The sequence below is a fragment of the Macaca nemestrina genome, chromosome 1 (genome assembly GCF_043159975.1).
Source record: "Macaca nemestrina isolate mMacNem1 chromosome 1, mMacNem.hap1, whole genome shotgun sequence".
NCBI classification, from domain to species: Eukaryota; Metazoa; Chordata; class Mammalia; order Primates; family Cercopithecidae; genus Macaca; species Macaca nemestrina.
In genome coordinates this window covers 220584033-220872390 of record NC_092125.1, presented here as the reverse complement: position 1 = coordinate 220872390, position 288358 = coordinate 220584033, and the positions used below count along the sequence as shown (strand labels likewise).

Here is a 288358-nt window from a genome sequence, read left to right as displayed (position 1 = left end):
TTCACTTTGTGACTCAGGCTGGAGTGCAGTGGCACAATCTCAGCTCACTGCCACCACTGCTTTCCAGGCTTAGAAGATCCTCTAACCTCAGTCTCCTGAGTAGCTGGGACTGCAGGCATGCACCACCATGCCCGGCTAATATTTCTATTTTTTGTAGAGATGGAGTTTTTCCATGTTGCCCAGGCTCTGATTAAAAAAAACACAAAAAGCAAACTTTTAACCACATGTCCCTAGGAGTAAAAGCTCTGTGAGCTGTGAGTACTCGCTCCTAATATGCTGTTAGGTTGAACCATATGAAATTGCCTTTTTTGTGGGGTTGAAAAAAAAAGTCCAACAATGACAATTCCATATTGTCCAATCCAATATATGTTTCTAAATTGTAAATACATAGACTGCTGCTAATTTTCCTGTTGAATATTAGAAAGACGTAATTTCTTTCTTTCTTAAAGATACAAACTAAATATCAATAATTCTTGTCTGTGCATGGTGGCTCACACCTGTAATCTCAACACTTTGGGGGACCAAGGCAGGAGAATCACTTGAGGCCAGGAGTTTGAGACCAACCTGGACAATATAGTGAAACTGCATCTCTACAAAAAATTAAAAACTGTTAGCCAGGAATGTTGGCACACACCTGTAGTCCCAGCTACTAGAGAGGCTGAGGTGGGAGGATTGCTTGAGCCAGGGAAGCCAAGGCTGCAGTGAGCTATAAGTGTGAAACTGCACTCCAGCCTGGGTGACACAGCAAGACCCTGTCTCAAAAAAAAAGAAGAAGAAAAAAAAAGAATTCTCATATCTTCCTGTATTCCAAAGAACCATGGTGTGTGCCCTCCACGCTGGAGACCACTGCTGCAGATGTAGGAGTGCCATGGGCGCTGTGACATGAAAGAGGGATATTTGAGCTGAGCCTTCAGAACAGATGGAATTGCCTTTGTCCAGTGGAGGGACTTCCTGAAAACAGCAGAACCTAATCACAGAGGCTTGAAAGGGTGGTAGGCTGAGGGATGATGGCAATTGCGTGTCAATATCCTTAGGGCCAGCCAACTACTCACCAACATAAACATAGCCAGAACAGAGCCCCTTTCTGGAAAACCCTATCTGGCAGGATAGATAGCAATTAGATTTGTTTTCCCCACATTCTGCTCCCTAATATTCTTGGACTCAGAGCACAGAAGAGAATGTGTCTGGCTATAATGGGTTCCACGGTGGCCACCCCAAAAGCTATGTCCACCTCCAAGTCCCTAGACCCCTTAAATGTGACTGACTTTATTTGGAAAAAGGGTCTTTGTGAATGTAATTAAGTCAAGGACCTTGAGGTGGGGAGATCATCCTGGATTACCTAGGTAGGCCATAAATCTAAAGACAAGTGTCCTTCTAAGGACAAGACACAAGCGAAAGAGGAGGGGGCCGTGTGACCATGGAGGCAGAGACTAAAGTGATGCAGCCACAAGCCCAGTAATGTCCAGCAGCCACCAGAAGCTGGGACAGGCAGGAACGGATTATTTGCTAGAGTGTCCAGAGGCAGTGCACACCTTCATTTCAGACTTGTGGTCTCCAGAGCCATGAGAGATTAGATTTCTGTTGTGTCAGGCCACTGCACTTGTGGTACCTTGTTATGGCGCCTCAGGAAACTAGTACTGTAGGCAGATGCCCTTCAATCCTCTTGCAAAGATCATCCATTAATGCAAAACTGGGTGGGAGAGAGAGGAGATCTATCTTTGAACAGCTCCAATCCAGCCCACAGAAGACCCTCCAAATGCAACCGTCTTAGCATCACATTCAAACCTCTGATGGAGCCTGCTCTTCCTGTTCCCCAGTGCTTTGCACCAGAGCATGACTGTTCATGGGGGAACAGCTTTGCCACCAGGCAGCCCACTCAGGGGTCAGGCCATGCTCCGTAATCCGAGCTCTGAAATTAGCTCCAGCTAATCCCAGCCCACCTTGGGAATCAATCTGCGGTTCATGAAGGACTTCCACGGTCGGCAACAAGATGAAGAGGGGACATGCAGCTGGGGGATGGGGAATAATCAGAGCAGGTGCTGGTAGCAGCAAGGATCTAAATCACAGCCTTGGGCTGCCCTCCAGCTGCAGCAGAGCCCACTCAGTAAATGAACCTTGCATCACACCAGCTATGTGTCCTTTTGCATCTGTGGATTTAGGCATGGAACCAATCTTACAGACCCCTCTCGATAACAAACTTTTGCTTGTTAAGATCTCGATGCTGAGGAGAGAGTTAAACCCCTGTGCAAATCACATTTGAGGGCATTTCTGTTTCTTTTTTTTTTGAGACGGAGTCTGGCTCTGTCGCCCAAACTGGAGTGCAGTGGCCGGATCTCAGCTCACTGCAAGCTCCGCCTCCCGGGTTTACGCCATTCTCCTGCCTCAACCTCCCGAGTAGCTGGGACTACAGGTGCCTGCCACCTCGCCCGGCTAGTTTTTTGTATTTTTTAGTAGATGTGGGGTTTCACCGGGTTAGCCAGGATGGTCTCGATCTCCTGACCTTGTGATCTGCCCGTCTCGGCCTCCCAAAGTGCTGGGATTACAGGCTTGAGCCACCGCGCCCGGCCGGCATTTCTGTTTCATACCTTTGCTGGCATACGTTTCCAAGGTCCAAGGGAATCATTCCCATCACTTCTGCCTGGAGGCTGTCCCTCATGGGAACGGAGCATCCTGGGCATGGAGTGGGAACAAGCATGGGGGAAGAGGAGCTGGTGTTTTTTAAATTGAATCAAGAAGATTCTCTGCATTCAGTAAAGAGGTAATATGCTTAAAGCACCAATCCCCTGCGGTTGTTGAAATGAAATTTTCTTATCACATCGAATGCATCTTTCAGACACCTTGATATGGAAAGCAAAGATCTACTGGAGAGAAAGCCCCGAGTCCTTTAAGGCTTCCAGGATCACTTTGTCGTGACTGGAGGGAAGCCAGAATTTATGTGTAGTGTGAGTGATCTGAGCCCTGATCGGGTATACAGAATTCCTTCAGAGACATGGGTTTGTACCCCCCACCACTTGACCCTCCAAATGGTTTCCATCTTCCAAAAGCACACAGGGACTCTCATCTCTTCCTCAATCCCAGCTTCCTTCAACAGAACTCTCCAAGCTAATTCACTTTCTTCTTCAAAGCTTTAGTGAGGTTTTGTTTGCTAGAAAATTCCCTGTGAAAACTTGTGGAAATTAAAAGCCCGGGATCTGAGCTGGACTCCAGGATCTGAGCTGGACCCCGGGATCTGAGCTGGACTCCAGGATCTGAGCTGGACCCCGGGATCTGAGCTGGCCTCCGGGATCTGAGCTGGACCCCGGGATCTGAGCTGGCCTCCGGGATCTGAGCTGGACTCCCGGGATCTGAGCTGGACTGCAGGATCTGAGCTGGACTCCAGGATCTGATCTAGGCTACGACCCTAACGGAGACAGCGCTCAGGTTATTTGAGGCTCTGAATAGGAATAGAGAAGCAAGAAGCAGAGCATTCAGCACCCATAAGGAAAGAAAGGCAGCAGCGGAGAATGTGAATGAACAATCTGTTCACTGCTTTGTGAACTTCAGGCAGGAGCCACCATAAATAGCTCGTTTCACATTAATGATGACTTCTGGAATTTCTAAGGTAGAAATTCAATAACAATGAACAATTACAGTATAAACAGTGCACTCTTTGGCAGCTTCAAAAATACTTAAAATTCTGTTTAAAACATTACATACGTCCAGTGGGATCTCGTTTTAGATAGCTGCTTGAGAAAATACAATTTTGCACCCAAATACTATAGTCCAGAGAACACCTCAAAATCTCTTTTGATGGCACATGATTTATTCTGGCACAACACTGAAATTTGAGCTTTGAATTCTGGGCTCTCTGGCTTTTCTTTGTTTTGTCTTTTTTTTTTTTTTTTTTGACAGGGTCTCACTGTGCCGCCCAGACTAGAGTGCAATGGCATGACATCAGCTCACTGCAACCTCCGCCTCCTGGGTTCAAGCGATTCGCCTGCCTCAGCCTCCAGAGTAGCTGGGATTACAGGCACGTGCCATCACAACTGACTGATTTTTGTATTTTTAGTAGAGATGAGGTTTCGCCATGTTTGCCAGGCTGATCTCAAACTCCTGACCTCAAGTGATCTGCCTATCTCGACCTCCCAAAGTCCTGGGATTACAGGAATGAGCCACTGTGCCCAGCCCCATGACTCTCTTACATAAGAGTCATGCCACCTCATTATCTGAAAAGAAAGAAGTCTTGACCTAAACCTTGAGAGTCAGGGTATACATTGCAGAGGACACAGAATACAAACTTGGGATACTCATTTTAACTAAGATGAAGGAAGTAATGCTGTAATTTCAGAATTTGTCTTTAATCCTTCATCAGTCATCATTTATCCTGAAAAGCTATAATTGCATTTAAACAATTTTTTCAATGGCAGAAATAGGATCTGGATTTGATACACTTTTGGATCAAAGCTGACAGGCTAACTTTAAAATGGGTGATATTTTAAAGTTAGCCTGTCAGCTTTGATCCAAAATTGTATCTAGATTCCATTTCTGCCATTGAAAAATTATGGATGACTAGTTTGTGGGACGTGCTGCACGTGGTTCACCATACAAGTTCAACACACCCAAACTGGTGTATAATGGAAACTTTTTACTGACTTCAATAAGATCAGTCACTGCTTATGAGCTTGGATGTCACAGTAATGTCAAAGTGCTATAAAATTTTCTCAATGTCTATTCTCGATTTCTGTACTTTTCTTTTCTTTTTTCTTTCTTTCTTTTTTTTTTTTTTTTTTGAGACAGAGTTTTGCTCTCGTTGCCCAAGCTGGAGTGCAATGGCATGGTCTCAGCTCACTGCAACCTTCCCCTCCTGGGTTCAAGAGATCCTCCTGCCTCAGCCTCCCAAGTAGCTGGGATTACAAGCACCCACCACCACACCCGGCTAATTTTTGTATTTTTAATAGAGACAGAGTTTCACCATGTTGGCCAGGCCAGTCTCAAACTCCTGACCTCAGGTGATCCACCCACCTTGGCCTCCTGAAGTGCTGGGATTACAGGTGTGAGCTACCACACCTGGCCCCAATTTCTGTACTTTTAGGTCTTGAATGAGTAACAAACAGTTTTAGGACAGCATCAGTCTACAAACTGATCTAGTCCAACCTCTCCTTTTTTTGCAGATTTATTTATTTAATCATTCATTTATTCAGCAAATAGCAGTATTAGTCCATTCTCACACTGCTATAAAGACATACCTGAGACTTGGTAATTTGTAAAGAAAAGAGGTTTAATTGACTCATGGTTCTGCAGGCTGTACAGGCTTCTGCTTCTGGGGAGGCCTCTGGAAACTTACAATCATGGTGGAAGGCAAAGGGGAAACAGGTACACTTCACATGGCTGGCAGGAGAGAGAGAGAAGGGAAAGCACTACACTTTCAAACAACCAAATCTCGTGAGAACTCTGTCACGAGAACAGCAAGTGGGGAGTCTGCCTCCATGATTCAATCACCTCCCACCCAGGCCCATCCTCCAACAGTGAAGATTACAATTCAACATGAGATTTGGGTGGGGACACAGAGGCTAACTGTATCAAGCATCTACCACGCATTGTTCTAAACACTGGGGATAGAGCAGGGAACACTTCAGAGATGGTCCCTACCCTCTTTGTTGTGGTGGAGACAAATTATAGAATATAATTTTAGGTTGTGAAAATATGCAATATAATTTTAGGTTGTGAAAATTGCTATTCAGAAACACCAAGCTGAGCAAAGTAATAGAGAGTGAAGGGGTGGAATTGAGTGCTAGTCCAAAACACAATGGGGATGGAAGGACTCTCTAAGGAGGTAGAAGAGGTGAACATCTAAGCTGAGCCACAAAATGAAAGGTGGCAGGGAGTCATGCAGGTGCCTGGCAGAAGAAAGATCCAGATTGAGAAAGCAGCAAATGCAAAAGCCCTGGAGAGGAATGAATTTGGTGTCTTTGAGAAAGAGAATAAAGCCAATGTGGCTGAAGTGAGTGACTGAGAGAGAGGGGAGTTGAGAGATGAGGATAGGTTGCTAAGGAGGGGCTGGATCACATCGGGCATTGAGGCAAGAAGTTCGGTAAGTACTTTAGACTTTCTTCTATGTGTTATGGGAAGCTAATGGGGATTTGAAGGCAGGAAAGTGAATTTTTGACATGCAAAAAAAAAAAAAAGAGGTTGGGTCCAGTTCAAGTTGAGCAAGTTTATGGGAATGACCGCAGTGACTCTCACCTGGTGATGGTCACACCCTCATGGAGACCTCTTCAACATTAAATAGGTCCAATCTCTGTAACCAACAAAATATTGCAGAAATGAAGGAGTGTGACTTTGAAGCCTAGTTCATAAAAGACATTATGGTTTCCTTTTTGCTTTCGTTTTTAGATCATTTGGTCTAGGGGAAGTCAGCTGCCATATTGTGAGGATGCTCAAGCAGCCATATGGAGACATGCACATAATAAAGAACTGAGGCCTCCTAACCACAACCACCACTGACTAGCCAGTCATGTAAGTGATGCCACCTTGAAGTGGATTGTCTGGCCCCAGTCAAGCCTTCAGCTGACCACAGCTCAGGCTGACATCTTGACTGCAACCTCATGAGGTACCTTGAGCCAGAAACACCCAGCTAAGTCACTCCAGAATTCCTAACTAACAGAAACTATAAGAAAATAAGAAGTTATTGTTCTTTTAAGATGCTAAACTTTGGAGTAACGTATTATTCAGCAAGTAGCAGTTGAGGCTAGAGCCTCACTGGGGCTAGAGCGGGGAACACTTCAGAGATGGTCCTTACCCTCTTTGTTGTGGTGGAGACAAATTATAAAAATAACAAATATGAAATATAATTTCATAGTAACGTTATGCAACAACAGATAAGTTAACATGGGGAACAGTTCTGAATCTTGGAGACTAGTTTATCAGCGCAGCTTGGAGGATAAGGAGATCCTAAAAGGAAAGTTTTCTGGTACACGAAGGTAAAGATGAACAGTGAGTGTTCAGAAAAGTGCACTAAGCTCAACCCTTACTAGTGAGAGTCCTACAAAGCAGGATGAGATATGCATTAAGGAAGGTGGAGGAGAATGCATACGTTGGCTATCACACACAAAATACTTGGGACAGCTCAGTGAAGATCTATTTCCCATTATAAGCAATCTCTGAAAAAAGACTAATCAGTTTTTCTGAAATAAGACAGGAGAACTGTGAAGCTGACCTCATTCATCCATTCAAGAAATATTTGGCCGGGTGCGGTGGCTCAAGCCTATATTCCCAGCATTTTGGGAGGCCAAGGTGGGTGGATCACGAGCTCAGGAGATGGACACCATCCTGGCTAACACGGTGAAACACTGTCTCTACTAAACAAAATACAAAAAATTAGCTGGGCATGGTGGCGGGCACCCGTAGTCCCAGCTACTGGGGAGGCTGAGGCAGGAGAATGGCCTGAACCCGGGAGGCGGAGCTTGCAGTGAGCCGAGATCGCACCACCGCAATCTCGTTGCGCCACCGCAATGTCCAGCCTGGGCAACAGAAAAAAAAAAAAAAATTATTGGTAGCTAACTCTTTGCCAAGCGCTGGAATAAGTACCGGAAATCAAGCAGGAAACACCAATTTCGCTCCTGTTCGTTCGAATATTTCTGTCATGGGACAAGAAGACTAACAGCAATCAAATAATCACACTAACAACTAGATGGTGCAGTGGGGTGAGTACATTGAAGGAGAAGGAGGTAAAACAACACCCCAGTGTCTTAGTCTGTTCATGCTGCTATAACAAAATGCCCAAGACTGAGTAATTTATGAAGAACAGAAATTTATTTTCTCACTGTTCTGGAAGCTGGGAAGTCCAAGATCCAGGAACTGGCAGATTCAATGTCTGGTGAAAGCTTGCTCTCTGCTTCTAAGATGGTGCCTTGCTGCTCTGTCCTCACGTGGCCAAAGGCAAGAGGGTAAAAGGTAAAATGTTGTGTGCTCACATGGCAGGGGAAATAGAAGGGTCAGGCAGCTCTCTGAAGCCTCTTTTTCAAGAGCATTAATCCCACTCATGAGAGTGGAGCACTCGTGACTTTTAATCACTTCCCAAAAGTCCTTACCTCTTAAACCTAGGGGTTTAAGTTCCACCATATGAATTTTGGGGGGACATACACATTCAAAGCATAGTGCACAAGGACATGAAAGCTGGTTTGGGAGGGTCATAGAGTTCTCACTGAGGAAGTGATGTTTAAATGGGGTCTGAGTGGCTAGCAGGAGGCAGACCAAGACAGGACAGATGGAGGAACATTCTCAGCAGAGGAAATAGCACGTGGCCAGGCTCTCAGGCAGGAAGGAGCCAAGGAAGGCCAACGTGGCTGTAATGCAGAGACCAAGGGGAGCAGCGGGAGAGGAGGCTGGGCTAGTGAGTGGAGTCAGGTCATGCCCAGCCTCATGGGCATGTGAAGGATTTGGGTCTTGACCTTAGTGTCAGTGGGAAGGCTGATGATCCCGATTCTGCTATTGCACCTCTGTAATATCAATTTAAATCCCTTCTTATTGACTCTCCAATTTGTTTTTGTGTGTTTTCCTAACAAGCTAACACATCCACACAGACCATTGGCCAAGTCCTAAAAATGAGAAGAGTGTTAGTTGATGATGGTAGAAGCTGGTGCCCAAAGGACGCCCATTTGCCTTTGGTTATAGATCAGTGCATGCTCTGAGTTATCCACAGCACAGCTGCCCCAGAAATAACACTGCAAGGAGTCAATTTGTGGTCTGGCAGCATTGCTCCAGCTTGAGCTTTGGATGAAATTCAGTCCATTTATCCATAGTTTAAAGAGGCTCCTTTAGAATAAAGGCTAAGTGTCTCCAGCCTTGCATTCAGGCCTGAAAACCCGGACAAATATTTGCATGTACTGACCTTCCTAAATTTGTCAGATGACTTTTCACATAACCTATGATTACTGCTAATTTTTCTTCAAAGCAAACACAGTTTTCTTACCTCTGAACATGCATTCAGGAAATGCAAACATGACCATTTTTTCAACTGAACTGTTTCTCTGGAAAATTATGTTTCGTTCTGTTGTGGGGACAGTCAACAGCTATACATTTGGAGGCCAGGGCAACACCATTAAGACATCTATCAGAATTGTATTAAAAGGACTTTGACATGTCCAGCAGTCATTAAAGTACCAAACCTGGCTGTCAAAGGGAGAAGAGGGACACTGAGCCTGCTCTATAGGGCCCTGAGGCTGCCGTACCTGTGCCCAGCTCGCCTGGTGATAGTCTCCAATCACTGAGAGCTGAAATCATGGAATGAATTTTGCTATTCAGTGAGAATGGTCTAATCCACAGTGAGATGCTGCACCTGTCTCTAGCCATTATTGCTGTACAGACTTGTCATTCATAAAGAGAGGTGACAATCTGTGGTCAACTCCCCAACATCCATTACTCCCAAGCAGTTAATCTAATTCAATCTGGATCTCATTTCCATTGCCAGTGATTGATTTAGAAGACGCACGGGGACTAATCGTGACTATGGAGAAGAGAAGAGAATTCTGTTGTGGGTAGGAGCCTCTGGGAAAGGTTTTCTTATTCCTAAAAAGAGGCCCAAGAAAAAGATGGATTTTTTCATTTTAGAAGTGGTTATTTCTGAGTGTGCTACCTGGAACTACTGCTCCCATCTGGCATCCAGCCGTGGGACGGAGGCTCAGCCAAAAACAGAAGAGACGAGAGAGACAGAGAAACAAGGCCAGAGCCACAACAGACTGAACCTGCAGCCTGCCTTACCTGTGGGCTTCTTGCTATGTAGGAGAATTCATTCCCTTATGTTTGTCTTAGTCCATTTGTGTTGCTATAAAGGAATACCTGAGGCTGGGTAATTTATAAAGAAAAAAGGTTTATTTGGCTCATGGTTCTGCTGGCTGGAGGATTGAGCATCTGGTGAAAGCCTCAGGCTGTTTTCGTTCACAGCAGAGGGCAAAGAAGCAGGGCAGGCATGTGCAGAGATCACATGGCAAGAGAGGAAGTGAGACAGAAGGGAGGTGCCAGGCTCTTTTTATAAGTTGGTGCAAACGTAATTGCGGTTTCAAACCATGAATTTCAAATCGTTATAACTAGGCTCAAATACATCTCTATTAATCAAAATAGAAACCATTACAATCAACACATTTTTGCCAATGAGAAATAAGTTTGTACGTTTCTTTAGTGTAAAAATTCATGCCTCAGGATTCAAAACAAACTCTTGGAAACTGTTTTCTGCATCCTGCCGGTTGTGGAAGCATTTTCCCTGCAAAACGTTGTCGAGATGTTTGAAGAAGTGGTAGTTGGTTGGCAAGAGGTCAGGTGAATACAGCTGATGAGGCAAAACTTTGTAGCCCAATTCATTCAACTTTTGAAGCATTGATTGTGCAACGTGCAGTCAGGCATTGTTGTGGAGAAGAGTTGGGTCCTTTCTGTTCACCAATGCCAGCTGCAAGCATTGCAGTTTTTTGGTTTTTTTTTTTTTTTTTTGAGACAGAGTCTCGCTCTGTCACCCAGGCTGGAGTGCAGTGGTAGGATTTCAGCTCACTGCAAGCTCCGCCTCCGGGGTTTACACCATTCTCCTGCCTCAGCCTCCTGAGTAGCTGGGACTACAGGCGCCCACCACCTCTCCCGGCTAGTTTTTTGTATTTTTTAGTAGAGACGGGATTTCACCATGTTAGCCAGGATGGTCTCGATCTCCTGACCTCGTGATCTGCCCATCTCGGCCTCCCAAGGCATTGCAGTTTTTGGTGCATCTCACCGATTTGCTGAGCATACTTCTCAAGTGTAATAGTTTCACCAGGATTCAGAAAGCTGTAGAGGATCAAACTGGCAGCAGACCACCACACAGGGACCATGACAATTTCTGGTGCAAATTTGGCTTTGGGAAGTACTTTGGGGCTTCTTCTCAGTCCAGCCACTGAGCTGGTCATCACTGGTTGTCATATAAAATGCACTTTTCTTTTCTTTTCTTTTCTTTTCTTTTTTTTGAGACGGAGTCTCACTCTGTCACCCAGGCTGGAGTGCAGTGGCACGATCTCAGCTCACTGCAAGCTCCACCTCCCGGGTTCACGCCATTCTCCTGCCTCAGCCTCCCAAGTAACTGGGACTACAGGTGCCCACCACCACACCTAGCTAATTTTTTGTGTTTTTAGTAGAGACAGGGTTTCACCGTGTTAACCAGGATGGTCTCGATCTCTTGACCTCATGATCCACCCACCTCGGCCTCCCAAAGTGCTGGGATTACAGGTGTGAGCCACTGCACCTGGCCTTAAAATCTACTTTTCATTGCAGGTCACAGCCCAATTGAGAAATGGTTTACTGTTGTGTGGAACAAGAGAAGATGACCCTTCAAAATGATGATTTTCTTGATTTTTGGTCAGCTCATGAGGCACCCATTTATCAAGCTTTTTCACCTTTCCAATTTGCTTCAAATGCCGAACAATCATAGGATGGTTGATGTTGAGTTCTTTCACAACTTCTCGTACAGTTGTAAGAAGATCAGCTTTCAGGATGGCTCTCAATTGGTCACTGTCAACTTTCGATGGCCAGCCACTATGCTGCTCATCTTCAAGGTCCTCATCTCCTTTGCAAATCTTCTCGAACCACCGCTGCACTGTACATTCGTTAGCAGGTCCTGGGCAAAATGCGTTGCTGATGTTGCGAGTTCTTTCTGTTGCTTTGTGGCCCATTTTGGACGCAAATAAGAAAACTGCTCAAATTTGCTTTTTGTCTAATATTTCCATAACCTAAAATAAACATAAACTAAACAGCAAGTAATAAGTCATCAGCAAAAAAATAAATAAATAAATAAAGCGAGAGATGCCCATTAAAATGATGTATAACATCACCACATTTATTTTTAAGAATGTATTCCAATATAAAACGGCAAATTCCAACAATGTGAAAACTGTAACTGCTTTTGCACTCACCTATTAACAACCAGATCTCTCAGGAACTAACAGAGTGAGACCTCACTCTCACCCCAACCCCTGCAGGGTGGGCATTAATCTATTCATGAGAGACCCAAACTCCTCTCCTTAGGTCCCGCCTCCAACACTGGGAATCAAATTTCAACACGAGATTTGGGTGGCAAACATCTAAACTATAGCACTGTTGTTCCTTGCAACTGAAGACCTGGTAACTGATACACCATGCGAATTTCTTACCGCTTTAGCAAACGACTGAAATGCGGGGGACTCCGTTGAATCAACTTGGTATGTGGAGAACAAGCAAGGATTTCAGTTCTGATCACAGGTTAAGTTTGGATGGGTTTCAGCCAGGGTTCTTTAGTGTGCTTTCATGTAATCAGATCGAGTCACTAAAACGCATCCTTGGGAAGAGGAGCTTTGGCCGTTTTGGTGGCAAGCATTGCCTGGTGGTTCATAGGTGAAGCCATGCAATCAGGCTGGCCTGGATTGAACTCTGGTTCTGCCACTTACTCTTTGTGTGTCCCTGAAAAAGGGAGCTTTATTTCTCTGAGAGGCCATTTTTTCATCTGCATCTTCCCTAAAGAGCTGTTGCGAAGATTAAGTGTCATGCTTATGAAGATGTTTTACTTGACATGACCTCAGGACTTTTTTTTTTTTTTTCTTTTGAGATGGAGTCTCCCTCTGTCACCCAGGATGGAGTGCAGTGGCGGGATCTCAGCCACTGCAACCTCTGCCTCCAGGGTTCAAGCGATTCTCCTGCCTCAGCCTCCCAAGTGGCTGGGACTACAGGCGCATGCCACCATGCCTGGCTATTTTTTGTATGTTTAGTAGAGACGGGGTTTCACCGTGTTAGCCAGGATGGTCTCGATCTCCTGACCTCGTGATCCACCCACCTCGGCCTCCCAAAGTGCTGGGATTACAGGCGTGAGCCACCACACCCAGCCTGGACCTCTTTATACACAAATATTATTAAGCCCACAGAGAGAGCTTTTGTCTATGTGGCATATTTGCCAATAGCTAATATACTAGAAGTTAAAACTGAGAAAATTAAAAATATGTATTTGTCTATTCATTTTAAAATGACAATAATAAACCCATTGCATATTAACATAATGTGTTTTATGAAAAATAACTACCTCTTCCAAAACAAAAACAATTTGTGAGAAGAGTAGCATTGTCTTACATTGTTGCAAACCTCCTCCGTGTCTGGCATGATAGGGGATAGCGGGATTCTCATATCTGCTTCTGCGTTCAATTAGTCAGCTTTTGGTTAAAGTATATGAAGAAAATCTTGCCTCACACAGATAGGTTGGAAAAGGGAAAGCAAGTCCTAGGTTCCCTTCTCGGGACTCCATTTCTTCATCTGTGTCTTTCCTAGAGAGCTGTTGCAAGGATTAAGTGTCATGCATAAGAAGAAGGTGCTTTGCTTCTGTAACATGATCTCATGTTACATGCAAACATTTACTTTACACACAAACATTTCTTGGACCAGCCTTTCTAGTATGCTCTAGAATCACTGCTGTAGAAAACCAAACGTTGATCAATCGATCCAGAAACAAGCTACTGTCTTTTCTGGAAAGTAAGTACTCCAGATAGAAGAATTATGATGGGCCAGGTGCGGTGGCTCACGCCTGTAATCCCAGCACTTTGGGAGGCCGAGGCTGGTGGATCATGAGGTCAAGACATCAAGACCATCCTGGCCAACATGTTGAAACCCTGTCTCTACTTAAAATACAAAAATTTTCTGGGGGTGGTGGCGTGCGCCTGTAGTCCCAGCTACTCGGGGGGCTGAGGCAGGAGAATCGCTTGAACCCGGGAGGCAGAGGTTGCAGTGAGCCGAGATTGCGCCACTGCACTCCAGCCTGGGCACACAGCGAGACTCCATCTCAAAAAAAAAAAAAAAAAAAAGAAGAGGTACGATGGCTGATCCAGTCACAGACAGGACACCTGTCAGCCTACGGAGCTTTTTATTTGTGAACATGCCTCTGTCATGTACTTTGGCTTGAAACATACATTTGACATTTCGATGGGCAATGCATGCGTTAAACTGGCAACTGAGTCAGAAAATCAGAAGGTCTTAGAGTGAAAGGGAACCAACAAATGACCTCCTAGCTCATGTTCTGTTCATGAATCTCTTGGAAGGAGAAGCTTCCTGTTGCATGAGAGGGATGTGTTCAAAGAAGCAGCCAAGTTGGGAATCCCCTCAGTGCCATCTCACGCACCATGAAGCAACTTGCTGCAGGCCACACAGTCTGTGATTGGCACAGCTCAGCTCTTCTTATTCCCAACCCAACGTGTTCACCGGTTTTCTTACGTTCACTTTTTTTTGAGTCTAGATCATAAAAACATGTCTTTCGATGTGCTTGTACTAAAGAAATATTTCTTTCTGGGAATGAGCAAACCAAATTGCTTGGTTTTGCTCTATATATTTTAGGCAGTCCAGGCAAGTCTGGGGACTATGGGACACATTTTCTAAATGAATTGCATCATCCTGTTCCATTGAAGTAAAGGAGGGTTTGGAAATAAAATGTTTCTTTAGTACATAATGAAGACAGAGCAGTTCCACAAGAGCCCCTCTCACTGACTCTTAGTGTGTGCCTCTATTTTTGGCCTGTATGGAAAAGCCATTATCAGCACAGATGTGACCAGATGGTCCATCCAGAGGTGACCAGATAGTCCATCCAGAGGTGATATATTGATCATCTGAAATATTTTTGGCAAAGTGCCATAACGGTTGACTTTCTTTTTCTTTTCCGTTTTTTTTCCTTTTTTTTTTTTTTTTGAGAGGTAGTCTCACTCTATTGTCCAGGCTGGAGTGCAGTGGTGTCATCTCTGCTCACTGCAACCTCCACCTTTCTGGGTTCAAGCGATTCTCCTGCCTCACCCTCCTGAGTAGCTGGGACTACAGGCACCCACCACCATGTCCGGCTAATTTTTGTATTTTTAGTAGAGATGGGGGTTTTTAGTAGACATGTTGGTCAAGCTGGTCTTGAACTCCTGACCTCAAATGATCCGCCCGCCTTGGCCTCCCAAAGTGCTGGGATTACAGGCATGAGCCACCGTGACCAGCCAATGATTGACTTTCAAAAAACATTTTAGTAGAGACAGGGTTTCACTGTGTTAGCCAGGATGGTCTCCATCTCCTGACCTCGTGATCCGCCCGTCTTGGCCTCCCAAAGATACAAAAAAACTAGCTGGGCGAGGTGAGGGGCGCCTGTAGTCCCAGCTACTCAGGAGGCTGAGGCAGGAGAATGGCCTAAACCCGGGAGGCGGAGCGTACAGTGAGCTGAGATAAGGCCACTGCACTCCAGCCTGGGCAACAGAGTGAGACTCTGTCCCCCAAAAAAAAAAAAAATTTATCTGCCGGTGCAGTGGCTCAAGCCTGTAATCCTAGCACTCTGGGAGGCCGAGGTGGGGGGATCACGAGTCAGGAGATTGAGACCATCCTGGCCAACATGGTGAAACCCTATCTCTACTAAAATACAAAAAAATAAATTAGCCAGGTGTGGTGGGCGCCTGTAGTCCCAGCTACTCAGGAGGCCAAGGCTGGGGAATCGTTTGAACCTGGGAAGCGGAGGTTGCAGTGAGCCGAGATCGGGCCACTGCCCTCCAGCCTGGTGACAGCGAGACTCTGTCTCAAAAAAAAAAAAAAAAAAAAAAAAAAAAAATTTATTATAAATATTTTCATCACAAAAATATAGTAAGTAGGATAATTAACCCCTGCAGACCCATTTCTCAAATTGAACAATTTCATTGTTTTGATTTTCATCATATGGCTTGATCTAACCATTCTTTATCTCTTTCTCTTTCCCTGCCTTTCTCTCTTTGTTTTCTTTGTTTGTCATTTAAGGCGCATCTTTGACACCATGTCATTTCACCTCAAAATACTACTTCACCTCAAAATATTTATGCCTTTGTTTAAATTGCTTTTTAAAAATTTTATTTTAGGTTTGGGGGCACATGTGAAGGTTTGTTATATATGTAAACTTGTGTCATGAAGGTTTGTTGTACAGATTATTTCATCATTCAGGTATTAAATCTAGTACCCAATAGTTATTTTCTTCCTTCAAGTAAACCCCAGTGTCTGTTGTTCTCTTCTTTTTTTTTTGAGATGGAGTCTCGCTCTGTCACCCAGGCTAGAGTGCAGTGGCGCGATCTCGGCTCACTGCAAGCTCTGCCTCCTAGGTTCACGCCATTCTCCTGCCTCAGCCTCCCAAGTAGTTGGGACTACAGGCGCCCACCACCACGCCAGACTAATTTTTTCTATTTTTAGTAGAGACGGGGTTTCACCGTATTAACCAGGATGGTCTCAATCTCCTGACCTTGTGATCTGCCCGCCTTGGCCTCCGAAAGTGCTGGGATTACAGGCGTGAGCCACTGCACCCAGCCTGTTGTTTTCTTCTTTGAGTTCGTGAGTTCTCATCATTTAGCTCCCACTTGTGAGAACATGTGGTATTTGGTTTTCTCTTTCTGCATTAGTTTGCTGAGGATAGTAGCCTCCAGTTTCATCCATGTTCCCACAAAAGACATGACCTCATTCTTTTTTTATGGCTACATAGTATTCCATTCACCGCAAAATATTTCTAAAAAATAAGGCCATTTCTCGTATCATTATCACGTCTAACTTACATTAAAAAATCCTAAATAAGAATGATTAGTCAGTTTATAGTCATATTCCTCCACTCATTGCATTTGATTATTATGGCTCTTAAGTCTTTTTATAAGCAAGAACATCCCCCCCTTCTTTTGCCCCCTGTTTTCCTTATGTCCTTGACTTGTTTTGAAAATTGGATCCATTTTGCTATAGAATGTCCCACATTCTGCATTTGTTTGATTACTTTAACTTGCTGGTTTGTCCCTCGTTTCTCTTATAATCTGAAAGTGAGGTCTAAAGGCTGAATTACATTTGGTTCAACCTCTTTGACAAGCGCATGTCATGAAATATCCTATTTATGCACCAAACAGTGCATAATCTGGTGCATACATTTAGTGAGGTGAGATGAGTCATTTGGTTCAGGTGATGACAGTCCAGTCCTTCCACTGTAAATTTCCCTGTCAACCATTTTCCATTAGGTTTTGCGTTAATCTCATCTCTGGACCGATTATTCAAGAAGGGCTTGAAAAAGATGATTTTTAACCATTTTCTATTATTCCTTCTAAGTATATTAGCTGGATTTCTCCTGTAAAGAAGAACTTTCCCTGATCAAGTAGGGTTTTTTAGTTACCTGGAAATACAGTTCAGATGTAACAGGCAGGATAAATGTTACCTTCTTTTTCCTAAATTACCAATTCTCAGAGTAAGCAGTTGGTTCTCTAGCTACCTTCAATAGAGCCCTGTGACTTTTTTTTTAGCTGCTATTGTTTCTGTCTCTGTTTCAATTTCTTTCTCAATCTCACCTCAGTTGTCATTATAAATATATTGATTTTTATATACTTACTATGTTTTAGTCAATTACAGTCATTTTTCTTTTTGATGCTCTAATTGTTTTATCTTAGGCCGGGGAAGCCTCACAAGTTGGCTTTTTGATGTGACTTCCATTAGTCTTTGATAGCAGCCTTGCTTTCTAGTACAAGAAGCCCCAGGATCAACTCGTACTTTGCCTGCCTCCAGTTTGTGCTTAGCCATTTCTCTAAGGAGCCCTGGCTTGTTTTATTGGGGAATGGTGTATTCATTGTTGTCGTTACTGCTTCTGTTGACTAACCTAGAAAATGAGTATTTTTAAAGCCTCAAAAGTTAATGATAATATCTCCATTTCAAATCTGACATCATTAAGTTTTGACTGAACTTGTGTTTTTGTTTGTTTGTTTGTTTGTTTGTTTTGTTTTGTTTGAGATGGAGTTTCACTCTTGTCGCCCAGGCTGGAGTACAATGGCATGGTCTAGGCTCACTGCAACCTCTGCCTCCCGGGTTCAAACCATTCTCCTGCCTCAGCCTCCCAATTACTGGGATTACAGGTGCCTGCCACCATGCCCAACTAATTTTTGTAATTTTAGTAGAGACGGGGTTTCATCATGTTGGCCAGGCTGGTCTCGAACTGCTGACCTCAGGTGATTAGCCCACCTCAGCCTCCCAAAATGCTGGGATTACAGGCATGAGCCACCATGCCCGGTTTGATTTAACTTCTTTTATTTTATATGTATGTATCCTTTCTGTTACACACACAAAAATCTTGATTTCTGACAATAGTTTTTATTGCTATAATAATGCATTAATCTTCAAAACTTATATAATAATTTCAAAATTATAGCACCAACATTGCTACTAACAGAAAGACTACTGAATGAAGTGTACATATTTTTGCAGTTCTTTTTTTGACCTCAGAATACATTCTACTAATGATGTACGGTCCAAATGCAGCTTCCAAAAGTAACATGAACTAGCTCTTTTATCTTTGTGGGACACCATCGATTTGATACATAATTTAGTACCTATTTGGATTCATTTTCAAGTTTTAGGAAATGCTTTATTTCCTATCTTTTGATTTAATTTAATTTTTGAATATATAAAATATTTAAATGATTTCGAAGTCAAAGCTTTAGAGCAAGATACATTCAGAGCGGTCTCATTTCCATTACTGTTTCTGCCTCTCACTCTTTCCTGCCTTCTCCCAATATTTCTCCCACCGGTTTATCCTTCTTGTGTTTTCATTTGAAACTATGAGCAAATTGTGTGTGTGTGTGTGTGCGTATTTCCCCTCTTTTTTACTGACAAGGTGCTGCACTATATACACTGTTTTGCAGGTGATATTTTATTTTCTTTTACTGATATACTCTTTTTTTTTTCCTTTTTTTTTTTTTTTTTTTTGAGGCAGAGTCTTGCTGTGTTACCCAGGCTGGAGTGCAATGGTGCAGTCTTGGCTCACTGCAACCTCTGCCCTCTGGGTTCAAGTGATTCTCCCGTCTCAACCTCCCGAGTAGCTGGGACTACAGGTGTGTGCCACCATGCCCAGCTAATTTTTGTGTTTTTTGTAGAGATGGGGTTTCATCATGTTGGCCAGGCTGGTCTTGAACTCCTGACTTCAGGTGATCCACTGGCCTCGGCCTCCCAAAGTGATATGATTACAGGCTTGAGTCACCGCTCCCGGCCTTACTGATATATTCTGGATATCACTCCACATCAGTGCCTATACAGACTTCTTCTTTTTTTTTTTACAGTTTCATTGTGCTCCATTATGTAAATTATTTTATACTTTAGTCAACCATTTCTTACTGATGGATGTTTGGGTGGTTTCTAATCTTTTGTCACTACAAATAATGTTGGAACGTATAACACAAATATGTCATTTTCTTGTGGTTTTTGTTTGTTTGTAAATGTATCACCGGATTACAGTCCTAGAAATAGAATTGCCAGATCAAAGGATAAATGCATATGGAGTTTTGCCAGATATTGCCAAATTCTCCTCTATAGAGTTTATATTATTTTGTATTACCACTAACAATTTATGAGGGTTCCTGTTTCCTCCACAGCCTCACTCCAGGCATTTGACATCAAAGTTTTGAATTTTTGTCAGTCTGTTAGAGTCTGAAAGAGTGTCTTAATGTAATTTTCTCATTTATCCTATGAGTGAGGCTGAGTACCTTTTCATATCTTTAAAGACAATTTGCTTTCCATTTTCTGTGAATTACAACTTCCATCCCTTTTAAAAAAATCAGTCTTTTCTCAACTTTTAGGAACCCTCTCTATAAATTCTTTAACATAAGTGGCAAATATTTTTCCTCGTTTGTTATTTGCCTTTTGTCTTTGCCTATAGTATTTTGACTATTCAGAAGATATTGTTGTTATTGTTTGGTAGTTCAATTTACAATCTTTTAAAAAATTCCTTCTAGATTTCAAGTCATTATAAGATTTTTTCCCACTCCTAGACTACAAATGACCTTTTTTCTGCTATTATGTAATTTAATTAATAACATTTAGATCTTTGGTCTGAAAATCATCTTGACTTGCTGTGTGATTGACAGATAATTTTTTTCCTTTTTTCTAAAAATCTATGATTGTGCTTTTGGATCAGTTAATTAAAAGGATTGATATTCACATCATTAATATCTTTAGTGAAAGTAAAATATTATCTTTTTCAAATTTTCAGCACATTATGATTGACAGGCTAACACTGAAGAATTTTCTAAAGGTCACAAGTCAACATCATAGGAAATTGTTGTTACTTTCTTTCAGCCCTGTTGTTTTGGAGTTCTCTTAACTGCACCACTCACATTCCTCTCTCCATATCAGTGTGGTATGTAATGTTATACAGGAAACTAGGAAGAGCATATTCATGATTTTCTTGTGTGGTTATCTTTCTACCCCACCACTAATGCCTACTTATGATATGATTGACATTTAAATAGTGAGTCAAGCTGACAAGTCAAGCTCCATTTCTTTTTTAATTTAATTTTATTTTTTGAGTAGGAGTCTCACTCTGTCGCCCAGGCTGGAGTGCAATGGCGCAATCTCAGCTCACGTCAACCTCTGCCTCCCGCATTCAATCAATTCTCCTGCCTCAGCCTCCCGAGTAGCTGGGATTATAGGCACCCGTCGCCCTGCTCAGCTAATTTTTGTAGTTTTAGTAGAAACAGAGTTTCACCACATTGACCAGGCTGGTCTCGAATTCCTGACGTCGTGATCCGCCTGCCTCGGCCTCGCAAAGTGCTGGGATTACAGGTGTGAGCCACCACGCCCAGCTGCCCTCTCCATTTCTGATGCATATTATATACCAGATACCATGAGGGATAGGAGAATCTAACACTTGCTATTGACCAAAAACAATAACTCACATGCATCACAAAACATTGCCCATGGGAACACGCTCTGTCTCTGATCGCTACCAAAGCGAACCACTCTAAGTAACTCTTAGAAATGCCATTGCTGACACTTTAGGTGAATTAATTACGCACATTGCAAATAGTGATATCTCTGACCTATTTTAATAATTTTTAAAGCAGAATGTATAATGACAATAGTATAATAAAACAAAACTCAATTTTTGAAAAATTCTTAAGTATTTTGATGGGTAATAATACATATGAAGCTCAAACAGAAATAGAATTATCAGGATATTTTTACCAACAGATAAACCTTTTCTTCTGTGATTTTTGATTATAAAATCTTCTGTCTTTCACTTGTTGAAGATAACAGAAGTGGCCAAAAGGTAGTAGAATGTAAACTTCTGTATTTTTTTCTCTTCAGTAATGGTGAAATACTTACAATGCTCCAAAGCTATAGCAGTATTTTCTTTGACCTCTGTAAAGTGGCTGACTGTAGCCTTAGGCTCAAAGGAACTGCACCAGACCAAGAAAGAATCAAAATTTTGACTTTAGCCTAATTAGTGGTATACTCTAGTCAACCAAACCAGCTGTATTCTAACTAGAATTACAGTTAAGCAACTATTATCTATTACCAGGAAACTGATCACTATTTAAATGTCAATCAAATCGTAAGTAGGCATTAGTGGTGGGGTAGAAAGATAACCACACAAAAAAATCATGCAGAAGAAAATAATAATAAAGAACAGAAATAAGAGGAAATAACTATACACTAGAGAGAATCAATAAAGCCAAAAAGTTAGGTCTTTGACATTATAACATTGACAAACTGCTGTGATTCAAATCAGAGAGAGAATTCACAAGTCATTAACGCCAGGAATGAAAAAAGGGGTATCATTATAGGTGCCACAGTCATTCAAAAGAAAATAAAATATTATCGACAACTGTATGATAATGAATTTGAAAATTTAAACCAAATGGACAAATTCTCACGAAAAAAATGACTTAGCAAAACTGATTTCAGAAGAAATAAAACATCTAAAAAGTTCTAAGGTTTCATCAGTAGGGTAAGTCTAAGTCTAACCCTATTGAAGAAACTGAATCAGTAATTTCAAAAGATTTCCATTAAAATTCCAGCCAACCTCCACATGGTGGCTCACACCTATGATCCCAGCATTTTAGGAGGCCAAGGCAGGAGGATCACTTGAGCCCAGGAGTTCAAGACCAGCCTGGGCAATATAGTGAGACCTCATCTCTAAAAAAAAATTTTTTTTTTTTGAGACGGAATTTTACTCTTGTTGCCTAGGCTGGAGTGCAATGGTGTGATCTCAGCTCACCGCAACCTCCGCCTCCCAGGTTCAAGTGAGTCTGCTGCATCAGCCTCCCGAGTAGCTGGGATTACAGGCATGCACCATCACGTCTTGCTAATTTTGTATTTTTAGTAGAGACAGGGTTTCTCCATGTTGGTCAGGCTGGTCTCGAACTCCTGACCTCAGGTGATCCACCAGCCTCCGCCTCTCAAAGTGCTGAGATTATAGGCGTGAGCCACCACGCCCACCCAATTTTTTTTTTTTTTTTTTTTTTGAAATGGAGTCTTGCTCTGTAGCCCAGGCTGGAGTGCAGTGGTGTGATCTCAACTCACTGCAACTTCTGCCTCCTGGGTTCAAGCAATTCTCCTGTCTCAGCCTCCCGAGTAGCTGGGACTATAGGCATCCGCCACCATGACCGGGTAATTTTTTTTTTGTATTTTTAGTAGAGATGGGGTTTCACCGTGTTAGCCAGGACAGTCTTGATCTCCTGACTTTGTGATCTGCCCGCCTCGGCCTCCCAAAGTGCTGGGACTACAGATGTGAACCACCGTGCCCAGCCCAATTTTTTAAAAATGAAGCGGGAGGATCGCTTGAGCGTGGGAAATAGAGGCTGCAATGCGCAGTGATAGTACCACTGCACTCTCACATGGGTAGCCAAGCGAAATCCTGCCTCAAAAGAAAAAAAAAAGAGAAAGAAACTAAGAGAGAAAATGAAAGAGAGAAAGAAAGAAATCCAGATCTAGATGACTTTACCGGTGGTTTTCACCAAACATTCGTACGAGACGTTATTCTAGTGTCACACAGTGTTTCACAGAAAAGAGATTTCTCAACTCTTTTTGTGAAGTTAGCATAACCTCAATTCTACACCAAAACAAGATAGCCAAGAAAGAAAAAATAAGCAGTCAATCTCACTTGTGAACATGGCGTCAAAAGTCCTGATAGAAAAATTAACAAATCAGATCCAGCATTAAATAAAATGGATAAGCTATGTGTTGGGTTTATACCAGGAATGCCAGATTGTTTTATCATTTAAAAATTTCGTTAATGTTATTCACAATATTCAGAAATTAAAGGAAAGATATCATATGCTTGCTTCAATAGAGGCAAAAGAAGTATTTGATGAAATTTCACCCACATTTACGAGAAAGCTTAGCAAAATAAAAACCTACACCAAACACATTAGTGGCAAAAACGCTTCCTTTGCTATCTGGAACAGGACAAAGATCGCTGCTGTCTATCACCATCACATTCATCATTGTAAAGGAGGCCAAGAAAATACAGTAAGATAAGAAAAATAAAACAAAGTTTTTTATTTTGGAAAATATAAATAGGCAACAGAGGAAGAGAAGAACTTGTATCTACCTGAGGGTGTAATAATACATTTATCGGAAAATGTATCATGTAAATATCACAATGCAAAATAATAAATAGTGGTGAATAGTAAGCAGTAAAAGAGAGCTCTGGCTAGCTAGTTCTGTTTTTTTGTTTTTTTGTTTTTTTTTTTTTTGACAGAGTCTAGCTCTGTCGCCAGGCTGGAGTTTCTATGGTGCGGTCTTGGCTCACTGCAACCTCCGCCTCCCGGGTTCAAGCGATTCTTCTGCCTCAGCCTCCCGAGTAGCTGGGATTACAGGCATGCCCCGCCACGCTCAGCTAAGTTTTGTATTTTTAGTAGAGACGGGGTTTCACCATGTTGGCCAGGATGGTCTCGATCTCCTGACCTCGTGATCTGCCCGCCTCAGCCTCCCCAACTGCTGGGATTAGAGGTGTGAGCCACCGTGCCCAGCCAGTTCTGTTACTTTTTTTAGGGAGGAATTTAACAGCACAAATTTGGGGATTAGTATTTTTGTTATTTATTTATTTATTTTGTTTTGTGGGGGAGGGTTAGTATTTTTATTCAGATACCTTTGTCTTTAAACTCTCTAGTCAAAAATAGGTACCATTTATATTATAAAATTCAAGACTAATAAAAAAATAAGTTTATGTATTCGAGGTGGAAACGATAGGAAAAACAGAAAATTCTAGTGTCGAAAGAGAGTTTAAAGAGCATCCCATTCAAAACGACCTCTCTTCGGTGTTTGTAAGTGAAGCTACAGGCTGCAAACACCTGGGCAGGAATGTGAGAACTGCTGCCTCTCTATTGATAAGCCAGACCGTGGACATGATTTAAGGGCATTATGCCAAACAAAGAGGAACGACCCACGCAGGTTGACGAATCGTGGCCGGTTCAGTGTCACTGCATGCTTACTAAATGGTAGCCTAGCACCAGCTAGTAGCGAGAATTAATGAAGACATTATTTGCCAGGAAAAATAGAGAACATTTGTCTTAGGGAAATCTTGTATCTCAATGCCTTAACCTCTTTTTAGGTGCCTTTCACAGTACATAATTTTTACCCTCTTGACTAAATAATACAGACATCATCATTTAAAATGGTGAAGGATGCTGTTCACCTGAAAAACCAATGAGCAGGGCCGGGCGCGGTGGCTCAAGCCTGTAATCCCAGCACTTTGGGAGGCCGAGACGGGCGGATCACTAGGTCAGGAGATCGAGACCATCCTGGCTAACACGGTGAAACCCCGTCTCTACTAAAAAAATACAAAAAACTAGCCGGGCGAGGTGGCGGGCGCCTGTAGTCCCAGCTACTCAGGAGGCTGAGACAGGAGAATGGCCCGAACCCGGGAGGCGGAGCTTGCAGTGAGCTGAGATCCGGCCACTGCACTCCAGCCTGGGCGACAGAGCGAGACTCCGTCTCAAAAAAAAAAAAAAAAAAAAAAAAGAAAAACCAATGAGCAACTTGAGTGGCTCGGTTGTCAGAATCCTGGGAGGATAGTTGAGGATGGGGTGGGTAACGAAGGAAATAAAAGGTCCTCGTATTTGGAAAGAAAGAAATAAACAAACAAACAAAAAAACTGCCCTTTAATCTGTGTAGCTTTCACAGATCTTGTTAGCACATTGCAGTTTCTCAGTATTTCACCCTAATTCAGCCTGAAGAATACTCTAGCTGTCCTTGATGGCTGCTATTAACCATCGACCTCAGCCCATTTATCACATTTAATACTATGATGGAAAAGCTGGAATTTCAAACAGACTCACCAATCACAGTCTATGAGCCAGCTCTGACAACATCTTGCTGGCTCTATACAGACAGAAAATTAAGGACTTCTATGGTGTACTTGACATTGGTGGCTATGCTGGTAGCTAACCTGCTTTGCCATTATTACTGTTTACACACCCAGGATAGCTAATGAATTGAGACAAGTACACCCAGCATTATTAGTTCATGATGATTATGAGGTAGGATTAAACTGGTTGCAATATCAATAGCTATTTTTTATGGCTATACAGAAAAGGATTGGAAAATGTACTTATTATCCAAGAAAGGTTTATTTTTATTTTTTTAACAACAACAGGAAGTTTTATTCCATAAAGCTTAATATATTTTAATGAGAAAACAAAAACAAAACCTGTTGGGAGAAAAGCTGAGCGTTGGGAGAGAAGCTGAGGCAGGGCTTGCATGTCTGCTAGACTTGCTGGCTCCTTGCTTCTAGCACTCTCATTATCTCAAGCAGCCATATGTTTCTCATTCACTTGATACACTGTTTCCTTTCAACTCCTGCATCCTCATCACCTGTTTCTTTGTTTGATCACCAATAAATTGTGTGGGCTCCCAAAGCTCAGGGCCTTCAGGCAGCATCCACACTGGCGATGGCCCCCTGGTCCCACTTTCTCTCTCAAATTGTCTTTTTCTCATTCCTTTGACCCCTTTGGACTTCGTCGCCCCCACGACCTGGTGTTGGGTCTGATCACCCCAACAAAACAAAACCTTAGTCTCATGTTTCTATCTAAAGACACTCAAAACTAGTTTCTTTCCTGCCCATCCCTTTCCTAGCTGCAACTTTGTGACCATGTCATAAAGGCCAGTTTGAAGATTTAAAAAAAAAAGTGTAAACCTTTTTTAAAAAAATTAAACAATCAGGTTAGCAAAAGGGTACTCAATACATACTTTCCTTATATCAAACAAGCTAATATTTCAGTACCATAAAACTATACAGAATTTATACAATACACTTACATTCAGAAAACAGACACTATAAGCTCAGAACAGATTTGAAAAAACATGATATTCATATTGATTACAATAACTCTAAAAATAATTGCAACATTGAAATGGCACTTAGTTTACAGAAAAAAATATATATAATATATATTCACCAAGAACTATGGTTCCTATAAAATACTAATAGCCAGATACTAGTCTATAAAATGTGAAGTTCTGACATTGTATCCATTTTTTTGAAATAAAACAAAATCCAAAACCATTTTTGTTATTGTCAAAAGTCAAACATGCCAAGTAACTTGGCTATGGCCAGTGTCACTAAGTAAAGCTATACTTGAATGAGATGACGACTGGATACAAAGCTGGTAAACTGGGGCCTGGCACAGTTAAGAGTTGTACTAGTTCTAGGAAAGGGGTAGAATACATAAAAACACTCATCTATGTAATTTAATTCATATTTTCTCCCCTGCATCACCTTCCCTTGAGAGTTTCACAAAATGCCAGTGCCCAGAAAGAATCATAATGCTATAACTGGCAGGGTAAAAAAAGTACTCCCCACCCCGACTGCCTTGCTGCCGGGCTATAGGCAAATATTAAAGCATGCACCAGCTACACAAAGTCATCAGTCACCCATCTGGAAGACCATGGTGTACAGTTTCCTCCTAGGCTGGTTGCACTTTTATTTATTTACTTTTTGAGACGGAGTCTCTCTCTGTTGCCCAGGCTGGAGTGCAGTGGCGTGATCTCAGTTCACTGCAAGCTCCACCTCCTGGGTTCACACCATTCTTCTGCCTCAGCCTCCCAAGTAGCTGGGACTACAGGTGCCCGCCACCACGCCCGGCTAATTTTTTATATTATTAGTAGCGATGCGGTTTCACCATGTTAGCCACGATGGTCTCGATCTCCTGACCTTGTGATCCTCCCGCCTCAGCCTCCCAAAGTGCTGGGATTACAGGCGTGAGCCACTGTGCCCAGCCAGCTGGTTGTACTTTTAAAACGAAAATCCCAGGAAACAGAATTATCTTGTTAAAGTTAAAATCTGCATTTTAAAAGGTCATTATCAAAATATTAAAACTTTACTGGTAGAACATTTTGTTCTATAGCATTTCTAGGATCAGACATATATTTTAAAAAGAGACATACAAACCCACAGAGTAATGTGTTTGTATTAAGAAATTATATATGTGTGTCTATCTGGATATATTTATAAAATCCCAAGACACAACGAAGTTCCTACTGATGTGCTCTGGCCTCTGAAAAGTAATTGACTCAATGGTAATTGGCCTTTAGTGACAATGTACTTTAATGATAGTGGCTTATGTGACCTGCAAGTGTTAAAGTCCCATGTCTTGCTGTGTTCCTTTGTGATAGTGAGTGATACAGTTTGGTTGTATCCCCACCCAAAATATCATCTTGAGTTGTAATCCACATGATACCCATAATCACTAGGTGTCAAGGGGACCAGGTGGAGGTAATTGGATCATGGGAGTGCTTTCCCCCATGCTATTCTCTTGATAATGGTTTTTCATGAGATCTGATGGTTACATAACCATCTGGCACTCACTCCATCCGGTCACCCTGTGAAGAAGGTACCTGCTTCTCCTTTGCCTTCCGCCATGATTATAAGTTTCCTGAGGCCTCCCCAGAAATGTGGAACTGTGAGTCAATTAAACCTCTTTCCTTTGTAAATTACCAGTCTTGGGTATTTCTTCATAGCAGTGTGAGAACGGACTAATACAGGTTAGTTCTTCTGCAGCTCACCTGCTACTCACAAGTGGAAAGAAGCAGCTCACGGACTCTGCGTCTCCAAGAGTCAGACTGTCAGGGCCTCCCTCAGCAAACTTGCATGGCTTCCTCCAAGGCAGAAGTTCAGGGAATTACTTATGACTAATGTGATCAGACCCAAAGCAGTCACTCCACCCAATCAGAGGGAGGCCTACGCTGGCTGCTGCCTCCCCACCTTCCTCACCCTGATGCTCAAAACCATGATACCCAGGTCATTGACACCTGTGTCTGCAGCTGGCAGGGCCACAGTTCTGATCACATTCACCCAATTCCTTCATTCATCATTTCATTCATTCATATACCCTTATTTGAAAACCGACATATGGTGGATACTGATGTTTCTGAGATAAAGTACCCAGTTTGCTGTTAATGCAAACTAAATACGGCCTGAGAAGGACTCCATACTTCTATATTTGAGTCCCTGTGGACCAACTGTAACCTAGCTTAACAGGCAGACAAGGTTGAAAACCTAATTTAGGAGCATGCACCTGTAACAATTACCATAGTTGAGTCTTGGCCAATCCCAGCGGCCATACTTCAACCACTCAGAGACTGCTAAGTGTTCAAACTGTGTTCAAATAAGGCAAACACCAGCCTGTAACCAATCCAGCTGTTTCTGTACCTCACTGCCGATTTCTGTACGGCACTTCCCTTTCTTTGTCTATACATTTGTTCTGACCAGGGGGCATCCCCAGAGTCCCTCTAAATCTGCTGTGATTCTGGGGGCTGCCTGAGTGGCGAATCATGCATTGTTCAATTAAACGCATTTTAAATTAATTCGGCTTAAGTTTTTCTTTTTTCTTTTTTTTTCTTTAATTATTATTATACTTTAAGTTCTAGGGTACCTGTGCATAACGTGCAGGTTTGTTACATATGTATACTTGTGCCATGTTGGCATGCTGCACCCATCAACTCGTCAGCACCCATCAACTCATCATTTACATCAGGTATAACTCCCAATGCAATCCCTCCCCCGTCCCAAGTTTTTCTTTTAGCACTGCCGTTACTAACTTTGCAGCCCTAGTGGGGAGAAGTCACGTGACAAATACAGAGTGAGGAAAAAACTCCTTAAATTCCTAAACTGCGCTACCAATGTGCCAATAACAGATTTATAGGGATTATCTCATTTAATCCTCACAACAACATGAGGAGGTGGATACCATTATTATCTTCATTTCACACAGGCACCCCACCCCCGCAAAGAAAAGAGGATTCAGCAACAGACATAGCAATTTGCCCAAGATGACAAAGCTAGAAATGGTGAAAATTACCAGGAAGTCATGCTCACTCCAGACTCTGTGTAACTTACATGTCTCAGGCATCTTTAAAAGAAAAAAAAACAAACAAACAAAAAAAAAAAACGCCAGGCGCCAGTGTCTCATGTCTGTAATCCCAGCATTTTGAGAGGTCTCAGTGGGAGGATTGCTTGAGCCCAGGAGTTCGAGACCAGCCTAGGCAATCCCGTCTCGAAAATAAATAAATAAATAAATAAAAAGCTTTTTAATCCTCTAACCTAGCAATTCTGCTTCTAGAGGAATTGTTTATAATTGTTTATAATGGCAAATAAATTGTCCTACATGTCCATCAAGGAGAGAGTGTTCACAGGATTGTAGTATACTCACCCCGTGAAGTATTTTACACAGTGATGAAAATGAAGCACGATGGCCACATTCATAAATGTTAGAAACATAAGACTGACTTTTTTTTTTTTTGAGATGGAGTTTCGGTTTTTTTGCTCAGTCTGGAGTGCAGTGGCGCCATCTTGGCTCACTGCAACCTCTGCCTCATGGGTTCAAGCGATTCTCCTTCCTCAGCCTCCCAAGTAGCTGGGATTACAGGCGCCTGCCACCACGCCCAGCTAATTTTTTGTATTTTTAGTAGAGACGGAGTTTCACCATGTTGGCAAGGATGGTCTTGATCTCTTGACCTCATGATCCACTCGCCTTGGCCTCCCAAAGTGCTGGGATTACAGGCATGAGCCACCGTGCCCAGCCAAGACTGGATTTTTAAAAGCCCAAGACCACACACCGTATGATGATATTTTGAAAGCTCAAACCCAGTAAAAGAAGATTACACATTGTTTTGACAACACACAGCTTAGGTAAGCAAAAAAATTTTTTTTAAGTCAGAGAGCAATAAAGACAAACTTCAGGGTAATGACCATCTCCGGGGATGGATCTAGGGAAGCAGAAGAAGGAATTAGGGGTGGGGGTTGTCCAGGTAAATGTGAGACTTTCGGTAATGGTTTAATTCCAGGATTGACAAGCTAGAGCCTGCAGGCCAAATCCGGCCCTTCAACTGTTTTTGTAAATAAAGTGGGTTTTTTTTTGTTTGTTTGTTTTGTTTGACCTGGATTCTCGCTCTGTTGCCCAGGCTGGAGTGCAATGGTGCGATCTCACCTCACTGCAACCTCCACCTCCCAGGTTCAAGCAATTCTTCTGCCTCAGCCTCCCAAGTGGCTGGGGTTATAGACACCTGCCACCATGCCCGGCTAATTTTTGTATTTATAGTAGGGACAGGGTTTCACCATGTTGGCCAGGCTGGTCTCTTTGGTGAGGCTGGTCTTGAACTCCTGACCTCGTGATCCACCCAACTCGGCCTCCCAAAGTGCTGGGATTACAGGCGATAAACAAAGTTTTATTTGAACACAGACACATCAATTTGTTTACGTACTGTCTATGCCGACACTCTCTCTACAACAGCAGAAATGAGTAGTTGCAATGGAGACTATATGGTCCATAAAGCTTAAAATATTTGCTATCTGACCCTTTACAGAAAAAGTTTGTTGTCACCTCTGTTCTTGCCTTAGACGGAGTAATAGAGTCCACTTTTTAATAGCAGTAAGACATTCACCTCTCTGGGTCTCAGTTGCCCTATCTGTAAATAGGGGTGATACTACTCTATGAAGTAAGAACCTGTACCATCCTTTAAGGTATGGAAATTTTAATGTATGGAAAGTGGATTAGTGGTTTTTTAGGGCCAAGGGATGGTGCTGGGGGGGAGATGAGAATATGGAAATAAGGACTGACTACTAACGAGTAAAAAGTTTCTCTTAGGGGGATAAAAATGTTCTAAATTAGACTGTAGTGATGATTGCACAACCCTACTAAAAGATCCACGGCTTCCTGCGGGATTTCTCAACCTCAGCACGACTGATGTTTGGGGCTGGACACTTCCTTGTGGGGCTATCCTGTCAATGCAGGATGGTGAGCAGTCTCCCTGGCTTCTACCCATTACGGGCAGTGATGCCAGTAGCACTCACCAAGTTGTGAAAACCAAAATGTCTCCAGACATTGCCGCATATCCCTGGAAGCAGCAAGGGGGAGTAAAATCACCCCCAGTTGAAAACCACTGTTCTCTAACAATAACCTGAGAAATTTCCTCTGCACAGCATTACCACAGAAAGGAGAGTCAAAAGTCTTGGAGTAAATAGTAGGACCTTTTTACCATGGAATATGATCAGCTTTGAATCACTGGGCAGGGACTGAACTGGGCAAGTCTTTGCAAAGGCAACTTCCAAGGAGCAACAACGGTGGCGTTTGAGTTATTTGGAAAGCGATATCAAGCAGGTTGGAAGGCTGCTGTGCTCTGCTCATGAAAACATCTGCGCCTAAGTGGTAACAGTTAGCTGTGTGGTCCTGGCCAATTTCCAGCCCAGGTGATTGCAGTCTTCTGTTCTTAGTCTTCCCTCCAATTTCTGTAGGGCATGGTGCTTTTCTTTACTTCCTGTTCCATACCTGATGACTAAGCCATCGTTAGTCTCTTCTAGTGATTAGTTAGGAAATATTAATTTTAAATCAGCAAAGCACTAGGGGAAGCAAAGGACAACTTGGGTTTCCCTTTTCTTCCCCAAGGGATGTAACAGTGCACCCATCAAATCCTTGGTGGAGAGAGAAACCTCCTTGAAATTATCTTGCCAAAAGAGAAAAACGCATTTGCCCACAGTTCATAAATTTGAAAGTATAGGGCTTTCTTTTGATGAAGACCAATTCCTAGAGGAATGGAGAGGAAGCTTGATCACAGAATTTAGACACAGTTGAAGAACGCAGTGTTCCCCGTTTCCCCTCCCACCCATGTCTCTAATCTGATGGGCACCGTACACGCCATCCTTGCAGGAAATTGATTCGCCTTCCAGCCTTTGCTCAATCCTTGCTACCATTTATTTTGTTTGTTTATTTTGAGATGGAGTCTCATTGTGTCACCCAGGCTGAAGTGCAGTGGTATGATCTCGGCTCACTGCAACCTCCACCTCCCGGGTTCAAGTGATTCTCCTGCCTCAGCCTCCTGAGTAGCTGGGATTACAGGTGCCTGCCACCACACCCCGATAATTTCTGTTTTTTTAGTAGTGACGGGGTTACGCCATGTTGACCAGGCTGGTCTTGAACTCCTGATCTCAGGTGATCCACCTGCCTCGGCCTCCCAAAGTGCTGGGATTACAGGCATGAGCCACCGAACCCAGCCCCTTGCTCCCATTTAAACCGTCGGCCCCGAGCTTCAACCCTTAGAGGCCTAGTTTCTGCCCAGCATCACAGTGAATGGGATAGCCCTAAACCAACTTGTCTAGATTGGTCCAAGACTTGGATTTTAGCACTGAAGGAGGTCCCAGGCAATCTTTTGGTCCTCAGCAAAACGAAGGAGTGGGATACCTTAACTCCCTGAAAGCCACCTCCATATCTCATCTCTTGTAGCCTCAACGCTCTCTGAACACACCTCCCAGCATCCAGGTCAACAAGTGATTGTGCGTCTTAAAACCAAAAAAACAGAGCAAACCACTTGAATGAGACAAGCAAATTGCAAATTAACTGCAATGCTTCCTGATGACCAGCAGAGGGCTCCTTCTTCCACATAAACAGCCTGCTGTGCCCAAAGGAACAGAACATTCCGGATTAGGAGCAATCAAGTGAAGACGGCTCTGATGGTCACTGCCTCACAGCAGAAGTAAAAGAAGATGGCTACATCAATGTCACTTCTGCCTCTGTTAACAAACAGAAAACATTGCTCATGAAATGGGCTCTCCATTCATGTTTCAGGAATAGCCTTTATACCATATCCTCACCAGAACCTTGCAAAGTGGGAACCGCTGGTGAGTGGCCTAAGGTCACAAAACCATCAAACTTCAAAGACCGCAGTCTTTCCACTGTACCACATCACCTTGTTATTTCAAAGAACAGTGAAATGAGAGCGTTACAAGCTGTTCCCCGGGCTTAGGGCTGTAGGTGTGGGCACGGGAGGGTGGATGTGGACCCAGTGCCTGAAGGGGAATTTGGTCAACAGCCACGATAAAGAGCAGGAATAGGGGTGGGCGTGCAAGGGCATCTCTTCACAGTGTGGACATCAACAGGAGCGAGAGAGTAATGGGGAAGCAGGGACGACCAGCCCTTGTAAATTCCCAACTCTAAGACAGCTGACAGCAGCGGCCACCATGGCTGCCCCATCTCAGGGAGCTCAGAGCACGCAGCAGATGGGATGCAGGCAGAGAGTTCAAGGCTATTAGGCCTCAGCACTAACCAGGGAGTCCTTAAGGGAAACAGGTGGGACTGCGTGTGCCCCAGGCTCCAGGCCACCTGTGACTGCCACCTGCCAAAAGAAACGGACAGAATCAGCCCAAACTAAATTAAGAACCAAAGTGCCAAGAGTACCCATAAAAAGAAAGGGTACTGCCAGTTGTTGTTAAAGCAAAGAAAAAGGAGGAACGTGGCAATTCTATGAATGAGCCATGATATGTGTTCACCCTGGGGTCAGTGCAGAGAACACACAACATTCTAGAAAGGGTTGGGATAGTTGAGTGGGGAACTTCTCTTAGAACCGAAATCTTGAAATTCAGTTTGATTTAGACTCCTCTGCTGCTTTCATACCTTACAGGTGGGCCCAGCAGCCCTGGGGTTTGCTTGTTCTCACTTTCTTCTTTTTTGGAGAAAAGTTCAGCATTGGGTTTCACTTTATGACATAGAATAGTTTTGTTTTTTTTTTTTCTTTTTGTTTGTTTGTTCGGTTGGTTGGTTTTTTAGTCAGTCCCTACCATTTTGACAATCACACTTGGAAGCCCTGCTGAACTGTCAGGAAAAGGACTCCTTTCTGTATTACTTTAACCAAAACAACTATGGTTTTTAAACCATAGTTAGGCCGGCCGGGTCTGGTGGCTCATGCCTGTAATCCCAGGACTTTGGGAGGCCAAGGTGGGGGGGTGGATCGCTTGAGGTCGGGAGTTCAAGACCAGCCTGGCCAACATGGTGAACCCCCGCCTCTACTAAAATTACAAAAATTAGCTGAACGTGGTGGTGGGCGCCTGTAGTCCCACCTACTTGGGAGCCTGAGGCAGGAGAATCGCTTGAACCCAGGAGGCAGAGGTTGCAGTGAGCCGAGATCGTGCCACTGCACTCCAGTCTAAGCGACAGAGTGAGACTCTGTCTCAAAAAAACAAAACAAAACAAAACAACCTATATGTTGGATCACTGTATCAGCCCTCGCTTGCTGGGCCGCCACCAAATGAACGAGGTTATCATTTCTGAGTTGCAAACAATCCTTTCCCCATGGGCGTATTTTTATCCAGATAACATCTCTCTAATTCAAGACTTGAAAAATAGGCCGGGCGCGGTGGCTCACGCCTGTAATCCCAGCACTTTGGGAGGCTGAGGCAGGCGGATCACGAGGTCAGGAGATCGAGACCATCCTGGCTAACACGGTGAAACCCCGTCTCCACTAAAAATACAAAAAATTAGCCGGGCGTGGTGGCGGGCGCCTGTAGTCCCAGCTACTGGGGAGGCTGAGGCAGGAGAATGGCGTGAACCCTGGAGGCGGAGCTTGCAGTGAGCCGAGATCGTGCCACTGCACTCCAGCCCGGGTGACAGAGCGAGACTCCATCTTAAAAAGAAAAAGAAAAAGAAAGCCCACGTGATTTCAAGAAGATGAGCACTTCTAAGTCATGAAGCATGTTGTAGCCTAAAAAAGAAAAACATAGTCTTCCAAGAGAACCATCTCTCCAGTAAGAAAAAAAAAAGTTATTTGACTGACAGTTCTTTTCAAGTGCAAATGAGAGTGACGGCAAGAAGAGGTTTAAAATTCTCATTGGGTTGGAGGGCACTTTTGCTCTTTTAATGTAAATATTGATATGTAATCTGGGTTTGCCCTGTCAAAAAGCATTGATGCATACAAACATGCTCAGGTTTTTTTGTTTTGTTTTGTTTTGTTTTTGTTTTTGTTTTTTTGAGACGGAGTCTCGCTCTGTCGCCCAGGCTGGAGTGCAGTGGCCGGATCTCAGCTCAGTGCAAGCTCCGCCTCCCGGGTTCACGCCATTCTCCTGCCTCAGCCTCCCGAGTAGCTGGGACTACAGGCGCCCACCACCTCGCCCGGCTATTTTTTTGTATTTTTTTAGTAGAGACGGGGTTTCACCGTGTTAGCCAGGATGGTCTCGATCTCCTGACCTCGTGATCCACCCGTCTCGGCCTCCCAAAGTGCTGGGATTACAGGCTTGAGCCACCGTGCCCGGCCCTGTTTTGTTTTTTTGAGACAGAGTCTCGCTCTGTTACCCAGGCTGGAGTGCAGTGGCATGATCTCAGCTCACTGCAACCTCTACCTCCCGGGTTCAAGTGATTCTCCTGCCTCAGCCTCCCGAGTAGCTGGGACTATAGGTGTGCACCACCACGCCTGGCTAATTTTTGTATTTTTAGTAGAGACGGTGTTTCACCATGTTGGTCAGGCTGGTCTCTAACTCCTGACCTTGTGATCAACCCGCCTCGGCCTCCCAAAGTGCTGGGATTACAGGAGTGAGCCACTGCACTTGACTCATGCTTAGGTTTTTTTTGTTTGTTTGTTTGTTTTTGAGATGGAGTCTCACTCTGTCACCCAGGCTGGCATGCAGTGGCACGATCTTGGCTCACTGCAAGCTCCGCCTCCGGGGTTCACACCATTCTCCTGCCTCAGCCTCCCAAGTAGCTGGGACTACAGGCACCCGCCACCACGCCCGGCTAATTTTTTGTATTTTTAGTAGAGACGGGGTTTCACCATGTTGGTCAGGCGGTCTCTAACTCCTGACCTTGTGATCCACCCACCTCGGCCTCCCAAAGTGCTGGGATTACAGGAGTGAGCCACTGCACCCGACCCATGGTCAGGTTTTTATACATATGCTCTTGGTTCCTTTCCTAGGTAGACCCTGTATTCTTTTCTTTCTGTTTTGAGATGGGGTCTCACTTTGTGGCCCAGGCTGGTCTCAAACTTCCAAGTTCAAGTCATCTTCCTGCCTCAACCTCCCACATAGCTGGGATTACAGGCACGTGCCACTGTTCCTGGCCTCTTTTCTTTATAATGCCCTCCTGGGAAGGCAGAGGGTGTGCATTGTGGCTAATTTCAAGAAGGCAACTCTAAAGAGCACCCCAAAAACTTGCCCATAAATCAATGAAAGAGCCAATATGTTTACATCAGTGAAGATCTCGTCGTTTTTCTGTCTGGTTAAAGTTTTTTTCACTAGGATTGTGAAAAAACAGAGTTGAACATACCGATGTCTGACACACACACTTCCATATAGAAACGGAGGGAATGTTGTGAAGCCACCACGGACAGAAGGGTGGCAACACAAAAACCTCGATCAGTGTTTCTCAAATTAGTTGCATCTGTAGAGTACTCAATGGAGCTTTGCTGTACAGCCCGCTGTCTGCATTTTGGTCAACATATTTTAAACTTCATTATAGTTCTTTGATATTCAAGCACTATAACAAAGGTGCATTTTAGAATTAAGAATAATACTTGTTTATATTAGTGACCAGGATAATATTGTCTCTTCTCTTTTAAGAAGGCATCCATCTTTTTGTTTGTTTTTTGCTTCCTAGTTAAAACATAAAGTTTATTTTATTTATTTATTGTTAAGTTTTACTTTAAGTTCTAGAATACACGTGTAGAACGTGCAAGTTTGTTACGTAGGTATACACGTGTCGTGGTGGTTTGCTGCACCTATCGACCCGTCATCTAGGTTTTAAGTCCCACATGCATTAGGTATTTGTCCTAATGCTTTTCTTCCCTTTGCCCCCCACCCCCTGACAGGCCCTGGTGGATGATGTTCCCCTCCCTGTGTCCATGTGTTCTCATTGTTCAACTCCCACTTATGAGTGAGAACATGCAGTGTTGGGTTTTCTGTTCCCGTGTTAGTTTGCTGAGAATGATGGTTTCTAGCTTCATCCTGTCCCTGCAAAGGACATGAACTCATTCTTTTTTATGGCTGTGTAGTATTCCATGGTGTATATGTGCCACATTTTCTTTATCCTGTCTCTCATTGATGGGCATTTGGGCTGGTTCCAAGTCTTTGCTATTGTGAATAGTGCTGCAATAAACATATGTGTGCATGTGTCTTTATAGTAGAATGATTTATAATCCTTTGGGTATATACCTAGGAATGGGATTGTTAGGTCAAATGGTATTTCTGGTTCTGATTCTCGAGGAATCCCCACGCTGTCTGTCTTCCACAATGGTTGAACTAATTTACACTCCCACCAACAGTGTAAAAGCATTCCTATTTCTCCACAGCCTCGCCAGCATCTGTTGTTTCCTGATTTTTAATAATCAAGAAGGCCTACATCTTTCATTGATGATGGATAGGTTGAACCAAAATCTGGTTCCAAATCCAATTGGTTTTGTCTAGTATTTCTTACTAGTTGCTATATTGGTCAGTCTGCTTTCTGTTGCAAGTGATAAACCTCAAATTAGCTTAATTTTTTAAAAAGGAATTCATTGACTCGTGTAATCAGAAAGTTAAGGCAAACATCTAACTTCAGGCACGATGTTATCAAGAAAGGCTCCCTCTTCATCTCTTGACTTACTGTTTTTGTTTTTGTTTCCTGTGTTGCCTTTATTGTAGGCCTCTGTTCACGTGATGGCAAAGATGACCCCAAACTGCTCCAGACTTACTTGCCCTACTGCCTATGCTCTGAAAACAACACAGAGTGTTCCTTTCACAAAAAACCCTGCGGCCGGGCGTGGTCGCTCACGCCTGTAATCCCAGCACTTTGGGAGGCCAAGGTGGGCAGATCATCTGAGATGGGGAGTTCGAGACCAGCCCGACCAATATGGAGAAACCCCATCTCTACTAAAAATACAAAATTAGCCGGGCGTGGTGGTGCATGCCTGTAATCCCAGCTACTTGAGAGGCTGAGGCAAGAGAATCGCTTGAACCCAGCAGGCGGAATTTGCAGTGAGCCGAGGTCGCACTATTGCCCTCCAGCCTGCGCAACAAGAGCGAAACTCCTTCTCAAAACGACGACAACAACAAAAAACAACCCTGCAAAAATCTCCCACGGGGCAGATGAATCACTGATCCATCTTCCCAGATGTAAAGCCATCGCCGTGCCCTAGAAATGCTGGTCTCATCTGACAGGTAGCCATCCCTCAAGCACGGGAAGGTGTCTACATGGACCACACAGTCTGGAAGCAGGGAGGGGTGATTTCCCAAGAAAAATGTAGGATGCTGCTATCAAAAAAGTGGAGCATGTCTGGGCGCGGTGAGTCATGCCTGCAATCCCCACACTTTGGGAGGCCAAGGTGGGCGGATCTCCTGAGGTCAGGAGTTTGAGACCAGCCTGGCAAACATGGTGAAACTCTGTCTCTACTGAAAATACAAAAATTAGCCAGGTGTGGTGATGGGCGCCTGTAATCCCAGCTACTTGGGAGGATGAAGCAGGAGAATGGCTTGAACTCGGGAGGCAGAGGTTGTAGTGAGCAGAGATCGTGCCATTGCACTCCAGCCTGGGCAACAGAGCAAGACTCCATCTCAAAAAAAAAAAAAAAAAAAAAAAAAGTGGGACATAATGCCTGGTAAGTAAAAAACAACACTTGTCCACTTCATATACTAACTTAAAAGTTCCTAATTCATAATTTGTGACATTGAGAATGGCAGCAAGCATTTGGTGGCTCTCCCAGGCAGTTCTGAAGATGCAGCTAGAACAAGGGCTAGAAATCACAGACAGATCTTTCAGGAAAGTCAGCTCCTTCCCAGGCTTACCCAATCAGCAAGTCCATTTGAAGCTGGAAGATTCTGTGTCCATTTGGGAGGTAGTCGACTGTGAATTCCTCTCTCCTCTTTGGCTGCCATTGTCAGGTAAGCATTCCTTTTTGGTGTGTTGCATTTGAATGTGTTACTAAGATTATTTCCAACAATACTTCATTGAGTTATTTCTTCATGGAGTATAGAACATTGCTGTGTTTTTTGTGTGTGTGTTTGTTTGTTTGTTTTTTGTGAGACAGTGTCTCGTTTTGTCGCCCAGGCTCGAGTGCAGTGGTGCGACCTCAGCTCACTGCAACCTCCGCCTCCCAGGTTCAAGCAATTCTTCTACCTCAGCCTCCCAGGTAGCTGGGACTACAGATGCATGCCACTGCACCCAGCTAATTTTTGTATTTTTGGGAGAGACAGGGTTTCATCATGTTTGCCAGGCTGGTCTCGAACTCCTGAGCTCAGGTGATCCGCCTGCCTTAGTCTTCCAAAGTGCTGGGATTACAGGTGTGAGCCACTGCACCCAGGCCGAACATTACTGATTTTTAAGGAAGAAGAAATCAGACTCTTCATGACCGGGTGCATCACAGTTTGTTCTTAAAAATCTGAACCTCTTGGCAGGGCGCAGTGGCTCACGCCTGTAATCCCAGCACTTTGGGAGGCCGAGGCAGGCGGATCACAAGATCAGGAAATCGAGACCATCCTGGTTAACACGGTGAAACCCCATCTCCACTAAAAATACAAAAAATTAGCCAGGCATGGTGGCGGGCGCCTCTAGTCCCAGTCACTTGGGAGGCTTAGGCAGGAAAATGGCGTGAACCTGAGAGGCGGAGCTTGCAGTGAATAAGTGGCGTGAACCCGGGAGGCCGAGATCGCACCACTGCACTCCAGCCTGGGCGACAGAGCGAGACTCCATCTCGAAAAAAAAAGAAAAAAAAAAAATCTGAACTTCTTATAGCTTCAGTGCTAAAATCATGCAGTGTGATCCCTTGAGTAGGAGGCTCAGGTTGGCTGTGAAACTTAACACACACAGCACCAGTCTTGATAAAAGTTGTTCTGATTGCATTATCAGAGCAAGAAAGAAATACTTTTATTATCATTCAGTGTTGAGAATTTTTTAGTTTCCCTTTTGTTTCCTCTACAATCTATGAGTTGTTTCTTTCTTCTTTTTCTTTTTTTTTTTTTTGAGATGGAGTTTTGCTTTTGCTGCCCAGGCTGGAGCGCAACGGCACGATCTCGGCTCACTGCAACCTCCACCACCTCCTGGGTTCAAGCGATTCTCCTGCCTCAGCCTCCCGAGTAGCTGGGATTACAGGCATGCGCCACCATGCCCGGTTAATTTTGTATTTTTAGTAGAGACGGGGTTTCTCCATATTGGTCTGGCTGGTCGAACTCCCGACCTCAGGTGATCTGCCTGCCTCGGCCTCCCAAAGTGCTGGGATTACAGGAATGAGCCACCGCATCCGGCCAAGTTGTTCCTTAAAGTTATTTAGTTTTCCAGACATATGGTATTTCTGTGGTCATCTTTTGTTATTAAATCCTAATTTTATTGCATTGTAGCTGAAAAACCTGGTCAATATGGTGTGTATGATCCTGTTCCCTTGGAATTTACTGAGGTTTCTTTTATGGCCTAATTTATGGTCTATTTTTCACTAATATTTTTTCCATATGTACTCAAAAATGTGCCAAAAAAGATGAGGTATTCTGGCCAGGCACGGTGGCTCATGCCTGTAATCCCAGCACTTCGGGAGGTCAAGGCAGGAGGATCGCTTGAGCTCCGGAGTTCAAGACCAGCCTGGGTAACAGCAAAATCCCATCTCTACAAAAAGTATTCATAAAAAAATTAGCCAGGCTTGGTGGCACGTGCCTGTGGTCCCAGCTACTCAGGAGGCTGAGGTGGGAAGATGGCTTGAGCCTAGGAGGCAGAGGCAGAGGTTGTGGTGAGCTGAGATCAACCACTGCACTTCAGCCTGGGCAACAGTGTGAGACTCCGTCTCAGAAAAAAAAAAAAAAGGTGTATTCTGTTCTTTCATATATAGAGTTTCTTCTCCCTCTCACAAAAGTATACATACATATTATATATACAAACATATATTAATATAAGTAATATGTGTTCTAGATAAACATATGCATGTGTACATATGTTTGTATATGCATATTTATATAGCTTGAATTTATTAATTATATTTTTTAGATCTTTGCTATCTGTGTTTTTTTCCCAAAGAGAAGTTTTTGTTTTTCTTTTGAAGAGACTATGGGTCTTGCTGGACTCAAACTCCTGAACTCAAATGATCCTCCTGCCTCAGTCTCCAGAGTAGCTGGGACTAGAGGTGGGCACCACCATGCCCAGCTTTTATCTGTATTTTTTATCTCCTTGTCCTATGAGTTTATATGAAGGTTTGTTGACATCTCTAATGATGCCTCTTGATTCATCTATGTTTTAAAACTCATTACTCATTGCTTGATAAATGTTTGAGCCATAGAGTTAGCAGCATGTATGCTTACAACTGTACACTCTCAGTGAGAAGCAGGATGAAGAGGAGGCAGTGTCTCTGGGCTGAGACCCATGAACCCTGGGAATCTGGAGGCAGAGGGTACTGTTGAGATGACCAGAAAGTAGCCAGTTGGCCCACATCTGTTTCATCAAGTCCTCTGCCCAGCAGACATTTGCACTGCCCTCAGACACCAGTGACCTGGGATTTCTGCGGTGAAGAGGGAGCTAATAATGGTGCCAAAGTCACTTGGGGGAAGAAGCAAGAGCAGGACTTAAGATCTTTCCCCCAGTCTGAGCTCTTCATGCCACCCGCCAGCTGCCTCTGCCCCGGCTGGAATCACCAATATCCCACAAGCCCTCCTGGGCAGCTTCAGTTAGGACGTCTAACTTCAGTTCCTGTTTTTGTTTGTTTGTGGAGACCATATTCTCTGTTTTTAAAAAAATCATTTCTCGCAGGAGGCTGAGGCAGGAGAATCGCTTGAACTTGGGAGGTGGAGATTGCGGTGAGCTGAGATGGTGCCCTTGCACTCCAGCCTGGGCAATAAGAGTGAAACTCCATCTCACACACACACACACAAAAATTAAAAAAAAAAATAGAAAAAATAATCATTTCTCTAAGGTTGATTTTGGGGCGAAGGAAACTGCAACCAGCACTGGTTTGCCATTTTGACACAAATCAGAAAAATTACCCGTGCATCCAAAAAAAAAAAAAAAAGTGTTCACTTAGTTTTTCCTTCAGTCATCTGCGGTGCTTTCCTTCTCAGCCTACATATTCAAACTGTACTTACAGCTTATTTTACTGCACCACATGCTCAAAATATGTAATTCAGTGATAGAGATTTGATTATCTTTGCCATTTTTAAAATGAAGGTAGAGTTGGCATATCATAAAATCACTCCATTAAGCTATACAATCCAGTGATCTTGAGCATATGCACAAAGTTGGACAGCCATCAGCAAATTGTAGAAAATTTTCATCACCCCAAAAGAATTGCAGAAAATTTTCATCACTCCATTTGCAGTCATTTCTTTCTGTCCTCAGCCCTGGCAATCACAAGTCTATTTTCTGTCTCTATGGATTTGATTTGGTATTTTGGCTAATTTGTATACATGAAATCATACAATATGTGGCCTTTTGTGTCTGGCTTCTTTCACTAGTATAATGTTTTCAAGGTTCATTCTTACTGACTATTGGTGCTTCATTCTGTTTTACAACTAAATAATTTGCATTTTTGGGCTGTTAGAAATGATGCTGTACTGAATCTTTGTGTGCAAATTTTTGTGTGAGCACATGTTTTCAATTTTCTTGGATATGTATCTAGAAGTGGAATTGCTGGGTCACACAGGAACTCTATGTTTAACTTTTTGAGGACCTGCCAGACTATTTTCCGAAGCAGCTGCATTATTTTACATTCCCATCAGCAGTGAGCGAAGACTCCAATTTCCCACATCGTTGTCGACATTTGCTATTGTCTGCCTTTTTGATGATAGTCATGTCAGTGGTGTGCAGCGGTATTTTACAGCAGTTTTGATTTGCATATCCCTAAAGACAAATGAAATTGAACATTTTTTCATGTGTTTATTAGTCATTTGTATATCTTCTTTGGAGAAATGTCTATACAAACCCTTGGCCCTTTTAAAAATGGGGCTATTGGCCGGACGCAGAGGATCACGCCTGTAATCCCAGCACTTTGGGAGGCTGAGGCGGGAGGATCACAAGGTCAGGAGATCAAGTCCCATCCTGGCTAACATGGTGAAACCCCGTCTCTACTAAAAATACACACACACAAAAAAATTAGCCGGGCGTGGTGGTGGGTGCCTGTAGTCCCAGCTACTCGGGAGGCTGAGGCAGGAGAATGGCATGAACCCAGGAGGTGGAGCTTGCAATGAGCCAAGATCACGCCACTGCACTCCAGCCTGGGTGACAGAGCGAGACTCCGTCTCAAAAAATAAATAAATAAAATAAAATGGGGCTATTATTCTTTTTATTGTTGATTTGTAACAGTTCTTTATATATTCTGGATATTGGACCCTTATCAGATATATGATTTATAAATATTTTCTCCCATTGTCTGGGTTGCTTTGTACTTTCTTAATAATGTCCTTTGATGCACAGGAGTTTTCATTTCTTTTTTGGACTAGGGTCTCGCTCTGTTGCCCAGGTTGAAGTGCAGTGGTGCAATCTCGGCCCACTGCAACCTCTGCCTCCCAGGCTCAATTGATCCTCCTACCTCAGCCTCCCGAGTAGCTGGGACTGTAGGCACCCACCACCATTTCTGGCTAATTTTTGTATTTTTTGTGAAGATGGGGTTTTGCCATGTTGCCCAGGCTTGAACTCCTGAGCTCAAGCAATCCACTTGCCTCAGCCTTCAAAACTGCTGGGATTACAGGCATGAGCCACTGCTCCCAGACAAGAGGTTTTAATTTTGATGAAGTTCGAGTTATTTTTTTTTCTTTAGTTGTTTTTGCTTTTGTTATCACATCTAAGACACTATTGCCTACCAAATGCTATAGAGATTTACTCCTCTGTTTTCTTCTACAAGTTTGATGGTATTATCTTTTACATTTAAGTATTTTAATTTTTTTTTTTTTTTGAGATGGAGTTTTGCTCTTGTAGCCCAGGCTAGAGCGTGGAGTACAATGGCGTGATCACTGCAGCCTCTGCCTTCTGGGTTCAAGCAGTTCTTCTGCCTCAGCCTCCTGCATAGCTGGGATTACAGGCATGCGGCACTACCCCCAGCTAATTTTGTATTTTTAGTAGAGACAAGGTTTCTCCATGTTGATCCCAGTGTGAAAAGTAGGTGTGTTGTTCCATTTTGCATTACTATAAAGGAATACCTGAGGCTGGGTAATTTATCAAGAAAAGAGGTTTATTTGGCTCATGGTTCTGCAGGCTGTATAGGAAGCATGGCACCAGCATCTGCTCCTGGTGAGGAGTTCAGAAAGCTTCCACTCATGGTGGAAGGTGAAGAGGGAGCAGGTGCATCACAGGGCAAGAGAAGGTGGTTGTTGGAGGATAGTGCCCCACTCTTAAACAGCCAGATCTCCTGTGAACTCAGAGCAAGAACTCACTCACCACCATGAGGATGGCACCAAGCCATTCATGAGGGATCCACCCCCAAGACACAACACCTCCCACCAGCCCCACCTCTGACACTGGGGATTACATTTTAACATGAGCTTTGGAGGGGACAAGCATTCAAATCATATCAGTTGGGGGTCCTACCTCACTTTTTGCATGTGGCTATGCAGTTGTTCTAGCACCGTTTGTCAAAAAGATTATTCTTTCCCCCTTGAATTTTCTTGGCAATGTTGTCAAAAATCAATTGACCATAACTGTATAGGTTTATTTCTGGTCTCTGGATTCTATTCCATTGATGTATGTCTGTTCCTATGCCACCATCACAGTTTTTTTTTGAGATTGGGTCTTACCATATTGCCCAGGTTGGAATCGAACTCCTGGATCCAAGTAACTTTCCCACCTCAGCCTCCTAAATGGTTGAGACTACAAGTATGCACCACTGTGCCCAGCTTTTATTTTCAAATTGTATATATTTAATGTGTACAATATGATGTTTTGATATACATATACATAGTAAAATGATTACTATAGTCAAGAAAGGATTACTACAATCAAGCCAATTAACATATCCATCATCTCACATAGTTAACTTTCTTTTTATGGTAAAAGTACCTAAAATTGTCTCTCTTAGCAAATTCTCAGTATATATAATACAAAAATATTTACTGTAGTACTCATGGTATACATTAGATCTCTAGACTTATATTCATAACTGCAGCTGTGTGTCCTTTGACTTGTATCTCCCCATTCTTTCCCTCAAATTCCACCTCTGGTAACCACTGTTTTACTGTTTCTATGTGTTTGACTTTTTAAAAAAAGGTTCCACATATGTGAGAGACCATACAATATTTTTCTCTCTGTATCTGGCTTATTTCACTTAACATAATGTCTTCCAGTTTCATCCATGTTATCACAAATGGCAGGATCTCCTTTTTATGGTTGAATAATATTCCATTGCCTATATATGCCACAAATCATTATCCAGTCATCCATCAATGGACACTTAGGTTGTTTCCAATACTGCACTCTTGATTGCTGTAGCTTTGTAGTAACTTTTAAAACCAAGCAACCAAGTAACTTTTGAAACTAAGTAACCAAGTATGAATCCTGTACCTTTGTTCTTCTTTTTTGAGATTGTTGCATCAATATTTGATATTTGAATATTTCATGCAGACAGCATGGATTACAATGATATCTGTTTCGTTTTACTCTTTTAGTAATTACCACTAGAAAATTTAAGATTATGTATATGGCTCACATTCTATTTTGATTGGACAGCACTGATCTGAGGTAGGGCAGATTCCTGGGATTGGATGTTCAGGGCTGGGATCTTTTGTGATTCTCTCGGCCCTTCTCTCTTTTCTGTGTAAGTGTTATGCTCAAGCCTTTTCATGTAATGTCACAATGCAGGTAAAATTGGGGCGACAAGACTTTTTGTTCATGTCTAACAGGAAAGAGGAAGAGAGAAAAAGAGACTATTGACTATGGGATTTCAGCTCTTCCCTTGAATTGTCTCCAGAAATAATCATACGTCCAATCCCAGTCCAATAACAGCTTCCAGGAGAATGGCACTGTATTAGTCTGTTCTCATACTGCTAATAAAGACATACCTGAGACTGGGTAATTTATAAAGGAAAGAGGTTTAATGGACTCACAGTTCCAAATGGCTGGGGAGGCCTCACAATCATGGTGGAAGGCAAAGTAGGAGCAAAGTCACGTCTTACATGGTGGCAAGCAGGAGAGAGTATGTGTAGGGGAACTGCCCTTTATAAAACCATCAGATCTCATGAGACTTATTCACTATCATGAGAACAGCACAGGAAAGACCCACCCCATGATTCAATTACATCCCACCAGGTCCCTCCCACAACACGTGGGAATTATGGGAGCTACAATTCAAGATGAGATTTGGGTGGGGACACAGCAAAGCCGTATGAGGCACACACTGATTGGCTGCATTCTGATTTTCCCATCTATTATAGAAAAAGGAATGTGATTATCATGATTAGATTAGCCTACTCCAGCTCCACCTCCAAGTCTGGATATCCTCTTGGGGAGGACAACTGAACAAAATATGGCTTCTGTTATGTAAGCGAAAAAAGTGAAGGCACCCTGGGCAGACGAACAACAGAGTTTGCTCCATCTAATTCCAAACTTCTTTCTGTTGGTGTTTCTCTACTTATAGAAGCAGGGTTATTCATTCAATTCATCTTCATATCCCTAGCGGCTAACACGGAACTCATGATGGTGGAGGTCATCTGACTGGTGGTAACAAAGCTTCATTGATGAGTTTTGGTGTTCCCATGGACAACAGGCAGATCTCATATAACTGAAGATCCCAACTTCTTTCTCAGGTTTCCTGCAGTGGTTATGTTGGAATGTAACTTCTAATGCAGACAAGAAAATAGAATCAAGGGGCCAGAGCTAAAGTGTCTCCACATTGTATCTTTTTTTGGTGTTTCTAACTGGATCTGTGATTTAACGTTATATCATTAATCTGTAAGTTCATACAGACCCTGGTTCCTTAGTAAAAAGCTGATGGCAGGTATAGCTTGCTTTCTAGATCTTACTAAGGTTAGGCACAGAGTTTAGTTTTGATAACCAACTTCTCCATCTCTAGTTCATTCTGCCGGCATGTGACACCATATCTTCCCACAGGCTGGTCTCTCTCTACCCCATAGCCATATTACTGTGACTGCTTTCTTCCCAACTTTATTGCCACCAAATTCATTTTCTTCTAATTGGAAAAACAGCTTCTGCGGAAATCATTTTCTCTGCCAAGGATGGCGTCAGTTTCATTTTCCTGCATACTTTCCATGGGTTTGTTTGAATTACAAATGGTTTAACCTCTCATCTCAGTCTCTTCCAGCATCAGTACCTCAGAGCTCTTGGATATAACTTGATCCTTGCAAAAACAAAACTCTACTTTCTAGTCTGACTTTCAGTATCATTCATAAATTGCCAGTGTTGCATGGAATTTTCCTACCTGATTTCTAAATGGAAAAGAGAGTCACGGTATTGGGAACACTGGCAATTTGATGTTGATTTTTTTTTTTTTTTTTTTTTTTTTTTTTAAGACGGCGTCTCACTTTGTTGCCAGGCTGGAGTGCAATGGTGCAATCTTGGCTCACTGCAATCTCCGCCTTCTAGGTTCAAGTGATTCCCCTGCCTCAGCTTTCTGAGTAGCTGGGATTATAGGCGCCCACCACCATGCCCAGCTAATTTTTTGTATTTTAGTAGAGACAGGGTTTCACCACGTTGGCCAGGATGGTCTTGATCTCTTGACCTCTTGATCCACCTGCCTTGGCCTTCCAAAGTGCTGGGATTACAGATGTGAGCCACCGCGCCTGGCCTTTGATTTTGATTTTTAAGAATTTTTTTCCTTTTTAAAGAATTTTAGTCCAAGCATGGTGGTTTATGCCTGAATCCCAGCACTTTGGGAGGCCGATGTGGGAGGATGTCTTAAGCTCAGGAGTTTGAGACCAGACTGGGCAACATGGCAAAAACCCATCTCTACAAAAAATAGAACAAATCAGCCAGGCGTGTGCTTGTGGTCTCAGCTACCCAGGCAGCTGAGGTGGGAGGATTGCTTGAGCCTGGAAAATCAAGGCTGCAGTGAGCCATGATTATGCCACTGTACTCCAGCCTGGGCAATGGAGTTTTTTTTTTTTTTACCTTTAACATAGTTTTATCTCTGAAATGCTGAGAGAAGTAATAACGTGAGATACTTTCATGTATTTTTATTTTTTATTTATTTATTTATTTTTTTTGAGATGGAGTCTCGCTCTGTCGCCCGGGCTGGAGTGCAGTGGCCGGATCTCAGCTCACTGCAAGCTCCGCCTCCGGGGTTTACGCCATTCTCCTGCCTCAGCCTCCCGAGTAGCTGGGACTACAGGCGCCCGCCACCTCGGCCGGCTAGTTTTTTGTATTTTTTAGTAGAGACGGGGTTTCACCGTGTTCGCCAGGATGGTCTCGATCTCCTGACCTCGTGATCCACCCGTCTCGGCCTCCCAAAGTGCTGGGATTACAGGCTTGAGCCACCGCGCCCGGCCTCATGTATTTTTATTATCTTGGCAAGATTTAGCTCAGCTTCAACCTTGTTCTGGCTTCTGGCTCTGTGCCAAAGTGAGGAGCACTCTTCACTTTCATATTAAAGGAGACACAATTTTTTTTTTTTTTTTTGAGATGGAGTCTCGCTCTGTCACCCAGGCTGGAGTATGGTGGTGCGATCTCGGCTCACTGCAAGCTCCACCTCCTGGGTTCACGCCATTCTCCTGTCTCAGCCTCCCGAGTAACTGGGACTACAGGCGCGCACCATCCTGCCCAGCTAATTTTTTATATTTTTAGTAGAGACACTGTTTCACTGTGTTAGCCAGGATGGTCTCGATTTCCTGACCTCGTGACCCCCCGCCTCGGCCTCCCAAAGCACTGGGATTACAGGAGTGAGCCACTGCGCCCTGCCAAGGAGATACAATTTTTACAGCACACTGAACTCATAAACTTACCCGTCAGGTATTCAATCCACAAACATGTTGAGTACCCGCTATGAGTAAGGCACTGTGGCAGAGGTAGAGGCGATATCCCTCTTTAATGAACACATACCACCATGTCCTACTATGTGACAGAGATTTCATCATAAATGGCTTATTTTTATATGCATTGTCTCTAACTTCATAACTTCCCACTGAGGCAAGTTAATAATTATTTACAATATTATTATTATTATTATTATTATTAAACCATTGGCATTATCATTGTTATTCATGGAGAGCTAAGAATGTTTAGTGACTTGTCCAAGGTCACACAGTTAGTAAGTGGTGGAGGCAGAATTTAAACCCAAGACTACTAAGTGCAGAGTGTGAAGCTGATTTTCACACTGCTATGGAGATATATCCAAGACTGGGTAATTTATAAAGGAAAGAGATTTAATTGACTCACAGTTCTGCATGGCCGGTGAGGCCTCAGGAAATTTACAATCATGGTGGAAGGGGAAGCAAACACATCCTTCTTCACAAGACGGCAGGAGAGAGGAGTGCCAAACAAAGGGGGAAAAGCCCCTTATAAAACCATCAGCTTTCATGAGAATTAATTCACTATCACGAGACCAGCAAGGGGGAAACTGCCCCCATGATCCAATTACTGCCCACCGGGTCCCTCCTATGACACATGAACTACAATTCAAGATGAGATTTGGGTGGGGACACAGCCAAACTATATAAGGTACTAATTAAAAAGTGCTTTAAAGAGATGCCCATTGCAGGAGACCCAAGAAGGAGGGCTTCCACCTGGGAGGTCAGGAAAGGTTTCTCAAAGCAAAAGGCAGTAAATTGAATTGTAAAGGCTGAGAACATATTTAGGAAGCAGAAATAGAGGAAAAGACATTCTTAGGAGCATATTTTGAGCAAAGTTATGCAAGTTTGTGATGGGTTACAGGAAAAGTGTGAACTGGAACTTGATGCATCTGGATGTGTAAGGCATTAAGTCTTAACCGAGAGGCAAAATAGATCTGTGGAGAGATCACAAAAGGATTAGGAAAGCATCAGAGAAGGGGTGATTTGAGATGTGAGGGAAGGGAAATGGGAGGAACAGATTTCTGCTCAAGAGGAAGATGACTGTCAAGTCTGATATTGTCTGACTGAAGATCCATTGGGTCTGAAGAAGGCAGGGACTGAGGGCCAGAAAAGGTTTCTCTACACCCTTTAAAATCAAGGTTATGGATCCAGATTTCTATATAAGGTTGAGATATTAATCATATCCTTCAATATTTAAGGGGAAGTAGGATGGAAAGTTGTCATTGCAAATGTTTCTAGAACTGGAATGTTGATGTTTGCGCCCCAACTCACTTTTCAAATCAGACTAAATGAGGTTAAGCGATTTGCCCATACCCATTCATTAATGTATTTGTCCCATAAGCATCTATCACATGCAGGGTGCTGTGACAGGTACAGTTACAGGAATAAATAGCCTTGGATCCTGTCTTAAGGGAATTAACCGTCTAGTGGTGGAGGTAAGTCAGGCATGCAAATACAGCTGGTCCCCCACTTACAGTGGTGCGATTTATGATTTTTGACTTTATAATGGTGCAAAAGCAATAAGCATTTAGTAGAAACCATATTTCAAATTTTGAATTTTTATCTTTTCCCAGGCTATCACTATGTTTCACTTTATTCACTTCATTATAAAATAAACTTTATGTTAGATGATTTTGCCCAACTGCAGACTAAAGTGTGTGCTGAACCTGTTTAAGCTAGGCTAGGCCAAGTTCTGATGTTCTGTAGGTTAGGTGCATTAAATGCATTTTCTATTTATCGTATTTTCAGCTTAAAATGGGCTTATCAGCATGTAACCCCATGATGAGTTAAGGAGCATTCATAATGAAATTATAAGGCAGAAAGTTCTAAATGTGATCACAGAGGGCTGATGAGCTCTAGGAAGAACAGACAGTTTAGAAATGGGGGGAGGGGCGCATTTCTCCACACTGTGGGGTGAGGAAGAACAAGGAATGGCTCACAAAGAGGCACGTGGGCAGGGTCTTGAAGAGTGAAGAGAATGTGAACTCATAGACAAGGAGAAGGGCTTCCCTGGAAACAGGGAGTTAGGAAGAGAAGTCATACGCCAGACGCGGGGATGACTGAAGGGAATAAAGGCAGATGGAGCTGAAAGGTAAGTTAATGTGATGGCGTGCAAGGCCTTGACTTCCAGGTGGAATACACCGCCTTAATCAGCAGATTGTAAATCCCAGTCCCATAAAGGCAGGGCCAAGGTCTGTCTTGCTCATAGTAAATCTCCCAAACCTTGCACGGTGCTCAATAAGTCTATGCTGAATGAATGAATGAATCTGGAATAATTGAATCTCACTTTGACACCTAGTTAATTTAGTGATACCCACAGCAATGTTTTTTCCCAACTCTGGCTCAATCCATCTAAACCTGAACAGTGAGGTAAAAATAGGTAAAGGATGCAAGGTGGAAGGAAAGCAGCAGATTCTGTTCCTCCAGAAACCTCAAGAGAAAAAGGTTATTTAAGAGAAATAATAATTTTGACACTTGATGATGTTACATTTGCATTCTTCTTTTTGCTTTTAGTAACATCATTATAAATTTTTTCCTATAAATGCCGTGTGTGCGTACGTGTGCGTGCACTAGAACATAAGCATATTTTGTGTGAGAAATATACTTATACATATTTCTAACACAAATATGTATATCCTTTAAAAACATTATCAACCAATAAGACATGTATGTGCATGTTTGTATATGTAAATATATTTACATTAGTATATGTAATTACATTTACATTTGTAAATGTATTTGTATATACAAATACATTTCTGTCTATTGGTTGATAATGTTTTAAAAGGTGTTTATATTAAAAATAAATATGTTATAGTACTGAAGCATTAACAAAAATTTCACTAGACCTCACGACAAGACTCATCTGAGGCCAGGCGTGGTGACTCACGCCTGTAATTCCAGCCCTTTGGGAGGCTGAGGCAGGTGAATCACCTGACTTCAGGAGTTTGAGACCAGCCTGGCCAACATGGTGAAACCCTGTCTCTACTAAAAATACAAAAATTAGCCAGGCGTGGTGGCAGGCCCCTGAAATCTCAGCTACTTGGGAGGCTGAGGCAGGAGAATCGCTTGAACCCAGGAGGCAGAGGTTGCAGTGAGCTGAGATCGCACCATTGCACACCAGCTCAGGCAACAACAGTGAAACTCCGTCTCAAAAAAAAAAAAAAAAGAAAGAAAAGAAAGAAAAAGACTTATCTGAATGCCACACAGTAATCTGCAGCTAAAGACATGAAAATACTGAAATATCTGTAAACATGATCACACTTGTCTTCACAGTAATGTATTTTGTTTCATAGTAAGAATCTTTACTGGAAATTTTATACGCACAGGAAAAGAACAAAGTACAACCAAATACAGATTTGACAGCAAGTATGTAGTGCTACCCTTTCAGATGAAATATTGTAGATCTGTAAAACCAACTTTATCCACAAGCATGGCCTCCAATACAGAAATCATTGATAGCAGGTATATATCAGATGCCATTTAATAGTATTACTCTATCTTTGTTTTGGTTTATATATTTATTTATTTATTTTGAGATGGAGTCTTTTTCTGTTGCCCAGGCTGGAGTGCAGTGGCACGATCTCAGCTCACTGCAACCTCATCTCCTGGGTTCAAGCTATTCTCCTGCCTCAGCCTCCCAAGTAGCTGGAATTATAGGTGCACACCACCACGCCAGGCCAATTTTTGTATTTTTAATAGAGACAGGGTTTCGCCACGTTGGCCAGGCTGGTCTCGAACTTCTGACCTCAGGTGATCTGCCCACCTCGGCCTCTCAAAATGGTGGGATTACAGGCGTGAGCCACTGTGCCCAGCCTGTGTTGGTTTATTTTATGTATCAACTTGGAGGGTGTTTTTGCATGAAATCAACACTTAAATTGACAAATTTAGGGTAAAGCAGATCGTCTTCCATAATGTGTGTGGGCCTCATCCAGTCAGTTGAAGGCCTGAATAGAACAAACAAACAAACAACAAATGGCTTCCACAAGCAAGAGAGCATTCTCCAGCACACTGTTTTCAGACTTCACCTGCACCCTCAGCTCTCCTGGGTCTCCAGTCTGCCAGCCTTTGGACTGGAACTGGACTATCGGCTTTCCTAGATTTCAAACCCCCAGCCCATACTGCAGATTTTGGACTTGGCAGCCTCCACAATCACATGAGCCTGTGTGCAATTAGCATATATACACATATATTATCCCATTGATTCTGTTTCTCTGGAAAGCGCTAATACAATCTTTTTAATTTTTATTTATTTGAACATGTTTAAAGAAGGCTAGGCTAAGCTCTAATGTTCAGTAGGTAGGTGCATTAAATGCATTTTGTATTTATGATACTTTCAACTTAAAATGGGTTTAGCAGGATGTAACCTCATGATAAGTCGAGGAGCATCAGTCATGAAATTATAAGGCAGAAAGTTCTAAATGTGATCAAAGAGGACTGATGAGCTCTAGGAAGAACAGAGAGTTTAGAGCTGGGAGGAATTTCTCCACACTGTGGGATGAGGAAGAACCAGGAATGGCTCTTCTCCATCCCACAATATCATTGAGTAGCAATGTTGATGTGATTTTAATGGTAGCCCTTGGCAGAACTGCGTTCTCTGATCTTAACTCTGTTGTTATGCTCCAGCTAGGGGAGGTTACAAAAATCAGGTGTAGGACACACAGTATACGCAGACAAGGGTATAGAAACATCTGTTGTATTCACTTCTTTTTTTTCTTCCATTTTGCTTTCTTTACCTATTTTTACCCTATCATACTGTATGTATATGTGTCAGCCAGCCAGGTTATTTGAGGAATTAGGTGGAATAGGAAAAAAAACTCCAAATGAATGTATTAATGACTTTTCCTTTATACATTAGTCTCAGAAATCTTAGCAGAATATTTCCAGCGAAACTAGCAACATTGAATCACCATTATGATATTGACTAGCCTCACACATACCATTCTTATAATTACACTCAGGCTTTTTGTATTGTAACTGCTTGTTCAATATACATTACAGATCTAGAGAAGATTTTATTTTTCTGTTTTCAGGTCAACTTTTGTTCTATTATTTAGTAATCTTCCAAGTCGGGGAGAGAATATGAATTTTTTGAATTAAAAAGGATGTTATAAGTGACAGTACTTTTGCACTCTGATTCAAAATAGTGACATACATACAACTATATATTTTACATTCTATAAATATCGTTGCCTATTTCATATTATACTTTCATATTAAATTTATATGCTTTTATTTTGTATTTTACATAATACGTATTTATATATATATTTTTATATATCCCTATACATATAAAGTAATGAATTTTGGTTTTTTGTCATTGAAAGAGCATCCTCATTTCACTGCAAATGTAGTTAAAATTTCATAGAGGCATCTTAAGAGGATTCAACATGAAGTCTCAAGTTATAGAACTGTGGTTTTCTTCATTTTGCATCGTCCCCCATATGTCACCTGTGATACAGCTGAATTACATGTGATTTCTACTTTAATAGTTTTGTTGAAAATTACCAAAAGTTTTCAGAAATGTGTATAAAATGTGTATTTTAGAGTGTTTCTCAGAATGTAAGAGACAGCCTAACTACTATTCTATTTCTAACTCAAAATGCCTCTCATTGTCAAATATTGCTGGTTTAGTTTTCAATGATAAAACAGTCCTGGGGTAATTTATATAAATACAACCAGAATAATAGATTTTAGAACTGGAAGAAATCCTAGGGGTTTAGTCTAGCTTCTTAATTTGTCACATATAAAAATCAGGCCCAGAGATGTTAGGTATCATAATTAAAATCATACAAATTCTTTTTTTTTTTTTTTTTTTGAGACGGAGTCTCACTCTGTCACCCAGGCTGGAGTGCAGTGGCATGATCTCGGCTCACTGCAAGCTCCGCCTCCCGGGTTTACACCATTCTCCTGCCTCAGTCTCCCGAGTAGCTGGGACTACAGGCGCCTGCCACCTCGCCCGGCTAATTTTTTGTATTTTTAGTAGAGATGGGGTTTCACTGTGTTAGCCAGGATGGTCTTGATCTCCTGACCTCGTGATCCACCCGCCTCAGCCTCCCAAAGTGCTGGGATTACAGGCGTGAGCCACTGCGCCCAGCCCATACAAATTCTTAAACCACAAATTCTTAAAAACAAAAAAGAACTAAAAAGTTTTTAGAGGCTGAAAAAAATGTTTTAAAAAGAAACACAGGAGTCCATTTTACAGGTAAGAGTCATTTATAATGTTACATCAAAGATGGGTTTATTCCCTGCTAAAATATTTGTTTGCGCTCATCTCACTACAGCCATAACATTTCACCATGGTCAACCATAAAAAGCAGTTGAGGTATTGTGATTTGTCTAGTCATGTGGGATATAAGAAACAATTCATAAGAATGCCTATTGCTAATTTTAATCATGTCAGAAGAAGGAAAGTTTAACAACATTGTCCAGGGAGTGCGGCTTCCTCTGGCTCTGGTTTCTCTCTGAAAGTAGACATAATCCTGACTGGCATAAGAGAATGTTAATGATGCTTCAGTCTTGCTAGTAAAATTTTTTGACATTTGCTCTCAGAATAGCATGCATAAAAAGAGTATTATTAATATTTAGCTTTCCATAGTGCCATTATTATGCATTGCATCGTGAAATCAATCTAGAAGGAGACAAGGTCCCTCTCCAGTCTGCATGGAGCATGAGTTTGTCGATATTTTTAGATCAGGTACCCGCAGTATGCGGAAGTGAAGCTCTGGTTTTCTCATTGTAAGGGGGTTTTAGTTGGTTGCCGGGCATGCTGCCTCTTTGGCTCTGCTAAGCACAGTCTTCACGGATTTTATAATGAGGAGCCAGGTGGCATGAAGAACATTCATTATTAAGAATAATGAGAAAATGATATAATACAGGAAAATAAACTACAACATCCCCATTTTGACAAATGTATTTAACCTTTGCACTAATCAGCTGTTTCCTCCCTTAATCAGAATGTTATTGATTAGAGGTCATGCACTTTCAACGGGGGCAAAAACTGGTTCTTGAGGGGCACAAAATCTTAACCATAAAACAGTAAAAAATTCCTGGCCATAAATTCTCATAATAAAAACCAAACACCAAAAAATTGTCAACGCCTGAAAAAGATATTTTAACCAGAAGCATAGGAGCTAAATTTATATTTTAAAACTGTTTATAAGTCCAGAAGTAAACCCACCTATATATGATCAAATGATGTTCAACAAGGATATCAGGATCATTCAATGGGGAAAAGACTGTTTTTTCGACAGATGCAGTTGGGAAAACTGGATATCCACCTGTAAAGGAATGAAGCTGGACTCTTACCTTACATCATAAACCAAAGTTAACTCAAAATAGATCAAAGATCTAAGTACTAAGAGCTAAAAGTACAAAATTCTTTTTTTCTTTTTTTTTGAGACGGAATCTGTCTCTGTCGCCCAGGCTGGAGTGTAGTGGCGCGATCTCAGCTCACTGCAAGCTCCGCCTCCTGAGTTCACACCATTCTCCTGCCTCAGCCTCCCAAGTAACTGGGACTACAGGCGCCTGCCACCACGCCCAGCTAATTTTGTTTGTATTTTTAGTAGAGACGGGATTTCACCATGTTAGCCAGGATGATCTTAATCTCCTGACCTTGTGATCCGCCCACCTCAGCTTCCCAAAGCGCTGGGATTACAGGCGTGAGCCACCACACCCAGCCAAAAGTACAAAACTCTTAAAAACTTCATGGCACTAGATTTGGCAATAATCTCTTGGATATAAGAATAAAATCACGGGCAACAAAAGAAATTATAGATACACTGATCCAGATCAAAGTTAAAATCTTCTGTGCATCAAAGGACACAATCACCAGAGTGAAAAGGCAGCCCACAGAATAGGAGAAAATATTTGCAAATCATATATCTGATAAAGGATTAATAAAGAATCCTACAATCCAACAATAACAAAAACAACCCGATTAAAAAATGAGCAACAGACTTGAATAGACCTGTCTCAAAGAATATATACAAATGACCAGTAAGCACATAAAAAGATACTCAACATTACAGACCATTAGGGAAATGAAAATCAAAACCACAATGCAATCGCATCTCACACCTATTAGGATGGCTACCATCAAAACCAGAAAATAAGCATTATCGAGGATATGGAGAAACCGGAACCTTTGTGCACTTTTGGTAAGAATGTAAAAATGGTGCAAACCCAGGCATGGTGGCACATACCTGTAGTCCCAGCTACTGGAAGCCTGAAGTGTGAGGATCACTTCAGTCTAGTAGTTTGAGTCCAGCCCAGGAAACAGAGCGAGACCCCCATCTCTAAAATAAATAAATAAATAAATAAATAAATAAATAAATAAGGTGCAGTCACTACAGAAAATAGTATGGCAGTTTCTCAAAAAATTAAAAATATAATTATCATACGATTCATCAATTCCACACCTGGGTATATATTCCAAAACATTGAAAGCAGGGTCTTGAAGGTATTATTTGTACACTCATGTGCACAGCAGCATTATTTACAATAGCAAAAAGGTGGAAGCAACTCCAGTGTCCATGGGCCAATGAATGGATAAATAAACTATGGAGTATACATGCAATGTAATGCTATTCAGTCTTTAAAAGGAAGAAAATTCTGACACATGCTACAGCACAGATGAACCTTGAAGGCACTATGCTAGGTGAAATAAGCCAGTCCCAAAGAGACAACTACTATATAATTCCACTTATATGAGGTAACTCATCAAATTCATGGAAATAGAAAGTAGAATGATGGTTGGCAGGGATAGAGGGAAGGGAGAATGGGAAACTATTGTTTAATGGGTATACATTTTCAGTTTTGGGCTGGATACGGGGGCTCACGCCTGTAATCCCAACATTTTAGGAGGCCAAGATAGTAGGATTGCTTGAGTCCAGGAGTTTGAGACCAGCCTGGGCAACATAGTGAGACCCTGTCTCTACAAAAAATAAACAAAAATTAGCTGGGTATGGTGGCACGCTCCTGTAGTCCCAGATACTTGGGAGGCTAAAGTGAGAGGATCACTTGAGCCTGGGAGGTCGAAGCTGCAGTGAACTGAGATCATGCCACTGCACTCCAACTCGGGCGACAGAGCAAGACTGCGTCTCAAAAAAAGTTCGGTTTTGGAAGATGAAAAGAATTCTAGAGATGGATGGTGGGATGGTTGTACAACAATGTGGCTGTACTTAAATGCCACTAAACTGTACACTTAAAAATGACTTAGACTGTAAACTTTACATGACATGTATTTTTGCCATAATTTTTTTTTTAAAAAAGCTCTTTATAATCTTACATAAAAGATTAGCTTGTTGCCTGCTACAATATGTTTGCTCTCCAGTAACTGTAGCCATTATACCTTACTAAGGTGTCTAAAGCACAGATATTCTATTAGTCTGTTTTCATGCTGCTGATAAAGACATACCTGATACTGGGCAATTTACAAAAGAAAGAGGTTTATGGGCTCACAGTTCTACATGGCTGGGGAGACCTCACAATCATGGCAGAAGGTGAAAGGCATGTTCCACATGGCAGCAGACAAGAGAAGAGAACTTGTGCAGGGAAACTCGCCTTTATAAAACCATCAGATCTCACGAGACTTATTCACTATCACAAGAATAGCACGGCAAAGACCAGCCCCCATTATTTAATTACCTCCCACAGGGTCCCTCCCACAACATGGGGGAATTGTGGAGCTACAATTCAAGATGACATTTGAGTGGGAACACAGCCAAACCATATCAGATATTTATACAGTACATAAACAGATATACAGTACATCTATGATACTTAAAGTTCATGGCAGCAGGAGGAGCAATTAGGGAAAAACTGTCTAAAGAAGTCCCTGGGGAGGGAAGGGAAGGGAAGAAGAGAGATATACTTCCTTTCCTTGATGAATCTGCAGTCCGTACTCCAACTGAGTACACAAATGTCTAAAGGTGAGACTTGAAAGTCACATACTGCATAATCGATAGCAGGGTTTTAAAAAAGACATTTTTTGTTGGGCATGGTGGCTCACGCCTGTAATCCCAGCACTTTGGGAGCTGGGATTATTTGGAAGCAGCACTTCCACCTCAAAAAAAAAAAAAAAAAAAAGACATTTTTGATATCTGGGGTTGAATAATTTTGTGTTGTGGAAAGGGACTGTCCTGAGTATTCTAGAATATTCAGTGGCATTTCTGGTCTCTATCTGCCAGAGGCTAGTAGTAGCCCCCACCCGATTAGGACCACTCAGACTATCTCCAGATTTTTTTGTTTTTGTTTTTGTTTTTGAGACTAAGTCTCACTCTGTCACCCAGGCTGGAGTGCAATGGCATGATCTCGGCTCACTGCAACCTCTGCCTCTTGGGTTCAAGCGATTCTCCAGCCTCAGCCTCCAGAGTAGCAGGGACTATAGGCGTCTGCCACCACGCCCAACTAATTTTTGTATTTTTAGTAGAGATGGGGTTTCACCATATTGGCCAGGCTGCTCTCGAACTCCTGACCTTGTGATCCACCTGCCTTGGCCTCCCAAAGTGCTGGGATTACACACATGAGCCACCGTGCCCAGCGCTCTCCAGATATTTCAGAATGTTCCCTTGGGGGCCACTGCTCTCCAGTTAAAGTTAACCACAACTTGGCCAATGAATGAGTTTCAAGTAGAGGCTCATGTAGGTTGGTTAGCAGGCTTATGAACCTAGCTCAGGTGTCTCAGCTCTGGCAGGTGTTGGCAGGTGTTCGTCTTGGTTGTGACACCTGCATGGTTCCCTTATGTTGTTTAAATGATGACTTAAATGTGACAGAGGAATGCCATGCGTTTTTGACCCTGTTTGTGCAGCTTTGAAAAGGTACTGTTATTCTACTGTTAGCCAAAACATCTTATAATGACAATACAGTTTGAATTCTTAGGGAGGGGTGGAGGAGGGAAACATATAGTCGAGTTAAATTGGAAAGAAAAATGAATTCAAAATGCAGGCCCTGAGTTCTTACTTAGCTATGGCTAATGTGTTTCTATTTCAGAGATCATATTTAAATTACAAAATGGTTGTTATCAATCAGCATTATTGATGGAGCAAAGACTCGTACTTACCACTGTTTGGATAGCGGAGATGTGCACAACTCTGTTCACACTCTCAGGGGCTTAAGTTCTGTTTGGGACTTAAGATACACACATACGGACTGGGCTTGGTGGCTCAGGCCTGAAATCCCACACTTTGGGAGGTCGATTCGATGTGGGTGGATCGCTTGAGCTCAGGAGTTTGAGATCAGCCTGGGCAACATGGCGAAACCTTGTCTCTACAAAAAATACAAAAATTATGTGGGCACGGTGGTGTATGTTTGTAATCCTAGCTACTTGGGAGGCTGAGGTGGGAGAATGGCTTGTGCCTGGAAGGTTGAGGCTGCAGTGAGCCAAGATTGCACCACTGTACTCCAGCCTGGGCGACAGAGTGAGATCCTGTCCAAAAATAAAAAATAAAAAAAGAAGAAAAATTTAAAAAGATACACATACACAGCAATCACACCCCAAGGGGACACAGTATATGGACAATTGCTGATGGAGGTTATACTTGGATTCATAAAATGAGGAAAGAATGGATGTGGACTCTGCTCCTGTACTGGATTGAACACTGTCCTCCCAAAATCCATGTCCTCCTGGAGTCTCAGAATGTGAGCTTATTCAGAAATAGTGTCTTTGTGATGTTATTAGTTAAGATGAGAATAAGCTGTGGTCGCAGTGGCTCACGCCTATACTCCCAGCACTTTGGGATGCCAAGGTGGGCAGATCTCCTGAGCCCAGGAGTTTGAGACCAGCCTGGGCGACATGGCAAAACCCTGTCTCTATTGAAAAAAAAAAATAACATAAAAGATGAGGTCATACTGGACTAGGGTGGGCCTTAAATCTAATGACTAAATCTTTATTCTTATAAAGAAAGCCATGTGAAGACAGAGAGACACAGAGAGAAGATGGCCAGATGAAGACAGGGGCAAATTGGAATAATTTATCTACAAGCCACAGAATGTCAAGGCAACCACCAGAATCGAGGAGAGAGGCATGAAACAGATTGTCCCTCAGACTCTGCAGAAGGAACCAACCCCAAGACGCCTCCGAACCTGTAAGAGAACACATTTCTGTTGTTTTAAACCAGAGGTCCTCAACCTTTTGGGCAACAGGGACTGGTTTCATGGAAAAAAAATTTTTCCACCGAATGCTGGGGAGGGGTGAGGTGGCAGGGATGGAGGGATGGTTTTGGGATGATTCAAGCACATTACATTTATTGTGTATTTTATTTCTATTATTACATTACAATATATAATGAAATAATTATACAACTCACCATAATGTATTAGGCTGGTGCAAAAGTCATTGTGGTTTTTGCCATTAAAAAGATAGCAAAAACCGCAGTTACTTTTGCACCAACATAAAAGAATGTGTGGGAGCCCTGAGCTTGTTTTCCTGTAACTAGATGGTCCCATCTAGGGGTGATGGGAGACAGTGACAGATCATCAGGCATTAGATTCTCATAAGGAGCTCACAACCTAGATCCCTTGTATGCACAGTTCACAATAGGGTTCACGGTCCTATGAGAATCTAATGCTGCCACTGATCTGACAGGAGGCGGAGCTCAGGCGGTAATGCCAGCGATGGGGAGCGGCTTCATAAATACAGATGAAGCTTCCCTGACTCGCCCACTGCCCACATCCTGCTGTGTTGCCCAGTTTCTAACAGGGTATTGGTTTGTGGCCTGGGGGTTGAGGACCCCTGTTTCAAACCATTAAATTTGTTTTGTGGCACTTGGTTACAGCAGCCCTAGGAAACTAATGCAACTATGGGAAGATTTCATAAAAAAGCTGGCTTCTGAGGAAAGGCAAAATTTGGATGCAGGAGAGAAGGGGTGAGAAGAGAATCTTAGACAAAAAGCGGGGTGAAGAAAAATGAAGAGCATGACATTTCTAGAATGCAGATAGGGATGGTGAGAAGCACAGATCCAGTGTAAGAGATGGTTCGCCTTGGTGATGAGTGAGCACTGACTGAGTAGGTAGGACGGGTCATCTCATCTACAGATGCCCCTGTAAGGCAACACACCACAGCTTCGAATCTGGGGAAAGAAATCCAGGCTTAGGATTTTACTATCTCCGTGCAATCTGCTCATTTCTGGACCTGATTTATTTTCTATTCCTTCTCATGCTGCTTGCTATTTCCAGATGAAAAATATTTTCACTTTATGTCTTTGCTGTCAATGTTTATGTTTTATTCATGCTCTCAGGGTGGTGTATTAGTGAATTCATTCTGCCTTCAAGGAAGACTTAAACTTCCCTTTGTATTCTCTGGAACAAACTACATGGGCCTTTGAGCTTGTTACACTAAAAGTTTTGAAAGGAGTGACATCTGTTTGGGAAATTCTGAACTTTTCAACTGATTTATTAACATGTTTGGTTCTAAAAAATGTGATATCAGAAATGCAATAGAAAAACCTAGAAACAGTACTCTGGATTTTTTTTGCAGAATGAAGTTATCTCTAGAGTCACATATTTGAATTGGTCAGAAATTTTAGCATCATAGGCCAAGTGTGGTGGCTCATGCCTGTAATTCCAGCACTTCGGGAGGCCGAGGCAGGCAGATCACTTGAGCCCAGGAGTTTGAGACCAGCTTGGGCAACATGGCAAAAACTCATCTCTACTAAAAATTCAAAAATTAGCCGGGCATCGTGGCACGTGCCTGTGGTCCCAGCTACTCTGTAGGCAGGAGGACTGCTTGAGCCTACGAGGTCAAGGCTGCAGTGAGTTGTGATTGCACTACTGCACTCCTACACTCCAGCATGTGTGACAGAATGACAGAATGAGACTCTGTCTCAAAAAAGAGAAAAAAATAAATGTTAACATCTTCGAGTCAGTTTTCTTTTCTTTCTTTCTTTTTTTCTTTTTCTTTTTTTTGAGACGGAGTCTCACTCTGTCGCCCAGGCTGGAGTGCAGTGGCGTGATCTCAGCTCACTGCAAGCTCCACCTCCTGGGTTCATGCCATTCTCCTGCCTCAGCCTCCCGAGTAGCTGGGACTACAGGCGCTCGCCACCACGTCTGGCTAATTTTTTTGTATTTTTTAGTAGAGATGGGTTTTCACTGTATTAGCCAGGATGGTCTCTATCTCCTGACCTCATGATCCTCCTGCCTTGACCTCCCAAAGTGCTGAGATTACAGGCGTGAGCCACCGTGCCTGGCCTTTTTTTTTTTTTTTTTCTTAAGAGTAATACTGAAAAGGAAAAAGATGTGGGGAGCGAGCCATCACGGAGCACGCTGGGAGCACAGGAATGTGGTTCCCGCTTCACACTAGGGCTAGCATGCTTTTTAAGTCCTGTCTCCTCCACTGGATCCTAAGTTCTTGGGAGGACAGGGGGGCATCTTTGCCTCTAGTGCCTAAGAGCATCTTGATGACCGGAAGCAGAATGAACAGTGACTCATCATGGACTTTGACATCAGATAAGTCCTTGAATCCTGCCTCTCATACCGGCCAGCTATGTCTCTCAACAATCTGAGCTTCAGTTTCTTCATCTGCAAAATTAGCAGCTGTTGTCGCTGTCGAGAGGATGAAAAGACAACATAGTATAAAGTGCCGACTCAGACTCGGGGCTCAGTAAAGGTCACCCCCTTTCCCTTTCTCACATAACTACATTTCACCACTGCCAAGATCTGCCTATATGTTTGAGGCTGTGGGGTTTTTCTCACAGAAACTACACAGCCAAAAGTGCCTATGACGCGATAAGATGTATCTTTAGCCTCCAGAGTTGCTATGTCTGGACTTCATGCGTGAAGCATGCAAGCTTCAGATCTTTTGGTTGCTGGCGTGCTTGCTTGGCTGTCATTCCTTGCTCAGGTAAATGACGTGGCAGAGGGATGGCGGGTGGGGAGAGTGAGGTGATGTAACAGAGAAGAGACGCTGGATCTCATGGAACACGATTTGCAGTCACAAGAAAAGGGACTTTTTTTTTTTTTTTTGTTAAAGGTAAGCGTTATCTGAACAAAAGGTGAGTTCATTTGATTCAGCTGCACTAGATTCTCTTCCTCTGCCCATGTCTATGATCTTTTAATAGCTGTTCTTGCCTGACAGTCCAGGGACAGGATTTAGAATGGCGGTTTTATGCATCCAATGTTTTCTAATAATTCTGGCAATGAATTAAAAACATTGTAAAAAAAATTCTTCCCAGCCCCTACCCCGAGTATGTCAGTGGAGGAATGACTAGTTAGGCACATGTAGTAGCCTGGGTGTGTGTACCATTTCCTGGTCTAGCGCTCAGGCATGTGTGTCTGCATGTCTGTGTGCATGTATGCTCTGGGGGTGGGGAGGTTGCTTATTAGGGAGCTAAATGGTCTAGGTTCAAAACCTGGTTCTATTATTTTTTTTTCCATCTTAAATTGTCCTTCTCTTGCCTTGCAGAGCTAGTCCTATTCTTACGACGGCCTTCCTAAGCTGAAAGGGAGATGGCTGTGTGTCCTGCCAAACTACCTTATTAGCTTGTTTGTATTACTAATGAGGCAAGTCCTTTTTGAGACAAAGCCTCGCTCTGTCACCCAGGCTGGAGTGCAATGGCACAATCTCAGCTCACTGCAACCTCCACCTCCCGTGGTCCAGCAATTCTCCTGTCTCAGCCTCGTGAGTAACTGGGATTACAGGTGTGCACCACCACACCCGGCTAATTTTTTGTATTTTTAGTAGAGACAGGGTTTCACCATGTTGGCCAGGCTGGTCTCCAACTCCTGACCTCAAGTGATCCACCCACCTTGGCCTCCCAAAGTGCTGGGATTATAGGCATGAGCCACTGTGCCCAGCCAAGGCAGGTTCTTGAATCCTTCCTAGCTTCAGAATCCTCAACTGTAAATGAGGATAGTGCTTATCACACAGGTTGAGGATGAGTGAGAGAGTGCATGTTAAATACCTAGAACAGAGCCCAGCAGAGAATAAGTATTGTTATCATTTGGGGAATTTGAAGTCCACTTACATTCTCATTGGCAATGTATTATAAACTCTTAGATCTCAGCTGTAAGATCTGTAATCGTTTTGGAGGCTGTGCTACAGGTATTCCAGCTGCTATGCAGGGCAGGAGTGCTGTGGTTTCTATTATAACAATGTGAATAATATGCGGTCATTTACATCACAAGCTGTGGTCTACAACATATTTGCTGTAATACCTCCACATTGAGAGGGCCATGGAGAAGACTTTTTCCCAGTTAAAAATATCTATTTAGCACTTATCGTGTGCCAGACACCCTTATGGGTAGTGGGATGCTGTCTTCCATCACGTCTTCCATCACGGTACTGCCGCGGCAAGGTACAAAACCGGTCAGAACTGGTATCAGGTGTACGGGGGTAGAGTGGAGTTTCATTCATGTTGTCAATTTGGACAAAGAGTATATTTTTATACTTCCATCCCCATACAGAAACGGCCTGCAATACATTTCACCTTTTCAAAGGGGCAAAAGATTGATATTTAACATATCACATGGATAGTAAGTGCTCATTAAATTGTATTCTTGATAGCTCTCATCTTTTTTGGATTACATAAATTATACATAATTATTTACCCTGAGAAATAGCACAGGCGCTTGAAAAACAGACATATGTTCAAGAAATACACAGACAAAAACCACACAATGGCTGATTAAGGGTGGGGGGATCTCAGAAACGCTGAGGAGACACTCAGTGTGGTAGGCTAAACAATACATTTCACCTTTTCAAAGAGGCAAAAGAGTGATATTTAACATATCACATGGATAATAAGTGCTCATTAAACTACTGTATTCTTGATGGCTCTGATCTTTTTTGGATTAAACAAATTATTTACCCTGAGAAATAGCACAGGTTGACAAATAGACATATGTTCAAGAAATACACAGATAAAAAACACACAACTGCAGATTAACAGTGGGGTGACCTCAGAAACGCTGAGGAGACATCCAGTGTGGTAGGCTAAATAATGACCCCATAGCTAAGTCCACATCCCTAACGTCCAGAATCTGCAAATGCTACTTCATGTGTAGTCTTGCAGATGTGATTAAGTGAAGGATCTTGAGATGGCCAGGTTATCCGGTGGGTCCTAAATGCAATCACATGTATCATTGTAAGAGGGAGGCAGAGGGAATTTGACCACATACAGAGAAGATGATATGAAGATGCAGACGGAGATTTGAAGATACTGGCTTTGAAGATAGAGTGATGCAGTCACAAGCCAAGGCATGCTGGCAGCCACCAGAAGCTGGAAAAGGGAAGGAGCAATTCTCTGCTAGAGACTCCAGAGAGAGCCTGGCCCTGCTGCCGCCTTAATTTTGGCCTAGTGATACTGATTTTGGACTACTAGCCTCTAGAGTTGTGAGAGAATAAACTTTTGTTGTTTTAAGCTGTCAGGTTTGGGATAATTTGTTACAGCAGCCACAAGAAACTAACATAGCCAGTCACTTTGGATTAACGAATTAATGACCGGAAAGACAATGGCTACTCTCTTAACCAACCATCTAGTATACATTCTGGTTCACCATGCCACTTTGGATTTAACATCCTTTATTTTCCTTTTGCCTTCTATTGAGTGCCAGGTAGCCCATAGCTTTTCTCTTAAAATGTTGATTTCTATGTCAGTGTTTTGATGGTGGATGGAACAGTGGCGTCTCCCTATTTTCTTCATAGATACCCCAGATAATTTTGATGCATGGATCCAGTTGGAAGGTATTAATCTAGGTAAGGGGTGCAGAAGTCTGATGACTTTGCTCCACAACAAAGAATACTACTTTGATGATATGCATGTGGTTATCTCCCAGATCTAGGATCTCTTTTCCTTGAATAGCGGAGGAAATAAGCAAAACCTTGAGCTTTGATCTCCTTTTTTTCCTTATTTTCTTATGCTCTGTCACTTCTCAAGGCCTTAATAAAATTTACTCTGACGAGGTGATCTTCATTTGTTTACTATAACTGACTAGATCATCAGCGATAGCTTCATTCTTTTACAATAAGATAACATTATATATGTTGATACAACACGTTTTCTTCTTCTTCTTTTTTTTTTGAGACAGAGTCTGTCTCTGTGGCCCAGGTTGGAGTGCAGTGGCCCTATCTGGGCTCACTGCAAGCTCCGCCTCCCGGGTTCATGCCATTCTCCTGCCTCACCTTCCCGTGTAGCTGGGACTACAGGCGCCCACCACCTCGCCTGGCTAATTTTTTGTATTTTTAGTAGAGACGGGGTTTCACCGTGTTAGCCAGGCTGGTCTCGAACTCCTGACCTCGTGATCCACCCGCCTCGGCCTCCCAAAGTGTTGGGATTATAGGTGTGAGCCACCGCGCCTGGCCAACACATTTTCTTAAGATTAAACCCATTACATAAATGATCGTTCATAATTTTTGGAAGCACATCTGCCTTTAATATCCTGTCTTTGGATTGGGTGCTTTCTGCAGAGGGCCAAAGTTGCCATCACATTCGTTTTCTTCCTGACTTCATTCTCAGAGGATTACTTTATCTTGAAGTGCTCAAGGCTCCAGGCACCATCTATAACGACAACTCCCAACTTTCCAGCTCATCTCCAGGCTGTGCTTCTCCCTGACTCAACTCATTTTCAACCACGTGCTAGGCCTCCATCCTTGGATGTCGAAGAGCCATCTCCAGTTCCACCCAGTTCATCTTCATCAGAGCATCTATGAGTAGTCGTCTCTGCAGTCCATTTGTTTGCCTGCTTGGGAACAGTAAACTCCTTAAGGGCAGGGCTACTACCACGCTGTCAGAGGCGCTGCACTGGAACAGCGCGGGCACAGGGAAGCGTCGGTCACTCCTCCTGGGTACCAGGGCAGCAAATAAACCCAGCAGCTGCGTCTGCCTGCCTGGAGTTGAACATTTTGGGCGAGGGTGTACTGGTCCTTCTGACACCAGCGAAGCATAAGGTCTACGTTTATGTACTTGTCAGATACTTAATGCCCTTCAATGACAGACGTGCCCCCCCAACACCTCCTCCAGTGTTTTTGATTCTTTGAGAACCTTTGAACCACGCAGGATCCTAGCCCTAGGGTGCGGTCGGATCTGCCGCGACGCCAGCCGCCGGGGATCCTTCCCGAGGCGCCGCCATGGGATCCGCGGTGACCTACGAGGGGCGGCGGCCGGCTGGTGGCCGTTGGGCGAAGGCGCAGGGTCAAGGGCGGGGCTCCGGGGGTCGTGGCGAGGCCGGGGGTCCCGGAGCCCCGCAGCCCCGCAGCCCCGCAGGCCACTGCCGCGCCGCCCGACGTCACTTCCGACTGGAGCCAAGATGGCGGCGGCACTGCCGCGGGCGCCGGGGCCGGCGGAACAGCAGTGGCGGCGGCGGCGGCCCTCGGCGCTCTGAGGCGCGGGCGCGGCGGGCGCGGGTAAGGAGCGGCGCGGGTGGGCGGCCTCTGAGCTGGCGCCGGGATGCTGGTCCCTCCCCGCGAGGAGCGCGGCGGCGACGGCGGCGGCGATACGCTGGGGACCCGGCGCCGTAGGGATGTCCGGGCCGGCGGACGCGCCCCCTCAGAGGTCCCGGGCGCGCCGGGGACCCCGGGACGAGGCGCGGGCCTCCGGGTCGGTGGTCCCGCGGGTGGGTGGCGGCGCAGGGCCACTCCCTGTCGGCCGTGGGGTCCCCGCGGCGAAGTTCGGGATTCGCTTTGTCGCTGTGAAGAGCCGCGCGCCCCGCGGGGGACGCGTGCGGGCTGCAGAGACTGGCCGGGTGCGGACGGCGGCGGGGCCACCTGGGACCCCACGTGGGGCCGGGCGCCGTCCCAATTGTCAGGACGCTGTGCTTTTCTCTTTTGTGTTCCTACTGAGTGTGTCTTGCACATTTGCACTCCTAATTTGTTTTTTGTCTTGCGTCTTTGTGTTTCCCAAATAGTTTTTGTGTGGTTTTAACCTGGAGATTGTCTCCCTCAGTGTTCCCACAGACCCACGGGTGTGTGTGTGTGCGCGTGTGTGTGTTACAGACTTGCAACTCTATGTTACTAATTTTGCTAATAAAGCTATCAATGAACCTCTTTTGATGGTGGCAAGTGAGACATGAAGTAAACCTAACAGGTCAGTGTTATTCCTCAGACCTTCGTGGTTCCTTCGATCCACGCGTGAGCCACCGACCCTCCAGTCTTGTAGCCTTGTGTCGGGCTGTGAGCTGCGGCAACGACCCCACAGTTAACCGGGAAGTCCTGATTTCCTGAACTACGCAGCTGAAATTTCCCCTAATAGAAATTTCGTGTTGGCCCCTCACTTTTCTTTCAGTGTTGTATTGAGATTTTGGGTGTGTTTGAGACGTGGAACGTCTTTTGCTGAATCCCAGTAGGTCCTTAGATCCCTTTAACCAGACACCAGAACAATCATTTTTACCCCAGAAGTCGACTAAAATATTTCTTTAAGTTTTTGTTTACTCCAGGTTTATTAAAAGTGACCGAAACTTTTAACAACAAATGGAATCCTTCAATGATTTCTTTTACAATGGTACAGACTTCGCCTCGGTTTGATCGGTTGTGTCCAAGTATCAGAAAAATGTAGGCCTTTTAAAAAAAAAAACATGATAGGAAATTTACATATATTAAGAAGGAGGAACTGAGACATATAGTCATACGTTCTTTTTTAGTAGGGTTCTGTGTTTTTGAGATGGTCCAAGCTGCCCCATCACTCTAGAGGCTTCCGGACTAACACTTATTGGCCAAATTTTTACATGTAGAATCTTAGTTTAGCCTTGAGATGACCTTTAAAGGTCATTTTTATTAAACCTTCTCATTTCGAGCTATGGAAACAAATCAAAATTCATAGTGGAACTAAAACTCATTTACATTTTCTGTGATTCCAGGGCTCTAAAAAGAGCTCAACACATCTGTTTTGGTTTGATTGAAATAAGTCAATACATTTTAAGTGCTTAGAAAAGTGCCAGAACATGATAATACTGCTCAGTAAATGCTTTTGTTGATTCTGAAGGTGGTTTCTTTAATTGAAAGGTTGGTATGCTCAGGTTTGTTTTTTCCTTATTTTGTGGACAGGGCCTGAAACAGTACAGTTTAAATCTGTAAGAATGTATTAGTTTTGTAAGCACAAAACATAACAAAAGATTCTCACTGTAGAAAATTGGAAAGTAGAGAAAAGCACAAAGAAGAAAGAGAAATTGGGCATAGTCTTCCCCCCTTCAGATAACCATTGTTAACATTTGGCAGATCTTCCTGTCTCTCTTGGTGTGGATATACGTATTTCTTTCCTTATTTTACAATTCATTCACGTATATATATTTACATTTTATACAGGATCGATAATATAGTGTATATATTGTTTGTAACCCGTCTTGCCTTATGATATGGTGAGCATGTATCCATGCCACTAACTAGTCAATATTATGTTTAATGGCTATTTAATAGTGGATGGGCTGTAAGTTATCAATCAAGTCCATATTGATCTGTAAGGTTTCCCAAGCCTGAGTTTTCTTTTCAGTAAGATTTGTTTGAAAGTTTTTTTTTTCAAATTGTGAGTTTTAAAGTTCTGTAATCTTTTGAGATTACAGTGAAAAATGTAAATTCTGCTTTTTAGCATCTAAATACGCATTTTTCTTGCTGGTGCATTCATAAGAAGTAACAATTTCAGCTTCCTTTCTTCCCTTCTCAGCTGTGGCTGTGCAGTTATGTATATATATCTGCACACATTCTTTTGATGATTATTTTACGTTAGATGTTTATTTATTCATGGGACTGTTTCTTTAAGCAGGCTGTCTCTTTTCAAGTTCCAAATCTGATTTACAAACCCTTTTTAAGTCCTGTTAAATCACAGACTTTCCAGGATGGAAAGCACCTTAGGTTATTTACTATTTTCGTGTCTTCTGAGTAGCTTTTCATGTTACTTTTAATACCCATACAGAAAAGAAACCAAAACAGTGGACTTCTACTGGAAAACTCCATAATGGGGATTGGAAGAGGAGTAGGTTGATGGTTGGGGGAAAATCGTCAAACTTGCATGACGATGGGTAGCTAAGGGAGTTTCCAGATGATGAGGGACATCACCTGACCATCCTTACCACAGATAACTGCCGCCCTGTGTCTAGGGCTTCATGGTTTGTGCGCTGATCATCAGCTATGCTGTCACCTATGGTGACAACATTTGGTTAGAGGCCTGGGGTGGTAGTCCATCTCTCTATTTTTGAAGCTACAAGTTTCTAGTTAGAGCTGTAAAAACCACCATCATGGAGTGTCTGAAAGCTGTGGACTCCATTACTGAAAACAATACTTAGCCTCCATTAAAGCAGGGTTTCTCAACTTCTGCACGTACTGACATCTGGGTTGGATGATTCTCTGTTGTGGAGGACTGTCCTGTACATTGTAGGATGTTTAGCAGCATCCCTGTCCTCTTATCAAGGAGATGCCAGTAGCACCTCCTTCCAGTGTGACAGCCAATAAAATCTCCAGACATTTCCAAATACCATTTGAACCACTGCAGTGAAGGAAGGCTCATCTAACTGTATGGTTGAATTATTGAAACAGATTATTGAATCTCTTTAAGAACTGTAAGGATAGACTAGATGGTTTACACCTTGAAGCCAAGAAATGGACTTCCAGGTCTGTCCACGTTCCTTTCCACCTTTGGTTTTTTGACTTCATTAAATGGTCAGTTTCAGCACTTTCGCTTCGGCGTCAGTTTTGTGGCATAAGGTAAAGCAATGTGAGGTGTCCTGGAGATCATGAAGGAGTTTTTATGACATGGAATCAGCAGTCTTAGTATACAGATTCAATTATGAATTTGAATAAATTTGCATAGAGTTGATGCGTGGTAAATAATTTAAGCATGTAGACCATTATGCTGAACAGCGCAGAAACAGTTGTCTTCTAGAAAAACAACTTGGTCCAGCAACCCCTTGAAGCTTGGTAGAGGTTATGCTGTAGTTTTTCCGAAACCTGTTTTTTTTAAAACAACCAATTTGAGGTTATGCACAGAAATGGTGAATTTGCCCTGAGGCAGTAAGGCTTACTTTTGAAGTGCTTACCTAACTTTAACTTAATATTTTATAATTTAAAGATAGTTCATTGATCTTTGTGGAAAACATGTAGCATTAGTGCAGCTTTCCTCTAGGGGGAAAAGTATAAGTTGCCAAATCCTTATTTGTAATCTTTTAAGTATAGATAGTATTGATTGAAGTTTTATTGTGGCATACGTCATCTTTAATCAGAATGTATTGATAAATAAAACATATGAAAAGAGATGTGCTTTTGGAGCCACATTTGGTAGGGGTGGTTTTCTGAATTACAGAACATCTGTATAATTTCACTGGAATGAATGTATGTGTCGTTTAAATATTCTTTCTTAAAGAGAATGCCTTTCATTCCCCACCCCCACCTTCCTGAGGCATGAATTAGAATTATTGTATGTAGTAAATCTGGCTCATTTGGAATGAAATATACTTACAATATTTTTCTTAGTACTGTGTAGTATTTATTCTTAGAGTCTTGATTCATGTCATGCCTATACTGTGTTTTCATTTATTAGTCCTTTGGAACATGCAATAAAGGAGATTTTACTGAATAGTTATTATTTTCCAGCCATTTTGGTGAAAAGAATATTTTGTAGCTCTTGCAATAAATCATACTCTGGGTTTTGCTTTGAAAGAGCTGAATTACTTCTTGGAACAGCTTGTCTGAAATATGTAAAGCTAAGTGCAACTGTTAGTTTGATTATAGGGGGCAGTCTGTCTGGAAATTGGTAAAACCCACACATTTTATATGTGCTTATGTGTAGTTCTGAGACCTATGTTAAACTCTAGTGGGATAATTCTGTGGCACTTTCAAATAATTTAAATGATGCCATCAAAATTTGAATTGTAAGATTCACTAAACCCTAGTGTACTTCACTATGAATCCTGTACATTGCCCAAGACCTTGTTAAGAGAATATAAATTAAATATAATCTGGAGTATCAGTGTAAAAGTGACATTCTAAATGTTCCTCATGCTGTGAGACTTATTTTTTAGGGACTTTGCTATAATTCTGAAAGACTTAGTTTTATAGTACATCTGAAAGTAGGAGTTTTCAAAAGGATGGCTCTTGGGATAAATTTAGATTCTTAATTGTGAAGCTCTGTTACCACTTGTTAGAAGGCAGGTCAGCTCACCTGCTTGGGGAGATAAATATATGAATGCAACTCTCGAGTAATTTAATGGAGCCCTACCTCAGTGTACAGAATGACAGTATCACAGATCAAGCATGGAGTACAAGTGATTTTCGGCTGTGGAGGGGGTAGGTGGGTCACTTGTCCCCTGTTATCTCTTCCTATTTGTAAGGTGAAGACTGTGATTACCTTTCTTTTTCATCGGAATGTTTTGAGATGAATAAAGAATAGGCAGGCAATTTGAGATACTTCAGGTTTTTCATGAACATTAGTAACATTTTTTCTTAGATATTTCTCCTAATACAATGAGTGTTGTGAAATAACATGGCAGTTATTGTTGAGAGAAAAACCTTCCCAGTTATCTATTGGGTCCTTAGGCGTTTTGACCTTCCCTCCCACTCTTACAGAACTTGGTGGAAGGGGCCACTATTTTTTCTAGCTCCTTCCGTGCCTTTCACAAAGCCACATCCTTCACCGTCTGCCCTTCTCTGTGGATATTTTTCCGCTTGGCAATTTCCTTTCCTGAGGCACCCTCTTAGGACTTCTGAATCTCCATCCCGATGTTGATGGCCTGTTTGTGCTTCGACCTGTTGTTCCACTTGAGACTGATGTACACTTCCTGGGAAGGTTGGGCATCTCCTTAGAGTCAGTAAAATGGAGCTCACTGACCAGGTGCGGTGGCTCATGCCTGTAATCCCAGCACTTTGGGAGGCCGAGGCTGGTGGATCACGAGGTCAGGAGTTCAAGACCAGCCTGGCCAACATGGTGAAACCCCATCTCTACTGAAAACACAAAAATTAGCTGGGTGTGGTGGTGGACACCTGTAATCCAGCGACTCAGGAGGCTGAGGCAGGAGAATTGCTTGAACCTGGGAGGCGGAGGTTGCAGTGAGCCGAGATTGCGCCATTGCACTCCAGCCTGGGAGACAAAGTGAGACTCCATCTCAAAAAAAAAAAAAAAAAAAGAAATGGAGCTCACCACCTTTCACTTAAATATTGTTCCTACTCCTGACTGCTCTATCTTTAAAATATATTCAAACCACCATTCCTGCAGTCACTCACATTCCAATTTTGGGATTCATCTTTGCCATTTCTTTTTTACCTCCTGTTCAGTTAGCTAACATTCTGCCCATTCCTTCCCTCTGCAGTGTCAATCATATTTTTTGTTTCAGCTCTTGACTGCAGTTCAAACCCTAATTGCCTGTTCTCTTGGATTCTGAACCGACTTGCCTGGCCCCAGTCTTTCTGGCTGCCCTCTCTTCAGCTACTTCCTCATTCTTTTCTGTCAACTTTATCTTCCTGAAATATTCAGTTTTGTCTTGTCGATGGTGCCTTCTAGTCCAGAACTCCTCTTTGCCCATCCCAGGTGCCAAAGCTGCCTTCCTGATGGGCTGCCATGAAACCAGGCTCCTCTTACAGGTGATCATAGGCTCTGCTTCTCAGTCATTCCTCTTCCATCTTTCTCCGCAGACCTTTTGGAATAGGGTGTGGAATAGGATAGTAACCCCTCACACGGTATCTGGGAACTCTACCACAAGGTCAAGTTTCGATTTAGCGTGGAACTCAGAGCCCTCTAGAACCGCCCATCTCTTCTGTCCTTGCTCTGCACTGATGCCCACTTGAGTTGCACTGTTTTGCGGACTAAAGCAGACAAACATAAAAAGACGGTCTTTCATCTTTTTTTTTTTTTAATCATAAATGGTTAGGCATTTATTTATCTTCACCTTGAAACAAGAACTACTAACGATTTATTTTGAGGAAATATACTTTTTTCCCCCCAAAAAAAGCTCATGTGTGTAGTTTTAAGGACCTCTTAAACTGTAGAACAGTGCACACACTTTGCTGTGCAAACAGCAGGCATTGCCATTATTTTTAAGTACTCTAGAGAAGTAGTAACATATTTAGAGAACAAACCCCAAATCTCAAATTATTTAAAATAAAAGAGTCACTTTCTACCAAAAAGAAGAAAAAAAAGAAAAAAAAAACACAACTTAGTAAAATCTTGGGGGAAGACCTATAGAATCTTGTAGTAATATGAGTGTGCCTGACACTGTAGCAAAAGAGTTTAAGTTGTCATTGTATCTGTTATGATTTCCGATTTTGCTTTAGGTTGTTCACCTGTGGATTCAGGAAGCCTCCCCATCATTTATGTGCAGGTTGTATGGAAGATGAAGAGAGTTCCGAGCAGCTCCTTGTAAGATGTCTGTATTGCTTAGAGAGTCTTCATGTGAGAAATGAAGACCTGGGTGCAAGGACCACTACCCTGTCCGTGCTGCTATAGCGTTCTTTCGCTTTTCAGGAAATTCACAAGTATTTTGCAGGATTCCTAGACATCTCTTGATTTTAAAAGTAACATCTGCATTGGCAACTCCAGTGGAAAAACGGTAACTCACAGGGGTCAACTGAGGATTCATTTTGTTTTGGGAGTTGTGAAATGAGCTATCATATGGCATCTTGCTTTAGAAATTTTGTCTGAGTTAGAAGCTTGGCATTTGAACGTTAGTAAAGAATTGATTTAATTTTCCTTTTATAAGTTAAAGTTTTTATACATCTAATGTAGGGAAAATGTCAGAAAAGAATCTTTCATGGAAGCTTCTGTTACTTTAATACTGTTTTGCAGGAGGTAATAATGGCCTTGAATCTGCAGCATAGTTCTCATCAGAGAGCAAGGACTTACTGGAAAACTTGTATTCTGACCTGCCCCCAGATTTTTACATTTGTGTTTCTTGGCAATTAGTCTTGAAAATAAGGAAAGGAAATTAACATTTTAATTCAAGAGTGCTTTGATTGGATGGAGTTACTTCATGCAGGAAAATTGACAATAATTCTTTTTTTTTTTTTTTTTTGTACCATTGGAGGGGAGGAATATCCTATAGTGAGAGCTAAGATAATATGTTTTAATTTCTTTAGAGAAACTGGGTATTTTTAATAAGGGGGTTATAGGGAATTATTGTAGGAACCCTAAACAAAGCTTGAGATTTGTGATGTAATAAATTACATGTTCAGTGGAATATGACTTAGGTGTATAAATTTAATCAAAAGTATGAGGGAGAGCATATATTAATAGCTGTCAATAACAGCAATCAATAATAAAGAATAAATAATCAGCAACTGCCATACGTTTGCTTCCGAGCTGGCTCATTATTAATGGATGCTTGGAGCAGTAGCTTTTGAAAATTTCCCCTTTAATCTTTTTTTTTTTTCCCCCAAGTAAAGGAAGAGATATTCTGACAGGGAAAAAACCCTGGAATGCCACAATCTAAATGTGGATTTATAGTCCTTTCCTAGCATATCAGCAGGTCCCTTATTTGACATTTTGATATGGTGTTATTAAATTGCTTGGGGCCCATTGGACCCAGAGGGCTGTTGACCTCAGAGCTCTATAAACTTAGATATTTCAAACAAAAGCTTGAATCAGCCTCATTTTCTCATTGGAGCTCTGCGGCTCTAAAGCCACTGAGAACAGCAGACCCTTGCTTTTTTCTGATCTGTTCCATGGAATCTGTGTTATTAGTATCAGATCGTCCCACCAGGAGTAAAGCCGCTACACTCCGCTTGGCTATTTAGGTTTCTCTGCTCTATGCATTCGGGGAATCGGGGCCTGCGATAGTTGTCTGCATTTTCTGGGCCTCACTGAGGAAACTGATCAATGAAATGGGAGAAATGACTGGTTTATTTGTGAACATTCTATTCTTGTATCTCTTCTTATATATTTGTAGGTAGGGAAATTGCTGTATGTGGTATACTCTGTGTTAACCATTGTCTTTTGGTCTTGGGAGAAATCCTTCCCGGGGTGAGAGGCATGAGTGGTTTCAAGCAGAAAGAATTCATTGCCTCTGGTTCAGCAGCTTGCCACACCTTTCCTGTCTGCGCAGTCTCTCTCTCTCCACACACATGGAATCTCCTCATTCTTAAAAAGTATCAGATTTGATTTTTCACTTTATTTAATTTGGTAATATAGTCTGCATTTTAATACCAAGGTTGGGGCTATATTTTTTAGTATGAAGCTAGATGATTACTCTTGTGAAATTGTATTGTTTTAGAAAAGGAAAACTGATGAATTTTCATTTACCAAATTCCTGGGCAGATTCAATATCTGTGCTTTTGTTTAATCTAACAAGTGGGTGCTACGTGTTTTCATATTGATATCTGAAGTTTACAGATTCTAGTTGTGGAGATTTTCTGAAGAAAGAAAAGTTCAAAGATTGTAATTTAGGAGTTATACGTGGTAGTTTTCTATGACAGTGAATAATAGCATTTTGAAATCAGTAAAAACTGTTTTTGAGAAGGCGTATTTCAGACATTTTTATTATTTTTCTAGAAGTTTCAGGATTGCAAGAATCTTTTGGTCAGAGTAAGTTAAGGTCAGTGTTAGACGACACTACAAATCTAGTCTGCTAAAAGCTGAATCATCTCTGTATTTGCTACAGTATTTATTTGCCTTGAGATCTTCTTTATGTGGTGATTAGCTTTAGAATTTTTTTTTTACGTTGGCCATGAACTTTCTAAGACTCCTTTCCCAAAATGGCAACTTTTTTTCTTGTGTCTAGTCCATGTTTTCATTCTGGTCTTTTAAATTCGATAAAAACATATTCTCTTACTTATTTCTGTTTTACTCTTTATCCATAAACTTCCTGAATCATAAAAGTTAGTTTTTTTCTGATTCTTGATGTCACAATGTAGAATTTTTTGTAACTTAAAATAATTGTAAAATAATATCAGTGACTTCTATGTGACTATTGCAAAGTTAATTATTTTCCAGATACTCTTCCCTCCCTGCCAGAGATCTAAAGTGATCCTAAAGAAAATTGTAAAAAATTATATCAGTGATTTAAAGGTGAATGTACAAATCAAATATGTATTTTCCCAATTCTGTCCCTTCCCCCACAGACTTAAACTAATTTAAAAAAAAATCTGTTGCTCCTACTTTGCCTTTCATATAGATTTGTAGATTTTTAGAAGTCCGTAAAGGGCAGATATGAAGACAGTTTAAGTGTAACATGTATTATATTAATGCTAGTTTGTGTCTTTGTTTAGATAAACCTGCTTTATTTCAGAGGATTGGTAATAGAGAGTGCTGGGGCTGCAGGGCTGGTATGACCCAGGGAAAGGGCTGTGCCACATGTGTCTAGATTTTCTGGTCTCTGGACTTCCGTGTCAGAAGACAGCAGCTTAACAGTTGTCGAGGTTGTGTTGACATTTTATGGGACTAGGATCTTAAAAATGACTCATATTATTTTATTGTTGTTATATTGATACTGATCATTAATCATCAAATCATCTTTATGCTATTAATAAATGTTTCTAAGACTGATTTGTCTAGAACTCAAAAGCGATATCTTGAAAAGTTAAGTGCATCTACTCATATTAAAGTCTTAGCTATGTAAAATAGAGATCAAACTCTTATTTTCTAAGAGTGTATGCTCTTATAGGACTGATAAATATTAAGGTGGGATAGAAGGGATATGTTAGACTTATTCAAGGGGTGCTGTAGAAATATTCAAGAAGGTTCGATCAGGTGTGGAAATCCAGAAAAGAAACTAAGGCATAAGCCAAGGTTGGAGAAGTCCTAGGGATTTAAAGATTTTCAGTATCTGCCGTTAGCAAAGCAGAGGCACTTAATTGTTTAGCGCTTTAAAAAAGAGCGTTTGGCGGAATTGTTAAGGTTTCAGTGATACGCTTGGAAAGATTTCTCTCTGCCTCTGCACTGCTGGATTGATCATTCACGTTCTCACATTTGATAAAACCTTGGCCTGGAGACACCATGTGTTAGTTACATGGGCGTGTAAAGACAGGACTGTTGAAGTCAACACTGAATATGAAAGTTATGTGGGATTGCCATGGCACTTCCATAGGGGTTTTGAGCAGTGCTGGAGAAATCTTAAGGAAGTTATTCCAAACATTTTTAGATGCTGTAGTTGCCTTAAAATACATTATTATCCTGTTGCAGCTCATCACATGGTTACCACATTCAGAAGTTCTCAGTTGGAAGGGTATTTGAGAATGTGTGTAGGTATTTTCGATTGTCAGGATTATTGGAGGCACTGCTAGTGTTGATTGCTCAGAGCAATGTTAAATGCCCATAAGGAAAGGGACTGTCTTGCTCAAGGAGTTGGCCAGTCCAAAATGCAGGGTTCTTCTGTTGAGAGACTCTGCCCAGGTCTTACTTCTTTGTCTTTAATACTTACCCTTGTTTCTGATATAGTTGAATAAAGAATTAAGTTTTTAAAATAACATTTGAGAATTCACTGTCAGATTTACAGTGTTTTTGTTGTTGTACAGTATTTTATGTATATAGATTGACAATTTTGTGAGTCCAAGAGGCAGAGAGGAAAAAATGAGGGTCTGGTTTTTAGCAGTTAGCTATTGGAAGTAATAGGGAGGAGGCTCTCCCCACACAGTATATAGTGAATCTTTAAGAAAAAGATGTTATGATTTTTCTTTTCTCTGAAAGAAATAATAAGTGCATTCTCATTTGGACAGAGAGGAAACAGGTAGTGTAGAAAGAAAAGATTATTAATTATGTAACAATCTGAATTATATTCTAACCTTTTTTTAATTAAGAAAAGATGATAGCCTGGGCAGGCTGGCTGCTCACGCCTGTAATCCCAGTACTTTGGGAAACCTAGGCGGGCGGATCATGAGGTCAGGAGATCGAGACCATCCTGGCTAACAAGGTGAAACCCTGTCTCTACTAAAAATACAAAAAGAAATTAGCCGGGCGTAGTGGCGGGTACCTGTAGTCCCAGCTACTCAGGAGGCTGAGACAGGAGAATGGCATGAACCCGGGAGGCGGAGCTTGCAGTGAGCTGAGATTGCGCCACTGCACTCCAGCCTGGGTGACAGAGCAAGACTCTGTTTCAACAAAAAAAAAAAGAAAAGAAAAGAAAAGAAAAGAAAAAGATGATAGCCTGGGCAACAAGGTGAGACTCCGTCTTTGCCAAAAAAAATTAAAAAAAAAAAAAAAATTAGCCGGGCATGGTGGTGCAAGCCTGTTGTCTTAGTTACTTAGGAGGCTGAGGTGGGAGGATCATTTGAGCCCAGGAGTTCGAGGCTGCACTGAGCTGTGATTGTGTCACTGCATTCCAACCTGGGTGACAGAGTACTACCCCGTCTCCAGAAAAAAAGAAAAACATGAGATTCATTGAGATAATAAGGAATACAATGTTTTAAGTACTATTTTAGTTATTCAGTATCAGATGTTAGGATATCTCAGCTGTCTGAATTGTGCCTATGAGCCAGCAATGACAAAAGGTGAGGAAAAGAAAAGAAGTGTTAAAGAGGGAAAACATGAAAAGCAGATGGTAAGAAGAAGGCAGCGTCTCAAAACAGCAGCTCCATCCTCCCATGCCCTCAGGACAAAAACCTCAGTGCCATCCCTGACTTCCTTTCTTTCTTTCATGCCTAAGATCTAAAACTGCAGTACATCTTGGGTACTCAAGACCATCATGGTCAACATGGTGAAACTCTGTCTCTACTAAGAATACAAAAATATTGACTGGGCATGGTGGCGCACACCTGTAGTACTAGCTACTTGGGAGGCTGAGGCAGGAGAATTGCTTGAACCCGGGAGGCGGAGCTTGCAGTGAACCGAGATCACACCACTGCACTCTAGCCTGGTGACAGAACGAGACTCCATCTCAAAAAAATAAATAAAATAAAAATTCTATCCATCCCTCCCTCCGTCCGTCCATCCAGGATCCAGTTACTTCTCACATCTCTTCTACTGCCTGAGCCATGCCCCCATCGTCTCTTGGTTAGATTGGGCATCAGCTTCCCACATTGCTTCTTCATGTGCCCCTCACCGACTGTGTACCAGCCACACCAGCATCCTGGCTCCCTCTCTGCTTCCCCAGGCTCGCAGCCTTGTGAGGCTTCTCGCTTTCACTTCCACCTCCACCTCCATATAACATTTCTCCCCATACTTTCCTATTCGAAGCTCGTCCCTTTCCTGGCTTTTATGTAGACTGCCCCTTCTGAGTCCTTCTCTGACCACATTGTTGAATTTGCACACATAGAGGTAGAGACAGATTGTGATAACTATCTCCCTCTCCATAACTCTTTATTTTTTTCTAAAGCACTTTCATTTTCTGGCATGCCACATATTTTACTTACGTATTTACTGTAGCTGTCTTCCCCAAAAGGGCAGGGATCTTCCTCCTTTCCACTGCTCAAGGGCAGTGCTTGACACATAGTGGGTGCTCATTGGGAGGCAGGAGTAAAAAATGGGTGAAATGTAGTTTAGGTGCTTTAGCAGAAACCAAAATTATGAGACCTTGACTGAATTATCTTAAGCTCTTGTTAATTGAGGATGCTGGTGCTGTGCTTATTTTGGTGAAGGGGACCTGAGCTGGTTCACTGAAGGCAGCACAGTGCCTGCTGGTCCTTGGAAGAAGCTTCATAAATGATAGTGTGATCATAATACCGATGATTCTTGTGAGAGGGAAAAGGCAAACAAAGGGAAATGGTAAAGCATTATAGCTCTTTCCAAACATCTTTTATTAAAACATTTGCATTTTACCGCAGAGGTATTTTGTTCTGTTCCTCAAAGAGAACTCCCCTGAGCCGGTGTTAATACATCTACCCATAAAAGCTTTGTAAGAGGACAAGTGAAACCCCTGACATCTTATTCACCTGGGGGAATAAGGTGTCATGCAGGGCCACCGCGTGGAATTGGATAGTAGTCAGTAGGCATTTCTGGTCGAGGGTCAGGTGTGCACATCTGAGAGATGACTAACCTCATCACTATTTAATACCAAAATACACATTTTTAGCTTGATAACAATGTTAAGTCTTAGAGAAGAGGGTTGATTATGTTCAATATATGATGTTTACTAAGGCAGGACATGTAAATACAGATGAGAAAGATGCTCAGTATTAAAATGTAAAGGAATGGACTTCATGGTTTAACTTTCAATTCTCTGGCTTTTTTTTTTTTTTCCTGAGTACTTGCTTACCAAGAGTTTATATTGGTTTGGCTAGCAGTGCGCTCTCTAACAAGATGCAATCTCATGGAATACATCCTTATGCCAATGATGAATAAAAGTAGTTCAGACGGCCAGGCCCTAACTTAACTATAGTGCTTTTGGTGGTTAAGGGTGATCAGGTGAGTGGTTAAATAGAGCAAGAAAAGGAAAGAAAAATCCAACTACCTTATTAAAAAACAAGGGTAAAATATCAAAACAGTGGGTAGGCAGTAGGAAGAATGTATTCTTTGGGTTATTGACAATTAGAACATAATGTTACAATGTAAGCAGAGGCTTGTGAGTCAAGGAAGGAAAGATAAGTTATAAACAAGTACATAAAGAAATAGGAGAATTATGCCTAATGGTGTATGTATATAAACTTGTGGGAAATGTTTAGAACCTTACAGTGGAAGTTCTACTTAAAGTGTCGTGATTTAATATATTTTGAATTACATCATATGACTCTTAAGGCATACATTGCAGAAAGGACCATTTTCAGAGATTATTATTTAGAAACATGTCATATGCACTTACAAGAAATAATTTTGTCTTCTTAATTTACTGTACTATGAATACATTGAACACGGGTTTTTAAAGGGACAATGTAGCTGTTTCCAAACATCTTTTATTAAAACATTTGCATTTTACTGCCAGTTTTTTGTTCTTTTCCTCAGAGAGACCTCCCGGTGGCCAATGTTAGTAAATTCACCTTTCTAATTCAGGAACTTGAAAAACAGAATAATGTAATGGGGTCTAATGGTGTTTACATTCAACACAGTATTGGTAAAAGAAAAAGAAGGACACTTATATTGCATAATAAGGTACTCAATAATGCTTTGTATTTCTATTAACAAAGCTAATTTATTTCTTCGTAGGAATGATGCAGTTCCAAAGTAAAGATTTGATGTCATCCTAATGAGTCTGCTTTCAGTTGTAGAGTACAGTGAAGCCCTAGTAAAGAGGAGTAAGAAATCTATTTTACTGGAGATAATAAATCTGACAAGGAAGCTCTCAGCATAGATTGAAGTTGATTTGGCATAGAGTTGCTTTATAAATAGCCCTTTGAGCAAACTCTACAGTTCTGTATGTGGTTTTAAATCCCTGTAAATTTGTAGGCAGGTACATATTACAATTGTCTGTTTTTCTTTTTAGGGTTCATGTAATCAAAGAAGTTTCTTTGTTGTGTGTATCTTTACAGAACACAACAGGAATTGAAAATGAATCAGGTGAGTTTAAAAATCAGAATTTATACAAATACATGACCTAGATGTTAGACCAGCTCTTGATTTTTACAAGATAGTAGCACACACATTCATTTCTCCTGGATTCTCATTTTTGTTTCTTAATACCATTAATTAGTTCATTGCGTTCATACTGTGCATTTGTTCGTGCAGTGGATGGAATGTGCGTTGTTGGGGCGTGGGTTGGCGTTTCTGTGGTTCCCTGAGTAGAGGACTCATTCTTAGGGATTTTCATTAAGACTTTCTTTTTGAATTCTCCCTTTCCACACTCTAGTGTGAGTTTTTTGTGTGTGTTTGTTTTGAAGCTTATTAAGCTTTCATTTTTGGCATTTTTTATTTCGTGATTATCTGTTGGTTGAAAAGAGAGGATTAAAAGTTATTTATAGAGACCGCAAATGTTCAAAGAAGAAACTTTAAGCATTTTGTCCTTGAAAAACCTGTTCTCAGAATAAAAACAAGAGGGCAGATATTGAAATGTAAGATGTGTTTCTCTTTACAGGAGATGTGGGATTACCTGGTGATTAAATTATTCTGCTAGATATTTTCATAGCCTCCTCAAGGGTGTTCTGATAAGTAGAACCAGTTATGTGGATCTAATAATATATTCTAGAGTAGGATTCTTATTTTCTGGTTTCAATATCATCTCACTTGTAGTTATAGAAATTCGTGGGTGTCAGAAATGTTCTCTTTTTAAAATCTTCATAAGCACTTATTTTTAAAATAAGAAGGACAAAACCAAAAATATGAAGTATGTAATTTTTTTTTAAGTCCTTAACTTAAAACTCTCAGACTTGAGAACATTTTGTATCCCTCATCAACTGAAACTTCGGACACCTTTTTATCATTTACAGGTGATTCTAACTAGAGATCACAAGTTCAATTTAATTAGCGGGGCCAAGTTTAATAAATTCAGTCCTGTGTTGCATTGAGAGATGTGAAATTTTTGAAATGGATCCTTTTGATTTCTTTTCATTACTTTCTTTATCAGAAATGTTTATTTTAATGCAGAGGACGTATATCATAAAAAATGAATCTGGCCAACACATGGGGCACATGCTTTCTATTATTTTAAAACTTGCAGATTTATTGACATGCTTTTGAAGGCAAATTATTTTTGAAATGGTGAGGTGGGGGAGGGAAAAGAGAACAAAGTGGATTTCACAGTCATCGTCCATCAAAGTTATGCTCATATATATTTCATAGATTTCATTTATTTTCCTATTTTAAGATTGATTCTTAATATGAACCTGGTCACTCAAAGGAGCTCAGTTTTCTATCGTCTAGGAACGGTTTTGTTGGAGGAGTCTTGATCCAGTGCTAGAATGGTTGTGAGTTCTTCCAAAGTGAAATCTAAATGTTGATACTGTTCTTGTTGCATTGCTATTCAGAATCATTTATTTGATGTGTCTACACCTTTAACCTTATGATTAATTATGCCTTAATTCTTGTACAGTATTAGGCTTGTAATATTTCTAGTGTATTAGACTTGACACTTCAAACTTTTGCTTTATATTTCAATTATATCAAACTTGTGTTTAAAAAAGTCTGCATGCCAGTCAAAAAGTGGTAGCAATAATTACTTCTTTTTTTTTTTTTTTTTGGGCTCTTTTACAATTTGATTTTTGACAAGTTTTAATATCAGATCTGCAGAAGACTGCCTTTGATCCTAAATGCCAAGTATCAGTGGAAAAGTGTCCTCTTATGTTTCTAATGGTTAACACATTTCTGATTTGGGTGTAATTTAAATGGTCTGGTAGTAATGAAACTTTTACTTGTATTATAAAAATTGCCCACTTTTTATGAGAAAAATTTTTAGCATCTTTTGTTGTATTTTCATTATTAGAAGAATATTAGTTATATGCTGTTTAGACCTTATTGTTATGGCATGAAATCTATCAGTGTTTTTCAACAATCACCCCAGTAATTTTTAAGGATTAAGACTTATTTCAGGATAATTTACAGTTTTCCCTTCTCGTATTTATCGCTCTCATTTTCAGACAGTGAAAATGAGCAGTAAGTGCTTGAAAAACTGAGAAATAACGACACAACAAAATTCAGATATAAAAAAGTTTGAACTTGAACAAGATTGACTTATAAATACTTATACATACAATCCTGACGGTTATTTTAGGGTTAGGTTATTCTCTGGGAACGGATCAGCATTGCTTTGATGGATTTTAGTTGTCAGTTCTGTTTCTTACGATGTGTATGGTCTTGAAGACAATAGCATAGAATAATTTGTTTATATATGCCTGACAGTTGAGTTTCAGGGACTGCGGGATCCTCGTCATGGGCATATCATATTGTTTGTTATTGATTCCTTTAGAAGAAGCAATAGAGGCCACAGCCTGCCAGTATTTTCAGCACTAACTATTGAGGCAGCATTCTCAGATCATCGGTATCCTACTTGCTTCAATTGCACACCCATCCTGATACTTAACTTTTGAGATGTTCCACTGTTTTCCTTCTTATTTTCCTAGACTTATCTAGGAATGGCTTTATCTCGGGAATGGGTCCATTATCTCAGTTGTCCCTAACATTCATTCATTCCTTCCCTCTTTCATCAGGCACAGACTGTACCCCAGTATGTTATAGGTTCTGCAGTGAACTAGGTGGGCAAGGGCTCTGCCAGTAACATACTCCAAGAGGGAGACGGTTAAAAAAGCAGGAAGACAAGCAAGGTAATTTCAGATAGTGAACAGTGCTGTGAAGACAATTAAACAAGATCTTGTTATAAAGGATGATGGCTGGAGGTGAAAGGTGGTCTTTGGATTACATGGTCAGAGAAGACTATTCTGTGGAGGTGATTGCTAGTAGAACTGAAACTTAGCTAATAACCGGGAGCCACATAGACATACGAAGATCTGGAAAAAGAAAATTCCAGGCAGAGTGAACCCATAGTAGTACAAAGGCCCTGGAGTAGAAATGAGCGTGGTAGTTCACAGAACAGAGAGCAAGCCATGGTCTGGAGCTTGGCCCCATCAGGGGCTCTGGGATAAGAGGACATTGGTGTGAGAGCTAAGGTTTATAGGGCCTGTAGGGCTACTGGACAGTGACACAAGCTGATTTCCATTTCTAGGATATCCTCCCCACTATGCTAGGGAAACCGGATTGTAAGGGAGCAGGAGTGTGGTGATTATGTGTGTTCACTACTGAGATTAGCACCAGGCTTTAGGACAGTTTCTTCAGTTGGACAACTTAGTGGACCTGACAGCTTTTTGAAAGAGGGTACTTTTTTGTATTTCAGAGCTAATTTGACTCCTGTTCTTTTTCAAAAGTGGTGTATAAGTGTTTCTTGGTTTGTGTTTTCATCTGTTTATTGTTATAGCAGTCCTGCTCATTTCTTAACCAAATATAATTTAATGCCATTTCAGTAAACTGAAGCTTGTTTGATTTTTTTTCGCATCGTTTGTTCCAGCATAGTAGCTTAGATTCTTGTTTGCAAATCTATACAAAAATGGGTTGTTCATAGAATTTTAGAAATTTTAATACTGTGTGATTCTAAGCTGTTTTTTGCTTGTAACAATTACTTTGATGATGATGATTAGTCTATTGTAGCAATAATACATATTTTAGTATGAATATATTATGAATTATCCTTAATATTAAGGAAAATTGGGTCTAATGTATTCCATCACGTATTGCTGTCACTTTCCAGTTAGTTTTGATCAAGTCAATATTTAAGAAACTAGGTGCTTTAAATGGATTAAACTGATAGAATAATTGCTGATAATTCTCTGGGCAAAGCATATAAAAGGAGTTACTTATATAAATTTAAATGAAACACCAATAAAATTTGCTTATTCTTATATATTTTTAAAAATAAAAACATTAGTACGTGTTGACCATGTGAGATGGTGCATGCAGCTTTATGTAACAGCAGCCAATGCCAGTGTTATGCCCTAGAGCAGAGTTACCTTGCTGATTACAGTCCACATTTGTCTAAAGAGTATGGAGAGAAGGGCTGGGCAGGGAGAGTGGAGGAGGTTGGTTCTGTGGTTCATGTACCTGGAGCAGACCTGAGGAGGGTGGAGTAAATGGTCAAAGAAGTGTGGGCTCAGCTCTCGGGTCGCCAGAAGGACCAGAGTAGACTTTGCCAGTGAGGTGGGGAAACTTTGGGGGGTTTTGAGTAGAGGACTGTTAGAGTTGAGTTAAAAAATTCTTATAAATACAAATAATGAAACTATTCTACAGGGCAGAACCAGGACTTGGTTGAAAATAATAATAATAAAAAATATTAACTTACAGTGTTTCCTATATGTCAGGCACTAGCCTAAATGCTTTACAGAAGTTCAGTAAGTCATTTTTTTTTTTTTTTTTTTTTTGAGACGGAGTCTTGCTCTGTCACCCAGGCTGGAGTGCAGTGGCCAGATCTCAGCTCACTGCAAGCTCCACCTCCCGGGTTTACGCCATTCTCCTGCCTCAGCCTCCCGAGTAGCTGGGACTACAGGCGCCCGCCACGGCGCCCGGCTAGTTTTTTTTTTTTTTTTTTGTATTTTTAGTAGAGACGGGGTTTCACCGTGTTAGCCAGGATGGTCTCGATCTCCTGACCTCGTGATCCGCCCGCCTCGGCCTCCCAAAGTGCTGGGATTACAGGCTTGAGCCACCGCGCCCGGCCTAGTAAGTCATTTACTATTGACTGCAACTGCATGAGGTGGGCACCATTACTATCCCTATTTGACAGATAAGAAAGTGAACACAATTGAAAATATTTTCTTGGTGCATTAAAGTTTCATTTTAACATGATTTAAAGATGAGAATTCAGGATTTATTGACCTGTTTAGTTATTTGACTTTAAAAATCAACTCTGAGGTACAATCTGCATACAGTAAAAGGTAACTGCTTTAACTGTATAGTACAAGTTTCACACCCGTGTAACTCTTAACCGCTGTCGAGTCATAGGACATGTCCGTCACCCCAAAAAGTTCTTTTCTGCTGCTCTGAAGTTAGTCTTTCCCTGCCCAAGGTCACTACTGATCGACTTTCTGTTCCTACACACTGGTTTTTCCTCCTCTGGGGTTTCATGGGAGTGGAATCATACAGCCCTTGCCCTTTGGCGTTTGTCTTGTTTTGGTCTGCATACTGTTTCTGAGATTCAGCCATATTGTTGCATGTATCAGTAGTTCATTTCTTTTTTTTTTTTTTTTTTTTGAGATGGAGTCTCGCTCTGTCGCCCAGGCTGGAGTGCAGTGGCCAGATCTCCGCTCACTGCAAGCTCCGCCTCCCGGGTTCACTCAATTCTCCTGCCTCAGCCTCCCGAGCAGCTGGGACTACAGGCGCCGCCACCTTGCCCAGCTTATTTTTTTGTATTTTTAGTAGAGACGGGGTTTCACCATGTTAGCCAGGATGGTCTCGATCTCCTAACCTCGTGATCCGCCCGTCTCGGCCTCCCAAAGTGCTGGGATTACAGGTTTGAGCCACCGCGCCTGGCCAGTAGTTCATTTCTTTACAGAAGCTGTTTTATGGGAGACCATCTGACCATCTAGATAGGTCTATCATAATCTTAATTCCAAAGAGCGAAACCCTGGGATAGCTTTCTATCTTTTCATCTTGGTTATTTCTCCCCCTTTTTTCTAATTCTAAAAATACATAGGATATAAAAAGTTGAAACCACTTTCACTGTTTTATCATTATTAATATAGAAGTATATCTTTTGTAGATAATTATAAATATGAATCTGACTTTTTCACTTTTAAAAAAGACTTCTAAGTAAGGTGGTTCCTATGTTTTGACTTAAACCTCAATTAATAAATGTGTAGTTTCGGAAATTAGCATGCTGAATGAATAATGGTGGCACTTGAAATCTCATTTTGAATCGTGTATTCTACTAGGTAAATTAGCAATTTTTAGAAAATCTGGGACCTTGTCTTTCTGAATGAAAATACTATTTCTGAAATTCAGAAAAAAATTAACAACCTGAATAGCGTTTCCTTAAGTCGCTGGAACAAGCTTGTGGCAAGAAGCCTTTTCTTTTACATTAGGATGGTAACACTTTGGCAGAGAAGGAAGCTGTGGGACTGGTTTTCTCTGCCTCTCCTTTGATACCCTCTGACTCACTCTCCTTGGTCAGTTCTGGCAATGCCATTCCAGCTGTGTGACCTTGGGCAAGTCCTCGGCTTATTTGTGTTCGCTTTCTTAGCTGTTCAATGGGGACAGTAATGGTGCCCACCCCATGTGCCATGTGGTTGCAGTCAATAGTAAATGAGTTACTGGACATAAAGCCCTTAGGCTAGTGCCTGACATATAGGAAACACCGTAAGTTGTTATTTATTACTGTTATTTTTCAGCCGGTAACCACATGCTGATTCTGTCCTGTAAAATAGTTTGATTACTATTACTGCTTGAATTCAGACCCAGCCATCCCTTGTCTGGGCTATTACAAAAGCTCCTGATTGATTTCCTCACCAGCAGTTTTCCTTCCTGCGGGACCATTCTCCGCAGGCCTTACAGAACGTGCAGCTCACTGTCTGGGAAATCAGAAAAGCCAGCAGTCGTCGTGCGTTGTTGGGAACGCTTTCGTGGAGGAGCTGGGATTTGCACTTGACCTGGAAGGGTGTGGAGGATATTGACCATCAGAAGAATTGAGGGCCAGGTGAAAGCCTAAATTGAGAAAGGCCCAGCGTAGGAAGGGGACCTAGTATGGTGAAGGTAGGAGGGGCCAGAGGGTGTGCCAGGAACCCAGATGCCTGTAGGGGCCAGGGATGACCTCTAAGAGTAAAATGGGGATTTTTCTGTGATTTCTTCCAATAGATTTTTTTTTTTTTTTAAATCCATGGATAGACCAAACAAACCGCATCTGAGATGAAAGGCTGTAGCCCACAGTTTGCTGCTTTGGATGAAGATAGTTTGAGAAGTTGAAACTCAGTCTCATCAGTAACAGCCTCAATGGGAGGCAGTAGAAAGCTCCTTCTCCTGCTTACCGACTCGCTGTCCCCACTCTCACCTATTCCTATTCTGTATTAGAATCGTCTGGACAAGAGAAGGGGATGAGCCCTCAGGTGTCTTATTTTCTTTGCTTCTCTTGAACATTGACAGTCTCTAAAGCCAGCAGACGAACTACTAGATTTTATTTAGAAAGTTTAAAAAGCGGTTTGAATCAGATGCTTTGTAGATTGCTTATTCAAGAAGACAAAAGGTTCAGAGAAGTTGAATATAGAGTAGACTAGAAGCCAGAAAGCCTCACCCCATCTCGTCACTCTCCTGCCCAAACCCTCTTGTGTCATCCCACTGCTTTCTGAATGCAGTCCAGCTCTGTTTCCTGCCTTGGTTTTGCAGGTTCCAGTGGCGGCCGCCTCGGCTTTTTTCCTGGCTCTACTCTGGTGCAGCCGCAGTGGCCTCTTTTTATTCCTGAACAGCCCAAGGCCCTTCTCTCCTCAACTCCTCAGTTCTTAATACATGACTCATTTTCATCTCTCAAGTCCAAGTCCCTGTGTGACATCTCTGAGAGACCTCCCCCTGCCATCCTAACTAAAGCACTGCACTGTCCCCTCCTCATCTCTCTTACATCACTCTTTAGGTCACTGAGACATTGAGCACCCCTAGTCTGCCACATTAGCTTGGGGTGCAGGTGGGCAGGACTTGCCCTTCTCTTGGTTGCTGCGTTCCCCAGGTAGCACTGCTCCAGCACACGGACACTTGCTGCCAATATGTGCAGGACGATTGGAGATTCCTGAATAGCTTCAGGTTGGAAGATGTCAGTGGCAATGGGAATTGGAGAAAGGGATCAGACGTGACAGATTTTGAAGGATCAGCAGCAGGGTTTGGCTCTGTTGACCACCTCACGTCTCGGAGTCTTCCCCGGCTTTGGTGATGCTATGCGCTTGGTGCCTCTTTGGCTCTGCGATGACTTCTAGGACTGGGACTCATTTGCTGCGCTTTTTCTTCCGTTTCATTCTTTGATAAGGGCATTCTGAGGGCGTTGTTTTTGGCTAGTCTCTCCTTCTCTGCTTTCCATGGAGGCCTCTCATCCACTTCCATGGACTCCATGGCCAGCTGGGGCCATACTGCTCTTACAGCCATCTCTCTGTGCCCAGACCTCTGGGCAGTTGATTGCCAGGCATTTGTTTGCTTGTTTGCAGTGACCACTGCTCTGAGCTGGGTACTCTGTGCCAGGTTTTATCGAGGTGAGTGAAGCAGAGCCTGCCTGTCTACACCCCTAAATTTGCCTCTCTGGAGAGGTGATTAACTAAGCCAACCAGAAAGGGCTTTCACAATACACAGGGCACACTGTTGCAAGTTGTGGAGAGTGTTGTAACTGAGCCATAGGGGAAATCCTACTAGGTTAGGATAGTGGGGACTGGCTTCTAGGAGGCCAAAGTGTACTCTGGGTAGAGCCGAGGCCTGGAATACAAATGCAAATTGGCCCCTTTTGGTAACCTCACCTTGTTGGGGTCTCAGCTTCACCACCCTGGGGTTTAAAGCATCTGGAACTTTCTTCTGCTTTTTCCTCCATTCCCTGCAGGAGCCCAAATGGGCATTCACAGTAAGTTGTTGTGTTTAATACTCTGAAGATATTGCAACTTATCTCAGTTTATTCTGGTATATTTTGCTTTTTCTCCTTTAGAAATTAGCAGTGAAACCCTTCAAATGAAAAAGACTCTTGTGCCTGTTTGGAGACAGCAAATGTCACAGCCATGTCTTGTCCCCAACTTTGCATACTTGACACTGCTCACTCTCTTTTCAAATGTGCGTTGATGTAGAAAGTTATAGAAATTCATTTTCATGGCTTTTTAAAAATTATTATTTTTATTTTTTAGACAGTCTCGCTCTGTCACCCAGGTTGAAGTGCAGTGGCGCGATCTCGGCTCACTGCAACCTCCGCCTCCTGGGTTCAAGCGATTCTCCTGCCTCAGCCTCCCGAGTAGCTGAGACTACAGGCGTGCACCACCATGCTCAGCTAATTTTTGTATTTTTAGTAGAGACGGGGTTTCACCATGTTGGCCAGGATGATCTCGATCTCCTGACCTCGTGATCCACCCGCCTCTACCTTCCAAAGTTCATGGCTTATTTTTGAGGGAAAATACGTATAACAAAGTATGGAAGAAAAAGATATTGCAGGGCATAGAGGGAGAAAAAGGAACAAGGAGGAAGAGGGGAGAAAGCTTATAGTTGTAACTCTTGTAGTTTTTAATGTTAACAGTTGTACTCAGGAAGTGGGGAGGTACCCAGGAAGGGGAGAACGTAGGACATGAATGTGTGGATTAAGCCCCCGCTGCCTCCCTCCACTCTTGTAGGTTTGGTCTCTAGGAATCGGTCCTATCTTCTGCTTCTCAGCCCTGAGAGGGGAGGTACGATGGAAGACTGGAGGCGGTCTTAGTGCAGCAGCAGCTCGAGCTTTTTGATGATGTTTGTTGTATCTATGGATGTTTACCATATTGGAAATTATAATAATAAATTATTTTGAAATCGTTATAGATCCACATGAAGTTGTAAGAATAGTGTAGAGAGTCCTGTGTACTCTTATTTATTTTTGAGAAGGAGTCTTGCTCTATCCCCCCGGAGTGCAGTGGCATAACCTCGGCTCACTGCAACTTCTGCCTCCCGGGTTCAAGTGATTCTCCTGCCTCAGCCTCCTGATTAGCTGGGATTACAGGCATGTGCCACCACGCTCGGCTAGTTTTTGTTTTTTTAGTAGAGATAGGGTTTCACCATGTTGGCCAGGCTGGTCTCGAACTCCTGACCTCAAGTGATCTGCCCACCTCGGCCTCCCAAAGTGCGGGGATTACAGGCATGAGCCACCGCGCCCGGCCCAAGTCCTGTGTACTCTTTACCCAGCCGTTTTTAGCAGTAACATCTTACAAAGCTTTAGGACAATATGAAAGCTGGGAAATTGATTTGGTATAATAATGCTAGTTAGACTACAGGCCTTATTGGTAAATCAGAAAAAGTTAAAACATAAGATTAAGCAATCACACATTTCATGAACCACCAGAATGATGACATTTTCACATACAATAGCCTCCAGAAAACTCCACTCTACACACCTGAGAGTGAAAAAGGCAGACAACATTTTAGTGTTGTTATAGCAATAGCTCTGACCTTGTGGGCCCCAGAAAGGGAATTCTCAGGTGTCCACGGACTGTGAGGTATGAGATACCACTGGGTTGGTGGTTAGAATGTAGACTCTGGAATCTGTCTGGATTTTATCTTGGCTCCACTACTTTAAAACTATGCAGCTTGGGAAAGTTACTCAGCAGGGCTGCTCTGTGGCATGGTATTTGAGAATCCAGACCCTGAAGCCAGATTGTCTGGATTGAAATTACCTAGCTCTGCCACCTGCTGGCTGTGACTATGGGCAAGGTTTAGTTTCATCTGTAACATGGGGATCATAAAAGTACCTATAGCAATTGGTAGTGTGCAGATTAAGTGAGGTGATAAGTGCTTGGAATTGTGTCTGACGTATCTCCAATGCTCCATCTGTGTTAGTTGTGATTGTTATTGTTGTGAGGATTAAATGAGGTAATGCATGTAAAGTGCTTAGCACAGATCTTGGCCCAGAGGATGGAATACATGTTGTACTCCCTAAGCTCCTCACCCCATCCAGCATGGGAAGGTCATCCTGGGTCAGAGGAAATGTATCAGGAAAGCAGTAGAAAGGCCCTTCAGAGGCTCCCTAGCAAGGTCAAACCTCATGAATCAAAATCTCTCTAAGGTTTCTTATCTCAGGGAGCAGGAACAGAGAAGTTCTTTTTCTAGCCAGTGGACTTCATGAGGAGGGGGTCCTTGATCCTTACCACCTAGCATGGTGCTAGCTCTGAGCAGACACTCAGGGAGTATGTGTTAGTGTCTGACGAATGGGCTGAATGAATGAGGGAGGCTTTGGCGATTAATTGGGGGAAGAGAAGCGAGTAGTGACTTTCTTTGAGTTTGAGGTAGGAAGTTGGAAACATCGGATTAATGAGATCAATTAATAGTTAATAACTAAATGACATTAAATTGACTTAAATTTAACATGTTAAATTTAATACTTATTGTTCCAGATCTGTTCACTGATACATGTTTAAAGACTGTACTTCATTAAGCAGTCAAATAATGAGTCCTCATTGAGGTCAACTAACAGGGAAGCAGAGAAGTCCTTTAGTTTCTTTCATATCACAGTAATCAGTGTTAAAAACCCATAAGACAGGAACATACTTCTATTCAGGGGCAGCAAGGATGGGGTGTGCTGGGAACGCCAGCAGTTGGGGTGCCTTGCAGAGCTTGCGATCTGCTCTCTGCTCTCTGCTTGATGACTTCTACTCCGTGAATGGGTAGACGAGTGAATGGCGATGAGTGTTTCTCAGAGGCCTTACCCCTGCCTGCCCCTCCTGCCTCAGTTCTAGCTGCTTCTCCCAACTTCTCTGCTCTGGACACATTGGTCTTTTTGCCCAGATACTGCTTTTCCTCTTAATTTGAGATTTGGTCCTGGCTGTTTTCCTTTCCTGGCATGTTTCCCCGATATTGTCACAGATTTCCTTTCTAATTCTGGAGAGGCCTCACCTGTCTGTCTGAAAAGGCATCCCCATCCCTATTCCATGACTCCGTGACTGTGTTTCCTGTTTTTTGTTTTTTTTTTTTTTTTTTTTTTTTGAGACAGTCTCGCTCTGTCAGCCAGGCTAGAGTGCAGTGGCATGATCTCGGCTCACTGCAACCTCTGCCTCCCGGGCTCAAGCAGTTCTCTTGCCTCAGCCTTCTGAGTAGCTGGGATTACAGGCGCCCACCACCACGCCTAGCTAATTTTTGTATTTTTAGTAGAGACAGGGTTTCACCATGTTGGCCAGGCTGGTCTCGAACTCCTGACCTCAGGTAATCTGCCTGCCTTGGCCTTCCAAAGTGTTGGGATCACAGGCGTGAGCCATTGCACCCGACATTCCCCTCTTTTTTTTATTCGCCATTGATCGGAAGGCATGTGTCCCCTTTTTTGTGCTTGAGTTTTCTACAGGGCATCAGCCGTTGTATGTATGTGTTTAATTTTGTCTCCATTTCTCACCAGAGTGATGCCTTGTTGAGACAAGTGTGCTGCCTAGAACATTGCCTGGCCCATAGCAGGATTCGGAAATATATAAATAAATATATAGAGTAGATGGTGCAATTTATTTTAGACAAGATCAATCTGGGAAATAGTGCCAGGATCAAATTGTGATTCTTTAGTGTAAGAATCAAGATGAACCCATTTAGATATAATATTACATCTAATCCTATCAGGATATATACCAAGAAGAGATCCCAGTTTATGAGTATGTAGGGGAGAGAACTTTTTGACAACATTCCTTTGTTCCTAAGGTTTACTTGTATATTGATTGCTTGGAATTAATGACATACCACATTTTCTAAAAAAGGGTTCTTATATTGATCCAGAAGAATACCTACCTCAAATTCAAGAAGAAATTCAGGCTCATGTGGAGAAGATACTTCCTGATAGATGACCCTGCTCTTTTATTTATTTCTATCCCCCTTTTTAGAAAAAGCTTTAAGTTAGCTTACAAAGAGCCATGCACTCATTCAAGTATTTAAGTGACAACAAACATTTGAAATCTACTGCTAAGCTGGGGGAACACAACATTGAATAAGATAGATACCATCTGTCTTCACTGCAGTCTCACAGAGGAGGCACACAGTAAACACAGAGCTATACAAATAAGCATTTAAAACTGTGGTAAGAGCTATGAAGGAGAACCAAGCAAGAAAAGAGGGTGGTTCTATTTAGGAAGTCCAGCCTACTTTCTAGTAGACTGGACTATTTACTAGTAGACTGGACTATTCAGGAAGTCCAGTGTACTTTCTACTCCTCAAATCATTGATTTTCTAGAAATGTTCTAGACAGTTTGCAGCCATAGCCACAGCCATGGAGAGCCCAGTGGGGGTGTGGGTGGAAGGGAGGGCCGGCCCTGGGGCTGCCCAGTGTCTGGGTTGTGCTGCTGTGAGCTGAGGTGCTCCTCTTGTAGTTCGGTCCTTTTGTAGTGTGAAGGATACGACAATAACAGAAAAAGCTTTCCTCTACTGGGTGTATGAGTCCAAAAGGAAAACCAATGGGTCTACTGGGACAAGAGGTGGAATAAAAGAGTAATTTAAAAGAAAAAAAAAGACAAAAAATAATGGGTTGACTTAAAACAGATAAACAAATGCATAGGATTTTTTGGTATTTCTTTTTCCCATGGCCTCTCTGCTGAGGTCCTTTATGTTCTCGGGTGCTTCAGAAATTTTAATACACGTGATCTCCAACTTGAAGTTACACATTTCCTATGGGAATGACCATTCCTGCCTTAAGCACCATCTCCTGCTGACATTTCCATGGAAATCTGGAAGTTTTAGGGCAGAGGTTCTTAGATGATATTCCAGCAGAATCTTAAGTGAAAACTCCATGATGGTTAGGACTGACCATAGGCACTCAGATCGGACAGATACGGGTTCAGATCCAGGCTTTGAGCCATTTAAGCAACGTCCGTAAGCTCTAATTCCCTGCTCTGTGTGGAGAGGGGGAGACACTGATAACACCTGTTTCTTGGGCTATTTGGAGTAAATTCTCCCCAGCACGTAAGACAGCACAGTGCCTTGAGCAAGGAAGTTCTCAGTAAATATGAAGTTGTCATTAGAATCACTGTGAAAGTGCCTGGAAGTATCCGTTTAGGTTAGCAGACACGGTGACTTTTGAAATCAGCTGTGCTTCTGGGGAGAATAAATGGTGCTGCGTGTTTGCCTAGGGTCCCAACTGAGACGGAAGAAGAAGACCCCCTTTTACTTTACTAAATGGCCAGTACTGATAGGACATCACTCTGGCTAATATTTGTTAATGTCACTTACTTTATCAGTGTTAGGAAATAATCATTATGTAGCTTAGGATGCCAATGGCAACTACCAATGTAATACCTTTTCCCTCTTTGGAAATAAATTGTTCACGTTTCCAAAAATCCAGCTTATAGATTAAGAATTTAAAAACGGGGACACTATATTTAGAAGTGAAAAATGTCTGTAGTTAATTTATTCACAATTTAGCTAATTGGAAGTACCAGTAAGACCATTTTCTGGGGCTAATTGGCTATCTTATGTTTTGAAAATGTTTCGGGGATATTGTTGGGACAAAGGTGTAAATCAAGCAGGAACAAAGCATTTATGTGTCTGAAATGTAGGCTCATTTGGCTCAGCTCTGCACGAGAGACGAACCTGTCTCTAGATGCCCTGTCTTGGGCTCTCCAGCTTGAAGCAGGCCAGAGAGTAGATGACCATGTTTGTGACTGTGAGATTTATTTCTCTTGAAGTAGACTGTTGATAATTAATAAACCAAAAATTGAAATGCTGAGAGTATACCAGTTTGGATGATATTCTTTTCTTTGTACATATATTCTTGAGGACGACAAGAGCTTCATTGTTGTCGGAAAAATTGATCTTTTTTGTTTGGGGGTTTACTTTTGCTTATGTTGGTTCCTTTAAAAGTTCTGGAGAAATGTTTCCCTGTGCAGTGAAATGAAACACACTCAGACTACAAAGCCTATCATTCTTAGCAGTGCTGTGATACGCACATCAGTTAGACTGGATAAGCACATCAGCTCCGTAGGATATATGATGTACCGGTTACTAGACCCTTGGTGTTCCTTTGATTTGAAAGTTATCAAAAAATAACAGTCATATTCTACCAGTTGGCTCAAATCTCTCCCTTCCTTACATACGTACCTAATAGTAATCTTTTCTTAAGATTATGAATTCCAGCATGAACTTTGAAAAGTGATTTAAAAAAATTCTCTGTTTCTTAGCAACTCGGTGATATCCTGGTGATTTTGCTGTTTAGTGACTTGGTGAACAGCGGTAAATTACTGTTTCCTGGAGAGGTGGCACTTGCAGTGAGGGACCACAATAAGTTGTCGTGTTCTGGAAAGGAATATTCAAGGCCCCATCCAGTTAGGGGTTGTTGCTGGAGGGCAACATGGATGGGGCAGGGTTGGAGGGCCCCAGTAGCCTTTGTGGTGTGTGCTGAAAGCATTCATTGAAGGTGGGCAGTGTTGGTTTTTATTTTTTAAATGTGCTAAGGTACTGATGGTAGCCTTTGATTTAGAAGTAAGCTTATGCTATATTTTGCTGCCAGATTCTATTTGAGTTTAAAGCAGTATGGTGCCAGAGATTATCATGTTTTGCAAATGGCCACAGGTGGCTGGAACAAAATAGAGTAACACAGACATGCTTGAAGGCTGCAGTGGTTTCCTTTGGACAGTTACAAACAAGCATCAAAGCAGCTCCTCAAATGCTTGACATCATCGTTTTGGTCTGGCTTGCCAGCTTCAGGTTTTGATTACATTTTTGCATATTTGCTTATTGAACCAGAAAAAAAAACAACCCCACGATTTGGGTTTTCTTTCTTTTGCTATGATCCTTCTATTTCTTGACTTGCAGAACACTACTGAGCCTGCGGTGGCCACCGAGACCCTGGCTGAGGTACCCGAACATGTGCTGCGAGGACTTCCGGAGGAAGTGAGGCTTTTCCCTTCTGCTGTTGACAAGACCCGGATTGGTGAGTACTCCTCCTGTCCCGGAGCAAGTCAGGCAGTAAAGAGCAGGTGGCAGTGCGGCTTCCTGCAGGGGCATGTCAGGTAGGGAGCACACCATAAAAGCAGCGGATTTACCCTTGACCTAGAAGATTTTATGGTGTTGATGCATTTTCCAGTCAAGAATCCAGGTTGGACATGGGTTATAAAAATAAAACTGGGAAAACACACACACACACACACACACACACACACACACACACACACACGTCCCATCCTTCTTTACTTGCCCAAGTGTCCTCCTCCTATGAGTCTCGTTGCTGAACCTCGCCCCACAGAATGTGTTGTTCCCTTCTCTCTGATTTCACCATGATGAGCGTGATTGTGCCATTATATTCACTTCATTGTTTTGTAATTATTTTTACACTTGGCCCTGTTGTTTCTTGTGCCTTTATTTCTTATGTATCTTTGTGCCTCCAGTACCAGACACTTTGTGGACCCTCAGTAGATACTTGAATGAATGACATGCTGTGAGTGTATCTAAATTCTTCTGGCTGGGATTTCTCCTTGAACACAAACCAAGCTTGTGTGTGTTTGGTCTTTTTGTGGCCTAATCTTTAGACAGAAGGCTAAGGAAGTGAATTGTAAAACTTCAGTCAAAATACAGTCTTGGAATACATCATATTTATATCCCTGTTTCTTTTTTTTAGATGTACTTCCGATACTCCAATTTATATGTACACGTGTGTGAAAAAATTTTAACACATGCTTTTAAAAATTCTCACTGGAAACTTACTCATTGAGCAGTTTGAATATATTGTTCAAATGAAAGTGGTTGATTTTATAGCTCAACTAATTGATTGTTAGTGTTGTTGTCAAATGCAGTTCATAGCAGACTTACAGAAAAGTGGGATTTGTACATCCTAGCAGGATAGGACCGGCCCAGCCTTTACCCCCCATTCCGTATATGAGGAAACTGAAGCCAAAAGGTGAGGGAACCAATCTGAGGTGCTGCTATGTGCCAGTTTGTTGACTGCTGGGCCAGACTCCTGCCATTTCACTGCCTGCTTGCTCATTAAATCTCTTTCTGTTATGGTCAGTGCATAGTAAATAGGAATAACCCTAAGAATACTGTGGATGAACAGCTATTTTGGCTGTTAGAAACTGAAAAGTGAGCCATTCCAGTAGCTAAGTTTTCAGGAAGCTTAGTTAGGCAGGAAAGCGTTTTCCACTTTAAGCAAATGAACTTCAAAAATATTTATTCATAAAACTATATTTCTAACCCTTTAAAAGAACAAGTCATGTTCATTAGGGACAATTTGAACTTTACAGACAAGCAGACAGAGGAGTTTAAAAATCAGTTGTAGTTTCACTCCATTCCAATATTTTTTCTCTTCAGTTGTTGTGACTGTTATTCAAGTATTTGTGATCCTACTGTATGGGTAGTGTTACATGTAAAACATTAAAAAATATATACAACTTTTTTTCTAATTATAAAACAATGTAGGTTCTTTATAGAACAGAAGAGTATAAAGAAGAAAAATAAAAATCCCCATTGAGGACTTGACTTAATTTAACTTGATCTCAGGCTATTTAACATTAGCTTGATTTAGGCAGTCTAGCCTTTTACCTATTTTGTGAAACTTAATTGATTTTAATGGTTTCAATCTTTAAAATAACCATGATACATTATAAAAATACTGATTTTATTTTCTAGGTGTCTGGGCCACTAAACCAATTTTAAAAGGCAAAAAATTTGGGCCATTTGTTGGTGATAAGAAAAAAAGATCTCAGGTTAAGAATAATGTATACATGTGGGAGGTAAGAAGTAATTCTGATTCTTTGTTTTTCAGAGTTTTATGAAATAATTATTCTGTTCTCTCAGAATTTGACATTTTGAAATTAAAACAATCATTTTAATGTGTTCTTTAAAATCAAGAATATTTTTATTAAAGAGAAAATGTGTTTCCCTGGATACAGACTGCTATTTATATATGCTTTTGTATTTTGAAACTGCTTGGCTGTCCTCAACAATAAATGTCAAATCCATGTTTTATATTGCCGTGTCCAAGGTGTTTTGCTTTGCAACTAAGACTTTGACTTCCTGTTCGATGGTTTGTCACTTCACAGGCTTCCAGATAAACCCCATAAAAGACACTATGGTGGCTGCAAAGAAAGCACTGTTAGGTTCTTCTCTATATTTTAGAAAGTAATTTCGGTGTTGCTAGGAGATTCAGAGTTGGATATATTTAGCATATGGCTCATATGTAGCGCTTGTAATTTTTCAGGAGTTTTTCATCTATTAATTTCATGTTTTCTGAGCAATCCTGGAAGACAGCAGGGCATCTGCACGCTCCTTTGAGAGGGGAAGCAGTCAGGAGACAGAGCTGAGCTCTCCTTCTCTGTGGGGCTCCACTCGAGAGGCCTGTAGATGCAGAACTAGAATGCATCTCTCCCTGCCTCACTGGGAGGCAGTTAAGGTTTTCATTGCATTGCCTGAGTTCAAATCCTACCTCTAGCTTCGTGACTTGGAGCAGGGTATATAACCTCTGGGCTAGAAAACCCTCAATTTAAAAAACAGAGATAAAAGATATCTCCTAGGATAGTTGTGAAGATCAAATTTGTCATTGTTGCTTTTGTTGTTCCCTGGGGTATTGCATAGGAATTCAGCATTTGTGATGAATTTAGTTCAAGTCAGTGCCCCCTGGAAGCCCCCTGAATTCTTAAAGGAGCTCCATGGTGTGACTCCTTTTCAAAACAAGTTAAGTTTTTGGCTGGTGAGGAAAAGCATTCCTATTAGATTGTCTGAAATTGAATCACATCTGTTTTTTACACATTAACATATAAAAGCCTAAAAATAAAATATGGCTAGGAAATGTGTGGACACTTTTCATCAAGAAGTTCTGTGGCATTTGTATGGTTGAGGTACGCTGCTATTTTTCTTCATGCTCTAAGCTGTTTCCCAACTCAAAAAATCCGACAGTTTCTCCCAATAATTTTGAGTTCTTTGTTTCTTATGAATTTGTTATAATGTATCTTCTGACTCTTAAAGGGGGGTGTCTTAGGAAATGAGGATTTACCACAAGAGTCATTGCATTCTGTTATTTCACCACTTTTGAGGTGTAAGAATTCTGTGTTTGTAGAAAAGCTGCCTGGCCAAAAAATGTTAAGATAATGCCTGCGTGATTAAAAATGTCTTGGACACAAAATTATTCTCCCAAATAAACTGCATTTTTAATTTTAGATGTTTCCCAAGGGAAAGTAACAAATTTGCTCACCAGGTTTAGCACTACGTTTAGTGAGAATAATGTCAAGGAACCAGAAACTGCTTACTCTAGTGCTGTGTTTATAACACTAATCTTGAACAAGTGCCATCAATATTAAACTTAAGTTAGTAGTACCTGTTTTATCCCATGTAACAACTTGATATTGTTGGGCATATCGTATCATTTATTAATAGTCCTTTTTGTAAATTAAGCTTCATTTGCATTGAGATTCATACATAGTATGACTCGATAGTTGTTGAGAATTTGGAACCATGACTTATTAGAATTTCTTCTATAAACCTGTTAACATCCCATTGTTAATGTAAGATACTTCTTATATGCTGTACTACTAGAGTTTGCAAATCCTTGATAAGAATCCTAGTTCTTATCAAGGGTGGCTTTTGTCTTCCTGCAATTAAAAAAAACTCATTCAAGTAGTTCTGACTACAAAGTATACATTTGCTATAGAAACCTGTAAGCCTTTTGCTCTGTTAAAATAAAAGTCAATAGATGTGACATACATGTGTAAGTGTGTATATGGCAAAGGAAGTATAAATTATAATGTAAATATTTCTTAGAAAGAATAAAATGAACATTGAGGTAAGACTTAGTAGTTTCCCATTAATTTATTCCAACTCTGCTCTTACCCTCAGACCTGCATCAGAATGCCTTGTATTAATGTAACAGGAATGGCTTATCATCAGAATCTCATCTTGGGTATTTGTTCTTCCATCAAATCCCCTAAGACCATCTTATCTTTTAGCAGCAGGGTCTTAGACCCCAGCCAGAATTCCATCTTAAAGCTAATCTAAGACAAAGTGTTAAATTGCTCTCCTTGAGCCCTTGATTATCTAACCCAGTCTTAAGTTCTCTAAGCTTTCACTGAAAACATTCTGTTAAATCAGAAATAACAGGAGAGGAACAGTAGAGTATCCTCAGGGTGAATGCACAAAATAGGTTCTTACAAGGAGAGCGCGTTCTTCGATGGGTTTCTGGCAGGGAGCCACCAGCTAGCTGGCGCTCAGGACTTGGTGTTTTCGTTCTCTTGACTCTCCCCATCCGCGCCGAGGAATCTGCCGTATTTTAAAACCACCTCTGATAAAAGCCTTTTAGATGTACTTTTGTGGGACTCAAATTGCTTCTAATTAACAGAACTTTAGAATTGCTTGGATAAGAATTATTTTAGTAAGCTTTGTTTTTTTTTTAAATACACTTCTTTTTTTTTTGGTGCAGTTTTAGGTTCACGGCAAAATTGAGCAAACAGTACAGATAGTTCCCAAATACCCGCTGTCCCCACACATGCACTGCCTTCCCCACTATCAACCTCCTGCGGCAGAGTGGGGCCTTTGTCAGCCTATGAACCCTCATTGACACGTCGTTATTACCCAAAGTCCACAGTTTACATTAGCGGTCACTCTTTGTGTTATATGTTCTAATAAATCTTTTAAATTTTAAAATTAATACATGCTCACTGCAACATAATAGAAACAATACAGAAAAATATATACAAGAACATAAAAATCATTGAAACTCCTACCATCCAGGCGCAACCACTGTGAACATCTTCCTGAATGTTCTTTTAACTCCTTGCTTCGCTGCTTCTCTGTTTTCAGCCTCACATATACACTGGTACATTTACAACCCGTATGTAGAAATTTTTACAATTGAGATCAAACAGTACATGCAGTTTATAATGCTTTTTTTTCTTTCAGTATCTTGTGGACATATCTATGTGGACTACTTATTTACGTTATTGTTTCTTTCCCTCCCTCCCCTCCCTCCCTTCCTTCCTTTTTTTTTTTTTTTGAGACAGGGTCTTTCGCTGTTGCCCAGGCTGAAATGCAGTGGCATGTTCACAGCTCATCCTCTGCCTCCTGGGCTCAAGTGGTCTTCCTGTCTCAGCCTTCTGAGTAGCTGGGACAGGCCTGTGCCACTATGCTCAGCTAATTTTTGTATTTTTGGTAGAGATGGAGTTTCACCATATTGCCCAGGCTGGTCTTGAACTCACGGGCTCATGGGCTCAAGCGATCTGCCCGTCTCAGCCTTCCAAAGTGCTGGGATTACAGGTGCGAGCCACTGCACCTGGATTATTTACATCATTATTCCTACGCCTACCCAGAATTTCATTGTATACCATTCATGATTTATTTAACCAAGCCTTATGTTGGACGTTTAAATTATTTTAATGTTTTTATGATTATAAATAATTCTTCAAAGTATAAAACTCACTGTATATAAATATGTGTTGACTTGTCTGTTTTCTTAAATTTCTATAAGTATAAATGTTGTCAAAAAGTTATATACATTTTAACTTTTTATAAATTTTGCCAAACGTTTTCCCTCCAGAAGGATTGTACTATTAATTATTTATACAACCACCAAGGGTATATGTTTCTTGCCAGCCTTTTAAAATCCAGTATTGTTAATCTTTTTAATATTATATAGTTAAAAATATCATTTTTTATAGAGGAAGACCAGTGGTCACTGCTTCTATAAATATTTGCATTTTATTCATTCAGGCAACAAATTTTGAGGTCAGGAGGATAGAGGGAAGAAAGTAAAATTCCATGTCAGTTAAGATTGATAGAGAAATTGTCTCTGTGTAATGAGAAGACTTTAATGTAATTTTTAAAAGATATGTAAACATTTTTTATCAGTCAGCGCTGCTATGATTAAATATTAACAGGTGAGTTTTATAGTCCTCGCTATCTCAGTTCTTCTGATTTCAAATGATTTGTAAGTTAAAATTGCAAGCAAGAAGAAGAGAGAGAAGTCAGCCAGCTGATTCTGCAGAACCTTTTTTCAGAAAGTACTTTTCAGCTCTCAGTGCTGCTTTTTAGCAGTGGGAAAAGGTTTGGATCACTAAGGAAATCTAACCTGCGACCTGTTTGTTTCAGCGCTGGAGCTAAGAATGATTTTTACATTTTTAAATGGTTGGGAAAAATAAAAACATTTTGTGACATATGAAAATTATATAAAATTCAAATTTCAGTTCATGAGTAAAGTTTTATTGGAACACAGCTATGGTCATTCATCTAAATATTACGTACGGCTTCTTTTGCCCCATAATTGCAGAGTTGAGCAGTGGTGATGGAGACCAAATGGCCTGCAAAACTGCAGATATTTGTGTGTGGCCCTTTACAGAAAGTTTGCTCAGCCTTGGTCTTGATGTGTCGGGAAGAGTAGCAGTAGGAGTGAATGTGGTGATGTCTGGTTTCAGGTTTGCTGAGAAGCTGAGTGGTTAATAGCAGTGCATAGGTTTTGAACAAAGTAATTAAAGGTGGGATGGCTGTAGAATTGGTTGTCATAGAAACAGATGAGTCAATTACATTCCTCTTCTCTCAGGAGCTGCAGGACAGATGAGGACATTGAAGTACAGAGAATTAAGTGATCTTTTTGAACAGGTTAACTTGTACTCAGATTGGCAGCTTGGTCTGGTGCAAAAAAAAAAATTCTCTTTGAGAGTTTGTTTATTCATTCATTTAACCCCTATTAAACTTTTAGCGCGTACCAGGCACTGTCCTAAGTTCTTCAACACCATGCTGGGCATAAAATGTTTGTGGTGTTATAAACTACTGGTAATACCTCACGGAAATTTTTATTTGTGGAATAAAGGAATACTAGAAATGACCTAGATCTTTCCACAGGAGAGAAATCTGAGTTCTACGTGCCTTCATGAAGTTCCTAACAAATCTATTAGGAACTTACTGTCATTTAAAAGTAGGAATAAATTTAAAAAAGATGATCTCACTTTGGTAAAAAAGTGTTTCAATGAAAGCCTTTTTAAAATAAAGGCCTTTTTAAAAATAATATTCTTAGAATATTAGTCCTGGAATCAGGCCAGGAGCCCGTTTCTTGGTTGATTATTCAGTCTTCTTCCTGTTAGCAAAGCCCAGAGACTTAACACTTTTTTGTGTTGTGGACCCTTTTGAGAATCTCCCCAGAAAACACACAAATGCACATATGTTCACAAAATTTTTCATGTTACCTATAGGATTATATGGGATTCTTAAACATCTATGGTTCATAGATAGAACTTCTGATTTAAGAGTGAAAATAAATTATTTGTCCAGTGGCTGTTCATTGGGTGCCTACTGTGAACCAGTTAACATTCATTGTGCATTTGTTGTCGGGAGATTTTCCAGAATATTTGTCTACTTGTAGTATAAAATCTAGTCAGTCTAATTTTAAAAGAGAGGCTCTGTTAGTGCGGCTTCAAGGGCTTGAGAGGCCAAGCTATTTATTTTTTAAATTTGTGTTTTAGGATCTCTATAAAAGTCACTTGTGTATTGGGAAATGTGCTCTGACAAGTGTGCTTATTGAAATAAAATGTGCTGTCACCTGTTAGATTCTCTTTTATTTCCCTTATTCTAGTATTTTCAGAACATTTTAGAATATAGTGATGTATTAGAATAGTTCTTAAAATAAGTCTCGGATCTCCTACAGTCATCTGAGCAGTGAAGTAGTTGATACTGAAGACTCATTTTTGTCTGTGGTCACCAGGAAGTTAATTTTGTAGGATGTCAGTTTTACAATCTTCAGCAAACCCTTCAGGTGTCTAATTCTGTAACTGAAAAACAACTGGAATTTGAACATACCAAGAAGGTATAGTATTTTCTAGGTAGCAATGTCAATAAAATCCTTTATTTAAAAAAGGCTTTCATTGAAAGACTTTTTTACCAAAGTGAGATTATCTTTTTTTTCTTTATTCCTACTTTTAAATGAGGATAAGTTCCTACCAGATTTGTTTTACTACAAATTAGATAATGTATATGAAATTAGTTGATATAGACATCTCTGGCTCAGTTAATGTTAGTTGAACCTGAACACCAAAGAAAAACACTTGGATTGGAGGATGATGATTTTTTTTTTGTAGAGTTCTTTTAAAAATATAACCAAGTAGACCTTATTCCTTCTATCTACCTGGATGTTTGTACCCATTAAATGTTTGAGGTGATGAATATCCTTAAATACCCTAATTTGATTATTACACATGCTATGCATGTATCAGAATAACACATGTACTCCGTAAGTACAATTATTGCATATCAATGATTTTTTAAAATAGATGCTATAGATATTTTCCTCATTAACAAATATGAGTTGAAATAAAAAAAGATTACCAATTCAGTAATCTCTTAATTATTGCCTAGAATCGCTTTTTCCCCTAATGTTAGAGGATATGGGCTGTATTTTGAACCAAGAAAATGGGAATAATAATGGGAAAGGGTGTAGATTCCAGAACTGACATCCAAAAGTTCTCCGAGTCAAGGTTTACCGACGGGCACTCGTTGGAGGTTAAATGTGAACCTCCTGCCTATCTTTTGGGAACAGACAGGGGAAGTGCAAAGCAGGGTGTAGATTATAACATTGGAAATTCAACAAGCTAGATCCCCAGAAAAATGAAAATGTGAAAAGGAGCCTCAGGAGGTGTGGACAAAGGCCCACTGAAATGGGAGCTCAGGTCTCCAAGAGAGATTCTGTCTCCATGTGTTAGAGCCCCAGGTTACGTGCAGTGGAAGGGAAATCCAGAGAACAGCCAGCAGAAATGGTTTTATTGCTGTAGACTCTATAACTTTGGAGAGCTGGTTTGAGTGAAGATAAATTTTCTCTCAACATGGGAGTTGCTATAGTATGAGGAGGTTTCTTCATTGCCTTGTCCTAATTCCTGAGTGGTTTCTATCAAAATAAGCTGGTTATTGTAAGTTTTGATTGAGTGAGGTGCTTATAGGTGAACAGTTGAGGATTCCAATGATGGTAGGTTTGCAATAGTTGAATCAGAATTTTTTTTTAATTTATAAATTTGAATTAATACATGTAATAGGTAGATGATAAGGAAGGCTATAAGTTATAACCCTCACTCCTATCCCCTGAGGTAACTAATAATTTGGTTTGTTCTCTGCAAACCTTTCTCTATATAGCATAAAATATTTAATTTTGAATGTGTATTTAAATTGGCACGTGTACTAAAATTTGAATTTAGATTATTTTATAGCTATTTTATAACTGGATTAAATTGAATGGAAATTGGGTGGTATGAAAATTACATTCTGCTTGACAAGAATTACTACTCAGTCTCTGTTAGGTGGTAGAGGCAGAAAGGAGGTAGGGCCTGACCAACTTGTGGGAGGTTAGGGATGGAAAGAAGGGTCTGGAAAGAGGGAAAATAGAAAGGCAAGCTGAGAACTCCTTGCCTGTCTGCATATCTGTTTTATTTTGGCATAGGAAGAAATGAGGGGATCAGGTTTGAATCCTGGCTGTGATTTTTAGTGACTTAATTGTCCTGTTGAAGTTACCAACCTTCCGTAAGTTTGTTTACTTATAAAGGAGCTTAGTGATATTTCATAGTTATTTTATAAATTCTTTTTTTTTTTTTTTTTTGAGACGGAGCTTTTGCTCTTGTTGCCCAGGCTGTAGTGCAATGGGGCGATCTCAGCTCACTGCAACCCCCGCCTCCTAGGTTCAAGCTATTGTCCTGCATCAGCCTCCTGCGTAGCTGGGATTACAGGTGCCTGTCACCATGCCCAGCTAATTTTTTGTATTTTTAGTAGAGACAGGATTTCACCATGTTGGCCAGGCTGGTCTCGAACTCTTGACTTCAGGTGATCGACCTGCCTCGGCCTCCCAAAGTGCTGCGATTATAGGCATCACGCCAGGCCTATTTTATAAATTCTTAAAAGAGTTAAATAACATGTAAGTCATCTAGCCCACTGCTTGGTTCAGTGGTCCCTCTCTTTCTTCGTTCTTTCGAAGTAGGGAGTTTGAATTTGAAAGTTAGTTAACTTGTCAAAATTCATTTTTCATGGTACATAATTAGATACCTTTGCCTTTTTAAAAAGGACTGTTTTATAGACTAAATCAATAAAAAGATAATTGATTATAAGGTAGTATTTCTCTGGGATCAAGTCAGTTGAATATTTGTTGGCCCTTATAAAGATCTGGAAATTAGTTATTCATTGATAGTTAGAGGAAGCAAAATTATGTCACATTTTGGAGATAGGGTCGGTGTGTCAATCACTGAAATTAATTTGATTGGAAACAAAGGTTTGACCAAGTAAGATGGGAATTGTATGAAAACACATTTTAATCTCAGTTTCTTAAACATAAGTTGAACTCTCAATAAAAATGTGAAAGCTATAAGATTTTTAGAAATATCTGTGGAGGAAGAGGAAGATGAGGAAGATTTTAGCTTAGCATTCAGCAGACCATTCAGACCTTTGGCTACCTTCATTCAAACTTAGGTTTTCATTCAGAAGACTAACTTGCTTTTCCCACCTTCCTCCCATTTTTACCATGTAGAATATACCAAATCAGTGGGGGAAAGATAGAAAATTAAAGAAAATAAAAATTACGGATTATCCCCCTTCTCAGAGAAAACCATTGCTGACATTTTAATGTATTTAGTTTCAGATTATTTTTCTTTTCATATTCATGTGTTCATATGCTTAAAACAAAAATGACATACTTTAAAAATACTTTTTATAATGCTTTTTAATTTATTTTTTATTTATTTATTTTTTTTTGAGACAGAGTTTCACTCTGTCGCCCAGGCTGGAGTGCAGTGGCGCGATCTCGGTTCACTGCAAGCTCCACCCCCCGGGTTCACGCCATTCTCCTGCCTCAGTCTCCCAAGTAGCTGGGACTACAGGTGCCTGCCACCACACCTGGCTAATTTTTTTGTATTTTTAGTAGAGACGGGGTTTCGCCGTGTTAGCCAGGATGGTCTTGATCTCCTGACCTCATAATCCACCTGTCTCGGCCTCCCAAAGTGCTGGGATTAAAGGCATGAGCCACCATGCCTGGCCTATAAATGCTTTATTCAATCAAATGTATTGTGAATGCCTTTATGCTGATAAATGTATTTCCACAACATCTGGTTATCTTTGCTCTCTTCTAATTACAGAAATAATGCATGTTTATTGGAAAAAGTTTTCAAGTATATCGGTATATCTAATAGGAAATAAATCTTGCCATATAATCTAATTAATCATTTGTACCACAGTACTTTTTAGTGTCTTAGGTTTCAGCTATATGGATGGACCATAATTTACTGAGTTAATTCCATATTGTTTTCCATTTAGCCATGAATTAGAAGCAATTTACAGTAAACCACACTGCTGTGAACATTTTTGTATATACATCTGGGTACAGTTGTCCAATGATCTCATTAGAATGAATTCCTACAAGTGTATGTGCTGGTTAGTGTGTGTATATTTTAAAGATTTTTTTTTTTTTTTGGTCAGGTACTGCTAAATTCTTTCCAAAATCAATCTGTTTTCTGATCAGCAGTGTTTGGGGGAATATCTGTTTTTTTCCACACCCTTTCCTATCTTTAAGAAAAATTTTTTGTGTGTGCCCATTTAAAAGGTTAAAACTGTTTTAACTTTCAAGTTATTTTTTATTAACTGAGTTTACTATTACGAGGTTTTGGCTACGTGTATTCATTTGTGAATTACTTCTTGGCCTATTTCTAAAAATTGAAGTGTCATCTTTTTCTACAAAAACAACTATTCCCTTTTTGTACATCAGTCAGTATGACTTAGAAGATGCCTTAGTCTCCTCTGAAACAAAATGAGTTACGTATGAATAAAAAATTTACTCAACTGTAACACTTTGCTTTTTGCATATGGCTGTATTGACCTGAGAGCCAGGAAGTTCTGGCACAACCTGTATTTTTATCCTGAGGCAGGTAGATAGACTCCAGCTACCTTGTGAACTGTGTGGTTTTCTTGGCAACTCTGTCTGTGTTTGTCTCTGCAGTCTCATCAGTCTTGGTAGCTGTGCCAGTATTCGGGTGGGGAGTGAGTGGGACTCTGTCATCACTGCAATAAATTAAAGTGAAACTTACTATCCCTGAGCCCAGGGGCAGCTGATATTGCAGATGGGGGAATAATGTCTGTGTAAGTTACTGTGTACAGATACTCTCCTTGGTGCCTATGGTGATTAAAGTAACTACAATGCACCTTGTAGCATGGTACCTGTTACACAGTAGATGCTCATTAGATGTTGGTAGTTCAGTTAACCAGGATGGTCAAGGAAGGCAGTGATAAATAGAAGACAAGCAGATCTGAGTTGAAGCCCTTCTTTATGACAGTTAAACAGGTGACTTTGGGAAAGTTATTTAACTTTTGAGCCTCAATTTTCACATGTTGAAAGGAGAGCTAATAAGCCTGCTACATAGGATTAAATGAGATAATATGTCAGGCATGTAGCATTATGCCTGATGTTTGACTTTCCAGAGGAAGAAGGCGGTGTTACGGCCCAGTAAGGTGGATGCTGCCGCTTGGCAATCACAGGCCTAGACACCCAGGCATGCCCAGAAGAGCAGCATCCTCACTATCAGTGGGCAGAGTGGGAGCTTTGTTCCAGAAGGAAAGGTGCAGTGAAGAAAGGTGATTAATGTGGGGAAGGGAGGGATGAAGGCATGAATGATGGGAATAATGAGGAAAAAATGGAAACATCTAGATTATATCCTTTCTTCCTAAAAATAAAGTAAAAGACTCATTTCTTTTGCCCAGCACGTCTGTCAGCCAGTTGATTCTGCAGTTCTGTTTCAGTGCCTACTCGAGTGTTTTGTAGACTGGTTTTGGGAAAATGTGTGTATATATATATATGCATGTATACACAAAATTAAAGTTAAAAATAGTTGCCAAATAGATGTTCTTTTAAAATGAAGGATGATAAATAAGTGCTGGAAGCCTCTGTGGGAGGAATTGGTGTGGGTGAGAAGGGAAGGCTTCTTGCAAGAGGAGATTTGATTTGACTCCTGAAAGGGGTTAAAGTTTTGGTCCTTTTCTTTTTGAAGGCCACTGATATTTCCCAGAGTCTGTTCCATTGCCCCTTCATCCTTGCAGATGCTTTGGATGGAGTCTATTTTAAGGGTCAGCTGAGTTTGCAGAAGCATCATATCCTGTCACCCATGTGCCTGGTTCACAATGCTTGTTCACTCCTGAAGTCCCTGTGAACCCTGCCAGAAAGGGACCTGCTGAACTGTATAGTGTGGCAGGGCCAGGTGCCATACTCGATTAGCGGAGCAACCCAGAAAGCTTGGGATCTTTGTGCTGTGAACACCACTGCAAGCTGTTTTCCTTTCTGAGTCACACTTTACGGAGCATAGTTGTCATTTGTCTCTGTGTACATATTTGTAAAGCATTTGGAGATATCAAGCATGTTAACTGTAGCTCTTGAAGAGAGTGTGTGTGTGTGTGTGTGCGGGGGTGGTGGGGCGGGTGGAAACAAGCCTAAGTAGAAAAATAGTGAGAATTACACTTTTGAATTCCAGTTTTCACCTTGAATTTGTCTTTTCTCTGTCGCTTGTTTTGTTTTTATGAAATGCTTTATATAGAGTACTTGCATATAATGAAAAAGAATTATCCTTAAAAGTTAAAAATGGAAACATTTTAAAGATACTCCTATTTTAACAAAAGTTTTTTATTTTTCTCCATTTTCAAGGTATATTACCCAAATTTGGGATGGATGTGCATTGATGCCACTGATCCAGAGAAGGGAAACTGGCTGCGATATGTGAATTGGGCTTGCTCAGGAGAAGAGCAAAATTTATTCCCACTGGAAATCAACAGAGCCATTTACTATAAAACTTTAAAGGTAACAGTGTTAGAATTAATTTACTGTTAGTTACACTGCTTATGTTTTCCTTTTTTTTTTTTGAGACGGTCTCATTCTGTTGCCCAGGCTGGAGTGTAGGGGCTCCATCACAGCTCACTGCAGCCTAAGCCTCCCCAGGCTTGGGTGATCCTCGGACTTCAACCTCCTGAGTAGCCAGGACTAAGTTTTGAATTTTTTGTAAAGACAGAGCTTTGCTATGTTATCCAGGCTGGTCTCAAACTGCTGGGCTCAGCGATCTACCTGCCTTAGCCTCCCAAAGTGCTGGGATTACCGGCACAAGCCACAATGCCTGGGCCTGCTTATGTTTTTCTAATGCTGTCCTTAGTTGTGACTGACAATGATTTTGCAGACCTGGAAAGGATTATATTTGGAAGTACTTCATCCACACTCTCAAGATTCTGTGTTTTAATATATGGTTGCCGTGTGTGTCAGGGAGCTAAAGCATGAAGATCGTGTTAAGTAATTACACAGTGCATCTTTAAAGATACTGATGAGTTAAGCATGTGGCAGCTGCTTCCCTCCTCCGATGACACAGAGGCATTGGGAACTGTCTGGCAGATTTATCCAACTGTAAGAAACTATCAGTAGGTATGGTGGGTCTGTGTTAACTGAATACACATTGTTAGTCTTTGATATTAATGCAGCCTTGGATTAGCTTTTCTTTTCCCTAAATTTTACTGAGAATAGAAATTGAACAGAACATGTTTCTTCCTTTTGCCAGATTTTTCCTTGGAGATATTGATTGTTGAAAAGAAGAAAGTCATGTTTTAGGATTGGTAATGAGGTTATGGAGCACATTCAGGGACATGAATGTGAGGAAACGTGGAGTGTTGCTGCGTTTCTTCGTGGAGAAAGGCCGTGTCTCCCTCATTTTCATGGGTCACATTCTTTAAGAAGACAAATCCGGCCGGGCGCGGTGGCTCAAGCCTGTAATCCCAGCACTTTGGGAGGCCGAGACGGGCGGATCACGAGGTCAGGAGATCGAGACCATCCTGGCTAACACAGTGAAACCCCGTCTCTACTAAAAATACAAAAAAAACTAGCCGGGCGTGGTGGCGGGTGCCTGTAGTCCCAGCTACTCGGGAGGCTGAGGCCGGAGCTTGCAGTGAGCTGAGATCCGGCCACTGCACTCCAGCCTGGGCGGCAGAGCGAGACTCCGTCTCAAAAAAAAAAAAAAAAAAAAAGAAGACAAATCCGGCCAGACTTGGTGGCTCACGCCTGTAATCCCAGCACTTTTGGGAGGCCCAGGTGGGCAGATTATCAGGTCAGGAGATCAAGACCATCCTGGCTAATACGGTAAAACCCCATCTCTACTAAAAACAAAAAATAAGCCAGGCATGGTGGCGGGCGCCTGTAGTCCCAGCTTCTCGGGAGGCTGAGGCAGGAGAAGGGCGTGAACCCGGGAGGCAGAGGTTGCAGTGAGCCGAGATCATGCCATTGCAATCTAGCCTGGGCGACAGAGCAAGACTCCGTCTCAAAAAAGAAAAAAAAAAGACAGATCCTCACATTATACATGGAGATATTCTAAGGCAAAATTTCAAGCCTGTTAAGATGGATGGTTGTTGCTTTTTGCATTAGATAGGCAAAATTGCTATAAGGCAAATTTCTCTTTATTCACTTCCATTAAAAATGTCATACGTTGGAGAATAGTCTACGAGAAAAATGATCTCCATGGAATTGAACACTTTTGATGAGCACATATTTCAAATTGTGGCCAGCTTTGCAGTGTGCTGTGTTTTGTTAGTGGCGTGGCAATAGGCCTTCTGGAAGTTTAGTTAACCTGTAGCTGTTTAATTTTGCTGCATCTTTCCTGACATTGTTAGCCAACTAGACTGACTTTTACCACGTTTATACCCAGGTCCTTGTGTCCAATCCCTGCAGATTTTTTGTTACACTTTCTTATTTAGGACTTTAAAAACCTGTTTTCAATTTTTATTCTGCTAGATCGTAGTAGCATGCTTTTCTAGTAGGTATTACTCTACAATTTTCTTATATTGGAGTTTGAAGTTGGATTCAAGAATGCATTCTGTTTCTCAAAAGTATTTAAAGTGAGAAATACATATGGTTGAATCAGTGAGGTAGAATCTTAGTGGAGATGAAATACTCACTAGGGGATGAATATGAGACAACAAGGTAATAGGAAGGAAGATTTTTTTTTTTTTTTTTGACACGAGTGTCGCTGTGTCACCCAGGCTGGAGTGCAGTGGCATGATCTTGGCTCACTACAAGCTCTATCTCCTGGGTTCAAGCCATTCCCCTGCCTCAGCCTCCCAAGTAGCTAGGACTACAGGTGCCCGCCACCACGCCCGGCTAATTTTTTGTATTTTTAGTAGAGATGGGTTTCACCATGTTAGCCAGGATGGTCTCAATCTCCTGACCTCGTGATCCATCCGCCTTGGCCTCCCAAAGTGCTGGGATTACAGCCTTGAGCCACCGTACCCGGCAGGAAGGAAGTTTTGAAGGCATGCAAGCTCATGTAGATATTAGGACACTGCAATTCCTTCATTATACTTCAAGTTAAAATGTGTTCATCTCTGATGCAAATTCACAGAAACACTGAGAAGCAAGATAGAATAGTGGTTGGGAGAGTGAACTCTGAGGCCAGACTGCCTGTTTTAGATCTTGACTTGCTGTGACCCAAGGCAAGCAGGTGTGACCTGACTAGCTTTGTAACCTTAGCTAAGTCCCTCTTTGTGCCTCAGTTCCCTCATTGTAAGATACCGGTAATTACGGTATTGACCTCATAGGGTTGTTGTGATGATTGCATGGGTGAATACAGATAGAGCTCCAGCACCTAGTAAGTGCTAATAAATGATTGCTGTTATTTTTCACAAGGTGGTATGGTGTCACGGTCAGGAGTGGGGACTCTGGAGCAGACTGTCTTGTGAGCAAATTTTGGCTTCTAGATATGTGACCATGCGAAGGATCTCTCTGTGTCTTAGTTTTCTCATCCATAAAATGGAGGTAATAATAAAACTGCTTCATAGTTTGTTGTGAAGGTTAAACAAGCCTATATATATATAAGGTTCTGTGAACAGTTCTTAGTTCAGTGTAAGTCCTCAAGTGTTAACTAGCTATACTAGTACTATTATTTTTACCTTTGTCCGAAATAACATAGTTCTGATTTTTGAAGACCTCCCCCAGTCTTGATCTTTGATATTTGCTCAAGTATGTACAAAGCCTCTCAGATTTTTTACTAGTGATTATCTTAACTCTATTCTTCTAGATTAAGTGTTCCGTGGGTTAGGTTTTCTAAAGAAATTACATGTGATGCTCTGTGGGCTCTGTATCTTCTCAGATTATTATTACACCCAGATAATTGGGAAATCTCAGCACTGGTTTTGTTTGTAATATGATTAAAAACGATTTAAAATTCCTGAAAGTTAGCTGTTAAGTCTGCTATCTATTCATTCCTCTGTTCGTTAGTTTGGTGAATATTTATTGAGAGTCTGCTGTGTACCGAGTTCTCTCCTATGGTAGTGAACAGGACAGACAAGATTTCTGGTCTGGTGGATGTTCCGTGTTACAGGGGAAGGGCAGATAGTAAGTAAATAAGAAAGTAATTTCCGGTAGCGATTAGTGTGTTAAGACAGTAAAATGTGATAAGAGACTAGCTAGGTAGGAGAGGGCTGCTTTGTCTCCAGTGAGTCAGGGAAGGCCTTCCTGAGGAAAGACGTTTGAACCGCACTCCTTGGATAGGAAGGATCTGGCTACGCAAAGGTCTGCTGGAAGAGCAATCCAGGAAGAGGAGTGGTAGGAGCAAAGGCTTTGGAGTAAGTATAAGCTAATGGTTTTTTTTTTTTTTTTGAGATGTAGTCGTGCTATCGCCCAGGCTGGAGTGCAATGGCGCAATCTCAGCTCATTGCAACCTCCGCCTCCTGGGTTCAAGCGATTCTTCTGCCCCAGCCTCCTGAGTAGGTGGGACTACGGGCGTGTGCCACCACACCCAGCTAATTTTTGTATTTTCAGTAGAGACGGAGTTTCACCATATTGGTCAGGCTGGTCTCCAACTCCTGACCTCGTGATCTGCCCACCTTGGCCTCCCAAAGTGCTGGGACTACAGGCGTGAGCCACCGCTTTTGTTTTTTATTTTAAAGGAATAGAACAAAAGCCCATGTGGCTGGAGGGAGGAGGAGAGGAATCTTAGGAGATGAGGCTGGTGAGGTCCACAGGGATGTGTGAGGTTTTTTTTTTTTTTTTTTTTTTGAGACGGAGTTTCATTCTTGTTGCCCAGGCTGGAATGCAATGGCACGATCTCAGCTCCCAGCAACCTCCGCTTCCTCAGCTCAAGCGATTTCCTGCCTCAGCCTCCCAAGTAGCTGGGATTACAGGCGTGCACCACCATGCCCGGCTAATTTTGTATTTTTTTAGTAGAGACAGGATTTCTCCATGTTGGTCAGGCTGGTCTCGAACTCCCGACCTCAGGTGATCCGCCCGCCTCGGCCTCCCAAAGTGCTGGGATTACAGGCATGAGCCACCACGCCCGGCTATGGGTGAGTTTTAGGCTTAAGTGCTGTTCACCCATTGGAGAGTTGAGGCCGAGAGCTGACCGATGACTTTTTAAAAGACCGAGCTGGGGACTGGATTGTAGGTGGGTATGACTGGATGCACTTTTGTGTTTTCGAGCGATTCTGGAATACTTCTCTAATTTTCTAATATTTCTGACACATTTTTCTATTATTCCTTATCCAGTATAAGGAATATTAGAACCCTTGCTTCTTCCCAATTTGTTTGGTAAACTTTCAAGTTTATTTATATATGCTGATGTTTAAACAAGAGAATATAGAGCAGATTCTTGGTTTTATACCTGTCTGAACCCAAAGAGAAAGTGGGAAGAGTTTAAAATCTTTGTTGTTGTTAATTTTTTCTTTAATATCAAAATATATTTAAAAAGAGGTTGTTTGGTCTTTTGACTTTATTTTTTTAATGTGGATTTATATTTCCATTGTTGAAGGGATTAATTTTTCTTTTCTTCTGAATTTGACTTAAAAATGCTAACCTGTACAGAAGAAGAAAAAAACACAATATAGTATGGAAGAAAACAAGCCTTGGTTTAAAAAAAAATTATTATTTTCCTCTTCATAGGGTCTATTGGTGTAGCTGTTTTAATATAAAGTTGCGAAGCATATATAGCTCCGTAATATAACCATTTCAAGTTACTAATAATTTTTGTGGTGTTTTGTTTTCTACTACTTGTTTATTTTTATTTATTTATTTATTTATTTATTTTTAAGATAGGGTCTCGCTCTGTCTCCTAGGCTGGGGTACAGTGACACAATCTTGGCTTACGCAGCCTCCGCCTCCCAAGCTCAAGTGATCTCCCACTTCAGCCTCCCGAATCGCTGTGACTGCAGGCACACACCACCATGCCTGGCTAGTTTTTGTATTTTTAGTAGAGACAGAGTTTCGCCATGTTGCCCAGGCTGGTCTCAAACTCCTGTGCTCAAGCAGTTTGCCCACCGTGGCCTCCCAAAGTTCTGGAATTGCAGCCATGAGCCACTATGCCCGCTAATAATTTTGAAGGCTATTTAGCAGCTAACAAATATGTTCCTCTTGATCTAACACTTCACCAGTGCTAGAAATTTTATATTTGATTTGTGATACAGATTCTGGTGTGTTTTTACTTTGTGTGTTTTGCAGCAACAAGAACATCTTAGGACATGAGTGCCCTCCCAAGTAGAGTTTATGAGCGCCCTCACCAAGTTGCTAGTTCAGTTATCACTTCACTGACAACTGCAGTGGAGTGAACAGGGAAACTTAAGTTCTTATTCTTAGAGGTATCTTGAAAATGTCCGGTAGTATCTTCTAGCCAGTTCTCTGGTTATGTCATTTCAGTGGGGAATTAATGGGGAGTGCGTTTGTTTTCACTCCTTCCCATATTCTTTTTTGCATTGGTTTTAAGACTTTACATATTTCTGAGAACTCTAGTCATTTCAAGTATTAGTTGACAGCACCATTTCTTAAATATGTGACATAACAAAAAATAGAGAAACTGTACATTTGGAATTTATATAATCTAGAAACAGTTTACTTTAACATAAGCCTGCTGTTTCAACAGATTAGCTCATCAGAATGCCAAAAGGTGTTTGTGATGGCTGTTTTAACTCATTGATATCTTATATATTAAAGTAAGTTTTTTGGTTAGATTTAACTGATTCAAGAAGGGAAATCATGTATTGGTTCAAAAGTAAGAAAAAGGCAGATTTTAGCCTTCTTAGGGGTGGGGGAGAGCCAAGGAAACAGCAGCTGCCTTTTCTTTTAAATAACTTAGAATATTTTAAAATTTGGACTATAGAAACAAGTTCTGCAGTGAATTAAACCAAGTAATATTTACTTTTAGGGGCTTTATCTAGACTAGAAGGTATGTTGAAGTGAGGAACTATTTTGTTTCTAAACTGTAGGTGGAATTTCCCTCCCTGCAAAAAAAAAAAAAAAAAAAAGAAAAGAAAAAAACAAAAAGCAGGAGCACTCTCTTAGATAACCATTGTGCAAAGATCCAAATCAGGAAGCTAACAGCAACACATTGTTTTATTAGGTAATATGTACACCTGACTCAAATTCTGTCAATTGTTCCAGTCATCTCTTTGTAGGAAAAGAAAACGTTTTCACATTGGATTGTCATGTCTCATGTGTTTGGCTGGTACCTTAGTCTTTGTTTTTTTACAACCTTTCAGTTTTGAGAACTGGTTGGTTATTTTGTAGACTGTCCCAAAGTTTGAGCTTCTCTTATGTTTCATCATGATTAGATTCGATGTATGCATTTTGGGCAGAAATCTACCAGAAGTGATGCTCTGTTTTCTGTGCATTATATCAGGAGACATATGATGTTGATATGTCTTATTACAAAAGTGTTGTTTTTTTCTTTTGTAATAAATATTTTATGGGGAGATATTCTGAGGCTATGTATTTTGTTACTCCTCAAACTTTTACCTGCTTTTAGCATCCATTTATGATTCTTGCCCGAATTAATCATTACTGTGATGATTGCCAAATGACGATTTTCTAATTCCAACATTTCTTTTTTACTGATCAGTTGGGATCTCCTTTAAGGAAGAGCTTTCCTTTTTATTTACTTGGTCATTCCTGCATTCATTCACATCAGGCTGGACTCATGGATTCTCATTGTATTCAGTGGATTTTAGATAGAATTTTACTTGTATTGATAGCCTTGAAACTTTTCTCACAGATCAATCGCTGTGAGAGAAACCAATAAGATGTTTCCCCAAATTCTAGGGGTGTGAACTTTGCACTCAGTGGATCTTCGGGATCTTGTTCTGGGTGGAATCAATTTGATGGTGGCCCTCACTGCTTCCAGCCATACGTGGCTTAAGAATGTGATGGTTTAGGAGCACAATACATGGGAAATACTTCCTGCTGTATTTAAAAGTTAAAATGTGGAAGTTTGATGTCCGGTCCGAAGGGCGAGGCACTGACCTCCCTGGACCCGAGCAGGTTGGTGGCCCCGGGCGGCCTCCCGTTGGCGGCTCTGGGATAGAAACCGCGGCGCATTTGTAAGTGCTTGCGCGTGGTTCCTCCTCGTTGTCCTGTTAAAGTTGCTCTTGGTCTGGAATGCGCGCTGGTCGTTATCTTTCAGCACTCCGCTTTCCACGCCGCACGCTTTTCAGTTATGCTTTATATTTCTCCTCGACTTAGATTTCGTGAGCTTTTAAAATGGTCCCATGTTTTATTTTTTCTCGTGCGTGGGCCGTCGTGAGGCTTTAAAGAGGAAGCTGTGACAGCACCCGGGCTCCGCTGCTCGTCACCTGGCCTTCCGCGCCCCTCGCCCCGCGCCGCGGGTGCGGTCCTCCCTCCAGCAGAGGGTTCCGGGCGCCGGCGCGGCCCGCACGGGGCCGGGAGCCCTTCCTGCCGGCTGGGTGCGCGCGACGCCGCCGACAGCTGTTTGCCATCGGCGCCGCTCCCGCCCGCGTCCCGGTGCGCGCCCCGCCCCCGCCAACAACCGCCGCTCTGATTGGCCCGGCCCTTGTCTCTTCTTTCCCCGCAGCCAATCGCGCCGGGCGAGGAGCTCCTGGTCTGGTACAATGGGGAAGACAACCCTGAGATAGCAGCTGCGATTGAGGAAGAGCGAGCCAGCGCCCGGAGCAAGCGGAGCTCCCCCAAGAGCCGGAAAGGTAGGAGCCCCCGGCCCGCCCGCCCGCCCGGTCCCGGCGCCACGCCCGTCTGGGACGCCGCCCTGCCGCCCCCGCCGCTGCTGGCCCGACCGCGAGGCGGGTCGCGGGCTCGGGCGGCGGCGCCCGCGGCGTCTCGGTGACCTTTTCCGGACTCGGCCGGGCCCCGGCCCCGCTCCCGCCCCGCGGTCCCGCTCAGGCCCTGCGATCGCCGCCCTCCCGCCCTGCCGGCCGGCCCCGCTGCTGAATCACGGCCGCCGCGCGCTCCGGCTGTTTCCTAACTTGTGACTTAGCTCCCGGGCGGCGGAAAGTGCGCGGACGCCGCTTCGGGGCCGGACATTCTCCCGCTGGCACCCCGAGCCGCGCTCCGCAGTTGCGCTCACGGCGGGCGCTGTAGTCCTTTCGCGGCTGGCGTGACAGCCCCGGCTCCGCAGACTCGGGCCCGCCGCGCAGGACGCGGGCCGCGTCGGCGGCGGAGTCGGGGTGGGGGAGTGGGGGAGGCAGAGACAGAGAGAGACAGAGACAGGAGGCGGCGGGGAGGGCAGGGAGACAGCGGGCGCGGTGGGCTTCCGAAAGGATGCCCAGGGGGATGTGGAAGTTAGAGAGCGTGTGGTTTTGTCGTTTTGGCTCAATTCTCATAGTTTTACGACTTCTGATGATTTCGAACAAAAGGTAAAAGTGTAGTCACGCTTAAAAAGGAAGGGGATAGTTTCTGGGTAGGAAAATAGTTTGGTTGGCTGTATCATATTTCCAGCTGGCATACTGACACGTTGGGAATTTTTTTTTTTAATGAAGAATTTTAATGTGAATTCAGGAATCGTTCATAGATTCCCAGTTTGAAAATATGCCAAAGCACAGTATGATAGTTTCTTATTGATACAAATACAGATTTGTGGGTTTTTTTTTTTTTTTTTTTTTGCTCGCCTGAGGTGTTAAGTAGATTTTTTTAGTCATCTGAACGAACGAGTCTATTCTTTACCCAGAACATTGCAAAGCGAGTTGTGGAAGTCATACTGTAAATAAAATCATGTCGTAAACTCGATTTAGGAAAATGTTAAAATCGACTTTAAGGAATGTAGGCAAGAAGTCTGTTCTGATTTTTCAAGTATGTATGCTTTGTGTATCACCACAAAATGGAAATACAATTAATTTCCCCGTGAGACAGTTAGTAGGCCTTTTACTGAATATGCATTGTCTATTTATTGAATGTGATTTAGTCACTGCTTTAGAGCGTTCAATGCTTTTGATCCTGAATCAGATGATCAGAGTCTAGAAAATTCCCAGGTTTTTTTTTTTTTTTTTTTTTTTTAAACTTTTAACTGAGTTCTGGGATTTTGTTAATATTGGGCTTAGTGCTTAGTTGTTTGCAGTGATAACTTTTTATGTAATTCAACTTGTTCCTTTATTTAGTATTCCTTTTGTTTACAACTAATGTTACCAGCCTTCCAGGTAAGTTGTTATTTGTAGGGGGCTGGAGATGGGGAGGACAGGACTCTCTTTACTGTGCCACTAATCATAACTAACTCCTATACTTAAATAGATTTGTAGTTTAATAGCAACCTTACTTTAACGCTTTTCTCTGTTTGGCATACTTTGGTGTGCATGTTTAGAACATATGTCATTACTCTTTTGCTTTTTTATCTGTTTATTTTTCTCTTAGTCGGATTTGGGGAAAAACTTGAACATATACTTTCTGTTTTATTAGTGATATATGAACTTGATATCTGCATTTTTATACCTGGGTAGACTGTTGGTGTTTCGTATTGACTTAAATAGTTCATATTTATTATTATCCTATTATTTTGTACTACTCTGGGCAGCCTATAACTCAGAATCCTAGGTTTCAATTAATTAAAAGACTTATGCTTTTGCAAAGCTCTCTCTTGGAACTTACAGTCTGTGTTTAACAGCTTGCTGGTAAAGAGATCTGTTTGCTCTCTAAGACTTAAGCTTTGGACAGTTTAAATAATGAGTCAAACCTTTTTTACTTTTAAATTAAATACTCAGTTAAAACCAATTTATAGCTTTCAAAGACCTGAAATGGAGTCTTTTTTTTTTTTTTTTTTTTAAGTATTAACTCAGTTCTATTTAGGTCTTATGTGTGACCTCAAACATTTAAGTAGTATCTTTTCAGGCAGTGATGTCAGAGAGCGAATCAACATAAATGTCATTCAGAGGCAATGTTAACTTAGTATTGCTGAAAGCCGCATGTTGAATACATAGAGCCGACAGGTAGATTGACAGTGGGCTTGACTTCATTTTCATTATGAGACAGAGAGAAAAACAAAGGGCTGAATTCTTCATAGTTCTGGACTTCAGCTCCTTTGCATGACAGCTGCTGTACTTACAGCTGTGCATTGCATGTGGTGCCTTTCAGAATTCATCAGATCGCTGGTGGATCATAAGGCGTGTTTGGGCAGAGCAAAGCCCTGGTTTCTTTACATACAAAGGAGTGGCCTCTCCTCTCTCCCCTCCTCACATCTCCTTTCTCCTCCCCTCCCCTCCCCATATTCATTCATTCATCTAATGTTTATTGAGCCCCTGCTGTGTGTTAGGCTCTCTGCTGGGTTGTAGCACACGGTGATGAGGGAAAAAGCAGTGAGTGGTAACTCTTCTCATGGCGCCTGTAGTCTAGTGGGGAAGACAAACATTAAATCAGTAAATAGCTGATCAGCGCCTAGATGGTTGGCATGTAGTAGGCCCTCAGTAAATATTAATTGATTGACAAGGACTCACACAAATGTTTTAGAAAGGAAAAGAATGCAGTGCGGTGAGAACACAGTTCATATTGGCTCCGACCGTGGAGCCTGCAATTTTACCATGGGCCAAAGATGGATATACATCAGGCATTTTAAACTGGAGTTTAATTTGGATTCCCAGTTTTGTAATTGAGCTTCTTCACTTTTTACACATCTGAGCAGCCTCTATGCAATGAAAAATAAGTTCCTTAGATGGAATAGATTAAGCTTTCAGGTAGAGAGCAAGGAGAGTTTTTAGTGTCCGGTGTTTCAGGCTATTTTAATGTGAACCACAGAAAAATTACAATTATAAAATAGCATTGAAACAGCCAAATTTAGAAGTATTTCTCATCTTCTTGATCTCTGTCCCCTGTTTGTTTTGGAGACAAATGAGAAATTGAATTTGCTTGTTAGCAGTAAGCAGTGACTGTTGGCAAATGCTCTTCCAGAGTGTAGATTATAATAGCAGTGTTTGCTCTATCAGTTACATAAGAGCCTTACCTGAAATTCTTTTACCTGGAGAAACAACAGTGGCTTTCTACAAATGGGCTTGGTGGAAGGAATGAAAAAGACGGGATGCCTGGGCATTTACCAGGTGTGCGACTTTGGACAACTCATGTCACCTTTCTGAGATGAAGTTTCCGTAGCCTGAAAAAGGAATATCATCATATCGATGATGGTTGTGCCACCTAACCTCACAAAGTTGTCAAGAGCAAGTGATATAATAGAAGCATGCTCTGTGAGGCTGTGGGCTCTTGGGAACTGTAAGTACCAACTCTCCCAACATGGCTGGCGTTTACTTCCCTGCTACTTGCGGAGGAACGACTGAGTTGGTGACTCATTTAATCAATGGGGATTTATGGAGCACCTGTGTAAGCTCAAAATAAGCACTGGGTCTCTTCTTTCCCTCTTCCTTCCTACGTCACAGCCCTATTCTGTGCTGATTCACCCTTGTTTTAGGCCTAGGTTCTAACCTATTGACCTCGCTGTTCACAGCAGATTGAGAGAGAAGAGTGTATATTTATAGCAGCAAGAAGTTTTATACCTGAAAGCTGGACAGAGAAGAAGACAGAAGGTTTATAACAAAATCAGTAATGAATTATAAAGAACAAGTTCCTTAAGGTCACTTAGTAGGTTCAGATAGTCCTTCCTAAAAACCGTAAGTAGTACCTGAGAATATCAACTAGTTTATAAGTATTTATCTCAGCGACGTTTAGTCACCACAGAACAGTTATTATAATCAGCTTAGCAAAGTAATATTTTATCTGTCTCTACGATCAGAATTTAAATTAAAAATCTTGGTACTGTGAAGAACACTCAAGTTTTTTGAAATTGTGTATATTTGAAATTCTTCTGTAAAGGTGCTAAATAACAAGTCTTTAGAAACTTAAAATATAGGGAGGTAAGAGAGCCACATGCAAAGATAACTCAGTCTAAGGTAGTCTAAAAAAAAGTGCAACACGGATTGTATAGGCAGTAAGGACTATTGGCCCTCCCTAAGAGAAGGAAAAAGGGATGCTGAGCTGGGCTGGCCAGGGAGCCTTTATGTAGAAAGGGTGGCAGGATGGGGACATTTCAGAACAGAGAGAGGAAGGAGAAGGACGTCAGGAGGAACCTTGGGGCCTGAGAAGTTGTAACTGTCTGGATGGTCTTCCTCTCTGTTATTTAACAAGTATTCCTTGTGTCTGTGTCAGGCACTATTCTGGGTGCTGGAGTTTCAGCAAAGAACTAAAATGACAAGGGTCCCTGTTCACATGGAATCACATTCTGGAGAGTGGGGAGTACAGGCCAACAGATGAAGTAGGTAAACCTTGTCAATAGTGTTTTGTAGGGTGGGTGGGGGAGGTATGGCCTGACTGTAGGTGGGAGGTCAGGGGTGACCATTCTGAGGTTGTGACATAAATGACACAGACGTTCTAGGGGCTGAGGGCTCCGGGAAGAGGGACCCAGTTCTTTTAGTAGTTCTACTCACGTAGAAGCCTACATGAGTATTTTTAGATTATGAAACTCAGTTCTGCAAATGGACATATACTGGCCCTTTGGTGCCGCACCAAGTGGCTGGGTTGGTTGTTGGGGGAGATGAGAGAGATGACTACAGCAGGCACCATCCTCCTCCAGTGCAGAGTCTCCAGTCTGTTTCATGACAGCCATGCGCAGGTCAGACTTAGTGGGTGTTCTGGTTGATGTGGGAGAGAAGGAAATGGACACTTTGCAAAATTGGATAACTTGTCCAAGATCGCCCTACCAATGAGTGTCACAGTTGGAATTTGAACCAGGTTTCCCATGCCTTTTCTTCTATATGATATGGAGCTTTTTGTCCACTTCTACATGCAGTTGACAACTACAGAAGTGACAACATTGGTTCCATTTAAAGTTGAAATTAGAGAATACATTTAATAAACACAGAGAGTGGACGGGCTTCCGTGGAGTTTGATCTCCTAACCTTTCGTAGCAGCCAGCAGCTGTGTTTCAGGCTCCAAGCTGAATGACAGAGGCCTGACTCTGGTGTCTGAGGATGATGATAGATGGGCCCTATGCTTACTGGGTGCCTGGTGGGCAGGTTCTGTGCCCGCTGACTTACAGGGCACTGGCCTGTAGTTCCTGTTTGCAGGTGCTGGAGCAGGATGTGGAGTGCTTGGACATGGCAGTGTGTTCCTGTGTCCGGCTTTATGCTGGCAAGCTTGTGGCATTAGACACAAATGAGCTGTTTCCGGGTTGGTCAGTCTTAGAGGAGCCTGTCTCTGCTGTAGCTTTCTGGCTGCCTCCTAGCTGAGGGTGCCTTTTGCTGAGCATTGAATGTTCCATCTCTAGTGGTTGTATGCCAGGATGAACTCTCTGCTGCTGTTGTGGTGGTCTGTTTTTAAGAGCTCAGTATGGTTTTAATTAGTACTTTTTCAACAGTAGGAGTTAGGGAATTGTAAAAAAAAATTGCAGTTCTGCTGCTGCTACTAAATTGCTCCAAATTTAGATGAAAATGTTGGTCAGTATTTTCGTTTCGTGCCTTTGATTCTTATGTCTATCCTTGTTTACAGGGAAATTATGTGGATTAACTTAAATTTTTCAAAGCATTTTGCAAATTTTTCAACTGTATTTTAGTGGGTGAATTTGCAAAAATCCTAACATCCATGATTTAAAAGTTTTAAATATCATAATTGAGTGTATTGGGAACCATGCTGTGCCCTATTTTTAGATTGTTATTTTGGTTCTCTTGTCCATATGTAAATTGGAAGGTGAGACTTGCCTAATACAGAAAAAAGGTTTGATTATGATTAAATTTTCTAAACAATATAAAAGAGGTAACAAGACCCTTATAGTTGGTTCAAAATAGTTTAGTTGATTTTAACAAATCCACTTATAATTTGAAAGTAAAAAACTCAGTTTCCTGTGTTTTCCTTAAATATGAACACTAGGTTATTTTTCCAAATGATGAATTTTTATTTTTTTTTAAACTCTTGAAGTGTTTTTTTTTTCCCTAGGCAATTTCATGTTCCAGTTTACAGATAGCTGTTACGATATTGAAACTTAATGTTCGTGGGAGCATTATAGAGAGGAGGGTGTAGTTACTTTATTTTTAAATAAAATAACTTTTAAAGTTTATTTATTTATTTTGTAGAGACAGTCTTTCTGTGTTGCTCAGGTTGGACTCGAACCCCTGAGCTCAAGCTGTCTTCCTACCTTAGCCTCCCTAATAGTTGGTATTACAGGCATGCACACGGCGTAGCTTTGTATTTAAAGTTGCCTCTAAAGAATTGAGGAATTGGAGGCCGGGCGCGGTGGCTCATGCCTGTAATCCCAGCACTTTGGGGGGCCGAGGCGGGTGGATCACAAGGTCAGGAGATCAAGACGATCCTGGCTAACATGGTGAAACCCCATCTCTACTAAAAAAAAACAAAAAACAAAAAAATGAGCCAAGCATGGTGGCGGGCCCCTGTAGTCCCAGCTACTTGGGAGGCTGAGGCAGGAGAAGGGCATGAACCCAGGAGGCGGAGCTTGCAGTGAGCTGAGATCGCTCCACTGCACTGCAGCCCAGGCGACAGAGAGAGACTCCTTCTCAAAAAAGAATTGAGAAATTGGATAAATATCCCAAGAACACCATTGTCGAGGTTAAAAATAGACATTTCTTTTAGTTAAAGGTTGTATGGAGAACTGAAGTTGAAGTTTCAGGTGGACTGGCGTGGTACTTTGTTGGCATTCAGATGGCTTGTTTATATTTCACGTGCTGCCAAGTACAGGCCTAAAGTTTTATTTTGGCCATCCATCTGGCTCAGAGTGTTTCATTAGTGTTCATAATTTGGTTGAAATAGTTTAGAGGAGCTGAATGACCTGGAGAAGCAAAAGTTACTTGAAAATGCTATTGTTTCTCTAAGTGGAAAAGAGAAATACTGAAAGTAGCTGTTTTTTTTTTTTGTTTTTTTTTTTTTGCCACTCAGATTAAACCAGTTTTCATACAAGAGTTCTTGGCTGAATTCATTTATTACAGTGTATTTTGATATGGACATATGTCATGACTTGACACTTATTTGCACATCATGTCATTATGCTGTGAATCACTCATTTCTATTGATGATGACAATGACAGCAATTACACTTGTTTCTAGTATTGTGCTGGTTGCCCTGTGTATACCATAGCTAATCCTCCCAATAACCCTGCAAAGTTAAGATCCGTATCCTCATTTGTAGAAGAGGAAACCGATGCTCCGTGGGGCTTCATACTTCGGCCAAGTTCACACAAGGTCCTAAATAAAAGGCTCTGTCTCTCTAAATCCAGTTTTTATGCATAACGTTTGTAAGTAGGACAGTTATACTGTGTAAGTTGCCATGTTTTATTTGCTTTACTAACTGGCCAGGGTGTATTTTCACTGCTCACTGTAAGAAGTGCCCACTTTAATCCTAAATACCAAGACTATGGTTAAGTGAAGTGTTTGGTGTAGGAAAGCCCAGTCATGACGACACCTTCAGCTGTTTTTGCTTTGGAGATTTATGGATTGCATAGGTATATTGTATTTTGAGCATCCCAAATAAACAGTTTTTTAAAACACAGATTGCATTTTCACCCCTTTCCAGCTGTTGTCTATCAGGTATTTTTTAAATGACATATTTGTTGGTTTAAGTTTCTAATGAATATTTTCTTTCTCTTGGGTTTTATGTTATTTTGGCATTAGTTTTGAAACCAAAAGAGCACAGTGAGACATTGCTTTTGCCCAACTCCCTCTGCAGTGCAGAGTCAAGGATTCTAGAGCTCTTTCATTTTGTCTTATTGATGAGAAGCTTCAGCTTCCAGCTCTGCAGCACTGGCCTTGTATTGAGACTGGCTTAACAGTCTGACTGTTCCACCAATAAAAATACACATTTTAAAGTTTTCTTAAGTTGAATGTTACAGATGATGAACACGCTTTAATTAACGTGTACTCTAAAGATTAATTACAGAAACTGTAAGTGCAATTCTGATTTGTTTGTGGATATAATTGAGTTATATCCTGCTTGTTTTTCAGTTTTGGGTGGTGATATTTTGTTTATTTGTTTTGCCAAAATGTTTATTTGCAGAGGGGGGTAGAATTTTTTTTTTTATTTTTTACTTTTTCATTTAAGAGAAATGCACATGAACTATTTGAAGCAGTACCTTCTTCAGAGGTTTTGTTTGCTGATAAAGCTTTCCTGTTCTAGCTGCTTGACTCATTCCAGAGGAGAACCATTAAAGGAGACCAGAAGGTGAAAACAGTCACCCTATAACCTATCCGTGTGGACTCCTGAATTTTCCTAAGAAGGGGCACACGTTGATTTCCTCATTGTCTTTATCACACAATAGATTCTTAGAATATGTGTGTCTATATAAAATTTGGCCGGGCGCGGTGGCTCAAGCCTGTAATCCCAGCACTTTGGGAGGCCGAGACGGGCGGATCACAAGGTCAGGAGATCGAGACCATCCTGGCTGACACGGTGAAACCCCGTCTCTACTTTAAAAAAAATACAAAAAAAAAAACTAGCCGGGCGAGGTGGCGGCGCCTGTAGTCCCAGCTACTCGGGAGGCTGAGGCAGGAGAATGGCGTGAACCCGGGAGGCGGAGCTTGCAGTGAGCTGAGATCCGGCCACTGCACTCCAGCCTGGGCTACAGAGCGAGACTCCGTCTCAAAAAAATAAAAATAAAAATAAAAATAAATAAAAATTTTAAAGCTGCTTGAGTTTGTAGCCAAACGTAATATGGCTTTTTCTACTTGGAACTTTTACTGAGAGTACTTTATTCGATTGTTCCTTAAAGACTTCGTAAGTAGTGGCCAGGTGCGGTGGCTCACACCTGTAATCCCAGCACTTTGGGAGGCGGAGGTGGGTGGATCACCTGAGGTCAGGAGTAAGAGAACATCCTGGACAACATGGTGAAACCCCGTCTCTACTAAAAATACAAAAATTAGCTGGGCGTGGTGGTGGCTGGTACCTGTAATCCTAGCTACTCTGGAGGCTGAGGCACGAGAATCGCTTGAACTCGGGAGGCGGAGGTTGCCGTGAGCTGAGATTGCACCACTGCACTCCAGCCTGGGCGACAGAGTGAGACTTTGTCTCAAAAAAAAAAAGACGTAGTAAGTAGTTAACACCTCCCCAACCCCCCAAACATACTGTAGGCAAGGCAGAACTGCAGTTTGTAATCTATACTTTCATTTTTCAAAGTTCTTTAGCATTTTTCTTTCTATTCTAACCTGTTATTTGAAAAACAGGAGAAGGTAACTTTGTTTAAAAGGTTAAAACTTGGTGCGTGTTTAGTATTCTGAGGGATTCTGGGTAAGAGACTAGAAAATTCTCAGTGTTCTGGAGCATTTATTGTAGCTGCTTGCTATTTCCTGCTTCTGTGGCCATGATCCTGAAATTTAAAAATATTTTGATGAAAGTTTTAATAATCTAGTCAATGTGTAGTTATTTTAGATGCTTATATATTAAAAGTACATACCATTTTTATTTTTAATATGAGAATATTTGAATAGTTTCAGAGGCAAGAGATTTATTCTAATGAATAAGATAATTTGTGTGGTATAAAAAATAACACAGTTTATAAGATAAGAATATAACATCTAAAATACTGCTAGTTTGATACTTAGATAACTTTCAGTTTTATATGTTCTTATTGGTTTAATCAATGTCTGAAAGATGAAAAACTAATTGCACTCTCAATGAATTAGCTGTCTGTTACCAGTTATGGACAGTAGCAAAGGATTGACCAGTTAAAAAGAAAACTAATACAGCATTGCTTAGGCTAAAATTCGCCTGCACTCTTTTTTTTTTTTTTAAATTAAAACTACAGCGATAAACAATCTTTTTTCTTGTATTTATAATCCTACCTCTTGGGGCAGTCTTTTGTAGATTTCCTGAGACACCACATGCCACAAAAATGAAGGCAAACTGGTTTGTTCACCGATGTTTAGAACCCCAAAACGGAATATGTGCAATGTTTGAAGTTGCACTGCCATTCAGAATGGGCAACAATGCAATTTCTGAGCCTTTTGTTATTCTTTTTACCATTTGGCCTCTCAGGTTCAGTTCTCATTCTCTTGCCAGTTTGAGATGTAGGATATGCCTTTCTGGTTCTGTTGACTACATTTTCGTCTTTCATGTATGGGATTATCAGAGCCTGCTTCTCTGGAATAAAGAGATTACTGGCCATAAGCAGAATGTCTAAGAGCCTGTGAGAAATGAGGGTTCCTGCTGTCCACCTCTTGCCTTGGTACTTTTGCTGTGAGGATGTTAATGTTGGTAATAGCTGGGTCCTAAGTCTTCTAACCTTCTATGGCAGGTTTACGCTGTGAGCAGCACCATGATGATAATAGTTGTAGTTTTGATCTTTTACACGTGGAACAATCTCCTAGACTATTTACACACGATGGACTGTAATTTTTGTAGGATTAGCGCTAATGTTGAAATTACAATTTCCCTCTGATATCCAAGAAAATAAGTAAAAAGTAATAATAATAATAAATATCATATGTTGTCAGTAGTCTCAATCTTGGACTTTTGGACCAGGGGTTGAAGATTCCAAATCTACTTGATTTTAGGAATTTTGTTAATTGCTGAAGGTGTGATCCACAGTGTCCTTCCCTTGTTAGATGGGTCATGGGCGTGTTTGATAACAAGATCAACTTTGGTAAGCATAATATCTATTTTTAGTTACTATAAATCCAGGAATTCAGGATAGAAGAGAATGTAAATTACTGTCTGTATGCCAAGATAAAATTTGGGGTTGTAGTAGAGTGCAGAAAATACTAAATCAAAAAAAAGTGATACTTGAATTTCTGTCTGATCCTTTTAAGTTTTAAAGACAGGGTCTTATAAATCTCATGGGTGATTGTCAAAAAGACATGGAATTGGTGAACTTTGTTTTCATAGCGAATTATTCTTGTGCTTCCCCCTACTCTTCAGTTTCTATGTTAAGCACATTAAAGAAAAAAAAAACCTACCTAAAATTTTTTTTTAGTGGGTGGGAATATACTGCTTGGCCTTCACTGTTGCTTTTGCATTAGATGCAGATTGATCAGTACTTTGAAAATGGATAGCTTGTTTAAAATGAGCCAGAAGTGTGCGTGTATGTTGGGTGGAGGGAAAAGGGGAAAAATTGCTGACCCAGGTATACCGGGTATACCTTGAGTGTTAGGAGATGTGCAGTATGCAGAATTTATTGTGATACACCATCATAGCCTTGGAATTAAGAGACCAGATTCAAGCACCAGCTCCACCAGTTAATAGCATTGTGACTTCAGGTGGGTTACTCCCCATGTTTGGGTCTTTAATTTGCCTGTCTATAAAACGGGAATATGAGCTACCTACCCTACAGGGTTGCTGTGAGCATTAAGCGAGAACGTTACAGGAATATTCCTGGCACACTGACCTTTGGTTCGTCCCATTGTAATGGTGGGCACCAGCAAAATTCATTCCGTGGTAACTGCCGTTCTCTGGCCGGTTGGCACACTTCTAAAACAAAAAAATGAACAGTTTTGCCATCTTGTGTAACATGTTCTCTTAAAATCCGTACTTTTTCCTTTCGGATCGTGGAGTGAATTCAGTTGATTTCAAATTAGATAAGAGTAAAGGGCCTCTTTGGATCCGCAACTAGATACATCGTGGCATTAAGGAATTCTTTATGTGCAAGAAACCTGCTTGTCTCTTAAAAGCTGTCTTGTTTCACTGTTACCCAAACGAGGACACCTGTGGTGACATAGGTTGGTGCATTAGGTAACTCTTGGAATATATTTTGTTCCATTTGCCTGGGCAGAAGCAAACATATCTCACTGTTTGCTTGTCTTACCTTTCTGTGGTCCAAAGCACTCATGACAGTTATAAGAGGATTTTATGTGAATGAATTTTTCTTAACATTTTCTTAGGTATTAAATTATCAGACAGCCCTGAAAGTAATTGTGTGGGAGAAGTTTCAGGACTGTATATGCCAGATTTTTTAAATAGTCTTTCTGGGGGTGAAATCAGAAAAAAACCAAATGGGTGAAATAACCATTTTCTTAGAAGGTGCTAATTAATTTGATGATAATCAGTTTTCTGGCAAGAAATGCCCTGATGATCTGAGCAGCATCTTGACTGGGTATTCTGAAGAGTTGGAGTTCTTTTTCAGGGATCACACAGGTACATTCCTTCTATTAATACACAATGCTTGTACAAACTCACAGCTTAACTTTGTAATAACACAGGAGTCCCTGACCCCCGATGTTGTCTACCAAATGTTGTGTTTACGTCCATTTGTGAATGTCTGGGGAGAAGGGCCTTAGGTGTTACTTGATACTCAGAGGGGTCTGAAGTCTCCTTTCCGAAAGATTAAGAACCACCACAGTGAACCTGTATGTTCACTTTTCAGACTCAAGCAGAGACAGTTAAAGCAATACAATCAGTAGGTTACAGACTTTAAAAACGAAATACACTCACAGCTTACACTGTTAGAGCATTAATATATACTGATGTGGACATGAGTGAGTGAGTGAGTGACAGAATTCTCTCAAACTTCTGTCCTCATTGGACTTGTACATTTTTATAATAATACCTGGGTGGGATCATGTGAATCAGTGGAGAACAAATGAACAAAACAAATGGATGAATTAGGATTTGTTAGTGGAAGCAGAATGCCATTGTCTTCATATGAAGGAACATATGCCGACAATTTAGATTTGTAGGCGTGCACTTTCTGTGATTTGTTTAGTAGAATCTGTGGATACTCCTTACAATCGATTCCATTTATTGAGTCTGTGCCAGGCACTATGTGGCATTCGTTTTGTGCATTACCTCATTTACTTCTCTTTGACGACAGTATCAGATCGGTATTACCAGTATATATTAGAGCTGGTTCCCATTTGCTTCGAATGGGATTATTTCTCGTTAAGCAAGTCATGGTCCAAGGGCTGCGGAGCAGCATTTCATGCTATTTCACTTTTATGGGTTTCTGTTTTTGAAGACCAAACTTATCTTGAGGACCTACTTTATTCTGAGTGCCACCACCACACTGGGGAAGGGGACAAGAGCCTAGCCACTGTCTCACCTCAGTTAGGGTCAGCTCTTTGCAGGGAGCACGGGTAACCTTGGAGACACAGGAACCTGCTGGGAGCAGGTGAAATGAGTGTGTAGGTTGAGAGACTCTTTCCACCAGCCATGGATACTGGTCTAGGAAGGACTCAAGTCTGATTCAGGCCGTGGTCCTCTGTGAGCCTTCCTCCCAGGCTCAATTTGTTCCCTGTGGGCATTATTTTACGCCTATATTGGCAAAAAATAGAAAAGCATCAGCTCGGGGACAATGTGGGATAATCCTTGGAGACCAGCACCAGGGAAGATTGTGTGCTTCTGAAAGGCTCCATTCTCAGTGCCAGAGCCTGTTAGCAAGGCCAGGTCCACAGCATGCGCTCCTCAGGCTTCCCGGCTTTACCTGGGTGGATAGTACTTTTCATCCTCCCCTCCTCCCTCTCTTCTCCTTCTCTTTCTCTCCTGACTCCTTGCTGCTTTCACTGTCCCTCCCTTCTTTTTTCTCTATTTTTAATGAAATACAGATTCTCTGGAAGATCTTTTCCACTCAAAATTTGCTTCTTGTTAACATTAGTAGGGCGTTTCTGCAGAGGGGCCTGTTTTTTGCAAAGTTAAACAGGTATGTAACACCAATTTTAAATTATTTCATTATAGACATCTTTGTAGTAATACATATTTGTATTCCCTTTAGCTCATAAGTGTTGTATAGCTAATAAGCAGCCAAAGAAAATTATCAGAATACTTCTTTACCATAATTCCAGAAACTTTACAAAGTACTCAAGAAATTTTTAAAAAATCTATCAAGAATAATAAGTTTGGGCTAAATTTGAATAGTAGTCTGATATAGCCTGAATAGCTAGCACATCTGAGAATGAGATACACGTTGCTGAATAGGCTAGTAGAATTTTGTATTTAGGTGGAGATCTATTTTAAAAATCTGGATTTAAGCTGGGTGTGGTGGCTCACGTCTATAATCCCAGCACTTTGGGAGGTCCAGGTGGGCAGATCACCTGGGGTCAGCAAACTCCTGACCAACATGGTGAAACCCGCTCTATTAAAAATACAAAATTAGCTGGGCCATGGTGGCTCATGCCTGTAATCCTAGCATCTTGGGAGGCTGAGGCAGGAGAATCGCCTGAGCCCGGGAGGCAGAGGTTGCAGTGAGCTGAGATTGCACCGCTGCACCCCAGCCTGAGTGACAGAGCAAGACTCTGTCTCCAAAAAAAAAAAAAAATCTAGATTTGAATTTAAATGTAACTTGTGATTTAAAAGAGTTTATGTGGAGAGTATGTTTTAGTTTCATCCTGCTCTTCAATCTGAAGGACAGCCTTGGCAGCTCTGAGTTTACCAGAGGGGAACAGTTTGTGCCAGCCAGTGTGCATGCAGAAGCCTGAAGAGGTCCCAGGTCTTTTTCCTTGGAGCGATTATGTGGATGGTGTGTCGGTCCGTAAGTGCTGATAGAGGCTCAGCTGCCGGCGGGAGGTGGCTGGGTGCAGTTGAGATCTTCCACAGCGGTGGGATCTGGTTGATCAGCTACAGTGGGGCTGAGTCTGAAAACCTGTGCTGGAATAAAAGTGCCTCATTTCATGGTAGGCCGAGTGATTAGGTAGCTTAATACCTCTGTAAATGCTCTTGTTTTTATAAACCTCTGCTAAAATGTGGCATATTCAAATGCCGTTGCTTAGTCTTTGCATTTTTAAGAGAAGTAAAATATAAAGCGGAAATAAAGAATGATTATCCCAGCCAACTGCCCAGACATCCACCCTTAGGTTAATACCGGCAGGCACTCAACATGATTGTTTAAATTAGATATTTGATTTAAATAATGATGGGTATAATAATCAAGTGCAGTGAACAGGAAAAAAAGAATATGGGGTATGTGACTGTTTGGAAAGAGGAAACATTAATTTTTTTGTTTGAAGTGATGTGTTGCATACAGTTGAAAGATGTCTACCAGAAGGTTAACAGGGGTAATTTGAATGCTGAGCATTTATGGCTATTTAATAGTATCTGTTGTATTTTTAATCCCTTTAAAGTCTTTTTAACTGTGTGTCCGTTGTGGGTTTGATGTTACTGGGGATCGTGGTTTTTTCTTGAATGGTTTTCCTGAGTCGTATGGGTAGGCAGTAGACAACACTTGAGCAGTACTTTTAGCCATCCAGGCCAAGTAGAGGCTTTTTCCAAATAGCACTTGTAAAACTGCAAATTTTACAAAATTTTAAAATGTTATATTTTATCTCAACCAATAAAAACATTTTCAGTTATCTTGTTAATTTTACTTCTGTTGGTATTTTCTTTATGAAAACTCATGTGTTTTTTTGGTGTGTGTGTAATGTAACCAAGTGCTCGTCTGAGAGAATACTAGCAGGTAGAGATACCATACTCTTATCAATACTGTCTCACTGGGAGCCACCTGCCAAAATCTGAATGTATATCCTCTTGATGTTCCTTAAATTTATCTCTGTGGGTACAGCATAGCCTGGTTTGATTAATTAGTCATGTGGCTTGGCCATTGTTCGTATGGGCATTTCTGTAACCAAATGTGAAGAATGAATTTTGAGTGTTTTCATTGTATCTTGTTGCATATTTATGTCAGATTTTTACTCCTTGAAAATATTTAAAAATGATGTTGTAGTTACTTCATCAGGATGCAGTATTGTAAAATTTGTCATGGGCTTTAAAGGGGGAAACATGATTTTCTTCTTAGCTGAGAGTAAGAAGTTCTCGAGGGTGTGGCCGTCTCCTCGGTTTTCAGGGTTGCCAGGCACTGGAAACACACCTCTTCTACAACACCTCCTGCTTTGGTTTTTTCAGCCACAGGGGGCTGAGTCCGTAACTTGAATTAGGTTCTTTATTTTGTAGTTGCCTCTTCATTATTTAAGGTTTTCAGATTTTAGGTACATTTTTCAGGCTACTAAAAAAACATGAGAAGGAAACCTAGAAATTGATTATAAAGTAGAATAGGTCAGCAGCTTGTTTATATTTAATTATTCTCCCACATCGTTTTGTTCATGCCACAACACTTTTTGAGGCTCCAAAGAAGGTAAGGACACTTAATGCTTTCTTATCTTGAATTTGGTGTAGTTTATTTGGGAAGCCCTTTCTTAAGATTTGGAATTATCCAGTCAAAACCACTGAAAGCCTTTTTCTAACAACATAAAAGCTCCGACTCCCTTCCGATGGATCTTTGCTGTTCTCCCATCAGCCTGACATTTGGAAGAGTTAGGGGAGCCCGCGGCCTCCACAGCTGCAGAGACTGTGCAGCAGCCCCCCGGTGGGAAGCAAGCATTTCAGGAATTTATACTGCAGTCTGCAGAACTGCAAAATCTAAAACTTTTCCATTGTTTCTGTTGGAAGCAAAACCTAGAGTTGTGTTTTAATACCATGAGCTACTTAAAATCAGAGAGGTTTTATTTTTATAATTTGCCTCCAGGATTACAGATAGTTCTTGGTGAGTTTAATTGCAGAAAAAGACTTGAAATTATGCCAAAGGAGCTTAACAGAATTTTTTACTGTCAGATAAGTTTCAAAGTTATTTTAAGTGAAAAAGGAAACTATAGAAAATGCATGGCATGTTACTTTTATAAAAACTAACTGTTGCAGCATCTTACTACTTCAGATCTATGGGGCTTGCTGTGCCACTGATCGCACCGTGACCAGTTGTAACAGCCACTTGTGATCCTCTGATAACCACCCCCACCCACCTGCTGACCTTTCTGAAAGCATTTCTGGTTGAGGCACACTGGTGCCCCCATCAGTCCTTCTGCCCAAGTCTCCCAGTTCTTTTGTTAATGACATTTGATGACTTCCAGAGTACCAAGTCATTCTCTTACATTAAAGCATGCATTAAGAATATTGAAATGAACTGTTAATTCCTTATGGAAAGCTTAGTTTTAGGTATCCATTTCCAGCTTCTCTCTTCCTGTCATCAACCCAACGCAGAATGTTAAACTACTAGGCACATATGCAGCAGAGCTGAGGTCTAATTCCAGTCGACCTTCCCCATCTCACACATAGCATCACTTGGCTGTTCTTTTTTTTTTTTTTTGAGATGGAGTCTTGTTCTGTCGCCCTGACTGGAGTGCAGTGGCATGATCTAGGCTCACTGCAGCCTCCGCCTCCTGAGTTCAAGTGATTATCCTGTCTCAGCCTCCTGAGTAGCTGGGATTACAGGCATGCCACCAAGCCTGGCTAATTTTTGTATTTTTAGTAGAGATGGGGTTTCACCATGTTGGTCAGGCTGGTCTCGAACTCCTGACCTTGTGATCTGCCTGCCTCGGCCTCCCAAAGTGTTGGGATTACAGGCATGAGCCACTGTGCCTGGTCGGCACTTGGCCATTCTTAAGATAACAACTTTGCCATTATCCATCGATTCCCCTTCCTTACCAACACAATCTATTACAGATTGTGATTTTTAAAACTTTTATAGGAGTCATTTCACATGTACTTTATACTTTTCTCCTCCCAGTTAAGCCTTTTCAACTTGCTTTGAGAACTCTAACTTTTCTCCAAACCAGATGTATCCTAAGTGATACTAGTGCCACAGCTGGCCTGCTGTCACAGAAGACACCTTTGACTTTGAAAAATTTGAGAGGCTGGATATTATAATGTATTGCTCATTCTTACTGAAATGCAGGTGACGCAGATGACCTTCAAGGCTTTTTTTGCTCCAGAGTGTTCTGGTTCTTCTCTGAGCCTTGAGCATAGTGAGTTCAACATTTACCCTGTTGCCTAGGGTCTGTGCCCTCAACTTATTCATATGCTTTCATCAAAGCCTTCCTTCAACCTAGTGTGAAAGCATGGTTCCAGTCTTCAGTTTCCTAGGAAGGGCCATCTTATCCAGGGGGAGGAAGAAGAGGTTAAGACTCTGCAAAAGGGTGAGATTCTAGATGGTAGTGTCTTAAGGCTGGGAGGAGGAATTCTAAGAATGAAAGAAATACCAAGTTGTCAAATGTGAAGGAGAAACTTGGGGCAAATAAAGCCTGAAGAACTATTGGGTTTTGTAATTATGGTATTAGTGGTAACCATGGGAATTGGATTCCTGTAGAGAGAGGGTGGAAGTTCAGTTGCAAGGATGAAGGACTGATGGAGGGCAGAGGAACTGGAGGCAGCAGGCACAACCCACCTTGGTGAGTTGGTATCAGTGCTGTTGGGAAGCCCGTGTCCTTGATGACCATTCATGGTACAGCTGTGGAAATCTCCCAGTTGGAGTCTTGTCTGATTTGGAACCAACTGTGTGTCTGAGTAAGAGGATGAGCTCCCCGAGTGAAGATTGGATGGACCTAGCTTCTGTGCACAGATATTTAATTCTGATTTTATCCTTCAGAGTTGCATAGCTCCCCAGTGAGGAGGCAGCACATGTAGAGTTACATATAGTTTTAAATTTAATTCATTTAAATCACCAAATGCATGAGCCTTCACTGTTGTGATGAATTTTTCTTGTAACTTGAGCAGGCCTCCCAGAATTTTGCATTCTCTCTACTGCCTGAACATTTTAAAGTGAAACATTATTCTCTAGAATTTCCTAGTGTGTCTGTCCAGTTTATTAGGATAGTAGAACATAGTCCAGACCTAGGTTAAATTTTGCATGCGATGCTTTAGGCAATTTTGGTTTTATAACTCATATCACAGGCATCAGCAGTATAATGCTGTCTTAGAAAATAGTCATTATGGCTGTTGAATGTCTTTGGTAGCTATTTCATTACAAAATCCAGTTTTGTTGATACTATTCAGTGGTGAATCATACTTGTTCAGATCAGGGTTCCGTGCTATTGACTTGTTTCTGCCACAAGATAACATAGAAATTAAAAAAAAAAAAAAAGCGTTCCAATTTGTTGCTTAAAAAAAAAAACAAAAACTATAAATGCAGTTTAAGTCTTCGTTTTGTTTTTGAGACAATCTCTGTCGCCCATGCTGGAGTGCAGTGGCATGATCATGGCTAACTGCAGCCTTGACCTTCTGGGCTCAGGTGATCCTCCCACCTCAGCCTCCCAAGTAGCTGGCACCATAGGCATACACCACCATGCACAGCTAATTTTTTCTTTTTTGATAGATATGGGAGTCTCACAGTGTTGCCCAGGCTGGTCTTGAGCCCCTAAGCTTAAGCAATCTGCCTACCTTGGCCTCCCAGAGTGCTAGGATTACAGGCATGAGCCACTGTGCCTGGCCAAGCAAGTCTTTATGCAACTTTTTTCACTTGCCCTTGAAACCAGTGAAATAATGGATGTAAAATGCTTTGTAAAGTAAGGTATGCTGCTGGATGCTGTGGCTACACCTGTAATCCCAGCACTTTGAGAGGCCAAGGCAAGAGGATTGCTGCGTCCAAGAGTTCGAGACCAGACTGGGCAACACAGCAAGATCTTGTCTCTGCAAAAAAGAAACAAAATTTAGGCAGGCATGGTATCACATTCCTGTAGTTTCGGCTACATAGGAGGCTGAGGCAGGAAGGAGCACCTGAGCCCAGGAAGTCGAGGCTGCAGTGAATCGAGATCGTGCCATTGCACTCTAGCCTGGATGACAGAGTGAGAGACAGAGTAAGACTCTGTCTCAAAAGAAAAAAAAAAGTATGCATATTAAGTCATTATTGATACTAAGAATTAACTGTAAGAGAAAGATCATTTTTAACATTTTGTCCTTGAGTTTTTTGTTTGTTTGTTTGTTTGTTTTAGACGGAGTCTCACTCTGTTGCCCAGGCTGGAGTCCAGTGGCGCGATCTTGGCTCACTGCAAGCTCCACCTCCCAGGTTCACGCCATTCTCCTGCCTTGGCCTCCCGAGTAGCTGGGACTATACTGCGGGCACCCGCCACCACACCTGGCTGGTTTTTTGTAGTTTTAGTAGAGAATGGGTTTCACCGCATTAGCCAGGATGGTCTTGATCTCCTGACTTCGTGATCCACCTGCCTCGGCCTCCCAAAGTGCTGGGATTACAGGCGTGAGCCACCATGCCTGGCCTCCTTTTTTTTTTTTTTAAGATGGAGTTTTGCTCTTGTCATTCAGGCTGGAATGCAGTGGCATTATCTTGGCTCACCGCAACCTCCACCTCCGGGGTTCAAGTGATTCTCCTGCCTCAGCCTCCCAAGTAGCTGGGATTACAGGTGCCCTCCACCATGGCTGGCTAATTTTTGTATTTTTAGTAGAGATGGGGTTTCACCCACTATGTTGGCCAGGCTGGTCTCGAACTCCTAACCTCAGGTGATCTGCCTGCCTCGGCCTCCCAAAGTGCTAGGATTACAGGTGTGACCCACTGCTCCTGGCCCTTGAGTTTTCATTCTGGCTTTACAGCTACTGTAGTCGTGTGGCATTGGGCAGATTATTTCACATCTCTGCTCTTTGGGTGTCTCCCTTGTAAAGGGATTTATGCGTTGGGACTTCGGGGGCTTCTAGCAAAATGGATCCATTAAGTGGTAGGGGCATCAGTTTTAGAATAAGGGCACAGTACAGGCCCAAGAATGAATACACTACATTGGTCTTATTCTCAGCAACTAAGTACACAGTTAAACATTAATTTTGGTATGTGAGCAACTTGATGCAGTAGATAACTGCTGTTTTCCTTCTGTTGCATTCAGTCTCTCATCTTGATGTATTCCTTTCTTCTCCTCATGCACATGGTGGTGTTCTGTCCCTCTGCTGTTCTTGTGATCATTTCCATTTCACTTTCCTTGTGTTTCATTCCTCTGTCTTTCTTGTCTAGACCAAGCGGAGCAGCCAGCTGGCAGTAGCACCCTGTAGGACCCCCAGGACCCGATGGTAAGTGCACTTGTGTGCTTGCCAGGCTCCCAGTGGCTCCTGCTCCTCTGCTTCACAGAGAGAAGCTCACAAATTCCATCTCCTCTTTGTAAATGTCCTTATGGGTTTAGTTTTTTTCTTTTAATTTGATGACATATAGGACAGAAATCAGGTGTCAGAAGAAATCAGTACTGGTTTAAGGAAATGTGGCAGGTTCCACCACCTGTTGCTGCAATATTTGGAGGTTGTGAGGGACACCAAGCGTGTGTATGTGTGGGCAGGACCCCTGGTTCTGCTTTCTGTTCTGCCATAGACTAATCAGTCCCCCTCTGGCCCTGGCCTTCACTTTCTCCCACGAAATTGAAGGCAGGACAGGTGATTTCGATAGTTCCTTTATCCTAGTCTAAGGCTGTCATGATGAGAAGTAACTTAACAGATGGTTCTCATGAAGATTGAGAACATTGTTTCAGGTGTCAGATGATCTCAATTCCATGATAGACTCGTGATACACTCATTTCCTTGATAAACTAAGTCTGTTGGTGTTCACCAAATTTAGTTTGGTGGTAAATTTAGTTCTTTATCGCTTCATTTTAGAATTGGCTTATTAGTGTTATTCAAGTACTTTTTGTAATTTTTAATACGTATATAGACTGTTAAGTTTCACAGGTCTTTAGTGACACAGAAATGCATTGGTCTAGCCCAGTGGTTCTTAACCTGAGGAAATCTCCCCAGGGGACATCTGGCCATGTCTAGAGACTTTGGATTGTCACAATTAGAAGCGGGGTACCGCTAGCATCTACTAAATAGAGGCTACAGGTGCTGTTAAACATCTTCCAGTGCATCAGACAGCCCACCCCACAGCCAAGGATTGATTATCTGGCCCAGATGTCGTTCATGGTGTGGTTGAGGCACCTGTAGCGGTCTGTGGTGGGATACCTTCCTTAGTCCTCTGATAGGATACAGGAGATGTACCTACTACAAATGGCTTCTACTCATAGTGGATTAGGTTTCCAGGGTCATGACTTTTAAAGAGGACACCTGGGGAGAGAAAAGGGAGTTCTCACTGATTAGTTTTGGTTGTCCAAAAAAGGAATTTGACATTTAGAGTCAGCTAGGTGCTCTAACGTTCTTGTTATAAAACTTAAAATAGCACTTTACCTTTTAGATAGTATGTGATTTCGAGTGCATCTTAATGGTATTAAGATTGTACTTCCTTTTGTTAAGATTTCATCTAGACATTTTACTTATTTAATACTCTATTTACATATAGAACAGTGTACTTTGCTGTTTATATGACCTACAGACTGGGTTTGTACAGCACTTGGGAGGTTGTGGAAAAATCTTTGCATTTCTTTTGCAAGTGATTGTATTACAGCAAATTGACATCTGTTTTTCTATTAAATTTTACAGTGTGGCCCTTCTTTAAATGTGTGTAAGGTTTATGCGAGGAGTGAAGGTTTACATTACACCTCTCTTTTAATTTATTGTAAAAGCTCATACTAAGTACTAAGTAAATGATCAGTAAAAAAAAGGGCACATTCCTTGGCCTGTTTGGGGCGCCTGAGGGGGTATGTCTTATAAAAATGTCATTGGATTCAGGGAAAAAGTTTCTGAATATGATTTTTGAATCTGTGGGCTACGCCAGGAACTCTTTCTTCACATGGTCATAAAAGAAGCCATGGATTTCCTCACATCAGTTGCAGCACAGAGAAGTTATGTCAGTGGTCATTTATATTTGTATTATGGATGTGTTTGGGCAATGAGCATTTTGTTTGCTATCAGTAATCTAATATGGGCTGAGCATTACACACAGACAGAACTAGCTTATGTCATAAGTGTAAGAGAACTGATGGAAAGGAGGTAGAATCCAAATTCCCTTAAAACTGGATCCCTGAAGAACCTTTGTCATTATCTGATTTAGACAAAGTGCTGTTAAGTTGACAGAGGGAGAAAGAATCACAAGAGGAGGTTATGCCTGTGGAAAGGTGCTTAGATGTTTGTGCCCCTTATGGAGGGAGATTGGCTTATAATTCCTCACCTGGAGACACGTGTTAGTCAGCTCTGTGCAGATCCTTCACTCTTGTTACCACGGGAGTGTGGTCCCAGTAAAGTGTGTGTTTGTTTCTTGCGTTCCATTTTAAGTGCCTTTGGAAGTGAATGGATAGACAGGCTATCAGGAATGTATTTGCTCAAACCCTTATAAATGTAGTGGCAAAAAAATCGGATTTCCTATGGGCTGAAGAATTAGGTGTTTAGGCCGGGCGCGGTGGCTCACGCCTGTAATCCCAGCACTTTGGGAGGCTGAAGCAGGCAGATCACGAGGCCAGGAGATTGAGACCATCCTGGCGCACACAGTGAAACCTCGTCTCTACTAAAAATACAGAAAATTAGCCGGGTGTGGTGGCAGGTGCCTGTAGTTCCCAGCTACTCGGGAGGCTGAGGCAGGAGAATGGCGTGAACCTGCGAGGTGGAGCTTGCAGTGAGCTGAGATCGCACCACTGCACTCCAGCCTGGGCGACAGAGTAAGACTCCGTCTCAAAAAAAAAAAAAAAAAAAAATGTGTTTAAAATAGTATTTTAGAATTTGCGTTTTAAGATTAACAAGCAAAATGACTGTTAAGGTTATTTCTCAAATTTTTTATCAAAATCTGGTGGTGTTTTTTAGGGTTTGTTTTTGCTTTGTATTGTACTTGATGTTTCTACTTTTAATCTAGATGTTTTCAATGATGCTGTTTTATGTCTCTGACCTCATTTTTGTTTGTTTACAGTTTTAACTAATTATGCTTCCTGGTAGTGATTCTCTGTTATGGAGAATATAACTTTATGTGTGTATAGCAGCTTTAAGTCGTTTTTAGTTTGATTTTACTAACGCAGAGATAAAAAGTGTCAGAGGCTTGTAGTTCTGGAAGCTGGTGGAGGTTTGTCTGGGGGAGAGCAGTGGAGAAAAAGGAGGATTGTTAGGGAAGAATGGGGATCTGTCTGGATCTGAAGACTGTGAAACACCAGCTTCCAGAAAAATAGAAATCTGGTAATTAAAAAATGTAAAAGAAAGGTTAAAAATTCTGGTTAAATCCTAAAGAAACTGGGCTTCTGACTTCTTCAGTATAATTACTCCTATAGATAATTGTTTCTTATCTTCATGACTTGAGTTCGTTGTTCCAGCTTATCAGAATGATGTTGCAATTTAATCTTACCTTCTAAACGTATGGTATCTAAACGTATGGCACTTGGAATGCAGTCAGTGTTTCTGAATTCCATCCTCTGAATTGTTAATGAAATATTGACCTGGGCTGGACCTAGTCAGATCCCTCAGGGCTCTCAGAGTGCCATGCTGGTGGACAGTGAATTATTCATAATTACTCTGAATTTGGTATTTAAGCCATTGTGAATGTGTATCTTTTGAAATTCAGCAGAATCTCTGCTTCTCTTGTTTTGCTTCCAACAATTATGGATAATCATGTATTAGTTAAAAGGGCCCCAAGTTATAACATTGTTTTTCTCTAATATGCTTCTTACAAATAGTCCCTATTAACTATGTGGCATTGAAATTCAATGCTATTACTAATTTTCCTTTGACATCAATAGTAACTTTTTGAGAATACCTTACCTCATAATTTGATGGTCATTATAGCTATGAAGGGAACTAATGCCCAAGATTCTCAAAAATACAAGATTGATGGGTTTCTTTCTTTTCCCCTCTGTCATCATTTATCTGTATAACATAGTATAGTCATGATTCATTCCTTTAGGAATCCAAAGTGATAATTGCCCAGGAATATACAGTGTGCTTGATTGGATTAATAATTGTCTTCTTCAATAATTCAGAATAACACATGAGCGAATGAAAGAATAAATGAATAAATAAATAAAAATTGTGTTTCAGGGAAGAAAAAATCCCAGGAAAATAAAAACAAAGGAAACAAAATCCAAGACATACAACTGAAGACAAGTGAGCCAGATTTCACCTCTGCAAATATGAGAGATTCTGCAGAAGGTAAGCTTGTGATATTGGCCTGGTCTGAATTGAGTATATATGTACCCAGTGAATTTAACTTTGTGTCTCCTTGTGTTGTCCTTCTGAGAATCATTTAGGATCTTTATGAGGTTAAACAGCAAAAAAGCTGCCTAAATTTAATATGGTAAGCTGAGCCTTCTATATGCTACCTTCCCTTCAAACAATTATGAAAGACTTTTCTTCTTAAAAATGAACTTGTTCCCTTGTTAAAATAAAATGAGACCAAGTGTGGTGGCTCACGCCTGTAATCCCAGCACTTTGGGAGGCTGAGCCAGAAGAATCTCTTGAGGCCGGGAGTTTGAGACCAGCTTGGGCAACATAGTGAGACCCTGTTTCTACAAAAGAAAATGAAATAAGAACATTCACTAAGATGATGGCATGTGCCTGTAGTCCTGGCTACAGGCGGGGGGATCACTGGTGCCCAGGAGTTTGAGGCTATTGAGCTGTGATCCCCCTCACTGTACTCCAGCCTGGGTAACAGGGTGAGACTCTGTCTCTAAAAAAAATAAAAATGATAATAAAATGAAACATATGATTGCATTTAAAAATAGCATAAAGTTCAAAACCATCAAAAAATAGTGATAGCAAAAGGACATGAGGAGGCTCCTGAGGTGCTTGTTGTTTTCTGTTACTCATCTGTGGAATGGTCACATGGGTATATATATTTAGTGAGCATTTTATCTTGCTGTATATATACTTAACTATTTGTACACTTTAATACATGGATGTTTTATACTGCAAATTAAGCATTTACTTAAAATATCAAAGATCTTTGATTTTTGTATAACAGAACAAAAAGTGTACAGAATGAAGTGTGTTTCTGTTTTTTGTTAGAATTTAAATTCTTATTTTCTCTCTTCGTGTTTCTCCCCTTAAAATTTTCTCCTTTATAGTCCCTCTGCTGATTAATATTCTAGGCCTGCTGTGACGTAAGAATCCAACCAAGAGGCATGGATTGAAAGTCAGAAAGACAGCTTGCCCTGTGCTCATTGCAGTTGGGCCACCATATTGAGACTATTAATGCAGAAGGGAAGGAGGTGTGTCTTAATTTGCCGTGGGCAAATTTTCGCAGATCGGAGCTTACTCGAGTTGTTTATAGTGACCCAAGTAGGCAAATTTCAGAAGACAGGTTTGTGACTCTTTAAGAAATATTTGTAGAGGAAAATAACCAAAATATTTTGGATGCCTTTCATAACCATTTTTAAGCACTGTTTGTGATGATAACATTCATAAAAGATTATAATTTTCTGTGCCATTTTATGAAGCAAGAATAGTCAAATTCATTTCCCAGAGTCTTAAAACTAAGTTCTGCCTCCTTATTGCAGATTTGCCGAGAGTTTTTTTTGAACAACAAAAATTAGAAAGGAACCTTACTACCTTTGGTGGCAGAATTAGAAAACAGGTTCAACAGTCGTCTACTCCCCTTGAGTAATTCAAGACAATTATTTTTCTCCTGATGCAACATCAGGTCCCATGAAAAATGACACTTGCTGGCCCGGCGCGGTGGCTCACGCCTGTAATCCTAGCACTTTGGGAGGCTGAGGCAGGTGGATCACAAGGTCAGGAGCTCGAGACCATCCTGGCTAACACGGTGAAATCCCGTCTCTACTAAAAATACAAAAAATTAGCCGGGCGTGGTGGTGGGCGCCTGTAGTCCCAGCTACTTGGGAGGCTGAGGCAGGGGAATAGCGTGAACCTGGGAGGTGGAGCTTGCAGTGAGCTGAGATCGCGTCCCTGCAATCCAGCCTGGGAGACAGAGCGAGACTCCGTCTCAAAAAAAAAAAAAGAAAAAAAGAAAAGAAAAATGACACTTGCTCTTTATCCCCCAGTATGTGGCACAGCTGGTCAAAGTGGGGTCGTAGGCTTCCCCTGAATGTTCTGCATTGTCCTCAGCTAATGGTCTGTATCATGAGCAAACAGTTCAGACTCTTCTTTGTGCTCCCAAACCTCCCTTTATGTTAAAACTCCACAGATCACATCAAGTGCGTGGACCCACTCTGGCATGGGCCGTACTTGTTAATAGAGCTGGTCGGTCTTTGGTTTGTATTACTTTGGACAGTTTTAAATCTGGGATTGTTTACCAGTCATGGGGAAAGACATTTTTTCCCCATCAAAAGAAGCCACAGATTTTGACTGAAAATGAAGTGTATTAGGAAATTTCTGAGCCTTAGAATTGCATTTTCTGTTGTTTCATTTCAACTCTTTTGGCAGTATTCTGGGTCTCTATTGAAAATGTCTTTGAAAAGAGATGTAGCTCCTAATTTGAAATACATTACTACCATCGAATGACTGGTTGCCCAGTTTGTGGAAAGCTCATGGAATTTATGAAATTAGTCTAGGGGGAGAGAAGGCTGTTTCTGTTTGGAAACAGAAACCTCATTGCTAGTAAATGTAGCAGATGGGAAAAATTAGTTCCCCATATTCCTGGGAAACAGCAAGGGGGCTAGGACTGAATAAGTGAGCTTGTATGAATAGTACCTGGCATTGACCTCTTCCCCACTGTGTCCACACAGTCCACGTGTCCAGTAGCAGGCCTCTCGGATCATGAGGGTCTGGCTGCTCTTTTCTGCCTCCACTGCTTCTTCCCCTTTCCTTGTTAGCACAGCAGCCAGCATCTCCATTCTCATTCCGCTCGGCCAGTCTTGCTCCTCAGCCTCCAGTAATGACCTTCCACCATCCTTTCACCCACCCTGCAGCCGAATCTCCCAGATGGCACTCTCCTGCTTTCAAATACCTTCAGCGGCTCCCCACTGTCACCAGATAAGTCCACATTAATTTATAATGTTCTCTATGTTTTGATTCTTCTCTGCTTGCTTTTCCTGTTCTGTCCTTAATTCTTGTATCCTTCAGGTTCAGTCTGCTTAACCCTTTCTCTAAGAATCCTTTCCTGATTAATCAAGCCCGTGTGAGATGCTTCCGTGCCACACTTACTTCCATAAACACAGCCATTAATGTTCTATAGTTTCGTTGCCTTCCTGCTTGTGTGTGGCTTCTATGAAAGTGAAACTCTTTGTGGGTAAGGATCTTGACAGTCTTGTTTACCTAGTGCTGGCAGATAGTGGGTGCTAAGTCAGTATTTGCAGGTGCCTGGGGGAACAGCCAGGTAATGTAGCCTGGAGAAGAAGTCAGAATAGCTCTGCCTGCTCCACGGAGCCTTTCTTCACTCTCCTAGTGCCTGCGGTAGAGGGGCCCGGTTCTGCAGTGCAGGAAGTGGGACTGTCACGACAGCAGCATTGGGGACCATTCCTACTAGCACGAAACCATGATTACAGCTTCTGTCTTTAAGAATCCTGTTGTCCCTGTGTTTTCTTCCAGTCTCTCCTGCATTTCTTTTTCTTTACAGCTAAATTTGAAAGAGTCGCTAATAGTTTCCCTGTCTCTCCCGTCTCCTTCCATTCTCTTAGGAACTCTGTTAGGCATTTGTCCCCACCACTCCACTTGCTGTCGCAATCACCAGACCTCTGCCTTGGCAGATGGAATGTTCCATTCTCAGTCCTTATCCAACCCAGCAGGAGTTCTGAACGCAGCTGATCATTCCCTCCGTGAAGCAGTTTGTTTACTTAGCCGAAGGGCCACCACTCTCTTGCTTCTCCAGATACCTCACTGGCCTTTCCCCCAGCCTCAGTTGTGGAGTCATCTGGGACACAGTCGTCTCATCCCTCTTCTGCCTGTGTTCACTTGCCAGGTGACCTCATCCAGTCCGATACCTTCTCTGGCCTTCTCTAGGATTTTGAAATTTCTAGGCCAGCCTCTTTATTGAATTCCAGATTCATATAAAGCTGTCTACTTAATGTATTCAGGTACCTTAAACTCTAGCACGTCTGAAGTAAGCTCTTGATTTCCCCCACAACATGCACATGCACATGCACACAGACCATAGTTGCTTCTCTTGTGGTCTTCAACATTTTATTAGCCAGGATTATCGCAGTTCTGTGGAATGTCGTCTTCTCTGTCACCACAACCAGTCAGCAGGCGCATTGTCAACTTCATCACCAAAGTATATCCAGAGCACTTGTAGTCCCGCCCTGCTGCCACCCCTGTGCTACCATCCTGCCTCTCCTGGAGGATGCAGTGGGCCCCGTCTTGTCCATCTGCCTCCACCCTTGTCACCTAGGGTTCACTATCTTCCTTGTAGTAACCAGAGTGAGTCTCTTGAATACAAATCAGATTATATATTTCTATCTGGTAGCCTGCCATTTTCACTCAGAGTAAAGGCCAGCAGCCTGCAGGGGCTTGTGTAAGTAGGCCCCTGTTTGCATCTCCAGTCTTATCTCCTGCCCTCACTTTCCCCAGCTTCCCCACCTCACCTCACTGACGTCTTTGCTGTTCTTTGAACGCATCTAGTATGTTCTTGACTCAGTGCTTATGCATTTTGAGGGTTCCTCTATCGAGTAGGGCTCGCCCCCCCCCCCCCCCAGTATTTGCATGCCTCATTTTCCTTAGGTCTCTCCTCCACTGTCACCTTCTAAGCAAGTCCTTCCATGACCGCCTTCTACCACCCACCTCAGGTGGGCTTGGCCTAGGGACTCCAAAGGGACTGCAGATTTCTGTTCCCTTCAGTGAGATGCTCCTGAGTTCTTAATAACTTGGCTAGGCTTAGAAGAGATGATCTCCAAAGATTATCTAGCTTGAAAAACTTGTGATTACATGATTCTGGAAAATGTTCTAGCTTCTGAATATAACGTTTTAGTTAAGAAGGAGAGAGGATCATTTACTCCAGACAGACTCGCAAGGATCTAACCTGGTGATATGTCTGGTAATGAACTATTTCCAGTTTGGAATCATGAGAAATTAGAATTTACAACTACTCTCCTAAAATGTAGTTTACTCCAACACAATTTTAAACACTGCAGTTTCTGTAAACAGAGTTGTATGTATGTGCAACTAAACACAAAACCCCAGCTCCACACGGACATCCTTGTCTATTGCGTTCGTGTATGTATCCTCACTGCTGGGAATATTGCCTGGTATGTAGCTGGTACTCTAAATACTTGTTGAATGAATGGATGAATGAAATGGATTCATATCCAATACAACTTTATCAATTAAGTATATAAAATAGAAGTAATTTATTGTTCCTCATCATCTCCCTCATGTTTTAGGTGGTAAGAGAAATCACTTGAATCATACAAATTATTCACCAAGTAGCTGGTTTCCCATGCTTCACTTCCATGCTTCTGCTTCCATGTGCTTTCTAGGTCCTAAAGAAGACGAAGAGAAGCCTTCAGCCTCAGCACTTGAGCAGCCGGCCACCCTCCAGGAGGTTCCTCCAGAACTAGCAACCCCTGCCCCTGCCTGGGAGCCACAGCCAGAACCAGACGAGCGATTAGAAGCAGCAGATTGTGAGGTGAATGATTTGGGGGAAGAGGAGGAGGAGGAAGAGGAGGATGAAGAAGAAGAAGATGATGATGAGTTGGAAGAAGAGGGGGAAGAAGAAGCCAGCATGCCAAATGAAAGTTCTGTGAAAGAGCCAGAAATACGGTGTGATGAGAAGCCAGAAGATTTATTAGAGGAACCAAAAACAACTTCAGAAGAAACTCTTGAAGACTTCTCAGAGGTAGCACCTGCCATGCAAATCCCCAGAACTAAAGAAGAGGCCAATGGTGATGTATTTGAAACGTTTATGTTTCCATGTCAGCATTGTGAAAGGAAGTTTACAACCAAACAGGGGCTTGAGCGTCACATGCATATCCATATATCCACCATCAATCATGCTTTCAAATGTAAGTACTGTGGGAAAGCCTTTGGCACACAGATTAACCGGCGGCGGCATGAGCGGCGCCACGAAGCAGGGTTAAAGCGGAAACCCAGCCAAACACTACAGCCGTCAGAGGACCTGGCTGATGGCAAAGCATCTGGAGAAAACGTTACTTCAAAAGATGAGTTGAGTCCTCCCAGTCTTGGGCCAGACTGTCTGATCATGAATTCAGAGAAGGCTTCCCAAGACACAGTAAATTCTTCTGTTGTAGAAGAGAATGGGGAAGTTAAAGAACTTCATCCGTGCAAATATTGTAAAAAGGTTTTTGGAACTCATACTAATATGAGACGGCATCAGCGTAGAGTTCACGAACGCCATCTGATTCCCAAAGGTGTACGGCGAAAAGGAGGCCTTGAAGAGCCCCAGCCTCCAGCAGAACAGGCCCAGGCCACCCAGAACGTCTATGTACCAAGCACAGAGCCAGAGGAGGAAGGGGAAGCAGATGACGTGTACATCATGGACATTTCTAGCAATATCTCTGAAAACTTAAATTACTATATTGATGGTAAAATTCAAACTAATAACAACACTAGTAACTGTGATGTGATTGAGATGGAGTCTGCTTCGGCAGATTTGTATGGTATAAATTGTCTGCTTACTCCAGTTACAGTGGAAATTACTCAAAATATAAAGACCACACAGGTCCCTGTAACAGAAGATCTTCCTAAAGAGCCTTCGGGCAGCACAAATAGTGAGGCCAAGAAACGGAGAACGGCGAGCCCGCCTGCACTGCCCAAAATTAAGGCCGAAGCAGATTCTGACCCCATGGCCCCCTCCTGCTCCTTAAGTCTTCCTCTTAGCATATCAACAACGGAGGCAGTGTCTTTCCATAAAGAGAAAAGTGTTTATTTGTCATCAAAGCTCAAGCAACTTCTTCAAACCCAAGATAAACTAACTCCTCCTGCAGGGATTTCAGCAACTGAAATAGCTAAATTAGGTCCTGTTTGTGTGTCTGCTCCTGCATCAATGTTGCCTGTGACCTCAAGTAGGTTTAAGAGGCGGACCAGCTCTCCTCCCAGTTCTCCACAGCACAGTCCTGCCCTTCGAGACTTTGGAAAGCCAAGTGATGGGAAAGCAGCGTGGACCGATGCAGTGCTGACTTCCAAAAAATCCAAATTAGAAAGTCATAGCGACTCACCAGCATGGAGTTTGTCTGGGAGAGATGAGAGAGAAACTGTGAGCCCTCCATGCTTTGATGAATATAAAATGTCTAAAGAGTGGACAGCCAGTTCTGCTTTTAGCAGTGTGTGCAACCAGCAGCCACTGGATTTATCCAGCGGTGTCAAACAGAAGACTGAGGGTACAGGCAAAACTCCAGTCCAGTGGGAATCTGTCTTAGATCTCAGTGTGCATAAAAAGCCTTGTAGTGACTCTGAAGGCAAGGAATTCAAAGAGAATCATTCAGTGCAGCCTACGTGTAGTGCTGTAAAGAAAAGGAAACCAACCACCTGCATGCTGCAGAAGGTTCTTCTCAATGAATATAATGGCATCGATTTACCTGTAGAAAACCCTGCAGATATGACCAGGAGCCCAAGTCCTTGTAAATCCCTAGAAGCTCAGCCAGATCCTGACCTCGGTCCGGACTCTGGTTTCCCTGCCCCTACTGTTGAGTCCCCACCTGATGTTTGTCCTTCATCACCTGCCCTGCAGACACCCTCCCTTTCATCTGGTCAGCTGCCTCCTCTCTTGATCCCCACAGATCCCTCTTCCCCTCCACCCTGTCCCCCGGTATTAACTGTTGCCACTCCGCCCCCTCCCCTCCTTCCTACCGTACCTCTTCCAGCCCCCTCTTCCAGTGCATCTCCACATCCATGCCCTTCTCCACTCTCAAATGCCACTGCACAGTCCCCACTTCCAATTCTGTCCCCAACAGTGTCCCCCTCTCCCTCTCCCATTCCTCCTGTGGAGTCCCTGATGTCTGCCGCATCACCCGGGCCTCCAACACTTTCTTCTTCCTCCTCTTCATCTTCCTCCTCCTCTTCATTTTCTTCTTCATCTTCCTCCTCTTCTCCTTCTCCACCTCCTCTCTCCGCGATCTCATCTGTTGTTTCCTCTGGTGATAATCTGGAGGCTTCTCTCCCCATGATATCTTTCAAACAGGAGGAATTGGAGAATGAAGGTCTGAAACCCAGGGAAGAGCCCCAGTCTGCTGCTGAACAGGATGTTGTTCAGGAAACATTCAACAAAAACTTTGTTTGCAACGTCTGTGAATCACCTTTTCTTTCCATTAAAGATCTAACCAAACATTTATCTATTCATGCTGAAGAATGGCCCTTCAAATGTGAATTTTGTGTGCAGCTTTTTAAGGATAAAACGGACTTGTCAGAACATCGCTTTTTGCTTCATGGAGTTGGGAATATCTTTGTGTGTTCTGTTTGTAAAAAAGAATTTGCTTTTTTGTGCAATTTGCAGCAGCACCAGCGAGATCTCCACCCAGATAAGGTGTGCACACATCACCAGTTTGAAAGCGGGACTCTGAGGCCCCAAAACTTTACAGATCCCAGCAAGGCCCATGTAGAGCATATGCAGAGCTTGCCAGAAGATCCTTTAGAAACTTCGAAAGAAGAAGAGGAGTTAAACGATTCCTCTGAAGAGCTTTACACGACTATAAAAATAATGGCTTCTGGAATAAAGACAAAAGATCCAGATGTTCGATTAGGCCTCAATCAGCATTACCCAAGCTTTAAACCACCTCCATTTCAGTACCATCACCGTAACCCCATGGGGATTGGTGTGACAGCCACAAATTTCACTACACACAATATTCCACAGACTTTTACTACTGCCATTCGCTGCACCAAGTGTGGAAAAGGTGTCGACAACATGCCGGAGTTGCACAAACATATCCTGGCGTGTGCTTCTGCAAGTGACAAGAAGAGGTACACGCCTAAGAAGAACCCAGTACCATTAAAACAAACTGTGCAACCCAAAAATGGCGTGGTGGTTTTAGATAACTCTGGGAAAAATGCCTTCCGACGAATGGGACAGCCCAAAAGGCTAAACTTTAGTGTTGAGCTCAGCAAAATGTCCTCGAATAAGCTCAAATTAAATGCATTGAAGAAAAAAAATCAGCTTGTACAGAAAGCAATTCTTCAGAAAAACAAATCTGCAAAGCAGAAGGCTGACTTGAAAAATGCTTGTGAGTCATCCTCTCACATCTGCCCTTACTGTAATCGAGAGTTCACTTACATTGGAAGCCTGAATAAACACGCCGCTTTCAGCTGTCCCAAGAAACCCCTTTCCCCTCCCAAAAAAAAAGTTTCTCATTCATCTAAGAAAGGTGGACACTCATCACCTGCAAGTAGTGACAAAAACAGCAACAGCAACCACCGCAGACGGACAGCGGATGCGGAGATTAAAATGCAAAGCATGCAGACTCCGTTGGGCAAGACCAGAGCCCGCAGCTCAGGCCCCACCCAAGTCCCGCTCCCCTCCTCATCCTTCAGGTCCAAGCAGAACGTCAAGTTTGCAGCTTCGGTGAAATCCAAAAAACCAAGCTCCTCCTCTTTAAGGAACTCCAGCCCAATAAGAATGGCCAAAATAACTCATGTTGAGGGGAAGAAACCTAAAGCTGTGGCCAAAAATCATTCTGCTCAGCTTTCCAGCAAAACATCGCGGAGCCTGCACGTGAGGGTACAGAAAAGCAAAGCCATTTTACAAAGCAAATCCACCTTGGCGAGTAAGAGAAGAACAGACCGGTTCAATATAAAATCTAGAGAGCGGAGCGGGGGGCCAGTCACCCGAAGCCTTCAGCTGGCAGCTGCTGCTGACTTGAGTGAGAACAAGAGAGAGGACGGCAGCGCCAAGCAGGAGCTGAAGGACTTCAGGTAAGCCCAGGAGCTGGTGGGAGGGAAAGACTGGGAAGGCGACAGTATCCTTGCCTATGGGCGGTTTTTGGTTTCTTGTTGCTTTTTTTTTTTTTTTCCCCTCCCTGTAAAATTTCAACCTAAACACTGAAAGGAAATAGCTGTTGCATAAGTTAAAGGCATGAAGGGTCACTGCTTTGGCTGCTTTTAGAGATGAATAAATAGTTTTAATTTCAGACTTAGGACTCACAAAGTGGTGCCACTTCTTTAATATAGCCAGATGTAAATTGAATTCGAAACTATAGAAAAGCTCTCAAAAGTACTCTTAAGAAAATATGAAATCCTCTCAAACTTCCTTTATGTCTTGGGTAATAATAGCTCAGTGTCACGTGTCTTATTTCCCGATCATAGGCCATTTCTTAGGTTAAGACGGGTCACTAAGTTCATTAGTAAACCTTGTTACAATCTTGTTTAATATTTCTGTGACTTCAGTATAGATCTAGTACCTGAGACTTTCTTTCATTGCCAATGCTTAAATATTAACAACTGATTGCATCGGTCAAAACAAAACATAGTCCTTTAAAAAGGCCTTAGTCCTGTCCGCCACCTCCTGAGCTCAGCCATAGGACAGTAAAGAAGTCAGGTTCTGGTTGGGAAGCAGAGTAGGAGAGACGTGCTTGAAACTCCAAGCAGGACCCTTGGCGGCTCTTTCAGGCCGGTGTGATACCCAGGGCATGGCAGCCTCGTTTGTCAGTACCTTTGTCTCCTCATTAATGATAGAAGGATTTGTCTTAGATTTGAAGTGACTTTACCGCTTTATTGCCTGTGCTTCCTATATTAAGAACTGTTCTCAGTGACAGATGAAGAGAGAGGGCAGTGGTTGAATTTGTTACATTGGATTCTCAGACTTTCTAAGTCCTTTGTCCGAAGTGGATGTGTATTGGAATTCCTGCTGTTTCTTTCTGAATAGTTCAGTCTCGTGAAAATTACTCATCAGATAGCATTTCTGCAAAATACTTGTAAATCTTGTCTTTTCACGGTATGCCACCTGACTCTAGGCCTTCATGCTATAGCTTTTGGTATCTGAACATTCTTTGGTGCTTTAAGCAAGCGGAATTAGGGATCCTAAGTGTGGACGCGACTGCCGTTCTGTAGAGGTCACGAGGACACAGGTGCCATTAGCTCTGCATAATTGATCAGGTAGAATTTTTAATGCTGGTGTGCCTTAAATCACAGCTAAAGATAGAGAAGAATCATTAACTCAGGCTGATTTGAATGATTTACTATAGGATTAATGGATCAGATTTTTTAAAAACTACTTCATAAATGTGTTAAATATTTAGTTGCCATAGGTCTGACCAACACTTGGTCTCTGGCCACGGCACATACATAGGTAGCATCTTGGAGGTTAGCTCTGCTGAAAATAAGCACCTGTGTTATCAGTTGTCAAAACTGCTTGCCTTTAGTAATTGAATTGTGCACCTGTTTGCGCTCAGTCTGTGTTCTGGAGGTGCCACACCAATAGGACATGATCAAATTGAATCCTTTTCCAGTTGCTTATATCTTCAACAGACAGAATGTGCCTTCATTTTCACAGATTGTACTATAAAACACCTCTCAGGTGGTTGATGCTTTAGAATGTACTGTTTCTATCCTTTTTGTCTTCAGTGTTATCTAAAAGAAGTGCTTGTTTTGCACTGGGCCCCACTTACACAGTTCAGGGTTAAAGTTGATTTGGAAAAATTAATTTCTGCAAAGAATAGCTGTCAGAGTGACTATAAATTTATCAAGTCTATTCAAATAGCCTCTACCCAGTGTCTTCTGAGTAACCTTTAAGACTACAGAGGACTAAAGTGCCTTAAAAATAATGTCTCTTCTTTGCTCCAGTTAATTTTCATTATTTTGCTTTGTTTGATAGTTAACAGTGGGTTACCTTGCTGGAGTGAAATTTGGCCTAAAAGGAAGCACAGAAGAATCAGATAAGAAAACATTGTATGGTCCTAACCGTGGACGGTAATGACAGGCATTGGTGGCAGCTCTGTGTGAGGTGCTGGAACTGTGCTGTGGACACATCTGTAGGTCAGGAATGTGATCCAAGGGTCCACTTACCAACTCACCATAAACCTGAGAAGTGTTCTTGGGAATTAGAAAACAAATGTTCATCAAGATATATTTTGACTATCTGGACACAAAAGTGGGCATTTCTTTGAAGTGTTTGTTTTGGTCTTAGTACTTTGTAGTTAGTTTAGCACAAAACTGGGATTCGTAAACTTAGACCTGGGTAATATGATGATTGTCATTAACGTGTCGCCCAGGGCTCTTACAGAGGCGGCCTCAGCCTCAGTGCATATTTGTTGCATTACACTAATAAGGAGTTGTTTGAACTACGGTCGTCTTCCTGTTTAAGTATAGTTCTACTTGTAAATTTTGTGTAGGGATGATTCCTGACACAAGGAATCATCACATCTATTCCATGTCTAGGAATACTCACTTTCACTCCGTTTGCAGCTTGCTTTACTTACCCTGTTGGGTACACAGGGATGACTTATAGAACAGGCAGCACATCCTTGTCCTGTGTATATCTTTACAACAAGCTGTGATTAAGAGCTAGTTTTCGATACTCAGATATTTTACATTTCAATGCCACTTTAGGATTCCACAGTTTTTCAAGTATATGCTTGCAATCAGCCATGTGATTTTTCCATGAGTTTTCTACTTAACACTGAGGGTCATTTCCTGGAACATAAGCCATGGTGCCAGACAAGGTGTCAAAAAGCCATGTGCTCCAAATATTTTTCTTAGGACAAAACACAGGAAAGCAGGCATGCCACAGTCATTCAGGTTCTCCTGCTGCAGCTCTTACTACAGTGACCTACCCCCCACCCCTCACCATGGCTTTCTGTAGTGCCGAGTTTAAATCTGTTGCTAAGGGATCATTTCCAGGGGCTCCAATAAAACAGAAAGGGAAGGAAAGAGGTACATTCTCTACTCACCTCCTACCCATCTTTCACCTTTGTGAACCCCATGGTGTTTTTGGGTTCTTTAATACTTATTTTAGAGCTACTTTTTTCTTTTCAAACTGAGTTCCTGTCGCAGTCAGTCAAGAAAACTTAAAGGTAGAGAAGCAAAATGAAATTCTAGACCAAGTTTTTCCATTTACCAGGAATTGATTAAAAAAAATAAAGTGCTGATTTCTCCTCCATCTCTGCTACACCCCTTGGAAATAAATGCGTGTAGTTTCTTGCAGGGTGTATCTTCTGGGTAGGACGCTCGTTCCTAAATACCTTCAGTCATGTGTGTGTTGTCGTCTTAATAACATTTGTCTTACGGTCTATTCACCTTTTTCTTTAACATGGTCAGTTCATGTAAGGTTATGTTATGTTGTCATTTATCTTCAGTTTTCTTATTTTCTAGGAACTTCCTGTAGAAAAGCCCCCCAAACAAAACAAACCTTAATTGACTAAAAGGTATTGCATGCTCAACTTAGGATAAGCACTACGGCAAAGGATACGAAATCTACCAAGCTTGCAAGACCAGTTGAAGCTGACTCAAAAATCCTAACATTCAACTGATTGCCGGCAGGCTTAGAGTCAGGCATCTGCTGCTTCGGTGGGGCCCAACGCGCATGCTGGGCGCCCAGGTGATTGAGATCCAAAGAGAAGGGCACTGTAAGACGGGCCAGATGAACTGGCTCCTCGTCATGGGACTGGTACCTCAGATCTGAGCATGACCCTTGTTTTTGGCACGTAGTGGAGAAAGGAATGATTTGAACTTAACCTTGCAAAGCAAGTTCTCTGTTTTAGCAGTAGTTTGTTGTAGGTTTCAGGGATGACAAATTTGGATGCACTCATTTAAAACGTTTTGGTCACATATCAGCTCTTGATGCCTTTCTTTTAAATTAATTATAGACAGAGAGAGGCATTTAGCTGATCTCTTACCCTGGTATTTCTTGTTTTTTTGTTGTTTTTGTTTTTTTAAATCACAAGTAGATTGCCAGCTTAATGGAGAGGAAACCAGATTGGATATGGACTCTTTTTTATGCCTATTCTGGTGTTGCGTTTGTGTATCCAAATGGGCATTATCCTCTCAGATTCTTATCTGGCACTAATTTATAACTATTATATTATCAGAGACTATTTAGCAATATATCAGTGCACAGGCGCATCCCAGGCCTGTACAGATGTATGTCTACACGTAAGTATAAATGAATTTGCATACCAGGTTTTACACTTGCATCTCTAATAGAGATTAAAAACAACAAATTGGCCTCTTCCTAAGTATATTAATACCATTTGTCCTTGCATTTTATGCCTCCCCCTAAATTAATGACTGAGTTGGTGGAAAGCGGCTAGGTTTTATTCATACTGTTTTTTGTTCTCGACTTCAAAAGTAATCTACCTCTTAAAAATTTGTAGTTTAATATTTGTTTGGTGAATTTGTGCCACTTTAATCCTTCCACTATCATTCCCATTTTGTTACATTTCTGTTATGGGGACTTTATGTTGAAATATTGTATAAAGCATTTGTAGCAGTTTAAAAATAAAATATTTAAAATTATTTAAATTGTTTTGGACGCTTCAATTGTATTATATGTGATTTACATTTCACTTTTTTTGTTGGCGTTGTTAACCCAGAGAGTGCTCCTGTATTGAACTTTGCTGTTAGTTATTTTATTGCTTCTTTTTGGAGAGTGCTATAAAAGACTATTCTAATGAAAACATTAAAATTTACAATTTGACATACCAAAAGGGGTTGTCCATTGATTTTAACCAATGTAGCATTGAGAGAGAGAGAGGTTAATTATAGATAGACAAGAGTGCTGTTTGCTGTTTTTCCCTCCAGCATTGAAATCACTGGGGCTCGTCAGATGTATTAAAAAAAGATTTTTTTGTGCTATTGCTGCAAACACTTAATAACTAGAGGAGAATTTAAACAATGCATTTTATATTATTGTAACCAATAAAAAACTTTCTAAACATCTGTGAAAGGACTGCATTTTGTATGTAATTGGGAGCAGTTAGGGGATAAAACAAGGTGTGTGGAGGACTATTCAAAGGCCGCGCTCTAATTTAAAAGTGCGGCATCTGCTCAGTGCACCTGGTGTCTGTTCACTTGTTTCTATTTGACAGTAACTGAACATGTGCTCATTCCAGTTGGAATTCTTTGTAGAGGGTGGACATGTAGTCAGGCAACGATGCCAAGACGTACCTTGTGAACTCACTCGGGTAAGAGTAAAATATAAAATAATTTCATCTGTGGGGTCTCTGTGCTTCCTGACAGTTTAATTTGTAGATTGATGTTTATTTCTATGGATTTCCAAGGAATGCAACCAAAAAGTTGTGATGACATACTCAGTTTATATGAAATTGCCGGGGTTTTTTAAGATTAAAAATGGCTGACTATAAGCGATTTCCTATAGTTTATCATCATAGCAGTTTGCTAACCACATCTGTCTGTCACTCACTCCTCAGGGAAAGGTGGTGAAGGGATAGCCAGCTTCCCTTGACCAGATGCTCACGTTTCTGGCATACAATATATCTCCCTTAGAAAAACACGGAGGAGGAGAGAGGTTGGTGGGAATCTGGAAGTGGTCTTTGATATTAGGAGTTGTAAACAAATGAGGATTGAACACGCAGCAGTGCCCTGTGAGGAGCTGAATGTTGTGAGAAAGAGCATGGTCTTGGGGGAGAACTGGGTTTCCATCCGAACCCATCTGCCGGCCGTTCATCCCTTCCTGTACCTTCAGTAAATGGGCCTCCAACAAGCGCCCTCCATGGCTATGTCTTTGGTGTTTTAGCCTTGGGCAAGTTCCTTTACATTCTGGATCATAGTTCCCAGTCTGCAAAAAGTGGGGAGTGGACTGGCTGGTTTCTGAGTGTGCCTTCGAGGAGGAGATCTTTTTTCCTGGATCTGGATGCTGTCAGACACAAGCACTGGACTGAAAGGGTGCGGTGATGGTTTGGTCTCCACGGTGTCCCTGGCTCTGCCTGGAACATGACAGGGACTCAGATGTTTACTGGAGGAGTCACCAAGGAACCATGTCACATCCATCTCACCAAGGGTGAAGCTGCCTTGTTTGGGTTGCTTTGACTCTTTTATGATAGAGTTAAACATTTTTTAAAGAATCAAAAGCTAATTAAAGCCTTCCGTCCCTGTTACCATTGAAGCATTTCACAGTGTTTCTGGTAAATGCCTTGCTAGGCTGGCTGTCTCGTCTCAGTTGTTACAAGTACTTTCTAGCAAGATATTTTACAAAATCAACTTAATTTATTGAGTACTTAGGGTATGCCTGGCTGTGTTCTAGGTGCTTAGGATACATCACTGAACAAAATGGACAAAAATCCTGACCTCTGTGGGGCTTATATTTTCATAGTGGCTTTTTTCCCCACTTTATACTTCACATTCCAGACCTCCTCGCTGTCACAATTCCCCAAAGGCTAGGTGGTCAAGGAGATGCTTCTAGCTTAATATCTGAGTGCCAATAATCTAGATGACTGCCGGCTTTTAATACTTACGTTAAAATGACTCTACTAAAATTATCGCTCACTTAATGCATTTGATATTTTATTCATGTGGATTTTGATTTGATATTGAACCTTGCTTTGAATATATTGACTTGAATCCATAAAAAAAATCATAAAGGGCAATTTACCTTGAAAGTGGATTAGAGCACAGGCGGATGAGAAAAGGGTTGACTCGGATATAAAGGCCACATTTAAAGTGCTTCAAAGACCAGGCTGATAGCTACAGAAAATGGTTTGTCATTCCCCATCAGTCTTTACAGGCCCAGCTGTCATGGCCTCTTTCTTGCCTGATGGCACCACCCCTGCAGCTGCCGCTTAGGGCAGCCTCAGTGAAGGTGCTGGTAAAGCACTGCTGTTGAGCGTATGTTCGAGGGCGTTGGAGGTGTGGATGGGCCATTCTGCTAGACTTAACAAAATGGGGAGCCACAAGCCCTGCCCTTCACACTGTGGGTTCCACACTTCACCTGGGGAGCTTGTCAAAACTACTAGTTCCAAGGCCCTACAAGTGGACTTTCCAATGAGTCCATTTAGGGCTGGGACCTACCTGGGTAATATGTACTTTAAAGACCCCAGGTAAATTAAGGGCACAGGAGAATTTCTGAATTTAATATGGGAAGAAATAAGATGAGGGTAGCTCTCAATTGCTAGAGAATTGTGTGCGCTTTAGGCCTCGCAGTGCCGCGTGTCATCCTTATAATCATCATGCAAAGTGGGCAGTGTTGTTTTCCCATTCTTCCTCAGGCTGGCGGGGGCGTGCAGCTGGCATTAGGGCATCGTTATTCTGAAGCCAATCCTGAGCCGTGTCCACTCGGTGGAAAGAGGAGGTGGTACGCCTTGAGTGTGAAGGAACCCTGGGCCTAATGTGTAGTTTCTCTCCGGCTTATGTTGATTCCAAGGCCCAAGCCCCACTGGGCCCTGCCGTTCTGGTGACTTGACCTTTCCTGAAGGGTTTGCCTCACAAGCAGAACCTTGAATACACAGTATTATGGGATAAGAAAAATAAAGGTCCAGATTGGTGAGAATGGTGACATGTGGACATTAAGATTTTAGACCAAACATCTAATGTCAAAATAGAAATTGAATATGGTTTGAGGTTTGAGTGGGTGGCATGTAGGGAAAAAAGTGCAAAACTGCTCCTTGGTGGTGCCATGGATCTCTGCTGCGGCCCCAGGCCCAATCCTTGCTGCCACTTACACAGGGTCACGTCACTTCCTCCCTCCCCGCCTTCTGCCCTTGTGCCACTTCCTCTGAGTGGTGGTAGAATGATCTGAGAAGCTTTAGGGTGGACTTAGCGTGGCTTTCCAACGCTTGCTGTGCGCTGGGTACTCTGCTGAGCATCTACAAAACAAGTCTTGGCAATGACAGCCTGAGGTTGATGTCATTTACCGATGGAGAAACAGATTTGGGGAAAGTGATTTTGTTCCAAGGGGACACAACTGTAAGGTGGCAAGTTGGGATTTGAACTCCAAGCTGCACTGTGCAGTCCATCATTTTTATAGGTAGGTTTTTTTGTTTTGTTTCTTAAGGAATTTTATTTCGTCTAAATGTAGAAAACAGGATGCAGTCCCTTCTCCATAAAAGCTTTTGGAAGCATTAGTGAGCAAGTAGAACAGTCATTTGTGGGTAAGGAAATCTTCCTGGTGCACCGAGACTTTTAGTCAGGAGTTGCTCCTGGACCCATTTGCTTTTAGTTTCCCTCTCACTGTGGAATAAACTTCTACCCCCATCACAGACCAATTAGTTCAGGTCAATCAAGCTGGCTTTATAGAGCCATCTGCTTCATCAACGGCAATGTGACTGTTTAACAGAAGCCAAGCTCATTATAGTAATACCCTTTGATTTTGGAGATGATTCTCAAGGCCCAGGGATCCTCATGCATCTCCTCAGATACCAGCGGAGAACCTTGAGCTGCTGGCCATTAACCCAAAAAGAAAGTTGGTCTAGGCTGCCTCCCAACTTCAGCAAATAGTGCGTTACATGCAAAACAAATAGGTATTTGCGTTCTGCTGATAGGTTATTTTTAAAGTACAGGATTACAACCTGGAGTGGGTATGTAGATTTCATTTAGTTTTCTACATTAAGAATTGAGAAAACCATCATGACTCTGCATTAAATTACTTGCATTTGCAAAAATCACATTCAATTGTGAATCATTAAAAGGTAACCCAGAAATACTTATTAGAGTAAACTTGTCGACCTGTTGCGGGTAATAGGATTTGCACATGCTTGCATTTCTGCCTCCTTTATGCCAGCTGGATTTCTTTTCAACACTTTTTTACCATAGAAATTCAGGTGGACATTCTGGAAACCATAAACATTTTACGGAAGACTGGTGCCTAAATGTGCCTTCCCATGTCCAGCTAATAAACCATGACAGGAAGTCAACAGAACAAGCCATGTTTCTGAACATCTTTTCATAGGTACCACCTGAGTTACTCAGTGAGGGGAGAGAACTGGAGTGTCATTTCAGCAACCACAGAAGGCTACAGGTGGATTTTAAAGCCCAGGTTTGTGTTCTGATTCAGAACATACCTAAGCTAAAAATATTTCCTTATTCATGTTTAAACAGGAGCCTATGATATAATCTGGAATCCTACTTACATATCTACTGAGTCTTAGCATTAAATGTAAATGTACATTTAAAATAGGACTCACTTTTAAAAAATCTGGAATTTGTTACACAGGTAAGTTAACAAAAGGGCATTTAGGCCTTAGGAGACAGTTGTGGCTATTTTAATTTTTTAACTTAACAGAATTTCAATGTACAGTGCTTGCATTTGTCATAGCAATAATTATTGGCCCAAAATATATTTTAATATTTTTTTATTGGAATGAAGTTATTTAAAACTCATGGATTCAATTTTCCTTGCAGTAACATTCTCTTCTCACTTGCTTTTTATAATCGCATCCAGTCCTTGCCAACCCAGCTAAAGTTTAGAACATTTTCAGATGGCTTCTATTTCCAGGCTATTATTGGACTTGTGAATTCAGGCACATTCTCCTGTTGTGATTCAGTCAGCCAGCCATTCAGAAAACATCTTTCAATAGCCAATCTGAATCATCAAGGTCTCAGGCTGTAGACCTGGAGGACTTTGTCCTAGGACTCTAAGAGCACCCTCAGGGTGTAGCTAACCACCATGGAGGCAGGTGAGGATGCACCTGGAGTATCACTGGCCTTTCCAATGCTTGGGGGCAGTTTTCTGAGTTCTTTACATTTTGAGCTCTCCCACACCTGACGGAGATGGTATTCTCATTTACAGATAGATCAACCGGTTCTGAGATAGGCAACGTCACTTGAAATATTTCCCATAGCTACAAGTGGGGACTCCAAACCCAGCCATCTGGTTCCAGAGCCAAGTTCAACTACAATTTGAAACCACCTAATCACTGTGCCTTTGGGTTTTGGAGAGACTTGCATGTACATAGCTGTTGTGTGCCCCATATGAGATGCTGATGGCCAGAGAGCAGTTCTGCTGCAGAGAGAGTGTATAGGATCATGGGAAAAACATGGACGTTGAATGCCTACCCATCTGGGTGTTCCTTACCTGGGTGTTGGTAGTTACTGAAAGGCAGGGCACGCTGCCAGTGGCATCCCAGCGTCCTGGCCTGCGGTGGAGCTCTGTGCCCCCCACCTACCATGTGCCGTGCACATTACAGAAGGCAGCGTGTGCTCCCAGTGAGGATCCAGTGGCTGATGGCTGTGGTGGCGCTGGTGATGACAGCGGACGCTTAATCGGTGCCAGGTGCTCAAGTCATCACAAAAACAGACCTAGGGAGGCACTGCTAAGGAAACTGCCAGGTCTTAGTAGCCGGCCCCGGGTGGAAAGGGGCAGCATGTGGGGACCTTCGATGATGGTGATCACTAAAGAACTTGAGGAAGAGGCTGTTGCCAAAACGACTCACTTTTCAAAAGCCCTGAAAGAGAAAAAAAGTCCTTCGTGGAAACTGAGAAGCATAAGTTTCTATTAATTTCATGAGTGGGTGGTTCTATCCTTTGGTGAGGCTAGAGCTTTGTCAGAATTTTTAAAACACTCCTAAAGGCTCCTAGAATGATGTGTTCTTCTCTGTCTAGGTAAGTGCGGAGCGATTGAGCCACGGGGTTCATGGAGAGTAGAGAGCAGGGATGTCCAATCTTTTGCCTTTCCTGGCCCACGTTGGAAGAAAGGTCACACATAAAATACAGTAACATGATAGCTGATGAACTAAAAAAAAAAAAAAAAGAAATACCACAAACCCTCATAATGTTTTAAGAAAGTGTATGAATTTTGTGTTGGGCTGTATGTGGCTTGTGGGCTGCAGGTCGGACAAGCTTGGTACCTGGGGAGCTCTGGACATTCAGTCTCCTAGGATCGCCGGAGCCTTTCTCAGTCTGAGACCCAGGGCCCCTTGTGGGAGCAATGCAAGTTGAGACAGAGCTTCAGTTCAGCCTGGTCTGCCGTGATTACATAGAAATGGAAATTCAAAGTTCAGAATTTCCTGAAGGCCACTTGCATTCCACAAAAGATGGTGAGGTGCAGGCCAGCGCTAGCCGGGGTTGAGGTTCTTCTGTTTTCATGACAGGCAGCGGAATGTAGGTACAGGCATTGGCTCTGGACCTGGAAGGCTGCTCAGCTGGCACCTCCTCCAAGAAGCCTTTCCTGACCATCGATCTGTCACACTGCCTGGTCCCTCATCCCTTTCCTTGCTGTGCTTTACTGTTCAAGACCCTTAAGCCTTCTGTACATTCTGTTTATGGACTCATTATGTTTGTTTACTCTGTGTCTCCCCTTCTTAGATGAGAGTTCTACCCAGGCAGGAACTTCGTTTTCTTCACTGCTGCATTCCCAGCATCTATTAATAGAACGGAGCCTGGCGTGTAGTAGCTGTTCAATAAATATTTGTTGAATAAAATATTTGAATTCTGGCTTTATCACGTATAGTTCTGTAAGCTTAATCTATGCAAGTCACTCAACCTCTCTGAGCCCCAGTTTTCCTTTCTGTGGAAGGGAGATAATCTGACCACAAAGAATTGCTGCGAAGACAACTTGAGAGCAGCCTGGAAGGACCACAGATGCTGTTCACTCCAGTGAGTGCTGTCAACGTCAGCTGCTGTCAGCATCACTATTATGACTGAATGATGTCCTCTCTAATCTCAGTTTGAATCTGATGAAAAGTTGAGCCTGGCATGCCATGTATAAGATTTCATGACAGCGTGAGTTGTAGTAGCCAGAACATTCCCTCATCTCCTGCGTCTGCCCAGAGAGAAAGCTCTCAAGTGGCCTGTAACTCCTGGTTTGGCCACCAGTGACACCGAGGACCTTAGCTGTGTCTTTGCCAGGCCAGAGTTGTTCCTGTGTGGACCAGAGCCACTTCCTTTTTATAGCAGGTTCTCCTACCCATCAGAACTAAAGAGACGTGAGCTGTAAGACAGGAAATCATTTTTCAATTCAAAGTGAGAAAAAAAGATGATTCATTCTTATTCTATCACCTCCTCCCTGTAACTTTCTATTTCTCTTGGTTTTGAATTTCAAAACCAAATGTCAGTTTTTAAAAGGTAAGTTCAGAAGAAAGCATTTCATTAGCTCTGTAAAACCATGAAAGCCAAATAACCTCGATTTGCTGAAACAATAATAATGTAAGGATGATCACCAATGCTTGCTGGCCACGATATTAAGGGCTTTCCATGTATTACCTCATTTAATCTTCAAAAGAGCCCTGTGAATACTTTTATGTTCTCCCATTTTACAAATGGGGGAACTGAAGCACGGAGAAGTCAAGCAATTTGCCTGAAGTCACAGATGGTAGGAGGTGAGCCAGGAGTCAAGTCTAGGCAGTCCGGCTTGTCTTTTAATCACGAGTCTGTTCTACCTCTCGTCTGTGGGTCTGGGAGTGAGGAGCCAGAAGGGAGCCCCTGGTCACGCCCCTGTGCCGCCTTTTAGTGGCATCGCCATCAAGCAGCAGGCAATGTGACTTAGTAAGCACCTTGTCTGCAGGACAAGAAGCACCAGCAGATTTGAAGGAGCTTAAAAGTGTGTTGCAGGTGAATGGATGTCTTAGTTCTTCCCGGGATGAACCCATTTTGTATGTTCTTGGGAAACCAGCATGTCTGAGGTTTTGGCCAGGCCTCGTTTGTTTGTTTTCCAGGGATGGAGCCTCATCCCTCTAGCTCTGTTAGAGAAGAAGCAGATTTAGATACTGACCAGCCCAGAGGGTGGATGAGCCTACTCTCTGGGGTCAACTTCTCCCCCTTCTATTTTCACAGAAGTCTTTCCAAGCCACAGTTGACAAGCAGGTTTCCATTTGTGTAGGGGGAGCAGTTGCCCAGGGTGCTGCATAGAACTGGATTCTGACGCTGGGTTCACACTCAGGGAAAGAGGGCTGGCTAAGTGACCCATGTCTGCCTTGTATGCACAAAGGCGAAGTGGTTCTGGAGTGCCACGTATTTGCTGCCTGTGATCTCGTGTCTGCTACTTTTCTGTTTTTTAAAACTACACTGGACTCAATTTCACCCTCCTTTGAGGGTTCAAGGTAACCATCAATTAATACTTTGTTGTAGAAAAGATGATTCTGGCATTTAGGAGATCCTGACCCCACACTAGAGGATCCAGAAGCTTGAGATGTGACTTTTGAGAAGAGCGTACTCCTCAAGATCTCCTTTTCCATCTGTCACTCATGGATATTGTCTGTGCTTCCTGGCATCCTTTAGTTATGCTTCTGTTAACTGTGGGCTGGGAAGCTAGATTGTGGTCCTGTTAATTATCATATGTCAACAAAGAGATGGTAGGCCCTGAGAGATCTCCCAAGGACCTCCCTTACAAGTGCATTAATTCCAGAACATGGATTTTTGGACACAGTTTGCTCACTCATTAACAATAGGTCTTGACCAGATGCGGTGGTTCACACCTGTAATCCCAGCACTTTGGGAGGCTGAGGCAGGAGGATCATTTGAACTCGAGTTCAAGACCAGCCTGGGCAACACAGTGAGACCCCCATCTCTACAAAAAATAAAAAAGCCAGGTACAGTGGCACACACCTGTAGTCCTAGCTACTCAGGAGGCTGAGATGGGAGGATTGTTTAAGCCCAGGAAGCCAAGGCTACAGTGAGCTCTGATTGCACAACTATGTTCCTGCCTGGGCAACAGAGCGAGACCCTGTCTCCAAGAAAGCCAAAAACCAAAACATAATAGACTTTGGCTTTTGATCTGTGCTGGTAAGTGATGTTGCTGGGACAAGTGACCTAGATAGGAGAGTATTAAGTATAACACACATATAATGGACTGCTTTTTTCCTTTTAAGCTCCCAAAACACATGAGTTAAAGAAATGATTTGTGGAGAGAATGAAACAAAAGTTTGGGTAAAAGTGCAATCAGTTCCTTTCTCAGCAAATATTTGTTGCCAGGTGAAACAAGAGTTTCCTTCTCTTTACCATCCTGTGTCCTTTAATTTATGTTTACAATAAATAATCTATTTGGTGCCAAGTGGTCGAATCTTGATAGTTTTAAAGAGCTGGTCCTTACAAACTCATGGAAGTACCTGTAGTTCACTACCTTTAGCAGAGATTGATGGACCTGCCCATGAAACGGATTTCTCTTATGGATTCAGGATGTTTCTCTGGAATCGTTTTGGAATTTCTCTCATAGCCAGTGTATATGTTAACAGGTGTGAGTTTTATACTCTTAATGTCTTCATGCTTATGTTAGGCTCCTGTGATTGAATTTTACAAGTGAGTTTAGTGAAAACAAATCTGTGTTAACTTTACAAACTTCATGTAGGAGCCAACCATTTGATAGGCCTCAATGAACTGGTGTCAGATATTGTAGTTGAAATATATGCCGTGCCAGGTTATTTCAACCCTGTAATTAATGATAGGTTTATATCCTTTGAAAGTATTTTTTTAAATTACAGACACAGCCTGTGAGTGCCAGCTAACAGCAGGTGTTTTATTAAGGTGTTGTTCTGAGTTGTGTGTGGCACATGGCGAGGTAAGAGCATTTTGTGGTTTGGTTTGCATTGTTAATTACAGCTCTAAGTGCTGTTTCCTGCCTGTGTTCCTGGGTGTGTGATGGAGCACTAGTTTGGATTATCTGCCCAGGATGTTTGCTCAGTGGACCACCTACATTAAAAAATCACCTGGGGGATTAAAACTTTCAGACCTACTAAACCATAATCTCTGGGGGTGAGACTTTGAAATCTTCGTTTTTATCAGCTTGTCAAATGAGTCTTTCCCGGACTTCTGAGGGCTTTTAAAGTTTTTCTTTTTTAAAAAATTTTTAAATTTTTAATGGCATGGTATCCCTTATCACTGAATTTCTTCTGATTTTAATTTTAAATTCTTTTCCTTTGCTTGTTTACCATCTCTGATATACTTACAGCGCGTTTCAACTCTCAGAACACTTTCAATTATGTTTTTCCTTAATTCTTATAACAACCCCGTAATAGATGCGTCAGGGGCAGCTCAGGAGCTGGGGACGTTTCTGAGTGTCGTAGGTAAGAGAGAATTGGGGGTTTGCCAACACAGCGCCCTGCGTGTGTGTGTTCACCTCCACCCACCATAGCCCTGAGCATGTGGTAGGAACTCAGTATTTGTGGAAGAAGAAGAAAAATCCTCAAGGATAATAGAGCCAAAGCTACCGCTCCGCTTCAGTGACCTACTTATGTGACCCTAACTTGTGACCTCTTGGTTTAAAATGTGAATGTTGGGGCAACTAACTGCTGGTGATTGAACAGAGAATGTCCCGTCCATGGGTAAATGATCCATTAAAATCAAGCCGAAAAAAATGGCTGGTGATAGCTAATTAAAATTAGTGTTACTGCCTCTGGGCATAGTCCTTAAGGTTAAAAATGCATGATGAAAGCCAATCAGTAACCCATAGAGACCAGCATAAAACTGTGCTAGAAACCCAGGACAGCACAGTTTATTAATTCAAAGGTACTGGTGGAATTACAGTCTCCCCTCCCAGTCTACACTGGTACACACACCAACGATACGAGTCCTCACAGGCTATGTTTGACGATAACTGAACATCCTGAACTTCATGGGGGTAAACTATTCAACTGTTCCTTCAGATTTCTAGGTTCTTTTATCCCTGTTTTTGGACCGGAAGATAGGGTGACCCTTTCTGTGGTACCAAGCTTGAATTTCCATCTCCTGACACTTGACCTCCTAAGGGATGGGAATGGGGAGATCCTTCCCTAGTAGAGCCTCCCAAAATACATAGCCATGGATGACTTTCCTTGCACATTTTCTGACTTTTGCTCAAAATAATGAATCATCTTCTTAGGGTTTAAACACTGACGGGTTTCATGGAGCCATATGCATTTGAATGGGCTGTGTTAACAAAGCTGTTCCAAAAACCGGATCTGCAACACAGTATCGCTTGCCTTGGACATTTCTCCTTCACCCTCATGAGTCACAAACACTCCAAGCAAACACAGAGGTCTCCTCCACTTACTTAGTCACTAAGTCCAGCATGTTCACCCTTGCCTAAGGAAGAACAGAGAATTAAGAATTGTAAGGGTGGCGCGGTGGCTCATGCCTGTAATCCTATCACTTTGGGAGGCCAAGGCAGGCGGATCACCTGAGGTCAGGAGTTCGAGACCAGCCTGGCCAACATGGTGAAACTCCGTCTCTACTAAAAACACCAAAAATTAGCTGGGTGTAGTGGCGGGCATCGGTAATCCCAGCTACTCAGGAGATTGAGACAGGATAATCCTGTCTTTGAACCCGGGAGGCGGAGGTTGCAGTGAGCTGAGATCATACCATTGCACTCCAGCCTGGGCAACAAGAGCGAAATTCCATCTATTAAAAAAAAAAAAAGAACATTTTGCAAAGCACAGGGCCTTGGAGAATGGAATGGGACGAGAAATCCTTCTAAACTTTTGTTGGAACGCCAACTGTGGATAAAACATACAGTTGAAGCCCAACTGACTTTAGTTTGACCAACCCACCATATTAATGCATGCTCTTCATTGCCTCTGGAAATCCTGACTACCGCTCATGGAGAGAGTCCATGTGCTTCCATTCCCAGCAGCCAAGTGAAATGCATGCCAAAGGTCAGTTGCATTGGTTCCCAAACCTGTTTATGCCACTTGTATTTATTATCACACTTGCACAATCGAATTAAATATTATACAAGCCGATGAATAGCATAGAGCTCTTTATGAAAAACAAGTTGAATGCTTAGAAAGGCTCATAGGAATTCACTTAAAAATTGCAGTCCAACTAGGTATGGGTGAGAAAATTAAAAATGTGCAGGGACCAGGACAGAGATCATAAAGGCATAGGAAGATTTTGTACTCAGATTCCCTTTATAAGTGTTTTAGGTTCTCTCCTCACTTTTAACAAAAACTGGAAGTTACAGATGATGTAATGTGGGTGTGATTTAGTCCAGAAAGTTAGTGCAGATCTTGGCCATTCATTCATTCATTCATTCATAAATGTGGGGCCTACACCTGCTGTTACATGCCTGGCACTGTTCTAGGTACCAGGGGATATAGCAGTGAACAAAACTGACACAATGTCCTACTCCATGTAATTTATGTTATAGTTGGTGGAGACAGGAAAGCAAGTAAATAGCATGTCAGATGATAAATGCTAGGGAGAGAAATAAAACATGGATGCGGGACTAGAGACTTCTGGAGTGGAAATGGGGAGTGCCTTGATTGCCTGAAAGAGGATGGGGCCTGGCACCCACGGGAGGAGTGGGGCTCAGGAGACGGCATCCCACCTTACAAGGAAGAAGGCAGCTGGGAAGGGAGGCAGGGCACAAACTGTGGGAGTCTTGTTCCACCATCAGTGTGTGCCATAGGGAGCGAAATCGTTGGAGGTGAGTGAGGATGGGGAGATGTGGAGGAAGAGGGGAGACGGTGAACAGCAGCCATGTGGGTAATCAAGGGAACGGCACCAGGGAACAGACAAGGGCTGCCAGGAGGCATATGCGCTGGGAGCCCACCGGAGTTTTGGGGTCATGAATTTAAAATGTGGTCAGGCAGCATGTTTGTGTGTTTTTCTCCATCAAAAAGGTTGGTGAACACACACACATCCCTCTATTTCTAATTAAGAAACGCTTGAGGAATGTACCCATGCTGATTTACTGATTCCCTGCTTTGGTCTGCTGGGCCAGCTCTCTCTGAAGGAGGGTTGGAGGAGTCTCCTCTTGGAAGAGCCTCTCTGGATTGAGGTCCATTGAGCTCCTGCTCTGTTCCAGGCACCACGCAGGCAGAGTTGGGAATGCTTCCCCAGCCGTACAAAGTTGGCGTTAGGCTCATTTCATAAAGGAAACTGTACTGAGGGGGCAGGTGACCCGCTCAGGCTGCTGGTGGCGGAGTTAGGACTGTCAGACTTACCTCATGGTCTCTGCCTCTCCAGGAGCACCAGGTCAAACCAGATAGGTCAAAAGGCTCCATGTGCCTAGTGTTCCCGTAGTGGCCCCCTGGGGCTGGAGAGGAGGCCATGCTGGGGAGGGCACTGCAGGCACGGGCATCGACGTGAGCGGGGGCTGAAGTGACATCCTATGGAGGGGGCAAGGGGACGGTTCAGGCCAGGGCCCTTGTGTGTGGAAAGCCACTCTCCTGGAACTGAGTAGGGATAGGCTTTGACAAAACCATCCCTTGCAGAATTCCCCTTGTGCGTTCAGAGCGTGTGTTTGCTTGACTCAGCACTGTAACCCACAGTAACTGGCAGAGTGAGCGGTCAGTGCCTATCAGATAACTACGGGAAGTAAGTTTGGGGTAGATGACAACATGTCTCCTCTTAGGAATTTACACTGCCTGTCAGCACATGAAAGGCCCAGAAATTCTGCAGAGACACGCCCGTGTGGTTTCACAAGCCTGTGCTCTGGAGGTAAATGGCTCGGGCTTCCATCCCAGTTCTGCCGCCTGCCGGCTGTGTGTTCTTGGGCAAGTGGCCTAACTTCTCTGTGCCTTAGTTCCTCATCTGTAAAATGCAGTAGTGCCTGTCTCATAAGGTTCTTGGGAAGATTAAAGTCATTATTCCGTATCAAACACTTGGCACAGTTCTTGGCACACAGTAAGCAGGAAATGTTAGCTGCAATTATGCAAATGATTATGAGGACACATACAGCGTCTGTGGGAACCAGTTCCACTGAACCTGGTTTTGGGAAATGCTGGTAACGTGTAAGAAACATTGGGAGACTTTTCATTCCACATGCGCCACCTGGCTATCGTTCCGCGTGGTCTCCCCAAATAGTGCCTGGCTGGGCTGGGTGTCTGTTGGAGCAGTTCTCAACCTGAGTGGAGTGCAGGATCCTGGGAAGGTCTGAGCAGTCCAGGGTGGGGCCAGACGGCCGGGATCAGAGTCATCTGACACCTGCAGGCCCCCGTAGGCTCCTCAGGTGTAAGGGAGATTGAGTTGTCCTGTCCTGGCCACCTTCCAGCCTGTTTGAGGACTTTGGGGATCACGAACAGAAAGGGAGAAGGCACGAGAGCCGACTTTACTATTCAACCCTGCACCCTGGGCACATTCTGAGGATGAGACCTCCAGCCCCACAGCCCACGGTGCCCTTGCCCTTCGGGCAGCAGCATCCCCATGTTGACCAACACCCGTTCAGGCACCAAGTGAGTGTGGCTTTCCCGTGACAGTGCCAGCCCTGCATCTGGGACGCCCTGCCAGCCAGGCACACCAGGGCGCCCCGAGACAAACTGGTTTTGACCTCTTGGGGAGCCAAGAACCCCCAGCTCCCACAGGCTTCTTGAGCATCGAGGCAGGAGCAGAGAGCACCGCAGGGGGCAGCTGCCTCTCATTGTTAGCATCCCTGGACCGGCTCCGGGTCCGGTGCGGGCATCATCATCATGTTCTAGAAATTCTCGGTCCAGGGCAGATGCCACATGAGGCTTCTGAGACTCTCAGCCCCAGCAACTCCAAACCACACACAGGGTGAGCTCTTCTTTTCTTCATCCTTGGGGTTTATGTAATCCTTTTGACTTCTTTGACCTAGATCATCTTTAAAAGACGGAGTGGTGACAGTGACGAAGTCTTAGTGTCATTACAGAATCTTACCGTCTAAAAAGGGCTCTTCTGCTGGGTCTCATAAGGGACCATCATCTCTTGCTTCCCCATTTGGGAATCTGCTTTTTCTATGTTCATCAGTCCTCACACACTTTGCGTTCGTGTTTTCTTTTTGGCTTCGCTCCTACTCTTAGAAGCTGCCTTTTGAAGAAAGCAATCTGTTTCAGCTCCACTGGAGAGGAAAGAAGGGACAGGATTTGGGGCAGCCTAGAACCAGGTGGCTGCAGGGGAGCGTGTGATGGGAGGTGTGAAGGCAGACGAGGGAGGAAACTGTGAAGCTGGAGGAGCCGCTCCTCCACCCTGCTGGGCTTCTCTCACCCGGGCTGGTCATGTCACAGGCAGTGACGGTGTTTCCAGCTGAGGTGACATTCTCCAGACTCGAACCCCTGTGCTGAATGGAGTGGGGAAGGTGGGCTGGGGAGGCCTGAGGGCTGTAGGGTTAGGTTCACAGAACTGTCATAAAAATGGGAGAACTTGTCCTGCCCAGGGTTTGGGCAGGAGCTTGGCAATGAGAGAAACCTTATGGGAAGCCATGCTGGGAGGGTTTGGTTTTTGAGCAGCATGGACGGCACATTTCAGGGTTGAACCACACCAGGAGCCTGGCTTTGCCATCCGTTTGCTCAGCAAACGTTCTCTGAGCACCTACCTGTACTAGGCCCCGTGTGCAGGTTCAATGGGTGAGAAGTGAATAGACTCCAACCATGCTCTCCTGGCGCTCCCAGTCCAGTGGGGGAGCCAGGCAGGTAGAGCCAGTTACAGAGATCTGAGTGCCCTCAGCAAGTCCTCAGGGGCTTCAACTACCCTTCTTCCCATCATCAATGTCCCCAAATAAGCAGTGAGCCTAGTCCTGTCCCCTCACCGCTCCCAAGGAACAACCTGGCGTGTGACTGTGAGCAAGTGCCTTGCTCGCTCTCCTCGGTTTCCTCGTCTGGAAGGGAAGGGCTGCTCCCTGCGGCCTCTGGGGTCCCCTGCACTTCTTGGGTCTTGGCAGCAAAGGAGGCAGCCACAGCCGGGCTTTCCCTGCTGGCAGGTTTCCCGGGCCGAGGTCACCTCAGGCCAGGGCGGGCCAGCCTCCCTGTCAGCTGGGTCAGGTGTTACGAGCTTGTCACATGCTGGGTATTTAGAGTTCAACCCAAACAGGTTTGGGGAATTCATGAAGACCTCAGAACCTGGCTTAGAAGCTCCACAAAGCAGGGGCGTGATCGATCTTTTGGGAGCGTGGAGGCCACATTGGGGGCTCAGCGGTGGGCTGATGAGAAGGAAGAAAAATGTGTCTGCTGAGGCTGACTCCAGCCCTGGAATCAGATCTGGGTATGAATCTTCCCTTTGTCCTTCTATTCACACTTCTTAAGTACACGAGTTACTTAACCTCTCTGTGTTGCCGTCCCCTCCGCCATAAAAAGGGTATAACAGCCCATCTCCTGGGGCTAAAGGGAGGATGACATGAAGACAGCGCACGGGCAGGCGTGTACTAATTCCTCACGGTCAGCTCTGGTGTCCCCACCATCCCCACCGGTGGTACTCAAGGGCTCTGTCTCACCTGAAGGCACCCCAGCGACTCGTTGGGCCCGTGGTGTCACACTTTTACCACTGCCTCCCAAGGCCTACTTTCATTCTCTCCCCTTCGACCCCCTCATTTGGAGACTTTGTCTACAGAACTTCACCAAGCAGCAGCTCCTCACCAGGGTTCAGAACGGGCCCCTGCTGCCCACTGCAGCCTAGCAGGCTGCCCACACTCGAGACTCCGCCGAAGGAGTTCCCCAGCCCCGTGATCCTGTGGTGCCCGCATGCGGATGCCTCTCCCAGGGATCTTCTTAAACTGCAGATTCTGACTCGGAGTGGGTGGGAGCTGAGAGGCTGCATTACCGACAAGCTCCCGGGGGAAAATGATGCCGCTGGTCTGGGGACCACACTGTGAGTACAGGGATCTAGACCAGTGGCCTGCAAAGGCACCTTTTAACATTCCCGATGCCTGGGCTGTATCTGAAACCAATGAAATCAGAACTTGTTGGGATAGAAAGCAGGCATCAGATCGGTTTAGTATCCCCGGGGACTACAGCGAGCACCCGAGGTTGAGGTTCTCTGTTCCGGTGCCCTCTGAGCGAAGGTGGGTCCAGCCCGAAACAGACTGCCAGAGTCGTGGGTGGTCAGTGCAGCTGCTCTGTGGGCAAAGGCTCACCCCCACCTGGCTTTGGGATATTGGAAACAATTCTTCAATCCTCACTGCTACGGGGACTGTGTCAGGGAGTGGGGCATGGGCTTTGGTATCTAATGGTCCTGGATTCAAATCTTGGCTGCTTCTCTAATTGGCCGAGGGAATTTGAGTGTCCAGCTTCTTTATTTCTCTGAGCCTCAGCACCCTCCTCTGTAAACCGGGACCATCACAGGCTTACAGGACTGCTGGGAATTTGAGGAGCTCCCAGAAGCTACCCAAAATAGCTCCTGGTGCATAGAAAGTGCTCAGTGGATGATGCGATTATGTTATTTTTTGTTTTTTTTTTTTTTTCCTCTTGCTTGACATCCTCACTTTACAGGCAAGACTCCTACGGCTCAGCGGGGTAGAGGCGTTTTCCAGTGGCCACACAGCAAGTCAGTCATGGAGCTAGGATTCCAGCTCTGGGTTCTAGAATCCCCACCCCATCCCCCTTTGGGTTCCTGCCCTGCTTCTTTCTTCTCTGTCTTCTCAGTCGCTCCCCCAGGCTGGGGGCTTCATTTGAATGGGCGGGGCCCCCCTGGAGCACGTGGGCCTTCCCACTTGGGGAAGGTGGGTCCTATAGTGGATGTCGACTGTTCTGGAAGTGGTTGAGGGCCGGTGGCTCCCACAGCTCCCACCTGTGGGCCCTCACCCAGCCTCCAGGGAGAATCAGCATGATCACAGGCTTGTCTTACCTTTGCACCATCTCCCCACCCGCTCCCTCTCCCCTACCTTCAGCAAAAGTGCAGAGAACATCAGACACTGACTTCAAATGAATTGCACTCTGAGAATTTAGAGAGAGTTGTGTAAGACTTCTGTGGCCAGCGATGTGGCCTAACCAGCTTTCTACATGGTTGTCCCAGGAGATCCCTCCTGAAGACTGCAAGAAAAAGGTGCAAGGAGGGACCAGGGCAGGCAGGAGTCCCAACCCAGGATGCCCGCGGAAGTCTGGCAGGGAGCTTGGAAGAGCACCGTGGCCAGGTGGGGACCCTGGAGCCCTGGAGCGCCCATGTCCTCCGAAAGCCGACAGCTCCTTCCTTCCCAAATTCCTTTCCCTCCATCCTTCTTGAAGCATCCTCTGGGTTCCTGCCTCTAGTGTCTCTCCTCCCCTTCTCTCTCGAACGCACTTTCAGGGATTTGGCTCTTCTTCAGGAGCCATCAAACCAAGGTTACCAGCAGCCCCCATGCTCAATGCCGTGGTTGGTTTCCAGTCCCATCTCCCTTGGCCCATCTGCGGCGGTGGACGCTGTTAATCCTCCTCTTCCTTGAAATACTCTCCACCTGGACACCACCCTTTCCTGATCTCCGCGCATTACTGGCTGCTCCCCCTCATCCTGCCTCTGTCCCCTCGCTCCGTCTCCGCACTCCCTTGGTGATCTCATCCAGTCACACGTGTTAAATACCACCCGGATGCTGACCAATCCCAGGTTTCCACTCTCATTAGAGTCTCCAATCAGCCGCCCACCTGACATCTCCCTTGAGCGTCTAGATTTAAATTTAATCTTTCCAAAATGAAACTCTCTCTCCATGAAGCCTCCCTCCCCTGCTGTCCTCCCTGTGGGGGCTGAATGGAAACGGTCCTCCTTGGAGTCCAGCTACCAGCTAGACTCAAACCTCTTCCTCCATCCCCACATCCCCAAATGCACCCGGAATCCACAGCTTCTCCCAGCTCGGCCTCCTCAGCTGCCCTGAGGTCCAGGTCCACTCCCTGGGTGGTGGCAGCCACCTCCTTGCTGGCATCCCCAGTTCCTTCCCTGTCAACCACGGTCTGTGCCCAGCACAGCAGCCACTTTTGGGTCCTGACATTCCTCTGCCCAGAAGGACAGGCTGGCTGCCACCTCACTTGAAGGCCTATGAGACCCTCCCCTCTGCCCACATCACCTCTGGCATTCCTGGTGGGTCTCACCTCAGGGCCTTTGCACTTCCTGTCCCCACTTCCTGGAACGCACAAGGCCCAGGTATCCAGACGGATTGATCCCCCCCACCCCAGGTCATAGCCCATGCGCTGCCGTTTCCCATGTCACCTTTCCCTGTCTTCTGCTCCACTCTCACCTTCACCTCTGTTTCTTCAGTTTCTCTTGTATACTTCAGTGTGTCTGGATTTCTCCCTTATCCAAAACCACTGGAGGCTGAATAAAAACGTGCTCATTTGGGAGCCAGGAGGCCTGAGTCTCGGCCTCATACGGGGATCAAACTCCTTCTGAAATGAGTATGTTTCCTCTCTAGGCTACGCTAAGTGACACGTAAAACTACGCTATATGTAGAGAACTTGACTTGTTTTATTCACCAAAACTTGCACTGGCAAAGCACCTGGCACAGAATAGACACACCGCTCACCCGACAAATAGTGGATGACCGCCTACTGTGTGCCAGCCAGCGGCCGGGGTACTCGGGGTGCCTCCGTGACAAACCAGCCTCCGGTGCACCCCCTCATGGAGCCTGCTAGACAGACAGTGAACAATAACCAGTAAACGCAGGTCTGTTGATGGGGATAAGCACAACTGAGAAAGTAAAACAGAGTCGAGATGGGGAGTGTCAGGGGGATTTGCGATTTCAGAGTGGCTAAGTGAGGCTCACTGGGAAGGAGACATTTGAACAGAAACTTGAAAGGGGGCCCGGGTGTGAGCCACAAGACCACCTGGGGGAAGAGCGTTCCAGGAACAGCCTGTGCTGAGTCCCTGATGCAAGAATGGGCCACTGGAAATCTGAATGACTGATTGAAAGAATGAATGTGCCCTTGAGGCCAGGAATAGAACAGATGTTCTATTTCTAGACATGTTCTATTATACGTTCTATTGTATAGACAATGCCCTTGCTTTGTCTTCAGACTAGCATGGGATTCTGACAAGTAAGAAATTAGGATCCACAGGAGACGATGCTCTGAAGCACCATTTCTGAGCCTTCCTATGAGCCAGGAGTGGCCCAGGTGTCTGAGATCTGTCCTCTGCCCAATCCTTCCCCGACTGTACAGATTGGATGGCATATGACATCCCCTTGTGCTTTCAAATTCCATTAGTTTTTGTTCTAAGTAAAATGTCCAGAAATTTCTCTCCTAGGGTAGGCAGTGGAGCACTTTGCCAGGGGCAAGACACTTCTGGGCAAAGTCTGTGTGGGGCACACAGCAGGTTCCTCCCAACCCTGCCACTATGTTTAAAATGTTCAACCACTGTGTTTGAAAATCTTACCAAGGTAATGCTACACCGCCCTGCTTTCTAAAAACAGTTGATGCTGGGCCTGACGTGGTAGCTCATGTGTAATCCCAACACTTTGGGAGGCCGAGGCAGGCGGATCACGAGGTCAGGAGATCAAGACCATCCTGGCTAACATGGTGAAACCCCGTCTCTACTAAAAATACAAAAAATTAGCCGGGCGTGTGGCAGGTGCCTGTAGTCCCAGCTACTCAGGAGGTTGAGGCAAGAGAATGGCGTGAACCCAGGAGGCAGAGCTTGCAGTGAGCGGAGATCGTGCCACTGCACTCCAGCCTGGCAACAGAGCGAGACTCCTTCTCCAAAAAAAAAAACCAAAAAACAAAAAACTTGATGCTGAACTTCTTCAACCCTTTCTTGATGTCTGGGATTTAGGACTACGTATCTCATTCATTTTGCCAGGATTTTATGGAGGAACATCTTTGGGAGCATAGTAAGTCCATTTTCCCTCCCCTGCACTGAATGGGTGCAGATTTCCTGGTGTCTGAGAACAGCTGTGCAGTGGGAATATCACGGAGTCTTGAATCGCTCATTTCTTCTTTCCTTACATATTGAGGGTCTATTATTCACTCACTCACAATTAGGTACTAAGAATACAATGATGAGCAAAACTCAGCCAGGCTCTGCCATCAGAGACCTTACGGTCCCCTGGGGATACCTGCATTGATCAGACAGTCACAGATGCCTGAGAAACTGCCCACGAGGGGGCAGGTGCCGTGGGAACCTGACCAGGGCCATGTTGCCTCAAGAGGGCAGCCCAGAAGCATTTCTAGAGCAGTGATTCTCAACCCAGCTGCATGTTGGAATCACTAAAGAGCTTAAAAATACCATAGCCCAATCCTGCCCCAGAGGTCCTGATGTCATGGCCTGGCATGCAGCCCAGGCCTCTCTGGGTGAATCTAGTGAGGAACCAGGACTAGAGGCCACCGGGAAATGGGTTCTACCCAGATTAGCTGGAGTAACAAGAACGGAAGGGGAGAGATGGGCTGGCAGGGCAGTGCAGGCTGGACTTGATGTATTAAGGAACTTGGACTGTGTCCTGGGAATCATGGGGTTTTGATAGGTTGCAGCAGGGGCGTGTTGTGGTCCATTTTGCCTTTTGGGAAGATGGTCGCGCTTCTGTGGAACAGATGGGAGGGGAGCCGTGTGGAAGGGAGAAGTCCAGTGAGGAAGGCGCCTTGCAGGACTCCAGGCTAGAGGTGGTCCCCGATAGTGGTAGAAGAGGAAGGAAGGCGGACTAGATGGAGCCAGTGGCAGGTGATGTGTAGCAGGAGAGGGTGACAGAGGGACCATGTTGACTCCCAGGTCTCTGGCTTTCAGGACACAAATGCAGTGCTATTCACCAAGAACAGAGCAGGGTGGGGTGGCAGGTGTGAGGCAGGGTCATAATTCAGGACCTGATTTAAGGGGCCTTCTAGATGTCCAAGAGATGTCATGTCAGCGCATGAATGGAGTTCAAAGGCCAGATGTGGGCTGGGCGTGGGCGCCGGTGGGTCATCTGTGTGAGGCTGGCCATGGACGCCAAAGCCATGGATGCATCCCCTAGGGAGGGAGTCGTGTGCAGAGATGACAGGCTGTGGTCCAGACCCCGTGTTCAGACCCTAATCTTACCAAGCATGACTCTAGGCAAGTTGTCTTAACAAAATTTGGGCTGCCATAACAAAATACCATGGACTAGGTGGCTTAAATGACAGAAATTAATTTTTTTCACAGTTCTGGAGACTGGAAGTTCAAGATTAGGGTGTCGCATGCTTTGGTTCTGGTCGGGGCTCTCTTCCTGGTTCACAGACTGCCACCTTCTGTCTGTGTCCTCTCATGACCTTTCTCGGGCACACGCATCTTCTTACAAGGCACATGCACTAATTGCGTCATGAATGTCCCATCCTCATGCCTCATTAAACCCAGTCACTTCCCGAAGGTCCCACCTCTAAATACGATCACACTGGGGGGTTAGGGCTTCAGCACCTGAATGGGGTGCAGGGGACACAAACGTTCCATCTGTAACATTAGTTAACCTCTCTCAAGTCTGTTGACCTCTCAGGTTCCCCAAGGACAAAATTAAGCGTGCATGGACCCAGAGCATCACGGCACATACATGGTCTAGCACATCGTTTTTCCCTGCCCTTGAACTTGCCCTCCTTTCCCGCTTCCAGGGAAATGACTGCTGTCTGCTACAGACTCTGTATTTGCTTCAATCTAACGGCTCTTTTCTTCCTCTTCTATTCATTTTGCTGCTTCTGATTGGCCGTGGACTTGGAAGCCATCGGCCATATTCGTTTGGATTGTGTGTACAGTAAGAGCAGCATGCACTGAACATGAAAGCTTGGGCTCTTCTTTTTTTTTTTTTTTTGAGATGGAGTCTCCCTCTGTTGCCCAGGTTGGAGTGCAGTGGCGCTTTCTTGGCTCACTGCAAGCTCCGCCTCCTGGGTTCATGCCATTCTCCTTCCTCAGCCTCCGGAGTAGCTGGGACTACAGGCGCCTGCCACCACGCCCCGCTAATTTTTTGTATTTTTAGTAGAGACGGGGTTTCACCCTGTTAGCCAGGATGGTCTCGATCTCCTGACCTTGTGATCCGCCCACCTCAGCCTCCCAAAGTGCTGGGATTATAGGCATGAGCCACTGCGCCCGGCCAAAAGCTTGAGTTCTGTGTGACTTTGCTCCTTAGGGACAGGCTGCAGGCCCAGGTGTGAATCTTAGTGCCTGCCTGCAGTGAGCTTCTGTCAGAGTTTACAGATCAGGGGCCGGGCGTGGTAGCTCATGCTTATAATCCCAGCACTTTGGGAGGCTGAGGTGGGTGGATCACCTGCTGTCAGGAGTTGAGACCAACCTGGCCAACATGGTGAAACCCTGTCTCTACTAAAAATACAAAAATTATCCGGGCGTGGTGGCGGGTGCCTGTAGTCCCAGGTACTCAGGAGGCTGAGGCGGGAGAATCGCTTGAATCTGGGAGGCGGAGATTGCAGTGAACCAAGAAAGCTCCACTGCATTCCAGCCTGAGTGACAGAGTGAGACTCCATTTCAAAAGAAAAAAAAAAAGAGTTTACAGATCAGTGGGCACTGGTTGTGGACGACTCAGACTTTCCACAACGTTCTAGGCTGTTCTCGGGATTGTGAAGGTTCACGGGCCTCTGGATAAGCCAGGCACTGACTTGTGAACACTTACTTGCACAGCGACGATGCCATCACCATAACCTACAGGAAGCATCCTGTGACATTGTGCTCGCCCCCTGCTGGCTGACGGGGCATCCCCTTGTAACTGGAGGCAGTGCTGGGAGCGCACAGGCTGTCCTTGTGCTGGAGACTCTGGGCTCTGCTGTCCCTGGGCAGGGGCCGGGCCAGAGGAGGGTGTGTGGTCCTGAGACCATGTTTCCTCCACTTGCAAACCAGGGGCATCCCTCATGGCTGCCTCTACCCACCCACCCAACATTTCCTGTGCCAGGTCCCGTGCCTGGCGACATAGGAGATTCCACTGTCAGCAAGACTCAGTCCCTGCCCTCAGAGACATCCTCTTTTAGTGGTGAAGGAGTCAGCAACTCGACAGGCAAGGTGATTGCTGTGGGAAGAGCTGTGAGCGAAAGGCCCAGAAAGTCACAGAAGGACATAAGGCAGACAGAAAGGAAACTCCAGAGGCTATAAGAACAGGGCTGGCGTGGCCGCTAACATGGGGAGGTCAAAGAAGTCTTCTTTCAGAAGACACTTAAGCTGAGACCCAAAAGGTGGGAGGGAGGGAGCTGCGGGCAGAGGAGGGCAGGGCAGGGCAAAGTCAAGCGGGGAGCAACCAGGTAAGAAGAGCTTGGCCTGGCTGAGAGACAAGTGCACAGGGCAAACGCAGAGTGCGTGAGGGGACCGGGAGGGTGGCGGGCAGGCGCACAGCACTCTAATAGTGTGGGACGGCTTGGGCCACTTTTGCACTGGGCAGTGACGTGGTCCAGTGTCGTGGTCATGTCCAATGGTCCTTATAAAAGCTTCTCTTGTTGCTTAGTGGCGAATGGATTGGTGGGGGGGGAGGCAGCATCAAAGTGGGGACAATGCAGTGGCAATTGCCACAGTCTCCGTGGAAGGCGTTGATGCCACAGGTTGAGCTGGGTGCTGGCAGTGGGAGTGGAGAGAGGTGTGTGGACTTGGAGGCAGAGTTAAGGAACCCGGAGATGGATCAGCTTGGGGGTGGGCACAGCGGGGGTCTCACAGCCCCATGATCACAGCACACTGCCCTGACACTGCACCTGCTTCACATGAGTGTGGTTTCTAGGTCTATGGCCAATCCGAAGCAGCAAAATGAATAGAAGAGGAAGAAAAGGGCTACTGGGCTTTAGTTGTAACAACAACACCTTTGGCATTGCCATTTCCTGAGAATAGTGACAAGCGTCCAGTGTGGCTGGAGCCTAGTAGGGGCGGGAGCAAGGTGGGACCCTAGGATGTGCCACTTTGCCGTGTTAAAGTGAGACACTCATTAGACATCCAAGTGGAGGGGCCGGGCAGGCAGTGGATGTGCCAGTGTGGAGCCCTGCACAGGAGTTTGAGCCAAAAGTCTGACTAAAGCATTGACACAGAGGTCTTACTTGACATTCAGTCTTTAAGGACCGGTCAGGACCTTGGCTCACCTCCTGCTCCGATGCTTCCTGGGGTCATACCCAGTAGGAGCATCTCACACGTGCCAGATTCTTCCCAGAAAGCAAAATGCTCCCAATCCTGGTCACCAAAATGCTTCCAGCCCTGCTCTCTGTTGGCAGACTGGCAGGGACTGTCTCCATTTTACAGAGGGGGAAACTGAGGCTCCAAGGCCAAGAGACAGGGAGTGGCTTACCCTGAGCCATATAGTCAATGAGAATGAGGATCGGAGGCCACCCCCAGGCGGCCATACTGCATCCTCCTGGGATGATGACTTCTCCATTTGTGTCCACCACCCGCAACTGCCACAGTCACGACACTGTGCTGATACTGGAGGGCCAGGGTGCCCTGCACGGAGACCTTTCTCCAAAGTTAATCATTACTGTAACCCCAAATTGGTCTTCCTGCTTTGCAGAAGATCAACCTGGAGCTCAGACAAGTCCACGACTCGCTGAGGTCACACAGCTAGTGGGTGGTAACCAAGAATCATGAGGCTCTGCGCTAACTGCTCCTGTGCCCTGGAGAAGCACCCAACTCCGGAGCTTTGGTCCTCGGTATTTAACATCTCCGGGCTTGGGGCGCTGTGCTCTCATGAGTTCTTTGACAGTGAAGTGCTTCTTGATCAGGAAGGACAATCCCCCAGGACGTCCTGTCCCCGTCCTAACAGGAAACACCCAATTGGTGACCTGGTGTTTCCTCAAAATTGTGGCCCCGGGAGCTGAAAGGCCTGCGCTCTGCTCCCCTGGGAAAGTCTCCATATCCGTTTGAGCCTCAGTTTTCTCATCCGTGAAAGGGGTATAAAAGCACTTGTTCTTCCTATTTCCTGGGCTGCTGGGAGGGTTCAGAGAGAAAGCTGAGAAAGTCCTTAGGAGTCATGGAGGCCATGTTCATGTTGGCTGGTGTGGTCCTCCATTAGGCCAGGCAGTGGATGAGGGGTGGCAGAGGGGCCTCTGCCTTCAGGGGTTCTGTCCCGGACCCACTGCCTCCACCCAGGTGGACGCCATGAGCCGGGGGAGGAGGCGCGCCCCCTGGTGGAGACGCTGTGGTTGCTGCATCCCCAGGAGCCAAAGGGAGCGGAGACGCACTGGCTGGCTAGAGAGGCCTGGGAGGTCGGGGTGTTATTTTTGTGTGATTGGCTTTTGGATATTTAATAACAGAGAGAAGGAGAAGCTGGGTGCTGATGATGCAGGGCATGTCTGCCTCCAAAGCTTCTGCTGGTCTTGCTACACCACTGTAGACATTTCCCTAGGAAGGGTGACGTCGTAGGGAGGGGACCTGCTCTTTGCCAGCTCTGTTTCTTATTCCCCAACAGGACATAGGAGTCCATGTCTCCAGCAGCCTCCCAGCTGGCTGTCTCCTCGCAGGTTGGGTCTCCTGGGGCACCAGCCAGCTAGAATGGGGGTGGGGGTGGCCCCTAGCTGCAGAGACAGCCCCCACCTCAGGCCCCCTCATGGGCCTTGGTGGCCCGTCCGGAGCACAGTTGCATGAAGCGTGGGGCCTCCGTTTCTTCCTTAACTCCTGCACAGGCGAGTAGACTGAGCTGACCGTGGGCCTTGGCTGCACAGCACGGGGGAGGAATTCAAACAGGGGCAGCCCTGACCTTGACGGAGAGCCAGGCCCTTGGGGGAGGCTCACTCGTCTCCCCTGTCACAGCAGGTCTCTTCGTCTTGTCTAAGGCTTTTCTCCGGCACCTTCTACATTTGCTCGTCTGTTGATACATTTGCATATTTTAATATTGATTGAGGGCTCCCTTGCCAACGTTGGCACTATCAGCATTTGGGGCTGGTTAAATCTTTGTTGCGGGGGCCTGTCCTGGTCACTGTAGGAGGTTTAGCAGCACCCCTGGCCTTACCCTCCAGATGCCAGTAGCAGCACCCTTCTCTCAGGTGTGAAAGCCAACAGTGTCTCCAGACATTACCAAGTGTGTGCCCTGATTGAGAGTCACTGATGTGAACTCTGCCATGTGCCAGCTTTGAGCTGGACTCCATTCCCATCTCCTGTTCCCTCAGGCAGAGCTGGCTCTGCAAACAACCAGAGCAGGTGGGGTTCCGGGCGTGTTTGTCCCTCCTGCTTTCCTACCTGCCTGGCCTCCCGCCTCCTCTGACCTGGGCCGCCTTGTCCGGAGGCCCCCCTCACTTTCCATTCTTCCATCTAGAGAGGCAGACAGGTGACAGGCTCTCTGTGCCTCAGTTTCCTCATCTGTAAATGAAGGATAATAACAGTATCCACCTGGGTAGGTTGTGTGAAGAGTTAGATTGTTTGTCTGTGGAAAATGCCTAGCACAGTTCTGGACACGCAGTGAGCCTGTATGTATCACTCTTACTCCGTGGATGTTTGTTTGTTTATTTATTTATTTGATATGGAGTCTTGCTCTGTCGCCCAGGCTGGAGTACAATGGAACAATTTCAGCTCACTGCAGCCTCTGCCTCCTGGGTTCAAGCGATTCTCCTGTCTCTGCTTCCCAAGTAGCTGTGATTACAGGCATCCACCACCACGCCTGGCTAATTTTTGTATTTTTAGTAGAGACAGGGTTTCACCATGTTGGCCAGGCTGGTCTTGAACTCCTGACCTCAGGTGATCCACCCACCTCAGCCTCCCAAAGTGCTGGGATTACAGGCATGAGCCACTGCACCTGGCCGGATGTTTATTTTTATTGTGCCAAGCTGGGGATGCAACAATGAACGAGACAAAGATCCTGACCTTGGGATCTTAGAGCTTATGAGAAAGGCAGACACCTTATTCTGGACACGTAAGGGGCCTGTTGGAGGAACACCCCACCCAGGAGTTAAAGAAGGAAAGCTTCCTGGAGGAGGTAACATCCCAGCTGGGATATGGAAGAGAAGGACGAGTTAGCTGAGTGAGGAAAGGAGAGGAATAATGGTGTGAATCAATTTTTTAAAGGCCCTTCTGAAAAAAATCAGATCCCATTTACTGGGGTGGGGCGGGGGAGCTTTTTTTGTACAAATAGGGCAAAACCATGCCCCCCCAAAATCCTAGATTCACCTCTTTGGGAAGCCACGTCACCACCGTGAGATACTCAGCATGGAAGTGCTTGGCACAGGATAGATGTGGAGGGTGGGGTTAAGGGCAGGGAGGGGACCTGCCTCCATCCCCCACAACCCAGCCCATGTGCAGGTGTGTTTGTACTTTGATAACAGTAACCTCCCCAGATGCTTTCTGCCTTATGGGTGTTGGGGCCTGGCAGGAGGGGAGAACAGGGAGGCACCTGGGGAAATAGAACCAGAGAAGGGCAAAGCTGTTGTTCTGATGCAATCGGAATCATTCTGGCTCACCTGCATATCCACTGGGGGTCACCAGACGGCGCTGCCCATCATGGTGTCTCAGAACCAGCCCAATGGGCACTCCTCTTGCCCGTGCTTCTGCAGTCGCCTCCGAGGGGAGAGAATTGGTGGATCGGACATGGAGAAGGACACATTGGTGGTTTAAGCTCATGTCCTGTTAGCTGACGCCAGGCACCTGGCCTCAAGGCATCCAGGAAGTGCAGTCCTGCCCAGGCCTGGGAAGTGGTGACCAGCACTAAGGAAGCCCCCCAGCAATGTCTAGGGCACTGGGCTGGGCTCCTGATGACAATGTGTGTTGTTCCTCTTCCTACACAGCTACAGCCTCCGCTTGGCATCCCGATGCTCTCCACCAGCAGCCCCGTACATCACCAGGCAGTGTAGGAAGGTCAAAGCCCCGGCTGCAGCCCAGTTCCAGGGACCATTCTTCAAAGAGTAGACACTCTGCCTGCTCCCTGACAGGTACGAGGCAGGACGGAACAGCTTCTGGCACTGTGTGGGTGGGTCTGGGTGTCGAGGGGATGTGGGCTTGGGTCTTGGGTGGGGAGGGGAGGAGAGAAAGGGGTGGGCGTGATTGCTTGTGTGTACCAGGCACGGTGCAGGGTCTCCCTCCAGGAGGGCACGTGGCTGAGTGCCGACTCTGGACCACCTGTTTCATATCCCAGCTCTGCTACTTCCTGGCTGTGAACTTCAAGCAAATTACTTAGTCTTTCTGAGCCTCAGTTTCCACATTTGTACAGTGGGCACTACAATAGTACCTACTTTATAGGGTGTTTGTGAGAATTACAAGTGTCAAATGTGCAAAGCACCTAGAAGAGTGTCAGCCACATAGTAAGCACTAGGTAAGTCATTACTGGAGTAATAATGATAAAAATACTAATTATACTCAGTTCTCAATTGCCTCAGAGGCCTTAAGACCAGAAAAGATGGCAGAGTTCCTATTCTCACAGTGTAATTGAAAGTAAAAAAAATACAGGCTGAGTAACCCTAATCCAAAAATCCAAACTCTGGAATGCCCCAAAATCTGAAACTGGAGTAAGGACATGACACTCAAAGGAAATGCTCATTGAGCATTTCAGATTTCAGATTTTTGGATTAGGGATGCTGAACCAGTAACTGTGTATGCAAATATTCCAAAATCCAAAAAAAATCCAAAATCCAAAAAATGTTGGGTCTCAAGCATTTCGGATAAGGGATATGTAATCTGTCCTAATCCATGAAATAGAAAACTCAGATTTATTTTGGACCAAAACAGTCTCTTCCTAGGTTTTCTGATAGTAAAAGCATGGAATCACTCTAAGATTTCTGTTGGATAACAGCGTGGAAACCAGACTTTTCATTTGTGGAGTACCTGGGTTCTGCTGGTGACCGATGAGCAGGCTTGGCCTTCCCTGTTGGTGACACCACACAACCGCATTCATTGTGTCCCCAAGGCCAGCATCTCAAAGTGTGATCAGAGGACCTCACACATCAGAAGATCTAAGATGCTGTTATAAATACAGATCTCAGAGTCCAGTTCCAAATGTACAAAATGGCCCAAAAGGCTCAAATCCCATTTACTGGACTATAGTATGAATAGGGCCAAACCCCATTAAAAAATCCTGCATTCGGCCAGGCGCGGTGGCTCACGCCTGTAATCTCGGCACTTTGGGAGGCCGAGGAGGGCAGATCACAAGGCCAGGAGATGGAGACCATCCTGGCTAACACAGTGAAACCCCTGTCTCTACTAAAAATACAAAAAAATTAGCCAGGCGTGGTGGCGGGCGCCTGTAGTCCCAGCTACGTGGGAGGCTGAGGCAGGAGAATGGCTTGAACCCGGGAGGTGGAGCTTGCAGTGAGCTGAGATTACACCACTGGACTCCAGCCTGGGTGACAGAGCGAGACTTCATCTCAAAAAAAAAAAAAAAAAAAAAAAAAAAAAATCCCGAGTTCACATCTCTGTGGGAAGTCACATCAGCCCGGTGAGATACCCAGCATGGAAGTGGTTGGCACAGCACAGATGCTGAATACAGGGTTAATGGGAGAGGGGACTGGCCACCACCCCTCACAGCCCTGCTTGTATTTGTGGGTGGGTATTGTTGGCACGGGCCCATCCTGGTGGGTGTGACCAGGGAACGTGCACTAGCAGATGACCCCCTGGGTTCTGGGACACACTTAGGTTTGGGGATGCCCTGCTTAACACAAGGCAGGGGTTAAAACAAGCCAGGGTCGTTTGGAATGAGTGTAGTTCAAGGCAAGGATGGGCTGAATTCTGAAACTCTGAGGTCTTTTGTGTTATGCCAGAAAGAGAAGGCTCTTTCTTCCTTCTCCCTGCCCTCCCTCCCCAAGACCTCACTTCTCTCTTTCCTTTTTTTTTTTGAGATGGAGTCTCGCTCTGTTGCCAGGCTGGAGCGCAGTGGCATGATCTTGGCTCACTGCAACCTCCACCTCTCAGGTTCAAGAGATTCCCCTGCCTCAGCCTCCTGAGTAGCTGGAACTACAAGTGCCCGCAACTACGCCCAGCTAATTTTTTTTTTTTTTTTTTTTGTATTTTAGTAGAGACAGGGTTTCACCATGTTGGCCAGGATGGTCTTGATCTCCTGACCTCGTGATCTGCCCGCCTCTGCCTCCCAAAGTGTTGGGATTACAGGTGTGAACCACCGCGCCTGGCTGTTTACTTCTCTCTTTCTAAAGCAGTTGGAGTTTCCGGCTTGGCTTTATTCCCTGGGGTTTGGGGAGGGAGCAAAAATAAAATCCACTCTTCCCCAGAGAGTCTGTTGTCTGCTGCTAGAACTGAACCTGTCTCTCTGGGGCCAGCTGCTCCCTGACAGGGGAACCTGGAGACTAGACCCTGAGCTGGAGTCTTACGGAACAATGTTGAAATGGTCTCTAAGATAGTACAGAACTCGGAGGCCCTGGGAGATGAACCTCCCATTTTATAGATGGAAAAATTGAGGCCCCAAGAGAAGAGACATAGGACGTGGCTAGAGTCTTCTGGAAAATGAGAGACCATACCAGGATGAGCAATTCCAACTCTGGGAACCATTTGTGTCCAGCATCCTCTTTGTGGCCAAGGCTGCTGCGTGAACCTTCTGTGTTGATGGGCACCGGGGAATTGCTTCTACCCCCGAGCAGGTGTTCTCTGCAGCCGGAGGGAGAGCCAGGTGCAACTGGGCTGGCTTCCTTCCGAAACAGACTGGGCCATTTCTGTTGGCCACTGCAGGCTTGGCCATGACGAAGATGAAATGTACATAGCATTTGCCAAGCCTTATGAATTTAGGCTCTGCCCCAGGGCCAGGCACTGTCCTAGGTGGTGGCCTTCTTTTTCCTTCTTTAAAAACGCATACAGTTTCCCAAGCTAAGCAATCAAATGAAGAGAGACCTAACGTCGTTTGGCCCTGCATCTTATGGTCTCTGCTCACCAACAACGAAGGCTCCAAACTGAGCAGTTTCATGTCTAAGTGACTGAAACTTGCTCCTTAAAATCTTAGGTAGCTTTTTTTTTCCATTTTATAAATTGGTACTTACATCAAGCATGTGCTACTTTTATTATTTTTAAAATAATTAAAAAAAAATCTTCTTTATACTGTTTGCCTTAGTTAGCTCAGGCTGCCATCACAAAATACCACTGACTGCGTGGCTTAAATATTGAACAGAAATTTATTTCCTGATGGTTCTTGAGGCTGGAAGTACCAGGTCAGGGTGCCACTATAGCCAGGTTCTGATGAGGGCCTGCTTCCTGGCTTGCAGACGTCCACCTTATTGCGGTGTCCTCACGTGGCAGGATCCTGGGGGAGAGCAAGCTCTCTGGTGTCTCTTCTTAGAAGTCCACTCACCTCATCATGAGCCCTGCTTCATGATCTCATCTAACCCTAATCACTTCCCAAAGGCCCCACCTCCAAATACCATCACATGGCGGGGTTAGGGCTTCAGCATCAGGGTTTTAGGGGGACACAGTTCAGTCCATAGCACTGTTTAACACAGTTCCAGATTTATCAAAATGCCACAGCCAAGTCTTTTAGCTCAGGAAGGTGTGCAGGTCAAAGCCCTCATTTTACAGAGACGGAAACTGACATGAAGGAGCGTGTGGCAGAACTGGTATCAACACTCTGGTCTCCTGATTCCCTGGACGGATCCTGGACTTTTAAGTGGACCGTGCCTCCTTCATGCAAAACTGTGTGTGCGTGTGGGTTTTGTTCAGAGAAAAGATTGACCTTCTTGAAGGACCCACGGCCTTGGCTGCTTTGCCTGCTCTTGCCCATTCCGAATTCAAGGCTTCATCACCCGTCTCCCGGACGGTCTGAATGCAGGAAGAATGAACACGGAGAAGTGTGATTTCTGGCCAGCACTGCCTTTCACCAGTCTCTGCAGCACCCCCTTTACTGTGGCTCACACAAAGCCAAGAGGTTTCTGTTCACTTTTAAGTGCAGAAAAGTGCCGCACTGCCTAGTCTATAGGGAGGCTTCCTTTGCACATCCTGTCTTCACCCCGCGTCTTTCCCACCCCAGAGGTTCAGCGAGAGGCCCAGGGATGGAATAGCCTCTCACCTGTCTGGCCACCATTGTGATCCTTCTCTCGGCTGTTGCTGCTCCTTTGGCAAAGACCGGCAGCCTCAGGGCCCTCTGTGGGCAGGATTTCTGACCTGGGCTCTCTCCTGGGGTCCTGGGAGTGGGGTATGTGGAGATTGCCCCTCCTGGCCCATCTCCCTTGTATGAGAGCTCCCCTCCACCTCAGGTCCAGCCCCCAGCTCCTGCGGCTGTGACCTCCCCAGAGGGCTGCTCTCTCGGTGGGGGACTGGCAAGATGGCTTCTTTAATGGATCCCACGTGACCCAGGGGAGACCCACACTTGCTGGCTACGCCAGGCCAAGGGAATGCAGCCACTCCATAGCGGGCCCCGCCTCTGCTTCCTTTTCTTCCCCCTGCCCTGGCTCATGGGCACAGGCAGACAGGCCAGTCCGTGGCATAAGCAGGCGTCCTCTGGGAAGGGACACGCCCTCTCTTGAAGACATCCCACTCCCCACAAACAACCCTTTCCAGTCCCATGGAGACATTTCAAGGAATTGAAATGAACATAGCATAGTGGTTAGGTGCACAGTGTCCCACTCCCCACAAACAGCCCTTTCCAGCCCCATCGAGACATTTCGGGGAATTGAAATGAACATAGCATAGTGGTTAGGTGCACAGTGTCCCACTCCCTGCAAACAGCCCTTTCCAGCCCCATCGAGACATTTCGGGGAATTGAAATGAACATAGCGTAGTGGTTAGTTGCACAGTGTCTGGAGCTATGCCTTCAGTGGCTACTTCATTCCTTTGTGTTTCAATTCACGCATCTGCGAAATGGGTTAATAATAATAATACCTCTGTCATGGGTTTGTTGAGAGGATTGCATAGCTTAGTGAATGAAAAGCCCTTAGCAAAGTGCCTGGTATGCAGTAAGCCTTCCATAAAAAACTGGTTTTATTATTATTGAAATGTTACATTATTAACTGTAGTAACAATAATAGCAGTAGTTATTTTTAGCAGTAGTGACCAGGTCCACTGGGCAAGAGAACTGTATCCCTGAACTTGGCCCAGCCAATTCAACCCAATGCAGTGAACATTATTTGTTTATTTATTTTGAGACAGGGTCTCACTCTGTCGCCCAGGCTGGAGTGCAGTGGTGCAGTCTTGGCTCACTGCAACCTCTGCCTCCCGGGTTCAAGGGGTTCTCCTGCCTCAGCCTCCTGAGTAGCTGGGATTACAGGCACCCACCACCACACCTGGCTAAGTTTTGTATTTTTAGTAGAGTCGGGGTTTCACCATGTTGGCCAGGCTGGTCTCAAACTCCTGACCTCCAATGATCTGCCCACCTCAGCCTCCCAAAGTGCTAGGATTACAGGCATGAGCCACTGCGCCTGGTCTTTAGTGAACATTACTAAAGGTTCACCCATATTTTCAGCTCTGGACTAAGCACTGTAAATGTGGTTTCTGCGGAGGAACCATGCGGGAACAGCCATCCCCTCCCGACTGGAAGAGCACACAGATGCTGGAGTGAATGAGCCTGACCTGGGTTCAAGCCTCACCTCTGCTGCTCATCATCGGCAGACTTGTACAAGTTACTTCTCCTCTCTGAGCCTCCATTTCTCTCATATAAAATGGGGATCTGTGTTGCCTGGCATGAGGGTTGTTGTGAACATCCAAAGGAAATTAAGCAGGAGTACCATCACTTTGGAAGACTGTTTGGCAGTGTCAACTGATGCTGAACACGTGGGTGCCTCAGGACCCAGCAGTCCCACTGCTGGGGACACATTCAGCAGATATGTACCCACGTGCACCAGGAAACAACTGCGAGAATGCTGATATGTTATCTATGAACGTCCTACGACCCAGCACTTCTGCTCAGCAGAAATGCATACATATATGTACCATACGTGTCTTCTAGACACATACAAGAATGTTCTAGCAGCCTGACTCACGTGGCACCAAACTGGAAGTTCCCAGTAGTGGATCAGCAGAGGAGTAGATGGATAGAGGTGGTGTATTTCTATAGTAGCACACTACACAACAACAAGGTTGAAAACATCAACCACACGTGCAGAATGGGTGACTCTCACAAACACTCAGTGGAAAAAGCCAGACACAGGAGGAGATGTACTGATTGACCCTATTTATTTAACTTAAAAAATGGGTGAAATCAGTCTACGGTGTTAGAGGTGAGGACAGTGGTTCTTCCGGAGGGCAGGAGGGTTCATGTATCCTTAAAGGGGTCACGGGTTGGGGGCTGATGAGCGGCTGTCACGTTCTGGTTCTTCATCTGGGTGCCAGCTCTGCAGGTGTATTCACTGTGAAAATTCATCAAGCTGCGCTTTTTGCTGTATGTACGGTATGTTTCAATAAACAGTTTAATTACAAAATTAAGCGCAATAACGCGTGGACCACCGTGATCGGCACTGAATATGTGCTCACCGTTATTATTTTTATTTTCTTTTTCTCCTCAGCACCTGAAGTGACCTGGAATCAGTGAAGCCAAAGGGACTGGCAGTCTGCCCTGCAGGGAGTACCGACCTATCCCAGTTGTGTGAGCCTGCGAGAGAAAGGGAGTGCATGTGCGTGCGTGCATGTGTGCGTGCATGCATGTGTGCGTGCGTGTGTGTTCAGGTGTTCTCGTGCGGGTGCGCGAGTGGTCTTCAAACAAGGGTCCTGAACCCCGAGGCGGCAGGAAGGCGGCCGACTCCACACTGTCCTTTGGGATGATACTTGGATGCAGCTCTTGGGACCGTGTTTTGCAGCTCAGCCTTCCTGTTGGGGTGGGGCCTCTCCTACTATGCAATTTTTCAAGAGCTCCTTGACCCTGCTTTTAGCTTCTTGAGTTGTCTTTTGCCATTATGGGGACTTTTGTCTGACCCAGGGGTCAGCCTTAGGAAGGCCTTCAGGAGGAGGCCGAGTTCCCCTTCAGTACCACCCCTGTCTCCCCACCTTCCCTCTCCCCGCAACATCTCTGGGAATCAATAGCATATTGACACGTTGGAGCCAAGCCCGAATATTCCCCTTGGCCCCGGCACATGGAAAATCCCCTTCCTTGCCTAAGGTGTCTTGAGTTTCTGGCTCTTGAGTCATTTCCAGACTTGAAATTCTCATCAGTCCATTGCTCTTGAGTCTTTGCAGAGAACCTCAAATCAGGTGCACCTGGGAGAAAGACTTTGTCCTCACTTACAGATCTATTTCCTCCCTTGGGAAGGGCAGGGAATGGGGATGGTGTATGGAGGGGAGGGATCTCCTGTGCCCTTCATTGCCACACTTGGTGGGACCATGAACACCTTTAGTGTCTGAGCTTCTCAAATTAGCTGCAATAGGAAGCAAACAAATTGGGAAATGAAAAAAAAAATGGGAAGATTAAAAAGCACAGGGGGAAGAAGAAGAGATTTCGGAGGCCATCCTGCCAGGGGCGGACGGGGCTGACTCCTGCTGTCTGGAGGACAGTCAGTCCATGTCTCGGAGAAACGGGTGAGCTGAGCTTGGCGTTCGAACCCAGTTCAGTGAGGTTCTTGGGTTTTGTGCCTTTGGGGCAGACCCCAGACGAGGATGTCTGAGACCATTTGGGTGCTGTTTTCTCAGCTCCAATTTCGATAGTGAGCTATCAAACCCAGAGCGGAAGGAGGGAGCTCTGATGAGCACGATTTGTCACACAATAAAGGGATTTTTTTTTTTTCAGGGCTACTATGGTTGATCTTGCAACTCTGTAAATATGTATGTAGACACTTTTAAAAGCACGTATTTATGTCCCTGACTGTAAATGCCCCATTTTTAAAGTTTTATAACTTGTGTTATTTAATGAGTCAGTCAATCGGCTGCAGTATGGGGTCTGATAAGGATCTAGAAAAAGGGTCTCATGTGGACCCTCACATGGGCAGAAAAATGGTGATCATTGGCCGACATCACAGTTTTCCTGTTTCCCACCCAGCTAAAAACCGTTGTTCGCTTTAAATTTTCATAAACTGTAATCCTTTCACTGGCTCCTACAGTTAACCCTCACAAGCATGAAGTGCTGTGGCTGTTCCTTATCCTAATGATACGCTTTTGTCCCGTAAATGTCAACACTCATGAGCCATACCCCGGCCTCTCAGTTCTTGAGGGGCTCCCCCTTCAGCAGTGAGGAAAGCTCACAAACCCCAAACCTGGCAAGTCACCTGCAGCCCATGGTGCGCGCTGGGAAGTGTGGCTGAGGCCTTGGGGTCACTCCTTTTTTGCATGTGCAAATGTGCTGGTCACCCTTCAGTGCTCCCAGATGGTCAGGAAAACTGTTCCAATCCTGAAAAGTGGGGATGGCTTTGTAAAAGTGGCGTTTCCTGGTCAGTGGTGGTCTTCAAGACGACAGCTCTGTATCTGCCATGTGAAGAGAAATAACAATAAAAGTGTGAAGAGCGATTGTGAGGAACAAGCGTGGGAGTGATCATTTTGGTTTCTGTGCTCTGTCTTCTGTGGTGGTGGTTTCGGTGGGAGTGGGGTGCGGGTCCCTGAATGCTCCCTCCCAGCAACAGGAGGAACCAAGGGCTCAAGGAAACTCACTCTGGAAACATCCCACCTGGTAAGCGAGGCTACTCTGCCACCTGCCAGCCAGTGAGTTGAACCACATCACTAACACCAGAAAGACCTCTTTTGATTGCAAATATAGTCTCGTCTTTAAACAGCTTTATTGAGAGCTAATCCACAGATCATACCACTTACCACTTAAGCGTACACATCAGTGGCTTTTAGTATATTCAGTGTCATGCAGCCATCTCCACAATCAATTTCAGAACATTTCCATCACCCCTAAAAAGAAACCACAGGCCCATTAGCAGTTACTCCCCATTTCTCCCACAGCCCCTACCCTTAGGCAACCACAGATCTACTTTGTGTTCCCGTAGATTTATCTATTCTGGACATTTCATAGAAGTCGAACTGAACTAGATAACATGTGGTCTTTTGTGACTGGCATCTTTTACTTAGCATAATGTTTTCAAGGTTTGTCTAGGTTGCAGCGCATGTTAGTACTTCATTCCTTTTTATGGCCAAATGTTCCATTGTAGGAATAGACCGTATTTCGCTCACTCATTCTTCAGGTGATTTACTTTGGTGCTGGTTCTGCTTTTTGGCTATTAAGAATGTTGCTGCTATGAACATTCGTGTGACAGTTTTTGTGTGGACATAGATCTTCTTGGATATATAGCTAGGAGGGAACTGGGTCATATGGCAACTCTATATTTCACATTTTGAGGAACTGCCAAACTGTTTTCCAAAGTAGCTGCACTATTTCACATCCCCACCCATAAGGATTCCAGTTTCCCCACATTCTTGTCAGCACTTGGCACTGTCTTTTTTAAAATTTAGCCACCCTACTGGGTGTGAATGTAAATGAATTCTTTGAAGGAATAACCATCCCTCTGATGACAAATCCTGGCAGAGTTAGATATCTGAGTCCCAAGAGGATGGGGATGGGTACAGGGGATTCTGATGGGGAGTGAAAGACAAGTGTATTCTTGGGTTTGGGTGGAAGGAGACCCCAAAATGATCTTTGTCCACATCCAAATATTGCAGAAAAGTAGGAGGAAGAACCCAAAGTTCTAGCTTTTCACTTAAACACTTCCTCTAAAAAAGAGAAGAGGCAATGTGTTAGAGTTCTCCAGAGAAACAGAACCAGAAGGATATATATCTATATATATATATGATTTATTATGATGAATTGGCTCACATGATTGTGAAGGCTGAGAAGTCCCCAGATCTGCTGTCTGCAAGCTGGAGACCCAGGAAAGCCAGTGGTGTAACTGAGTCCAAGTCCAAAGGTCTGAGAACCAGGGGAGTTGATAGAAATCCCCGTCTGAGGGCAGAAGATGAGATGAGATGTCCCAGCTCAACAGTGGGGCAGGGGAAAAGGGGTGAGTTACTCCTTCCACTTTTTGCTCTCTCCGGGTCCTTAATGGATTGGACGATGCCACCCACACTGGGGAGGGCCATCTACTGAGTCCGCAGACTTAAATGCAAATCTCATCTGGAAACACCCTCACAGATACACTCAGAAATAACATTTAATCTGGGTACCCCGGGGTCAATTCAAGTTGACACATACAATGAACGATCCACTCTTTGAAGGACAGTTATCTAGAAAGTAAACAGAGTAGACTCCCAATGAGGTGAAATCCAGGCATGCAACTCATCAGCACTGGCTGGTCCCCTAGGAATTTCACACGGGCCTTGCTAAGGGGGAACTCACAGGGGGTGGTGATGGCTGGGGGAGGTGGGGTGAGTAGATGGAGGAGAAAGTAAAGAATTTAAGGGAATGAAAAGTGTGGAGGCCAATCCTGGATGCTTTGAGAGCATAGCAACGGGACCTCAAATCCAGCCTGGGGCATCCGGGAAAGCTTTCTGAAGGAGGAGGGGGCCCAGGGGACCCAGATCCCAGTGAGGTCTCCCCACCTAACCTCCACATTAGGCTTTAGAAAGATTCATGAAGGGAAGAGAGGCTTTCTTAGTATGGCAAGTAGCCTGGAATTAAAATGAAAATGATGACATCCATCAGTGGACTGCTTTTCAGCTTCATTAGATATTCTCACACATAATTCCATCCCATTCTTCCAATGGGCTTTAAGGTGGGCAGGGCGGGTCTCATGTGTGTTCTGCACTGATGTCGCTCAGTGAACTGGGTGACTCTTCCAGGTCACACCTACTCAGCATCAACCCGGAGCCAAGCCAGCCTTTGCCTCCAAGACCAGGGCTGCTATTCTCATACAAGCGCCCTTTACTGAGCACTGTGATGTACCAGGTATTTTCTCCACATCCCCTCTCATCTCACAACCCAGCAGTGTGAGTATCTCAATAACTGTTTCACAGATGCAAAATGTGAGGCTCAGAGATGTTCGATGATTTGACCAGGGTCACATAGCTGGTAGATGTGGGCCAGGTATTGGACGCAGGACTTTCAGGGCCCCAAAGCCAAGATGTCCTACTCACCCATCCTTGTCCCTCACTGCACCCTTTACCACTGTTTCAGCAATTCCTCATGATCTCAAGCCACCTTGAAAGTGGAAACATTATAACAGAGGTCAGTCCCTGACTCCCAGGGTATAGCAATCAGCTCCTTGGGCTTTTGCTTTGCCCAGATTTGTACCCATACAAGACGCACAGGTTTAAAAGGTGTTGGAGCATCATCCCCAGGTTAATCTCAGCTCTGCTCCATACCGGCTATGACCCTGGGCTGGTCATTGGTCTCAGCTTGGTTCCTTGTTTGTACAGGGGGATGGCAGTCACTTCCACCTTCCTACGTTTCAGTGAGGATAAAATTACCTACTGCTGGGTCTCTTTAGGGTAAGTAAACTTACCTGTTTCTGGGATCACCTGGTCTTGTTGTTAAAAGAGAGATTCTTGGTTTCCACCCCAGCAGGTGTTGAATCAGAATGGGGTTCGGGTTGTTGTCAACAAGCTTGGCATGTCCCACCAAGTTGAATGCCCGCTGTTTGAGGATTATGGCCATAGCAATGATTGAAAACAGCATTCCAGCCTCCAGCAGAACAACAAATCGAGGTTGCCAGAGGCTCTGGAGTTTGCATTCAACAGCGTCTCTGGTGACTCTTTAGAACATTGCACTGGGCTACTCCTAGGAGAGGGGAGGACTGGCTCTGGCAACGCCCACCTTCCAGGTGCCTCACAAAGCCTGCTGAACCTGACCACCTGTCTCCAGTGGAGAAACAGGACAGCGGTACTGAGACAGGGGTCGGGAAACAGGGAGCCCCCACAGACCTCTGTGGTAGCAGCACGCAGAATGCGGACAGCCTCGACTTCCTTGGGTCAGGTTAGAGGGAACCCAGTGGGGATTGCAATGGGGGATCTAGTACTTCGGTGAGGTCTGGGATTTGGCAACCTGCTGAGTGACCAGGACTGTGCGTGTGTCCACCAAGGGAACCCGAGGAGGCCACACACACAGCTCACCAAACACATCAGCTGTGGCTGGGACAGAGGCTTCTCGGGTACTGCAGGTGGGAGCAGGCAGCTCACCTGAGGCTGTGATGCCCCCTCTCGCCAGCAGATGGGGACCTCCCTCAAGTCCGTGCCCCAGGACATCCGGCTTTTGCCCAGGCAGGGGTAGGTCAAGTAGGTGAGCGCAGTGCTCCTGGTTATGGCTGAAGGTATAAGGAGCCTTGGGGGCCACAAAGCTGCTCAGCTGAGGGGGTGGGAAGCAGTCCCTGAGCTCCCTGCTTCAAAGAGGCAGGCTTGGGGTCCCCCTCTGGCATGCAATAAGGGGTGAGATGCAGTGATGTGAGGTGGGGCGCCCAGCTGAGGGTGAGAGTTCGCTGGGCTGGAGGACCAGAAACTCAAACTGTCCTGACAGCTTTGCTGGCCATGGCTCGGCTGAGAAGACAGAACTGCTGACCCCCAGCTCTAGGAAGCCTGTGCCCAAGATGAGAGCCTGGCCTGGAGTGTCTCCTTCGTTACAATAGGCTGGTGGGGAGGGGCCAGGGGGCCAACCCATAGCAAACGAGACCTTCAGCTGGTCCCTGATGGGCCGGGTGCAGAGTAAAGCTCTCCCATGCCCTCCTGATCCTTCCTCCTAGTCCAGAGCAGGTGAGACAGGGAGGGCGGGTTTGCTGAGAGGGTGAGACTGGTCATGTGATTCAGTCATCAGGTGGCTTCTGTGCAGGGTTTGGGAGAGGGGACTGAGGGCCAGTAAAAGTCAGCACATAGACAGATCTGAGATTGAGGGTCTCCTTGCATTTCCCACCCTGACCACCTTACTTGTCTGCCCCCAGTTCTGGTCCTGGCAGCTTAGGATGCTGTGTGTTTCTTTGGGCTGTGTGCATATCTCTGAATCCAATCAAGTCATTCTAAAGATGCTCCAAAGCCTTCCCATGCACTTAGAATAAAATTCAACTGCCCTTTCTGGTTTAGATGCGCCCCTAGCCTCACCCTGCATCCTTCCCCCCACCCCCATTGCCCTCTTCATTGCAGTCTCAGTAGTCATCTTTCTGCTCCTGGGCTATATAAACTCTCTTCTGCCACAGGGCCTTTGCACAAACTAATTCCTCTGCCTGCAATGACTGTCCCTGCTTAGTCACGTGGCTTTCAGCTTGACTGTCCTCTTCTCAGCGTCCTTCCCTGAACACAGAGTCCAAAGTAGCTCATCACGTCTCATTTGGGCCTATTGGTTTATTCTTCCCACTTATCATTACCTGAGACTTTCTGGTCTCCTGGCTTCTCCTGAATGTCGGTCCCATGAGAGCAGAGGGACCACATCTGTCTTGTTCAATACTGCATCTGGTGCCGGTGACAGCACCCGGCACCTGTCACTGGGGACCTACCTGTCCGTAGGTCCTCGGGATTCATTGTGGGGTACACTGGGAGTCTTCCCTCAGAGAAATCGACCTCGGAGGAGCCCTTGCTGACTCGGGGATCCAATGCAGTTGTATGAAAGTAGCTGGTTTGCAGCTTCCAGGATGGGCAGAGCACTCTGTCCAATTCTTAACCATGGCCTGCTTCTCTCTGTGGGTCTCTCCTGTCCACCTTCAGGGCCAGGGGGAAAAATGAGGGAAATTTTGTTTTAAACATCACTGCTTCAGAGGTGGGGTACGGGATGCCCAGTTCAATTTGAATTTCAGATAACAAACAGTTTTTAAAGTACAAATATGTCCCCAGTATTGTATGGGACATATGTATACTAAAAATAAAAAATAAAAAGGTTGTTTATTTGAAATTCAAATGGAACTGAGAATTCTGTTGTGTTATTTGCTAAATCTGGCAACCCTATTCAGAGGGCCAGGACCCTCAACGATGCCCTTCTCTTCTTGGTCATCTTGAGGGGTTCCAGCTGGTCACTCTGAAAGCTCTCAGCCAGTCCTGGCCCTCTGCCCAGCAGCCAGGCAGCGGCTTCCTCTGCTCTTAACAGCAGCTCACGCCTTGGATGTGAAGGTCGCCAAATGTCAAGTGGGGCCCTGAGGACTCTAAAGAGTGTTCAAGTGGCTCTTGGCGCCTGCCTACATCTTGGGATTGTGGCTCTGATCCTTGTGATGCATAAAATTAAAAAAAAAATTTTAAATAACCACCCTCCCTTTCTTGCCATCAGATGTGAAAGATTGCATGACAGAAGGGCAAACAAGTAGACTGATTTTGGCATCAACTGGTAGGATTTCGCAAAATAACATCATTTTTGGGCATCTGCGGCTTTGGTCCCCTGCCCCTTCCCAGGGCCATGCTGGGCGAGCACTTCCAAACCAGCTGTTGTGGAAATTTGGGCACTGGAGTGGTCTATATATGTCTGTCTTACCCAAGTGCCATTAGATGCTACCAGCAGAAGTCTGAGGCTGGGAGTGGAGGGGAGGCAGGGGCCTGACACACACCAATGCCCACCCTGAAGCCCAGGACAGGGAGGCCTCCACTATAAGCCGCCTCTCCCTCTGTGACCTCTTAGGCCTGGGGTGTGCCCTAAGGAACTCATAACATGTGTGTCCTACCTCAGCACTGAGGCATGGGGAAATTCTTGCGTGAGATTGCTTAAACACAAGACTTTTTATTTTCTAATTAGAAAATGTACATGGTTATTAACGCCATAAAAATAGAGAAAATCCAAAGAAATCCTGCCGCTGATGGCTTTTTTTTTTTTTTTTTTTGATGGAGTTTCCCTCTTGTTGCCCAGGTTAGAGTGCAGTGGTGCGATCTCAGCTCACTGCAACCTCCTCCTCCCAGGTTCAAGCAATTCTCCTGCCTCAGCCTCCCAAGTAGCTGGGATTACAGGTGCCTGCCACCATGCCCAGCTAATTTTGTATTTTTAGTAGAGATGAGGTGTCACCATGTTGGCCAGGCTGGTCTCGAACTCCTGACCTCAGATGATCCACCCACCTTGGCCTCCCAAAGTGCTGAGATTACAGGCATGAGCCACCACGCCTGGCCTGATGGACCCTTTAGTGCATAATCCCTCAGGTTTTTATGATATAAATATTAGCAACTGGCTGTGACATCAATGGGCTGTGTGACCTCAAGAACTTGTTGAACCTCCTCATGCCTCAGTTTTCTTATCTGTAAAGTGGGCATGATCATAGTTCCTTCCTCATAGGGTTATTAGGAAAATTGTTTGTTACGTCAAAACACTTAGTGCCTGGCTTCAGAACTGTAAAGTGTTAGTTATGATGTTAATCACACTGGGCTTTTAAACTTTAAGATGATTATTACTTCTACATTACCTTTAATGGTGATGTGTGTGGGGGTACGTAATATAGGCAGAATTTAGGTTACTTCTGTTTTCACACAGACACTGACAGTTTGGTATGTGTTTGCTCACAGTATGATCATTTGCTGATGGAGTGGCATGGCTGTGTCAAGAAGCAATGACAGATCAATCTTACTGGATACACACCATGTGCCTTGCACTGGACGTCTTTGCCTTAGGCAACCCCCTTGAAGGTGGGCTCCATTATTGCTCCTATATTTATGGAGGAGGAAACAGGCTCAAATGGATTGACCTCCCCTGAGGTCACAAATGGTGGAGCGAACCACTGGTCTGGTTCTTGAAGGTGGAAGATGCCCCATGCTCGGGTCCCAGTGGAGCATCCTCCAATGGCTGCAGCCGTCTGTGGTCCACCCTCCTAAGGCTCTGTGGTTTGCCTGATGCCGCTCCAGGTCCATCTCCTCTAAATTAGGAGACACTGCAGGGCTCCTGCTTGGAGAGCAGGGTAGGAGAAACTCGGAGAGTGTCCAAGAGCAAGGCCCTTCCGGCACACGTAGGGATCCAGGTGCAAACCAGCTACCCTGAGGCCTGCTCAGCTGGATTCCACTGTCTTGTGGAAATTACATTTTTAACAACGTGCCCTTTGTCTTCTGGGCACAGCCACGTGGAAGAGAGGCATGGGGAGGATTTGTAGGCAGAGGGCAAGCATGGGCAATCTTTCCCTTTCGGGTTTGTTTGTTTGCTTTGTATTTAGATCTTTAATGATGCACACCTAATATGAAACCAAAGAGCCTGATTTCTGTGACTAGGTGCTGCCCACTGCGCCATCCTGAAGCCGTGGACTTGAGGGAGAGGCTGTTGTCCAAGCAGGACATAGGTAGAGATGATGCTGGGCGACTCAATTGGGGGCCATCCCCCCCATTTCCCATTCATTGTGCTGGGAAAGGGCCAATCATTTCTTAACATGGTCCTTCTGAGCCAGGCATTCTAGGTGGGTTTATCTAGCACCAGCTCCGGGTACATCTGTTCTGCAGAGCCCCTGCTGCTCCTGAAGGTCAAATCGAAATCTTGCGGCACAGCATTCCTGCGAAGGCACCTGCAGGGAGCAGGATCCTCAGGCAGGAGGGATGCGAAGAAGGAAGGGAGTGGCAGAAGGTGCCATCAGCGCTGCTGAAAAGCTGTACCTTGGATGGCCAGGGTCAGCTTTGTTTGCTTATTCCAGCTTCCCCCTACCCTGCCCTTTCCAACATCATACACCTACTCACTGCTCCTGGTGGAGCATGCGTGTGCTTTTCCATGTGTGTGCAAGCTGGGAACAGGTATGTGTTCCACACTGCACCTGCTGAGCCAGTGGTTGGGAGGGGACTCTAGTTTCACCATTCCTGCCAACTAGATGGGGCCCGGGCTGGGTACAGCTCCTTGGGGGCTCCATCCCCTCTTTTTGACATGAGGCCTATTCTCTGGTATGTCCGTCTCTTCTGAACACCATCCCTCCCTGGGTCCCCAGTGGATGCCGTCGGCCCATGCAGGAGCAGCCCCAATGCGCAGCCCTTTTCCTTAAGAGGAGGAAGATCTTTTTAACCTGGGGAGTGTGAGGTTGTGTGCACAGGAAGAGAGGGGATGGGCAGGGGGCAATATGAGGGTGTCATTGTCCCCAAATGCTTACCATGTTTTCCCCCAATTCAGGACCCAATGTGTGGCCTCAGGACAGAGCTATGACCTGGGGCATGGAAGATACAAGGGAACAGATTAGCCTAAGTGAAGGCTTGATTACTTTTTTTTTTTTTTTTTAAGACAGTGTCTCTCTCTGTCGCCCAGGCTGGAGTACAACGGCACGATCTCTGCTCACTGCAACCTCCGCCTCCAGGCCCAAGTGAATCTCCTGCCTCAGCCTCCCCAGTAGCTGGGATTACAGGCACCCATCACCACGCCTGGCTAATTTTTGTATTTCTTTTGTAGAGATGGGGTTTCACTATGTTGGCCAGGCTGGTGTCGAACTCCTGACCTCAGGTGGTCCACCCGCCTTAGCCTCCCAAAGTGCTGCGATTATAGGCGTGAGCCACCGCCTATAGTCTTTCTGCAGTCTTTCTGGGTCTTTCTGCAGCAGCGAGGAGGGATCAAACAGCAGCTTTGCTTTTCTTTTCAGCCTTTTGTGTTTTGCCAATTTTTCCTAAATCAGGCTTATTTAGCATATGCTTTGTGAACCCCAAAAATCAGAAACAGATCTCAGTCAATTGAAGAAGTTTATTTCACCCAAGTTAAGGATGTGCACCCATGACACAGCCTCAGGAGGTCCTGACGACACGTGCTCAAGGTAGTCCGGGCACAGCTTGGTTTTGTACATTTTAGGGAGACATGAGACATCAATCGATATATGTAAGATGAACGCTGGTTTTGTCCAGAAAGGCGAGACAACTCATAGCAAAAGCAGGACAACTGGAAGTGGGGAGGGGGTTTCCAGGTCATAGGGAGATAAGAGACAAATGGTTGTATTCTTTTACATTTCTGATTAGGGTTTTCAAAGGAGGCAATCAGATACGCGTTTATCTCAGCGAGCAGAGGGATGACTTTGAATAGAATGAGAGGCAGGTTTGCCCTAAGCAGTTCCCAGCTTGACTTTTCCCTTTAGACTGGTGATTTGGGAGCCCCAAGATTTATTTTTCTTTCACAGTCTGTTGCCAGTGTTTTATATTTGGGATGCATTCAACCCTATGAAAAGTGAAATGACCTCTGTAAAGGTGTGCTTGCATTCTCCATACAGACAAATGACAAGAGCTGAATGATTGCTTTGGGGGATAGGATGGGGACATGAGAGAGTCCCTTGTGAATCCAGGAGGACACTTGTGGGCTGGGAAAACTGTTCTTCCCGTGTTCACAGCAGGAGACTGTGTCCTGGACCATCCTCCCCAGACTTTGGTAGACCTGAAAAGTCCCTTATAGATTTAAGAACGCTTGAAACTTGCCAGAGCAAGCTGGGTGACCCCCACTCGAGAAGAGCGCTCTCCTGGAATCTCATCTGTTTGGAAGGTGGTAGCACCACGCAGGCTGCTGCTGGACAAGAGACACACGCAGCCAGCCACCCTCTGACACTGCCCACGTGGACCAAAGTGGCTGATTCGTGCACCTGCTCATCATCCCTGTTGGAAGCGGCCGTATCCCTTGCAGGTGAGGGTAGAGGTTCAGGGAGATGAGACAGTGATGGCACAGGTGTGTTCTCTGCTGATGGAGCTGCCACCACACCGAAATCCCCAGTCCTGCCCCTATTGAAACCATGCTTATGCTCAATGCTGGTTCCAGGCTTCCTGTTTATCTCCACCTCCACTCTGTAATGTGCTGGGCACAGGTAGGCAGCAATCTGCAATGGATGGGTGGTGCGGCTGAATGAAATGATCTGTTCCTATTGGTGCAAGATCGTCATCTGATGTTTTAGTGGACAATTTGTGTCCTGGGGTGTACTAGTCTGCTCTGGTCACCACAGTGAAATACCTTGGAGTTCTGGAAACCTAAAATCAAAGTGTCAGAAGGCATGGTCTCTCCTGAGTTCTCTCTCCTTGGCTGGCAGATGGCTGCCTTCTCACTGTGTCCTGACATGGTCTTTCTTCTGTGTGAAGACACATCCTGGTGTCTCTCCCTCTTCTCATATGGGGACCCATCCTATTGGATTAAGACCCATCCGTATAATTTCATCAATAGCCTTAATTACTTCTTTAAAGGCCCTATCTCCAAATATGATCATGTTCTGAGGTGTATTGGGAGTTGGGATTTCAACAGATAAATTTGGAGGAGTGGGGCACGATTTAGTCTGAAACCTATGCAGGGAATTTGTCTTAGTTGTTACTTACTTAACATTATCAAACAGTCCTCTCTACCCGCCACCGCCAAGGGCACACTGCCATTCCTTGCTAGATTCACTGGTTCTAAGTGAACCAATGGGCCCTGGAATCCAGACAACTTATCTATAAACTGTCCTACTGCATAAGTATCAGTCGGGATGTGCCAATTATGCTGCTGTAACAAACAACAGAATCTTAGTTGCTGATGATAAATGCTTAGTTCTTGCTCATAATACATGTCAATTGTGGACTGACTAGGAATCCTTTCTCATATTTGCTAACTTCAGGATCTAGACAGACGAAGTAGCGTCTTTTTTTTTTTTTTTTAAACTTATTGTAAAACCAAACACAGGTACAGAAAACCACACAAAACAAATGTATACTTTGGTAAATTACAGAAACTCCCTGGTAACTACCTCCAGGTCAGGAAGGGAATGTTACCAGCTACTCATTCCCAATCACAGCTCCCACTTTCCCTCCAGAAGTAATTGCTGTCCTAACTTTCATGGGGATCACTTCCTTGTATTTTTTTAATTAAACTTTTTTATTTTAGGATAATTGTAGATTTGCATGTAGTTGCAAGAAGTGTCTTACATTTCTTTGCTCATATTCTAATTGAATTGTTCACATCTAATTTAAGAAATAATGCAGAGGTTCTGTGTACCTTTGTCCAGCTTCCCCCAGTGGTAGACATAATCCAACATTACAACCAGGATATTGACAGTGATGAAGTCAAGATACATGACATTCCCAGCATCACAAGGATCCCTCATGTTGCCCCTTTATGGCCACACCAACTTCCCTCTCACCCTACCTTCCCCTGAACCCCTGACAACCACTAATCAATTCCTCATTTCTGTAATCATACAGCATGTATCCTTTCGGGGTTTGCTGGGGTTTTTTTTGTTTTGTTTTTTGAGACAGGGTCTTACTCTGTCATCCAGGCTGAAGTGCAGTGACAGGATCATGACTCACTGCAGCCTCACCCTCCTGGGCTCAACTGATCCTCTTACCTCAGCCTCCTGAGTAGCTGGGGCTATGGGTGTCTGCCACCACACTTCGTTAATTCAAGTTTTTTTTTTTTTTTTTGTAGAGATGGTGTCTCCCTATGTTGATCAGGCTGGTCTTGAACTCCTGGGTTCAAGTGATCCTCCCACCTCAGCCTCCCAAAGTGTTGAGATTATAGATATGAGCCACTGCGCCCGGCTGGGGTTGGCTTTTTAACTCAGCATCATTCCCTGGGGATTCTTCAAGGTTGTGGTGTGTATCAGTAGTTTGTTCCTTTTTATTGGTAAGTAGTGTTTCATGTTACAGACGTTCCACAGTTTGTTTAGCCATTTACCTGATGAAAGGCATTTATTTCCAGTTTTTGGCTATGAGCAGTATTGCAGCACTATTTACAATAGTAAAGACATGAAATTAACCTAGATGCCCATCAATGGGAGACTGGATAATGCCCCCCCTTTCTTTCCTTTCTTTCCTTTCTCTTCTTCTCTCCTTTTCCTGCCCTCCCTCCCTCCCTTCCTTCTTTCCTTCCTTTATAGAAATGGCCAAACTATTCCAGAGTGGTTGTACCATTTAATGCTCCCATCAGCAATGTGCAAGTGATTCAGTTTCTCTGCATTCTTGACAGTACTTGGTGTTGTCACTATTTTTTTTTTTTTTTTTTTTTTTTTTGCCATTGTGGTTTTAATTTGCAGTTCCCTCATGGCTAAGGGTGCATAGCCATGTGATTATTTTTCATGTGATTATTTGTCATCTATATTTCCTTCTCAGTAAAATGCTGGCTCATGTTTTTGCCCATGTTTTGATTGAATTGTTTTCTCACTATTGAGTTTTGATAATTCTTTATATAGTCTGCATACCAGTTCTTTGTTGGATATGTGGTTTGTATATATACGTTTCTAGTCTACAGCCTGTCTTTTTATCTTTTTAGCAGGGTTTTTCATGAAGCAAGCATTTTGAATTTTGATGAAATTTGATTTATCAATTTATGCTTTTATGGATCATGCTTTTGGTGTTGTCTATCAATTCCCCCCAGCCCTAGGGTTTTCCTGTGTTTTTTTCCTACATGATTTATAGTTTTACATTTAAGCCCATGATCCATTTTGAATTAATTTTGTGTAACGTGTAAGACTTAGTTCAAGGTTTTTTTTTTTTTTTCCACCTATAAATATCCACTTACTCCAGCATCATTTGTCAAAAAGGCCATGTTTCCTCCATTGAAATACTTTTGCATCTTGTCAAAAATCAGTTGGGCATATATGTGTGGGTGGGTCTATTTCTGTATTCCCTATTTTGTTTCATAGATTGTCTTTTCTTTTGCCTTCTTATGGCACTTGGAAATTGACTGTATGCCAATATCATGCTTAATTACCATAGTAATTAATATCAGTCTTATCAATATCAGTCTTAATTACTGTAGCTATACATTAAGTGTTTCATTCTTTTCTTTTTTTCCTTCCTTCCTTCCTTCCTTCCTTCCTTCCTTCCTTCCTTCCTTCCTTCCTTCCTTCCTTCTTTCCTTCCTTCCTTCTTCCTTTCTTTCCTTTCTTTTCTTTTCTTTTGAAATCTCACTGTGTTGTCCAGGCTGGAGTGAACTGGCATGATCTCAGCTCACTGCAACCTCTGCCTTCCAGGTTCAAGCAATTCTACTGCCCCAGCCTCCTGAATAGCTGGGATTACAGGTGCCTGCCACTACACCGGGCTAATTTTTTGTATTTTTAGTAGAGATGGGGTTTCATCATGTTGGTGAGGCTGGTCTCGAACTCCTGACCTCAGGTGATCCACCCACCTTGGCCTCCTAAAGTGCTAGGATTACAGGTGTGAGCCACTGCAGCCAGCCTTAAAATAAGTCCTTCTTAAAAAAAAACTTTTGTATTAGGTTCATGGATACATGTGCAAGTTTGTTATACAAGTAAACTGTTTATCACAAGGGTCTGGTGTACAGATCCCTTAACATGAACGGATGTTGAATTTCATCATTTGGGTAATAAGCATAGCACTGGACAGGTATTTTTTCTGATCCTCTCCCTCCTACCACCTTCTACCCTCAACTAGGCCCCAGCATCTGTTGTTCCCCTCCTAGTATCCATATGTTCTGTTTTTTAGCTCCCACTTATAAGTGAGAAAATGCAGTATTTGATTTTCTGTTCCTGTGTTAGTTCACTAAGGATAATGGCCTCCAGCTCTATCTATGTTACTGCAGAGAACATGATGTTGTTCTTTTTTGTGGCTGCATAGTATTCCATGGTGTATATGTACCACATTTCCTTTATCCAGCCTACTGTTGATGGGCATCTAGGTTAATTTCATATCTTTGATATTGTGGATAGTACTGCAATGAACATGCAGGTGCATGTATCTTCATGGGAGAATGATTTCTATTTCTTTGGGTATATACCCAATAATGGGATTGCTGGTTGAATGGTAGATCTGTTTTAAGTTCTTTGAGAAATTGCCACACTGCTTTTCACAATAGCTGAACTAATTTACACTCTTACCAGAAGTGTATAAGTGTTCTCTTTTCTTCACAATTTTGCCAGCATCTGTTAATTTTTGATGTTTTAACAATAGCCATTCTGGCTTGTGAGAGATGGTATCTCATTGTGGTTTTGATTTGCATTCCTTTAATGATTAGTGATGTCAAGCATTTTTTATATGCTTATTGGCCACATGTATATCTTCTTTTGAAAAATGTCTGTTCATGTTCTTTGCCCACTTTTTAATGGGGTTGTCGTAAATTTGTTTAAGTTCCTTATAGATTTTGGATATTAGATCTTTGTCAGATGCATAATTTGCAAATATTTTCTCCCATCCTATAGGATGTCTGTTTACACTGTCGATAGTTTCTTTTGCTGTACAGAAAGTCTTTAGTTTAATTAGATTCCATTTGTCAACATGTGTTTTGTTGCAGTTGCTTTTGGCATTTTTGTTGTGAAATCTTTGCCAAGACCTCTGTCTAGAATGGTACTTCCTAGATTATCTTCCACGGTTCTTATAGTTTCAGGTTTTATATTTAGGTTTTTAACCCATCTTGAGTTGATTTTTGTATGTGGTGTTAGGTAGGTGTCCAGTTTCAATATTCTGCATATGGCTAGCCAGTTATCCCTGCACCATTTATTGATGGGGGAGTCTTTCCCCCATGGTTTGTGTTTGAAGCTTTGTTGAAGAACAGATGGTTGTAGGTGTGCAGCATTATTTCTGGGCTTTATATTCTCTTCCGATGGTCTATGTGTCTTTTTTTGTACCAGTATCATGCTGTTTTGGTTACTGTAGGCCTGTAGTATAATTTGAAGGCAGGTAACATGATACCTCCAGCTTTGTTCTTTTTGCTTAGGATTGCATTGGTTATTCAGGCTCTTTTTTTGATTCTATATGAATTTTTTAATAGTTTTTTTCTAATTCTGTGAAGAATATCATTGGTAGTTTGATAGAAATAGCATTGAACCTGTAAATTGCTTTGGGGAGTATGACCGTTTTTATGATATCCATTCTTCCTATTGATGAGCATGGAATGTTTTTTCATTTGTTTGTGTCATCTGATTTCTTTTACAAATGTTTTTTAATTGTTGTTGTAGAGATTTTTCAACTCCCTGGTTAGCTATATTCCTATGTATTTTATTCTTTTTGTGACAATTATGAATGGGATTACATTCTTGATTTGGCTTTCAGCATGGATGTTGTTAGTATATAGGGAGGCTACTGATTTTTGTACATTGATTTGGTATCCTGAAACTTGCTGAAGTTGTTACCAGCTCAAGGAGCTTTGGGGCAGAGAATATGGGGTTTTCTAGATATAGAATCATTCATTTACAAACAGATATAGTTTGACTTTCTCTATTCCTATTTGAATGCCTTTTATTTCTTTCTCTTGCCTGATTTCTTTGGCCAGGACTTCTAATACTATTTTGAATAGGAGTGGTGAGAGAGGGCATCCTTGTCTTGTGCTGGTTTTCAAGGGTTCTTGTGCTTCTGGCTTTTGCCTATTTAGTATGATGCTGGCTGTTGGTTTGTCATAGGTGATTCTTAATATTTTAAAGTATGTTCCTTCAATACCTAGTTTATTGAGGGTTTTTAACATGAAGGGATGTTGAGTTTTATCAAAAGCCTTTTCTGCATCTGTTGTGTGTTTTTTTGTTTTTACTTCTGTTTATGTGATGAATTACATTTACTGATTTGCACATGTTGAGCCAACCTTGTATCTCAAAGATAAAGCCTACTTGACTATAGTGGATAAGCTTTTTCATGTGCTGCTGGATTCAGTTTGTAGTGTTTTGTTGAGAACTTTTGCATCTATGTTCATCAAGGATATTGGCCTAAACGTTTCTTTTTTTGTTGTGTCTCTGCCAGGGATTGGTATTGGGATGACGCTATCCTTATAGAATGAGGTGGGGAGGAGTCTCTTCTTGTATTAGTCCGTTGTCACACTGCTATAGACATAGCTGAGGCTAGGTAATTTATAACAGAGGAGGTTTAATTTACTCACAGTTCTACGTGGCTGGGGAGGCCTCAAGAAACTTACAATCATGGCGGGAGGGGAAGTAGGCACCTTCTTCACAAGGCTGCAGGAGAGAGAGAAAGTGTGTGAAGGAGGAATTGTCAAACACTTCTACAACTCTCAGATCTCGTGAGAACTCACTCACTATCATGAGAACAGCATGGGGGAAACTGCCCCCATGATCCAATCATCTCCCATCAGGTCCTTCCCTTGACATGTGGGCATTATGGGGATTACAGTTTGAGGTGAGATTTGGTTGGAGTCACAGAGACAAACCATATCACTCCTTCTCAACTTTTTTGAATAGTTACAGTAGGAATGGTATCAGCTCTTCTTTGTACATCGGGTATAATTCGGCTGTGAATCCATTTGGTCCCAGACTTTTTATTAGTTTGTAAGCTTTTTATTACTGATTCAATTTTGGAACTCATTATTGGATTCATTTTCCTCCTGGTTCAGTCTTGGGAGGTTGTATTGTCTAGGAAATTATCCATTTCTTCTAGAATTTTTAGTTTGTGTGCATAGAGGTGTTCATAGTAGTCTCTGATTTTTTGTTTCCTCTGGGATCAGTGGTAGTGCCCTCTTTGTCACTTCTAGTTGTGTTTATTTGGATATTCTCTCTTATTTTTCTTTATTAGTCTAGCCAGCAGTTTAATCTTTTTCAAAGAACCACCTTCTGTATTCATTGATCTTTTGTATGGTTTTTCATGTCTCAATTTTCTTCAGTTCAGCTCTGATTTGGTTATTTCTTGTCTTCTGCTAGCTTTAGAGTTGGTTTGCTCTTGCTTCTCTAGTTCTTCTAGTTGTGATGTTAGGTTGTTAATTTGAGATCTTTCTAATTTTTGATATAGGCATTTAGAGCTATAAACTCCCTCTTAATACTGCGTTAGTTGTATGTTGTATCTTTTGCTCATTAGTTTCAAAGAATTTCTTGATTTCTTCCTTGATTTCATTGTTTACCCCAAAGTCACTCAGGAGCAAGTTGTTTAATTTTCACTTAATTATATGGTTTTGAGTGATTTTCTTAGTATTGATTTCTATTTTTATTGTGCTGTGGTCTGATAGCGTGGTTGATCTGACTTCATTTTTTTGAATTTGCTAAGTACTGTTTTATGTCCAATTGTGTAGTTGATTTGGAGTATGTGCCATGTGGCAATGAAAAGAATGCATATTCTGTTGTTTTGGGATGGAGGGTTCTGTAGATGTCTATTAGGTCCATTTAGACAAATGCTGAGTTCAGGTCCTGAATATGCTTGTTAATTTTCTGCCTCAATAATCTGTCTAATACTGTCAACGGGGTGTTAAAGTCTCTAATATTGTGTGGGCATCTAAGTTTCTTTGTAAGAAATTTGCTTTATGAATCTGGGTGCTTCTGTGTTGGGTGTATATATATTTAGGATAGTTGGGTCTTCCTCATGAGTTGAACCCTTTACCATTATATAATGCCATTCTTTATCTTTTTTTTTATCTATGTTGGTGTAAAGTCCATTTTTTTTCTTGAAATTAGGATTGTAACCCCTGCTTTTTCTGTTTTCTATTTTCTTGGTAATTGTTTTCCATTTTCTTATTTTGAGCCTATGAATGTCATTGTTCATAACATGTGAGATGGGCCTCTTGAAGAGAGCATACCATTGGGTCTTGATTCTTTATCCAGCTTGCCATTCTATACCTCTTAATTGGGGCATTTAGCTTGTTTACATTCAGAGTTGGTATTGATATGCATGAATTTGATCCTGTCACAATGTTGTTAGCTGGTTATTATGCAGACTTCTTTGTGCGGTAGCTTTAGTGTGTCACTGGTCAGTGTACTTAAGTGTGTTTTGTAGTGCCTGGTAAGGGTGTTTCCTTTCCATATTTAGTGTTCCCTTCAAGACCTCTTGTAAGGCAGGTCTGGTGGTAACAAATATAAAAGGGTCTTATTTCTTTCATTTATGATGCTTAGTTTGGCTGGATATGAAATTCTGGGCTGCAATTTTTTTTCTTTAAGAATGCTAAATATAGGCCTCCAATCTCTTTTGGCTTATAGAATTTCTGCTGAAAGGGCCACTGTTGGCTTGATTGGGGGTCCCTTTGTAGGTGACCTGCCCCTTCTCTCTAGGTCTCTTTTAACATTTTTTCTTTCATTTGGACCTGTGGGGGTCCAACCCACAGACGCTACTCAGTGATGGATGAGAGATGTACACTGACAGATATTCTGCCTGTCAGTCTGGCTAACAGGCTCTGCTCTGAGTCTGGAACATCTACTCCATAAGCTGGCAAAGTTTGCATTTATTTAGTACAGATTAAATGACAATGGTCTCAAGTAAACACCATTAGAGGGTAATTAACATTACCAACTCCCTGAGTAGAGAGCAATTATGCACCCATGGTTGATCAAAGGTTGTTCTTAAGACCACATGAGTAAACAAGCTATTTAGATAAACTCCCCACATTCCCTTGTTGTTTGCTTTTTTGCTATCAACTAAAGGTAAAGAGGATTAACCTGCCTTCAGCCAAATTTGTTACTGAAGCTATGCAAACCCCCTGTCCTTCCAAGAAGATTTGTGTTCATTCCCTATTACTTTAATTTTTTCCAACCACACTGATGGATCCCCTACATGGACCCTGGGTGGGGAGGGGAGAGGTCTCACTCACTCACCCTTTCCTATATGGATAGGTTCTCCTGGCTCTGTGCTGAGCCCAGAGCTACTGGTGCCCAGCTTTGTTCTTCTCTGCTTTGTGTTCCCCTGCTGCTTTGATGTAACCCACCATGGTTTCTCACTGACCTGTAGGGTCAGTGTTCACAAACCCTTTTGTTTACACTCCATGACAGCAACACACAAGAACAGGTTCTAGTCCACCATCTTGACACTGGCCTACAATGTCTTAATTCCTCCAGCTTTATTTTTTTCCAAGGATTATTTTAACTACTACAGTTCCTTTGCATTACTATAAAACTTTGGAATAATTTTGTTTATATGTATAAAGAACCTTGCTGGGGTTTTGACAGAAATCGTGTAAAAACCTACATATCAATTTAGAAATAATTTTCATCTTCACTATGTCGAGTTTTCCAATCTGTGAACATGGCATCTCTTCATTTATCTAGATATTCTTTGATTTCTTTCATAAATGTTGTGTGGTTTTCAGAATAAAAGCCCGATATAGACTCAGAAATGTAATACTTACATGTAAGTCTAAATGATTGTAAAGGGTATTATGTCTGGAACTAGTGAGTCCTTGATCTTGCTGACTTCAAAAATGAAGCCGGGGACTCTCCCAGTGGGTGTTACAGTTTCTAAAGATCGGGTGTCCCGAATCTGTTCCTTCAGATGTTCAGATGCGTTTGGAGTTTCTTCAGGTGGATTCATGGTATTGCTGGCTTCATGAGTGAAACTGCAGACCTTGCCAGTCAGTTACAGCTCATAAAGACAGCGTGGACCCAAACAGTGTGCAACAAGACTGATCATAGCATAAAAATAAAACTGCCAAACCACTCGAGGCATTCCAAGCTGGTTGACACTGCAGGCTCTGGCAGCCGGCTTTTGTTCCCTTATCTGACCCCACCCACATCCTGCTGATTGGTCCATTTTACAGAGAGCGATTGGTCCATTTTACAGAGAGCTGATTGGTCCGTTTTACAGAGAGCTGATTGGTCCATTTCAACAGAGTGCTGATTGGTGAATTTACAATCCTTTAGCTAGACACAGCGTGCTAGACGGCAGAGTTCTCCAAGTCCCCACTAGATTAGCTAGATACAGAGCACTGATTGGTGCATTTACAAACCTTGAGCTAGACACAGAGTGCTGATTGGTGTATTTACAATCCCTTAGTTAGACATAAAGGTTCTCTAAGTCCCCACTAGACTCAGGAGCCCAGCTGGCTTCACTTAGAGGATCCCGCAGGAGGGCCGCGATTATAGCTACTGGCCAATCCCCCGCCCTGAGCCGGCACTCCTCAGCTCTTGAGTGGATAATGGGACCCGGCACCACGGAGCAGGAGGCGGTGCTCGTCCTGGAGGCTCAGGCCGCGCAGGAGTCCACGTCCCAAGCCCTGCCCCGTGGGGAGGCAGCTGAGGCCCGGTGAGAATTTAAGCGCAGTGTCGGCCCGCCGGCAGTCCTGGGTGATCCGCCGCACCCTCTGCAGCTGTTGGCCCGGGTGCTAAGCCCCTCACTGTCCTGGGGCCCCGGGGCTGGCGGCGCCTACCGGCCGCTCTGAGTGGGGGGGCGCGGGGTGGGCCCGCGGAGCCCATGCCCACCAGGAACTCGCGCTGGCCCGCGAGCACCGCGCGCAGCCCCGGTTCCCGCCCGTGCCTCTCCCTCCACACCTCCCCGCAAGCAGAGGGAGCTGGCTCTGGCCTCGGCCAGCCCACAGAGGGGCTTGCGCAGTGTAGCCGCGGACCGAAGGGCTCCTCAAGCGCGGCCAGAGTGGGTGCCGCGGCCGAGGAGTTGCTGAGAGCGAGCGAGGGCTGCCAGCACGCTGTCACCTCTCAGTATTATATTTTAAATGTTGATGTCCATGTGTTCCTTGTGAGTATAGAAAATGCAGTGATTTTTGGGTATAGATCTAGTATCTTGTGACTTTGATAAACTCACTTAGTAGTTCTAAGAGTTTTTGTTAGTTTTTTTTTGGATTTTCTGTATATTATAGGAAACCACGTCAATCTGCAAATAGAAACAGCTTCCTCCCTCCCTCCCTTCTTTTCTTTTCTTCTTTTTTTTTCTTTCTTTTATATATGCTTTTTTTTTTTTTTTTTTTTTTTTTTTTTTGGCCTTATTGCGCTGTCTAGAACTTCCAGAACTATGTTGAATAAGAGCTGTGAGAGCATATATTCTTGCCTTGTTTCCAACCTTAGGGGAAAAGCATTCAGTCTTTTGCAATTAAGTATAATGTTAGCTGTAGGTGTTTTGTAGATGTTCTTTATCAAGTTGAGGAAGTTCCTGTTCTTCCTACTTTCTGAGAGTTTTTTGTTGTAAGTGGATGTTGACTTTTGTCAAATGCCTTTTCCTGCATCAATTGATACCATCGTGTGACTTTTACTTTTTAGCCCCTTAATATGGTATATCACATTGATTAATTTTTGAATCAGAAATCTGCCTTGCATTCCTGGGATAAATCCCACTTGGTTATGTTGTATAATTCTTTTAATATATTTGCTAATATTTGGTTTGTTAAATTTTTTTGTCTATATTCAGAAAGAATACTGACCTACGGTTGTCCTTTTTTGTACTATCTGTTTGGCTTTGGTATCAAGGTAGAACTATCTTTATACATTCAATTGGGAGTATGCTCTCCTTTTCTGTTTTTTTGAAAGCGATTGGAATTAGTGTTAATTCTTCTTTAAATGTTTGGTAGAATTCTCAAGTAAAACTGTTTGGGCCTGGAGATTTCCTTTTTGGGAGTTTTTTTTTTTAAACATTATGAATTTTATTTAATAGTTACAGGGCTATTGAAATAATCTATTTCATATTGGATGAGTTGTGGTAGTACATGTTTTTAGATGGAATAGATCACTTCCTCAAAGTTGTCAAATGTATGTGTGTATTGACAGTATTCTGTTATTCTCCTTTCAATCCCCTGTATTATTTCTGATGTTTCTGGTTCTGTCAGTCTGGTTGTGTTTATCTATCTTCTGATCTTGTCAAAGAACCAACCAACTCTTTTCATTAATTGTCTATATTATTTTCTGTTTTAAATTTCATTGATTTTTAAAATGTTATCTTTATTATTTCACTCCTTCTCTTGCTTTGGGTTTCTTCTTCCTTTTCTAGGTTCTTGAGATAAAAGGTTATTTACTTGAGAGTTTTTCTTCAGATATATGCATTTAGTGCTATAAATTTCCTTTTCAGTTTTAGCTGAGTCCCAGAAATTTTGTTATGTTGTATTTTCACTTTCATTCAGCTTAGTGTATTTTTAATTTTTCTTGAGACTTTCTTTTTGATTTATGGATTATTTAGATGTATGTTGCTTAGTTTCTAAGTATTTGGAAGTTTTCCTCTCATCTTCTGTTTTTGTTCCTCTGACCACATACCTATTCTGTGTGATTTTATTTTTAAAAACTGTTGAGGTTTGTTTTATGGCACAGGACATGGCATATCTTGGTGTATGTTCGGTGGGCACTTGCAAAGAATGTGTATTCTGTTGGGGTGAGTGTTGTAAAAATGTCAGTTAGAACTTACTTGTTTGTAGTTGATACATGATTTGGCTCTGTGTCCCCACTCAGATCTCACCTTCAGTTGTAATGCCCATAATCCCCGCCTGTCAAGGGCATGACCAGGTAAAGGTAATTAAATCATGGGGGTGGTTTTTCCCCATGCTGTGCTCGTGATAATGAGTGAGTCTCATGAGATCTGATGGTTTTATAAGCATCTGGCATTTTCCCTGCTTGCACTCACTGTGTCCTGCCATCTGTGAAGAAGGTGCTTATTTCTCCTTTGCCTTCCACCATGATTGTAAGTTTCCTCAGGCCTCCCCAGCAATGTGGAACTGTGAGTCAATTAAACCTCTTTCCTTTATAAATTATCCAGTCTTGGGCAGTTCTTTATAGAGGCATGAAAACAGACTAATACAGTAAATTGCTACTTCAGAGAGTGGGGTGCTGATACTTAGATATCTGAAAACGTGGAAGTGACTTTGTAACTGGATAATAGCTCCCACTTATAAGTGACTTTGTAACTGGGTAATAGGCAGAGGTTGGAACAGTTTGGAGGGCTCAATGAAAGACAGAAATATGCGAGAAAGTTTGGAACATCCTAGAGAATTGTTGAATGGCTTCGACCAAAATGCTGATAGTGGTACGGACAATGAAGTTCAGGTGGGGGTGGTCTCAGATGGAGAGGAGAAACTTGGGAGTAAAGATGACTCTTCCTATGCTTTAACAAAGAGACCGGTGGCATTTAGCCCCTGCCCTAGAGATCTGTGAAACTTTGAACTTGATAGAGATGATTTAGGGTATCTGGTGGAAGAAATTTCTGAGAAGCAAAGTGTTCAAGAGGGAGCAAAGCATAAAAGTTTGGAAAATTTGCAGCCTGGCTGTGATGTAGAAAAGAAAAACCTGTTTTCTGGGGAGAAATTCCAGCCAGCTGCTGAAATTTGCATACGCAATAAGAAGCCAAGTGTTAATCATCAAGACAATGGGGAAAATGTCTCCAGGGCATGTCAGAGGTCTTCAGGCAGCCCCTTCCATCACAGACCCAGAGGCCTTGAAGGGAAAAATCATTTCATGAGCCAGGCCCAGGGCCTTGATGCTTTGTGCAGTCTTGGGACTTGATGCCCTGCATTCCAGCTGTGGCTAAAAAAGGGCCGACATACAGCTCAGGCCATTGCGTCAGAGGGTGCAAGCCCTAAGTCTTGGCAGCCTATATGTGTTGTTGGGCCTCCAGGTGCACAGAAGTCAAGAATTCAGGTTTGGGAACCTGTGCCTAGCTTTCAGAGGGTATATGGAAATGCCTGGATGTCCAGGCAAATGTTTGCTCCAGGGGCAGAGCCCTCAGGGAGAACCTCTGTTAGGGCAATGCGGAAGGGAAATATGGGGTCAGGGTCCCCACATAGAACCCCCATGAGAGCATTGCCTAGCAGAGCTGTGAGAAGAGGGCCACCATCCTCCAGACCCCAGAATGGTAGATCCACCGACAGTTTGCACTATACTCCTGAAAAAGCGAGACACTCAACACAAGCCCATGAAAGTAGATGGGAGGGGGCTGTATCCTGTAAAGCCACAGGGGCAGAACCGGCCCAAGACCATGGGAGCCCACCTCTTGCATCAGCTTAATGTGGATGTGAGACATGGAGTCAAAGGAGATCATTTTGGAACTTTAAGCTTTAATGACTGCCCTGTTGAATTTTGGACATGCATGGGGCCTGTAGCCCCTTTGTTTTGGCCAATGTCTCCCATTTGGACCAGGAGCATTTATCTGATGCCTGTACTTCCATTTTATCTAGGAAGTCATTAACTGGGTTAATTTTACAAGCTCATACGCAGAAGGGACATGCCTTGTCTCAGATGAGACTTTGGACTGTGGACTTTTGACTTAATGCTGAAATGAGACTTTGGGGTACTGTTGGGAAGGCATGATTGGTTTTGAAATGTGAAGATACGACATTTGGGAGGGGCCGGGGTGGAATGATACGGTTTTGTTCATCTTGATTGTAACTTTCACAATTCCCACATGTTGTGGGAGGAACCTGATGGGAGGTGATTGAACTAGGAGGGCGGGTGTTTCCTGCACTGTTCTCATGATAGTCAATGAGTCTTATGACATCTGGTGGTTTTAAAAATGGAAGTTTCTCTGCACAGGCTCTCTCTTTGCCTGCCACCATCCGTATAAAATGTGACTTGCTCCTCCTTGCATTTTGCCATGATTGTGAGGCCTCCCCAGACATGTGGAACTGTGAGGCCAGTTAAACCTCTGTCTTTTGTAAATTGCCCAGTCTTGGGTATGTCTTTATCAGCAGCCTAAACAGGGACTAGTAAATCCCCCTAATTTCTACTTGTTAAGGGCAGGACCAGGAGGAGGTGATTGAATCATGGGGGCAGTTTCCCTCATGCTGTTCTCATGATAATGAGTGATTCTCATGAGATCTGACGGTTTATAAGTGTCTGGCATTTCCCCTGCTTGCACTCACTCTGTCCTGCCACCCTGTGAAGAAGGTTCCTGCTTCTCCTTTGCCTTCCACCATGATTGTAAGTTTCCTGAAGCCTCCCCAGCAATGTGGAACTGTAAGTCAATTAAATCTCTTTTCTTTATAAATTACCCAGTCTCAGGCCGTTCTTTATAGTAATATGAGAACGGACTAATACCAATAGTGTTTTGATTTTACATGTGTTAGCTGATTTCTTGTTATTTTATCAGTTGTTGAAAGAAGGGTGTTAAAGTTTCCAACTATTTTTATGGATCTATTACTCTATCCAGTTGTATCAGTTGTATTTCACATATTTGGAGTTCTGTTATTTGGTATATACATGCTTAGGATTTCTATGGGCCATGTAAAAAATACTTTGCCAATTTATGCCTTTTAATTAATATAGATTATTTACGTTTAATGCAATTGTTGATATGTTGGAGGTTAAGTCCATAATTTAAATTTTTTTTCTTTCCGTCTTTTATTTGTTTTATTTACCTTCCTGTGAGTTAATTGACCATTTAAAAATTCAATTTTAATCTATTGGTAGTGTTTTTGAGTGTATCTTTTTGTATCTTTTTACAGGTCTTTTAGTGGTTGCTCTAGGCATTATATTATACGTACACAACTATCAGAGCCTACTGGTATCATCATTTTATGACTTCAAGTGAAGTGTCAAAATTTTACCTACCTTATGCTCTTTACCTTTCCCTATTTATAACATAATTACATTAGATATTTCCCTTATATACATTTAGAACCGGATCCGACAGTGTTATGTTTGCTTTATCGATCAAATGTAGTTTAGAAAACTCAAAATGAGGAAAGCCTATTATATTTACTTATAATTTTGTTTACCCTTTTTTTCTTTATTCCTGGTTGTATTAGTTGCTGCTGTAACAGATTACCCCAAAGTTGATGGCTTAAGACACAGCAATTTTTTATTATCTTATAGTTCTGGAGGTCAGAAGTCTAAAATGGGTTGGCAGGGGTACATTTCTTTTGAAGAATTTAAGAGAGTATCTGCTCCTTTGCTGATTGTTGTAATGGAGCGAATCTGTTCTCTTGCCTTTTCTAGTTTTTGGTGGCCACCTGTATTCCATGGTTTATGATCCCTTCTTCCATCTGAAAGCCATCATTGTAGCATCTTTAAATCCTCTTTCTTTCTGCTTTCATTGTCACAGTCTTTTCTATTCTGTCTCTCCTGCCTCCCCCCTAAAGGGACCTCTGTAATTATGTTAAGCCCATCTGGGCAATCCAGGATAATCTTATATCAATGTCCTTAATTTAATTACATCTGAAAAGTTCTCTTTATTACGTAAAGTAACATGTTCGCAGGTTCCTAGGATTAGGATGCAGACATCTTTGGGAGGCCATTCTTTTTACCACAATGATATTCCAAGTGTAATCTTTTTTTCATTTCCTTTCTGTTTAGAGAACTTTTACCAGAGAAAGGGTAGATTACTGGTGACAAATTCTCCTACTTTTCCTTCATCGGAGAATGTCTTGGTTTGCCCTTTATTCCTCAAGGATATTTTCATTGGCTGTAGGATTCTAAGTTGACAGTTCTTTTCTTTCAGTGGTTGAAAACTTTGTCACTCCTTTCTGGCATCTGTGGTTTCTGAATGAAAAACTCCCTGTCTTACAAATTGCTTTTCCCCCACTGGGTATAGTTTCCCTGCTATCTGATGTGCCCAGGCACTTTTTGTACATTTCCTGCTCTAGACACACCTGGAATCAGCCATTTCTCCAAGAAACCCTGGTTTCTTCTAATGAGGAATGTTGCTTCACAGTGACAATTCGGTACTAGGGAATGCTCCTTGCCACTGGGCGTGGAATACAACCAATGTTTTCTCTGTTTTTTTTGTTGTTGTTGTTCATTTTTTAAAAAAGAATTTATTTTAGGTTGTGGGGTACACGTAAAGGTTTTTTACATAGGTGAACACATGTCACAGGGGTTTGTTGTACATATTATTTCGTTACCCAGGTATTAAGCCCAGTACCCAATAGTTGTCTTTTTGGCTCCTCTTCTTCCTCCCACCCTCCCCCTTCAAATAAACCCCAGTGTCTGTTGTTTTCTTCTTTGTGTTCACAGGTTCTTATCATTTAGCTCCCACTTATAAGTGAGAACATGCAGTAATTGGTTTTCTGCTCCTGCATTAGTGATATTGTTTGGCTTTGTTTCCCCACCCAAATTTCATCTTTAATTGTAACCCCATGTATTGAGGGAGGGACTTGGTGGGAGGTGATTGGATCATGGGGGAGGTTTCTCCCATGCTGTTCTTGTGATAGCGAGGGAGTTCTTGTGAGATCTCATATTTTAAAAGTGACAATTTCTCCTGCATGCTGTTTCTCTCCTGCTGCCATGTATGAAGGTGCTTGCTTCTCCTTAGTCTTCCACCATGATTGTAAGTTCCCTGTGGCCTCCACAGCCATGTGGAACTGTGTGTCAATTAAGCCACTTTTCTCTATAAATTACACAGTTTCAAGTAGTGTCTCTATAGCAATATGAAAACAGACTAATACAGAAAATTGGTACCAGGAGAGGGGTATGCTCTAAAGATAACCTGAAAATGTGGAAGTGACTTTGGAACTGAGTAATGGGCAGAGGTTGGAACAGTTTGGAGGACTCACAAGAATACAGAAAGATGTGTGAAAGTTTGAAAGTTCCTAGAAACTTGTTGAATAGTTTTGATCAAAATGCTGATAGTAATATGGACAGTGAAGTCCAGGCTTAGGTGGTCTCAGATGGAGATGAGGAACTTCTTAGAAACTGGAACAAATGTCACTCTTACTATGCTTTAGCAAAAAGACTGGTGGCATTTTGCCCCTGCCCTAGAGATCTGTGGAACTTTGAACATAAGAGAGATGATTTAGGGTATCTGGTGGAAGAAATTTCTAAGCAGAAAAGCATTCAAGAGGTAACCTGGCTGATTCAGAAAATATTCAGTCATATGTGCTCACAAAGAGATGATCTGAAACTGGAACTTTTATTTAAAAGAGAAGCAGGGCATAAAAGTCTGAAAAATTTGCAGCCTCACCATGAGATAGAAAAGAAAAACCCATTTTCTGTGGAGAAATTCAAGCCACCTGCAGAAATGTGCATAAGTACGAGGAACAGAATGTTAATCCCCAAGACAGTGGGGAAAATGTCTCCAGGGCATTTCCGAGATCTTCATGGCAGCCCCTCCCATCACAGGCTGAAAGGCCTAGGAGGAGAAAATGGTTTTGTGGGCTGGTCCCAGGGCCCTGCTTCTCTGTGCAGCCTGGGAACTTGGTGCCCTGTGTCCCAGCCACTCTGGCTCCAGTCATAGCTAAAAGGGGCCATTGTACAGCTCAGGCCATTGCTGCAGTTGGTGCAAGCCCCAAGCTAGGTGGCTTCCATGTGGTGTTGGGCCTGTGAGTGTGCAGAATACAAGAGGTGAGGTTTGAGAACTTCTGCCTAGATTTCAGAGGATTTATGGAAATGTCTGGACGTCAAGGCAGAAGTCTGCTGCAGGGGTGGAGTCCTCATGGAGAACCTCTACTAGGACAATGCAGAGGGGAAATGTGGAGTTGGAGCTTCCACACAGGGTCTCCACTGGGGGACTGCCTCATGGAGCTGTGAGAAGATGGCCACAATTCTCCAGTCCCCAGAATGGTAGATCTACTGATAGCTTGCACTGTGCACCTGAAAAAGCTGTAGGCATTCAATGCCAGCCCATGAAAACACCCTTGGGAGCTATGCCCTGCAGAGCCACTGGGGCAGAACTGTCCTTGGTCTTGGGAGCCCACCCTTTGCATCGGTGTGTCCTGGATGTGAGACATGGAGTCAAAGGAGATTATTTTGGAGCTCTAAGATTTAATGAATGTCCTGCTGGGTTTTGGACTTGCATGGGGCCTGGGGCCCTTTGATTTGGCCAATTTCTCCCATTTGCAATGGGAACATTTGTCTAATGCTTGTTGTACTTGCATTGTATCTTGGAAGTAACTAATTTCTTTTTTATTTTACAAGCTTATAGGCAGAAGGGACATGCCTTGTCTCAGATGAGACTTTGGACTTGGACTTTTGAGTTAATGCTAGAAGACTTTGGGGAACTGTTGGGAAGGCAAGATTGGTTTTGAAATGTGAAAAGGACATGAGATTTGGGAGGGGCTGTGGTGGAATGACATGGTTTAGCTTTGTGTTTCCACCCAAATCTCATCTCGACTTGTAATGCCCACATGTCGAGAGAGGGACCTGATGGGAGGTGATTGGATCATGGGGGTGGTTTTCCCCATGCTATTCTTGTGATAGTGAGGCAGTTCCTATGAGATCTGATTATTTAAAAGTGGCAGTTTTCCCGTCTCCTCCCTCTCCCTCTCCCTCTTCCTGTCCCTGTCCCTGTCCCTGTCCCCACCACCACCACCACGCAAGAAGGTGCTTGCTTCTCTTTTGCCTTCTGCCATGATTGTAAGTTTGCTAAGGTCTTCCCAGCTCTGTGGAACTGTGAGCCAATTAAACCTCTTTACCCAGTCTCAGATAGCATCTTTGTAGCAGTGTACGGACTAGTACAGTTACTTTGCTAAAGGTGATAGCCTCCTGCTCCATCCATGTTCCCACAAAAGATACAATCTCGGTCTTTTATGGCTGCATAATATTCCATGGTGTGTATATACCACATTTTCTTTATCCAGTCTGTCATTGATGGGCATTTAGGTTATTCCATGTCTTTGCTACTGTAAATAGTGCTGCAGTGAACATTTGTGTGCATGCATCTTTATGCTAGAATGCTTTATATTCTGGGTAAATATCCAGTAATGGAATTGCTGGGTTAAATGGTAGTTCTGCTTTTAGCTCTTCAAGGACTTGCCATACCGCTTTCCCCAATGGTTGAACTAATTTTACATTCCCACCAACAGAGTATGAGTGTTCCCTTTTCTTTACAACTTCATCAGCATCTGTTATTTTTTTGACATTTTAATAACAGGCATTCTGATTGGTGTGAGATGATATCTCATTGTGGTTTTGATTTGCATTTCTCTAATAATCAGTGATATTGAGCTTTTTGTCATATGCTTGCTGGCTGCATGTATGTCTTTTGAGAAATGTCTGTTCATGCCTTTGCCACATTTTAATGGGGACTTGCCTTGTCTCAGATGAGACTGAGACTGTTTTTTTCTTGTACATTTGTTCAAGTTCCTTATAGATGTTGGATATTGGATCTTTGTCAGATGCATAGTTTGCAAATATTTTCTTCCATTCTGTAGGTTGTCTGTTTACTCTGTTGATAGTTTCTTTTGCTGTGCAGAAGCTCTTACATTTATTTAGATTCTACTTGTCAATTTTTGCTTTAGTTACAATTGCTTTTGGTGTTCTTGTCATTAAATCTTTGCCAAATCCTATGTCCAGGATGCTGTTGCCTAGGTTGCCTTCCAGGGTTTTTGTAGTTTTGGGTTTTACATTTAAGTATTTAATCCATCATGAGTTGACTTTTGTATATGGTATAAGAAAAGGGTCTAGCTTCAATCTTCTTCATATGGTTAACCAGTTATCCTGGCACCATTTATTGAATAGGGAGTCTTTTTCCCATTGTTTTTTTCACCTTTGTCAAAGATCAGATGGTCATAGATGTGCAACCTTATTTCAGGGCTCTCTATTCTTTTCCATTGGTCTATGTGCCTGTTTTTGTACCATTACCATGCTGTTTTGGTTACTGTAGCCTTGTAGTATAGTTTGAAGTCAGGTAACGTGATGCCTACAGCTTTGTTTTTTTTGCTTGGGATTGCCTGGGCTATTCATGCTCTATTTTGGTTCCATATACATTTAAAAATATTTTTTTGTAGTTCTGTGAAAAATGTTATTGGTAGTTTGACAGGAATAGCATTGAATCTGTAAATTGCTTTGGGCAGTATAGCCATTTTAATGATACTGATTTTTGCTATCCATGAGCCTGGAATTTTTTTTTTTTATTTGTGTCATCTCTGATTTTTTTTGAGCAGTGTTTTGTAATTCTCATTGTAGAGATATTTTACTTCCCTGGTTAGCTATATTTCTAGGTATTTTGTGTGTGTGGCAATTATAAATGAGATTACCTTTCTGATTTGACTCTTGGTTTGACTGTTGGTGTATAGGAATGCTAGTGATTTTTGTACATTGATTTTTGTATCCTGCAACTTTGCTGAAGTTGTTTATCAGCTGAAGGAGATTTTGAGCTAAGACTATGAGGTTTTCTAGATATAGAATTATGTCGTCTGCAACAGAGATAGTTCGACTTCCTCTCTTCCTATTTGGATGTTCTTTATTTCTTTCTCTGATTGCCTGATTACTCTGCCTAAGACTTCTAATACTATGTTGAATAGACTATAATCAGTGTTTTCAATGGGCATGTAGCTACAATCTTGAATTTTGCTAATCACTAATGCAGAGAAAAAGGGGACTCTGGAGGGTTTTACATCTGCAACTAAATGCTCTACCATAGAGTAATGCATGTTACTTCCATTCCTAACTCATTGGCAAGGACTAGTTGCCTGGCCTTATGCAATCATAAGGGGAAATGCACTCCTATCATGAATCTTGGAAGGAAAAGTGGAAAATATGGTAGTAATGTACACCACAGTACGAGAACCCCATATGCAGCCTGGTCTAATCGATTAGACATCAAATTAGTGTTTAGAAAATGTGTTGAATCAGAATTAAAAGTGGTAGGGACAAACACAATTTTTGAAGTCAGACCTATGTTTGAATCTTGATTCCTCTGCTATCTAGTTCTGTTTCCCTGAATGAGTTATATATTGCCTCTTTCTGTATTTGAACTGTAGATGATGATTGCATGTTATTTTGTGGGATTAAGGATTAATGGAGAATGCATGTAAAGCTTCTAGCCTGTTTTCTGGAACATAGTAAGTGCTCAATACTTAGTAACTCTACTATTTTCTCTTGGCAGAAATTTCTACCTGTATTTTTTGAAACTTAAAAAAGTTCTGTTTCTTACTACCTAGGCTGCCATTATTAAACTTAATTTTTTTAAAAAATAAAGTAATATGCATTCATAGTTTAAAAGTTAAATCATCATGTCTGATAACAAAATAGCAGAACTCTTGCCAGCCTTTTTACCCCAAATTTTCATTTCCAGAAGAAACCACTTTTAATATTTTTAGTTGCTTCTGGTATTACCCATTTATATATGGTATGCTAATGTCACCTAAAATTGGCAAAATCAATGAATATTATCTATTATAGTTGGTCCTGCATATCCATTTTATATCTGTGGATTCAACCAACTGTAGATAAAAACCTGCAGATACGAAGGGTTAGTCGACTGTACTATACCATTTTACATAAGGGACTGGAGGATCCCCAGAATTTGGTATCCACAGAGAATCCTGGAACTGATCCATCATGGATACAGAGGGCTGACTGTACACATCTGTAAGAGAAAATGAGGATTAAACTTCCATACCATCCTCTCCCACTATAACCCATAAATTACAATTTTGCATTGAATTAATAGTCAATAGTCAGTCTTTGTTGTGATGATGCAAACATGTTCTATGCTGAGCCAGTAATACATTGTGATTGCTTTTTTTTTTTTTTAACTTCTCCACCCCAGCATTTTGTTTTATTTGCTTAGTTATTTATTTGCCTTATTTTCTGTGCCCATCCCCAGAGTGTTCGCCAGAGCTGTAAAACACCTCAATATGGTCAAACTGGTTCTCTTGCTTTCTTGTTCTTGCTCACTCTCTCACGCTCTGAGATATTACCCCTAGAGTCCTAATCCTTTTGCTATCAACTAGACTGGTCACCCTTAGTGACTCAACAGCTGGCACTCTCCTTGGTCTTCCTTTCACTATCATTTCAAGGATTCATGTCATATCCTCTTGTGTTAGGATCTCAGAAGCAGGAGTTCCATGGGGCCACCTTTCTTGGTTTATTCCCTTTCTTTATTGAATTCTGCCTTTTAGTCACTTCCTGAAAAGGGTGCATGGGAATGAAATTTGAGTCTCTACTAATCTGAAGATTTTTTTTTTGTACTTTCGTGCTTCTTTTATAACTTAACCCAGTAGAAATCTAAGTTGAAAATTACATTTTTAAGGACTTTGTTTCATCCTTTTTCAGCCTCCAGTGTTCTTGCTGTCAGGAAATCCAGTATGCTGGATGCCATACCTGTTTTTCTTCAGAAGCTTTTAGCATCTTCTCTTGATCACTGATGTTGAGACAGAAACTTCACAGTATGGCTAGGTATGAGTGCCTTTACATTTGCAGTACTTGGTGGGTGCACTGCTGGGATTCTGAAATGTTATAATTCTTGAATATTATGAAAGAAGTATTTCGTTTCTCTTTCTGGAACATTTATTATTTAGACATTTAGCTCCTGGAATGATCTATTTGTTTTGCTCTCGATTCATTTGTTCTATATTTTTTTGTGAGACTTTCTCAATATTACACTTCAAGTCTTTTAAAAATTAAATCATTTTTGCCTTTTTTTTTATTTTTTGAGACAGAGTTTCACTCTTGTCACCAAGGCTGGAGTGTAATGGCACAATCTTGGCTCACTGCAACCTCTATCTCGTGGGTTCAAGCTATTTTCCTGCCTCAGCCTCCCCAGTAGCTGGAATTACAGGCATCTGCCACCATGCCTGGCTAATTTTTGTATTTTTAGTAGAGATGGGGTTTCACCATGTTGGCTGGGCTGGTCTCGAACTCCTGATCTCAAGTGATCAACTCACCTCGACCTCCCAGAGTGCTGAGATTACAGGCATGAACCACCATGCCTGGTCTCATTTTTACTTTTTAAGATGTCTATTTTGTTATTCCTTGGTATTAGCATCTCACAATTTCATGGGTACGAAATCATCTCTAAATCATCTTTTTTGCAGTCATCTGATACATAATACATTGACTATTTCTAGAGAGCTTCTTGTTTCAGCTTTTATTTAAATTATATAGTTCTTTTGTATTCCAGTAACTATTCTAGGTGGGTTTACAAGTATTTACTTATTTTATAATCTACCACTTCTGAGGGAGGTATTATGAAGTGATCCAAAGTCATTTGTTCAAGTCCCACAGATTGCAGATGGCAGAGCTGGGATTTGAACCCAGGCTTTGACTCTGGAGCCCATGCTCTTAGCCACAATAACTAGGAGCTACATGCTTCTCTCAGGGGTCAGTCATGTCAGAGTGGGCTGTTTTGTCATACTTCGAGAGACACAATGCTGACAGGAAGCCTTGTATGCATGGGTGATGCTTGTCTACTGGTGAGCCTCTCGCAGGGTGTTTGGGTAGAGACCTGGACATTCAGCAGGGACTCCTAAATGTCAGTATCTCAGGAGTGTCCTGAAAGGAGATGTATCCGGGTGATAAAGAACTGGCTTTAGCATTCTGATTGCTGAGTGGAGAAATATAATATATAGGCTTTTTCTTAATTTCCCTGTCTTTATTACAGCCTTGCTCTTGCCTTTAGCTGTGCTTGGCGTTCATGAGTCCTGGGACTTCCTGGCTCAGCTACTCTCTGCAGTGTCCTTACTGTTAAAAAAAAATCACATTGCGGGAAGGGGGGATGGGCAATGTAAGTGTTCCTTATACATTTTCAATTCATCTTCCTATTTTTCAGCCCTCTTCCAATACCTACCTTCAGAAATGCCCTCTGCCTCTAGTTCTGAGTCTTTCTGGATTTCTATGGTGTGTGTTGCAGCTTTCTGTTGACTGCCCTTCACTCCTCCTTGCCATCCAACTCCACTTTCATATTTCTCTGCCTTATGATGATCATCCCTTAGATATCTCCCTTCCAGCTCTCAATGTTTATTGACATTTTGCTTCTCCCATCTCCCTTCTCCTTGTTGCCTCGGTGGGTTTCTACCTTTTTATTTAAAAAATTATCATTCTGCCCAGGTGTGGTGACTCACACCTGTAATCCCAGCACTTTGGGAGGCTGAGGCAGGCGGATCACCTGAGGTCAGGAGTTCAAGACCAGCCTGGCCAACACGGTAAAACCCTGTCTCTACAAAAATACAAAAATTAGCTGGGCATGATGACAGGTGCCTGTAATCCCAGCTACTTGGGAGGATGAGACAGGAGAATCGCTTGAACCCAGGAGGTGTTCAATGAGCACCATCAGGCCGAGATCACGCCATTGTACTACAGCCTGCGTGACAAAGTGAGACTCTGTATCAAAGAATGGATCATTCTATTGGAGTTATGGGAAGAGACTATTATAAATGTATGTTTAATCTATCACATTTAAACTATTTATTTATTTATTTTTGAGACAGGGTCTTGCTCTGTTACCCAGGCTGGAGTGCAATGGAGTAATTATGGCTCACTGCAGCCTCGACCTCCCAGGCTCAAGCGATCCTCCCACCTCAGCCTCCCAAGTAGCTACAGGTGTGCGCCAACATGCCTGGCTAATTTTTAAGTTTTTTTTTTTTGGTAGAGATGAGATCTTGCTATGTTGCCCAGGCTGGTCTCAAACTCCTATCTTCAAGCAATCCTCCCACCTCAGCCTCTCAAAGTGCTGGGATTACAGGCATGAGCCACCATGTGCAGCCTGAAGAACTACTTTTAAAAGAGGGAAACTACCCTTACAATGATCCAGACCTGAGCCTGCACGTGAACACCTCTTGAGAAAGAAGGCGCAGTAGAAAGGCAGGGCATTTAAGAATGATGGCTTTGTGCAGTACCTGGTATGTGATAGCAAGTCATTTGTCATCTATATGAAGAAGGTGTCACTTCACATTAGAAAAGAGTAAAAGAAGGATAAGAAATGACTGATCTGGGAGACATGAAAGATAAGACAAGTATGGATTAGGGAGTTCTACTTCTTGTAGCTTTTCCATTTTCTATCCTAGCCCCCTGGGAACCTGTTTCTAGCATAGGATATAATCAATGTCTGGAGTCCTCTGTGCATGTGAGGTCAGTTTTTATGTATTGTAGCTATTGAAATATATTTTCAGGTCAGAGTTACCTGGAGGATATAGCACCTGTCTTTGCTTGGATACTATAGAGAGAATAATTGCTTCATAGTGTTTCAAAGGGTGAACTTTCATTGTGTGTAATAGACTCTGGCAATTTTGCTAGCTCAGCACTCATATTCTCTTCCTAACATTTTCTTGATATTTTCAGGGATTATTTCTTCCCCTATGTGGGTGCTTTAGCCAGGACAAGTCAGGTCAGTTCTTTGCATCCTGTTTAGTTGCTGAGAGGGCATTTCCTTCCTCATGCCATCCTAAATAGAGCCTGGGAGTAGGCAGGGGACCCAAGCTGTGTCAGTCAGATGCCCTTGTTTGAGACTCTGAATTCTGAGTGATGCAACAGCAGAAAAAAATGGTTGGCAGTCATGCATCTCAGCTGTTGTTCACTGATCAGATACTTCTGCCTTGTAAGTATACTTGGCTTCTTCAGTCTCTGCTTCCAAGTCCCTAGAGGTATCTTAGATGTTCTTGTACCAATTAGGGTTTTGGTTGCAAGCTACAGTGCCGACTGTGGCTTTCTCAAGTAAGAGCAAGGAATGTATTGGAAGGATATGGAAACTAGAAATTGGTGGGAGGCTGAAGGACCAGACTTAGAACCTGGGAATGAACCAAACATGCTCTAGAGTGTTAAGAAGTAGGAAGCATGAAAATCAGATTTTAATAGAAACAGTCCACGAGAACAAATTTGCAGCTGCTGACACATGCTGCTATGTCATTAAGCCACCCCCATAGCTACCTTGGGATTATTATTATTTTTTTTGAGACGGAGTCTCACTCTGTCACCCAGGCTGGAGTGCAGTGGCGCGATCTTGGCTCACTGCAAGCTCTGCCTCCTGGGTTCACACCATTCTCTTGCCTCAGCCTCCCGAGTAGCTGGGACTGCAGGCGCCCGCCACCACGCCCGGCTAATTTTTTGTATTTTTAGTGGAAATGGAGTGGGATTATCCTTAATTGTCCTTTTGTCTCTACCACTGTCTGCAGATTCAAAGTGTCCCTGGAGGGAGGATGTGCCAAGACTGGGTCACATACCCGCCCACTGATTTTGAGTTCTATGCAGCCAGAAGTGGGCAGGCCCACCAAACTGCTGGTTTCCTCTCCAGGTTTCCCTAGCTTCATGTGGGTTCTGCAGATTCCCAGTTTCTTTCCAGTAACTTCTGTTTGTTCACTAGCCGGAAGCCTGTGTCTTACACAGAAGGATTCCTCCACAGTGCGGTAGGCATCATCGTCCCCACTGAACTCTGTTTATTGGTGCATCTTAGAACTTTGGAAATGTTGAATTCTAGGCTGAGAATTTGTTCTTGACGCATCAGCTTGATTATAATGTTCAGGGGAGAAAATCACTTGTACATCTTCTGCTTATAGCCGTTTATCGCAGACTGGCCACAAAGAGCATTTTCTACGTTCTTGGCCCGGGAGCTGGCAGTTCGCATTGAAGTGTCAGCAGTGAGCACGGCGCCTGCGCTTGGAGATGGGCCTGTAAGACGAGTCAGTGTGGGCAATCCATTCTCACTGGGCACATTCAAGCTCGAGCGCTTTTCTCTGAGGAGTTCATTATTGTGGGGGTGGGGAGGCAGTTTCATGTAAACATGAACAAGAAACTACTTCGTCCACTACTATAATTTGGTTAAGGAGATTTAACTAGTTCTGGGGAACCAGAACCCCCTGGGAAGCTGTGTGTAAAATGTTCTTGTGTGTAGGCATGCATGCTAACTTTTTGGAGGAGAGGGTCCCTGGTTTTTAGGAACCAATAGGGGTCTACGATACCCCAAAATACCCATTGAATTGTGTTGTGAATTCTGAGCTTCTTAAAATGAAGAAGTGGTGATAGCCACATAACTCTGAATGTACTAAAAACCATTGAGTTGTATGTTTAGATGGGTAACTTGCACGGTTATATGAATGATAGCTCAAGAAAGCTTTTAAAAACTAACCCTTGGGGCCAGGTGCGATGGCTCATGCCTGTAATCCCAGCAGTTTGGGAGGCCAAGGTGGGTGGATCACGAGGTCAAGAGATCGAGACCATCCTGGTCAACATGGTGAAACCCTCATCTCTATTAAAAATACAAAAATTAACTGGGCGTGGTGGTGCATGCCTATAGTCCCAAGCTACTCGGGAGGCTGAGGCAGGAGAATTGCTTGAACCTGGGAGGCGGAGGTTTCAGTGAGCCAAGATTGCACCACTGCACTCTCCAGCCTGGCAAAAGAGCAAGACTCCATCTCAAAATAAATAAATAAAAATAAAAAATAAAAACTAATCCTTCAGTACTCACCTATTTTTGAGCTGGGGATTGCCTGAACGATAGGCTAATCTTGGGTCCTCAATGAATTTGGGTATTATTGAGCTTGTTGGGATGTCATTGCCCGATAACCCAAATACAGTCATTTTGTGGTGCTTCTAAGTGAATTATTGGCTTTCAGTCCTGGACCGAGGATCATATCTAATCCTATGATGAGTAAAAGAAAGCGCTTATTTCATTTGCTGCCCTAAAAATGGTTGTAGTTCTGGTAATGGGCGAAGCTATGAGTGCACTGAAAGTTTAGCCCAAATCCTTCACTTTAATGAGCCTCAATTCCCTCCAACTGGTACCTGTCACCCTGTTAAGTGATCAGGACTCAAGATATTTTGTATTATTTGCAGGGGAAGTGCTACATAGTGATATTGGGGACTACTGCCCTCAAACTGAAACAAAAACAAGAAAAATTAATGTTGGACCCTCCTGGGATCCTACAGAACACATCAGGCGATTAGGGGGTCAACATAGCGAGCATTAAGGAAACATAAGTCAAATCTATCTTGTGTGTAGCCGTAAAAATGCAAGCCTGCCTGTATCCTGTTCATGGCTAATTCTTGGGAGGCTTCTATCACAGCTGCACAGAGTCTGAGCATGTTACCATGGCCTGGGTGGCCCTCTGACCTTGGCCCATTGCTCTGTTCCACCTGCTCCACGCCACTTGCCCCTCCTAGCCCGCCATGCTCTTTTTTCATCTTTGAAGCTTTGTTTATGCTCCTCAGGATCACTCCCTTCCACCTAGCCAGCTCCTCTTCTTTTCCACTCTAAAAGTTTCCCTGCTATTGTCTCTTCCAAGAATCCGCCATGGCTGTGAAGCGTGCTGAGGTATCCTACTCCCAGCTTCTTACCATCACTTCCTTTACCACCCTGTGCCATTTGTAATGCCACTTCCTTACACCCATGTGCGCTTGGGTGGGCAGGAGGCTTTTGAAGCTGTAGTGCCCTGTGTTATTTATTCACAAAAATCCTGCAGCTGCTGTCTCCATGGGTAGTAGCTACTCTTGTAGCTACCCTCGTTGAAGAGATCAGTGAGAGCCAGGTCTGCCTGGAGATGGGGTAGAGGAGGCTCGGGGGCCCCACTGAGACTTGTGCTCTAGAGAACAGCTGGCTCCAGATTTTGGAATTCAAGGGCTATGTTAGTTTCCTAGGGCTGCCATGACAAATTTTTCATAAACTGGGGGACTTAAAACAGCGGAAACTTACTCTATCACAATTCTGGAGGTCAAAAGTCCTAAATCAAGGTATCAGCAGAGCCATACTCCCTCCAAAAGCTCTAAAGGAGGGTCATTCTTTGTCCCTTCCAGCTGCTGCTGATGACCAGCAATCCTTGGTGCTCCTTGGCTTACATAACTCCAGTCTCTGCCTCCATCTGCACGTGGCCTTTCTCCTGTGTGTCCCTGTGTCCAGATTGCCTTCCTCTTATAAAGGCACTAGCCATTGAGTTAGCATCACGTCCTAATTTGGATGTAGGGGGGATGTGGCCTGCCCTAATCCAGTATGACCTCATTTTAACCTGATTACATCTGCAAAGACCTTATTTCCAAATAAGGTCACATTCACAGGTTCCGGGCAGACATGGATTTTTTTGGGGGTTACCGTTCAACCCAGTCTATGAGCTCCTCCTCCAAATGTTCCCCCTTCACTAAATAGCTCGTGTATCCTCTCATTTGCCAGCTTTAAAAGCCTGAAAGTCACTTTTTTTTTTTTTGAGATGGAGTCTCGCTCTGTCACCCCGGCTGGAGTGCAGTGGCGCCATCTCTGCTCACTGCAAGCTCCGCCTCCCAGGTTCATGCCATTCTTCTGCCTCAGCCTCCTGACGAGCTGGGACTACAGGTGCACGCCACCATGCCTGGCTAATTTTTTGTATTTCTAGTGGAGACGGGGTTTCACTGTGTTAGCCAGGATGGTCTCGATCTCCTGACCTCTTGATCTGCCCGCCTCAGCCTCCCAAAGTCCTGGGATTACAGGTGTGAGCCCCCACGCCTGACCACCTGGAAGTCACTCTTAATATTCTCCCCCCCCCCCTTTATTCTATCTCTGAAACAGATCCCACATTGATCCCATTTATCTGTCTTTCCATTTCTTCCCAACCACCCTGGCTGGAGCTACGATCAGAATGACTTTCATTGCTCCCCCCGTTGCCTTACTATGGCCCATTGTCTCTTCTGCAGCTGGGGGTATCTGTTTGAAATTTAAATCAGGACACTACTTGGATTGACCCTTCCAAAGCCTGCCCATTGTGCATTACAGAGAACCCCAAAGACTTATGGCTTGTTTGTGAGGCTCTATGTGGTCCAGCTGCTGCCTCCTCTCCCAGCATCACTTCCTACCACTCTCCCTCTGGCTGTGCTCCAGCCACAGTGACACCTTTCGGTTCCCAGGACACATTTGCATGTCCTTTCGTTAGCACGTGTCCTCACTGTTCTCCCGCAACCCCCAATGCCTACCGCTTTACCAGCTAATTAACCAATCATGCAGGTAATTTGCTTCAATGTCACTTTCTTGATTTAAACACTTCTCTGACCCCTGAGTCTACAGGGGTGCCCCTGTCATCTCATTATGCCCTTTGTGGGGACGATGCACTGGTCCCTTGCAATTATGCTTCTGTGATTGCCTGTTTAATCTATGTCCACCCTGTTAGACTATTAGCTCCATGAGGGCATGGGTCACCTTGTTCACAGCTGTATCCCTTATACCTGGAAGAACATCTGGCACAGATACTTGCAGGAATTAATCTTAGCCATCACCTCCCCATCTCCCCAGTTATTTCTTCGCTCATTAGGTATTCAAGGGCCCACTTGGTGCTTGACCTTGTGCAGCACTAGGGAAGATAGATGTGTGGCACTCAGTCTCCTTTCTGTGTTGTACTGGAACTCTTCCCTTTTTATACAGCGTCCTGTGGCTGGTTGGAGCAGGCCTCACGCTGTAGAAAAACACGTGCGTTGGACATGCACCTTGCAGCTACAGGCCCCTGTGGCCTACTTTTCTGTGCCGTTTTAGGTTCCTTCCTGCTTGGCCCCTAGTGTGCCTATAGACTTCTCATCTCCCAGGGACAGATCCAGGAGGAACAGGCTATAGCTCCAGGAACCTCCTTCTGGAATCCTGGTATGACTGAGTTACTCTTCTCAGGGTGGGCACTATCCTACACACCTTGCATCTGGATTTTGTTTATGCCCTATTATTAAAAGGCACTGGTTGTTTTCTAGGTGAGGGATCGAGACCTGCAAAGGGTCAGAGTTTCCCACTGTGTGGCCCAGCCTCGCCTGGCCAGGGAGTTTGACTCTGGAGATGACGCTCTTTGCTGCCCCACTGTCACTGTCTGGGTTCTCTGGGATGCAGACTGTGAGTCAGAATTAATACTAAGGGAGGTTTTAGGGAAGCGCTCTTGGGGTCCACCTTAGGGGGAGGTAGAGTCAGGATTGGACAGATGGAGAAGTTCATTTCCACGCAGGCCCCACAGCCTGGCTGACCCCACAGGTTGCTTGGAAGCTGAAATGGCTTGTTGGAGTGCCCCACACTGAGCCAGAATGGCTGGGCCATCTTTAGATATGAGGAGTGGAGGGTTCCTGGGGGCAGGAGGGACGTGCCCTTGGGCCTCTCTGCAGCTGAGGCCATCCTGCAGGACCTTTAGTACCACTAGCAGCAGGGCAGCCAGCCCTTTCTGGAAGGAGGGATCTGAGATCTCATCTGCTACACTCTCTCCTCCTCCTCTCTTTCTTTTTGTGGATAATTCTAGAACTTTCCACCACTTATCTGTAAGTGGAGTTTTTCTCACCTTAGATAATTGTTGCAGTTCTTGAAAGTGAAATATCCTTTAAAAACTGCTAGTGGTCATTTCAAGGATAATCTGGCCCAACCAGCTGTATCATCCCAAGCTTTTAGACTTATTTATCCGTCAAAGCCAAGGGCCATCTGCTCAGTGTGGCAGAGAGGGCTGTGGAATGGTGGCAAACCAAGACTCTTGATACGGAATAAGTTAGAGAGGATTGTTTGCAACGTAGGAGCCCCTTAGTTTGAATGCAGAGCTAAGTCTTAGTAGTTAAGCAGAAGGAATAGAAAAGGAGCATGAAGAGAAAAACCCAGCTGAGTTTCTGCTAAGTAAAAAATCAGCAGGGGGCCACCGGGTACATTCTAGCTGCCGTGGTGATCTGCCACAGGAAACCTCTCTTGTCTCCTCCCACCTCCTGGAAGAGCTTAGAAGTCATTCTTATCTGGGAAATCAAACGTAGTTCTTCATTTATATCAGGGCACGGCAAACTTGTTTTGTACGTATATTGTTCTGTATGTACATTGTGTAAATGTACATTTATAGAACGTACGTATATTCTTCACAGTTACATCTAAATTGGCATTAAAAAAATTGAAACTGTCCCGTTCCTTCTCTGCATGACTAGCCAGCACCATTAAGCTACCGCTGTGTGCCAGGCTCTGAATAAGTGCTTTGAATAGGATATTTCTTTCTTTCTTTTTTTAACTTTTAAGTTTAGGCGTGCAAGTACAGGTTTGTTACATAGGTAAACTTGAGTCATGGGGGTTGTTGTACAGATTATTTCATCACCCAGGTATTAAACCTAGTATCCATTAGCTACTTTTCCTGATCCTCTCCTGCCTCCTACCCTTCTAAAAGGCCCCAGTGTGTGTCGTTCCCCTCTACGTGTCCATGGGTTCTCATCATTTAGCTCCCACTTCTCAGTGAGAACATGCAGTATTTGGTTTTCTGTTCCTGTGTTAGTTTACTAAGAATAATGGCCTCCAGCTCTATCTGTGTCCTGCAAAGGACGTTATCTTGTTCTTTTTTATGGCTGCATAGTATTTCATGGTGTATATGTAATACATTTTCTTTATCCAGTCTATCATTGATGGGCATTTAGGCTGATTCCACATCTTTGCTATTGTGAATAGTGCTGCAGTGAACATAACACGTGTATGTGTCTTTATAACAGAACTATTTATATTCCTTTGGGTATATACTCAGTAATGGGATTGCTGGGTCCAATGGTATTTCTGTCTTTAGGTCTTTGATGAATCACCACACTGTCTTCCACAATGGCTGAACTAATTTACACTCCCACCAACAGTGTATAAGTGTTCCTTTTTCTCCACAACCTCGCCAGCATCTGTTATTTTTTGACTTTTTAATAATCACCATTTTGTCTGGTGTTAGATGGTATTGTAGTGTGGTTTTGATTTGCATTTCTCTGATGATCAGTGATGTTGAGCTTTTTTTCATATGCTTGTTTGGCCACATGTACGTGTTCTTCTGAAAAATGTCTGTTCATGTCCTTTGCTTACTTTTTTATAGTTTTTTTTTCTTGTAAATTTGTTTAAGTTTCTTATAGTGCATAGGGTATTTCGTGGAATCCTCACAACCCCCTGAGACAGGATGCACCCATTTTTCATAAGATAAAAACCAAGGTTTAGAAAAGTTCACCAAATTGCTGGGAGCTACACAAATGGAGAGCAGGAAATAATAGATTTCTGTCCTGGGTCTTGATTCTACAGCTGTTGACCTTGCTCCCTGTACCTCCTATTAGAACAGGATTCCTGTCTGTGCTTCCTCTGCATGCTCCTGACCACGTGCAGTTTGCTTCCTGGGGGGAGTTGGCTGGGAAGGGGTGGAGTGAGCATCATGGTCATTGTGTGTCATGGGTGAACAGGTAAACCACCAACTAGACTAGGACCAGCACACATTGGCCAAATATGGGCCATGGCTCTCGAATGGTTTTTACATTTTTATTAATTTATTTATTTTTAACTTTTATTTTAGGTTTGGGGTACATGTGAAGGTTTCTTACATAGGTAAACACGGGTTGTACATATTACATATTGTTGTACATATTATTTCATCCCCCAGGTATTAAACCCAGTACCCAATAGTTACCTTTTCTGTTCCTTTCCCTCTTCCTACCCTCCCCTCTCAAGTAGACCCCAGCATCTGTTCTTTCCTTCTTTGTGTTCCTAAGTTCTTATTTAGCTCCTGGGTTTTTACATTTTTAAATGGCTGAGAAAAACATCAAAAGAAAACTACTTTGTGACACATGAAAATTACATGACATTGAAGTTTCAGTGTCCATAAATAAAGTTTTATTGGTACACACCCATGCTGATTTGTTTACATGCCATCCATGGCTGCTTTTGTGCTATGACAGCAAAGTGGAGTGCAACAGAGACTGGATGGCTTGCAAAATATTTGCTATCTGGCCCTTTGCACAAAAATTTCGTTGACTCCTGATCTAAGATGAAGAGTAATGTTTGATCTCTCAGATAAGAATGACTTTCTAAACTCTTCTGGAGGTGGGAGGAGATGGGACACTTTTTAGGGGGCAGATCCAAAGGGCAGCTGGATACGAAGTCAGATTAATTGAATTGTATATATGCTTATATACATTGTTCTGGAACATTCTTTGCAGTAACCAGGTACTTGCTTTTCGGTAGGTCTTAAGCGAATGTCTCTGTGTTAGCTGTGCTCTGATGAATTAGTGCTTTTCCTGCAAGCTCTTGCCTTGAAGCCTGATGTGTTTCTATTATGTCATGTTCCTCTCCAAGTGCTGGCACCCCTGAGCAGCTTTGTCAGTATAGGATGCTTGTCAATTTGACAGCTCTTGCCACAGCAGATCAAAGCAGCATTACTTAATGATTAGCACAAGGAGTTTCTACTCAATAAACCAGTGAAGAGCTGCCATGTACCAAGCCCTGCACTAGGTCCTGAGGGCATGAAGGTGAGTGACAGCCACTGTTCTTAGGCCATCACTACATAGAGTGATGGGTGAGATGTCAGAGGATCTCAGGATTCTTTGGTTGTAAGCAACAGAAGAAGATTCTGGCTGATCTCAGCCAAAGACTGTGCATAGGGAGGCTATGGAATGATTCACAGGAGAAGCTGAGCAGCCAGGCTCACAAAGGACAGGGGTACGCAGCTCTGGGGACCTAAAGAGAGGAAATACAGTCAGTCTCTTCTGGAGTCTATGGTGTTGGGACAGATTTGTTCTCCCCATTTTTCTCAACTTGATCAATATTAGGTTGCCTCAGCATGGGAATCTGGCTTGACTTCAGTCCTGTGTCCACTTCTTCAGCTAGAAGAGAACAAGACTCTTGATTGACAGTGTGCCAAGGCTGTTGCAGGAGTGCAGGGGACTTCCCAAAGGACATGAGGTTGTGTTGTTAGAAAAAGGAGTAAGTGCTGTTGGGCACGGAAAACCAGGTTATGCAAGTCCTACGCATTATGGAAGCATAGAGGAAGATGCCCAACCCAGCCTGGTAGATCAGGGAAGACTTTGTGGAGGAGGAAACAACCAAGCTGAAACCAGAATGACAAGTCAAGTTAACCAAGGCAAGGGGCAAGAAGGAAATAAAACATTACAGGCCAAGAGAATTACAGGTGCAAAGGCCTAGAGGCCAAGGGCATTACCATTGTCTGTAAAATAAAAGCTCTTCCCTGCGGTCTGTAGGAGTGATGGGTCACTTTGCCCAAAGATTTGTACTTTTAAAGATCAGAGTCCATGCTCCCTCCATCCCCCTAGAGTCCTTGAGCTTTCCAAGGTCAACTGAGCCTCATGAAAAACCTCAGGCTGTGACTCTCTCTCTCCCAGGGAGTCTGCAGGCTTAAATGAAATCTTGAACCTCCAGCACTGAGACTTGATAGGAAAAAAAAAAATACCGCTGCAGCCTTGAGCATTTTTATTGCTCCTCTCTGGCTCCAGTGGGGGAGGCCTCCAGTTGAGAGCTGCCTGAACTGATTCGCACTGGCCTTAGTCACAAATTGTGGCTTGACATTTATAGCAGCCACAATCCACGTGTATCGATTATTTAGAAAAAGAAATGAAGAGATGGCCGAGCAGCTGCCTCCTCAAACATCTGCTCTTATCACATTTCATCCTGACGGAAGAGGGGGCTCCAACTGGGAAAGGGGCAGTAAGCTCTGTCCCCAGTTTAGATCTTGTTCGTGTCTCGGGAGATAGCCAGCAGCTTTTATTCACTGTCTTTGATTAATCAGTTCCTCTTTATTCATGTGAAAAATCCACAATCACCCGGGGGGCTCCTTGGAAGCATTCATTGTTCTTTGCAGGCTGGGCTCAGTTGCTTCTGTTTTGTGTTCATGGGGTTAATGAAAGTGGAGCCACTGTCTCTGTTGGCTGTGCTTTGATGAATTGGCACCTCTCCTGAAAACTATATTTCTCTGATTAAGCCGATGAGTTTGCTTCCTCCCTTCCCCTCGGTCATTAGGAGGTTGTTCCTTCCATGCTAATGATGGTGGGAGCTGTGGGGAAGAGTTTGGGCCTCCTTTCCATTCAGAGAGCACTTGGTCATGCAATTATAGTCCAAGATCCTTCCGACGGAGTGAGCCCAGAGGTGAAAAAAACAAAACCCACAGTAGCGCCAACCCTAGAATGGAAAGAAGCTGAGTTATCGCCTGCGGTTAAAGAGTTGAATGGCACCTTGACCTACAGTGGGTGTGCTCCTCAGTGCCACTTGGGAGGCAGGCAGACCCCTCACTCTTCCCCCAGCCAGCTTGACTGGAGCTGGCCAGGTTTGATCAGATTCTGGCCAAGCTCTGCTTTAACTCGGGCAAGTCACTGGCTCTCTGTGATATAACTGTCCCCCGTAGAATGAGGGGATTGAAATAGATACATGTGTTAGTCTGCCTAGGCTGCCATAACAGAATGCCACAGACAGGGCGGGGGCCTAGGTGACACATTTATTTTCTCACAGTTCTACAGGCTGAAGTCCAAGACTGAGGTGCAGGCAGGGTTGCCTTCTGGCCAGGCCTCTCTTCCTGGTGGGCAGGTGGTTGCCTCCGTGTCCTCCCTCCAGCTCTCTCTGCTTGCTCAACCCCATGCCTCTCCCACGTCTCAGGAGGACACCAATCCTGTTGGGTTAGGGCCCCACCCTTATGATCTCATTTAACCCTCCTTACCCTCTTGTAGATCCCTTCTCCAAACACAGTCACGTTGGGGGTTAGGGCTTCAACATGAAAAAACAATTCAGTCCATAACAATGAGAAAACTTGCACTCCAAAAAGGTGAGGGAAGTTGTTGACATTTCCGTACAAAGTACCAATTGTTGGGTGATGGGAGAGGACTTTTTCCAGCTATATAATCATCCCTTACCCCATTTCTACTTGAGAAACCCCTGCCATGCTGAGCTAGTCTCACGGATGCCATGATGAGCTGCTATCACTGGTGGCTGTAAGTTTTCCCTTCCCTGTGTTGAGTTGTAGCAAACTCCACTGGTTGCCCACCCAAAAGCTATTTACCCCCTCTCCTTTGTTGGCCGAAGGATCCTCATGATGACTTTTGTGGGTCCTGGGTACTTTTGCGCTTGGGGGCTCCATTCCTCTATAAAAAACATTAAAAAATTATATAAATGATGTTGGAAGTAGACACTCACTTATTGTGAGAAGTAAACCATTTCTGTGGGCTTCTAAAGGTGTTGTTGGCTCTAGGCCCTGGTGCCTACTCTGCTTCACGGGTAAGTCAAACTGAGGTCCACCCTTCACCACCTTCTATAGGGAAGGATGACCTTCCACCAGCCACATGGGAATATCAGGAGTGGGGAAAACCATTCCCGCAGCTGCTGACCTGGCCTAGCCAGGGAATGCTATCTGGCCAGTGAGATGCAAGGCACAGTTTCCCAGAGAACTCCTAAAAAGGGTTTCTTTTCCCTTAATGAGATGCATGGGGGAGAAATAGCCCTTCTTTTCTTGGGCTTTCTCATGCCTGTGTGTGGCAGCTATTTGGAGGTGATGAGGCAATGCTGACTCACCAGGGGTGGCGGGGGCAGCACACAAAGGGTGGAGGGGACCTGAGTCCCAGATGATGCCGTGGAGCCATGGCATTAACCATCACGGAACTGTCGTGGTCTCTGCTAGGGCTGCCATGATGGTGACGAAGTACCACAAAAGAGATGGCTTAAACTACAGACATTTACTGAATCTCAATTCTGGAGGCTGGATGTCTGAGGTCAAGGTGCTGGCAGGGTGGGTTGTTTCTGGAGGCTGTGAGGAAGAATCCGTTCCATGCCTCTCCAACTCCCGGGGGGTTTTCTGGCAATCATTAGCCTCCCTTTACCTGTAAAAGCATTCCCCGTCTCCGTCTTCATCTCTACGTGGCTTTTTCCCTCTGTGTGTGCCTGTATCCAAACCTCCCTTTCTAAATAAGGACATCAGTCATATTGGCTCAGGGCCACTCTAATGCCTTCATTTTAACTTGATGACCTCTGTAGAGACCTCATCTCCAAGGCTGCTTTCTGAAGTTCTAGGGGGTAGGACTTCTACATAGAAACTTTTGGGGACACAGTGCAGTCCATAACATCTACCTTGAGACTGGTTTTGGGGTGACAAATCCCCTTATTTTTTATTTTTATTTATTATTATTTTTTTTAGAGACAAGGTCTCTCTCTGTCGCTCAGGCTGGAGTGCAGTGGTGTGATCATAGCTCACTGCAGCCTCCAACTCCTGGGCTCAAGCGATCCTCTTGCTTCAGCCTTCTGAGTACCTGGGACTACAGGTGTGCTCCACCAGGCCCGACTAATGTCTTTAGACCAGTTATTGCTCAAGCCTTTTGAGTTGGGTTTTGTTACCTGTCATCTGCCTGACACTCGAATTGCTGAAAGAGATCTCCGTAGGGCTGTCCTGTTCTAGTCTCTGGCATCATGGGTTTCCCTTCTCATCCTCAGGCCCTACTAGGAACTGTTTTTGTCTTTGTTTCTGTTTTTGTTTTTGAGACAGGCTCTTACTCTGTTGCCCAGGCTGGAGTGCAGTGGCATGATCTTGGCTCACCGCAGCCTTGGCCTCCTAGCCTCAAGTAATCCTCCCACCTCAGTCTCCCAAATAGCTGGGACTTACAGGCACATACCAGCACACCTGGCTAAGTTTTATGTTTTTTTGTTTTGAGATGAAGTTTTACTCTTGTTGCCCAGGGTGGAGTGCAATGGCACAATCTTGGCTCACTGCAACCTCCACCTCCTGGTTCAAGCAATTCTCCTGCCTCAGCCTCCTGAGTAGCTGGGATTGTAGGCGCCTGCCACCATGCCCAGCTAATTTTTTGTCTTTTTAGTAGAGACGGGGTTTCATCATATTGGCCAGGCTGGACTTGAACTCCTGACCGCAGGTGATCCACCCGCCTCAGCCTCCCAAAGTGCCAGGATTACAGGTGTGAGCCACCGTGCCTGGCCAGTTTTATGTTGTTTTTGTAGAGACAGGGTTTGGTCCAGTTACTCAGGCTGATCTTGAACTCCTAGGCTCAAGTGATCTGCCCACCTTGGCGTCCCAGAGTTCTGGGATTACGGGCATGAGCCTCCATGCCCAGCCCCCTGCTGGGAATTGTACTCTCATTTTGTTGCTGTTGGAGATGTTCATGGACAGGTCCATGAACCAAAGCCCTGCACAGACATTCCAGCTCAGACAGCAGCACACGCAAAGGCCCTGAAGGCGGAAAGAGCTCAGGGTGTTTGAAGAAACCACAGAAATGAAACGGCACTGATGTCCTTGCCTTTTCTGTTAGCCACCTGCACTGCCTGGCTGGCGGCCCTGTCTTCTGTCTTCCAAGCATATTGCTCTGATTTCTGCTTCCATCATCACATCGCCTTCCCTCTTACAGAGACTGTGGTGAAGAACCAGGCCTGCCTGGGCACGCAGGATCATCTCCCCACCTCGGGCTCCTTCACACAGTCCCATCTGCAAAGTCCCTTTGGCCACATAAGGTAACATATGCCCAGATTCTGGGTATTAGGACATGGACATCTTTGAAGGGGGCATTATTTAACCTACTACAGGGAATTAGACTGTCACATGTGTTGATTTATCTCATAGTGCAATGGCTGCTTAGAAGTGGGTGCTTTCCTGCCCATTTCTGCTCCTGGAGTTGAAGTAATTACTTTCCTATACCTTGATGCAGAGGGTGGGAGGTGGAGTCAGTATCAGCAGCACCAGTGTCTCCCGGGAGCCTGTTAGACACGCAGATCCTCCGGCCCCACCCCAGACCTGGGAATCAGAAACTCTGGGGATGTGGCTTAGCCATCCGGACTTGAAGCCCTGCCTCACGACCCTGCCTTTATTTAAAATTTTGATTTTTGCATTCAATTTGAAATATTTGGAATTAAGATACTACTATTCTTGACTATTGAGATTTTTTTGGTCTCCGCTTCCCTTTTGCACCTGGGGGACTGCCTCGATTCTTACCCTAGAAAACAAAAGTCACTGAATCTCAGATCAAAACCTGATTCCCCCAGGAGGTCCGTTTCGTGTGTGACACAGACGTCGACCTACTCGGGCAATCACAGATGCCTTTCGTGAGGACATGATGTCAGGACTGAGAACTGAAGGCTGGAAGGAGTTAACCTGGCGAACAAAAGGTAGGGGCATCCCAGGCAGAGAGAGATGTAGAAGCAAAAGCTGGATGTTTGGAGGGAATGCAGCAAAGAGAGGGCCTGGGGAGAACACTGTGGTGTGATCCCTTTAACAAAGATTTATTGAGCTCCTATTGTGAGCCCTGGGGTCTCCTGGCCTTTAACAACCCAGAATTCCCCCCCACCTACTGACTTGGAAAAGCCTAAGAGAGGCAATCGGAAGGAAGGTTAGGTCTCGGCATGCCTCGGTCACATTGGCAAAGGATGCCCCAGGTACTCTTCCGCCGAGAAATGGTATTTGGCACCCAGCAAATCAGCCAGGAAAAGTACAAAAGGCCCTGCGTCTCATAAAAGATGCATTTAGCACAGGTTTCTATTTCAGAGCTAATGGCATTAGCTGTTTTGTAGAAAGTAAGAAAGCACGATTACCCTGTTTTAATAACATGGTTGACAGCACAGCTCTAATCCTGGGGGATCCTGGGTTTACATTCTGAGGTTTCTGTAGCAAGTGAGTTCTTAGTACCAAGCTGGCGTGTAGCCTTATATCCCAGTTTGCCTAAAACACTCCCGGTTTATACCTCATATTTATTAATAGCACCCCCTTTCACCTTCTAGTGTCCCAGTTTGGCAATAAATGACATGATCACCTTAGTGACACAAAACTGAGAACGCTAAGCCCATGCTTGATGGAGCAGCTCCCTGCCGGCTCCTTAGAGAAATCCACCCCTAGCAAAAAAACAATTCACCAAATCTCAGACTGTGCCCCTTTATCCGTTAATGTTTGAGGCCATGTCCGTGCTAGGTACTGCTCTCAAATCCAGGCAGAAAGACTTCCTAGGATCCGATATCATACTTTTCATTGTACTTAGGAAAATGCTTAAGTAGAACAAGGGGAAACAAAGACATCAGTAAGAGAAAGTAGCACTCACTTTCATTTCGTAGGCCACTCTTCAAATGTGAAGGCTTTTCCAGTGACAGTGGTTGGGGAATAGAAAACCTTCTTGGTGAAAGCGAATGTACTGCTCCAATTCAATGTTTAATTGTTTAAAAAATTACAACTATACAAGTTTGTTTTGGACAATTCAAGGGAATAAATGGCAATGCTCTCAGTTGTCCTACTGCTTTAGGGTAAGAGTTATTAAGTTAGATTTGAATCCACCCAGACCTTTAAAAGTAAATTTTATTGAAGTATAACAACAGCAAGAACACAGATGGTGGTAAGATGGAGCTGCTGTGTCCAGAGAACATTGCAAGCCCCAGGAGCCTCACTGGGGGGTCCTCCCGATTACCAGCCACCATCCTTAAAGGGGACTACCATCCTGATCCCTCAGGCTAATGATTCTATGAAGTCCAAAAAGATAAAACTAAATATAGTTATGCATGTATTTTATGTCTGGCTTTTTCCTCCAACCTTGAGAATCATCGATGGTGTATGTATTTTTTGGTCACTTTTATTCCTGGGTGGGTTCCATTGTATGAATATACCCTTTCATTTTGTTCTGTTGTTGATGAAAACTTGGATTATTTGCATTTGGGGGCCATTATGAATAATGAATGCATCTGTGAGCATTCTGGTAATATGTTGGTGCACATGTGAATGCATTTGGCCAGGTACCTGGGAGTAGAATTGCTAGGTCATAGAGCAGATGGATGCTCAACTTTAAAATATCATAGCAGACAGTTTTCCAAAGTGTTTGCATGACTTGATGCTTACATCAGTAGGGTCTGCGAGTTCCTATTGTTCCACAACTTTTTCTTTTTTTTTTTTTTTTTTTTTTTTAGGCGGAGTCTCGCTCTGTCGCCCAGGCTAGAGTGCAGTGGCCGGATCTCAGCTCACTGCAAGCTCCGCCTCCCGGGTTTACACCATTCTCCTGCCTCAGCCTCCCGAGTAGCTGGGATTACAGGCGCCTGCCACCTCACCCGGCTAGTTTTTTGTATTTTTTTAGTAGAGACGGGGTTTCACCGGGTTAGCCAGGATGGTCTCGATCTCCTGACCTTGTGATCCACCCGTCTCGGCCTCCCAAAGTGCTGGGATTACAGGCTTGAGCCACCGCGCCCGGCCATTCCACAACTTTTTCAACACTTGGAGTTGTCGATCCAATGTTGGCTATTATGGTGAGTATGTGTTTGAATTTCATTGTGGTTTTAATTGGCTTTTCCCGTGAATAATGAGGGTGAGCATCTTTTCATATTGGCCATTTTAAATACCTTCTTTTGTGAAATGCTTTGTCCAAATATTCCTGTCTATTTTTGTTTTGTTTTTGATTTGAGACAGGGTCTGGCTGTGTTGCTTAGGCTGGTGTGCAGTGGCACAATCTCGACTCACTGCAACTTTAGCCTCCTGGGCTCAAGCCATCAGCCCACTTCAGCCTCCTGAGTAGCTGGGACCACAGGCGCACACCAATATGCCCAGCAAATTTTTGTATTTTTTATAGAGACAGGGTTTCACTGTGTTGTGTAGGCTGGTCTCGAACGCCTGGACTCAAGCAATCCTCCTGCCTCGGCCTCCCAAAGTGCTGGGATTACAGGCGTGAGCCACTGCATCCAGTCCTGTCTATGTTTTAATTGAGTTTTTTGCCTTATTGATTTGGGGAAGTTCTTTCTATAATGAGAATATGAATCTTTTCTTGGTTATAGGTGTTACAAATTTCTTTCCTTCATCAAGAAACAATAATAAGAGAGTAGAAAGACTAGTCACAGAAATGGGAGACGTTTTTAACTTTGATATCTAATTTATCAATTTTTTCCCTAATTGTTGGTGCTTTTTGTGTCTCATTTAAGAAGTATTGCCCGCCCACCTTTACCACAGCCATAGAGGTATTCTCTATCATTGTCAAGACATTTTTCTTTTGGCGGGGTGTGGTGGCTCACACCTGTAATCCCAGCACTTTGGGAGCCTGAGGTGGGCGGATCACTTGAGGTCAGGAGTTCAAGACCAGCCTGGCCAACACAGTGAAACCCTGTCTCTACTAAAAACACAAAATTAGGTGGGTGTGGTGGTGGGCGCCTGTAATCCCTGCTACTCGGGAGGCTGAGGCAGGAGAATCTCTCTAACCCAGGAGGCAGAGTTTGCAGTAAGCCGAGATTGTACCACTGCACTCCAGCTCGGGTGACAGAGCAAGACTCTGTCTGGAAAAAGAAAAGTAGAAAAAGTTTTGATTTCACATTGAAATCTACAATCTACATGTAACTGACTTTGATCTATGGTGTCAAGTGGGGGTCAAGTTTCACTTCTTTTTCTCCGTATGAGTTTCTACTTGATTGACTGCTATTAAGCATCTCCGCTGCCCTGCAGTGATGGTGTTGTCCCAATGCCATGAGTGAGTCAGCCTCTGGACACTTCATTCTCATTATTGATCTCTCTGTGTATTCTTAGCCCAGTACCACGTTCTCCTAACTACTGAAGCTTAATGATCTGTCTGGAGGATCTGGTGGAGCAAGTCTGCATTTCTGGTGGCTTTCACCAATAGCTTTCGGCCCTTTGCCTTTCCAGTTATATTCTGGAATCATCTTGTCAATATTTACAGAAAATCTCAAATTTTGATCTGATTAAATGTGTAGATGAATTTGGGAGGATTGAAGTTTTTGCAACATTGAGTCATCAAATTATGACTCAGTGGTGCATGTCTTCATTTGTTCAGGTTTCTTTCCTTTCTGCCCGTCTCATAGATTTCTGTGGAGTGCTCTTAAGGGCTTTTTGTTAGATTTATTCCTTGTTATTTTGATATATTTTGATGTTATGTTATATTTTCTTAAAGTTTATTTTGTTTCACGTCCAGAAATATAATTTACATTTTAACATATACCTTACGCTTATGTGGCAATGCTGCTAAGTTTATTCTAATAATTTATCTGTATACTTTTGGGATTTTCTACCACAATCATGCCAACTGCAAATAGTGACAATTCTATTTTTCTGTTTCAAACCTCAAATCTTATCTCTTTTACTCCTAGTATAATGTCGTATAGAAATGATAGTGGCCATTCTTGTCTTATTCCTGAGCTTAAAAGGAAGCCTTCAATATTTCATGAATGTGAATGATGTTTTCTGGAGGCTTTTTAATACAAATTTTTTATCACATTAAAACAATTCTCTTTGTGACACTTTTTGAGATGTGAATAAGGTCTGGCAAAGGGATAATTTTTGTAATGTTCTCTGTGTGTGTGTGTTTTTTTTTTTAAAGAATGTATACGCTGTACTTGGCAGGCACAACTGATCCGTTAGATATGTCTGTTGGTCAATATGTTAATTATGTTCAATTTTTCTATATTGTTTGCTTTTTGTTTAGTTTTTCACTTCTGAGTTTATTTTCTTGCAGTTTGTCAATTTTTTGCTCATGTTTGGAGGCTTGTTAAATTGATCATTTTGTTATTATGAAGGATGTTTTTGGTGCTAGAACTGGTTTTTTTTATCTTTGTCTACTTTGTCTGATAGCAACATAGTATACTAGCTTTCTTTAGAATTCTTTTTCCTCTCCTTTCCTGACATCTTTTGGATTGATTATTTTTATACTCATTTTCCCTTATTAGTATGGTAATTTTGTATGCTTTTATAAACTTTCAGTGGTTATACAAGAGATTACAGTGTGTATCCTCGACTTATTAAGGTATAATCTGTTTTTCCCTGGACAATGCAAGGACCTTAGAACATTTTAATTCCGTTCTTCTTTCAACTTCTAAGCTATTTTTGCTCTGAATTTTATTTCTATATAGACTTTAAATCCCACAGTGCATCACTGATCTATTAATATAAGATAAATTAATGTTAACCATTAGTAATTATGAATTCATAGTCAACGTTATATTTAATTTAGACTTAGTCACAGTTAACCTTTTCACAGCTCTTTGTTCCTTTCTATGGTTCTGAGCTTCCATTTGGCTTCATTTTTCTCCTCCCTGAAGAAACTCCCTTTACTGTCTTCTTGATGTGTCTGCTGGTGTTAAATTTTCCTAGATTTCTTTGGTCTGAAATGTCTTCATTTCACCTACATTATTGAAGGATATTTTCAATGGGTATAGAGTTCTACGTGGCAGTTACTCTCTTTGAGCACTTTGAAAGTCTCATTCACTGACTTCTGGTTTCCCTAGTTGGTGTTGAAGTCAGATCTAAGTGGGTCTCTGTTGTTGTATCTAAGGTTCTTTGTTTTCTCCTCATCCTGACTTCTACAGCTGCTTTTAAGACTTTCTCTGTTATTGGTTTTCAACTTATTACTATGATAAGCCTAGGTATGATTTTCTTTTTATTTATCCTATTTAGGGCTCATTGAGCTTTTTAAGTATTAATTTACACCGTTGCAAAGTTGTATTGATCAAAGTTCTTCATAAAAACAGTGCCAATCGGATATACATAGACATAGAAGAGGAGATTGATAATGGGTGTTGGCTTGCATGATTACAGAAGCCGAGTAGTTCCACCATCTGCTGTCTGCAAGCTGGAGACCCAGGAAAGCTGGTGATGTCATTCAGTCTGAGTCCAAAGGCCCAAGAACAAGGGGAGCTAATGTTACACCTCCCAGTCTAAGGCTGAAGGCCTGAGAGCTGCGGTGGGGGCTGCTGGTGTAAGTCCTGGGGTCTGAAGACCCAAGAACCAGGAGCCCCAGTATCCAAGAGAAGGCAAAGATGAATGCCCCAGCTCCTCAAGAAGACACAGAGAGAGGGATTTGACATTCCTCTCTCTCTCTCTCCTTTTTTTTTTTTTTCTATTCAGGCCTCAACATATATTGGATGATGTTCACCCACATAGGTGAGGGTGGACCTTCTTTACTCTGTTGCTGATCCAGACACTTACCTCTTCTGGAACCACCCTCACCAACACACCCAGAAGTAACCAGCTCTCTCAGTATCCTTTAACCCCCCATTAAAAGCTTCTTGCAAGAGGAGATTTGATCTGACTACTGAAAGGGGTTGTGTTTTGGGTCCTTTGTTGTCTGCAGGGCACTGATACTGCCTAGAGTCTGTCCCATTGCCCCTTCATCCTTGCAGATGCTCTGGATGGAGCATGTTTTAAAAAAGGCTCAGCTGAGTTTGCAGAAGCATCATAATCCTGTCACCCATGTGCCAGGTTCACAATACGTTGTTCACTCCCGAAGTCCCTGCCAACCCTGCCAGAAAGGGACCTGCTGAACTGTATAGTGTTAACCCTGTCATGTTGACACATACAATTCACCATTCCAGGTGTTAACAGTTTTCTGTTGGTATTGCTTCTACTCCTTTTGTCCTACTACTTTTCTTCATCCTCTCTTATTCTCTCTTTCTGGGATGACAGTTAAACCCGTGTTAGTCCTTTTAACTGAATCCCAATGTCTCGTCCTTTCCTCTGTCTTTCCTATCCTGTTGTCTGTGCTTCACTCTGACTTTCTTCTGACTGATCTGCCATGTCACTAATTCTTTCCACCTGTGTCTAATATCAGTTTGGTAAATTTTTATAGTTTTTTTCCCCCCAAATCCTATACCTTGCCCCATTTCCCTAACCACGTTAAGCAAACTTACTGTGGTCTGTGTCTGATATCTGGACAGCTAGTAGTCCTGCCCTTCCTTCCTTCCTTCCTTCCTTCCTTCCTTCCTTCCTTCCTTCCTTCCTTCCTTCCTTCCTTCCTTCCTTCCTTCCTTCCCTCCCTCCCTCCCTCCCTCCCTTTGTTCCCTCCCTCCCTTTGTTCCCTCCCTCCCTCCTCCTCCTTTTTCTTTTCTTGATAGGGTCTTGCTCTGTTGCCCAGGCTGGAATGCAGTGGTGTGATCTTGGCTCCCTACAATCTCTGCCTCTCAGGCTCAAGCTGTCCTCCCACCTCAGCCTCCCCAGTAGCTGGGACTACAGGTGTGCACCACCATGTCCAGCTAATTTTTGTATTTTTTTTTGTAGAGACAAGGTCTCACCTTATTGCCCAGGCTGGTCTTGAACTCCTGAGCTCCAGCAATCCATCCATCTCAGCCTCCCAAGGTGTTGGGATTACAAGCGTGAGACACTGTGCCTGGCCTGGGGGTTTTCTTTTTGTTGTCTGTTTCTCTTGCCTTTTGACCATATTGTCTTTGTCCAACTAATTGTTTTTCTTAAACTGTAGGAAAACTGAAAGAATAGTAAACATTCCTCCTACAAGTCATTTGAGTCTGCTGTAGACACGATGCTCCATCATTCCCAAATGTTTTAGTGTGTGTTTCCTACACATCAAGGACATTCTCCTACTTACCACAGCACAACTATCAAATTCAAGGAATTAACATTGATCCATCACTACTCTCTAATTTGCAAGCTCCATTCAAGTTTTATTGGAACAATTCAGGATCACAGGCTGCATTTAGTCCTGTTGCCTTTTTACTTGCTTTCTATTTGGAACAGTTCCTCAGATTTTCCTTAACTTTTATGACGTCGCCACTTAAAAATATAGGACAGTTATTTTGTAGGCTGTTCTTCAGTGTGGGTTTATAAAACGTTTTCCTGATTAGTTGCAAGTAATAGATCTTTGTCAGGAATACTGCAGAAGTGATGCTGAGTTCTTCTTATTGCATCCTTTTTAGGTGGTACATGGTTTTGATTTATCCTATGACTAAAGAGGTTAACTTTGTAACTAACTTTGATTAAGATAGTGTCTTCCAGGTTTGCCCGCTGTAAAGTCACTCCTTTTGCTTTTTGTGATTAATAAAGATTTTGTGGGGACAGAGTTTGAAGCTGTAAGTTTACTGTTTCTCGTCAAGCTTTCACCCACTACATTTAGCATTCATTGACATTTCCTGCCTGAATTATGATTATGAGAGGCTGTCAAATGGCAATTTTACAAGTCCATCATTTTATGCATCTATTGGTTGGCATTTGACTGTAAAGAACTTTTTCTTCTCTGTGTGCATTTATTTGTGGATATATTTATGTATCCATCCATCCATCATCCTTCCACCCATATAGACCTATAGGTTTCTATTCAATGAGTTATAATTCATTATCATCACTTTTATATAAAAATTATTCTTGATTTGGCCAGTGGGAGTTTTTTCAAGCTGGCTACTATGTCTTTTTGGAATGTCTCCACCCATCTTGGAGAAATTCCTTACTTCCTGGCTAAACAAGATATCAAGATATCTTTGTGTTTTTCATGCATCAGTCCTAGACCAATCAGCTCTAGTTCGTTTTAGTGGAGGAATGATATTTAGAGCATAGATCTTGTTTATAGGATAGCACATTGCTATTGGGGTATCATTGTTCCCAGGCCCTCTCAGTGGACAGAATTAGGGAATAGAGTATGTATGTTCTGATACACACAGCTGGATACACACCTACATCTAAATCTAGATATATTTATGTGACTATATATAGATTAAAAACACCAATGTTTATAATTTCTATTCAGCATCACAGATTGCATTCTAGCTTTCCCTTGTCTCTAACAGTGAGACCTGGCTCCCATTATCCTCAATATGTTTACTTATTTGCTCAATCTCATCCCGTATAACCAATCTCCTGTTGCTGTTGCTGCTTCTTGTGTGAATGCCTTACTTATCTTACTTGGGCTGTGACCCTAAGGGATTTCTGTCATCCCTCCTTACATCACAGATGTTGTAAGTTTCTGCAGTGCAGTGATGATCACATTTGCCTGACAAATGCCCCTTTATCTTGCTTGGGTTTCTGAGTTAGTATTGGGCTCCACCACCTACTCCTTTGGCAAGGATTTCTACTTCTCTTGCCCAGTGTTTTGCATTGAGTTGAATTATTGAGGAAGGAAGGAAGGAAGGAAGGAAGGAAGAAAAGTAGATACCTTGTTATTTTAAATTCAGTGCTAGACAGTATTTATGAAATTATAAAAATAAGACTTAGGGATAATGATATAATGATGAGTGATGATAATGATATTCCTCCAGAGAAGTATTATATTCATTCCTATGGGTTCTGTTGTGACAGAATAAAAGACAATGTTAGCTCTGTCTTGCCTGGATCTATTGATCAGTGATTTCTCTAGTCAAAGAAAGGGTTAACTTTATAAATAAGTCTCTTTAGAAATCTAATGAAGCTCCTTTTGAGCCAGTTACTATTTCAGCACCTGCCATTTTTAAGGTTATGAGAATAATAGGACTTAGCTCTGCATCAACACATTAGCGCCCTCATACACAGCTGGTAGGAATGTAAAATAATAAAGCCACAGGAAAACACTTTGGCAGTTCCTCAAAGCATTAAACATAGTTGCCATATGACCCAGCAATTCTGTTCCTTGACCTATACTCGAGAAAAATAAAATGCCCACACCAAAAATGATACACAAATGGTTATAGTGGCATTATTCATAATAGCCAAAATGTTGAAACAACCCGATGTCTATCAACAGATGAATGTATAAACAAAATGTGGTATAGTCATACAATGAAATATTATTCAGTCATTAAAAGAAATGAAATATTGGTATATATTACAAGTTGAATAAACCTTGAAAAGATCATGCTAATTGAAAGGAGCCAGACACAGAGGTTCACATATTACATCATTCTATTCATAGGAAAATCCAGAAGATGGAGATTAATAGATATAGAAAGTAGATGAGTGGTTGTTGATGGTTGAGAGGCTGTCATGGAGTTAGGGGTGAGAGCTAGAGTGTACAGGTATCTTTCTGAGGTGGTGAAAGGGTTCTAACATCAACTGTGGTGATGGTTGTGCATGTATTTGCATATACTAAAGATCACTGACTTGTACACTTCAAGTGGGTGAACCGTATGACATGTGAATTATATTCCAGTAAAGCTACTTAAACATTAAAAAAATAAAGACATTCATCGTGACTTGCTAGGAACCTTGGATCCATCTGGAAACATTTGTGGAATATAAGTTAATAGCACAACTTCTCAAGGACATAGATAATAGCTAGTTTCAAAGCAGAGGACCAACCTATAGGCCTATTCATCCTGTAGATTACTGTGAATGGCTATGTAACTTTTCTGCTGGGTAATCTTGGGCAAAGGACATGAATTTCTCTAAGCCCAGGTTTCCTCATCTCGGAAGAGGGCACATTAGAATCTATCATTAAATAAGAACGTTTGTGGAGCTTCTGATGCCCTACAGCTCATGTCATATAGCAGCCTCCACTTACTTTATTTCTCATAATAAATTATCAGTATCATAAAACAAGTTGCTCTGAGCTTGGTGTCATGTTTTCCTAAATTGCTCTTCATTTTATCTCTGTCTATAACGGCTGGCTGGGGTACTCTGCACCTTTTGGGAACTGTAGGTGATAACAGCTGATGTATTGAGCCTGGGTAGATGTGTGCAAGCAGCTCTTAACTTCTGTGAGAGTATGAGAGTGTGAGCACAGTCAAGGAAGCACTTTGGGGCGAGTCAATTGAAAGCCTATCAGACTGAAAACATACCAAGGAGATTGCCGGGTCTGTCCTTCAGACCCTGGCTGGTGGATGAAATGAGTACTCAGACAGAGGTATGCAGTATAAGAGCAGCTAGGTGGCTGCCTGGCTCTAGTGGCCAGAGAGCAGCCCCAAGAAGCTGGAGCTGCTTCCTTTTATTCAGTGCAGGCACAATGCCGAAAACCTGGAGCCAACACAACCTGTAGGTAATTAACATTTATTGTTCCCCTTTTGGGGAAGTCGTGGGCAGATGATCAAAGGTCAGTTCCTGGTCAACATAAGTAAACAAGCCTGTTTAAGTTAAATTCCCCCACATTCCCTTGTACCTACTCCTTACCCTCTACTCAGGGTTATAGGACAGCTGCCTTCAGCTATTCTCCCCCAGGGCTCTGTAGAATCTTCTGACCTTTCGGAAGGTTTGTGTCCTTTCCCTATAGTTTTTCCCACCACTCTGACAGATCCCCTACAGGAAATCTTAAAAACAAGGAGATAATTAGTGATTTGAACCAGAGAAAATTTATATTGTTTCTTATCTAAAAAGCCTGAACTAGACTTTAAAGTGTTTTCAGTATAACAGATATTTATGCTAGCCTTGTCCTAATGACTTGCCCAAATTCCCTCCCCAACCCAATCCTCTTCCTTCTGCTGAAACAAATCCTACTTCTCTTCTTAGACCCAGGTCTAACACTGCCTCCTGTAAAGCTCTCCCTGAAGGCTCTAGCTGTCACCTGCATTAGAATGACAAGACCTTTCATGGCCATAATTCCCAGTGTGGTTTTGTGTCTTTCCGCTTGTGTGGTTAATCATTGTTTGTGTTTATCATATATACATAGATATATTTTGTGTTGCTTTTCTCACTGTCTCTTCATTCCTTCCCTCTACCACTTTCCATGCATACCACTATCCCATCTACCTGTGGTTAGCATAGGGTTAGGGATCAAATAGATATTAAACAAATGATTCTTATTAATGCATATGTAACAAGAGTCCTATACATCAGTTAATGACTTCTCCTGTGTGACTTTCTTTTGACCTCTATCTCCAGTGACATTTCAATACGTGAACACCTCTCTGTGAGGAATAGGCTTGTATTATAAATGAATGCAGACCATGCTGGGTGTAACAGGATGGCAAGCATATTCCATATAAAGGGGGCAATTGCTGCTCCAATTTATTGTGTGGTGAGACATGCAGACTCAACCCTATCAAACCTGACTTGTCTTGAAAAATCAGAATCCAAACTTCTTAAAATGTTGGCCACTAACTTTAAAATTTGAACATTGATAGCATAGTTTGAGTAGATAGAATAGAGAGCTCAAGAATACACTCATATGTATGGAAACATGATAGGTAATACTAATGGTGCCACAGTGGAAAAAGGTAGGTAGGGGGCGTTGGTCAGTTTGAGCTGCTATAGTAGAATGCCATAGACTGGGTGGTTTATAAACCACAGAAATGTATTTCTCACAGTTCTAGAGACTGGAAGTCTGAGACCAGGGTGCCAGCATGGCCTGGTTCTGGTGAGGGTATACTTGCAGATTGCAGGCTGCCAGCTTCTGTGTCCTCACTTGGTGGAAAGACAGAAAGTTCCCTGGGATCCCTTTTATAAGGGCAGCAGTCCCATTCACAATGGCTCCACCCTCATGATCTAATCACCCCCAAAGGCTTTACCTCCTAATTGTATCATATCCGGGGTTAGGATTTCTACATAGCAGTTTTCGGGGAACATAAACATTCAGTCCATTGCATAAGGAAAAGATGGTTTCGGGAAAACTGTTTCAGAATCTTGAGGAGAAAAAGGTGAACCCTACCGAATACCGGATATAAAAGTAAACTCCAGATAGACCTGAGTATGAAAGGTAAAACTATAAAAAAGGCTAAGTTTGTAATCAAGAGGGAAGGATGTTTTAAGCAAGACCCCCAGATCAGACTATAAGTCAAAAAGCAACCGACCTGACTACCCTAAAATTAATTATTTCAAGTCAAGGAAAGACACCATGGGTAGTTATCAGTTGGATGACCAACTGGGAAAAGATAACTTGTAAAATGTAAGTAGATTAGAGGTTAATATCTAGCAAAACCAGTGAACTCTAATGAATCAACAAGAATGCTGGAAAATAATAAAATGACTGAAAAAATGGGCAAAGACTATGAACAGGAAATTTCCTGAGGAGGAAGCCTCCATGGCTGGTAAGCTTTTCAAGAAGTACTTGACTTAGTAATTAAGGAAAGGCAAATCAAAACAATGAATTATAATGAACTGTAGCTATTAAATTTCCTAGCTTTCTAATTTCTGCCAACAACAATTATTGGCAAAAGTGTGGGAAAGTGGGAGTACGAGCACCGTGTGTAGTACTAGTGGGCATGTAAACCAGCACATTCTGGAGCCATTCTGGAGTAGTACTTGGAAACATTTAATGAAATCAAATTTGCATTTATCCTTGCACAGTTTTACTCCTGGTTGTGTAGCCAGGGAAATTCTTGTGCAGTTCTCCATCTCTCCTGGTTTATGCCATGTATCCCAGTATAATTATCAGTGGCACCTCCACTCACTTTCAGAGTGTCCTGATTTGGACAATATATTGCTTGATGACCTTACTGCTTGATGGCATCATCATCGTGCTGCTTTTTTTTTCTTTCCTCTTTTTCTTTTTTTTTTTTTTTTTTTGAGACTGAGTCTCGCTCTGTCACCCAGGCTGGAGTGCAGTGGTGAGATATTGGCTCACTGCAGCCTCTGCCTCCAAGGTTCAAGCGATTCTCCTGCCTCAGCCTCCCAAGCAGCTGGGATTATAGGCACCCACCACCACACTCAGCTAAATTTTTTTTTTTTTTTTTTTTTTTTTTTTTTTTTGTATTTTTAGCAGAGACGGCATTTCACCATGTTGGCCAGGCTGGTCTCAACTCCTAACCTTAGGTGATCCGCCCGCCTCGGCCTCCCAAAGTGCTGAGATTACAGGTGTGAGCCACTGCTCCCAGTGCTGTGCTGTTTATAGGAGGAGAGCTTCGGAAGCAAGTCAGTTGCCCGGTGGTGCTAAGGGAGCAGATAGAGTAAAATGGTACATTTAATATATGAAACACCATGTAGCAGTGAGAAGCAATGGACTGGGTATACAGAGAATGCAGGAAGATATAGATTGCCAAACAGAAGACATCTGCAGCTTGAACTACTATATGAAGGTTCACCTTGGAATTTTTTTTTTTTTTTTTAACAGCAGCTAACAGGTCATTGCTGGGATGCATTATAACTTCCATTTCCACTCAGACCTGAGAAACCACTCTATTTCTCTTCCTGCGTGGGATTTCTGCAGATATCAAGAGATCTGGTCTTCTAACCCTAGCTCTGGACCACCTTAGAACCCTAGAGAAAAATGGTCCCTGGTGTCCTACAGTTTCATGACGTGGAGAAGAGCCTCTTACATGACAAGAAAAGGGATGCCAATCACTTAAACTACCCGAAAGCATTAACAAAGTCAGACTTCATTTGAACTCTTGGAACTACTTCACGGCTCCTCTGCCTTGTCTTACCCATCCCAAGGAACCCTCAAAACATCACTAAGCTGTATGTCTTTGCTGGCCAAGGGCGCTAATGGAAAAAGGCTCCGTTTGAGAGTCTTTCTGGCCCCTAGATCAGTTGTGAGTTTATCTACCATTACTTAAATACAGAAGAGGCAAATGGCTTTTCTAAATCAAAGTTCTCCGGAGGGAAACAGACGCAGGTGCTTTGACGGCTGCAGCTGTGCTGATTGTGGCACAGCCTCTCTCTCCCTGCACGTGTGTTGCTGCCTAGCAAGGTGATTGCCAGTGCCAATGTCGCAGCAGAATCCTCCAGCAGAGTACCCCCAAATGCTGGCCCAAGATGATGCAGCCTTTCTGGAGTTAGCGTCTTCATGATTAGCAGGTGGAACTTAGCGAAATAAACCCAGCACTGGCAGAAATAGCTGTTGGAATCATGCAAAAAGTACTCCCCCTCCTCCTTTTCCAGAGAAGTGGCCCCTTTTGGTTTGGAGCAGCGGACAGATCCTTCTTCATACACAGCAGGGCTGGGTCGGCTAAGATGAAGCACTCAGATCTCTGTATCACCGGAGCGCCCTACGGGATGTGTGGCATTTTCTCCTTTTCTCTTGGTCTCTGGATTTTACCGCAGGCAGTCGGGTCTCCCGTGCCTGGCACTTCCTTGACTGTGGGCAGGAAGAGGTTACAGCAGCCCTGGAGCCTGCTGGGCTGAGTTAGCACTTCCCTCCGCTTCCAGAATATCTCCCAGGAACAGCCCCCTTTGCATCACGGCACGGGGTGGCGGTGCGGGCTGGGGGCCACCGCAGCAGGTCCCAGTCCCTCCCTGCTGCCCCGCGAGGAGTGGGGAGCTGCAAGGCCGAGGCGTCCGGACTGGAGGATGAGCGGGGACGCCTGCGGGTCTGGAGCTGCACCGCGCCCGCGCCTCCCGCGCTCTGCCTTTGGCAGCAGTCGGACGCTCTGCGCGCGCAGGACCTGGGACCGCGGCACTTGCGCGGGGACGCAGGAGCCCAGGGCCGGCGCTGCGGGCAGCGGGGCGGCGCCAGCACGGCCAGCTCCCCAGGGAGCCTGGAGCAGCATCGTGCCCTGCACGCCTCCCTGGACTGAGACGCCGCGGGGCCTGGGCAGCGCTTTGCCGGCAGCTGGTGCTGGAACGCGGCCGGGGCTGAGCCGCTCCCGGGGACTCTGCCCCTTCCAGGTGATCCCAGGGGAGGCAGCCCGGGGGTCAAGTTCTAGCCACCCTTCCGGGCCAAAAAGCAACGACTCCTAGTTAGGGGGAAACTTAGCTTTTTGTTTTGCTTGGAACTGCTGCTGTGCAAGATTTGCCAAGCCTTATAGGGTTTCATTTTTTACTTGATTGGTGTTTGAGAAAAACTGCAAGGAAAGGGTGGCGAAAGGAAGAAACACTATAAACTTTGGGGTAGACATTTTCTTGGAAGTGACAAGTAGCCTCAGATCTGCAGTTCCTGGGCCAGCGACGGCATCCTTTGCTCTGACACTCCAAGGGTCTGGACGCTGCCACATGACCAACACCAAAGACCCCAGAAGAGCCATGGAATCCACGTTGGCGACATCCAGTTCTGCCACAGGCCCCGTCACCTTCTCCCACGTCTTTGGTCAGCAGTGCCAACTTATGCAAGCAGGTAGGAATTGTGTCGTGTGTGATGTGCCCAGAGAATGGGAAGTGGAACGTTATCCCGGGTCCCCAAAAACAGAGGTCTGTGTGTGTCTGTGTGTCTGTCTGCCTCGGCTCTTTCTCGATGTAATTTGGGATGTAAGACTTAACTAGCTAGTGACAGGTTTGCCTGGCATTTATCACTGTAAAAGATAAAGTTTTTAGGACTTGCCATGAGATAACGCACTGCTTTTGCAATGTGTGAGGGCCCTTGTTTGTCCTTCGTCATCGATTTTCTCTGTGGCTAGCTGAGGGGTGAAGGAGGGTGCGTCAGGATGGATCTGATGATGCCATGCTGTGGCCATCTTTTGAGGGCAGGTGCCAGTCCTAGCCTGGTTGCCTTTGTCAGCTTGCCTCTCTCTGCTCCTAAGAGTTATGTTTAATCTATGCCCCACCAGCCGCTGCTGGAGTAACTTCCATGCATGTAAGTGTCTGTTCTGAGCAGCCTCTCCCAGGCTTTGACTTGGTTGTGGGGATTCCTCATTAGTCTTTGCTCATGAATTTGTCTTCCAAATGGCTTGCGTTTTATACGGAAGGGAAAGGTTAGCATGGGCTGTAGGCCTTATAACCCATGCTAGCTGTCTTGCTAGGATGCACATGTGGTCGCATAGAAAAAAAAAAGGTGAGGATGGATGGCTTGGTGCAAATAGTCACCGTACTCTAACTCACAAGTGGTACTTGAGATATGCTTATGATTGGGTTGGAGTCACATGCGATATTGGATGCCTGTTTCTCTGCTTTTTTGGAGTTAATTCCCACTGGGAAAACAACCACACATTCCTCCAATGTTTTCCTGGGTGTTTTAGGGTTAATTGTGCATTTTGGCTTGAGTCTCAGGAAGATGGTGAGAAGAGCACTGTATCAGGAGTCTGGGGGCCTGAGTCAGTGTTGATGCTTTCATTGGGTAGTTGCATGACCTTGGAAATTGCAGACCGCACCCCCCTTCCTGGGGTATCCATCCCCTGCTGCAAAACAAGAGAACTGGATTCAGGGCTGCTGGGTCCATCCAGGCCTGAGATTTTGTGAGCTCAGAGAAGCACATCTTGGATGTGTCTGCACAGAGAGGCAGCTCGTGGAGTGGGTGAGTGAGGGCTCTGGAGCTGACTGCCTGGGTTGGGGTCCCAGTTTCACTTATTAAAAACTGTGTGATCTCAGGCAAGTTACTTAGCCTCTCTGTGCCTCAGTTTCCTTTTTTGTGAAATGGAGATACTAGGCACTCCTTCATAAGGTCATTGCAAAGATTAATTAAGTTAATGTGTGAAAACATCCTTCTATGGGTCAGTCAAGTCTTCTCTGTTTGTGGGGAGGGGCACAGCTGCCTTTGGTCATAGACAATGGAAGCACTGAATGCACACCGTCCGCCATCCACTGCACTCCTAACTTGATTTTGGTTTGTCCAGAAGGTTGAAAATCTTCCACTCTCTACATCTGTGGAATATTTTATCTGGAATGCATTAGGTAGGAGGGCTCAGAAGCTTTCCTGGACTGAGGTTCCCTTGCCTTGCCTTTCTACTTCTCTGAGACTCCTGTGGGAAGGCACATCGGATTTCTAAAGTACCTCCCCTGCGGCTTCATTCACTTTCTTTTAGAAGCACCCAGGCCTAAATCAGGCCATGAAATCCTCTGCCTCTTCTTAAAAAAAAAATCCTTTATGTCAAGAGAGCAATGCAACATGGAATAATAATGACTAGCAGTCTCCAGGGAGAACACTCTCCCTGAAGAAAGGCAAAGAGGAATCATTAACCTTAAGTCGAAAGAGCTCACTCAATTAGGACGCGAAAGGGATTGAGACCAGCACTGATACGTCTCCAGCCAGCCATTTACAGTCCAGTGAGTATCACAAATGAGATCTTAAATGTATGTGAAAATGATTCGCAGACTCTAGGGGTTTACAGCTGGGTTAATCACATATGTCCCAAGTGAGAGGTAGCTACAGATCCCATGTACTCGCTGAGTACCTACTATGCACAGTGCCAGGAACCACAGGATCTGGAGAGTAAGTTATGGCTGATACTCCTGGAGATGTTGGTCTCGCTGGTGTAAACATAAAGCATATTGAGGAAAAGAGAATTACATACAATGTGACTTTTCAATGATACCATTTTCTGAACAACCCTTCCTATATGTTTTACATAAACCAGCTCCTGTAATTTTTATAATTTTTTATTTTTTGAGATAGGGTCTTGCTTTATTGCCCAGGCTACAGTGCAGTGGCATGGTCATAGCTCACTGCAACCTCAGCCTCCTAGGCTCAAGTGGTCCTCCTGCCTCAGTCTCCTGCTACTATGCTGGTCTAGGGCAGGGGTTAACAAAGGTTTTGTTTCTTTTGCAAAGAGCCAGATAATAAATCTTGTTGGCTTTATAGTCCACATGTTTTTGTTTATGGCTAGTTGGCTCTGCCATTGTAGCACAAAAGCAGCCACAGACAAAGTGTGTATGAATGGGCATGGCTGTGTGCCAACAAAACTTTATTTACAAAAGCAAATGGTGGGCCAGGCTGTAGTGCAGTGGCATGATCATAGCTCACTGCAGCTTTGACCACCTAGGCTCAAGCGTTCCTCCCATCTCAGCCTCCCAAGTAGCTGGGACCACAGGCATGTACCACCATTCCCGGTTAATTTTTAATTTTTTTTTTTTTTGGAGAGATGAAGTCTCGTTATGTTGCCCAGGCTGGTCTTGAACTCCTGGGCTCAAGTGATCCTTCTGTCTCAGCCTCCCCAAATGCTGGGATTGTAGGAGTGAGCCACCATGCTAGGCTCCTGTAATTTTTTAAAACCCTAGCCGATTTCCACAGGCAAAGGAAATACGTGGGGGTTGCCTGCATGCCCACATTCACACCCTTTGGGAAGGAAAGCCTTGGTCTGGTGCTCAGGCCTGTCCCTTTCACCTCTAAAGTGAATGTTCCCTAGTGGCAACTGGGGCAAATCTTTTATATCTGTAAGTATCTCATGTCTTAGGAGGAAAAGTTGATTTCCAGGAATGGAGCAGTAAGGATATTTAAAGAGGTGGAGATGGGAGGGGGTTGTGCACTAAATGGCGCCTAGGATTTAGTGGGGCAGCAGAGATAGGTTTCTGGGAGGCAGGGTGAACTTGGGCATGGGTGAGACCAATGAAAACTTTGACCCATTTAGCAGTAGTGGGAGCATAAAGGTCTGGTGGGGCCATGGGAAAAGCATGTGGTTCTTTCTCATTTAGTCCCAGTTTGGCTGTTGCTGGCTGTGTGAGCTTCAAACCAAAGGCTGGCAAACTACAGCCCTGGGGCCAAATCTGGCCCACTGCTTGCTTTTGTAAATAAAGTTTTATTGACACACAGCCATGCCCATTTATGTACATTTTGTCTGTGGCTGCTTTTGTGCTATAGTGGCAGAGTCAAGTAGTCACGAGTGAAACCATGTGAACCATAAAGCCAACAATATTTATTATCTGGCTCTTTGCAGAAAAAACAAAAACTTTGCTGACCCCTCCGCTAGACCAGCATAGGAAGCACAGAATGGGATTAGACAGAATTTGTGTGGGACAATGTGAAAGGGATCAAGCCTGAGAGTGTGGCTCTGAAAGATGCTTATTTGCCGGTACCCTTCATGCTACGTGGTGCTGTGGCTTTCTCATTTTCTCTTCCACCATCCACACACCACCTCATACATGTATGTAGGGGTTGCTTCAGGAAGCTTTTAGAATAGGTCTGAAAGTGCTAGCAAGAAGAGAGTTCTCAGCATGTGCCCAAATCTACAGCACCTGAGCTGGACAGGATCACATCTGCCTCAGTGTGTTCTGACATTCCAGATAAAGATTTGCCATGGCGGACTGCTGGCAATTTGGCACAACCATAGGTGGCACTTATTGGGTAGTTATTCTGGGATGGTTATTGTGCCCCCCGAAGGGTGGATGGAGGATTTCCTGGTGAACAGGTGAGATTTCCATGTTGACAGAGTTGGGATTTAAATTTCAGGCAGCCCAACCCCAAAGCCTGTGCTCACAAAAGGCAATTCCACAGCTTCTGCAAAGGGTTTTAAACAATGTGTCTTGTCTCGCTCAAGGATTTAGAGGAGAGAGCAGCACTCTGGATCTTGGGGTGACTTTGATGCTGTTGCCCACCCTCCTCCCTCTCCAGGTCCTTCGTCCCACTCTTAATAGTCCTATGAGGAAGTTCATTCTCTTCTATTTCTAACCCCCAACCCAAATTTCTTTCACTTGCCTTTGCCCCTGCTATAGCCCAAAATGGTAGGTAAGAAGTTGATCTGGTCAGGCAGGCATGACCGATGGAGGCTGCCATTGTCCATTCTTGCTGCCTGACCTCCTTCAGGTGGGAGCTTAAGACCACACTCCCAGGTGGGGTATCTGCTGACATTGTGATATTCAGAATCATAGAGGGGTTTGGCTGTGTCCAACATCTGAGGATGTTGGGGGGACCTCCGAGGGGATAGGCAGTACAGACTCAAGCTGGTATGCTAGTGGCCTCAGTGCAGCTGGACAAGTCCCCTTGTCCATATTCTCCTGGGTTCCCAAAACATTTAACTGGACACCCCCTACCCCCTGACCTGGCATTTGGCTGCGTCTCTGCAGAGGGGTATTGCCCTATCCCCTGGCCTGGCAGTCTATTGGTTGGGTGACCCCCAGCTTGCAGCCCATAGCTGGTGGGGACTTCCTCTGTTGTGCCAAGTTCTGACTTGCTAAGTTGCCGCTGTGTCACGGAAGTTGATTTCCAACCCATTTCATGTGGGCAGAAAGCATTTCTGCAGTTACCTTGCTTGACCAGAACAACCAAAGTCATTTTGTCTAATATGTCCTGCTGACGCTGCCTGAATCCAGGCCCAGCTCAAGGAGGGTGGAAGGGAGATGAGAACAGGAAGGTGACAGGACTTCAGCACCTGGACTGCCGCTGCTTGGCACTGTTCCTGGGCTGCAGCTCAGGTGCCACCTGCAAGGCTCCTCGTTTGCATGACTAGTGAGGGATTGGTCCCCTGCACCACACCTTGCAGAAACTCAGAGATGTGCAAGCCATGCCTGTCTGGCTGTCTCATCTGCCAGACTGGTACCTGCAGCTGTGGTATGGGCAGCTTTGACTTTATTATCATGTTCCTTCTGAAGGCTGCCAGCTGAACCCCTTTCCCTGCCTTTTAAACAATATAGGGGTCCTTCTGAATATGAAGCCTATCTACATTTGGAAGCCACTTGCCAAATTTATAACTAAGAAGGCAAAGGAACCAACATTTACGGCATCTGTGGTGAGCTGGGCACATTGGGGACTTTTGCAAAAGTTAAACAGATGAGGATGAGCAAAGAAGCAAGCGCACACTTGCTGTCGTTCTGTCCATGGGAATGGGAGCACGGCTTTAAGGTTTCCTTGTAGATCCCTGAGGGGTGGTGGTATGTAGGACCTGTTTCTTGCCTGACTGTTTCTCCAGTGGAAATGGTGTGTTCTGACATTCCAGACAAAGATTCGCCATGGCGAACTGCTGGCAATTGGGCACAACCATAGGTGGCACTTATTGGGTACTTATTCTGGGATGGTTATTGTGCTAAGTGCTTTACGTATTACCTTGTTTGACCTTGTTGCATCCTCAGAAGGCAAGCGAAATCATCCCCATTTTATAGATGAGGAAACTTGAGGCCCATAAAGAGAAATATTTCTCTTAACTAGTTAGTGGTTGGGCCAGGATTCAAATTCAAGTCCCTATTTATTCCTGTTCTTCCTTCCAGAATCCTTCCTGTTGTCTCCTCCCAGAAATTAAATCTCCAGAAATGTTGCTTGAACATCTGTGCCAGCAAAGGAATGTTTGTTGAATGAATGTGGAATCTGTTAACACTGGGGTGACAGTCACTCCTCATAACATGTTAGGTTGGGTTGTGATTTCTGTTCATTAATGTCTTCTGTGTTAGACTCTAAGCTTCCTGAGGTCAACAACTATTATGTTGGTTGTCTTTTTTTTTTTTTTTTTTTGAGTTGGAATTTCACTCCTGTTGCCCAGGCTGGAGTGCAATGGTGTGATCTTGGCCCACTGCAACCTCCGCCTCTTGGGTTCAAGTGATTCTTGTGCCTCAGCCTCCTGAGTAGCTGGGATTACAAGCATGTACCACCACGCCCAGCTAATTTTTGTATTTTTAGTAGAGATGGGGTTTCACCATGTTGGCCAGGCTGGTCTTGAACTCCTGACCTCAGGTGATCTACCAGCCTTGGCCTCCCAAAGTGCACCCGGTCTATCTTGGTTTTCTTTGGATCCTCTTTGCCTCATATGGTGCTGGCAGTGTAGCAGCTTTCATCAGTAAGATATTGATGCATCTGTTTTAGACCACATCATTAGTTGTTTTACAGGGCGGCTGTCATCCTTATGAGTAGCTGTTAGCATGATGAAATGGTGTTAGTGGAATCTGGGAAAGCAAAATTGCAGTTATGTTCATTCTCTTTCTCAAGACTAATTCTTCTTGATAGTCCTCAAGTTTGCCTCGACCTGGATTCCAGGTCAGTGGGGAAAACAACTTATTCCAGTAGTCCCTTGGGCTGATCAGATGGAGTACTCTGAACTCCAGGCCTTAAAGGGAAAGAGATATACGTTAAGCATAATGGACAAAGAGGTGGGAGTCAGCCTCTCATTCCTCTCCTCCAGCAGCCCCTCCCTGCCCAATCCCCCACCCTCAGCCGCAAGGTAGAGTATTCCCTACCAGCCCCTGGTGATCTCCTTGAGACTCATGCAGCTGGTGGTGCGAGCACTTACTGTCAATGATGCCCCTTGGACCACTACTTGACCTCCTAGAAGTTCCCACAAGTTGCTTATTTTCTCAGGAAAAAGCATCAGGGTGAAGTGGGATCCTCATAGCCTTGAAGTAAGCAGCGTACGCGGTGGTCTCAGCTTGTGAGCAGCACAGGCCTCCCACATCGGAAGCAGTCTTATTTTTCCAGAGACCTCTTTGTCAGTGGCAGGGGCATGTGATTTTTAGTATGGATTTAAGAGCTCCATGGCTTGGGTTCAAATGCCACTTCTGCCGTTCACTAGCTGTGTGACCTTGGGCAAGTACCATAACCTCTCTGTGCCACATTTTTCTCATTTGCACTAGGAGAATAATAGTTTACTACTTCATGGGGTTGTGATGAGTTTGACAATGAGTTACTACAGGTAGAATGTTTCTCACAGTGCCTGACACAGAATGCTAGTATAGGTCAACATTTGCTATCGCTATTTGTTATTAGTGCAATTGCTGTATTTTATTTAATGAGAGGAAGTTTAATAACACTAGGAATTAAAACATTTCTTCTGGTCATGTCTTTCTGACAAGTAAAAAAGTTGCTACTTGTTTTCCTTGGCTAATCATTGGAATAAAAAAAAAAACTCAACATTTTTTTTTCTTGATTCCCAAGGCCAAGAACCAGCCGGTTATGAAGACAGCCATCCCCCTCCCCTCCAATCACAAAAGGATGTTTAAAGAAGGGCCCTCATTGGACCAAGTTTGCCTGGGGTTTGTGTGTTTCTTCCTGGTATAATTAACAGTATCAACGTTTATTCTCAAGCATGTCTTTGTTTGCATGTTAAATCATACGGTCACCCTTAATAAGAGGCAGCTGAGTAAATAAAATTCCAATATTACTTAAACAAAATGCGGATCATCTGATCCCAGAGGAAGCAGTTTAAGGTTAAAAAGACAGTCAGGGGAAGAAGCGGATATTTGGTCTGAAACAGTGGGCTGGACAGGTCAGGTGAGCTGGATGCCACTTCTCAGAGATTCTATTAGGATTTCCAGTGTTGCCAGATCATGTTTTCCAAGAGAAACCTGGAGTCCCAATGTTCCTATAAAGCCCTCCAATTTGTGGATGTGCCTTACCAATGAAAGGTTTAAAATTCCAGAGATCAAACTCTCCAGCTGTGTCCTGCCAGTGGGCCACGAGGTTACAAGCTCTGGTTTAAGTGTTCAGTTCTAATTAGCAGGTCTCCCATGCTGGCTTAAAAGCCGCTTCTGACATCAGCGATACTCTTACCTTTTGCTCTTGTTTCACCCTTGTGCATGAGATATCCACTGTTTGACAGGCATCTGAGTTCTGCCACGTGTGAACACGTGTCTCTACAGCTGTCAGCTTCTTGCATCCTTGCCTAGCTTGTTGTATGATGAAGTATGTGGTAGGATTGTGATAAAGGTGCCTTACTTATGCTACTGATGTTTACTCCCTTTCCTTGGTCACGGGTTCCTGAAGGCCTGGCGGGGGATGTGGATAAGAAACACATAGCCCCAAGGCTCTGAGGCATTCCAGTTTTGGACCTGAGATTGTCTAGTGCAGAAAGGGAAGGCCTTAGCTGAATCGCTGATGCACATGGCCCCAGGCAGCCCCGGGGTGCTCAGCCGTAGAGCTAGCTCTCTGCCCTTGATGGTGGCACCACAGGGCAAGAGGGGTGTCACTGGATTTGGTGAGACAATGGGGGGTGTTTTTGAGAAAGAAGAAAAATGGCCCATTTGTGGGAGAATAACTTGGGGATCCTACTTTACCCTTGGTTCTTTCTTCTGAAAGTGCTGGGATTAAATGACTAGTGGGTTTCCTCGTTTGAGGAAAGGCTTCCTCATGGCTTCCATGATACCAAAAATCCATAAGGAGTGGGACCATGAAGGTGCTTTGTCTTTCCCAGGGTGTAGGGGGTATATACTTAGCCTTTAGGATTGGTCTCATTCTTGCACATGTGTAATCAACCAGCTTAACTTCACACAGGCTGTTTTCGTTAGGCGTGATGTGGATATCTAAACCAGCTTCCGAACAACTTTAAGAGTTGATTTTTCTCATTTGTGTTCCCAAACTCTGGTGGTTACCAGAGGCAGGAAGGAAGAGAGGGAAGAGGGAGAATAGAAAGGGGCTGATGAATGGGTGCAAAAATATAGGTAGGTAGAAGGAGTACGATCTAGTGTTTGATAGCTCTGGAGGGTGACTGTAGTTAATTGCATATTTCAAAATAGCTAGAGGAGAAGAATGTGAATGTTCCTGGCATAAAGAAAAGACAAATGTTTGAGATGATGGATGTTTCTCCCTTTTACCCCGATTTGATCATTACACATTGTATGAATGTAACGAAATACCGCATACACCCTCAAAATATGAACAACTATTATGTATCAATTGAAATACCTACGTAAATAAATTGAGGGAAAAGCTCTTAACCAGACAAGATTTCCCTCCCATTCTTCCTAAATAAAATGGAACGACTGTAGTTTGAACAAAACCTCTATGATGGTCCCCATAATATGGCCATGGGTGAGTAAGGCTCAGCCTGTGACGGGAACCACAAGGCAAGAAGCAAATGAGGTGGGTTTCCACATAGGTCAGTGGGAAACCCTAAAGCAACAGGGGTTATTTGAAGTCTTAACACTGACAATGTGATGTTTGGAGTAGGGAAGATTACAAAAGTCTTGATGTAAAATGCTATGAAAATACAAAATTATATACTAATGATGTACTGGCATTCCGACCCCCCTACCCCCATCTCTCTGGGCGATGACGTTCAGACCTTGATGAATAACCTAGTTGTGGCTTTATGGTCTCGGACCACATTTTTCTTTTGGACATTAGTTCCTTGACCAACTCGGATCACATCTATCTTTCTAGGGATGTAAGGAATGAGTTAGATGAAATAGACATGGAGTCAGGCAGGACAGCCAGTGGGGGACTCCCATCGAAGGACAAAGACAATGTCATGATGGTGGCCGAGTGGCCAGGCTAGATTCCACTTGCCTGGACTTCCTGAAATTTGAAATCTTCTCTTTGATCTCCCCAAAGCCATTATCAGTTACATATAGTGAGGACGAGTTAGCTCACTTAAAGAAAGAACTGGTTTGGGGACCAGGAGTAAAGGAAAAAAAGGAGGAGGATGTTTTCATCTTTGCTGGTCGAGGGAGTTAGAGGAGTGATGGGCAGGAGGAAGACAGTCACTGCTGGGGGAGATTTAAAGAGATTTTGAGCGGCAGCTCTAAGAGGGTAGTGCTCTTGACTACTTGAAAAGACAGAAGTTTTGACCTTGATTCCATGATGAGAAGCGAATCTAAAAAGGAATGTACGTGGTGGGTCCCTCTAGTCTCTGGGTAACTGCAGCCACACTCAGGAGCACCAGGTCTCCAGGAAGGGATGCAAGCTCTAGAGAGGCATGAACCATTCGGCACAGAGACATGGTACACTCAGAAATATGTCAGGAAACGTGGAAAGGTCTGTTTGGAGACTGAGGCAGGGTCTACAATATCATCGGTGCTTAACATGGAGCAGTTGTCTGAAAGGCTGGGTAGAGAGATCTGAAGCAGGACTAGGGCAGCGGAGCAGAGGATGGAGAGGCAGAAGGCAGGGCAAGGAGATGCCCTTGGATGCTGGAGACCAGCATGCACCTTCATCAGCCCAGAGGAAATAGCCACTTCCAAGACAGGTGAAAAGGAATAGTATCTCAGGAAGGGAACCCCTCACACCTCCTCCCTTCCATTAATAGGCAATACCCCATGGCCTGTTAAGCGGGAAGTATTGCAGGTAGAACTCCCAGGTTGGAGAAGTTGGGTTGTAGGGACCGGGCCAGTCACAGCTGACATGATCATTCATGATCAGGACCAATCTGAACTGGAGGCCAGGACCAGCTACAGCAAAGCCTTCACAGCTGGGTCTCCAGAATGTTTAGTTTTATTTTGACTACTGTTACTGGATAATGTCAGCTGGATATAGATTTCTAAGTTGAGTTATTTTCTCTCAACATTTTGGAAAGGATGTTCCTCTGTTTCTGGCTTCTACTGTTGTTGTTGGTCTTTGATTTTGGGGTCATTTCTCTGTAGGTGGTCTCTCTTTTCTGTGGATTTGCTTTGACAGTCTTTGTCCTGGAAGCTCTGTAGTTTCACCACAGTGTGGCTAGGGTAGATCTAATTTTATTTATCCTATTTGGGGTTTGTGTTTCTCAGATCTGAGGATTTGCATCTCAGATGCAAATCATGTAACTCGTGTTCAGTTAGTCATGTTCAGTTATGCAAGTAACTCATGTTCAGTTACTTATTTCTTTGAACACTGATTCCCATTATTTCTATCCCTCCCTTAGAAATTCCTTTGTGACTTGTGTTAGACTTCTCAATTTGAACTCTTTTTCAGATTTCCCATCTTTGTCTCTCTGTTCCATTCTGGATAATGACTTTAAAAACTGTCTTCTGGTTCATTAATTTTCTTTCTAGCTGTGTCTAATCTTCAGCTGAACTCAGGCAATTCATTTTTTGTTGAATGTCTTTTTTTTAACCTCTAGAAGTTCTCATTGAATAGTTTTCAAATCTCCTAGGTATTATTTTAAGGTACTCTTTGTCTCTCTTGCTCTTGATCATATGTTTAATTTATTTAATCATTTAAAATGAATACTTATCTGATAAAGGAATTTTACAATCCAATTCTGGCACTCCTGAGTACATTTCTTCTGCTTTTCTGTTGACTCATGTCTAAGATAGCTTATTACCTTACGCACTTTGCAAGATTGGATTTTGAGCTTATTCTTGGAATTTTATCTGTGAGATATCATTACCATAGGTAATGTTAATTTCCAGGCTGGAGACTTCCATATACTCCCAGGTAGTATAAAATTGAACCCCAACTCATATGAGGATAAGCTTGGAGTAATGACTTATTAAGGGGGATCACTCTCAACCCCTCTCAATCCATGACTCATACTGAGACAGACAAGCTTTCTTACCTCCCTGTGCCTGTGTTCAGGACCCACATCCAAGTCTCATCTTCCCTGACGACAAGCCCTCTAAGATAGCTGGCGTGTGAATATGTGTGTGGAAAGTATTGCAGTTCCAATTCCTCTATCCCAGCATAACCTAAAACCTTGCCATCTATCCTATGTGACTAATAAAACTCTAGCATTCATTTTACAAGATCAGCAATTGCCTCCGAACAGCCAATCTTAGTGTGTGCTATTACTCTGGTTTTCGGTTTTGTAATTTTTTTGTTTGTTTGTTTTGTGGATGTATTAGTTTCCTATAGCCATTATAACAAATTACCACAACTTCGGTGACTGAAAACAACAGCAACGTTTTATCTCATTGTTCCGGAGGCCAGAAATCCAAAATCAGTATCTCTGCACGGAAATCAAGGTCTCAAAAGGCCTGAGTTCCTTCGGGGGGCTCCAGTCTCTCTCCATGATTACCCAGCTCCTCCTCCTCATCTATGTATGTGATCTCCCTCTGACTCTGTCTTCTAAGGACGCTTGTGATGGCAATTAGAGCCCACTCGGATAATCCGGGATAATCTCCCCATTACTAGATTCTTAACTTCAATCACATTATTTGAAACAAGAGACCGTTTTCCTGAATAGCATAACGTTTATAAGTTCCAGGAATTAGGATGTAAATGTCTTGCAGGGGGCATTTTCAGCCCACTACAGTAGATTTCTATTACTTTGAGAGTTCAGTTTTGTGTTTCTAAGGATGCCTAGTATATTTCCAAATGTTTTATAGCCTTCCCCCCCAGTCTACCGTACTAACTCCCTGAAAAAGAAATAGAGCAAACAACCTCCAGGCTGGAGAGAGAAATGCACAGCCTCCTGGGGGTGGGATTCATTTTTGGAGAGCCAGGAGTTGGAGATGTTGAGGCGTAGGTGCTTACAGGTGTGAGGAAGTGATGCTTCTAAAACCTTGTGGGGCAGAAAGGCTGTGCTACTGCTAAGGAGATGCCGCTGCCTGGGCTGGACTTGCCCAGGTTTCCAGTCTGCCTCTTCCCATTCTTCTGGCCTAACTTTGTCTCTTGGCTTCCATAGGCGTGTGATTGACTTTGGCTTACTGCTGTCCTTTGACCTTCCACTAGCTGTCAGTGTCTTCCATTCTGACAGCTAGAACTGACCTTGAGTCTGTTTCTTATTGTTCCCTTTGCCTCAGACACTGGACAAGACATTCACCCGCGAATCTCCCAGGGACTCACTTTGTGCCAACTGGGCGTGGCCAAAACCAGAGCAGGGCCAGGACCAGAACTGACCCTTATTACACAGCATGCTATGCTGCAGATGCCACCACGGGAGAGAGATGAATACATTCCCGAAAATTCTATTCTGGGGCACATCTTCATTCCTAGCAACATTCAGGCAAACCGACCGAGACTATGTCATGCTTGTTGGGATTCTTTGGGAAGTAAGACTTCCAGCCTGTGTAAAGGCCATTGCAAAGTGAAACACCCAGTGTCTCCAGGTAATGTGTGGAGTGGTTATGGTGGACTTCTTGTTCCATTAGCTCAGAGAAAAGAAATGTCTACGTGGGTGATTTTTGTTCCTGCCTCTTTTGATGTGATGTCTCCGTCTTCAGTTAATGTGAATGGCTGAAACCTTGATGAAAAGTGTGTTTGCAGCTGGATTTCCCCTGAGAAGGTATCTCCACCGTGCAATAGAACCTTCAAGCACCACCGGGCACCCCCTCCAAGACTAGAGTCTCACTGAAGGCTGGAAGCACATTTGGTTCCTCTCATGCCAGTATTCGGGATCGGTTGGCGAATGTCTCCCTATAGTGAGGTGGAGTGGCCCCTGGGGACTGTGCCAGAATGCTTGGCAGGGTGGACTAGGACCTAAATTCAGTTTAATAGCAGGAAGTGGTAGAGAAGACCCCAGCCCAGGGGTATGGGCCGAGGCCCGGCAGAAGGAGTGACAGGATTTAAGGCAAGGCCTTTGAGGGGTGTGTATGAGGGTGTGTGTGTGTGTGTGTGTGTGTGTGTGTGTGTGTGTGTGTGTTGGGTGCGGGGGAGGGGTGGTCTTGGAATGAGTGAGGCTGGCATTATCTGGTCTCTGTTACTCTCAGGTCCAAGCTGTCTTATCCAGGGGGAAATTCTAAAGGTAACCCAGTCCCCGGAGCCACTGATGTTATCTCCTGGTCCAATAGCCCTTCCACAGCCTAACCAAATGTATGCTATTTGTACCCAGTTTCAAAATATTTTCTGGGAAACATAAGGCTGAATTAGTCTGGCAACCTTCAGACTGGCTTCTCATGAAAGCTCGGCCTCCCCATGAGACATTTTTGGATGGGTTTGGGAGTAACTTCTCCCACCGCAACATTTTTTTTGGCTTGGATAATACTTCTTGTGCCCCTGTTCGGTGAGGTTATAAGACTGTGTAGTTCATAGAGAAAAAGAGAACGTGCTTCTGCTAAACAAGAGCTGATTCTCTGAGAATTATTGGGGTCTGAAGACAGCAATACTGGTCCACACATTTATAATATGATTAGCAGTGGTAGCAGGAGACGGAATAGATGACAAGGCAGAGAGAACATTTGCTGTCAGCTGGCCTGCAGGAACTTAATAATTTAAAGAAAGTGCCAGCCACATTTTGGCAGTCCATTTTTCTACTTGAAACAGAATTCCTGGACTTTGTTTCATACTGAAGACATAGTTTATTTTTAGTTACATCAGAAAGCCTGTGGCTGGGGTTATTCAGAAAGCTGGACTGCCCATGAGAAATGGGCAGCATCAACACATTGTCTTGTGGTTCAGAAAGACTCTCTTGCCTGCTCTAGCATGAAGGACCGGCCACTTGCCTTTGAGGGTAATGAGAGAGGTCATGAGAAAGCTAGGGGGTTTCAAAGCAGTCCAGGCTTTCTTACACAAAGCAATTGCTATAGGCTGAAGCTTGGCTCTTTGACCTTGACGGCTCTTTGGCCAAGAAAGCTCCAGCTGAAATAGCGAATTCTCCTGGGTCCTAAGTGTTCATTAAAAATCCAGTTTGTCAGGTGGTACTACCCTGGTTGTCCCCAATTTAAACAGAAGTTCCTTTGTGGACACTGGCACTTGGAAATGGAAACTTGGAGCCCTGTCGAGGCCAGATGGCAGCCCGCAGAGACGTCATAGCTTTTCTTGGGAAGGCATTGATCACTGATAAAAGAACTCAGCATTGCAGAAGAACCCTTTGCTATTATCTTGTCCCTTGGTAAACTAAAGCACGGTGGGGCCCGTGCTTCCCTTTCAAGAGTCATAAACTTCTCAGGTGATGGAACAGGCCTGAGCTAGGATGCTGAGCTGCAAAATTGTTGTGTGTGCAGAAATCCACGGTGGCAAGACCTGTGTTCACCCCAAGTGGCATCATGGCAGAGCTGTTAAGGACTTCCGTGAGCTGGAGGAGAACATAAAATAAACACATCTTTTATGAGACCAAAGAGAGTAAGTACGAGGCTACTTCTTGGGCTGCCTTTTGTGTTTGCAAAGCAGGTAGACCTTGCAAGTTTGCCTCTTCTCCTCTCTTCTTGGTACTTGCAGGTAGACGAAGTCCACCAATTCAGAGAAAGTCGATAGGTGCTTTCTTATCCCTGCGAGAGGAAAAGATAGGCATTGGCAGGGGGCATTTAGGTATAAACATTTCTTATGGAAATATAAGGTTATTGATAGTCTTAGTGTCCAGCCTTGAATTGTGGAATTGGCGGACACACCATTTAATTTCACTGGGTCTTAAATACCAACGGTAACAACAATGTATCTGCAAGCTCAGAGTTCAGATAACCTCAGAGGTGATTTCAATTAGGAGATAAAATAGTGTGGGTCTTTCTCCTTCCTGGGATGCCTGACAATAAAGAAAAAAATCTGTAAACCTATGACAGACTGTGTTTTTTCAGGGGCGAGAGGGTGAGGAGGGGAGGTACAGATCTCTCTCTTCGGTAGTGAGGCGGAGAGCTCCCGTCTAGCATTGGAAGGTGGGGGAGGTTGTGAATAAGGAGGAATCTGCCTGGATCTGTTCTGTCTCAGCCAGGGTTTCCCCTACAAAATGCTCTTCTTGCGCCCTGCTTTGCCACCCACCTGTTCCTACACCCACATTTTCTTCAGAGAATTGCAAATCAATACTCAATATTGTTTTGGGATTATTTATTAATAAGCTTGGGCTTATTTAGGATAAAATGTCTTTCTTGGCTGCTGCTTATGATGAAGGCCTGGTTTAAAAATGTAGTGAGACGAATTAAGCATTTATGAGGGCAGAGTCCTCCTCCTGCCAGCCCTATGGAAAGATTTGGTCTGAGTTGAACCCTGAGAATAAGGTGAGTAATTTACAGGGCTGGAAATGTAGAAAGGAGACCAGAGGCAGCTCTAGCCCCTCTTCTAGGCTGGCTTCAGGGAATCCGCTTCAAATGTTGAGGCTCATGGAGGCCTCATTTAAACCCAGATGATGGTGGTCAGTCTCACCCCTGAGTGGAGAAGGCTGATCAGGAAGGGCCCGGATGCCACTCCCAATAGCTGACATTTGGACTGGATACTTTTAGTGGGGTCTAGTATGGTTGGTCCCTGCCCAAATCTCATGTTGCATGGTAATCCCTAATGTTGGAAGTGTGGCCTGGTAGGAGGTGATTGGATCATGAAGGCAAGTTCTGGTGGTTTAACACTATCCTTGATGCTGTCGCGGCAATAGTGAATTCTCATGAGATCTGATTGTTTAGAAGTATGTGACACAGGACCAGCGTGGTGACTGATGCCTGTAATCCCAGCACTTTGGGAGGCTGAGGCAGGGGGATCACGAAGTCAGGAGATGGAGACCATCCTGGCCGACATGGTGAAACCCCATCTCTACTAAAAATACGAAAAATGAGCTGGGCATGGTGGCATGTGCCTGTAATTCCAGCTACTAGGGAGGCTGACGCTGGAGAATCGCTTGAACCAGGGAGTCGGAGCTTGCAGTGAGCCGAGATGGTGCCACCGCACTCCAGCCTGGCAACAGAGCGAGACTCTGTCTAAAAAAAAAAAAAAATCTGTGTGACACGCCCCCTCCCTTGCCCCACACCGCCTCTTGCTCCTGCCTCACCATGTAAAGTGCCTGGCTCCCTGTTTGCCTTCCGCCACAATTGTGAGTTTCCTGAGGCTTCCCCGGAAGTGGAGCAGATGCTAGCATCATGCTTCCTGTATAGTCTACAGAACCATGAGCCAATTAAACTCCTTTTCTTTATAAATTGCTCAGTCTCAGATTTTTTTTTTTTTATAGTAATGTGAAAACAGACTAATACAGGGCCTAACTCCCACCCAATTTCCAGGTGCTTTTATTTAGCTGTTCTTGCACTGCTACAAAAAAATACCTGAGATGGGGTAATTTATAAAGAAAAGGGGTTTTATTGGCTCATGGTTCTGCAAGCTGTACAGGAAGCGTGGCGTCATCTGTTTCTGGGAAGCCCCAGAAAGCTTCCAATCATGATGGAAGGCAAAGGGGAAGGAGGTGCATCACCTGGGGAAAACGAGAACAAGAGAGAGGTGGAGGAAATGCCACACACTTCTGTTTTGTTTTGTTTTTTTTTGGAGATGGAGTCTCACTCTGTCCCCAGGCTGGAGTGCAATGGTGCCATCTCAGCTTACTGCAACCTCCGCCTCCCAGGTTCAAGCAATCCTTCTGCCTCAGCCTCCCAAGTAGCTGGAATTACAGGTGCCCACCACCATGCATGGCTAATTTTTGTATTTTTGGTAGAAACGGGGTTTCACCATGTGGGCCAGGCTGATCTTGAACTCCTGACCTCAGGTAGTTCACCCGCCTCAGCCTCCCAAAGAGCTGGGATTACAAGTGTGAGCCACTGCGCCTGGCTGGTGCCACACACTTAATAAACAACCAGATCTTGGAGAACCCACTCACTGTCAGGATCCTGAAGTCAGCACCAAGCCATGAGGAATCTGTCCCCATGACCCAAACACCTGTCACCACGCCCCACCTTCAGCACTGGGGACCGCAATTCAGCATGAGATTTGGGTGGGGACAAGTATCCAGACGATATCAGGAGAAACTATTATAATCCATCATGATTGAGCCAGAAGAAATGAGATTCTCCTCCTTTCCGAGGCCGAAGGAAGACATCACTTCCTTTGAGGTCTATATACATTGTCCTACTTTAAAAATTTTCAGGGCCGGGCGCGGTGGCTCAAGCCTGTAATCCCAGCACTTTGGGAGGCCGAGACGGGCGGATCACGAGGTCGGGAGATCGAGACCATCCTGGTTAACACGGTGAAACCCCGTCTCTACTAAAAAATACAAAAAACTAGCCAGGCGAGGTGGCGGGCGCCTGTAGTCCCAGCTACTCGGGAGGCTGAGGCAGGAGAATGGCGTGAACCCGGGAGGCGGAGCTTGCAGTGAGCTGAGATCCGGCCACTGCAACTCCAGCCCGGGAGACAGAGCGAGACTCTGTCTCAAAAAAAAAAAAAAAAAAAAAAAATTTTCATTCACAACATACATCACCTGGTAGGCTAGACAGAAGCATTTTGAGTTTGTTATATGATACTGCTTAATGTATTATATCCTTAGTCCTTAAATAAAAAAATGTCATAAGGCACGATGCAGCTTGGCAGAAAGGGAAGATGTGTTTGATGAGGACGGTTCTCTGCTGGAAGTTGGAGTTGGGTTTGGGCCCCCAGAAGTCCCTTCTAGGTGGTTCTAAGAAGTGAAGGATATGGGTTTGGTGTCAGATTCGCATTCTGGCTGTGCTTGGCTGTTATATTGTCATGTTACTTTGGACAAGTTCCTTTTTCCCCATTGCCGTTGTTTTAAATCTGTCTGAACCACGGCTTTTTATGTGAAGTGGAGATGGCAAGTCTCTAAGGTAGGAACTATAAGGATTATATTAAAATGCATGGGAAATGCTAGAGGACTATGTGCTTGGAGTAACACAAAGACCAGTGCTCACGATCAAAGGCAGCTTCCCAGCCGAGCACTGGGCTGCCTTGGTCACCCCCTTTACCCAGCACACAGGTCAAATCTTATTCCTGGTAAGCACTGTAGAGTGTCTGTTCAGGTCAGAAGAGAACCCCCGTCTTTCCTCCTGTGCCTAATGAGTCCGCGGCAGTTTCTTACTGAAACTGCTTTATCTGGCCTCTGCTGAGTTGGTGATTTGTCCGATCTGCTTGTGAGCACACACTTAAGATAAAAGGTCACATGAAACCGTGTGCTGCTTGGTGGGATCAATAAGTGCCATTGAAGATACTCCAGTCCACTCAACTCCCAGGACCAGGGCTGGGCTTCTCTTCCTTCAAGGTCTAATGGAAGAGGCTGAGACCAGGGGAAGAGCTCGTATTGATACCCATTTAAAAAATAGATCAGATGATAAAATTGATAAAGTGTTGATTGAGTTTTTATATCTGTAAAAATGAAATCCTACCTAATGCAAAGTCTTTTTTTTTTTTTTTTTTTTTTGAGATGGGGTCTTACTCTATTGCCCAGGCTGGAGTGCAGTGGCACAATCTTGGCTCACTGCAGCCTCTGCCTCCCAGGTTCGAGCAGTTCTCCCACCTCAGCCTCCCAAGTAGCTGGGATTACAGGGGTGCATCACCACACCTGGCTAATTTTTTGCAGAGATGGGGTTTCACTATGTTGGCCAGGGTGGTCTTGAACTCCTGATCTCAGGTGATCCACCCACCTCGGCCTCCCAAAGTGCTGGGATTACAGGCATGAGCCGCTGTGCTCAGACCTAATGCAAATTCTATAATTCTGTGCAAGATTTACCTGCTGGCTGTACAGCATAAATAAACCAAAGGAACACCTGGGTGGGGACCAGGAGCTGCATCCTGCATGGCCCCTAAGAAGACTGGCTTAGATGAAACTGGAACTCTCCTTTATCATCTTGCTGGGTCATGGGGCTGGGGTTGGGGCACTGGAACCTCTCCTAATGTTAATATTGAACTGCAAGAGGCACTTAACTAAGCACCTACTAATTTCCCCCAAGACAAGGTGTTCTAGGGCATACAGGAGAGGCAGAAGTCTAGCCCTTGCCAGCTCAGATAGACAGACATCAGGAAGAAGTAGAGGATGCCAGCAAGTTAGAAACTATAGAGGAATCATTTTGGTATAAACTGGTGGTATGTTCTGTGTGACCTCTGTCTGGTCAAGCAGAGGAGACTTGTGGGAGATGGTGGGTCTTGCAGTGGATCTTTCCAGATACTTTGCACTGTGGATTTGGTATTTTGGGGTAGGAATCTCAGGCTTTCAGGCCTGTGGTGGAGCTAGAGACAGTCACTGGCTGCTTCCCAGAGTTGCCTCTGCCAACGTGAAGGGGCTTGGCTGGATGGTGGGAGAATTTTGAGCCCTGTAAGGTCAGGAACTGATTACGCAGCTCCATTCTTCCCAAGGGCTCCTTCTCCAGCAAGGCAATTCTTACATCTTTGCAAATCTGGTTTCCTTCAGGCCTCAGGGGAGATAAAGCTATGTTGTTGCATGGCTCTGCTCTCAGCTCTCCTCTTAGCTAGGATTTCCTAGACTTTTCCAATTCATGTAGGCCAAACAAGAAACCTTGGAGGGGATGATCCTTTTTGAAGTGGTTTTCTAACTTCAGTGTTTCATAATTCTTTGGAAGGTGGTTTAAAACACAGGCTCTCAGCCCCGCCCCAGGAATTCTGATTACTGGGTGTCACTGCAGGCCTGTTTATTCAACAAGGACCCCTAGAGCTCCTGCTTCAGGTGGTTTGAGAATCATTAAACTAGTGCAGTGGGTCTTGAACTGGGATCCTTAGACCAGCGTCACCTGGGAACTTGTTAGAAATGCATATTCTCAGGCCTCAGCCGAGACCTGCTCAGAGACACTGAGGGTGAGGCCCGGTTATCTGAGTTTCAGCACATTCTGTCCTGACTAAGGCTTGAAAACCAGTGTGCTATGGTTTGCAACAACTGAAGACATGCTGAAGGAATTTCAAACTCACAGGACTGGAGAACCAAATCCCAGTAGGAATAGTCAGGGTACAAGTTTGATTTGGTACCAATCTGGTGGTACCTGGTTTTGCTAAAAACAACAAGAAAGCTACTCATGCTTAGAAATCTCACTCTTGCCCTCCTGCTGTGTCTCGGGCACATCACTCCGCACTAGGGATGCTTTGTGAGCCTGGCGGTTCATTTTACCCCCTGAGCATCAGTTTCCTCAACTGTAACGTGGGGATAATATTGTTGACCTCACAGTGCTAAAACTAGTGTGAATTTCACAAACAGTACCTGGCTCAGACGTGAGCAAATAGAGCTACTGATATTTGCTAAAGCTCCTATGGCAGGCAGTGTTCTGGTGGGTGGGGTCTGTGCCTGTAATGGGATGTCAGCCCCTCGATTGGGTTATGTTATACGGCCCCTATATAGGGGTGATGTCCCTCCTGTGAGTACAGGGTATTCCATGACTCCTTCTTAGCTGCCCATGGAGAGATTTTCCTGCTGACCTTGAAAAAGCAAGAGGCCACACTGTGAGAGTGCCTGGTGGCAAAGTCTTAGGGCCCTTAAGAATTATGCTAAACATGGCTGGATGTAGTGGCTCACACCTGTAATCCCAGCACTTTGGGAGGCCGAGTTGGGAGGATCACTTGGGCCTGAGGGAAGTTCCCAGGAGCCCAGAGTGAACTTGAATGTCAGGTGGCTGGAATGGGAACCTCAGTGAGACAGCCATAAGGAAATAAGTCTTGCCCACAGTCTGAATGAACTTGGAAGTGAATTCTTTCTTAGAACCTCTAGATGAGAATGCATCCCAGCTGATACCAATATGCAGCCTGAGACCCTGAGCAGGGGACCCAATTATGCTGTGCCTGGATCCGTGACCCTCGGAATGGAGATAATAGTGTTGCTAACTTAGTGGTGATTTGTTACACAGTAATAGAAAACATACACAATCACGTGTGTGTGTAAATTTATACACATGCATGTGTATACATGCAGGCGTGTGTATGTGCAGATGTGTATAGACATGCACACAGACACAAACACAGGCACACATGTATACGATCTGTCTTTCTCCAGCAGGGAGTTAGCAACCCCTTGGGGAGGACACAGTGCCTGGGGACCACAATACTTTTAGGAACTCATAAAATTGTTTTAATTTCTTTTAAAAGAAGAAAAAAAAATGCACTATGAAGCTGACAAAAATGTTTTAGTCTATAACATTAATATATTTGTCTTCATACCAACATAGTCGTAAAGTATAATTTATAATATATTTTATGGAGAACTTGCAATAGCAAAAGTGCTTGGGCACTTTGGGGCCCGTAAACATCATAATATGGCCCTGGCAGATGGTGAAGAGGAGTCCTGCCCTCTCCATGCCAATTTCCTCCTCCTCCTCTGTCCACCCCCAGCCCTGGGGCTGTGTGCACCAAGGTTTCTTCTCCTTCCACCCCAGCGCCCCGTTGCGCTCTGCTTCCACCCTTGGTTGGAACATCTCCTATCTGGTGACCATTCCAGATGAAGGACGAAGCATGAGAGAGGACCCAGGTCATGAGGCCAAAGACCTTGCTATTCACTTTTTAGCACTAGAGAGAGAGAGAGAGGCTTGAGCCTGGACTCAGCTCCGCCTCGTTCCACCTTCCTTATCTCTGAACACCTTCTGCATAGTCTGTGACACATGTCAGTGTTCACTCCTTGCTTTGATTAGGATTCTTTGGTTGTGAGCCACATAAACTAATTCTAGATGGAAAACAATTCAGACAGCATTAGGGAGATTTCAGAGAATAGGAGAGGTGAAGATCCAGGATTTGAAAAAGACTGGTGTTAGGGCATCATTGGTGGAAGCTGTGGCAGGGGTTGGGCCCGGGGAGTTGGGGTTCAGACCAAGCCCTAAATAGTAAGGTCTTTGAACCTTCACCGGCAGGATGATCAGCCCCAAGTGCCTTTGGTGCTTGCATCCTGCAGGCCAGATGTGGCTTTCCAGGAGTGAGGGTCCTCTTGGGTGAGGGCAGTCGTGGGCTCACCTATCCTGATGGGAAATTAGGGACCCTGGATGGAGAGTCCCACCCCAGCTGCACATGAAGGGTGGGGGATATGTCCCCAGAGAGAGGAAAGAATGACATTTGCCTGAAATAGGAAGGGATGGCATGCAGCAGGAGTTGCCTCTGGTTATGTTCTGGTTTGTATTTTCTGATTGCCTCACGAGTCTGTGTCCGAGACCCCCGCTGGGACTCTAAGCATCAGGAGAGAGGGGCTGTGTCTTAGCCTGTCTGGTATTTCCCATACTGCTTAGTATATAGATGGTAGGTGTTCACAGGCTGCTTTATTCATATTTATTTTCCCTATCCATTCAGCACCCGTGTGCCAGGTGCCACATGTTTAGAAGTGGACAGAACAGGGTCCCTGTGTTCTTGTTGCTCAGAAAATAGCAGAGAGAATTAGACATTCACCATATCATACAGATGTGTATAAAATTCCAACACAGAGCAGGTTATGAAGGGGTGGCAGAGCTGTAATCAGGGCAGCGGAACTGCAGCGGGGGAGTTCAATAGACACTTCCTCCCTGAAGTGATGGCTAAACTGAGATCTGCAGGTGGGCAAGATCCACCTGGGGAGCCACCGAAAGGCCTTCTAGGCACAGGAAGCCTCCTGTAGCTGGAGGCAATGTGGCCTCACTGGGGGAGCAGAATGGGGCCCCATGGTTGAGGTGAGTTGAGCTCAGGGAGAATGGGGGAGAGGAGAGAGGGAGAGGCAGGGCTGCAACTCACAAGACTTTGTACACATGTGGAGGAGGCTGGCATGCTCCGTGGGTAACCATGGAAGGATTTTGAACAAAGGAGGAACTCGTCTTGATTTCTGTTTGATTCAATTAAAAGAATTCTCTGGATGCTAAGATAGCCAGGCTTCCATTTTCCTTGAAGTATGTGTTTGTGTGTGTGTGTGCACGTGTGCATGCATGCACACCATGTGTGTAATATAGATTTAATTCGTTTAATGTAAAGTAGCTCCTACCATACATTAGAGGAAAGAAGCCATTTCTATAACATAAAAGTTCGAGGTGAAGGAGCAAGTGTTGATGGAGAAGCTGCAGCAAGTTATCCAGAATATCAAGCTAAGGTCGTTGATGAAGGTGGCTACCCTACACAACAGATTCTCAATGGAGATGAAGTAGCCTTCTAATGGAAGAGGATGCCATTTAGGACTTACATAGCTAGAGAGGAAAAGCTGATGCTTGGCTTCCAAGTTTCAAGGACAGGTTGACTGTCTTGTGAGTGACCAATGCAGCTGGTGATTTTAAGTTGAAGCCAATGCTCTTTTACCATTTTGAAAATCTTAGGGCCCTTAAGAATTCTACTAAATATGGCTGGATGTGGTGGCTCACACCTGTAATCCCAGTACTTTGGGAGATCAAGTTGGGGGGATCACTTGAACCCAGGAGTTCAAGATCAGCCTGGACACAACATGGTGAGACATCATTTCTACAAAAAATTAAAAAAAATTGGACATGGTGGTGTGGCTTTGTGGGTCCCAGCTACTTGGGAGGCTGAGGCAGGAGGATCACTGGAGCCCAGAAGGTCGAGGATGCAGTGAGCTGTGTTCACATTACTGCACTCCCGCCTAGGTGACAGAGAAAGACCTGTGTCGTTAAAAAAAAAAAAAAAAAAGAAAAGAAATTATGCTAAATTTACTCTGCCTGTGCTCTGTAAATGGAACAACAAAACCTGATGACAGCACATGTTTACAGCATGGTTTACTGAATATTTTAAGCCCACTGTTGAGACCTGCTGCTCAGATAAGATTCCTTTCAAAATATTACTGCTCATAGACAATGCACCTGGAAACCCAAGAGATCTGATGAAGATGTACAAGGAGATTAATGTTGTTTTCATGCCTGCTAACACAGCATTCATTCTGTAGCCCATGGAACAGGGAGTAATTTAGACTTTCAAGTGTTGCTATTTAATATGTACATTCTGTAAGGCTATAGCTGTCACAGATAGTGATTCCTCTGATGGATCTGGGCAAAGTCAATTGAAACCTTCTAGAAGGGATTCACCATTCTAGATGCTATTAAGAACATTCATGATTTATGAGAAAAAGTCAAAATATCAGTATTAACAGGAGTTTGGAAGAAGTTGATTCTAACCCTCATGGATAACTTTGAGGGTTCAAGATTTAAGGGGAGAAAGTAACTGCAGTTGTGGTGAAAATAGCAAAAGAACTAGGAATAAAAGTGGAGTCTGAATATGTAACTGAATTATTGCAGTCTCATGATAAAACTTAAATGGAGGAGAAGTTGCTGCTTATGGTTGAGCAAAGAAAGTGGTTTATTGAGATGGAATCTACTCCTGATGAAGATACTGTGAACATTGTAATGACAATAAAAGATTTGTAATAATTACATAAACTTAGTTGATAAAGCAGTGGCAGGATTTGAGAGGACTGACTTCAATTTTGAAAGAAGTTCTACTATGTATAAGATGCTATTAAACAGCATTGCATCTTTCCTGAAAGGAAGAGTCTATTGATGTGGCAAACTTTACTGTTGTCTTGTTTTAAGAAATGGCCACAGCTGTTCCAGCCTTCAGCAACCACCACCCTGATCAGTCGGCAACCATCAACATCAAAGCAAGAGTACTCCACCAGTAAGAAGATTACAACTTGCTAAAGGCTCAGAAGAGCATTAGCATTTTTTGTCTTTTGTGTGTGTGTGTGTGTGTGTGTGTGTGTGAAACAGGGTCTGTCTCAGTCTGTGGTCCAGGCTGGAGCACAGTGGCAAGATTGTAGCTCAGTGTAGTTTTGACCTCTTATGGTGGTCAAATTTTTTTTTTTCCCTTTTTGGAATAAAATTGAGATTAGATAGTGGGCCTTCTTAATGTTCTTACTCAGCAAAGTAAACAATTAGCAAACGTATCTTTGTCCACACAAGGGACCATGAAACTTAAAAAATTGAAGTATGGCATTTACTAATCAGAAGTGTAGTGTGGCTCAGTGAGTTATCACAAGTGAATACATCTGTATAACCACTTCTCAGCACACAAAGTGCACTGCACTTATCT

The 288358-nt window shown here is 43.5% G+C and overlaps 2 protein-coding genes, 2 long non-coding RNA genes and 1 other non-coding gene across 14 annotated transcripts in view; 2 read left to right on the top strand and 3 right to left on the bottom strand.

The window, feature by feature from the left end:
* Positions 1–64305: 64305 nt before the first annotated feature.
* LOC112425130 (small Cajal body-specific RNA 11) lies at positions 64306–64451 on the bottom strand. Its single transcript, XR_003016144.2, has one exon. It is a non-coding gene; the product is annotated as a small Cajal body-specific RNA 11 (non-coding RNA).
* A 1231-nt stretch (positions 64452–65682) lies between these two features.
* On the bottom strand, positions 65683–68037 carry LOC139364338 (uncharacterized). The gene is made up of 2 exons (XR_011626002.1): positions 67906–68037; positions 65683–67603 (listed from the first exon to the last, which is right to left on the bottom strand). It is a non-coding gene; the product is annotated as an uncharacterized lncRNA (long non-coding RNA).
* On the top strand, positions 67992–196935 carry LOC105473203 (PR/SET domain 2). 7 transcript variants are annotated; one of them, XM_071100416.1, is made up of 10 exons: positions 68152–68267; positions 83120–83193; positions 98569–98686; positions 100378–100481; positions 112379–112531; positions 120555–120681; positions 145518–145628; positions 150848–155234; positions 188369–188512; positions 195008–196935. In XM_071100416.1, exons 2-9 carry the CDS (start codon positions 83185–83187, stop codon positions 188487–188489), a joined length of 5130 nt encoding a protein of 1709 aa, XP_070956517.1. In that variant the 5' UTR covers positions 68152–68267; positions 83120–83184; the 3' UTR covers positions 188490–188512; positions 195008–196935. The 7 variants fall into 7 exon arrangements, with proteins under 7 accessions (XP_070956525.1, XP_070956517.1, XP_070956531.1 ...); XM_011726858.3 differs by lacking the exon at positions 68152–68267 and having other exon boundaries at positions 83102–83193; XM_071100430.1 differs by lacking the exons at positions 145518–145628; positions 150848–155234.
* On the bottom strand, positions 196756–216330 carry LOC105473202 (uncharacterized). 3 transcript variants are annotated; one of them, XR_011626001.1, is made up of 5 exons: positions 216199–216330; positions 201839–202040; positions 198241–198366; positions 197235–197321; positions 196756–196892 (listed from the first exon to the last, which is right to left on the bottom strand). It is a non-coding gene; the product is annotated as an uncharacterized lncRNA (long non-coding RNA). The 3 variants fall into 3 exon arrangements; XR_011626000.1 differs by lacking the exon at positions 198241–198366 and adding an exon at positions 213019–213094 and having other exon boundaries at positions 216199–216327; XR_982111.3 differs by lacking the exon at positions 198241–198366.
* Positions 216331–262049: 45719 nt separating this feature from the next.
* LOC105473204 (kazrin, periplakin interacting protein) overlaps positions 262050–288358 on the top strand; it is a 1227585-nt gene continuing 1201276 nt past the window's right edge. Inside the window, exon 1 of one of the 2 annotated variants that reach the window (XM_011726865.3) lies at positions 262050–262675. In XM_011726865.3, the coding sequence (XP_011725167.2) occupies positions 262555–262675 (121 nt within the window). In that variant the 5' untranslated portion in view covers positions 262050–262554. The remainder of the gene's footprint in view (positions 262676–288358) is intronic. The other variant, XM_011726866.3, reaches the window with a different exon arrangement.

What these genes read in the sequence shown, in the direction of transcription:
- LOC105473203 (XM_071100416.1), top strand. An exon ending in TGTTGACAAGACCCGGATTG is followed by an intron (nt 98,687 to 100,377) that starts GTGAGTACTCCT and finishes TTTATTTTCTAG; the next exon opens with GTGTCTGGGCCACTAAACCA. An exon ending in TTTACTATAAAACTTTAAAG is followed by an intron (nt 112,532 to 120,554) that starts GTAACAGTGTTA and finishes CTTTCCCCGCAG; the next exon opens with CCAATCGCGCCGGGCGAGGA.